Raw genomic sequence first — 263,949 nt, forward strand, 5'->3', positions numbered from 1 at the left:
CTTTGAGTAAAAAATATACTATAGATATACGTTTGCCCTTAAAAGCTAAATTAATTGTTAACAAATCAACAGAAGAAATATTTACTTAATCGAAATATTTTACGTCATAAAATTTCTGGTAACTGTTCGATTGGAAAATATATATTCGTAAAACAGTAGTGTTACGCTTTTGGATTAGATTTTATAGTAATGATCTTATAAGTTAAGTTGCTTATAACAAGGACGAAAATGGAGTAAAAAAATAAGTATAAATGGTGGTAGGTTAGTTCCGCAGATAATGACCCTAGGGCCATAAATGAGTAGGTTAGTTCCGCATTTGAATCTGGTGGACCCCTTAAGTAGGTAGGTTTGTTCCGCATTTATATTGACAAAGGTGGGTTACACTTCATTAGATAAACGTAATTAGCCTCACGAAAAGCCGACGTAGAATGAATATTAAACATATTGATGTTAAATATCCAAAGATTGGATACGCTTGTATCCGATAAGTAATTCGGAATATTAATGATACAAACTCTACAAATTTTAGGTTAGGGATGTAAGGAAATTCACCTGTTTCATAAATGTTAAAAACAAATTACCTTAGTAATAATACTGATTTGACTTTTTAGTAATAACGAGTTGTTGGCGCGGCCTACGTACGGGAATCGAGCAGTCCATTAAACTGTATATAGTGTATCTATTACTAATTCAGGCATAGTTTAAGCAGTTCAAAATTTATAGTAAAGAAAAAGCTTCCAAGATGAGTTAAAACATGTGATCATTGTTATTTCCCCAACCTTTCCTCAAAAAGTTGAATAGTAAAATAATTCTCATAAGTTTTTTTTTTTTTTTAGATTCGTGAGCTTCGATTCGTATACAGCAATGGTTAAAGAATGATCTTACTGATTTCCTATAATCAATGACAAAATCTCAGAGTAAATCTATAGAATATTTTTTATTCAACCAGCTGTTAGTTATAACTAATTATATTTCACTAAACAAACTAAATATTTTAAAGACTGCTCAAAAAAATAAATTAAAACATCTATTATTTTACTATGTATATTTAAATAAACTTTCATTCCCTTATCGATTACATAAACCTATCAATGGTTATATCATTACACATAGTATAAATAAGTCAATTCTACGTATGCCATTTCATTTTCATCCAAAGGATGAATTTGTGTCGAAAAACGCAGTGTTGTTATTATACTATACATTATACTATACATACATACTACATTATATTATACATAGCTAGAGTATAATGTTACTGCGAGAATCTTTCTAGTTTACCAGCATTTTTGTTTGAGTTATTAGCATTTTGTAACATATACGTAGCTGGTGTAGTGTGATTGTTAGTTTTAAGATTGCGGCTTCACAGGACAGGTTGCTGGCAATACACAGTTAAATGGTACTTTGGTACATACCGAGTTGATAATGATTTGAATGGCTGGGATCGGTGAACAAAATATCTGCATCAGCTTTGGTACAAAACTATAGAGACATCGCTACAACTGAAACATGCTACTTCAACTTTAACTCAATCAGAACTTGCTTATTTTTATGGATTATCAAAATAATCCATAAAAATAAGTTACAATAGCGGTATACCGAAGTTGACTGGCTTTTTTGTACGCTTCACTGCTCTTTAGAATTTCATGAGATCTATTGTTTAAGCCGTCAACTGCGGAACTAACCTACCGGATTATAACCCACCCTACGGGACCCGGATTAGTGTAGGTAGCAAATGCGGAACTAACGTACCCCCGTATAAATTTAGCCTCGACAATTTAATTGGCGGATGTATTAAAAAGTATTTGCTACTTAAAAATCTGTTTAGATGTATTATATGTTTTAAAATGTTGTATTAAATTTGATCTCAACAAAGCTAATATTATGAGACACCTGATGATATGTGGCTCGAGCTTTATGACTATAAAGACAGTATCTGCCCGTTTTTGCTTTTACTTCCTTATTGCTAATCCTTAACATTCTTGTTAGTTAATCATCCTAATAGTTATGGCATTTTAACGTAGCAAGCGTGTAAGAAGTTTAGTTTAGTAGCGAAAACTATTTATTTTCCCATAAAACCCCCATAAAATAATAAAATCTAATTTTAGGAAAAAAGCCGGGTTTGATTAAAATTAATGTGTAATGATCCTTATAATTCTAAACAAAATAATGCAACCCCTATTTCTGTAACAATTACGGTTCAAAAGTTATTGCAACTTTTGTGATTTTTCCCTATAAAATATCATTGTACACCCACCACTTACTATGATAAAGGTTGTTGACAAGCCTATGGGAGAAGGTGTGTGTCAGATTGCTGATACCGTTTACTTTTTCCTTTTTTCAACGCCAGTTGACTGTGTACAGAAGAATTTCACGAGATTTACAATTAAAGCTGATCAAACTATTTATATTTTCATGGTATATCCTGGGAATCTAACCCGTCCCTCCCGCACTGAAGTCCATGACGCTAAATGCACCTAGTAAGACACCCCAACTCATCAAATATTAATTTAGACGCACTCTTACTAAAATCGCTTAAATGTATCATATTTATTGCTGTTTGGAGGAATTGCTCAAGCATCACCGATTAAACGTTGTCGGTAGAAAGTCAGCTAACGGAATAAACTAATAGCGGTGATTGGCTTACAGACTTGCGGACACACGAGTCCAACTGGCTTCCTCCCACGACCACTAAGTGGTGCAGATTTAGGCAACATTGTATAAAGTGACAGCGTCATGACACGAATCATGTATAGAGCAAAGAACGGGGATTTTAAAATACCACAGCATTACGTTTACGTTAACTGGGCATAATAACATAAAACTAAAAAAATTGGTATTAGTTTAATTTTTTTCCAGTCAAAATCCCGTTGGATTTTTTCTAATTAAATTTACTTTTTATAAACTAAATATTCGTTACATGAAATTAGATTTTTGTGAAACCTACTCCTTGTAGATTAAAATGGTATTGTATATCGCATGGCAAATTCTAGCTTTGGATCAGGGCAGATTATAACGGATCCAAAATATAAACATAAAAAAATATATAAAAAGCAACGTTTCAGTTTTGGAGGTGGATTATTTTACTCTCGCATTTCAAAACCACTTAGCTTGGAAAATTACAAACCATAGATAATTGCATGAACTGTGTGAATTACAAGAGAATATTGTCCATAACTGTCAAATCTTTAGTTCAACATGTTAAAATCCACTCACTTCACTTAGATAAATAGTAGTTGCTTATAGACCAAACTAAAAATACAACAAAGAACGAAGAAGAGATATCTTACAAGTGGTACCCCTAATAATTTATTCTTTGTTGAATATTTTTGATCAGTGATAATAATATATTCGTGTTCTGGTGGGGTTGGCAGGTGTGGGTGTGGGGTTGACCGTATGTTGGATTTTGGAGCAGGTACTCGGACGTCCACCTCCACCAGCTCCTTCCCTCGGATACCTGCTCCAGTAGATTGACACGACCTTCCTCCCCCCCTACAACATCTGGGGGTGAAGGTGCTGCAGGGGGAGGAAAAACGGAGCAGAGATTAGAAATATGGAGCAACAAAAGATAGTGACATCATGTGAGATTATAAAAATCTCTTACGATAAAGCGTCAACTTCCTTTATCTAGACTAGACTTCCCACTGACAGTCGACCAACAGCTCATAGGAGAACACATTTATTTAAAGTTCGACATTTATATTGAAAAGTGTAAAAAAATGAAGGGTGTGACAATACAGGTTTAGTAAGTCCATTACGTCAACGAAGCAATTTGGATCATGAGCTTATGGTGTGCTTGAGACATCTCCTAATACCAGCTTTAACACTGGATGAATCACAAGAGAACATCTCTTAAACTACAGTATGTAGATGATTCGTCAGAACAACTTAAGAGGCATTAAGTATGAACAACTCGCGCGAACTCTTGTCTGCAGCTAGTATTAAATTTACTCCCTCGAACACTATAACACTATAACAATTTTAATATTTGTTGTTACCATTCCAATTTATTCATACTGGATTCAAGAACATGTGGATTAACGTCCGCACTAGTGAGTACTAAGACTATCCGCAGTACTATCCTGATAATTAGACCAATTCGTATATACCAAGGAAAAAATGTGGTTCGGATTCCACTATAAACTGTAGGTCCCTTAGTTGCCATTAGCTGTTTGGGCTATTAATTAACAGCTGTGCCTAAGGAATGTCGGCCTTAGTCACTAACAAGACTACAAGATCGCGCCACTCATCCTACACTCATCTCCATTCATACTTGGCTTAAAATACCTACATTGTATGGTCGTCATTTCATAAGAAAGTATAAAAGTATAAAAGCATGTTATTCTTTAATACTGTACCTTCTCATATTAAGGTCCCTTTTCTACATTTGCCCTCTAGGCACTCCATGATGTTTTTTTTTATTTATTCCCGCTCTTTGATTCTACTGTCATTATTTTTCATCGACTGAAAAAAGTCCCCTGTCAAAAATTTTCCCTGAAACTTATTCTTCAACCCACGCAGTAAGCCAAAGGGGAGCGATCATTTGTACGGTTTGATAACAGATTACAGAATAATAACTTTGTATACCTTCAAAATAATATAATAACCCCACCGCAGCAAACCTGCAGATTAAGCGAATTTCCATTTGCCTGATTGTATTTACACAAAAACGTCTCCTTAAATATATCAAATTTATTCCCTATTTAAATACAATTAGTTTAACGAGTACATGGGTTTGCTGAAACAGGAAGGGTAAAAGAATGTTTTTTGTTGTAAAATGTTAATACTGTAGTTTAATAAGAAATGAATGTATTTTCTAAATTTGATCAATATATGTTCATAAACAAGCAAACTACAACAGTTGAGAATAACATGGGAATTATAAATTTACAATATTTTTTGAATTTTCTCCGTAACAATTAGGCGCATAATAACGCTTCAATGTACTAAATTATTTGTTTTATAAGCTCTACAATATGGTTTGGAAAGAAATTGTGAAATTTTGTGTTTTTAGGGCTAAAAGTAGGAAACCCCTATTTTTACCCCATGAAACCCCCCATAAACCCCTGTTCCCATAGTCCGATCATGCTGGTTCGCGAACTCGCTCGAATAAATCTAGGTTTACACGTTTGTAACAAATTTAATCAAGATCGGATCATTTTTGCTCGAGTTATCGTGCTAACGGACATATGAATTTGAACGAATGGTGCTTTTGGCCTCTAGGGACCTTAAAACGAAAAAGTAAATCGATCCTGGGTCCAGGTCTTATAATGAGTACTACGGCAATAGCTTATTATATAAATGTTATTGGTTCTAAAATGGTGTATTTGCATTCCTTCGTAAGTAAATTTTTTTAGTGCAGTGAATATACAACGTAGAGTAATCATATTCGATCATACTTTTATAAAATCACCAGGGATTCAAGATGTTTTGGTATGTAGGCTGCTGGATATATATTCTTTTCATTATAAGTACTTTTTCCATAGAATTCTATATTTGTAGAATATTTAGATATCGCAATCGTCCGCGATTGTGCATATCTCAAATAACCTGATTCCGTATCCGAAATATTTCAAAACTGATGTGACCGATAAGTTTTATCTAAACCATAGAATGTTAAAATAAAATAGAGTAGAGTAGACTTTCTGTTAGATTTCTTTTGTTTTGTTTTTAATATTTTGCTATCAATGTTTATTTCTAGCTTTATTTTAATCCCTTGTGTGTAGTAATGTATAACGGCTTGGCGCGTGTCAGACAGCTAACATGGACGGAGACGATGACATACTTGGTATTGACAGCTACAGGAACAATGATTGTATGGAGTTTGATAATTATAGACAATTTTCGGATTTATTTACCTTAGAACCCTCTGAGGGGTTTTTAAAAGTTATTCATTTCAATATTCGCAGTTATAATAAAAATATAGATAATGTATTAATTCTTCTTGAAGACTTGAAAGTAAAATTTGACTTAATTGTACTTACTGAAGCGTGGTTGGAATGTGGAAACAATTTGACAGATTTGGAGGGATATGATTTGTACTCAACTGAAATACATTGGAACAGAAACGACGGTGTAATTGTGTATTGTAAAACTGAACTTGGAGTAACATCACAACAGATATCAATGGGTGAGGCGACGGGATTACAATTAGACTTTTACACTGATAACAGACACTTTAATGTAGTAGCCATATACCGTAGTCCATCTATGAACTATCATTCATTCGTAACTGATCTAAACAACTACTATAGCAATGTTAATAAAAACACTACTTACTTTTATGTTGGTGACATCAATATTGACATTTTACATAGTTGTCAAAATGTTTTTGAAAAAGACTATTACTTAAACATACTTTACAGTGTTGGCTTTACTGATTACATAAACAAACCGACAAGAGTAACTGAACGATCTGAGACCTGTATTGACCATTTATTTGTAAATCACTTTGATTATTCCGCAATAAGTTCATGCATACTTAAAACAGATGTTACTGACCACTATGCTATTGTTGCTAAACTTGAATACTGTTCTTCTAAAAATCTACACACAAAAACAGATGACAACGAAACAATCACTTACATAGACCAGAAATTGCTACAAGAGCTGATTGAGCGTCAGCCATGGGACCATGTTCTGGCTCTGCATGATGTTAATCTCTGCTGCGATGCATTTATTAGTACTTTTGACCATCTTAAATGCCAAGCGACGAAGTCTAAATATAAAACCAGTAGGCATAAGAAACTAAAGCCTTGGATCACAACCAATCTAATTCGTGGGATACGTGAACGTGATAAATTAAGTAAACGTGTAAAAACGCACCCTTTCGACGAAAACTTAAAAGTCAACTACCGTAATTATCGTAATTGGCTAAACCGAGAAATCAAGTCAGCAAAAATTTCCTATTACAAGCACAAAATTCTCGAATCAACTGGACGGCCAAAAGAATTTTGGAATATAGTAAATGAAATAAGTGGTATAAAGATAATTCGTGAAAAATTTCCATTAAGTCTTTTTTATGAGAAATCCGATAAGGACGGTATAAAAAAAGTAGCAAACTCGTTTAATAACTTTTTTACAAATGTAGGTAGGAATCTTGCTCAACGCATACCGCAACTGGCTGGACCTCCGCTGATTGACGATTCAGCGTTCAGAGTCAGAGAGTTCCGGCTAGAGCCGGTCACCGACAGCCAACTTGAGTGGTGCATTAGGGATTTGCGTGGTGGATCTGCTCCTGGTATAGATGGAATTTCGGCGATTTTATTACAAAATAATATTCCGGCACTGATACCTCCACTCAAACACCTAGTTAATCTAAGCATTCTCTCAGGACAATTTCCTGACCGTTTTAAGATAGCGAAAGTAGTTCCTTTGTATAAATCTGGCACAAAGCAAGAGTTAAACAATTATCGCCCAATATCCCTGTTGAATGTTATGTCTAAGATTTTAGAAAAATGTGTCAAAATACAATTGCACTGTTATTTGGAAGATAATAATTTGTTATCAGAATGCCAGTATGGTTTTAGGAAGAGTAAAAATACTAGTGATGCTCTCTTCGCTATGAATAAATATATTTCGGAGTGTATTAACGGAAATGAAAAAGCATTGACTGTGTTCATTGACCTTGCAAAGGCATTTGATTCCATTGATAGAAATATTCTTTTAAATAAAATGGAATGCATCGGAATTCGTGGTTTGGCCCTAAAATGGTTTAGTAGTTATTTGAATAAACGAAGCCAGTTAGTTTCTATTAACAACAATTTTAGCGATATACGTGAAATAGACTATGGAGTTGTCCAGGGCAGTACGCTGGGACCATCCCTTTTTTTAATTTACATAAATAATTTAGACAAACTTCCAATCACAGGAAAGCTCTTTTTATTTGCCGACGACACTGCAGTTATATTCAAAGGTAATACTTGGGACCAAACATTCAATGTAGCGCAAACAGATATGTTCCTTATTCAAAAATGGTTCTCCCAAAATGTATTATCAATGAATGTTTTAAAAACAAAATATATGCCAATTTTCCTCAGACAAAGTAGTAAGCCTCCCACCAACCTCAGACTAGTGATGCATGTTTGTGGAGATCCAGGTGTCTCTACCTGTGGTTGTTTACATTTGGAGAGAGTAGATCATTACAAGTACTTGGGAGTGATATTGGATAGTAGGTTAAGATGGGAACCCCATATTGAATATTTAAAGACAAAACTTAGGAAATTAATTTATGTTTTTAGAAACGTTCGCGAAATTCTTAACATCAATGAAATAAAAATGTTATACTATGCATTTGTCCAATCAGTACTTCAATATGGAATTATAGTATGGGGAGGAGCTAGTAGCAATATTTTAAAGCCTCTGTTTGTCATACAAAAACTAATTATTAAAATAGCTTTTCAATTCAACAGGCGTTTCCCTACAAATGTATTATTCAAAAACACTCAATTACTTTCGGTGCGTCAACTTTTTATCAAAACTTTACTTGTATATACCTACTCTAATCAAGATTTGATAGTGACGCCAATCACACATAACTATTCCACCAGAGGAGCTGTAAATGTAGGTATGCAGGTACCCCGAGTTTTCAAGTCTGCAAACCTTACTAATGCTTTTTATATTGCGAATTTTTTGTATAGGAATATACCATCAGAGATTAGAGATCTACAGGTATCTCTTCCAGTTTATAAACGTTCGGTAAGCAGTTGGCTGTCGGAGATTGGGCTCGATCAGTCTGAGACACTTATCGGTTCAGTATACAATACCTAACAATAATTATACACAAGTACAACAAACAATATTTAGCGTACATATATCAGTAACTGCAACTCCATTCACTCGACTACCTTTTATTTAGCATTAACTGTTCCTGTAGCTGTCTCATAGCTTAGTTGTAAATAGTATTTTGATTAATTTAGTTTTAATTTTTTAAGAATATTTCTAATTTGTAATAGAGCTCGTCCCGCACACAGGTCTTTTACGGCCTATGCGGGACTATTGTTCGTATTTTGTACATGTATATATTGTAAACATTTTTGGAAATAAAGCAGATTTTGATTTGATTTGATTTACTGTAATCGATATGAACGCCAGGGGAATACCACAAAGGCGGGGAACTGTTCATAGGAATGACAGTGCGCGTAGGAGAGCAAGAGTAGATAATGACGAACTTAATCAAGATATGTTACAACCCCTTTTTAGGAGACCCATGGTAGACGAGAGAAATGTAAAGATCCATGATGCAGGATTACTGGACCAAGAGTGCATTCAATGTAGTGCTCTTCATTTTAGAGAAGAACTAACGAATAATCATTTTATGACATGTTGCCATAACGGACTTATTAACCTTCCTCAGTCAAAAACTAATGTAGAACTTAAAAGTTTGTTTGAAGAGAGCCCACAACTGTATAAATTCATTCGACAATGCAACAGTGCGATGGCTTTTGCTTATTTTTCAGCCAGTAAGAAAGATATTCCAGGAAAAGGACCATACTGTTTCAAAATTCAAGGACAGATTTATCGTTCAATCTCAGATTTGCTGCCTCAACATGATGAAGACCCCGTGTATGGCCAATTGTACATTATTGACACATCAACAGCAACAGAAATTCGTCAAAGGCGTCGAGAAAATAGTGACTTAAAACCTGAAATATTGTCAAAACTAGCTGAAATTCTATTAGGAAATCCATTTGCACAAATTTACAAAAGAGCTTCGGAAGAAATGGTTGTAGGCCTACAAGGTGACAGTGAATTAGAACTTAGGTTTGTAGACAGGATAAATATGGATCGTCGTAGGTATAATAAGCCTACTGCAGATGAATTTGCTGGCGTCTTCAATTCATCTGAAGGCGAACCTCCAATGAATTTTTAAAATTCCAAACAGGGAAGCTTTTATTTATCCTCATTAACCACAAGACCAAAGCTACCTTAGTAAACCAGTATTTATTCACAAACAGTGATATGTTTGCTGCCTTTTCATGTTAAACCACTGGAGTGATTCAAATTATTTATTGAAAATGAGATCAACAAAAGCAAACAAAGAAGAACAACAAACTGGTTTTTACACTAAATATATGGTGTAGGGATGCCTATTCTGATAATGTTATTCTGAGTTTGTTTAAATACCGGTTTTGCAAAAAGTTGTTTTACATTTGAGCTTTTTAGGGACTTATGTCCCTACAAGCCACTAGTCAATGACATAGTTTTAGAATAAATAAACCTGCCACAGAGTTGTGAAAAACATTATATTTAATTTCTTTGGATCAGCTATCTGAAATAGATTGTAAAATAATCAATTTGCACTCTTGCTTGTTTACATTGACATTTCAACGCAAATGTAAACATTGTGAATTTTTTCATGCTATTTTTGTTTAATAGACCAATAATTAATATTTACTTTTGAAACCTCACATAAAAACTTAGGACATCCAAGAGGCGTAGCCCGAGAGGAACTCAGGGAAGTGAATATGCTTATGACGTTCCTAGATATGTGGCCCATCTTTGTGCTTAATTTTGGCTGTATCTGTTTAGTATTTTAAAAGTGACAGCCGCCCAGACAGACACCACCTCAATTGTATACATTATAACAGCACAATGAGAATGAACTTCTTCTTTATATATGTTGGTTCAAGATCAATATAAAAGTCGGATTATGAATATCACAATCTAAGCGCATTTAAAATGGCCCTGGACTGAACCTTACATTGTATTGAGTTTAAGCAGTCTTTTTTTATTTTTTTTACAGATTCAGTAAATTCTTATAACAAGTGACCTTTGAAATACAATTCAAATATCAACAGCTATTTCATTAAAAAGTAGTGTATCCAGATGGCCATAATGTAAACAAATCTGGAGAGGCAACTGGGGCAGAGCCCCGAGGGAATTCACCTTATTTCATTTCTCTTTTGATGGCTCATCTGTAGACCAAGACCACACAAGACCTTTCTTTAGACACCTTTAGACGTCTAACAAGTTTCTACGCCCAGCCGTTCTCTCAAATTAGTTGCCACAGGAAAAGACATGTAGCGTATTAAATATTTTATGAAATAGTATGTGTTCCTAGTGCGTAAAATGGCTCTTTTCTACTTGAGCCTAAGTTCCCGAGGTGCGCGGTCCAAAAGTGATCGAGAGTTGAAAAGACACCCGTGTGTGTGAAAACCTCATATTTCTACATTATTTAACAAACTAAATTATAAAAAATACTTACAATGTAAAGATAGCATCTCAAAACGACTTCCGCATTGTTTTTGTTATATATTTTGCTTCTGTACTTCTTATATTAATCCATATGTTAATTGTTTGCGTTGTTCATATAATAATATTTACTTTCCAATTATGAATAAACTAGCTGTACCCGCGGGCTTCGCCCCGTTTAACTTCATAAGTATTCGCATGGCTCATTCACGTCCTGGTTGAAGTTCGTTCGCTACGCTCACTCACCTTTAGATTGGAGCTCGTTCGCTGCGCTCACTTGCCTTCAGGTTAGCTCGTTCGCTACGCTAACTCGCCTCCAGGTTGAAGTTCGTTCGCTACGCTCACTCACCTTTTGGTTGGAAATTAGCTGTTGTCATAAATTAAAAAAAAAAAATAATAGTGCTGCACCCTGTTGGTAATCCTTGTAACTTTTATGCTATTGAACATCATAGAACAGAACCAACTTGTTTAATTGAAAAAGCTGTTAAGATTCATTAATCTAATATATAAAATTCTCGTGTCACAGTGTTTGTCTGCAAACTCCTCCGGAACGACTTCACCGATCGTTATGAAATTTGGTGTGTAAATTCTGTAGGTATGCGAATCGGACGTAAACTATTTCCCGTTTCGAAATTCTTAAAAGGGCTCCGCCCCAGTGGCTCTGGAGTTTTCCATGTTAACCTTATGAGAAATGGAATTAATGAATCTTAACAGCTGTTTCAATTAAACAAGTTGGTTCTGTTCTATGATGTTCAATAGCATTAAAGTTACAAGGATTACCAACAGGGTGCAGCACTATTATTTCTTTTACATTTATGACAACAGCTAATTTGCAACCAAAAGGTGAGTGAGCGTAGCGAACGAGCTCCAACCCAAAGGTGAGTGAGCGTAGCGAACGAACTTCAACCTGGAGGCGAGTTAGCGTAGCGAACGAGCTAACCTGAAGGCAAGTGAGCGCAGCGAACGAGCTCCAACCTAAAGGTGAGTGAGCGTAGCGAACGAGCTCCAACCCAAAGGTGAGTGAGCGTAGCGAACGAACTTCAACTAGGACGTGATTGAGCGATGCGAACGAGATCATCTTGAAAATTAAACGTAACGGTACTTTCTTTCCATCGGTCTGTCTTAGGGGAAACCTATAACTTAAGCGATACGAAGTTCGCCGGGTCAGCTAGTCTATATATATAATTCCGTAAGTCAAATTTTTGTAAAGAAATTGTGAGTGACTGGATGGCCGTAGAAGGATGGGAGGGGTCTTATTTTAAAGGTCTTGACGTGAATTTTGAGGGAAAACTATTCATTTTCTTATTTTTTTACCATAAATTCGCAACAGAATAAAACTTTTCCCATTAAAACAACATGGGGTTTAATTTTTTTTTTTTTTTTTTTTTCTTATTCTGAGCTCTTAAGGCTCAAGGCTTGGATAATTGCTCCACGCAGCCTGTTCGATGTCTAATGTTAACTATTACTCACTGAATCCTTCTGTGGTTGTCTTTGGGCATTTGACACTTTCTGTAACAAAGGTTAGGTTATGTTAGTTACACAGTTTACATTAATGTTGTTATTATTTTGATTGTTATGTTTCTTTTTTTGTTACGGAGCACACAATGGTTTTTTGAGGTTTGTTACGTTATTTTTTTTTTCATTGATGTGTAAAACAGATAGGAAATCTAGGGTTCCTGGGATTTGGGGAAGGGAAAGAAGGTATCTTCTTCGCCTGGGGCCCGTCAGGCTTGCCTAACCCAGAAATGGGGAGGGGGGCCACGGATGAAGAATCCCAAGAATGGACAACATAAATGTGACAATTATGTATAGTTGGTGTTTGGAAGGTTTCTTGTTTCTTTAAAGTCTCTTATTTATTTCTTTCAAATATGTGTTAATTTCCTTATAAATTTTGTCGTTTTTGGAGCTGAGTGCTGCTGCAAGGTTAGTCTTATACTCTTTGTAGATTTCTTTTAGGCAAGATTTCCTGAAGACTTCATAGCTTGGGCATTCCCAAAATAGATGCTGGAGAGTTTCTTCTTGGCCTAACGTGCATCGAAGGCAAAGTGGTGTAAAATACATGTTCTTAGAGTGTAAATGTTTGTTGAAGTTGGCATGACCTAGTCTGAGTTTGCAAATGTTGATTATTTCGTTTCGCTGTAATTTGGATTCATAGAACCATGGTCTTTTGGGAATTTCCTTTTGAATTATCTTGTGCCACTGGGCTTTGGCAGAGAAAAAAATTGTATTACTGTAAACTTCTCTATGTCTTTTCTTCCTGTACGATTTGAAGTCATTGAAAGGAACGTGTACATCCGTAACAGATTCCCCATCATTAGCTGCCTGTTTAGCCAATTGATCAGCCATCTCATTATTTTGAATGCCTATGTGACTAGGTACCCAGTGGAGTACATAGCGTTTTGGGCTTTGCTGGGCTTTGGAGATAATTTTGTAGATAATATCATCACTTGTTCTGGAGTGTTTATAGTTTTCAATTGCTGAAATAGCTGATTGAGAGTCAGAGAAAATAATTATATTTTGGTTTTGCAATGTCTCACTGAAGACAATGCTTTTATATATGGCATATAATTCAGCAGAATAATTTGACATGATGTTATTCAATTTGTACGTGTAGCTCGTCAGTAGTTGCGGGATGTAGAAGGCTGCGCCAACTGTGGATGCTGTTTTTTGATCCATCTGTAAATATCTGTAGAAATTTGCTATAGGTTGTGTTGGAAGTTATAAAATGTTGTTGTTTTAGGCTATAATTATTCTCCTCCTTTTTGTTTTTGTTTAATGTTGCATCATAGGTTGTTTTGCATAGAATCTTATCTTCTATCATAGAAATTGGTTTTATCATGTCATATTCGTTCATGATTCTAGGGATGTCATGAATATTAGGTGTTATGTTTGTTATTATTGCATTAGCCATACTAATGTACAAAGGCCAGTTCTTGTGAGCCCAATACTTATTGTTTATAGCCGTAGCATGCAGATAGAGTAGGTTGAAGTAGGCAGGATGGTCGCTATTTGTGAGAATTTTGTAGATAATCCTTTCAGTGATCATTATTCTTCTAGCAGTAAGTGGCAAATTGCTTGTTTCTGAGTGTAAGGCAATGATAGGCGTGGTTTTATGAGCACCTACTGATATTCGTAAAGCCTGATTTTGTATCATATCTAGTTTTTTCAGTGTACAATTGGCTGCATGTCCGAATATATAGCTTGCATATTCCAGTTTTGGTCTGACAAGGCTTTGGTAAATATCTAAGACAAAGCGTGGATGTGCACCTTTGTTCCCACATGATATTATTTTGAGTATGTTTAGGTCTTTCAAAGTTTGGTGATGGATGTTGTTGATGTGTTCTTTGAAAGTTAGTTTTCTATCTATTATGATGCCTAACAGTCTGATGTGATCTTGTACAGGTATATTTTCATTGCAGATTGATAGATTTACAGTATTGTTATTGTAATTTCTACTTCTTGTAAAACAAATTGCTTTGCTTTTGTTTGGATTGACCTCTAAATTCAGTCCTGAAAAATACTTTTCCAGTTGCTCAAGTGAATTCTGGATGTCAGAGTTAGTGGTGTTAAGATCCTTATTGGAACTGTATATCACTATGTCATCAGCATATTGTAATGACTTGACATTAGAAGGTAATTCATCATTAATGTCTGAAATGTATAGGGCAAATAGGATTGGGCTGATGACACTGCCTTGCGGTAATCCCCTGCACGTAGTTCTGGTGTGATCGGAGCTGCTTGAACCCATGTTTATCGGTCTGTCTATGAGCCAGTTGTGACAATGATTTATGAACCGTTTTGGGATGCCAAATATGTACATTTTTCTCAAAAGTACACCAACATTAACTCTGTCGTAGGCTTTGGTCAGGTCTAAAGATACTAGAAGCATATATTCTTTATATGTCATAGCTACATTGATTTCTGAGGAGAGATGAATTAGATAGTCTCCACATCCCCTCCTTTTTCTAAAACCATATTGGCTATCTGGAATCAGATTGTTGTTTTCAATGAACCATTCTAATCTGTTCTTTATCATGGTGTTCATAATTTTCATGAAGCATGAGATTAGAGAAATTGGTCTGTAAGATTCAGCTTTTGTTGCGTCATAGCCAGGTTTAGGAAATGCAGTTAGCTTGGTTTGTTTCCATTGGGGAGGGATTTGAATCTTGTTATTCCATATTTTGTTATAAATAATTAGCAATTTTTCCAGAGCTACCATAGGTAGATTTTTAATCATACTATAGGAGATATTGTCATTTCCGGGGCATGTGTCTTTGCTTTTGGAATATAATGCAACGTTCAACTCATTTATTGTAAAATTTTCCTCCAAGAAATGTTTGGATTGGTTGATTTCTTTGATCAATATGACAAGTTCAGGTTGGTTGGGGACATAATCAGGTACTAATTGTTTGATAACACTATCTTTCAGTTCAGGTTTATTGTGTAATGGGTTATTATCATGGTTCTGATTGGTTTTTAATCTGCGAACGACTTTCCAGGCGTATTGTGAGCATTTTTTTTCACCTATATTTTTGCATAATTTTTCCCATTCTTGTTTCTTTGCTATTCTAATAATCTCTCTAGCTTTGAATTGTGCTAGTTGATATCTATGGTAGTTGAGTGGTGTCATGTTTATTTTGAACAATTTTAGCGATAGCCTTCTTTCGGCTATTGCTCTGGAGCAGTTTTGATTCCACCATGACTTTGCCTGAAATTTGTGTGAGTTTCCAGGAAAGCTCTTATATCTCGGGATAGTATCTTCAGCTGCCTTATTTATAATTGTATACAAATTAGCTACGTTGTCGGTTAAGTCAATATTGTTTTGCTCTACTGCATGTACTTCATCTTTAATTATGTTATTATAGCCCTTCCAATCCGCTAGTTTGAAATTTCTCCTATTGTTAGTTGAGTTAAATTTGCTTCCTTTGCATGAATCATTGTCAATACTTTGTGTGTCAAAGCTTATAAAAATTGGAAAGTGATCACTGCCGATAGCATCATTGTGTACTTCCCAACTGTTAAGCAATATATATAGTTTTGGGGTGATGAAAGTTAAATCAATGGTTGAGGGTGCTCTGTATACTGAGGGTACAGTTGTGTGGTTTTCATCGTTAGCGATGATAAATTGTGAGTCAGCGTAAGCTTCAAAAATTGCTTTGCCCCTTGCATCAATATTGTTGCAATTCCAAAATGTGTGGTGAGCATTAAAATCTCCACACACAATTTTGTATGTATTATCATCTGTAAAAAGAGCTTCCTTCCAAAATCTTGTATTAATGTGATTATTTGGGCAGTAAAGGTTTATGATAGTGATTGGCACTTTATAATTCCTAATTTTTATTGCGCTCATTTGTATAGGTTCTTTTACCAGGTCGACTTGTATTTTTACCTGTTCAAAGAGTATTTCTTTGTGTACGATAAATGCAATACCTCCATACCCATCCTTTCTATCTTCGCGAATTATTGTGTAGTTACTATCTGTTATAATACTGTCTTTAGTTAACCAAGATTCTTGTATTACAGCTATGTGTATCTTATGAAGATAAAGTAACCTGTTAAATTCAGGCCACTTTGGAAGCAACGATCTGGCATTCCACTGTACAATATTTAGGCCTATTTTGCTTTGGCCAGTGTTTTTTACCATTGGATTTTTTCCAACGGTTTGGGTCGGCTTTTGCATTTTTGTTGTAGAGATCTTATATTCCACTGAATTATCTTAACGTGCATTTTGTAATTTCCTATTCTTGCTATTGTTTCCAATAGTAGTTTTTAATGTTGTTTGTCGTAAATTTTTAGAAGCCACTTGTTTGGATGTTGTAGGTTCTACTAGGCCTATATCTTTCTGAAACTGGTTCAATAAATCATCAAATTTATTTTTACTGATTGTGTTGTCTCCTTGAATCTTGTTTCTCATTTCTTTTATTTTCTCACTCAGAAGTTTTTTTAAGTTTACATTGCTGTCGCCAGAAAAGGAATGTTGCTGGGGGGTGTTTGAAACGGGGGGTGGGGGTGTCGGTGAGCTGTTTTGGGTTCTAGCCCTAGGCGCTTTATGGTAAGTGTGATCTTGCAGATTGCGAGGGGTTGGAGTTGATTTGGGCTTGGTATTGTAGGGAACTGGTAGGCTATTTGGGCTGATATCGTGTTCATATTCATCTTGTAGAGGAAGATATTTATTGTCTGTACTTGTTTCACTGTATTGGTATTGAGATGACGTTGGGCTCATGATTTGTTGACTGTGGAGTCCAGCCTTTTCAGCATATGTGGCTCTAGGCCTATCAGACAGGAGTGATTTGTTGCTGTTGTTCAGCTTCGATACATTTTGACTTGCAGTGTAGTAATCTTCCTTGTAGTCATTCATTCTTTCATTTATCTTTTTTTGTCTTATGTACTCTGGACAAGTTTTACTGTTGCTTGGGTGGGGTCCCTCGCAGTTGGCACATTTAATCGATGTAGTACAAGGTCCCTCGTGATACTCTTGACTACAGTCTCGGCAAGTTTTGGTTTTGTCGCATGGAGATTTGGCAACATGCCCATAGCGGAAACAGTTGTAACATTGCCTAATAGGCCTCATGTATTGTTTTACAGGCATTCTTACATAATTTAGATAAACGTACTCCGGGAGTTTGTCGGAATCAAAAGTTATCATCATGAAGTTAGTGTTGATTACTTCCCTGTTTATGTACCTGGTGATACGCTTGGCATGTACTATGAGAGATCTGTTCCAAACTGGAACTGAATTCGCTGTTTGCATCTAACAGTTAAGCTTATTACGGCAGACTTTAAAGTGTCTGGCTAGATGAAGTTACCAACGAAAGTGTCTGGCTTTTGAGAAAACGTCTTTTGATAGCTCCCCAAATAACATATATCAATCTCAGCTTTTATAAAATGACGAAAATTAATCTTCGTCATACCTAGTTTTTAAGGGTGTCTGGCAGAGGGTTTAAACCGCACAAAGTGTCTGGCAATGGGGGAAATGATTTCTAACATTCCTCTGAAGAAAATATGAAAGAACCAAGCTTTATACTATAACGATGGTTATTTGCAAATTTCTGACCTTTGTTACCTTTTTGTTACCAAAGTAACCAAAATCCAAATGTCATAGTTGCCTATCATTCTTAAGTGAACTGGGAGCATTAGCTGAGAAACTTTCAGCTTTTATAAAATGACGGAAGTCTGGCAGTCATGGGCTCTTGCTCTAACAAGACCAAAGCTACCTTAGTAAACCAGTATTTATTCACAAACAATGATATGTTTGCTGCCTTTTCATGTTAAACCACTGGAGTGATTCAAATTATTTATTGAAAATGACATCAACAAAAGCAAACAAAGAAGAACAACAAACTGGTTTTTACACAAAAGATGGTGTAGGGATGCCTATTCTGACACATAGATAATGTTATTCTGAGTTTGTTTAAATACCGGTATTGCAAAAAGCTGTTTTACATTTGAGCTTTTTAGGGACTTATGTCCCTACAAGCCACTAGTTCCTTTTAAATATGAAAAATCATAAGATTAACATGGGGAACTACAGAGCCACTGGAGCGGAGCCCGAAAGGGTTTTTGAGATAAGAATATGCTTTAATGTTAATCGGGAATGTGAGCTATGATCATGCCAAATTTCAGCCCAATCCGTCCAGTAGTTTATGCGTGATTGAGCAACACACACACAAACACACACACAAACATACACACAAACTCACAAACTTTCAGATTTATAATATTAGTAAGATAAGATATAGTTATTAGTCCAGACAAAGGAATGAGGTGTAGAGTGCGTGAACAGGTAACTAAGCGATTCCTTCAGAAACTTGGGCTTAGGGTGCTAACATAACAAAAGTCCTGACTCCTAGGTGGTGAAACAGGGGGAGGGGGAAAGGGGGGGGTAAAGGTACGCATTTTGGGTTTTTTTATTATCTCGAAAACTAACAATTTATTGTATACTATACTAAATTATAAAATGTAAGAAGATTAAAATTTTATACAAGAAAAGTATGTAATGTGTTTATTTTGGTTAAACAGATTACGAGTTATTACTTATTTAATTAATATCTTATTAAAATACTCCTTTGGTAAGAAATACGTGTAAATTAGTACAGTATGTGAAATGGGGTGAATCTGGAAATCTTTTGACACAATTTCCAGTAATTTGACAATTGTTCCAAAATTAAGGTAAGGGCGAGGTAACAAAAATTTCGTGTTTTGGTGTTTTTTATTAAGAATCATAAAAAAACCTCAAAACATCCCGTTTTCAAACGCTCACCCTCGCTTTAATTTTTGACAACATTTTATGATTAAAGTTTCAAATTGCTGTAGTAGTACATTATATACTTTTCTTGTAGAAAATTTAATCTTCTTCAATTTTATAATTTAGTATAGTATAAAAAAAGTTGATAGTTTTTGAGAAATAATCAAAAAGCCCAAAATGCGTACCTTGAGTACTTAGGTTAGTACTTTTTGACTTATTTATTATACTGATATACATAATCATTGGTCAAAGCTAGATAGAAACATATATCCTAAACATCCTTAGAAATCGTTACTCCGTGTTTACTTTTTTCATCAGTTTACCCGCAATCTATCCAATCCAATCAGTGAATCCAATCCATCCATTCCATCGCCATCCTTCACCTTCATCCTTCTGGCATGGGGTGGTGGGGATGTTAAAAAATTGCGAAATGCATGTTGTTATTTCTAGATTAGCTTATTATCGGTTTTTCGTTTAGTTTAAAGTTGTAGTTGTACCGGTTTAGCAAAATTTTAAAGGAAGCGTTCCTATGATTTACACCGATTGAACAACATTCAGGTAAGTTTTAATATTTATTACTTACAAATAGCCGTCTGATTAGTAGCCTCTGTAGGCTAACCGTACTAATTTGGGTAAACTTATTTATTCTGGTCTTGAGAATTCGCATGCTGTTTTTTTACATTTTTGATGGCACATAGAACCAGAAATTGAGATAATTATTAAATCACAACGCCTATAACAATGTTTTTTTTTATTTAGTTTTTGTTATACCTAGGTAGCCTAAATCTAACCTTAAAAAGCCCTACCTTCTCAACTTCATTTGCTCAAGCCTAGTTGCACAAACAGCTAAGTTTATTAAACCTAGCAAAAGCATGGGATCATTGCAGGAGTAGAAACAAATATTATCTGTTAATTTGACTAGCCTATTTCTTCAAAATTATTTAACTCAAAAACTTGGTTAGGGCCTACCGTTCCACAATAAAGTCATAACTTACTTAAATGGGTTCAAATTTAGGTTACACTTCCATATCTTTTGGCACGAACAACCGAATAAATATACCTATCGAGATGGTTAGGTAAGGTTAACCTAACCTATCTAACCAAACGATATATTGAATTAAATAATCAAATAATCAATATTAGGTACTCATTCGGTTGTCTGTGCCAACGGAAGTGTACCGGTACCCCAAATTTACACCTTTCTTGTAAGTTATAAGTCCTTTGTAACTAGCCTAAATGTGGCAGTTTAGCCACTTGAAAAATTGGCTGGTTATACCGGTCCCTACTTAAAAAGCCTATTTTTGGCTTAAGTTAAGTAACTCAAAAATGGGTCAGTCCATGTCAAATCAACACACCTATTTTACCTCACCATTTTAGATTTTGATGAAATTTGGTACAGAGGTTACCTTCATGAAGACTTAAAAAAATACAAAATTTCAACTCAATATCTCAAACGGTTTCCAAAATACGGCCATTTAAAGTTTTCAAAAAACTGTCAAGATCGCGCTGCGGTAAAACTTCTAAATAGTCATAACTTGTCTCCTGTTTAAGTTAGAAACATGGGAAAGGTGTCATTTTTTAGCTATTTTCATGCCCTTTCTAATGATATACAAAACATAATAAATTATGACAACAAAATTTTTTTTCAAATTCAAAAATAAATTTTTAAAATAAAATATTTTGAAAAACACATTTTTGATTATTTTCTAAAAAATATACAAAGTTTTTCATGTTATCAGTAATGTGTACACCAAGTTTGGTCATGGGATTGCAATGGGTTCATGGTTAAAATAATTCAAAACCAACGGTGGTTTGTCTAATTTTAAAACGTTTTTATTAGCTCGCTTTCTTGTCCGGTACAAATTTTGCAATCAATCTTAACCTAACTTCCTGATGAGCTAGTGACTTGAAACATAGGTCACAAATGGATGACAACGCAATATTATATTATTTAATTTTCATATTTTTCTTGGGCCAGGTCTAATGGGCTTGTTTTTACAGTATTAGCTCGCTTTCGTGTCCGGTACAAATTTTGCAATCAATTTTAAACTAACTTCCCGTTGAGCTAGAGACTTGAAACTTGAAACATAGCTCACAAATGGATGCCAATGCAATATTATATCATTTAATTTTCATATTTCTCTTGGGCTACCCCTATAGGCTTGTTTTCATTAGTTCGCTTTCTTGTCCGGTACAAATTTTGATATCAATTTCAAACTAACTTCCTAATGAGCTAGAGACTTAAAAATTGAAACATAGCTTAGAATGGAAATGCAATACTAGCCTATATCATTTGATTTTCATATTTCTCTTGGGCTAAGCCCCATGGGCTTCCAAATTTTACATGTTTACATTTTGAAAGAATTTAGCCAAAATATATCAATTGAAGTCAGCTGTAAAAACTTAAATTGGACAGTTCGAAGAGCAGATGTTAAGATGTACAGGTTCTGCTCCTGAGATATTCTAAAATATTTAAAACGAGCATTTCAAAGTAAAGATAAAACATCTGATTACGGATAGTAAGGTTTTGGTTATGTATTAACAGGCCATATAAAATAGATTTAACATATTTTACACAATAAACTATTTAAACTATTTAACATATTATCTAACTTGTACACATTTAACATATTATTTACTCTACGGAAACATTGTGGCACTATTTCAAATCATGACTAATACAGTATGTTGTGATTATTCAAACCTACAAAACAGAAGCCGGGTAACAGCTTTTTATATTTATTTGTAAACATTGTAGTTCAAAAAGTCTGACATTGGCCCACTTAAAACCCTCTCGGGCGGAGCCGTTTTGATAGATCTGCACCAAACTTCACACAAACCATCCTTGAATAATGCTTAATAATGCCTGAAATTTTCATTACAATCTGTCGAGCGGTTTCTGAGTGCATAAGGTACATACATACGTAGTTCTCCTCTTTTATAGATATAGATAGATTACATATAACATGCTTGTATATAGGTGACTACCAATCAAAATAGGCCTACTTAAAACTAGACAAACCACCGTTGGTTTTGAATTATTTTAACCATGAACCCATTGCAATCCTATAACCAAACTTGGTGTACACATTACTGATAACATGAACAACTTTATATATTTTTTAGAAAATAATCAAATATGCGTTTTTCAAAATATTTGATTTTAAAAATTTATTTTTGAATTTGAAAAAAATTTTGTTTTCATAACCTATTATGTGTTGTATATCATTAGAAAGGGCATAAAAAGAGCTAAAAAATGACACCTTTCCCATGTTTCTAACTTAAACAGGAGACAAGTTATGACTATTTAGAAGTTTTACCGCAGCACGATTTTGACCGTTTTTTGAAAACTTTAAATGGCCGTATTTTGGAAACTGTTTGAGATATTGATCTGAAATTTGGTATTTTTTTAAGTTTTCATAAAGGTAACCTATGTACCAAATTTCATCAAAATCTAAGATGGCAAGGTAAAAAATATGTTGAAAGTGTGTTGATTTGATATGGACTGACCCAAATATCACAACGTAAGTTGAACTTTTGCCTATTTTATGTATGCCTAAGAGGCCCATGCCAACACCCGTGTTACGTTGAAGTTATCAGGCTTACTTAAAATGTTAAGATTCATAACCATTGAAATTTTCAATTTGACCTGATGAGCACAATGAAGCTGCAGCTGTTCATTATGTTTGATATAGGCTGGGTTTTGTGACTGTTTGTTAGGTATGGTAAGTTAGTAAGTAAGGCCTGATTTCCTATTTATAACTGGGATTGTTTACTAAGCGGTGAATGCCAGAAGAGCGGGTTTAAGATAGGCTAACTTACGTTTTAGCCTATAATTCTTTTTTAAGTTAGCTAATTAGATAGCTAACTTATAGTTTTAAGTTAGTTAGATAAAAGATTGTATAATTTCATTAGCTAAGTTAACTTAACTTAGGCTACTTAGGTATCGATCATAGAGTTAGGCTAAATTGAACATTTTCACCTTTTTTATCTTGAGAGCTGAGGATCATTTCAGATTTGTGTTAGGCCTAGGCTACATCAATGTTAAATAAACTTATGATAGAAATTCAACTTAAGTTTAGTTATGTTAGAAACAGAAACACCCGTACCGGTAAACAAAAAGTCTGCAGAACTCAAAATTAAGAAAACATTTGGAACACCCAACTGTTTGACCATAACTCCAGTTTCGTTTCACACTATGTGGTTTTTGCCGTCTGGTAACCAGTAGCCTATTGTTTTATGGGTGTATGTTTCTTGTAACTTGCACGGTTTCTGACCGTATGGTGAGACAAATTTGTTTGCAATGTCACAATAAACATAAACAGTGTCTAAAACAATGTAACAGGTGATCTATTTGCACTAACTGGTCCGGGCTTTTGTTTGACAAAAACCGTGCAGTGTGAAAGCTTGTATTTTAACTACATAGCCTACATCACTCACAGCCACGGCGCATAACCATTGGCCGCTTAGTGGCAGTGGAAGCTCTTTTTGGTTAGGCTACATATGATTGTTTTTATCAATAATCTCACTGGCACTTAACTGTCATTTAAAATAAGTAGGTAGCTGATCTGCAAAAAAGTCGTCCTTAGGTAAACCATATAAACAGCATTGTCTATTTCTGTGACAAGAGGTTGTGCCTCACCCAGCCACTAGCTTACGCTGACTGAAATTAGTCAAGCAGCGGTCTTATAGAAGGAGGTGATGCTGCTAACATAGCTCAACAACATTTGAAAAGATCAAAGAATGTTCTTTATTAAAACGTTGGTGAAGTTACCTCCTATGTACTAATATATTTGTTGGATAGCAATATTTCTGTTGCTGACACTGCAGGCATATTTTTGTTGATAACTTTGATCATTCAACAAAATCCATATACCGTAAGTTAAGTGTTAAAATTCTAATATAACCAGAGGGCACACTCTAGTGTTAATTCATCTTTAAGGGCCCCTACTAAATGTAGGCTAACTTTTATGTCCTAGAACAAAATTGTTTGATACTGTAGTTTGCTCTCTAGATTTGGTAGAAGATTCTGGATATGTGGTCAGCTTAGTTAGCCTATTTTGAAGCTAAAATATGAAATGTTTACTGACCATTACACTCTTTCAGGTCTACAATGGATGAATCCTGTGACCGAATACTGAAAGTGAAAAAAACCTGCAATATATCCCCTGGTGTTGTAGATTTGTCAGTTGTAGAGGATGAAAACTACATCAAAGGTGGCATTCTCTCAAGTAAGTGTTATAACTACAGTAGGTACCGTATCTAAAATGCATTTAATTCACCCTTTCACGCATAGTAAATTTGTGAAGTATAACCCATTAAATCCATGCCACCTACAGTATTGCTTGTTTTAAGTCATTCTTAGTTAACTATAGCTTTTTACTTAGCGGTATCTAACTGAAGGCACAGTAAGAGGTGGTTAAGTGAAATCTTAGTAATGTATGGAAGTCTGATATGTTTATTTTTCTATAATTTTTTATTCTTTTCCAGATAACACGCAATGTTGGGTATCATGTGGATCACAGATCACAAACATAAACAGCAACGGATCCAAGAGAACTGGCTGGACCTTTGGCTGGGCTACTGGAGATAAAACTATCAGGGTTAGCTTAATAATATTCTGGTTTAAATTAATTTCCCTGTCAGTTTTAATTAAACTGCACACTTTGTCATCTTATTTTAAGCTGAATTGCAATAACAAGGAATAGAGAAATGTTTATTTTTTATGAATGGAGTTACTGTAGTTTACCTGATAAAATTAGTGAACTGAAACTTTTTTTGCGATTTCTTGTCCATCTCTGTTTAAGAGTCCCTATGACAAAATAGCAGTAGCCTATTATTTTTAAGTGTGACTTGTATAAGGAAAAGTCTAATAAGAAAATCTAGCTCTATAAAAATTTTAAAAAGAGTCTCTTTACATCATATCTGGTGGAGAAGAATTAAAAGAACCAGAATCCAAGGGAGGCGGTGGTCTGAGGAATGGTTCGTTATCTTGGTCCAATTTAAGTGAATGTTGATTTCACAAACATTCAAAATATTTCAGTCCTATGGTACGCAGAATGCAGTAGCAAAATAAAACAGGTACGAAGCAGTAAGGTAGCCAGAAGGAAACTGGAATTTAAATTTATTGTGTAGATATCATAGTTGTTACTTTTATGCTTTAAGTCTGAAAGTTACATAACTAATAATTTTAAAATATACAAGGCAAGGAGAGTTTAAAAGATGTTTCAATGTTTGAAAAGTGGTTTGCGTACATCATCATTTTATCTGTCCGCAGGTGGTCTGTGTGGAGGAGTTGATCGGAAGCTCGACATCTAGTCCTATCTTGGTGGTTGGTTGTGAAAGTGACAATGGTGGCTCCCTATGCTTTTACCACTCAGGTTCCTCACGAATCCTGAAAGTGATCAACTTTCATGATAAGGTTTGTACCAAATAGCTGGTTTTTGTCTGATAAAATTATAAGATCAAAATAGGCCTTATGTTTTTCTTCCATCAAAATAGGCCTAACTCTATTTAAAAATGCTATATATAAATATTTTAGTTTTGCTTAACAAATTCATATAAATGATTAAGAAGTAAGCATACTACAAAAACTACACACATTTAGGCTACTCCTGTTACAACACTAAGCTAGCACATTTTGTTATTTTTCAGATAACATCAGTAGCTGTGGTCAGCAAGTCCAATGAGTCGCAAGACAATTTGTCTGATCTCCTAGAACCATGGAACGGAGTCGTAGCTGTTGGAACAAATGTCGGGAAAGTCTACTTGGTCGACGTTTGGTGGAAAACGCTTGAAAGATGTATGTTGGTTTGTTTATTTTTACCATCAGTGTTCAATTTTTAACTATCATTTTCCATTAGTAGCTGAGTAATAATATATTTTGCCTGACACTGAAAAGGTGGTTTGAAGGAGCAAGCTGATCTAGTGGTAGAGCGACGTACTTCGGTTCCTGAGGTCCCTGGTTCAAATCCCACTAATCACCATATGGATTTTATCCGATTGATAATGGCCGTGTCGAAGCCTAGCCTGAAGTCGTCTGTAAATCAATCCTGGGGGGAAATGTGTGTAGGCCATAGTGTAAAAAACATAGGTGGCGTTGCAGTCTCAAATGATAATAATAATTTCACAATCCCCAATGATCATAAATGGTCCTTCGCCATCCGGATTTCTCCTCTGCATTGGATCACATCCTTCTTGACTTGGTCATACCATCTTAATTTAGGCCTACCCAACGGAAGTCCTCCTGTATGTAGCCTACGACCTCACAAACCTCCTTCAGGCTTGTGCCTTCCTGTCTCGGAAGTACATGACTTGACCAACTAATTCTTTTGGCTTCTTCTGTAAGCGCTATTATATCAGTCTCTTTGTACTCGTATTAGGGCAAGCAGCTCTATTTTCCTTATGCGCCACAAACCTTTTTCATAGACTGGGCCGAAATGTTAGTATCATATTTTTAAACACCATCGACCACCCTTCATTTCTTTAGAGAGGATCCATGTTTTACTTCCATACAATCATTACCACTAGCTAAAAATAATCATCTTCAAACTGTTGTGTACGAAGCTAGACTGTTAGCTAGAGCTGTCAGAGGGTTTTGGCCAGTACATTTTTGGCTTTATCTGTACAAGATTTTGCATTATGTATTTTAAAAATGTAATTTTGCAGGCATTGGTGACTTCAGGCACAAAGTCTACGATGAACAAAGGCCAAGTAAGCTTGTTGAAGTTACCATTACAGACTTGGAAAATGACTTTGACTGTAGAACAAGCAGCATTCGACATGGAAGCTCAACACTTGCTCTCTGGCTTAACGGTAAGTAGTTTTTGAAATGAAAATGTCAATGGAAAAAATATCAACTATATCTTAAAAGAGAAAACTGAATATCAATTATTGTGCTTCTTTAAATTGTAATTAAGGCTGGAAAAAAATATCGGTACCATCCTCTAATAAGGTAGCCTAATTGAAAATATACCAGAAAATATCTTATGAAAAACCTAACCAATATAAGTTAACAGTAGTCATGTTCATCTGGGGAGACTAAGAAGTATTCCTTGATTATAACTGCTGCTATTGTGTTGATATGTAGAAGTGACGTTTGAACGGAGCAGGATAAATGCTCACCCAGGTCTACACAACATCCTCGGCCGCATGCCTCTAGAGTTCCTCTCCGTGTCTGTACTCAAGTACTTCCCCCAGATCTCCACTCTGGCCGTCGGCTACAACACCAGCTGCTTCCAACTGTGGGAACTCTCTACCCTTACTCTGCTGTGAGTAGACAGAGTGTATTTTTGTTCATATTGTTATTGTAATAGGCCTACTTTTATCGACATTTGTGGTTTCTTGTTAGCTTCGCAAATTGTTTTGATATTTTACGCACTCTTAATACACTTAGTCGTTCAGAATTCCAACTTACTTGGCAGTCCTAAGCTGCAATGAATGAGTCATTGGCTGATACCTTGAATATTAGAATTTAGCTTTTTGTGACGGAAGTCTTGTGTCTTTCCAATTGTAGTGTCTGTAAAAACGTTACCGTGCTTGTGCTTTGTTTAGTTCTAGATTTTATTATTTTTTCAAGCCCTTATACTGTTTTCAATGATATGCTCAAAACTTTATTTCAGCACTTTTTTTTACCCTGTGACTGTTTTTAGCTATTTTATTTAATCAAACTTTTCTAGTCTTTTGCTTTTACACGTTTTATACATAGTAACGACACATCAAAGGTTGATGTGTCACATATCAAGTAAAGCCAGTAGGCTACACTACAAGAATGAACGGTACTGTTTAATTTTAACGAGAAGGATCTGGTCATGAACCAGGTATTGCTGCCTTGGTTTTAGGCCTACAAGTCTGTTGCGCACCTGACTTGCCACTGAGCACAGGTTATGTTCCACACCAGACCTAACCTAACCTAACCTAACCTAGCCAGTCTGATATAAGTGTGATGTTGCCAGATACACCTCTGCTCTGTTGGAAGCCATGCTACCAGTGTTCTCCTTCAGTCTGTTAGAGCCCTCGGATGATCCGAGGTACGTTTGTTATCTGTGGTCACTTCACCACTCGGTGGACGAAGACAACATTCCGTTTGGGGGCATGTACATCATCAGTTACCATGAGAAACACCTGAAACCACACAGCAGCCAGTACTTTTATGAAGTGAGTGGAGAGTTTTATCAGTATCAGTTTGCAGTAGATGTTTGTTTTTAGTAGTTTAAAAACAGTTAGTGAATGATGATAAGCCTTTTAGTGAAAAGTTTATTGGAATAGGCTTACCTCTTACTCAAAGTCACTCAAACTCTTTAGACATTTTCTCCATTTAGACAAAATTGTAAGATTTATATCCAACTGCTTGCCTAAGATAATTTAAAATACTAAATAATCTGGTCTTGGACACCACCAATTTGTTACCATTAGGGCCTACTAGATTATTATTTATGTTTCTTTTTCAGATGGAAAAAAACCTTCTTTACCAGAAAGTATCTTCTGAAAACTATTTTGTCATCTTGGTTTAATAATAATATCCTATTTTCTTTTTCTTTTACCACAGGGCTTTGCCTCCTGTTCAATACGCTATCAGCTTGACTTGGGCGCAGATATGACAGATGTTGATATTGCCAGTGGACGAATCATCTCTTGCCAGTCCATTCACAGATCGACGTCAAAGTCTTCATCTCTATGGACGAACGCTGAATCAGAAGGTAATAAAAAAGTCTGTAAGAGGTTTTGGCTAATTTGTCACTCACACGTTTAAACATTACAGAGTGTTCTTAGTAGTTCATGCAAATAGTCAACGTCTATAGAAGTATGCTAAACTTTTAACCTTAAATTGAGTGACAATGTACCTTATCAACCTTCAATTGAGCCACTCAATATATGCGACTGTATATCATATGAATAAAAATACTTTTTCATTTCATTTCACCTTTCTAGTAAAAAAAAAAATAACTTATACCTACTATTTTATTTGATTTTTGTCTCTTTCCATTACTGTAAGTCCCTAAAGTCAAATTTCCTAAGATAAACCTATCCAAACCCCCTATTCAAAAAATATCAGTAATCAACCATATGGCTTTTCATTAATTTTTTGTTGCTTACAGAATCTGGTGGAGAGGAGAGTACAGCAAGTCTGTTGTCAATCGCGTGGGAAGTGTGGTCGCCCAACCTACTCAGCGTTCACCGCAAGCTGACACTGTTTGATCTGAATCAGTGGTATCGTGAATACATGCCCACGTCGTCGGACATGGAATACACACAATTTATGGCCCACTTCTGTCTTCCTGATGGTCAGTTACTAGACGTCAAGGTCATCCCAAGCTCTGTCAAACAGTTCCAAGCACTACAGCCGCTCGATGAACATTTCTACCCTGTAGCCACCTCGTTTGGTGAGTATTCACAGTAAAAGTATGAACAAGCTGATACTTTTAAGTTTCAATGTTTACTATTGATCTGTCTGGTGTTATATGTTTTTTACCAAATGTTACAGCTGATGGTGTGTTTGGTAAATAATTGCATTATAATGGTGTATCAAATAAACATTTTTTTATTTAGTTGAAATTTCATATAAATCACTTACGTATTCAAGTAAGTTATTTACCATATTTTGGGTCCCTTGAGCTGGACTAATACTATTAATAGCTTCAAGTATTGGACAACCAAGTGTTCTTAACAAGAAAATTCACTTATTCAGGGCATCCAATGTATGAAAAATAACTTAATTTAGCTTGGTTTTTGTCTCATCTTCCCTATGATCAGCCGTGTTCAATAGAGTGACAGTGTTTGAAAGTTTGCATTGAAGCCAATCCCAAAGAGCTTCGCTTAGCTCCGCTCTATAAACCAGTTGTGTTTTCTAAAATATCCATCTAAGTATATTCTTTTTGAAAAATATTTGTGTTTGTTGCACATTTTTTGCTATTGAAACATTTATCTCGTAAACTCTGCTGTAGGGATGGACGAGATTGGATTTTTAGTTCGAGACGAGATTTTTTATTTTTCATAAAATTTCGAGACGAGATCGAGACGGGATTTCCCTTCTCATACACAACGGGAAATGCACGTTCAAAATTTTTACCTGATTTTGTAACATTGTTAGATGACTGTTTAAATACAAAAATAATGATAATAGGCAAGAATATTTACAATCTTTTATTAAAAAACATCAGCATAACCTTTTTTTATTAATCACGCCTAACTTATTAAAAATGCCTACGATTAGGAAACATAGTGATATCAGTTAGAATAGAGTTCAACTTATCCTAAAATAAAATAAATCATAAAATAAAAGCAATATTAATTTTTATAAAATAATTACTTGTTTTGACTTTTTATAGTAATAAAACATTCCTCACACTGCTTACACTTAACAAAACTTCTCAAATGTTATTAAAGTAATAGGCTATTATTAAAATAATTAAAGTAATATTTACATTTAAAGAATTAATTAAATAAGAACGCCTTCGCAAAGGAAACGCAACTACAACACGCTCCTGTATTGCGGGTATTGCATTGACTTTCTGCAGGCGTTTTTTTATTTTTTTTATTCTCGTCTCGATAAAAATCTCTGCCAAAAAGATATCTCGTCTCGCGTAAAGAGATTTAAAATTTCCCGAAATTTCGAGACGACCATCCCTGTTATCAAAATATTCTGACTTGTTGTTTTCCTCAGGTTCTATTGTAAATTGAAAGACTGCAGTATTCGTTGTTGTGTAGATTGCCTGGTGTTGCATCAGAGTCAGGTGATGGTATGTAGCCACGTTGGTGTACAGCAGCAGGCCTTGGAGTCACTGACCGCGGCCGGTCCTAGTGGTCTACTGCTGCCTGCCTGCCTTTACAAGCAGTGCACCCAAGCCGGCCTCAGACCTCTGCTGGTCGACATAGGCAGTCCTACCAAACTACAGAGTGTAAGTTGGACAAATGTATACCTACATTATGTTAAGTATTAATTACAGTTAATTTTTTTTATTTAGACTACTGAAATTTTTCAAAAAAGTTTTGAGTAGGCCTTTTAATTGAGTTTAATTTGTTAGTCAAGCAGATATTTATATTTGGAAAAAAACTTCAAACAGTTTAGGGTAATGCCTAGTTTTTTGGGTTACCATAAATTGGGTACGACTATTCTCAATGTTGATGTACTAATGATATTTCCAGTACATTACAGTTCGGCCATAGTTTCTGTGCGTGCGGCTAGAACTGGTCGGGCCTTGGTGATAACGTTGGCGGGGATACTTTTTGTGAAAAAATGTTTGTCTTGCTACTCAGGGTGACTCACTCACCCCTACCCCCAGGTCTGCCAATAACCGGCACCCGTATGTTTTAGCTTGGCTAGTATAAACCCGTCCAGGCACACAGAATCATTGGCCGGACTGCACTATTCTTTTTCAGAAGTCTTGTAATTCTTGGCATGTTTAGGTTTTTTTCTCGTAAATGCGGTTGCAGGCTATACTCAATGCTTGGTTGTTTGTGTTGCAGAGTGATCAGAGAGCGTACCTGTTGTGTGTGGCGTTGGAGCATGAGTTGACACAGTACTTGCGACAGTGCGTCGCACACTGGGCGGACGGCAGTCACGCAGTCGCAGGCTGTACATTGCCCAGTTTGCTAGGCTGGGCTTGGGATCGGGTGCAGCGATACAAGAAGTGGCTCGATAGGCTTTGTGAGTATGAAGCGCTGGCATTGATGCTTTTGATAAAATTTTGTATGTAAAAAGTTATAGAGACATCAATTGTTTTTTAGCGAACCTTAACCACTTCTTAGAAACAAAGGTAAACATTGTTTTCTTAGAGTTATGATCATATAATAACTAGGTCTACTAAACAAGAAAACTAAATTCTATGTATAAGCACTAAGCAGCATTATAAAAAATATTATTATATAAATTTAATAAATAATTCCAAGGCGTTAAAAAACACAAAGTTTAAAAATACATTCTACTGGTTACCTTTGACATATTTTGCAGGTGTACCCCTGTTCGACTACTCAGGCACTGCATTGGATACTAATGATTTAGGCATCTTCCATCACATGATCTGTCAGTTCCACAGACTTAGAGACCTGTTCGGCTTGGTCCTGGAGAAATACAGCAATTGTATCATCAAAGGTTAGTGTAACCAGGGGTGCCCTCAAGGGGGGGCCGTGACGCAGACTGCGTCATTGAAATTCTTGGGGGGGGGGGCTCAAAAAATTCAAATGGGGGGGGGCTAAAGTTAATTGCAACAGTGTTCAACGTGACAACAATCCAAAATACATTACGAAGTCGCCAGATAGAAAGTGGATTAATTAATGACAATAGTTATATTATTGTATTAAATTAGTTAAAATAGGATTTTAGGATCGTTTAGGATTCGTGTAGAAAGTTATTGTTTAAGATTAGCAAGACGTGATATCTAAGAGGGAGCGCACGGGATGGCTCAACTGCTGTGATAGATAAAAGATAACGCGTGGTACAGACACGTCCAGCTACACCGCGACTTAAGCAGAACGCTTTGTTGACATAAAGCTCGTTAAAATACAATCAAGTAGCAAGTAGCATAGGCTACAATACTTTACACTATTGTGTAGATACTCGATTACCTGAGTTAATAGGGAGAGGGAGGGGGGAATGAAAAATATGGTTAATCCAATATAGTATAAAAACAGATGACAAACTCATTAAAACGCTGTAAACAGCCATAACCGTCACGATTTACATTTTTATAAACGAAATTCAATATTGCACAATCATTATTATTGTAAATTTCAAATCATTTATCTTGGTTCAGTTGTACAAACGGCAACGTTTAAAATTGTAGCTAACTCAAACTCAACTAATCACTAGCCAAACATTGCATTGCTATAAATAACGTAAATATTAAAGGAACCTTTAGAAATTGTTATCAGGTACTGCTCATGATAGAAAGATAGACTACCGATAGGTGCTGTATCACAGCATAGGAATTGATAGGTAAGTAATAAAAAAGTGTAAAATTATATTTAGAGATAATTAAAACACTCTTAAAAAAGAATGTAGGTAACGAGAACAATCTTGTTATTCTATTTCTTTGTTCTTCTGTTCTTTAATAGGTTTCTCTTCAATTCATACAAGAATTCAACAAGTCGCCATATTTAGGCCCACTCATTGGCCAATCCACCAATCACAGCCTTACTAAAGTTACCATGGTTATCACTCAATCACAGTGTACTAAGCATTATATCGTCATCATTCCCCAGCTGTTGTATCTTAAATCTGTTGTAACATAGCGCACAGCAGACAGAAGTGTACGGAGCAGACGATTGTTGGCGCAAGCGTTGTTTCCATTTCATTTTCATCAAAGGAGCTGTGATGTTTCTAAAGGGAGGGAGAGGGGATCCGTTTTATCGAGAAAGACGCTGACAATTCGTTAAGCAGGTTACGAACGCTATATGGATATTCTGGCAATAAAATATTCCTAAAATTGAGGTGATTTATAAAACTCTAATTTTATTTATATAGAAAGATAAGTTTTCCAGTCCTGTACAACACTCTGATTCACGGTCTTTTCCCTGTAATCAAAATTCAAGTACAACTTGATACAACCAGAATCTCCGGTTCCCGACCTGGATGATGGCTAAATATTTAATTTAATTTACAGTTACATATTAGTACTCGTGATAAATCAAACCCGATGTGTAAGCCAAAGCCACACGGTTATTAATCTCACTTGGTTTTGGATTTGCTTACAAACGTGATCGGAAATGGTTAAGGCCTACACAGTATTCTTAAAGATCATTATTATGTAAACATATCAGTGACAGCTAGGAAAAGGAATCTTTATCAAAACAGCTGTTCATAATTTCATACATGACGTGTTCTCTTAACAGATTATTAGTATTTCATAAATTAATGACGTATGTAGTAAACATGGAGAAAATAAACTAGAAAAATCACACAAAATTGTGTTTTTGATCGTCCGTTATTTTATTTTCAAAATAGTGAGGCCATATTTTAATAACTATAAGGACTCTCGCCAATCCTGTGGATACAATTAAACCATTGGAATCATAATCGGTACTCTAGTTTTCTTTAGAGTAGGCCATGAGTAGGCTGCATAAAATGCCTTCTGGGCCGTGACAGACGGACATAAATTGAGATAAGACATGTTTCAACTTCTTCAATGTATAAAACATAAATAACCCAAAATATGTATAATTCTGAGCAATGTTCAGACAAAACTATAACTTTATTGATATAGATTAACTGGGTTTGAATTTTAAATATCTAAAAAAAATTATAAACTTCTTTTATAGTTTTACAAATAGTGCTGGGCGGGGGAATAATGTTTCTAATTTATTTATAATTTCATTTATGGGGGGGGGGCTGTTGCTCAATTGCGGGGGGGGGGTGCGTCATGAGTCTAGGGGGGGATGGGCACCCCTGGTGTAACAAATAGCAACCTAAAAGAAATAAAAATGTATTTGTTTGGATTAACCTGTCTCTTATAATACATACTGGGAAACCCTGGACACTTTGATTTTATTACTTGCTCAACTTCTATTGCTTTACGGTTTGAAAATTAATAGTCAGAGTGGACTTGGCGATTAGAGCACACATTTTTATTTTACAAGCATTGTAGGCTAGTATCTTATGTCGCACGATTCTGGTGAATCCATAGACACTTTGAGTAATCTAAGCTAAAACCAGTAGTCTTTTTTCATGATATCCCCCTTTTTTCACAGTATTGTTTTTTAATAAAAGGTTTTTATGGTTCCAGGAAACTTTGAGCAACAGTACACCGTCATCAACTTGGTTTCAGCTTTTTATGACTCGATTTTCTGGTGCATTCAGAATAAGGTGCTTCCTGAAGTCAATGCTAATGAATCCAGCATCAATGGCTGTATTCCTTACTTTACTGATAAAATCATCAACGCTACTATTACAAGGTGAGTCTCTGTCAACAAAAAAGAGCCATAAAAATTATTCTTAAGCTAAATTATGATCAATCAGCCAAAGAGGAACACTTTTTAAATCTTAAAATCCCCACAGTTTATGGACAATACATCTATGACTGAATACTAATTTATAAAAATGAGGCAGTAAGTTCTAAATCGTCCATTTGCCACAAGTATAATACAATAGACATAAAAATGAAATAATCCCAACTCATCATAGATTAAAATTTTACGGAAAAAACAACAATATTTGGGAAAGAAATTCTTTATGTATACCAAAAAGATAAATTCTGAAAATATATTGAAAAATGTGAAGACAAAGAATTCATAATAAACAGACCAATTTATTCTTTAGATGAGTTTTTCCATCTTTGTTCACAACAGAACAAAGTATGAGGAAAAATTGTGTTAAATAGTTAAGGGTTATTATACTGATGTATTTTTAATGCAATTGATTGACACTATATGTATCAATGTGCATGTAATACATAAAGAACTTTTGATTTGATTTGATTATGACTTTTATTTTAATTTTTAATTTTAGGGTTTATGTTAAACTCAGTAGTCCAAATCAGGAGAGAGAAGGAAAAAAGGAACTTGACAATATATTTATATGCCAGTTTAGAATTAGGCCTAGCCTACTTGTATAAAGAATGTATTGTATCTATTATATGACAAAATGTTTTATTTAAAGAGCTGCACTAAGTGTAATTCATAAGAAATCAATCTTTTGCAAATTGAAATTGTCTATTCATCTCAAGAGATGTTTATTGCATACAGATAGTGAGTGAGAGATTCACCTTTATTTAAAACCTGACCTCAAGTAGGGTCTAAACTAAAACACAAAGCACTGGGAATTTAGCACTCCATTGTCTGATTTTTTACAGGATTCAATTAACTTTGGTATTTCTTTAATCTTTGGGATAAAAATAAAACGATGGGGGAAGAAGATGATGGTTTCCCCGCGAATAATGTTAAATTTATATCAAAAATGTGTAGGAGGAAATAACCAGAGGGACCAATATTTTAGAATCACTCAAAATCCATAGTCACAAAGTTACAAGATTTGTTAATTTCCTTGACACCACCAGTGTTAAAGGTTTTTACGGTTCAAGAACCAAACTTCTCAATCGTAACCACTACATAGTTACTACACAATTTGTTCACATGTATTACTAGATAACATCATTACTTGATAGACATGTGTTTGCTGTACAGACGAGCTGAGCTCCATCAGCTGGCCAAGGGTTTGCAAGACCCGTCCCCGGCCGGACTGCTGCTGATTGACGCAGTGATCGCCCAGGAGGCGGGGGCTAAGGTGACTGATCAGTGGGAGAGGGAGGGGAGCTCCACCACTCTGGGCAAGTATCCGCCTGCCTCCGTACAGAGTCTGCTGCGCACGTACCTCATACGCAACGTGTCCTCCGATGTCAAACACTTCATCGTCACCTACTTCTTGCTGGACATCGCTCACGTTGTCTGCTCCCTAGGGTAGGTCTATGCGGTGGACCCCAACAAACAACATAACTTATCAATTCCACGTTCACCGTGCAGTAGATGTCTTATATTAGACATGTCACGAATGTTATCTCATGTTTGTTCCATGTAGGTTGCGTCAAATATCCTTGCAACTCTCGTGAACATGCTAAAGAACGTTTGATTTATTTCTGTACCTGCTTTTTGTTAAGACCAATAAGCACTTTGACTTTATAATAATAGATTTTGACTTTGATGTAATTTAAACAATAAAGGAGTGTTTAGAGGGTTCTGGTACTACGTGGTGAGTTAAGATTCGAGTAGAGTGATTCGTGTTCCAAATTCATTGTATACACAAGTAAACTGAAAAAGAGGACAATTAATTGAACTGTAGTGAAAACCATATTAGCGTAGCTGTTCCAATCCATTTTCAAATGTATGTGAACTGTTTTAAACACATTGATTTTCTTTAATGTGCTTCTTTACTATGGTTTTTAATTAATTTTGGTTGTTTAAACTTAATTCTAGTACTTTGTGACAGCTTTTGATGTGCAAAAATAATGTTGTGGTGTTTCTATTTATTGCTTTTAGATTGTTTTTAGGGTCTTACCTGAATCAAGGGAACAGTCCCACATTATAGATTAATATTTCAACTAACAACAATTGTAGGAAAATTATGTCTGTATGTTATAGGGCCAGTGAATCCATAAGACACAACTTGCTGAAGTTCCCAACTGACTTTGGGCTAACCGAGAGTCAAAGCAAGATAGTGGAAGCCTTCTGGTATCTTGACCATAAGCAATATAAGGTTAGACAAGTTTCACATTTGATCTCGATCAAAATTATACACAAATGTTTGATTTATTTGGTTAATTTTAGTCTAAGTGTTAAGGGACCTTTTAAGTTGGATGATATCCACAAAAAACTTCTAGACTGTTAAATTGTCAATTTATTTGATCAAAGCAAAGTAGAATAAAGGCGAGGAGATTAATTAATAATGAGATGATTGGCTTTGGATTTAATGAAAATAACTACAATAGAGTCACGATTTTAATTACTCCCAACAACATTACGATACTGATGTATTGTAAGTTTTTAACCAAGCTAAAAACCTTTTAGCGATCAGCTTGGAAGATATTCAAAAGTTAAAGAGTTTCTTTTTGCGCCCATTAAGAATTGATAAATGTTTTAATTTAGTTAAATATTGTAATTTGATTGCCATTATTATGTTACAGTCAGGTGTGGACCTGCTGCTAGACAGTTGTGTATACAAGGAAGATCTGCAGGTGTACCAACATCGCACAGTGTTGTGTCTGTTGGCAGCAGTGGGAGAATATAAACTGGCTCTACATTACTTCACCACACGCAGACGGACGCCTACTGAGCCCCAGGATATCAGGTGACAACACAGTTACTTTTCAAATACACAGTGACATAACAACTTAGGTTGTAAAGGATTGTAAAGCTCGCTTACAGCTTCAAAATTAGTACCTATTTTTTGTACAGATAATTATATCTCGTCTGATAGAATTTGGCCCTAATGGTGCATTTTTACCATTTGCTCCCAAACGAGCTGGTTCAGATTTGGTTCCCTAACCTAAACACAAATTACTTCATTCCCACTAGGAGCCAAATAAAGGTTCTTTTAGTATTTTACTCTTTCTTATTCTTGTTTATTACTTTGTGTCAAATGTTAAAACTGTAGTTGATCAGACTTAATTTATGTTTCCAGAATGGAAATGACACTTCTCTTGGTTAACGACCTTATTCATGAGGCGTTCCAATTCCAAAGGCATCACCAATCAATGTCGGCTGAGTTGCTGGACCAATTTTTCAAAGGTATGAATTTAAAATGCTTGATTCTGTTTTGTGGCAAATGTGTTGTTTGTATTTAATTTGTGTTTATTTAACCTCACATATATAACTAGTGAAATGTTTTATAAGTGTTTACAAGATACTTTACTAATGAAGAAATAACATACGCTTTTAAGAAAAAAGTGATCCAAATCTTCTATGGATAGGCCATGGAAGAAACACATCCCTCTTGCTCCAAAGTTCAAGACACTATACCGTTTGCTAGCAACATACCAACTTATTACAAGTTTCATCAAACTATGCAATTTTTAACTACACTGATAGTTAGCACATCTAGGGATAACAAAGTATGCTACTGTTTTTGAATTGGTACAGAATAAAAACAGGTAAACGGGTTGTACACACCTACATGACTGCAATATCAATGTAACTACGAATGATTCTTCAAAGTGGAATGATTTATAAATATTTTTGCCTCCTTCAAGGCTGCAACTTCTTAAAGTTTTATTTTTCAAGGTTTGCAGATACTTTTCTGATAGTTTCCATTACACATTACAGGCTGTGTGAAAATGAACAAGCTGAATGTTATATTCAAGTTGGCACTGACCCTTTCTGAAGAAGAGGCCTTCATGACCTTCTTGCAAAAAACATCCCATCCAAAGGCAGATGACTTGCGTGTGTTCTATTTGTTGTCGAGGTCAAGGTGAGTTATTTTATGGTTTTCATATGACTTTTTCTTATTATTTTCAAAAGTTTTTTTTATAACATAGATTTACAAGATAGCTATCCAAAATTGTTTTTACGGAACCTGCAGTCCAAACTATTTTACTATGGTTCAGTAACAATTAGTATTTACAGTTTTTCTTTCATTCCTAATTTAATACCTACCGGTAATACATAAAAAAAGACATACGGATATCTGTTAATCTAAAGGTAATACTATACAAACCAATTTTTAACTAAAACAACTGTCCCTATATATTTAAAATATGACCAAATGGCGATAGCATAAGTTGGTAAAAGACCTTTAAGAGTTCTTGGAGGCTAGGCGGCCATCTTGGATAATTTCTATCAGCTGCTGAAGAGTTAATTATCATCCAAAAATAGTTTTTCAATCACCAAAGGGATTATAATTAAATATCTTGTATACTATGAGATCAAAAATTGTCTTAGTTATTTTGAATTGATATCCAAAGGAGTTCATGGAAGCCAACGGCCATCTTCGATTTGACCGCCGTAAGAGTACCTAATGTTAATTTCATTATTTTTAAACAGCTGCTGAAGAGTTATTTACCATCTCAAAACATTTTTTTCAAATGCCAAAGTGGTTGTAAATTTAAAACCTGGTATACTGTAGGATAAAAAATTTGCTTTGTATTTTTTTATTGTTTTATGAGTTAAAACGTCTAGCCTCCAAGAACTCTTAACTGTATTGTAGCTAATTTTTATATATTTTTTATGTTAATTAATGACACTACTTAAATTTATTTTACTAATTAAAATTCAATTTGTTCACTCTGGTTATTTAGGTTATTTTTTTATTTCTAAACTAATTAAAGTTATTGCTCCCAATATTTCTATACTGATCAACATACTTTATAGAACTGTTGGAATTCGATCATTTTAGCAAATTTTGTTGTGTCGGACATTGAGTCTGAGGTTTACTAACATTGGTCGTTGTCAAAAGTTAATAGATGTATCAGGATCAAACCCATTTTTTTCCTGCACACCAATATTTATTTATACAGTAGACTCCCTCTTATCCGGATACTTTTGAACCGGACATCAGTTTAACCGGACCACACTCGGCGTAAATGTCATCTCTTTAACAGGACAATTTTTATATGCACATTGGTTTAACCGGACTTGATCGGCAGGAAGTGGGCGGTACTGAAACGACCGTTCTTGTGGGAAAGATTTGAGACAAGTGATCACGTGTATTTAAACACAATGCTCTCCTAAATTTAAGTAAAATATTTGTGTTGCATGCATTAAATGGTCCGTTTTAACGAGTTTTTGGGGACGTCCGTTTAACCGGAAAACTGTAATCCGGACTCCTCGGGACCGAGGCCAGGGGGAGAGAGAGAGGCAAGAGGGAGTCTACTGTAAATGAAAATATCTACTTGTAAAACTTTATCCGGCTCATGTTAGTTGTTTACTAAAATATTCCCATCCACGTTTGTCCAGGTATGTGGAAGCTATAGATGTGAATGAGAAGCTGCACAGTGCTCTCGGTGTACGGCGGGGCATGGGGCTATCTCCTGCTCCTGCTGCCCGCAAGACTTTTGGTACACGGGGCAACAGCGGGGGGCCTACAACCAAAACTGTGACCACTAGAGACATGATTATCAACTCCGTGACCAAGAGTCTTCCCTCCATCACACGTGACTTGGCTGACTACTGTCATAGAGAGAAGCACTGCTCATGGACACGCAGTAAGTTTCAATTTTAGAAGTGTGTAAAGCAGCAAAGATTTTTCAATTCGATACAACGATTTGATAAGAATGTTTTTTATTTGAATCAATGACGTTTGATTCAAAAAATTATTAAATATATTGGTTAAAAATATTTATTTTCTACCAAAATCAAGTGGTAGAAAGAAAAGCCTGTATAACTGGAAATTTCAGTTAAACTTAATTGCTTGCCTATTTCAAAATTTGTATGTGTAGCATCTTATTGTCAAGCATCACCTAGAGGGCCTTTATTATTATGTTATTGATTTTACAACTAACGATATGTTTTGGTGTGAACAAATAAAAACCTTCATAAAATTTTTACCTTCCTTTCAATTGTTTCACACCGTTAGAATAAACCTACCAACTATAAGATTAACTCTTTATTGACACAGTTCAGCTAAGTTCACTTGAAAAGTTTTGGACAAGCTGCAAGAGTTGTTTTTAAATTGTTTTATATAGGAAGTCATCTTGAGACTTTGGTGTGTTTAAAGGTGACAGGGTAGATTTACTTGTAGATTATGACCAATTTATGCTCACCGAGAAAGGAATAAGAGGAGCAGTTATTTCCCAAATAGTAACTCGTTTCAGCGAAGTAAAGAAAAACTGAAAAAGCAATCACGACCAAATTGTAAACCAACATCTCATGTAGGGTTCATGGAACTATCGTGAACATCTCTCTCAATTGCGGAGGCAACATTGTCACCATACTTGCAAGATCTTCCATGATCGCTGATATATGTCATCATCGTCGCACTCCATAACATAAATATAAAACATACAAAAACATAACGTAACTGAACATGGTTGTATTCATTCTTTTTTCCAATAAATCCTAAATTTCAGGACCTGTCCATTCGTGGTAATTTTAACTGCCTTCATTTAGTGCTTTTATGGTTATCTGATACAGAATATCCTATGTGTTTTGACCATGGTGTTTTCCTCCTCCCAACAGATAATAGAGGTTATATACAGTTTTAAATGCAATACTAGTTCTCTAAAATTGGGTATCAAATGTTTAATTGGTTTTTATGTTGCTATTTAACAACACCTTAAACTCACATCTTTAACTCCATCCAGTTACACTTGTAGTGAACAGTAGGTAATATTGTGATTTAAAATTCTCCTTTGTTCCAGTTAACAGACCCAAGCCACTGTCAATGGACGTCACTACAGAGCTGTCCAAAGATCGGCTGCCACAATACAAGACGTCAGAGTCGCAGCTGTTAAAAGCGGCTGTGCTCAAAACCAGGGAGATCTGGGCCCCTCTGCTCGCCACCCCTGCGGCACTCAAACGTAAACTACAGACTGTCATTGAAGAGACTCCTTTCCTCCGCAACCCCATCCACTCTAGGCTCAACTGTAGTGTTGTTAAGTAGGTTTCTGCCTTTGTCTATGTAATTAAATATTGTGAATCTACTGCTTTGGTTTCATTTAGCTTAGGGTTGGTCGTGGAAAATGTTTCAATTGTACATACGGAATTGTACGGTTTACTTAATAGATTGTTAAAATAATCTTTTTTAAATCTGAATTTCAAAGAGTTGTCTTGAATTTGTCTAAAGGTTTTTTTTATTATTATTATTATTATTATAACTCAATAACTTGCTGCATAAGGTCAGTAATAGGTGCTTGGCGATCTGAGATGTGGGGACAACACTTGTTGGTATGACTTGTATTTTAACATTAAATCACAATATAGATAATTACACCAACCAGTAGGCAAGGCTCAGGTAACAAGCAGTTGATATTTTTTTAATATTCATTTTTTACACTGTCCAAATTTTGAAAATCGTCGCTGAGTTTGATCAATTGTTCTCCAAGGATCGAAACTCTCAGTAACACTCTCAAGAAAGACCAGTGCTAAGGTATTTAAACCATTTGTTGTTTTTTAAAGGTACCCAAAGCATAACTAAGATGAATAAAGTTGGCTCTATATTCCATTCACTAAGATAACTTAAACTCAATTGAAATAAACTGGCTGACTGGCACCGTGATAAGGGTAGTTTACTTGAAGCGGTTAACCAAACTACTCATGTTGAGGCTTATGAGATTGACAAAACCAGAGTAATAATTAACTAAGTGTACAATGCAGTTGTCTGGTAGCAATATCTAATACTTTTCCAAAGTCAAAACTTCATCTGTTTATTGTAAATGTGTACTCTACTTGCAGTATCCAAAGTCAATGGTATATATGGTTAACAAATGGAATGACTATTTGGAGTATCTAAATTCAATGGTGCATTAGCCTAATTCCAGCGACCCTATTTGGTTAATCATTTTGCACTAAATTATGCTCAACAATATTAATATTGTTCTTATTCTTCTTCGCTTTTGTTCTGTATTTGTAATGTGCTAGATAAGATTCGATTTGTTAACTAACATATGTTAAGAATCTTTTGTTACCTTTTTATTATTATCTTGCAAATAATGCCATGGCGACAAAAAAACCCATAAGGCCCATGTTCAATTTCTAAAACACAAATTCACGTAAAGAAAATCCCTTTAGTCCAATTTGTACCATTTTAGATTCATACCTTCCCATAGTTGGTTACCATGAGAGGGCTAAATTTCATGCGGATCGCTTTAGCGAGTGTAGTATAAGAGCTTCGCTTACTCCGCTCAAAAAAAGTGGCGTCCCCATCTTAATGATTGATAATTTATAAAAAAAATTATAGTTTTGGTTACCTACCTGCAATAATGGTTTTAATTAAGTACGGTACAGTAATCCGATAAAGAAATTAATAAAAAACTATAATAGTTTACCAATTTTCTTTACTTAAAAATGTTATTAATTTGTGTCCTCTGTGGTATTTATTCAAATATTGTAGTCTACTCTTTTTTGTATGGTGTAAATAAATGTCTCCTTTTGTATAAAGTATGTGTCCCTGTTTTTTTTTTTTTTTTTTTTTTTTACTTGATGACTTTTTTTGAAATGACAGCTTTATTAATGTTCCTGTGCAAGATCTAAAGATGAGGACTTAACCTCGAAACGTGTCATCCATAAGGATCATACAGTATCACTCTGGCTGTACTCAGGTAATTTGATACCTTTTATAATAAGGAAGTTGCACTGTAATCAGAAAGTTGCCGATACGACCCTGAGATTCTCAGTAGTCATGGTTTGAAACTGACCCGGCTGTTCTTGATCATTAAGCTTTTGACATTTTGGTCCTGGGTAAAGAAGAAGACAATCTCAGTCTGTAACGAAGCTATCATCTCACCCAGTCAACTCTCATCCTTCACTCATCTTTCCCTTGAATTACCTACACATCCTAATTTGTCGGCGTCACACCAATTTAAACGATTTTAAAATTTTCAGCATTGAAGAAGTTCGCTCTGGAGTTAGAAGCAGAACTGACGATGAAGATTCTATTGTTCCTAAACGAGCTCGTCTAGAATTTTCACCATCAGGAAGAGAAATTACTCAAACTGAAACCAATTTGGACAAAACCTCAGACATGGATATCACTTGCCCTGTAAGCAGCGAAGTTTTGCATACTCCTTTGGTTGCTAGAATAGTGAAAAAAACACTCAAGGAAATCCACACTCCACAGTCAATACTAAAGGTGAGTTTTTAGGTCAGTGACCTTTTTTCTTTTCTCTATGAAAGCAATGTAAAAATCCATTCAGAATACAACCAACTTTTTATCACAATTTTGAAAGCATTCTAAATTGTCTAGACACCCATGTTCTCATCTCAGGAAACATAATTGAAATCGAAACCTATTTGAAATTCTATTAAATGGGGTTTAAGTTAATTATATTTTTAAGTCTATGCCATTTGGAGATCACATTATAAGGAAAAATTAACTCTTCCAGAGCCTTTTTTTTATTACATTTGAGTTTTTAACTTATAGTGTAAATATCACTCATTTAAAAGGTAACTTCTGTAGAAAACTACAATCGTAAGTTAACTTCTCATTTCAAGGCCAGAAAAAGTAGTCAAAACTTTCTATAAATAAATGTGAAATACCATGTTTTAATTACAGGGAAGATCAGGGCCTAACACACCACTGACGCCTGCAAAAGAAAGACTCGGTTCTCCAGCTGTAGGCCGGCAAATCAGGTTCAGCTTGCCTCCAGAAGATTCCCAATCAAGTATCCAAAGGTAAATCCATCAGCAATATCCTAATTTGTCATTTTCAGTTCATTCACACTGTTCCTCTAACTCATAATGTTTCTTGTCGTTCACTATTATTTCTTTGTACAGTGAGGAAGAAATGAACAGTGATGAAGGAGAATGTTTGAAAACAACTGTGTCACCTCGCAAGTCTATCCATGAAACATCAGATTTGCACAACAGATTGCCCACCCCTTCCAACCCCAGACTTTTACAGAAACTACTCTCGCATTCCAAGAGGTTTGTTCTGGTTAATCTATATGTCATTATCTAAATAAAACCCAACATATAGACGATAACAGTAGAACGCTAACTATTCGGACAAGTAGAGACAAAATCCAAACCGTATAATGGTAGAAGCTCCCACATTTTAAGTGTCAGCCAAGCTTTTCCCTTGACCTCTTTATCCAATTGTTTAATCATTATTTTGACATGATAGTAGGAAATTATGTCAGAGTCTAGTCATGTTATTATGTCTAGAGTCCAATTTATTTCTGTTTTGATTATGTGATAAGATTTTTTAATTACCTGTATGTTTTTGTAACCTTAACCATTTAATATAAAACGTTTTGGGTTTCAATGTTCTGGATTAGATTTTTTAAGTATTGGTTTTGTATTTCTAAACTTGCTTTGTATCCCAATAGTGATTTGTGTTAAAATAATTCAAGTTATGTACATCTGCGCCATTTTAATATTCAAATATGTATTCCTTTATTTTACAGAAGTTCTGTAACCCGCCTTCAGTTTGATGAACCAGAAGAAACTCACAACGAAGGACGACCTGAACTTAGTTCGACAGCAGTTGCTCTTTTAAAGAAAATATCATCTAGTTCACAGTCTACTGAAGAAGACTATTTCAGCTTTCAGAGTTCTTCTCCGGAAGTCCAAAGTAATAAGAGTGCCAATGAATCAAAGTTTAAAATAAACTATGGATTGGAGGGAAACATAGAAAGTCAAAATTATGAAAATGTTGAACAAGATCAAACGTACAGAGAAGATTATGATGAAGAAGAGCTTGATATTTATTTTGGGTCTGATGAGATCCAAAAAGAAGCTAATGCCGATTTGGAAACAACAATAACTGACTTTGAGGCTGAATCTGCTGAAAGAAAGTCATTAGGTCATCAAAATCAAGCGTCAGAGTCAATGCACTTAACTTTAGAATACAAAGGAGATATTAGTAGTTCTGTACAAATAGATAGTAAGCATCTGCGAGATACTAGTAGTTTTGTAAACATAGATAGTAAGCATCTGCGAGATACTAGTAGTTCTGTACACATAGATAGTGAACATCTGCCACCACCTACTCATGGTGATGTAACATTTGAACTGAAGGAACAGCATGACATTGAGGAGAACGAGATTGATGAGACTGAGATGATGAGATTTAGGAGACATGTTGAAGAACTGGTGTGTAGTGAGCAAGAAATTGGAACAGACCCTATAGAAGAAAAGACTGAGGAGAAACTTGTTCTAAACGATACAAAGCAATCTTTGAACGAAAGAGATTCTATTGTAATGGATTTGGGTAACAAACAAGTAGTTGAAGCAGAAGTACTGCCAGAGTCTGCCCAGTCATCAGACGCTCACATTATATCTGATGAGGTAGAAACAAATGCCGAAACAGAAATAATAGATGAACCAATTCCAACTCAATCATTACGTGGAAGAAGAGAGAGTGTTGAACAAGAAATTAACGTCAGTAGTGCTACATTAAATACAACAATGAATACCAAGTTAGTTGAACAAGATACCATTGAAGTAGTAAGTGAGAAGAAGATGGAAGACTTAACTTTACCAGTAGAGTCAGTTCACAAGGAACTGATACACAATGTTTCATTAAGTTCTCAACAGGACTTTGTGTTTACTCAAAAAGAGAAAGAAATTTGTGATTTAGGAAACACAGAAGACATAACTTCAAGATCAGTAAGAGGCACAACTCCTTTGCCACAAATTTTAGAAGAGCTGGTGAAAAAAGGAAGAATATCACTTAGTGTGCCTGAAAGCGAAAGTAGAGATGAATCAAATCTTACACCCGAACAACATTCATTGACAGAAGCTGTTACGAACACAATTTGTAATCCACTTGAGGAGCCTGTAATTGAGAAAGATCTAAGAAATGAGGGAATATTTGATGACAAGCCCCAAGAAGAAATTGAAGCTGATTGTAAGTCAAGCCAATCCGATGAAAATATAAATATTTCAGAACCTGAAAAAGAAATTGTTTCTAAAGAAGAAGAATCGTTTCTTAGTTTTCCCACCAAAGGCTCATTGAAGCAAATGTTTGTTTTTGGGAACGAGGCAAGTCTATCTACGTCAGCTGTAAATAGCAACCTTACATTTACAATCGGAACAAATGTATTTGGCAGTTCTACTTGGGAAGATCCGACATGTAAAACTGACTCATCAGATTCATCTACCAAGGATGAACCTGAAGCAAAAAATGAAGAGGAAATTCCTGTTGAGCCTCAAATTAGTTCAACATCCGATAATCAAAATAAATCAAGTAACGATCCTTGTCAATTTAACATCTTAGAAACACACTCTCTTACAACAGAAGTTTTTAATGATGAACCAAGCAGTGAAAAGCCTAGTGAGGATATTCAAAATGCTGATACTTCAGAAATTTCACAACGGCTGCCCCCTGATGTGGCTGACAATGATCAGATCTTAGATTTCTATATTGATACAAGCAGTACCAAAGCTGTACCAGCTGCTGAGTTGGAGGCAGACTCAGCAGCAGATTTCGAACTGAAAATGTCAGAGGGTGATGTATCAGTGATGGAAGTTTCAAGTTGTGAAAAGATTGACGAAGAAACACCAGAAGAAGCAGAGAAAGAGCCTGTCTTTGAAACATTAAAACCAGTTGAATACCAATTTGACGGGGAAGAATCTGTAGAGGAAGACAACTGTTATGATCAGTTCACTGAGAAAGAAGGTAAGATTTTTTTTTTATTAAATAAGTAATAGTATAAAAAAATATGTTTTAAGGATAAAGCATTTAGCTTGGATTAAAAAAAATATATAAGGATGGAGAGGACACAGCTAACTCACCTGATGAAAGGTTGCAGAGGAGTCAAATAACACATTAAATATATATACACACACACACAATACTTGATATTTCGCCTCTTTCAGAGTATTCTGTTCTGATCTATATTTTGTAAGTAAGGGAGTATATATTTTGATCAGCTGAATTCTTTTTTTGAAAGAAACAACTTTTTAAGTGTTTCACAATTTGGATTTAGAAAGGGCAAGTGTACATCAAACGCAATAGATAAATTGATTAATGAGGTACTAATGGTCTTTGAGAGGAAGTCACTTGCTCAGGCCACTTTCTGCGACCTGAGTAGGGCTTCGATTGTGTCGAACATGATGACCTAATAATGAAATTAAGTTTTTATGGTATCAACAGATCTCCACTTTCTTTTTTCAAATCATACTTAAACAATAGAATACAAAAAGTCAATATTGATGAAGAATGGTCCCAAGAATTAAAAATAAAATATGGCGTGCCTCAGGGATCTGTTCTAGGTCCTCTGTTATTTTTAATTTGTATTAACGACCTCCCAGAATGTATAAACCAGTAAAACTTATTTGTATGCAGATGATACAACCTTTTTAAATATTAATCCCGATCTTAAACAACTTCAAGAGTTAGCTCAAAACTCAATCAATGAAGCTTCTATTTGGTTTGAATCTAATGGCTTCCTCTTAAACAAAGATAAAACTCAAAAAATTGTTTTTAGCCTTAGACCCTGTGAATATGTTGGACGGTTATGTAGACAATGTTAAATTTCTTGGTGTTTATCTAGATAAGAAGCTTTCTTGGGTAGATCATATAGATTACATAATTTCTAAGCTTTCAAGGGTAATTTGTCTTATAACTAAACTAATACATTGTATAGATCAAAATTATATTAAAACAGCCTACTTTGCTTATTTCCAATCCATTTTCAGATACAATATTATCTTTTACGGAAATTGCAGTAGGATAGAGGAAATTTTAGTCTTACAAATGAAGTTAGTTAGAATCATATCTTGTGAACCCCTACAGGAACACTGCAAACCCCTGTTCATTCAGCTACAAATTCCAACAGTAATTAACATTTATATATTTGACTCTTTATCATATATTTTAAAAAATTCCGACCTTATCAAACAAAATTCTCATGTTCATAATACAAGAAATAAAAACGTTGCTACCATAGATTTTTTTAGACTGTCTAAAACTCTTAAAAGTCATATTGTAATCTCACTAAAAATATACAACAAACTAATACATTTAATAACAAAATATCCTAAACAAACTTTTAAATCTAAATCCTACAAATGGCTTTTGAACAACCCTTTTCATTCTCTAAAAGATTTTTTTGAAATGCCTTTTATTAATTTTTAAGTAGAGCTAGCAAATTTACCAAATTACTGTTGGATTTAGTTGGTTATGGGGTTCAATAACTTCCATTATTCCAAACGCCTTGCACTTTTCTTTACAATAAGATTATTTGGTTGTAATATTAAAGTATGTATTGTAACATGTCTCCTTGTGTGTAGTATTCTTGTAAATATTGTATATTGTATTAATTAACTGACTATGCTAGTTTTAGCAGTTTTAGGACATTGTCAATAATTTGTATAAATTCACAAGACAATAAACACATACACATTTCATTCATTTCATTTCAATGGTATGAATAAAATTTTAAAATCCAAAATACCCTATTTGATTTAGCTAATGTATCCAATGTCACCCTTTCGCGTATTTGTTTTTAAAACTGTTTGAATGAATCCACAATCAATCCAATCTATGAAATTTAGTTTTAAAATTGGTATATTTAGGCCTACTACTTATTTCGTTGGTACATCCCCCGGTTATTTTAAGAACTATTGTTTAGAGAATAATTATTCATTGAACTTTGATCAAACTCAAATTAAAAAAAGTTGTTGATGTGCTCTTGGATGTTTTTGTATAAATTATTAATGTTTTTTAAAGTTAGCATTAAAATTCAGTATTTTACCAAAACTTCTGTTAAAAGTGCTGCTTTGGTGTGGAATTGCCTGTTAGTGCTTTTGCTTTTTTACATTATTCTACTTAGATAAGATATAAAGTGTTAATTATCCTATTTAACCTTGTTTTAGATGTGGATGAAGATATTTATGGAGATCTTGAAGAGGTAGGTGATGATGGAGCAGGGACTACAGCATGCCAGACCGTACACCAAGAGGTAGACCACAAGGAGGAAAAAGAAGTCATCTTCCTTGGATCTAGTTCAGATGAAGAAGAACCAATGAAAAAATTCACCAAATCATCCACACCATATAGATGTCAACCTACTCCGAAGGTTATTAATTTTACATTTAAAACATTTATTTTAAATTAGCTAATAGTCCACCTATGCAAATTTCTTGAATGGGATTGAATAACAATTTTGCATTATCCTTGTGTGACGGACCTCACAATAATAAAAATGTCAATACAGAATTTCTGTAAAATTCACAAAGTAATATATGATTTATATGAATCAATAAAAACAAAACAGTTAAATTTAATACACACAGAATTTAAGAGAAAGATGAATTAATATGACCAATTAATTTCTGTTAGTAAGATTACTTTTCCCTTTTCAGACTGTGAAGCAGCATTCAAAACTCTACAATGAAACACTTGACTATGAGGTTGAGGAGGAGGTAGAAGAAGAGGAGGAGGAGGATGATGTAGATGAAGAATATGAAGAGGATTACAGTGACCAGGAGCAACCAAATGAATCTTATTCCAGTGAATCCTCCATTGACGATCATAATGAAGAATCAGAAAATGAAATGGACTCTAAAATTGAAAAGAAAAATCTATATTTTTCAAGCGAAAGTGAGTCAGATACAAGTCATAACAGAAGATCGTGGAAGCAACAAAGAAATCAGTACGGTAGTAATGAAAGTTTGAGAAAAGAAAATATCACAACAGATGAAGACACAGTAGAGTCACCTCCGTTTGAAATAATAGGCCAAGATAGTCAAGAATGTCACACAGAAAATTTAAAATCTGTCTGTGAAGAAAATAAGGAAGAGTCTTTGAAAATTGAAGCTACTGTTGAAACCCCTACTTTACTTGAAGAACATTCAACAGAAGCAGCTGAGGTCATTGAAAATAACAAACTAGAACCTACTTTGGATTCAATACACTCTATAACGTCTAAAGAAAGTGATTCTCATGAAGGTGAAACCCCTGAGGTTGAAATGGATATCGATATCATTAAATTGGCTCAAGAAAATCGTCAAAAACGTTTGGAAACAGGCAGTATTCCTGATCTTAGAAACAGAAGAAGTAGAAGGTACAGCTCCCTAACAAATCTCAAAGAAAGTAAACGGTTGAAACTCAGAAGGAAATCTTGTTCTCAACACGATTTAGAATCTCTTATTATCCAGGAGACTAAATCTACATCTTGGTTATCACCTGAAAAAGAAGTTTCTACTGCCAATGTTAGTCAAATTTCACCAACAAACACTGCTACAACCACCAATGAACTTCAAGATGATAGCGTTGTTAAGACCATGCTTCCTCCATTGACAACACAACCGAACATTATGTCTGAAATTGAATCCTGTGAAACAAACAGCGTAACTAGTTCTTTGTTACCTGAGCGTGGAAGTATAGTTTCAAACCAAACATTTGGCCATGAATTTCCAAAGCTTCCAGAAAATTTCAAGAGAAAAAGCAAACCTTTAGTCAGCAGATTAAGTTCCTTGCATGACATATCTGAAGAGAACTCTGAGATTTCTGAGAGTGTTATGTGCCCTCCACAGGATCAGGATCAGTCTACCAGAAGATCCTTAAGAAGATCAGTGTCATCAGACCAGCTGACCGCTCCCACACAAACGGATGTTTCTCAAATCAGAAGATCAAATTCAGTTTGCATGTGGTATGAATATGCCAAAGCTCATCAATCAGAAATAACTTCAGATGATAAAATAACTGGTGATGGAAGTTCATTAGAAGATCCAGGTAACAAATCAGTATGGCCAGTGGGAAATCAAAAGAAGAAATATGCAACAAGAAAATCAAAAAAGAAGGAATCAACTCATACCAGCCTTGATTTGCTGACGGAAATTGATGATGAGGAAAAAGAAACAGTTGAAGGGACCAAAGAGAGTACTGTACAACTAGAAGAAAATAAAGAAGCTCTGTCTGGCAGTGTTACTTCCGAAGGAAATGTTTGCAGTGTTGAACCTAATATTGGTGCCAATGAGATTGCAGATGATTCTGTTCAATGTTCTGACAATAGTCGTTGGCTAAGGGCCCAGTCTGAGCCTTCATCATTAGTTCGACCTTCAACAGGAAGGCGCTCCAGAAGAAGTTCTTCGTCTATGAAAATAAATGAATATCATAAAAAAGTACTGCCTAGAAGTTCTTTAAAAGGAAAGTCCTTTGGGCCTCAAGAGTTTGAAATTATAGATTCAGATGTGGAATCGCCCAGAATTACATCAACTTTCCAGGGAAAAAGTCCTGTTCAAGAAAGTATCTCAAACACAAAAGATCAAAGTAGTACATTAGAAAGTAACTTTGAGAATGTTCAAGTTGAAGTTTCAAAAGAAACTATTGAACCTTTAGTTACTATTGAACCTAATATGACTCTGACACCAGAACATAACGAACGATTGAAGAGAGGTCATTCAGAACCACCTGCGAGTGCAATAAATCCGCCTAAAACTAGATCAAGAGCTCGAAGAAGTTCTTTTTCATACAAAATTGAAAAAGTTCATAGAATGATTCTTCCTAGACATTCTAGAAATTCAAGGTCGAGTTTATTCCAACCCATGGAAATAGTGCAATCTGATGAAGAGAACTCTTTTCAAAAAACTCCAGTTCGCAATAAACAAGAATTTGAATCTGAGCATGAAGTTGATCACAAAATTAATGAAACCCCTGTAACATCCAAGAAACAAAAAACACTACCCAAAAATGTTAGTGAAAGTAACAAAATAGATCCAGAAAAACCCCAAGATTATCCTCAACCACCAAAAAAGAGAGGGAGGTCCAAGAACAAACCTACTGAGGTAGAAGTATCAGAATTGGGAGAAAAAGTAATTAATGACAACCAGACAACAGAAAACTTACCAGCCCAAAAGGTCTCAGATTTCCCCAAATCACAGGCCAAAAAACAAAATCTGAAGAGCAAGACAAAAGTTGGTAATGACACAGAAACTACTAGTGCTGTCGAACATAGAAATGAAACATCTAGTGAAAATTCTAATGTTGGTGTAACTAAAACAAGTATACCTAAAAAAAGGAAAAATGCTGGTGCTAACAAAGATCCTATTGACGATGTCACAAAAAGTCCTGCAGAACACAAAACTGACAAAACGGAAAAAGTTAAGTCGAAGAAGAAAAAAATTAGTGATGAACAGGAAACCCCCAAAAAGACAACAAAAAGTAAAATCAAAGAAATTGTGACACCTTCCAAAGAACAGTCTGACAGTGAAAATGCAGAATCTTCACTGACTGAGAGTCAAGCAGATGAAATGAAGGTAAGCAAACCTAATAAAATACATAAAGTAGTAGACCTGTCCATCTTGGATAGCCCTGCGAGGAGAACTCGACGCAGCATGTCTCGAATGTCTGAAACCGAGATCACTCCAACCAAAGACAAGCTGCCAAAAAGAACAAGACGTAGCAGCATCAAGTCTGATGTAGTCTTATCAACGCCAAACAAGTACGCTGCATCAGAAATGAGCGATGCAAGCACTGAACTCAATCTACAACTCAACACGCCCAGTAAACCCACGCCTAGTCGGAGGTCAAGCAGACGGGCAGAGTCTGAGATGAGTGACGCGAGCACCGAGCTCAATGTTCAGATCAGTACACCGATTAGAAGGTCAATCAGACGACCATCCATCTCGGCTTCAACTAGCACAGTAAGTTTCAATCATTTTACAAATATTTAGACCCAAACATTGTCTTAGATTTTGTCTTAGATTTTTGTACAATTAGATTGTTTTCAGACTACTAAATGAAGATTTTTCAAGTAAAAGCAGGCTCACCTTTGAACTGCTTTCAATGCATAAATAGACTCATTACTAACTGAGATATATCAAGTTAACACTACAAGACTTGTAATGTCAATGACTTTGGGTACTAAAGTCAGCGAGCACAGAATAAAAATAGAGGGGCCATGCGTATTTAAATAACATTATAGGCAGTGACGCCAAGTTCCCCCGCTCCGGATTCGGTCAACTCGCCGTGACCGAGTAAAACAGCGTCAAAAACCCTTTTTATGATACTCGATGATTAGACGCACTTACAGTAGTCCTAAAATTACCAAACTTGGAACAGGGAAAATTTATTAGTACTGTTCAATGATAGTAAGCTTTAAAATATTATATATAACCTATTTTGTTTTTATTAATTGATAAAACTGAAAGAAATTATTAATTCTTTTGTGAAAACATGAAATTATTAGTAATCGAGGAAGTTTTTTATTTTTTGGTCAGGAAAGTTTCGTCTGCGGCAAAGTTTGAGAGCATTAGTTGAACCTTAACATATATTTTTCTGAGAATTCTGTGATGGCTGGTAAAGGAAATAAATTAGGTTGAAGAGGCAGTAAAATCCGTCCTACGGCCCGCGGCGACGCGACTCGGGCACTGCACGCTGTCACTGCGACCGTGTCTCGTCACTCACTGCTGCCCTAAGAATCGAGTAATGAAACACTTATCTAATTAACCTACATAAATATTTTTGTACTTACTGGCACTTTTTCTCTTCAGGTAATGATTGTAGATGATTTATTGTGTGGAGAAATAAACAGGCTTTAGTTCTAAGCTTGTATTTCACAAGTAAATATAGTTCAATATTATAAGTTCATATATTGAGTGTCGGTGGTTTTACAATTCTACCCTTATTGGCCTAGAAATGTCACAACTTTGGTTAGGTGGTGCCTGACTCGGGAGGAATGAACTTTATCATTGAATATTTTACTGTAATGATGAAGTCTAATGTTCACATACTTCCTGCAAATTGATTTCAGCAGTAAGATCAGATGGTTTTGTTCAAATTCTTGATCGTTGTAATGATCTGATATGAATATGGGTAGGCCGATGCAACAGCTTAAAACCTTTGAAATGATTACTTCAGTGATATTTACCATTTTCAACTGATTAAACACTACAGCTCTGCTGAATGCAATGTCAACAACCGACTAAATGTTGTCTAGCGGAGCCTCGTGACAGCGCTCAAGACGCTCGGTACTAGGGTGACTCATCGCTCCCCCCACTCCGGATTCGGTCAAACCCGCGGAAAATTTGGCTTCACCGCCGCGCACGGATGTCCTCTCTATTTTTATTCTGTGCTCGCTGACTAAAGTAGACGTCCAATCTATATGGACTGTGTGTAGTCTGTTAAATCCTAAAAATATAATTAAATACATTGAAAATATTAATTCCACTTTTTCAAAAATGGCAGATTACTATAAAACATCTTATGGAACACCCTAAGTATATTTCTTGATCTTTTCAGAATGTGATGCAATTTTATGACTTATCTATCCTATTTACTCTTAGCATTTCTTTTCCAAACTAACTTGTTTAGGAGCTTCTGGATGCACAATGTACACTGTAAGCCGCTTTTTCCCAAGGTATAATATGCTGTACTCCTTAACGAGTAGCTTTAGAAAACAAATCTGAAGAATAAAAATGTTTTAAAATTGTATTTTGTATTTACATTCTAAAACAATCGTAAAATAATAGGTGTTCCATTCAACATTTTAAAGTTAGCTGCCATTTGTGAAAATGGCGGACATAAAAAGTCTACTTCATAATGTTTAATGTCATAAGGAAATAGTTGAAGTAATGTTTTCTCTAAATTTAATAGTTTCGGAAATACCAATGGGGGCACAGTTAAGTTGTTCACCCTGTTAGGGATAAACTAGTAAACTGTCGTCATTAGTCGCCTGCTTCAGAATACTGACATTTAGAGAAAACGTTGAATTGGGAAGGGAACCATTCATATAGTCTAATCGGTGCCAAAAATATACTGGTTAAAACTGTTGAATGATTACTATGGTTAACAAATTCTATTGGTGACATAAATTTTTCTGTTTTTAGCCGGAACTCATTCCAGAAGAGCTTTTAATGCAACGAAGACTGACCAGGCATCAACATGCCCAACTGCAGAAAAGTTTTGAACTATCTTTTGCGGAATCCCCGTAAGTTATCCCAATGTATAATAAAATTTTATGCTTGAATAAAATTGTATTGATTTACTTACTTAACAAAAATATAATTTTACGATAATGAATTTGGAAAAACAAGAGAATGATTTGTGTTGTTATGTATGCCACAACTCAAACCCAAGAAGGCGTTTGGCTTCAGCAACCGGTTTCTGGCATCCTTCTTGCTATGGTCACAGGATTTCGCAACTTGGTTGCCTGGACTTAATTCACTTGCGCTTAATTAATTTAGTATCTCACTTGTGAACACTGTCACATTTCAAGCTTCAGAAGCACTAGTCCCATTGGCATTGGCTGACAGTGATGGCTAAATTGTATGACGAGTGTAGCTCAACATGCTCAGGTTTGATTCCCGTTCAAGCAATCCATATTAAGTTTACTTTTTCTTAGCCAATGAAGGGTCTACTTTAAATTAACAGTGGTTGTCAAGGTTTTGAGTGGAAGTCGGCGGCATTAGTGAGCTTGATAGGGTTTGCACACAATAACTGTTTTACTTCATTTTACATTGCTGCAGTATCTATATAACTGAAAAACCAAAAATTACTGTAAAGAAATCATTAAAATCTTCACATCCAATGGTCAATGTAGTGTTTGCCTCCTTCTGTTTACTAGGACCAATCAAAACTTAGACTTTTGCTTTTGATTCTTAAAAAAATACCCTAGACTTGATAAAAGACTCCTTATTTTCTAGTGGTGCAAATTTTTCAAATTTCTAGGTTCTTAACTGATCCAAAAATATAACACAGTATTTTGTTTTCAAATACTAGGCCTATTAGTTTGTTTCTGATTTAAAAAAATTCAGGTTGTAGATATGTCACATACTAAAAGTCACGGTCTGCTAGTGATATGTACATACACACTCGCTACCTGCTATTCAGTAAAATACTTAATACTCAGCCACAGACTAGTATTACACTCGCAGCTGACATGGTTAGGTTTGAGAGGACTCTAGTAAGCAGAATAAAATTATCATCTAAGGCAATAGGTTTTGCTATAGTGAAAGTGGAACCAATCGCCTCAGAACCAAGTTTAATAGATCTGGCTGAAAAAACTATATAGGATTTTAAATATATAAAAACATGTTTTTTCTTGCTATCCCTCCATTGTCACCTTCCTTTCCATACTTTTATGATTGAGTATCAATTTTGATGTAGCCTTCATAACTTTTACCATCTCTCTAATGTGCTTTCATACTTTTAGTTTTCAAGTTTTAACCTTTCATAATTTTTTCCAGTAAACTGTCCAGGCTCGAAGAAGTTCCTGAAGAGAGTGTTGAAGATGGTGATGTGAAACTTACGCCAATCCGATCTTCAAAACGAACCAAAGCCTCCACCTCTAAAGGTTCTAAGATCAAATCTTCTAAAAAGTAACCATTACCATTAAGTAGGATTTAGCTATTCCATGAAAAATATGTGCATAAGTTCCCTAGAAACATCTCATGACTTAAATTATTATTGTTGGACTGTAATAACTAAGCAGGATAATGTATTTTAAAAAATGTAAGAAAGTGTATATTTTCATTAAGTTATGTAATCATTTTAGTGAATAAACTTTGTTCTTAAAAATTTAAATGTTGAATTATTTTCCTACTTGTATCATAAGTGTATTGCATTTCGCATAACATGTCATTTTTATTTCATCACGCCACAAAATAATAAAATAAATTGCAAAAGTTATGCTTAGCCTTATGTAAAAAATATTGGAACTATCATGAAATTGTTTTTCTTTCATTATAAAACATTTTACATTTAATTTAATTTTTCTAACAAATGTTTCTTAAAGAATATTGAAAGTGAAGTGTATTTTTGAGGTCACAACCTTTGTCATTGCAAAAAGATGTATATATTTTAAAACTTTGGGTTAACAAACATACACAGATCAGTCCAGTTTTCAGTTTATATTTTATTTTATCGATTCACAAAATGCTCAATTCAATTTTATAATCACAATAATAAATTATTGCTTACTTGGAAAGACGTTAAACTCATTTTGAAGGCTGTTCCTTAGCAAGCTTAATAGGCAATCGGAATCTTTAATAATTCTCGAACCTGAAGATGAGACAAGCCAACTTGGAAGGGTGAAACAGGGCAATAAATTTACTAATAATGATATTAATAATAATAATAATACCTTATTATTTACTCTTACTACTAATTAGCCACACCTTGCTGAATACACCACATACAAGTGGTGATTTATTACAACAATTGCATTAACTCGTTTTTGAGGAAAACTAATTAATCTGTATGTTCTAAGTAATCATAAAACTATTGTTGCTTTGTTCATCCCTTCCTGTCAGGTAGCTAAAGGTTCTTTTGTTGAGCAGAGGCAGAAATATTGACAATGCTATATTCACTTACTTCAGTAACAAATGGATACATCATAAAAGTAGCTTGAAAAGTAGTAAATGTAATTTTTTATGTAGGAAAACGTTAATATTTTGTAAGCATATAAATATTATTTGAATAATCATAAAACTGTTCTATAATTACCCGTGGCTTCTGGGTTAACTAATATTTTTAAGTTTTATGCCTAAGATTAAAACAGATGTCAAAACAAGACAACTTTTCTTAATTTTCTCTTAAAATTCAGTAAAATTGACTTCAAAAGGTCCCGCACATAATAATTACATTTGAGGGGTGAAATAGCATAGCTCATACAGTTTGGTCAAATGTTCTCAGTCAAGATAGTTATTGTAAACCTCAGGATAAGGTTTAGTAACTGGAAATACATAAGTAATGAATAAATCAAAATGTTTCTAGAGAAAGATTAATGTTACAATTAATCTACATTTGATGTCACATAATTTCCGAATTTCAATTCAAAGTTCTTTCAAAACACTGTGGTCATGTGTTGAGTCATCTTTTTGTTTGATAAGGACATCTGTATTTTTCAAGTAACATCAGAATGATCTTTTTTACATCTTGTAAAACTTGACGTGTAATGTGATTACAAACTTCTAATTTTATTTATTTGTGTTTTAAATGCTTGAAAGAACATGTCTCTAAAACATCTGTATAAATATGATAACTTATTATCATAAGAAACCTCCTTTATTTAGTATCCTTGTTATTAATTACTTAAGTTTTAATGTTTTTAAGCTCATTTTATCGACTTTACTATTCAATACTCAACACAATTTCAAAACCTTTCTTTTGGAATAGGTTTACTGTTTTATATTTTAACTGCTTTCAAAGATAATTAATTCCAAGTTTACTCCTTTTTTAAATCCTTAAATCTATCTAAAATATAAAACAAAATATATGTACAATGGCAGGAATCGCAAAAGCCTACATGATTATAATAATTGCTAAAAAATGTTCAAATGTCAGTTTGCTTTTTTTGGTGCCTTTCTTCTTTTGAAGGCTGTCGCCTGTTTGAGGAGTTCAGCATTTTCATCTTCAACTAGAGAGGGAACTTCAAGCAGTCTTCTAGGCAATAATAACAAGCCTATAAGTGTAAGACCTGAAAATATAAAATCAAATCAGCAACTAGAGTAAATTGTTTCCATCATCCTACTAATATTATAAATGAGAAAGTTTGGATGTATGGATGTATGTTTGTGACAAGTGAACGCGAAAAATACTGGTCGGATTGGGCTGAAATTTGGCATGATGATAGCTCACATTCCCGATTAGCATATAGGCATATTCTTATTTCAAAAATCCTTTCAGGCTCCGCCCCAGTGGCCCTGGAGTTTCCCATGTTAACCTTATGAGAAATGGAATTATTGAATCTTAACAGCTGTTTCAATTAAACAAGTTGGTTCTGTTCTATGATGTTCAATAGCATTAAAGTTACAAGGATTACCAACAGGGTGCAGCACTATTATTTCTTTTACATTTATGACAAAAGCTAATTTGCAACCAAAAGGTGAGTGAGCGTAGCGAACGAACTTCAACCTGGAGGCAAGTGAGCGCAGCGAACGAGCTCCAACCTAAAGGTGAGTGAGCGTAGTGAACGAGCTCCAACCTAAAGGTGAGTGAGCGTAGCGAACAAACTTCAACCAGGACGTGATTGAGCCATGCGAACGAGATAATCTTGAAAATTAAGAAGTTAAACGGGGCAAAGCCCGCGGGTTACAGCTAGTATTTAATTAATATGTGGTTTGTGGTGATGTACAATGATTTATGAAATAATATAATTAACATTATAGAGGATTCATTGCATGGACAAAAAGTACAACAGAGTACTGTTGTAACTTACTACCTTACAAACCTTACACTACAGTAGTGCATTCTGTGGCTCACCGTAACAGTGTCTAAAATTCTACCTGACTTTTTCTTGCTGACATAGTTGATGGGTCATAACGGTTTAAGCTTATTGTTGTTCTTAAATTTGACTACTTTAAAATGGGGATGGAAAATCTAGTGGTTGTACAATAGTTAAAAAATCATTTTTTCAACTCAGCTCTTTTATGGAAACAGATCTGTAGGCTTATACAAATTGCTATATTGGATAATTTGCATAAATCTCATGAAGAATCTCATTATAATTGTCTTTGATGTTCTCCGCACAAGCTGCTAATGAGAGATTAAATTTTGTGGAAAGGCGAATGTCCGTTGACCTTCCAGTTATATTTACGTGTCTCACAACTCTCTTTATTCATAAACGTTGATTCCTTGCCAACCCCAGAGTACAGTCATTGTATGAATGGAACTCGCTCATCTCTGGTCCAGTTAAACACATTGATATTCTGAGATGGTCACACAGCCTGTTGAAATGTGGGATTAAATGAAATGACCATACGAGATATTGAAGGTAATTATTAATAAGTAGGCTTAAGCTTCGTCGGGAATAATTAGTTGTGAAAATAAACATTGTATTTATCAGAGAAAAGTCCCTGCTAAATACAAAATTGGACACAAATATATTTTTAACAAAAGTATGTGTTTTTAAATTTGTTTTGCCAAAAAAATAACATTTCTCATATTGTTAGAAGGTAGAACATGTTTTGTCGTATTAATTTTAGCTTCAGGTACCACTAATTTTTAGATTGAGAGTTTGAGGCATTGTCTGTCAAAGTCAGTTCTACAGCAGTAATTATCCAAAAATCATTGAAATATTTAAAGCAGTTTTATCCCAAAACTATATTTGAATAAAAGTTAAACAAATTTAAACTTCTTGATTTGTATGATAAACAAACAGCTACCTATCAGTAATTGAATAATGGATTGTTTTCTTATATTTGAAGATGATTTCATTGTATCCAAACATCTTGATAATTAAATACTGTATTAATTTCAAAACAGTAAACTCATGCAAATTCAAGTAACTTTGCGTAGACCTTATTACCTGAGTCTAGAATTGAATTGTATTATTACTTGTCTTTAACAAGTTTGATCGAGTTTAGTATAATTTAATATAAAATAAGTTTAAACTTCTGGTGAGGATATATTTAACCTATATCCAGCTCATCAACATCAAGATGTATTCATGCTGCTGAATATTGCATCATTCTGAAGTCAGGTATTGCCTCGGAGTCTTTATTACCTCAGATAACCACAAGTGTTGTGGTATGTCCTGCAGTGACATAAATGTTTATAGCATGACATAGAGGAGCGATAACAAAATTTGTCGCCATTGGATTATTGGTCCGCTGCTGATACCATATAATGGTATATCCAAATGCTATAAAGATAAAATTCTATCCTGTGGTTTTTGCCTAAATGGGACTTTGAATAGGAGAGGAGTGAGATAAAAATACAGATGGTGGCACTTGAACTTTTATTGAAATTCAGATTTGATTCTGGTTCTACTGTTTAAATATTTCAGGTGACTATTGTATTCTTAGTTTGGTAGTCTACATTTTAACGAATTTCCATATGAATAAGCTATTACCATAGGTCTCATGGTAAGACCTGGACCCGGGACCAATTTACTTTTTCGTTTTGAGGTCGCCAGAGGCCCAAATCAACATCATTCCATCCAGATTCATTTTTGTATTGTTTAATTAAATTGATTTTGTAATAATATATAAATACCCCCGCCGCAGCAAACCTGCAGACTAAGCGAATTTCCATTTGCCAGATTGGATTTACACTAAAATGTCTACTTAAGAATATAACATATATTTCCTATTTAAATAAAATTAGTTTAACAAGTACTTAGGTTTGCTGCATCAGGGAGGGTAAAACAGTTTTAGCGAATTTCCCATATAGGGAATAAGCTATTTTTTTATGTTAATAGTTAGTAAGAAATAAAATCATTTTCCAAATTTGACCAAAATATGTTCATAAACAAGCAAACTACAACAGTTTACTTGTTCTCCATAAGAATAACATGGGAATTAATATACTAAATTATTTGTTTTTTTAAGCTCTTCAAAATGGTTTGAAAAGAAATTGCTAAATTTTATGTTTTTTGGGTCAAAATGGGAATGAATTTGAACGGATGGTGGTTTTGGTCTCTAGGGACCTCAAAACCAAAAAAAAATATTTTTTATTGAGAGGTTGGTGAAATGATTAACTTGTCATACTACCACTAGACAGAAGCTAAATCCAGACTATTTAAATCTAATAAAATTATTTTGTAGCAATCAGATTAACTCACCATTTAATGCACATGGAAATATTATATAAAAGTTTAAAGTTGCAGACTGATAGTATAAAGCTTCCATTGTGTACATTGTTATGGTCAGAAGCAGTGAGCAAACTCCCATGCTGATGATGCTGAAACATAACAAATTGTTATTTCAATGGAATGCCTAAATGGATGGATTTCAGAATTTTCCAACTATGATATTTTAAGTTTGTTTACATTTACGTTGAGCATGTTACAAAATTCATTTAATTTTTTTCATGGATTAAAGTATCATTTTAGTAAGGGCTGATTGAACCTTGGTACAAGAAGTTAATGTTGGTAATTGAAGAGGAGAGGGAATAAATTATTTCTCAAGTCCAAGCTAACCACGGGCCTGATATTAATATAATATAATTAATAAGAACAGTTATTACAAAATGTGGCAAAGAGAGAAATACAAACTTCTATCAGTACTATATTGAAATTCAAACACATTATGGTCAACCACCAATTAATTGTAATAGCATTTTGAGAAAAACATTTTCTTAAATAGAACTTCTACAATGCTAACAGGTTTTGGCAGGAATTTTGACAAAATTGACAGTTTCTCGTAGTCTAATTGAAAAGACTCTTAATCTTAAAGCTACAACACATTGATCTAAGTAAGGATTGAAATATTTTCTTGTAGTCCCTATAACATGTTTTTAATATAGAGTTTAATGTCAACTTACGGTCTGTAATGAATGAAAACTGTGCAGTGGATGAGTGCTATTGCTTTCAATATAGAGTACATTCCAAGAACTCTAGGCAGAGTGGGGTCACCTGAAAAAAGAATGATTCTTATAAAAAACACTGAGTAGTTTTAAAGGGTTAGCGGAATTTTATCCCCCTGGAATTTTACCCCCTGGGCGAAACTTACGTCACAAACCAGGGGTTAAAATTCCGGCCTCAAACTTGAGCTGCACAACATCAGTTCAATAGATTAAAGGTGGAATTAAACGTATAATTAATCAGAACACATCAAATTATAACAACTTAAGAACAGGAAATTTTACCTGTTCAGACTTTTACCCCCTTCATGAGATCAGCTGAAAATTACGGATTTTTACCCCCGGAATTGTGCCCCCTGGTCAGATATGAGTGAAAATTTAAAAACGTACGTTTTCATGTCCCTGGCCTTTTACTTCGTAGATACTGGATTTGTAGTTTATTATTATGTGTTTTAATATTTTTTGGGACGGGGGCAACATGTTACACACATTTATTTGGTTTTAAATAGGTTCTAGGTATTTTTTTCGTATTTTTTAAGTCTCGAAATTCACGACCATGACGTGTCCCTAGGGTACATTTTCCAACTTTCACGCTGTTTTTAGACTAATTATTCATGCCAAAATATATAAAGCCATATTTTTATGTCATCAATGGTTATTAAACTTACAAAAAAGGAGCATATTATAATTTTATTGTCATTGCAAACTGACTACCATGACAAAATAAGTCTGTCCCTCGATTTGGCGTCACGACCATTTGGGAAAAAAATTCAACTTTGGAGCACGACAGTGGCAAGCCTGGCGTCAATGGAGTCAGTTGGTTTTAGAGACTAGTTCGGGGTGTACGTCAGGATTGTAGTGCCGGTCGTTTCGAGTTGAAAGGAGGAATTACAAGATTAATAAAGGAAAGATTGTGTTTTTTGTAATTTTGGTGTGTCCATGACCGTACGTAGTCATTCGATGAAGTAGACATGGTGTTAATTTTTGTTTATAAGATATTTCAATTGCTAGATTAACCTAGAAGTCCACTTTGTATCCTCGAACATGAGGTGCATGGCTACCGCCAGAACAGAGCCAAATAACACGTAATATCACGACCAAAGTTTCACGACCATCGTGGGTTTTTTCACGACCAATCCAGCCTTATGGATTATAATGTGTTTGGTCGTGACAATAACTTTAATATAATTGTAAATTGAACAGTTTAGTTCAATTGAAACACATATTTTTATTATAACTAACAAGATAGTTGAAGGATTGTTTAGAAAGATTTAGATTATTCCAGACAATTCACGACCGTACCGCTTGTCCCTGACCATCACGTTTATGATTTCTATCATAAAAATTAAAAAAATTAAAATATCGTCATATTTTAATGTTTTTGTACACAAAAGAAGCACACCTCTATACAAACATAACGATTTTTCGGGTCTCAGGTAAGTTTTTTCGGAGTTATACAAACTTGAAAAGATTTTATTGGCTTTTTTTCAATTTTTTGAGCTTTATTATTTTTTTCTAGAAAGACCAAATATACCAAAAGCTCAGTGACCTTTTTATTGTACAATGGTCATAAAAGTAAATTAGTTTATAGCAAAACATAGCTATAAAAATAATATTAACTATTTTTAATATTCATTTAAACGTCCGTTATGGTCGTGACAGGATTTTGTGTTCTTCCACTAAAGATGCTCTTTTAAAAAGAAACTATCAAAGATATTGCGTTACCATGGACATTTTATGAAACTTCAAATGTTAATGAAATAAAAAAAATAATAAAAGTTTTGAAAAAAGGGGAAAAAAATTTGCAAAGTGCTTTTCCTGAAAACGTACGTTTTTAAATTTTCACTCATATAGAAATTAGTGAGAATGATAAATTTATTGAGTGAAATTTAGAAAATAGTGAGAATGATACATATTAACGAAAACAGTTGGCCCCAAACCCAAATCCCGAATATCAAAATTAATTAAAGATAGGCTACTTAATAATTAAATGTTTGCTGTAAAATTAAAACTGAAAGAATAAAATTAATCGTTCTCAATCATTTCTATATCTGACCAGGGGTTAAAATTTCGGGGGGTAAAAATCCGGGCCGTACATCAACAGTTGCCTAAACGCGGGAGGGACAGTTATATGGACAGAGGGTAAAATTCCATTTTTATTGCTAATCTAATTTACGCTCTGTCTATTTTCATTAGACTTTCAAATCCGCGGGGGTAAAATTCCGCCCGCGAACAAACTTAGAGCGCTAAGGTTACTTACTACGTCATAGTGATGACAGCTTTGTCCAGGGGGTAAAATTCCGGTGACCCGTTTTAAACCCAAGAAACACTATATAATTGTCAATTGTCTATGATTAAAAACATTCCTTTCATTAAAGGTCGTTCCTTTAAAATCAGATAGCCTATTTTTGAATTATGTAACAATTAATTAGGATTTACCACTCTGAAAAAACCTATCTTGTTAACAATTTTAAAGAAGTACTCGTAATATAAAGGGCAACAAAAAAGAGAAGAACAAAACCATCCAAAATATCTAATGGGAAAAGGGTGAAACAGATTGGTCGGATATAAAATGGCCTAATTAAACTGTTCAACATTGATTAAATAAATGCACAGACTGAAACCACTGTGTATTTTTATCACTGTCTGGCCCAACCATTTAATCTAGAAGTCATTTTCATAAAAAACTTCAATTTTCAACAATCAAAACTGTACAACCAAAGTAAATACTGTATTAACGTTAAATTGAAGACATAACCTAAAATGTCTATTTTAATTAAGATAATAGTCCTTGTAGTGCAGCGAAAAGATTGGTCGGATATAAAATGGCCTAATTAAACTGTTGATTAAATAATTGCACAGACTGAAACCACTGTGTATTTTTATCACTGTCTGGCCCAACCATTTAATCTAGAAGTCATTTTCATAAAAAACTTAAATTTTCAACAATCAAAACTGTACAACCAAAGTAAATACTGTATTAACGTTAAATTGAAGACATAACCTAAAATGTCTATTTTAATTAAGATAATAGTCCTTGTAGTGCAGCGAAAAGTACTGTATCGTCCAAAACACGAGTGAAAGTAGTCATTATATAACCTCGACCATGTAAAGTGCTCGATAAATCTCACATTTGAAACATAATGGTCTCGAATATGTAATGACTCCATGGTGGAAGGAAAATAGATAGGTGTGCTATTCCCGTCATATGCTGACGTCACTCAGATTGCAAAATGATTGCAAACACCATTTTACCATTTAGAAAAATTATAAAAACAATAACAATAAAATCAAAACAAATATATACTACTTATATGGCAATACAATCAGCTGACTTTTTGTTTGTATCAGCTGATTGTATTGGCATATATAAGTATACAGTATATTTGTTTTTATTTGATTGTTATTGTTTTTATAATTTTTCTAAATGGTAAAATGGTGTTTGCAATCTGAGTGACGTCAGCATAAGGAATAGCACACCGATGTATTTTCCTTCCACCATGGTACTGTATTAATAATGTAACTCAAAGATCATAAATATTGAAAATGTCAAAATTGACAGATCTCGATTTTTTATTTTACAAATGATCAGCGGTCAGACTGGTGACTAAATGTGAAGCAAAGCCACAAGATTATGAGATGGTGAATTTAAACTGATGTTCCGGCGATTTCTTTGGCACCATCAATAATCCAACCAGTGTGAGTAGAGTTTCAACTGCAAATCTCATCTGCTGAGAATCAAGAGCCTGAGCACATTTGGCGGGTTGCCACAGGTATCAACAGTTTTGCTGTACATTTGGCTTGCTCCAGTTACTGGTATGTCTCAAGTTTTCGGTACAATTTTAAGTTTGACAGTATTTTTTTAATGAGAAAGGTTATATAGGCCTAATTAACCATTTACCATTTTATTAATTTTTAGTTAAAAAATAATACAAATTAGAATTGAAAAACTAGCTTGGAGTAGATATTTTATAAGACCCACGGGCCTGAATGTGATGACAGTTTTGTGGGTTGGGGTGTCAAGTCAAATTTTAAATTGCCTTTATAACTCAATGCAATAATGCAATTACCATACATCAAAAAACTTTTTAATAACTAGTTCATAGTACATATTACCAAGAGAAGATCTGAATGGTATCGATCGGGGTTTGTGGCTCACACACACTGACAATAGGAAACTGCAGGTGTTTGTTCCATACTTCATATAAATCACTTCACATATTTTGAAAGTAAACTCATTTTACAAAACCCATAACCCACATAATGTACTAAACGAGGTTTCAACAAATATAACTCTCAAATGTTTCATTTTACCTTGTTTCCTCCGTTAGCTTTGGTAATTTGGCAAATATACGCAATATCACAAGATAAACGAGCCTCTCAGTGTTTCGTCTGCGGATTAACCTTTGTGTAATGATAATTAATTAGGCAGGAAGCAGTGGGGACAGAAATAAGCGGAGGTAAGCGGAGCATAATCCGAGAATTATTGTCTTCCCTGGACTGTCGCCAGATGGACCGCTCGAGCCAAACTCCGCTCAGCTGTTTTTCCTCCACCTTACTGACGTTTCCGGTTTGCTGTAGCTGCCGTTTTGATGTTTCATCCAGCTTCTAGTGTTTTATCCGGTTGATTATGCATAAAGTAAACTTTTCAAAGTGACAAAATGTGACTTCACCAACTTGCATTTAAAGAATGAGAACTATTTAACTACTGTCTGGGGGAGAAATACTCGAGTTGGAACATAAATATCTCTGAGATGAATGATTCGGTTTTGTTGAAACAAAAGTTAAATACCTATTTCGCTAAACTACTATGATAAGGCCTGTTTTTGTTGCATGTTTATCACCTGCGAAAATCCTTCATTACACTGTTTACTACGGAAAATAATTTTGACTATGCAAAAGTAATGTTTACTATCTTTTTTTTTTTGTATTTTGCTGACGTAAACAAAGATTTGTTATTGTTTTGTCAACTGTTTCAATTTTCAACAACCAAAACTAGACAACCAAAGTAAATATTAACTTTAAATTGATGACATAACCAGATGGCATAACCAGAAATATCCAATGGCTATTTTAATTAAGAAAATAATATTATTCTTTGTAGTGTAGCAAAAAAGTAACGTTGAAAACACAAAAGAAAGTGGTCTATACATTCTCGACCATTTAAAGTGCTCGATAAATCTCGCACGTCAAAAATGGTCTCAAATATGTAATTACTCATTTTATACTCTTGTTATGAAATATTCTAGTACAGCGGGTTATTGGTGTTTTAACTGTGCGAGTTCAGGGAGTGATACAACATCATAGGCCCTACTACACAGAAAAATTAGTACATTTTAAACTCATAACACAATTTATTTAGGACATAACATAAATTTTAATATTTTTATATTTCAGAAATTAAAATTGGCCGTTGCAATTAGCTGTTTATTTCATCATCTGACTAAGTGCATGGTAAAAGTACTTCACGTTACTTTTCCGTGTGTAGGCATGGCAAAAGGCAACTTTCCAGCCTCATTACAGAAATCAGGTTATTTTTAAACCGATGATTTTTTTGTTCCGTTGAAATAGGTTCTAGGTAATTTTGTGGTATTTTAAAGTCCCAAAATTCACGACCATCACGTGTCCCTAGGGTTCATTTTTCAACTTTCACATTATTGTTAGACTAATTCGTGCCAAAATATATAAAGCCATATTTATGTCATCAATAGTTATTAAGCTTCCAAAAAGGAGCATATTTTGTTTTGGAGTAAAAAAGGAAGTAAGATTAATAATTAAGACAAGGTTGTGCTTTTTTGTAATATTGGTGTGTCCACGACTGTACGTAGTCATTTGATGAAGCAGACAGGGTGTTAAATTTTGTTGATATAATATTTTAATTGCTACGTAAACCTAAAAAACTTTGCCTCCTCAATTAAATGAGGCGTAGGGCTGCCAGGCATTTGTAACACCTTAAGGTAACACTTATAAACATTACATTTTAAAAATAAATTAGATATATAGATTATGGTTTATCAAGTCTTGTGGAATATTACAAGAATAAGAGTAGGGGAAACCTAAATAAACAATGTATAGTAATTCTCGTTAATCGCTAATTCCAGACCGTAACACTTCCCTGACCATAACGTTCATCAGTTTGATCATCATATTGCAATGTTTTGTACACACAAGAAGGACGCTTCTATAAAAACATAAAGTTGTTTCATATTTTTCTAACATTTAGTTCGGAGTTATAAAGCTTAAAAAATATTTTTATTTTTAAGATTTTTTTAGAAAGACCAAATTTACCAAAGGCTTCAGGAGCTGTTATTTCAAAATGGCCCTAAAACTAAATGTATTTACAGCAAAAAATATTTATAAAATAATATCAACAATTTTTTATATTTATTCTTATACGTTTTGAAAAAAGGAAAACGTAAGTTCTTAAATTTTCACTGAGATATGTTCTATTCAAGCGTATATTGGTTACTATAAAGATTATTGTAGTGCATACAATTAACTGTAATGCTAATTTAACTGAATACAGCCGTCCAAATTTTGCACGGCATTGGAGTGCATAAAAATGTTTAAATCTGTCCTTAAAATAAGAGTGAAACATTGAGTTGCAGCCAGTGAAATGTCACCAACACCGAATACTCATCAACACTTGTTCTATTTCCCCCATATCGACTAATATTCATTGTAATCTTTGCTCCGGTTTACAATATTGATGTTTTGCTGTAGTTTTGTAATTTGCTATTATACTTTGGATGGATTGTTTTAAACAAAAACACATGTTACACTTCTTTTGTTTACTTTTTCCTTGTTACTGTGTACTTTATTTTGTCCAACCCACCAGGCAACCCAAGGCCGATTAGCGAAATACGTATTCCCCTAAGGTAGTGCATGTCACCAAACACGTTTTAGGGCTATTCCCTGTCTCTAAAATTTAGTCAAAATCCTTCCACTGGATTTTGGTATATATATATATTGTTGCGGGCTTAACAGGTTCTTTACAATAAAAACTTGGCGATTTTATAATAGCTATTTTATTTACACTAATATTCTGTATTTACAATAATTACAATTACCTAACACCTAACTAACCCTATCTAACCTAGCTAAAGCCTATTCTAATTTACAAAGATTCTACTTACAGCTAACCTTTACAGGATTTATCACCACTTCTGTTACAACACTGTCACTACACTGTCACTAGTGTCACTACACTGTATCTACACTGTTACTGCCACTAGCACTAGCACTGGTCACTAACACCGACGGGCGCTTGCCGTGACGATTCTCGGAAGGCTCAACTCAACTCAACTGCCGTGTGCCGGAAGACGGTCCCTTATATAAGTTTTCCGTGGAACATTCTGGAGACCCCTGGTAGCCTAGACAAAGGTGTTTACGCCGTAGAAGTGTAGAAGGTTCTAGGGCCCCTATTGAGGTAGTACGTTGACATGGGTCTATTGTCTATCAGTGGTGCGCTAGGAGAAACCCGTGTAAACAAACAACCCTTTTGAGACGGCGCCTGGCTATTGTTGCGCGGGGCTCCTGACTTGTAACACTACCCCCTCCTTAAGACTGTTCTGCCCCAGAACAGATTTCTCTCGAAGCTTGAGATCTTCTGGACCAATGTCCCCGGTCCCCCACGGGTTGAAAACGCAGACCACAATGTCGATGCCAGTGTCTTCGAAAAGTTCCTGCACCATATTTCTTACAGTCTTCCATTCCAGTCCGTCGAGCCTTTCCACTTCCCAGCCTTGGAATAGCAAGCTTTTTGATTCCAATCCGAAGAAGTTTGTCTCGCAGGTCTTGCAGGCTTTTCTTCAACGATTCATAGGAGGGCTTCTGGCTTGACGCTTCCTTCGTAACGAGGTAGAACAAATACTGTCCATTACGCTTCAGGTAAAGGGTGGTGCCAATGGCGGGTCTCTGACGCTCAAGAGCTTCAGTCCCTCCAAACTTATTCCTGAAGACTGTGGCTATTCCTCGCGACGCTCTCAGGTCTTCTGCTACGCAGTGGGCCAAGGCATAATCCACTGGCAAGGTGAAGAGGTCCTTATATAACAGTTTCAATTCCACCTTTCCACGTTTCTCGGGCACGAAGTCTCTTGGTTCGGTTGAGATGTTGCGAACTTGTTGTTCATCTTGTTGGCCGTGATCTCCTTTGTAGGGTGCAAGCCTGTTGAAATGGACTATTTTGGGTTTGCCATTTGGTAGCTTCTTAATCCGTTAGATGACATCATTTAGACGGGAAATAACTTCATAGGGTCCTTCCCATGAGTTCTGGAGTTTAGGTGAATATCCACGACGCCTTCGGGGATTATGTAGCCACACGAGGTCTCCAGGTGTGAACCCTCCTTTCTCGGCCTTGACGTCGTACCTCTCCTTCATCCTGTCACTTGCTCCAGATATGTTGCGACGAACTTTCTCATGTATCTCGTCCATCCTCTTCCGTAGATTGGATACGTAGTCCTCGCCAACCACACACTCATCTGGCTTCAATCCATACTGCAGGTCGCATGGAAGACGGAGCTCTCGGCCGAAAACTACGTTGGCTGGAGTCTGGCCGGTGGTTTCGTTGACAGAACTCCTATACGCAAGTAGAAACAGGTGCAGGTATTGGTCCCAGTCCCGCTGATGTTCGGAGACAACTTTTGACAGATATCTTCCCATCGTCCTGTTCATGCGTTCTACCATGCCATCTGACTGTGGGTGCAGAGGTGTTGTTCGAGTCTTCCGGATACCAAGAACTTCACACATTCTGGAAAATACTGCTGACTCAAAATTTCTTCCTTGGTCAGAATGAAGTTCGAGCGGGACTCCAAATCTGCTCACTAATTCCTTGATTAATATATCTGCAACTGTTACTGCTTCCTGGTTAGGCAATGCATAGGCCTCTACCCATTTGCTGAAGTAATCCATTGCAACCAAAATAAATCTATTTCCAGCATCGGACATGGGGAACGGTCCTGCTACGTCAATGGCAATGCGCTCAAACGGGGCACCTACGTTGTATTTCCTCATTGGTGCTTTTCGTTTGTTGACAGGGCCATTTGATGCTGCGCAGGTCACACATCTTCTGCACCAGTCTATGACGTCATCTTTCTGATTTGCCCAGTAGAAGCGCTCCCTTACTTTCACCAGTGTACGATGTACCCCTAGATGGCCTCCAGAAATTCCATCGTGCACTTCCCTTAGCACTTCAGGAACCCTCTTCCTTGGAATTATTAGTTGGAGTTTTCGGTGCCCCCCTTCCTCCGATTCGACGACTCGCTTCAAAACTCCTTCTTCCATTAAAATCGAGTTCCACTGCGCCCAGTAGGTCTTGACGTTCTTAGACAATGGAGCAACATCCTGCCACGATGGTCTTCCTTTATTGTCGATCTTCCACTGCAAAACGTGTCTTAGGTCAGGGTCTTCCTTTTGGTCCTCTGACAACTTCTTCTTGTCCCATTCGTCGTCTACGGCGGTCACACGATGAACCGATGCATTCTTGTTTTCCTTGCGTATGCAGTGCACGCAGTTGTCCCCGCACGGTCTTCTAGATAGTGCATCTGCATTCCTGTGGCTCGGTCCCGCACGATGGATTGATTCGAAGTCATATTCCTGTAACCTTTCTAACCATCTTGCAACCTGTCCTTCAGGAGACTTGAATCTTAACAACCATATCAGTGCGGCATGGTCCGTTCTCAAGAGAAACCTTCTTCCATACAAATACTTGTGAAAGTGTTCTATGGACTTCACCACTGCCAGAAGCTCCCTCCTAGTGACACAGTAATTCCGCTCAGGTGCTGACAGTACCTTACTGAAGTATCCGATCACATGTTCTTCTCCATCCTTAAGTTGAGAAAGGACTCCTCCAATGGCGGTATTGCTGGCATCCGTGTCTAGTACGAATTTTCCGTCTGGTCGTGGATAGCTCAATATGGGTGCGCTGCATAATTTGGCCTTCAGCTCTTCAAAAGATTTCTCGCAGTCGTTGTCCCAAACAAAGGTTCTCTTGTCTTCGGTCAATTTAGTTAGTGGTTTGGCAATATTAGCAAATCCTTTTACAAATCTTCTGTAGTAAGCGCACAGCCCAAGGAAGCTCCTAACTTGGTGTTTATCCTGAGGTGTTGGCCAATCAGTGATAGCTCTGATCTTCTCCGGGTCCACAGATACTCCTTTGTCTGATACAACATGGCCGAGGTAATTAACCTGTTTTCGGAACAAGTTGCACTTCTTGGGGTTCAACTTGAGATTAGCCATCCGCAGTCGCATGAAGACATTCTCCAGGTTTTTTAGGTGGTCTTCGAAGGATTTGCCTAGGACGATAATGTCATCCAAGTATACCAGGCATGTTTCCCATGACAATCCCCTGAGGACGTTCTCCATAAGCCTTTCAAAAGTAGCAGGGGCATTGCAAAGTCCAAAAGGTAGCACAGTGAATTGCCAAAGTCCTGTCCCAATAGAGAACGCTGTCTTCTCCTTGTCCTCAGGAGCGAGCCCGACCTGCCAGTAGCCACTTCTGAGGTCTAAGGTTGAGAATATATGACAACCTCCCAGAGTGTCGAGTGTGTCATCAATTCTGGGTAGAGGGTAGCTGTCTTTCTTGGTGACATTGTTGAGAAGGCGGTAGTCTACGCAAAATCTTGTTGAGCCGTCTTTCTTTTTCACTAGTACCACAGGTGACACCCAAGGGCTGCTAGAAGGCTCGATGACACCATCCGCTTCCATCTCCTTTATGATTCTCTCGGCTTCGTCACGTTTTGCCAGTGGGAGTCGTCTAGGGGCCTGACGTATGGGTTTTGCATCTCCGGTGTCTATCTTGTGTTGTACTATATTCGTCCTTCCTCTAGGGCCACTTCCGTACTCAAAGACATCTTGCCATCTAGTAATAAAGTCCTTTATTTTTGCACTTTGTTGATGCGTCAGCTCCTGACAGGTGCTCTCCACGAAATCTTCTAGCTCCTTCGGTAATCAGTTTGGAGATGGCGGGCATGATTTTAGTTGACGTACCACCGAATTAACAGCCACGCACGTTCCGATCGTTACTCCTCTTTTTATCGTAACAGGAAAACCATTCAAGTTCATCAGTTGTACCGGATTTTCATGTCCTAAGTTAAATAAGGATCTGGCGACAAAGACACCACGTCCAAGCTGGGATTCACCGTCACTTGCTGGCTCCAGCAGAACACTTTGCCCACTAGTCCAATCTCCTTCGACCGTGGCTTGAACGATGACCTGGCTGCGCGCAGGTAGCGTTGTGTCTTCCAGTAGAAGTACGCGTGCAGAGATATCTTTTCCACGCCGAAGTATGACATCTTCGTCTCCGAGAGTCACTAGTCCTCTTGACATGTCCAACTTCAGTCCGTACTTCACCATTATATCGGTTCCCAAAATCACGTCCTCGTCTATGTCGGCAACAAGTGCGCAGTGTTGAAACACGCAGCCGCCGATGTGGAAGGTAGCAACCGTCTGCCCATAGACCTGAGCCAGCTGACCTGTAGCTGTACGTAGAGACCATGATGTTGGTGAAATATCTTCCGTCGACACAGTGTTTGGATTCAGGATGGTCATAGTCGCCCCGGTGTCCAGAAGACAGCTTTGGAGACGCCCGTTCACCTTTCCGTCGACGTAGAAACTGCTCGACTGACTTCCCAGTGAAGCAACTTTACCACTTTTCCTCGGGGCTTTCCAATCGCGGGCTGACGGTTGCCCCTTTCCATCAACCCTCCTTAGTTTTCCTGCTTCGGTTCTGATGTGGTCGAAGGACATTTACTCCGGGGATGTCCCATCTGTCCGCAGCTCCAACAGCGTATCTGCCGGCGACGAGTTTTTAGTGCCTCCAGCACTCTCTTTACTAGCTCCTCGATGTCCAGTGGAGTTGTAGGTTCTGCGTCTGCCACACGGACTCGAGCCTGGCCCCTCACCGACTGTCGCACAGCCTCGAACTCCAGTGCCTGTGTCAGTGCGTCACTCAGGGTCTTTGGTCTGGCGAGCTTCACTGCCTGTTGAGTCTCAGGTTCACGTAGACCGTCTAGGAATTTATCCACCGCCAAACTCTCGTAGACATCATCCGTGACCGATGGATATGCGTTTAGCGTTTCTCACCAGGCGAGCGATGTCGGCTTCAAACTCCTGGAGTGACTCACTGGACTTCTGGATCCGGTTCCGCAGCTGTGATCGGTAGAGCTGGTCCATGTGTCGATGCCAGTAGATATAATATACGGGTTTAAAGTCACTTGGGGCACGTTTTCCCATAAGAAATAACATGGGATCATTTTTTGGCCACTAAAACCAAAAATCCTGATCTTTTGCCTAAATATCCCTATAAAATTGTCACACCTTATTTCTTACTTATTCCCCATAAATATATTCGATATTAAGCTAAAAAAGCTATTTCTTATATTTATTGACCCTTACAAGTGTAAATGTAGAGTAGTGGCGAACTAGCAATATGACATCACTTTAGGCACGTTTTCCCCATAAGAATAACATGGTGAGCTTTTTTTGACCACTTTTTTTAAAATCCAGCTCTCGGCCTATACAAGCCTATATAAATGTTCAATACCATTGTATAACTTCATTACTATTTCAAATCCACATGCATTCACATGTATATTCTCAAAATCATCAACTTGACAGTGCGAGGTTTGTACGTTGACACGCGAACTCGGGCGTGCTCCCGGCTCATGGCGCGCTCCCTTGGACATCCTTAGTGGAAATCCATGAATTCTGGCTACTTGGGAATCCAAGCCATTTGACATATAATAAATCACCTTTTCTCCTAATAACCTTTTCTATCAAATACATGTCTTTATATTTGGTCTTTAACAATTCCTCTGTATAGAAGCCTCCCCTGATTATATTACCATTTTCATCTTTCAAGATATAAGTCACAGGCTTTGTATTCTTTACTTCTGCTATTGTAAATAGCTCCCCTGTCCAATTCGGGGTATATCCTTTACTAAAAACATGTTTATACTTAGAAATTCTCACACTATCACCTACCTTATATCTTGGCTTTTTAACTTGCACTACTTTAGAAGTCAACCTCTCATGCACATACTTACTGTTCTTAATATTCACTTGGTTAGGCTTCATTCCTATAGATCTATGCACCTTATTATTATATTTTCGAATTAACTTTGGAAGTAAATCCAACCATTTATAACTCCCCTGAGCACTAAATTCCCTATATAACCAATTCTTTAAAGTTCTCTGAAACCTCTCCACAATTGCAGCCTTAGTTGTAGAAAATGTGTGATAGTGATTAATATTTAATTGTTTCATTAGTTTGCTAAAATATTGATTAAAAAATTCTTTTCCATTGTCAGATTGAATGTTTTTAACCCCCTTTGGTAGAATGGTTTTAATGGCTTCTGTAACCACCAGCCCTGTCTTATTCTTTAGTGGAGCAGCATAAGCTTTTTTAGAAAATGTATCTATTAAAGTTAAAATATATTTATTGCCAGAATTCTCTCTAGCATAGTTTTGCATATCAATTAAATCTATTTGTACAGTTTCGTTTATACCTAATACTTTAAAAGACCTTCTAATGAAATTCTTTCTTGCAGGCTTATGAAGTTCGTATGCAATTTCATTCATTTTTTATAACATCACTCTTTCCTTGTACTGTAAATATATTACCATTAGCCCCAATCAATAGATTATCTTCCATTCTTTTAAATACATAGTTTTCTGGTATATATGGTCTATTATCTATATACTTAAATCCACTCAAAGATGTAGGGTCGGCAACTAATAAATCAGGATTGTATTCCATCAAATTAAATTTTCTTCCTCCATATACAAATTTTGATCCATCATAATACATAGCTTGTGACATTAAACAAATATCATCTAAATATTCCCCCATTGGCAGATTTCTTATATATTGTTTTTTGGCATCCCAACATTTTTCTTTTTTATCAAAAGTTATAGTCTGTTCTTTTGTAACACAGTCAGTGTCATCAATGGCAGGTTTAACACATACTAACCTTTTATTATTAAAATCCCAATAGCCTGCTTCCATTTTTGGAACTTGTGAAACATTCACAGCATCCTTACTATCTGTACCTTCTATCAAATTGCTAAGTTTCTGTTTCTTAGCATTCCAAACACCATTCTCTGATTCTAAAAATTCATAATTATTATCGTCTTGTACAAATTTACCATCTTCTTTTCGTATTAAAGTCTGTTGTAAAGTGGGCACATCATTTAAACTTTCACCCTTTTCCACATTAGTAATTTTCCGTTTCTTAGCATTCCAAACACCATTTTCTGATTCTAAAAATTCAAAATTATTATTGTCTTGTACAAATTTGCCATCTTTACGTATTAAAGTCTGTTGTAAAGTGGGCACATCATCTAAACTTTCACCCTTTTCCACATTAGTAATTTTCTGTTTTTTAGCATTCCAATTTTTATTCTTAGATTCTAAAAACTCATATTTAGTTTTACCTTGTAAAAAGACATCACCTTTTCTAGTTAATGTCTGACCCAAAGTTGATACATCATCTACAAACTCCCCATCTTTAACATTACCAATTTTACGGTTTAAACAATTCCAACTATCGTCTTGTAAATTTAAAGTAGGTTCATTACTAGCCCTGGGTTCTGCAGGCTTATTATATGGATTATATAAACGATAAAATTTATCTATAAACATATTTTTATTTAATAAATAATTCCACTTTCTCTCAATTCCTCAATAATGGAATCTATTTCATTATCCACTCCTGAGTTACCAGCTTGGCGACTTAGCCAAAGAAGTCTTAACCTATCTACAAGCTCATTAGGATCATCCCAATAAATATAGTCTATTTTATTACCAGTCACTTGTCTCAAACCTTCACCAACAGATTTAAAAAGAGGTTTAATTATATTAAGATATTTAGTATGTCTATTACTTGAAATTGGTGCACCATCTTTATAACTCTTTAAATGTCCATTTGTAGCTTCCAAAATCTCTTTATAATTTTGCAAATCAGCCTGAGTATAATCCTCAGGTTCTTTTAAAGTTAACAACTGCCACAAACCTTTTGTCCCCTTGTAGGTTTTATTTGCAACTGTAACATCATCATTGGCAATATCAACTTCCTTATTTCCAATAAAAAATTTATTTGCTTCTCGTCTAATACCATATGTAGTGTCTGTCATACTACTTTTACTGAGGTAATTTCCTAAATAGTCTGATGCTAAAAGACCAAAATCTAATTTCTGTGGAGTGGATTGCTGTAATGGTTGTAATGGTTGTAATCTTGGTATCATTGATATTCTAGATGGAGTCATTGGGAGTATCTCCATTTGAGGCCTCTCTGTTTTGCCAATAGCTGTGATTTTTTTTAATTCTTGTAATGGCTCTATTAAAGGTTGGAATGTTTGGAACCTCTCTTCAGCCTCTAGAAACTTGCCACGTTTTAAAGCTCTATATTTCTCTCGTATTTGATTTGCAGAGTCAACCAATTCTTGTTGAATGTTTTTCATCTTTTATTTACATTTTATTTATCTCATTTGACAAAGGATTGTACTCAAACACTTTATCATGTATTATCAAACAATATGCAGATGTATTTGCTGGCACATTGTCTGCAGTTTCAATCTCTAATTTAATATCAACAATTCCTTCCTTCACTGTTTCATTCTGTCTAGAACAGTCTATTATAATTAGTGGATATTTCTTCATAAACTCAGCCCTACTAATCATAGGATCTGGGATAGTATTATAGTAAGTCTCTCTAAACCTCATAAACATCTCATAAGCTTTAGAGACATCTCCATTTTCAAAGTCAAGATTTAAATCACTATAAGGATAATATTCAGAGTTTAGAAACACTTTGAGATTTTTTAATTTACAGTGATCAAATTCATCAGTTCTTTTTCGTGCACTATTATCCCTAGCTGTTTGGAAACCAAATATAATATACCTAGGCTTCTCCAAACTTGAAGATGTCTTTACTGGCCATGTATGTCTTGTAGTATTGGGATATGAAGGAAGTTCATGCAGCTCTAAACTTCTAAATGCAATTTGCAAATTTTTATTTTGCAATAACATCTTTTGTAATTGTAACTTCTCTCCATCTGATGGTATCACGTGTGGCATTACCCATTGAATTGAGTTAAGTGTAATTTTGGGAATCGTATCAGCAGTGCCACTGGCTGGAGCACTAGTGGTTGTTAATATACAATTCAAATCATTTTTGGATCTTTTCAACACCAATTCTTGTTTGACATTTACTAATACCTTATTAAAATCCTCGAATACACCCATTAACATCTCTAATGGCAAACAAGTACTAAACTTGCCACCTTTATGGAACTCTTTTAAATTCGTGTCAGAATCAAATGCTACATTTGACAATTTAGTTGTTTTATTGTAAGAGCTCAATATTTTCATAAGACTAGAAATTCCTGGGTTTCTTACAATGTCTATTTCTTTACCTGCAACTTCGTATCTAATTTCATCAAATAAGAACGCAAATGCATTATTTATAAAATGACCTTTATCATGATTCTCAATTTCTCCCTTAATATACAGATAACTTCTACATGGGAGAGTTAGCAAATCTTGATTATTAATACATATTCGAATTTCATCAGAATTATTTATTGCTAAAGTATTGTGGGGAACATAAGAGTGATTTGTAATTTTAACCACACTATCGTCGAATTGGGATTTCCCTGTAACGTCTAGAAAATCTTCCATTTTTATTAATAGAAAATTTTAACTTTAGTCCTATTGATTTTAGGAACCTAGCATTTTGTACACTTATAGATAAATTCTTATAAATTCTCATATCTTTTTTATATGACAAGTAATTGTAGTTTCTTCTCCGTTAAAGTCAATTGCCTTGTCGTGTTGATCGGCAAATGTAATACTGACAACATCTAAACTTCTCTTATTTACAGGAAAATATATAATATTTCTTGGAACTTCGATAATTTTGTAGCCAGGAGGAGCTTCTGGATAAAAGCTATGTATGGTGTGTGATTTGTTTCCGTTTAAATAGGACCCGTTTGCAATATTACATTTTACTCTAATCACATTTACATTATTAATGTTTATTTTATTTGTAGATTCAAACTGAACACCAGGAGTAGAAACACCTTTAAATCCCAATAAAACAGACCCTAAACATGGTTTTGTAAAATCAAACACGTGGTTAGAAAGTAATGTTGCTTTCATAGTTTTATTATTAGCTGTAAGGAAAAAGTCTGGGATTTGCTTTTGAATTTCCTTTGTAAGCTCAACCACCTCATATGTTCCTTCAGAAATTTCTATTGTAACTGGAGCTTTGTGATCATAATAGAAAACATCATCACCTTCTCTAATGGTTAATTTGTTGCCCTTAAGTTGATTTAATTTTGGAATAAGTCCTTTAAATAAAAGTTTGACTTTAGTATTAATTAATGCATCTCCATTTTTATGTATTATAACTTTAAGTTTACCATCTAATAACTGGTTTAAATCATCAACTAAGATCTCTCCCTTTGGTAATGTTTTTTTCTCTACTTTGTAATATGTTAAAGTATTTAGAGGTTTTTTCACATTAAATATAGAATTATAACTTTGAAAATCTACTAATCCAATTACATAATCATCATTTAATTCTATGGGAGGAAAGAACACTGACTTTAGCTCTGGCTCTGTACCCGAAAATGTTATAGTAAATGAATCCATTTTTATAAACAAAAATTTTTTATGAATGATAAACATAAAATTCCACAAATAGAACTATTTAAATCTTGTATTTGATCGGTTGTATAGTAGATTTTATATCCCTCAAAATATTTAATTACTTCTTTTGGAGGTTGGATTCCAAATGGGTCAAAATAAATTACAATATCTTTATTTTTACGATATGCTGTCCAATGTGTGCCAGATGAACTGTCTAAATTAACTATTCCGCACTCTTTTACTCTTGGTTTTAGATTTTTTAGCTCGTTTTTTAGGTACACCCCCATGAAGTGAGGCACGTCTTTTGCGGCCTCTAACAGCTGGTAGTTGTCCATCTTTTTTATTAAATTTTAATCCCATTCCCATTTTTGCTTTTGCCTTCATCAAATTTGTTACGGCATAAGCAGCAGCTTTTTCAGCGAGATTTGCATCATTGGCCGTAACTCTAGTCCAAGCTAAGTCTGCTAATCTCATGTCTGCTTTGTTCTGAGAAGCGGTATCGGGATTATTCATGTAGAATATGTCATGCTCTTTACAATAAGAGTCTAGTTTATTTTTTGGAGGTACATTTTTAGCTAGATTCTCACGTATATTCGTTCCAGGTCCACAGTACCGATATGATGGTATGTGAAGTGGGAATGGAAGGTTATTTATAAGAGTATTCAATAACCCTCGACCCCTGTATGGCTTTAGGAATAAACCTTTGCCCTTTTTACATGTTTTCTTATTGACATTTTTTACCATTTTTATTATATAAAAAATGTCTTTTATTCAACAAAAACACAAATTTAAAATAGTACATACTAAGGAAAATATACCAAAGAAGTTGGGTCTATTTCCTACCAATATTCGATGTGTTATTTGTGGTCCAAGTGGAAGTGGGAAGACGGTTGTAATTTATAACTTAATTGTAAGAAAGGAAGGATTAAAATTTACAAACTTATATTTAATATCTAAATCTTTAGAACAAGAAAAATATAAAAAAATAATTGACATATTTAGTTTGTGTGATGAAGTGAAATTACACACGTTTACTGACTGTGAAATCACACCAAATGATGTAAAATCACAGTCAGTTGTTGTATTTGATGACATAAATAGTCCAAATATTACACAATTTTTCTCAATGGGTCGACATAAAAATATTAACTGTTTTTACTTGTGTCAATCTTACAGCAAAGTACACAAACATTTACGTGATAATGTAAATTTCCTAATATTATTCAAACAAGATGATTTAAATTTAAAACATGTATATCACAATCATGTTGGTAATGACTTTTCATTTGACCAATTTAAAAATCTCTGTCATCAATGTTGGGATAAAACTAAATATGGCTTTTTCGTAATAGACAAAGAAAGGTCAAAGAATAATGGTAAATATAGATTTATGTTTGACCAATTCTATCAAGAGGATGGTAAGGGTAAATAAATAAAAGACTGGAGTTTTTTAACATTTGCATTTATTTTGCAGCATTGAATATATCTACACATACAATTCATGTTTGATCAATTTTATAATGACCAAGCGCAAGAGTATTAATGCCATCTTCAAGAATAAACCTCTTGTCATCGTCAAAGGATAGTACTTTCTTGTTCATGGTCAAGGTTTGAAGATGATGATTTGTAGATTTAATTCTTGTCACATTCTCATAGTAATCTTGCCCAGTTGCAAGACAGTTCAAATAATGTTGATGTCTAAGGAGATGTTTAACTGTAGCACCATCAGCTCCTTTAGCTTTCTTCACCTCTAAAGCTTGCTTGTCTTCTTCATATAACCATTTTAGAGGAATATAAGAATATAACTTTGGTCTTAAACCACAATATTCATACATAATATGACCATCTAATTCGTCTTTAAACTTGCCAGTGACTTTTTTATTTTTATCAGAGTATAAGAAATGGTCTTTACTATATCCAGAGGTATCAAAAAAGTGCAAGTCACATTCTATTTCCTTGTAAAAGTCCTGAGTAACTATAGAATACATTAAAGAATCTGTATCTGTCATAAGAAATCTTTTGTTCTTAAATTTTGACATATAATTATAGTGGAAATCATACATTATTACTTTACTTATATCCAAAATTGTCATTCCTAAATATATAGGTTTATTAAACTTTACAACTAATTTATTTAAATGTATAGCATGTAAATTGTTATCGAACTTTTTGCTACAGTCAAACCTTGGATTAGTGACATATTTTGTTAATAGTGACTCATCCTTGAGATAAATGTCACGAAACTTTCGTTGATTCATAATTGTTCGACCAAAGAGACTATTATTTAACAATTTGTAAAAGTCTTTTTCGAAATCATTTTTAGCCCATTTTCGTTTTTCAATATTAAAATTAATATAGGGCGCAAGCCATTTAGACTGTCTAAATTTTAAAATTCTGTGGTATTTTGTAACAATCAAACCCAATTCCTCATATTTTTGTAATGCTTTGTAATGTAAAATATATTTAGTTTTGTCATTTAAATTAGGTATTAATTTGCCATTCATTTTCTCTGGTGCTAATGGATAGTCATTATGTAAATCATGTAAGCTTTTATCATATTTTAAATCAACTTCTAAAATGTATCCAAACTCATCATTTTGATTATATTTGTAGTCTATCTCATTTGTCCAACGAAATCCATCCACGGGCAGTGGCTCACACATTGCTGTAGAGTATAGCGAGTTACAGTCTAAATATATTAAATACACACTCTCTTGATTGGGGTCATAGTGTTCACCCATATATCTATTATTGGCTTTAGCATAACGTGTGGAAATCATACTGACTCCTCCTCTAATCGCACTTTCTATGAACAAATGCATGTCAATATCTTGAAATAGTTGTAATTTTATACCAGTCATTCTAAGACAGGCCTCCCATGTTAATCCAGGAAGTGAATACATATGTACGGGGTCCAGTTTGTAATCCTTTAAACACAGGTCTCTAAATGTCTCAAACACATCAGCCAGTAGCAATACATCTGTTTTAAGATATAAATCATGATATTCTTGTAAATTATTTATATTAAAATGGGTCCAGACATTTTTAGCATGTTCGTATTCGTTGGAAGAGATATGTTCTTTAGTTAAAGTACTGTAAAATTTTTCAATTGGAGGTAGAGACTCTGCGAACTTATCTGGTCCCGTCATATATTCATATGGAAATACGCCTTTACGTTGTAGTAGTGGATTGTCTATGAATCTAAATGTATTTAAATTGGAAGCTAATTTGTATAATGGAAGGGACAGAAAGTTATAGGAATCTAAAAATATCAAATCATCAACAGAGAATGATATATATTTTTCCATATCTTTAGCTATACAATTTAATTTATGTTTATTAAACTTTCCCAAGTGTTGCATTATTAAATGTCCATCGTAATTTTTCAAGTTATGGAAGAATATTGGGATTTTCTTTGTTACTTTATAGTTTAAATTACAATCATTGTGGGCAGCTCCACGGTATTGCCCAGAGGAATGGCAATGATCTCTCACCCTATCAAAATATAGGAGCTTTTCACAAATGTGACAGTGTGTTGAGTTTTGGAAAGATACCTCTTGCTCAGGAGTCATTACTAGGGGAATGTATATTGCCATTTGATTTTTAATATAATCATAAGTCTCAAATAGCCTTTCGAAAAACACATCCATAACATTTATACCACTGTACAACTCTTCAGAAATAATTTTTGAATCTTTTACTACGACAAATGCAAAACCCGATGGAATATGTATATTGGAGTTTATAAAGCATTCAAAATCAGCATAAATTACATATGGAGCTTTAATTTGATATTTATAATTTTTAAATTGTAATATATCTTGTTTAGACATTTCCACTCTTTGCGCATCAAAATTCTTACAATATGTTATATGACGTTCTAATTTATCATTGGTGTAAAAATGTTGCAAACACAGCTTGCAAAAATGCTTCTTATTGTTATCTTTTGTACAATGGAACATTAACTTATCAAAATCACGAATTAAACAATAATGTGATTTACGACCTTCTTGTAATAATAATAAATCTACATGGGTATTACTATTCAGTTTGGTTGTTCTTAATGGATATACACATTTCTGGTCTTCAACTCCAAATACATTAACACTTATATTATTTTGTGTTTCAAATTTATCAATATCAGATATTTTTACGGGATATTTTATATTTGTCATATTTAACTGACTTTCATAGGGTACATAATTAGAGACTCTATTAGCATTTTCATTGATACAATTCCTTGGATATAAAGCTGCTAATATCGACCAAAGGAAACATTTATTGTCAAAATTTCTTATATTTAGAACTGCATGTTTTGATTGAATACTCTCTGGTGTGGGGATATATGACTTTGGAGTTAGGGGTTTATACTTGTAAACATGCAGCTGCCAATACTTAGTATGGTCATATATCCAACCACTGCCTTGGGCTTGATATTTGTGAATGGATGCATCAATCTTTAAAAGTGAATTTTTAATTTGAGGCTTTAAATCTCTTTTCTCAATAATTAAGGTAGTAAGACTTCTAAAATCCGCTATACATTCTTTTTCATTAACTAATTTTCCATTTTTATCCATTGAATATTTTATAAATTTAATTCTCCTAACTAAAGTCCATTTTATTGGCAGAGGACAAGACTTGAGAGCATTTTCAAGTTCAGCTCTAATTGATTCACCAACAAATTTTATCATTGTGTATGGACAATTGTTGCAAGAATTGATATGTCTTCTAAAATGGCCAACAACATTTTTCTTACAAAAATTACAAGTCTTGTGACTTTGTAATATATGTGATTTTAAAGCCACATTATTATCACAGATTAAATCACAAACCTTGCACAGTTTCACATTCATTTGATGAATTACCTTGTAGTGGCGAATCAGGTTACTTTTGGTGGAGAGCGACACGGAGCAGTGTTGACATGACGGCTTCATGTTTAGGAATGAGGACTTGGGCTGATGTCACCTCTATTTATAGATTTTCCGAAAATTTCAAAAATTTTAACCAGAAATTGTGAAATTTTCAAAAATTTTTAACCAGGAATTGTGAAATTTTCAAATTTTTTAACTAAAAATTAAGAAGTTTTTACATAAATTTCAAAATTTTTAATTAGAAATTACTTCAACGGGAGGTCACCCACTCAAGACTTAATCAGTATTTGCCACTAGAGACGAGAAGACTGACCATGAGTCAGGAGCAAGAAGCCTGACCATAGGTCAGGAGCGCGCCATGAGCCGGGAGCACGCATGAGTTCGCGTACAAACCTCGCACTGTCAAGTTGATGATTTTGAGAATATACATGTGAATGGATATGGATTTGAAATAGTAATAGTGTTGTACAATGGTATTGAACATTTATATAGGCTTGTATAGGCCGAGAGCTGGATTTTTAAAAAAGTGGTCAAAAAAAGCTCACCATGTTATTCTTATGGGGAAAACGTGCCTAAAGTGATGTCATATTGCTAGTTCGCCACTACTCTACATTTACACTTGTAAGGGTCAATAAATATAAGAAATAGCTTTTTTAGCTTAATATCGAATATATTTATGGGGAATAAGTAAGAAATAAGGTGTGACAATTTTATAGGGATATTTAGGCAAAAGATCAGGATTTTTGGTTTTAGTGGCCAAAAAATGATCCCATGTTATTTCTTATGGGAAAACGTGCCCCAAGTGACTTTAAACCCGTATATTATATCTACTGATGCCCAAAGCGCATTTCCAATCTCCTCACTAGTTCTAGGAAATTCTTCCGCTCCGCCATTGGCATAGCATGCAGAACAGCTAATGCATCGCCCCGTAGTGCAAGGCACAGTGCTGAAGCCTTTGTCTCCTCGGTCCACCCATGGACCATAGCCGCTGTCTCGAAGAGAAGCATGTAGTCCTCCCAGGGAGTTTTGCCATCGAAGTGAGGAACGATGTTCTGAGGGGCAACGACAGCAATGGTGGGCGCTGGCTTGGAGATCGTATCTAGGGCGTTATCCTGCTGAAGTTCGCCAGTGCTAGCCGATGACGCAGGTGTGAAGCTCCCCGACGCAGCCATTTCATGCCTAAGCTTAACTAACTTATCTTCTAGATTTTTTTCTATACAATTAAATTTCTCATCCATTTCATTCATCCTACTTTCTAAATCATCAACTTTACTAGAATACTCATTTAACTTGTTCAGCATTTTTGATTCTACATTCGACATTTTTGACTCAATGCTAGCTTCTAAGTTTTTGTTATTTTCTGACATTTTTGACTCTAATGCTTTACTGTTTTCTAATATTTTTGACTCAATATTTGCTTCTAGGTTTGACATTTTTGAATCTAATGCTTTGCTATTTTCTGACATTGACTCTAATGTTTTGCTATTTTCTGACATTTTTGACTCTAACGCTTTGCTGTTTTCTAACAATTTTGACTCAATATTTGCTTCTAAGTTTTTAAGCATTTTATTAAAATCAGATGTTTCAAATAAAATGTTATCTAGGTCTTCACCTGCATCAATTAAAGCTTGTTTAAGGCGTGCCTGAAGGGCTGATTTAGTTCCACTAGTATCTAGATCTCGTTCTTCTAATTCTCTCCTAAGATCAACTACTTTTAACTCATCAAGTTTCACACCTTTGAAAGCCATTTTTATGCCAAACAATTAAACTAATTTTACAATAAATTATTTATATTTTTGACAACGCAATTTTAACAAAAGCAATTAATTAACTATTACTTTTTAAACAAATTTGTGATACAAATTACTAATGTTTAATACAACTAAAATGTAACTCAATACTTTACAATTAAAATCGCCAAAATAATGCCGCTTTCTGACACCAATTGTTGCGGGCTTAACAGGTTCTTTACAATAAAAACTTGGCGATTTTATAATAGCTATTTTATTTACACTAATATTCTGTATTTACAATAATTACAATTACCTAACACCTAACTAACCCTATCTAACCTAGCTAAAGCCTATTCTAATTTACAAAGATTCTACTTACAGCTAACCTTTACAGGATTTATCACCACTTCTGTTACAACACTGTCACTACACTGTCACTAGTGTCACTACACTGTATCTACACTGTTACTGCCACTAGCACTAGCACTGGTCACTAACACCGACGGGCGCTTGCCGTGACGATTCTCGGAAGGCTCAACTCAACTCAACTGCCGTGTGCCGGAAGACGGTCCCTTATATAAGTTTTCCGTGGAACATTCTGGAGACCCCTGGTAGCCTAGACAAAGGTGTTTACGCCGTAGAAGTGTAGAAGGTTCTAGGGCCCCTATTGAGGTAGTACGTTGACATGGGTCTATTGTCTATCAGTGGTGCGCTAGGAGAAACCCGTGTAAACAAACAACCCTTTTGAGACGGCGCCTGGCTATTGTTGCGCGGGGCTCCTGACTTGTAACAATATATATTACAGACAGACGACAGATGACAGACAGACAAACAGACATAGCTCGTATCACAGAAAACATACTACTATTACCTGTATGGTTATAGTAGTATGTTTATGGTTATATTGGTATATATAGTGTATGTATGTTTTTTCCTTCCATCATGGTGTATGTATACACTATAAATAGTATATATAGTGTATGGTTATATTGGTTATAGTATTATATGTTTTCTGTGCTTGTATTGACATATTATAGTATGCCTATAGGATTTGTATATCCATTTTGTAATCATTGGTTTAAAGTAAGCGACTCAATCGTACAAAGCAATTTTGGGATAGTAGTAAACATCATTACATTCTTCGCATTCCTGACTGTAAATTAGGAATTAAGTTGTGTTCTGCACGAGTGTCGAGTACAAATACAAAATTGAAGGAAAAAGCACATTGCAGAGTAGAGATGAAAGGTATTGGACTAATAAATTTATTTACACTATATTTAGTACAAAGTATGAAATTGTAAAGGGGTTGTAATATCCAGCGAGGTAATATCATAGTAGCGCATTGTGAGCTCAATGTCAATGGATGGGGTATGGGGTGTGGGGTGTTGTTTGGGCGCACGCATAAACAAACATCTCTCTAGGGCTTCTGCAGTGGCATACACACAAACAACCTTCAATAGCCACAAAAATCATCTAATATCCGGCTTAAAACCAACAGTAAAGTACAGACTAACAACAACCTTTGTAAACGTGATCAATCGTGTATAACCGTTATTAGTGCTAATGACAAAATATTTTATGAACTACCTAAACATTTATATATTCAATCTCTTTGACTTAATATTACTTACTCTGTTCAATCAACTGGTCCGACTTGGTCTCAGCGTACTCGCCCAAGAAGCACCGCTTTTCGATGAACGAACGAAAGGCAACTCCTAGGTCCATGAAAGCGACGAACGCGATCCAGCCCCGGAAAGCGTACATCAACTTCTGGTCTATGCTCATCGTCATCTGGCCGCGAGTACCATTCTGTTTCCAGGGGTAAAAAGTCGGTACTCGGTACCGGTACCGCTCGCCGGTAGTTAGGTTAGTGCGGTCGGTACTCGGTGGCTACACCGGGGACACTATTTGTGGCACCGAACTAAACGACAGCGACATCTACCGCGATCGATCGAAACTGCTAAATTAGCGCTTGCGCGGTTCGGTGCCTCGGGCGGGGATCAATGGGATATTTTATTGCTTGTGGGATAATCTCTACAGTTTTTTAAGTAGATTTTTAGTGTTTAAAATATTGTGACAACTTTACACTGATTGTACTTTATTTATTGTGATAATCTTCTACCAGGAACTTGATGCAGGAAATAGTAGGATGTTTGTTTAGAATATTGGGGGTGTTAAGAGGGATTTCACCGGCAAAAGGAGGGAAATATTTTGCGACGAGGCGGGATTGGCAGACCGAGCTCCTGACAGAATTGTCCGGCTTTTTGTGATGTTTGAGATACTCTCTGATCAGAGATAAGACGTCTCTTTGCTGGCAGCTCTTTAAAAGATAAACAATCAGTTTTACCGGCAATGTTTAGAATATTCCCTTGTCAAACAAAATAATCACGCTTTGGACTTCAAACCACCCTGAGCGTTTATTTGTATACCGTCAAAATTAATTGTATCTTAATGAATTATTCATTGGTTATTGTATATGTCCGTTTTTAAAATACAGTAGTTATTTTGATTTATATAGAAACTTTCCAAATGTTAAATGATAGCCTTTACATTTTTGCTAAATAATTTTGTATTTTGGTTTCATGTGGCCTATTATAGTTTTTTTTTAAATTTGATATACTGCAGGTAAATTTAGATAGGAATATTATTCTTGCAATATTTTACAAGAACCATATTATTCAATGAAACCAGGTGCCAGTACTCACAATAGGCTCTTTGATTCAAAAGCTTGAAATCTAAAGATTTAAAGAAAGTAATCTTCTAAAGGTTTATTTTATTTCAAATTTACGTTGATTTTTTTTCACGTTGGTGATTGTTTTTTTTTTTTTTTTTTTTTTTTTTTTTTAGATCTGACAAGTACATAGCATTATTGATAGTGAATTTGAACTTTTGAGTATAACATTTTCAACCAGATGCTCTTTCACTGGGAGTAAAAAAAAGAACACTGAATTCGCATAGTTTAAATCCTATCTAACTGATAGGAAAAAAATTGTGGGAATCAATACCGTAGTGAAACCTCAAAGTTTAAGTACCTCTCAGTGAGGCTCTCACCCATTAACGGTGCAATATGGAGTTCCTGGGGGATTAGTTTTAAACCTATTTCTGTTACCTGAGGGGTCTACTGTACAAGGAGTCACTTGGGGCATAGGCACTGATGAGTGTTAAGAGACAAAACTCACGATCCAATTTATAGCCAATTGTTCAGAAGGAGAGGATAAGAAAATAACAAAAAAACAAGGTGTGATAAATATGTATTTTAATTGAGGATAAAAACTTCTCATATTTGAGCAGTTCTTCTCAAGGATTCGCCAGTGAGACGATAAAGATTCCACTGTTCGGCATCTGTTAAGTTGGCGGCCCCAAAAGCCTCGTAGAACTTACGAGCAGGGTTCCATGCCAAAACAGAAAACTCAAGATAGGCACAGTTCTCTTGTACAGCCTTCTGTAACAGTTACAAGCGAACAAATGAACAGACTAACAGACTACATGAATTTGTAAAATTAACTAGAGTAATGTTACTTATAACTTATAATTGTTCTATCTGCTTGGTCAGGGCATCTATTATATTATTAAAGTGATACAATCAAATTTTATGTAAACAGTTAAGGCCATTTACCAAATAACAATATAGGCATATGGCACATCAAAGAGTGTGTAGATTCGCCGAAAAGTATTGATATGGACGAATTTCTTAAGGGCTCTGCCCCACAGGCTGATTTCTAAAGGGCTACTCCTGGCATGTTTCCAAAGTTTAAATGATTTAATTGAATTTAATTAATGAAACAGCTGGTCAGTACAATGAACTGGTGTTTGTTTATTTACTCGAAAAAAGATGTTTGTGACGCTTAATGTAGATCGACGAGGGTTATGTTTGGGTTTAAAGTGAAGTTGTATACGTTTTGTAAAGTATTGCTCAAAGTTTCATTTTGTAATTTATATAGTAAGCTAAAAGAGGCTTGACTAAAATTGAAGAATTATTGTCAAACATGTCATTCATGAAGCATCAATATGAATCAATTGATGCTATTGCTACATTAAGGTATGTTGTCATATTTTATTGGATCTAACATCAAAAGTAGGGGTTTGAAAGTGAGTAGGTTTACACTTTTAAATCAGTTTATATTTTGAAACTAAATCATTGAGTTGCTGTATTATAAAATACACATCAGCACCTTTTTAATAGCTCTCTAGGTAAAATTTTCTTCCCGTTGCAAAGCACGGGTTTAGCAGCTTGTATATTGTGAATTTGAGAAAGAGGTTTTGGACACAGAAAGATTTAGTGATTTTGGACCATTACAGTAGGTACGAAATACTGTAATAGTGACTTTTGTCCCAACCTCTACTAAACACCTCCCACCACAGCATGTACTACGCTGAGTAAGCTCCTTTTGGACATGCAAAAGTAGTAATTCTTCGCGTCATGCACGGGGTTTTTTATTCAACTTGTCTCATAAATCCGCACTAGTTGCACACTCCTACAATTTTCAAAATGTTAAAAATTATGTGAAATAATAATCTGCAATAAATAATTGAAATTCCCTACCTTGGCAACAGTTTTGAAGAGTTGAGAACCGATATGCTGATTTCTGTATTTTTCATCCACATAAAGATCTTCTAGGTACATTTTCCTACCATTCCAGGTAGAGTAGGTATAATAATACAAGGCATAGCCGACTAGTTTGCTCTCTGTAATATAATAAAATGTTTATGTTATAAACAATCTTGTATAGAAAATGTATGAAAATGTTGCAGATGAGCTAATGCACGGTATACTCAATATTTATTTATTTCCACGGCAAGCAGCCAATTTGCAAACAGACAATTTGTGGGAAGAGAAGAACTCGAAACATGTCTTTTAAAATGTTTAGTTTCAACACTCAAGATGGTGCATAGCATACGCTTGATAACAAAGCTCTTAATATACACTTTTTTGCAGGTACTATAATAATAAATACATCAATTATAATTGAGATTCTCAGTGAAAGGCATAAGCGAATTTCTTTTGTGACGAACTAAAATAAAAATAATATTTGTGGTCTGATTTTGGAAAAATTTTTTATGATAAGTACAAAAAACACGTTTTTGAAACACGTTAGGCTACAAAGTTTGTTACCAGAAATAGCCTACCTTCTTCTTCAGAATGGTGTTCAGCAACATAGCAGAAAAAAATGGGTGGGTTGGTTTCAAAGCCATCTTTTTCCAGAGCTGAAAACATCATTTTTGAAATGAAACTGTTTTTAATACAAACTAACAATATGTTTTCATAAAATGTTAAAATGTTGAAATAAGTAATGCTCTCGTACAATATTGGGCTATAATGATAGATTTATAAGATTTTGTAAATGAGTAATTTATTAATTTTTCTCAACGGTTACACAATTTTACTTTGAAATATATGGCATTTGTAAATAGGTACTATAGTGCACCTGTTGCTTAAAAGAGTAAACTCAAAGATAATGTAATCAATCACTCCACACCAGGTATCGAAACTGAAAACGAACTCTCTTGTGTCCATCATGTGTTAGTGTTTACTATGAACAGCTGTAATTAATATTATTCGTCTGTTTAAGTAAACAAAATCTCTTCTTCATAAGAAATACAGTGGGATTTTGATGGTCTGTGGGGCAAAGCCCGAGGAGTCTGTGAAAGGAGTCTGTGATTAAAGGAATCTGTAAAAGGGGGTGTCTACACAAAAAATACTTAATTTTGACACATCGTTTGTAAAAATCCGTCCATTATTAACGGAGGAGTAGTGTTTCGTAGAAATCGCCTTCACGTATTATATTAAGGATAACATAGCTAACTAATCACTTACTTTCATATCCAATCTTCGGTCCATTTGGCATTTCTTCAAAATCTGCCAGTTCCTAAAAACAGATTTAATTTTAAATATCAATCCAACTAAAGTTTTCGATTAGATTAAGCTTATTTGAAATCTGAAAAGGAAACAATGGTTGTGTTAAGATGTTACATTTGGATTTGGACTGGGGAAGACTCTTCTATGTAAGTAAAAGTAAAAACCCAAAGGAAAAACAGGTTGAACAAACAAGGACAAATTTTAAACAAAAGACTTGCAACATGTGTTTATACCAAGCCATCTACAGTATAGGCTACTAGAAAATTACAAAATACAGTACAAATGAAAAAAAACGTTCAGTTGTAACTATTGGGCAAAGGCTACACCAGCAGATTTCTCGACATTGGGAAAAATAGTACCAATTAAAGATGATGATTATTTTACTCGGCTCTCTTCCAATAAAACACATCCCCCGCCCCAATTACTTAATTAGCCAATTTTAGTTGAACAAAATTATACTATTTTTACCTAAGTTATCCTGCTACCAGACACACAAACATAAATTAAAATGTAAAAGGAGAGTATTATTTTATCTCTGGGGGCGTGAAACGAAAAAGTAAATCTGTCCTGGGTAGGTTTTAGCATGAGACTTATGATATCAGTTTATCCCCTAATCCTATGGGAAATTCGCTTAACGTGATCGATATAAAATAAAATTAGAAAATCATCCAAATTTCACGGCTTGAACAACCTTGATACAAGCAAATCCCTTAAGTAGAATCAAGTATAATATACTTATATTATATTATAGACGTAATTTTACCTAATTTTATGGGAAACATTACTATTTTTATTAGGTAAAAAAATTTACATTGTTAGACATTTTTGTGCACAAATAAAGTAAATTTTACTAATAAAAGAATCCATCCCTACAACCTTACAAATCGGTTTAAGTTCAAAGTAATAGCTCTAAACTTTTTTTTTAAATCTTACATTAATTATGTTTTAAGTTTACCTGTATTAATCTCCTGATTTCTTTGCAATCAGATTTTATTCCTTCCCTTATAACAACATTATTCTGTGGCATCATGGTCCTAAAATAAAATAAAAAACACTAAACAAAATTAAATTATTTCTCTATGAGTAGTAAAAATACTTCTACGGAATTTTCTAAAACTAAAGCACCAATAATGAACTAACTTAAACCTTAGCTAATTGATACTTCATCTAGTATACCCAAATGCTACGTAGGGAAATAGCTTACACCGTATGCGAGTGCAGTCACTGCAGTCGCCATTTGGCGTTGATCATTGCCATGGCGCGGGAATTACCTTTGCCCATAGAATGGTAGCAATACATTCAATGGTGTAGCTCTGAAGCGGTGCCTGGCGAACGAAACCACATTCATCCGGTTTTTCCTAGGCGCGGAGAGGAGTAGGGGTGGAGAGCGGAGTGAGGAACGCGGAGAGTGGACTCCACTTGTCTCAGGTTATTGAATGTTACTGTTTTCTTAAAAGCGGAGCGGAACACCATGTTAATCTCTTTTCCGCTCTCCGCGTTCCTCTCTCCGCGTTCCTCTCTCCGCTCTCCGCTCTCCGCTCTCCGCTCTCCGCTTTCGCTCCTAGGATAACCCAGCTTTAGGACGTGATTGTAGTATCCGCTCCTCGCTCCGAATATGATATTTAAATTAGAAACCAATTATATAGTTTCTTCTATATTCCCACTTGTTACGATTAAGTTAACATTGTACGTTAATAGTTGTTAGGTTTTAAAATGTTACACTTTATTTTAAAATAATATAAATATCTTCAATTAAACTATATTTATAAGTTTATGCATCACTAATAATACATAAAAAAAATTAAATAGCTGTTTTGAATGTGAAAACATTGAAAACAAAGAAAATCACCTTTTCTTAATGTTCTTATAAATAACTCAAAATAACGCTAAAGTTTTCAAAAAATAAAAAGCTAAAACGTGCTGTATGTTTTATATTAATGGTTTTTTGAGTTATTTTGTTATTGAGTTACTCAATAATAAAATAACTAAAAAAATAAACGCAAAATATTGTTGAATACAACACGTTTTAGATTTTCCTTTTCTGAAAACTTTGGCGTCATTTTGAGTTATTTATAAGAAAATAAAGAAAATGTGATTTTTATAATTATGTTTTACATATGTTCAATTGAATTCATATTTTTCAGTTACATTATTCACAAAAACCTGGCAATCAAAGATTTTTCCTGATTGCCAACAATTTAATTTGCAAAAAAAAAACTATATAAATATTTACTTTTAGAAAAAGCTTTGTAGGTAGAACCAAAAAATTACAATCAGTCAGTTAATCAATTTCTACACTTATTGATTCTAGAGTAGTATGCAGTTTCTGCCTCTAACAACCAATGTTCAGACACACAATTATAATGAAAAAACGTTCCATCCCCCAAAAGCAATGGTATCAAACCCTAGGGAAAAATAAATCCCTGTCACAGGGTAGATTTTGAAATAGAGGGTAACTAAATCCTATTTGTTCATACAAAAATGTGCGGTATGAAATAAATACACAGTTTGAAACACTGTTTACCTTTCTTCATTGACTGGACTTTATCTAACAAACATTGTGACCAAGGATCAGTTAGTTATTTAGTTCCCCGATGGCAGTTTTTTTATTTATTTTTTATTATTTTACATAGGCTACCAACGGATATCTCCAATATTAACCTACAGACTATACAGTGTGTAAATTAAGTATTGAAACAAATCTGTATTTTTAAAACCGAAATAGACAGAAATATTCAGTTTGTGGCAATAATTGTTAGCAAAGGTTCCGCAATCTTATACATCTAAAATATTTTTTAACCCCCTAACAGGGGAGGGGGTGACTTATTTTTTGTCAACCCACCCCCTACCCTGTTGAAGGGGTTGAAAAAATATTAATGATGTAAAAAATTGTGGAACCTATGTTAACAATCAATTCCACAAACAGAATATTTCTATCTATTTCGGTTTTAAAAATACAGATTTCTTTACATTAATTGTGCTTTTTCACATATAGTAAATCAAATTTTGGAATGCCTATCATTTTGGCTAGGGGTGAGATATCCACCTCGGAATTGCTTCATTGTGTTTCTTTTGACAAATCCTTCAAAATGAGAGGTCACTCAATAGGGGTTGTGAAAAAATAATTCACCCCCTACCCACTACCCTGTTAGGGGGGTTAAAAATATTTTTGTTGTAAAAAATTTCGGAGCCTTTGTTGACAATTATTGCTACAAACAAAATATTTCTATCTATTTCGGTTTTAAAAATAAAGATTTGTTTCAATACTTAATTTACACACTGTATACATATTATTAATATCCAAAATAACATCAAATTCAAATATATTCGTTACACAATAAATTAAGTCTTAATGAAAACAAGATATCAAATATTACTTGATATTATAACAAAAACATTTTTGAAAATTATAACAAAAACCCCAACAATAAAAATAAAATTCTGGGTCCAGTCCAGTCCAGACCTACCTCACTCGAAAGTAAAGTTGAACAAGCCAACTTCAAATTTGAAGGGAATCACTGACTGCAACCACTACTCAGCTTTCCAGACAATTTCGTTTGCGATTCACTTAATAGATTAATTAAGCTTAAGGCAAAACTGGCGTTTGAATATCAGGATGGATTTCTATATATTTTAGATTGATACATAAGTCTACCGGTCTTATCCATTGATTCATACCTGTGTAAGGTCATCCAGCATCAGTTGGTGTTGGTGTTGGTCTCAGTACTCAGTTCAGTGATGAGTTTAATCAGTCAATGTCACTATCATCAATTCACGTGCCCTGCCATGCCATTGGGCAGTGATAAGTAAGTGTCGCATGTCAGCCAACCCAGCCAGCAGTCCCAGTCACTAGACCACTACCACATAACATATGTTAAAGTTATGTATACATTTGCAAAAACACAGACAGATATTTTACCACAGGCATATTGGACCCCACGCATAACATACAGGAGGATGACCCATGAACATCGATAGCATCCTCTATGCCCACGCCTATCTATGCGATGGGGGTTTTTTGTCTTGTCCTAAAGGTACAATTTCTTTTAGGGTATACGTAGGTGAGTGAAAATTTAAAAACGTAGGTTTTCAGGAAAAGCACTTTGCAAATATTTTTCCCCTTTTTTCAAAACTTTTATTATTTTTTTTATTTCATTAACATTTGAAGTTTCATAAAATGTCCATGGTAACGCAATATCTTTGGTAGTTTTCTTTTTTAAGAGCATCTTTAGTAGAAAAACACAAAATCCTGTCACGACCATAACGGACGTTTAAATGAATATTAAAAATAGTAAATATTATTTTTATAACCATGTTCTGCTATAAACTAATTTACTTTTATGACCATTATACAATAAAAAGGTCCCTGAGCTTTTGGTATATTTGGTCTTTCTAGAAAAAAACAAAAAAAAACTCAAAAAATAGAAAAAAGCCAATAAAATCTTTTTAAGTTTGTATAACTCCGAAAAAACTTACCTGAGACCCGAAAACCCGTTATGTTTGTATAGAGGTGTGCTTCTTTTGTGTATAAAACATTGAAATATGACGATATTTTAATTTTTGAAATTTGTATGATAGAAATCATAAACATGATGGTCAGGGACAAGCGGTACGGTCGTGAATTGTCTGGAATATTCTAAATCTTTCTAAACAATCCTTCAATTATACTGTTAGTTATAATAAAACTATGTGTTTCAATTGAACTAAACTGTTCAATTTACAATTATATTAAAGTTATTGTAACGACCAAACACACTATAATCCATAAGGCTGGATTGGTCGTGAAAAAAACCGCGATGGTCGTGAAACTTTGGTCGTGAAATTACGTGTTATTTGGCTCTGTTCTGGCGGTAGCCCTGCACCTCATGTACGAGGATACAAAGTGTTTTTTTTTTTTTTCTTAAAAAAAAGAGGTTGGCGGCCTCTTTTAACCTTGCATTTGCCCGTCCACATAGACTAAGCGCCCGTGCGTGGATCGTTTACAGCAAAGCAAGGAGTGAGCCGGTACAGTACAAAGGTGAACTGTACTGATAAAATGTTATCGGCAGTGACCAGGATCCGAACCCACGACATCGCTGCCGTGGGCCCGAAGTCCGCGACGCTACCGACTGAGCCACCGACTCACTAGTGGACTTCTAGGTTAATCTAGCAATTGAAATATCTTATAAACAAAAATTAACACCATGTCTACTTCATCGAATGACTACGTACGGTCATGGACACACCAAAATTACAAAAAACACAATCTTTCCTTTATTAATCTTGTAATTCCTCCTTTCAACTCAAAACGACCGGCACTACAATCCTGACGTACACCCCGAACTAGTTTCTAAAACCAACTGACTCCATCGACGCCAGGCTTGCCACTGTCGTGCTCCAAAGTTGAAAATTTTTCCCAAATGGTCGTGACGCCAAATCGAGGGACAGACTTATTTTGTCATGGTAGTCAGTCTGCAATGACAATAAAATTATAATATGCTCCTTTTTTGTAAGTTTAATAACCATTGATGACATAAAAATATGGCTTTATATATTTCGGCATGAATAATTAGTCTAAAAACAGTGTGAAAGTTGGAAAATGTACCATAGGGACACGGCATGGTCGTGAATTTCGAGACTTTAAAAAAACGAAAAAAATACCTAGAACCTATTTAAAACCAAATAAATGTGTGTAACGTGTTGCCCCCGTCCCAAAAAATATTAAAACACATAATAATAAACTACAAATCCAGTATCTACGAAGTAAAAGGCCAGGGACATGAAAACGTACGTTTTTAAATTTTCACTCAGGTATTAAATTATATCCTGTACATTTAACGTTTTCTTAAAACAGTTGTATGCTTGTTAATCTAAGGCTTCTGTCAGATTTGAGTCCAGAGGGTGTTTGATCATAGAATCCTCCAACACAGGAGGCTATATGATGGTTTAACAGTGTTGCACATTATATTTTTCTTACAGTTACCATAAAACAAATAAATTGGCAAAGAAACGTAACATGTATTTTTACACAGAAGTGATCTTTTACTATGACATTAATTTGAAGTGACAAATACAACAGTACAACAGCTGACCAGCTGATTTACAGCCAGTGCTGCCAACGTATTTCGCGCGCATACGACCTTGTCTGCATGTTACGCGCTCACTATTTTGTCCCTTCACGTTGCAAATCTGGAGTGAGACAAAGTAATTAGAATGAGACAATGTTAACGACAATGTTAACATTGTCTCAATGATGAGTGAATTGGCCACTTTGCTTCTCAAATCAGTGAGAGAACATGTACATTGTAAGGTGACTGTAGGAAAAAGTAATTTCCAATACTCCTGTATGATATTCAATTAAATCTTTTAAATAACATTAGGTTTAACGAGTACCTAGGTTTGCTGCTACAAGGAAACTGAAACTGATAAAGTGTGTTTTAGTAAAATATTAATAGCTTAGTATAAAATAAAATAAATTGCCAAGTTTGATCAAAATATATCCAAACAAGCGAACTACATTAATTTTCAATATTCTCCATAAAAATAACATGAGAATTTTAAATTTACAATTTTTTGAATCTTCTCCGTTACCAATAACCGCACAAAAACACTTTGATATACTATATTATTTTGTTTTTTGAAGCTCTTTAAAAAGGTCTAAAGATAAATTGGGAAAATTTGTGTTTTGAGGGTCAAAAATGGGAAAGCCCAATTTTTACCCCATTTAAATAAACCCCCCGTAAAACCCCGTTCCCATATGGTCCGATCATGCTAGTTAAGTTCACTCATTAAGTTTATCCCGCCAAAAATAGGAAGAGACAGGCCTCTCGCGCACAACGAACATCATATGCGCGACAGGCATGTCTATTTTTTATATGTGTTAAATGTGTTTTATCATGATTCGTGTGTGTGTAAAGTTTGACGACGCCAATTCTGGTGGATATACATACAGGGTGGCTGAAAAGTAACTTGCACCCCCCCCCCTTAACTTGTCAACCGTTTGAGATATTTAAAATCGGTTTGCGGCAACCTTCTTAGATATAAGGGGCTACAATATTTATGGTCAATTTTGAAAATTTTGCCCTTAGGGGTAGCGGGGGTAGGGGGTAGCTCAAAATTTTCAAATTACAACTATAGTCGAGTTTGGTATCATTTTACAGGTTTTGACGAAAGATAAACATTGACATAAAGAAAACCAAAATCGGCGCACTAATAACAAAATGGCGCCCTAAAATCCAAATAACCTTGAGGGTCGTAAAAAAATTATCTTGCACCCTCTTTAACTTTTTAACTATTTGAGATATTTGAAATTAGTTTGCGGCAACTTGTTTGGATACAAATAGCTACAATAATTATGGTCAGTTTTGAAAATTTTGCTCTTAGGGGTAGCGGGGTAGGGGGTAGCTCAAAACCTTCAAATAGCAAGTATAGTCGAGTTTGGTATCATTTTGTATCATCTTGACGAAACATAACATTTAACATAAAGTAAAGAAAATAGAAATCGGACCATTAATAACAAAATGGCAGTTCAAAATTACTTTAAATAACCATTCCCTCAATCATTTTTAGTTGCCATTTTGTTTTTAATGGTCCGATTTCTATTTTCTTTATGCTATTTGTTATGTTTCATCAAGACCTGTAAAATTATACCAAACTCGACTATACTTGCTATATTTGAACATTTTGAACTACCCCCTACCCCCGATACCCCTAAGGGCAAAATTTTCAAAACTGAGCATAATTATTGTAGCCCTTTATTTCCAAACAAGATGCCGCAAACCGATATCAAATATCTCAAATGGTTAAAATGCTAAAGAGGGTGCAAGTTATGTCTTTTGCCACCCTCATAGTTATTTGGATTTGAAACGTTTTAGGGTGCCATTTTGTTATTAGTGAGCCGATTTTGGTTTTCTTTATGTTAATGTTTATGTTTCGTCAAGATCTGTAAAATGATACCAAACTTGACTATACTTGTCATTTGAAAATTTTGAGCCTCCCCCTGCCCCCACTACTCCTAAAGGCAAAATTTTCAAAATTGACCATAATTATTGCAGCCCCTCATATCTAAGAAGGTTGCCGCAAAACCGATTTAAAATATCTCAAATTGTTGAAAAGCTAGGGGGGCGCAAGTTACTTTTCAGTCACCCTGTATATCTGTGTATGACAATTTGATGCCTAAATGGTTGTATTATACGAAACCTTCAGAGCTGTGACGAGGTAATTGTATTATTATATTATAGTCATAAATTTAACTCAGGGGCTAAATCATGTCTATTGATAATTTTTTAAATAAGTGGGATAGTAATATTAAAGTCAGTACAAGAGCACTGAAACTACGTTACGAACATGAAACACACGTAACAACTGAATATTGGCTAAAAATTCACAAGAATGACAAGTACAAATTAGTTGCACCATTTTGAGTTATCGACCTATTTTCGTTCATTTGAATGACGCTCACTTTAATGTAGAATTTTTAATTGAACCCGGGACCCCAGGAACCGGAGTCCCGCGCTCTAACCTAACCACAACGTAGACCAGCTCGCTCCCCCTAACCATTGGCATCACCGCAACTTGACATCATATGGCAAACAAAATTTGCCAAACGAAAACAGTTTGTATCAAACAAAAAATGTTTGTAAATAATTCTTATATGGGATCATTAATTAATTTGTTTGTTGGCTTTAGTTTGTTATTTCACTGATCTTCAATGAATACAAAATGCATCCACAATGTATCATAGTTTTAATCGTAGTAAAGTATTGAATTCAGTATTGAGATTCAATCTTCTTGAACGCCTTTGGATTTTAGGTCCATCTGTTCAATTCGAAAATGGCGTTTTCTGCAAAACAAAATCCAAAGAGCTCCAAAATTTTATCCTCCCTTGAACAACGTCAAGCGTGGCTAATCCAAGTAGAAAGAGGTGAGTAATATTTTCTTTGTTTTCCTTTATTTACTCTGTCAAAAACTGTTGAAATCTGAGAGAAACTGTTTCGAGCAATTAACTACCATCAATAAATAACTTAAACTAGTTGAAATTTGTATCCTTATTTAGTCTCAAGGGCGTAAAAAATCATGCCGACTAAACGATTGCAGCCTAGCCTAGGTCTAATCAACACATTAGCTTGATTCGGAAACCGTACCTAATTAGCTTGTCCAACTTCTAATTTATGGATATTTATTACATTTTGGATTTTACTGCCATTTAGTACATTTTTAGAGCAGGGTCAATTAGGTTCTAGAGCACATTTCCCATGAGATGTAAGTTAAGTCACACCTGTTCATTGTAGGGGCCTACTGTATGTAGCTAATGTAAATGGGCTATACATACTACAGTAAGTTACAATGAAGGCTAAGTCTCAGGCTGAATCATTTTGTCGGTTACTTCAATACCTATTTGTTTTTACAAGCTGGAAGTAATACTTACGGCTGTATAAATACAGCGGGAAAATAATTTCATATAGGCCTACCATACCTACAGGACTATAATATCGGCTAGGCCGAACACCATTATTTATTACCATATTGTACTAGGCCTAGGCTAAGTTTGAGTTAGCAGCCTGCGTCACTTTGTGACTCCGAAATCCTTAATATAAGTTATAAGTACCTTAGGCTAGTTGATAAGGGCGAAAACGATCATTTCTCATCATATCCCTATTATTTGCTTTGCATGCCCTATTATTTTCATTGTAGCCTATGTGCTATCTCTTTGAGGCATCTTAGTAGCCTAAAATTTACAAATGCTAAGTTTAATGAAACATAGGCCTAGGCCTATAACTTATGAAAACAAAGAATCTCTTTTTTACGTTTTAAACAAATACTAACTTAAAGTGTGTTACTTAAATTCCTTAACCCTCCGAGTGTTAAAAGCGTCACGTAATCCACGCACAACACACCCGCCGTGGTGTTATGCATCGCTTTTGCGACACACAAGCATCGTTTACGGCAAAGGCTCTGGGACCGACTGAATCAGATTGAACTGGATCGAGATTGGTATCGTTGTTTTCAGCAGATTCTAAGCTTTCTCCTGATGTCTGTTTCTAGATGCTTTTCATTTTAGTTCCGAAATTATTGTAGCAGACAGATGACGTGTGTATTTGTAAACAACTTGGTTAACCTCGTACCGATGACTGATGTGTTTTATTAACTTACGTTTATCATTGTTTTAGTGTTTAAAATAAAATGTTGTGATATAGGCCTACGTGGTGCGTTATAAGAAGATTTAACTTAAGTGATTTTGAAGGGCTGGTTGATGATCCTGAAGAAGTTGGTAGATTCCTAGCTATGGTTAGGCTATGCATTCTTAGCTAACGCTAAATGTACCAAATCCTGTTTTTCACCCATAGCTTATTTATTTGCAAACCTACTTCCTTAATAGGCTATTATTATATTTTTGGAATCCTTATACAATTTAGAACAAAGTGGCTATTTTAAGAAATTTTTAGACCTATAAACTATAAACATTTATCGAGCTCAAACATAAATTTTTTAAATTTATTTTAGCCTATAATTTTTGAGAAATGTTAACCCCACAAAAATTGTAGAATTTTTTGTTTTTAACGTTTTATAGCCTATTACATTGAAGCCCATAATTTTCCAAACAAAATGATATTTAAAACAGTAACTTATACTTTAGAGTGTTTTTAAGTTTCTAAGATACATTTTAATAAGAGCCCTGGGATTGCGCAATAAATGGGCGGACATTAATACCATACCTATGGACACTTGGAGGGTTAAGTTAATACATCAATACAACATACAGTAACTTATGAAAACACTAAATCCCATCCATAACACAAAATCCAACGTACGTTAAACTTAATTTTCTTCTTTAAATTTTATACAAATAGCATTGCCTTACTGGCTGCACTTAACTTTAGGTCCTACACTCAATCGAATTAATATGCCGATCGATATATCGATTAATCGATTGTTTCATTCGATATATCGTTTGGTTAGTAAGGTAAGGTTACAACTTCTAGGCTATTAACAATAACTTATTTTACTTGAATTCACTGAAACATCACCAACTACAGATAACCCCATTTTTGTATGGATGTAAACAAATTTGTATAACTCCATCTGTTTTGATGTAATATATAATATTAAACAGGTTTTTTTTATTTCACGCACTTGATGGATTTTCATGATTTTTCTGTTGAAAGAAAGAAAATTTTGAGAACTAGGGAATGTCGAAGCCATAATTTTAGTTTAGGGTCCCAGTTTTTTAGAAATTAAGTTTCAAATTTTAAAAAGTCTAGCAGCCGACGCTAACATTCTACTCTAGCTTTTGGTATAAAGGTCGATTCACACACATCAGTTACGGCACGTCGCAGTCCAGTCACTTCAGGCACGTCACAGTAAACAAAAATATTCTTTGATGGATTTTCTATTGCGCTATCTACACTCATCCGTTGCAGTCCCATCAGTCACTCTGCTGGCATCCGTCAGTCAATTTCAGATTTCTTTCCAACGATACTTTTTGATTGTTCGGACGCCTGACGGAACTGTTTGAGGTTAGAAAATAGTGTTATTGTTATTTAAATGGTTGCTTTTGTATTTTGAGTATTGTTTGTAACAATCAACAAGATGGACAATGATAATTTAATAGAATATAGGCTAGGTTTAAAATTTAAATTTTTTGACTAAATTACTGTAAATATTAGAGACGGAAGACTGACTGAAACCAACTGACGGACAATTGACTGAGAAATTGCGGATGCAACTGTGACTGGACTGTAACTGGACTGTAACGGAACTGTGACTGGACTGATGTGTGTGAATCGACCTTAATACCATTTGCTCAACGTAACAGCTGTAAACATTCAGTGTTTTCAACACAAATTCAGCATTTGGATGAAAATAAAATGACATATGTAGGGTTGACTTATTTATACTATTTGCGATGCTACAATCACGTTCAATTATTCGGTAAGAGGATGAGAGATAATTTAAATATACATAGGTAGTAAAATACTAGATGTTCTAATAATTTTTTTTGAACAGTCTTTAAAATCTTTAGTTTGTTTTAGTGGAATATAATTTGTTATAACTAACAGCTCCGGTTGAATGTAAAAATATTCTATAGAGCTATGAGGTTAGTTTATTTACTCTGTGATTTTGTCATTGATTGTAGGAATTAAGTAAGATTCTATAACCATTGCTGTAGGCTATACGAATTGAAGCTCACGAATCTTCAAAACAAAGCTTATGAAAATTATTTTACTACTCGACTTTTTTAGGGAAGGTTCCAGGGGAAGTAACAACGATCACAAGTTTTAATTCATCTTAGGCGCTTTTTCTGTACAATAAATTTTGAACTGCTAAAACTAAGTTTGAATTAGGAATATACATATTGATATAACTATATACAGTTTTAATGGACTGCTCGATTCCCGTACGTAGGACGGGCCAACAGCTCGTCAAATATAAAATTGAAACAGTTTCAGATGATTGACATCAGAATTCAGCACATAAGTTACTTGTTATGTTTAAATTTCTATATTATTTTAAATACAATACAATTTTAAATTTTTATATATTATCTAGCACTTCAAGGGGGTGTTTTCAAGCAGCTGCCCAATCTAAAAATGAAATTAAATTTCAATAAATCAAAATTGCTTATTATCATAGTAATGTAATCTTATCTCGTTAGTATTAAATCAACAACAAAATATCATGTGTCAGAATGGGTTACAGTTAAATGAGAGAGCAAATGACTTTGTTATGGAATTACTTGTCAGAAACGGTATCAGTTAATATTTGTTGAACGACTGAGTACAAACTCAGTAGTCTGTTGTTTTTACATAAACTCGTGGGTTATTTTTAAGTTACCACTAGTGAACTGTGTTTATTGTAAAATGTAATAATTGAGAGAAGATTGCATTAGTTTTTGGTACAGTTACTTAAATAAAATTAAGCTCCTATGCTTGTTTAACCTTTTGTGTAAGGTTCATGGTTAGCCTTCAGCAAAAATGAACAAATTTAACTACTGGAACCTGAGACGTATAAGGCCCAACAAGTAAGACATAAAAAAATACCTGTTGAAAATAATAGGTTTATAATTTATATTTTTACAAAGTTATATATTATTAGGCTATACTCTGTGGCTCTGGCTTCAAAATAATTCTTAAACAGATCCTCTATCTAGATTATAGGCTACCTCTTCTTTCTTTATCGTGTGAGGTGTGACTAACCAATAAAAAAAATCATTTTAAAAAGTAAGGGAATGTTTTCAACCCTATCTCTCTTCCTCTGATGTCTCTAATGTCAACTTCTAATTTACCAACAATGTCATCCTGTCAACCCTGTTTGAAAGCAAACAAACGGAAACTAGTTGTATTACAGCCCATGCCCAACAACTTGCTTACAGTAGGCCCTACCGTCAAGCGGGGTGACGATGGTCAAATTTGAAAATTTGTTATTATATTGATTTTCTCGGAAACGAATAAAGCTATTATGAAATAAAAAATACCCGCATATTCTCTACTATTTTGTGATCATTTTGACAAATTTAAAACAATATATGAAGATGTAGTCCCTGGCATCTAATTTTTTGTGTGACTAAGCCTGATATGTATTAAAGAGGTTCTGAGAGTTTCAGTTGTATATCTTATTGTATATTTTTTTAAGAATTTTTTTGTAAACATTACCAAAATCTTGACTGCAATGGGGTGACTATGGTCAAAGCTAAAAACAATTTTTTTCAAGATTTGAAGCAATTGAAAATTATTATTATTTGATTTTTAATGGTTACATATATAAGTATGAAATTAAATACAAACTATAGAATTATTATTGAAAATTAGAGAAGAATAAATCAAAAGGGAATTTCAAACTAAAACGTGTAGGCTAACCATTACGAGTACGGCCCAGCGCACACGGTGTGACTGTTTAACAACTTTCGTTGCAAACCAGTGCAACTGTTTTGAGACCTCGGCAATGTATTACAGTGGGGAGGCGCACACAACGCAACTGGTTGTACATGCGATTTCAAAAAAAGTTTGAAACCAGTCACATACAACCGTGGGCCCGACGTTGCAGAGTTCAGTTGCACGAAACCACGGGGTGTTTTTGTGGTGTTTGGTGGTATTTTGGTGGAATTTTGACGGCCGTATAGTGTTTTTAGTATTTATAATTTCCTATCCGAATAGCTCTAGCTGCTACAAACAGCCTAGTAGTAACATTCTTGCTCAAATAAGGGTGAACTCAATGCTCTCTCAGTACCCTTCGCTGTATTCGGTATTGATAATAGCTAATAACGTCTTCTTCGTCTGAGTCCGACGTAGTAAACGCACTTAAGGCCTTAAAACAACGTAACTGCACTAAATTTGCACTCCACTGATTGCACAATAGACGCAACTGTAGTTGTAAAACAGTCACACCGTGTGCGGACAGAAGTTTTGTTTCAGTTGCAAACTGGTTCCAAACGCAACTGGTTTGCAACAGTTGTTGTAAAACAGTCACACCGTGTGCGCTGGGCCTATGTTGTCAAGTACCTTAGGAAAAGTGGGTTACATTTTGCATGGCCAGAGAAAGAAGATACAGTATTTCGTTAGAAGGAAGAAATTACATCATTGCTATTCTCCCTGAACCAGTCCCAGCTAGGAGGGGGGGGGAAGTGATTTTCAAAATCAAATTTGATACCTTCAATGTACAATAAGAACCTACTATGGTGCGGTACGGTAATAAACATTGTTGCGGTACCGTACCGTACAGACAACCTAAGACTGAGTGCAAATTCAGAATTTAATTTTTTAAATCTATAAAAGTGATCAGTTTTTAAAGTGTGTAGGACTTATATATTATGATTTCTATTATTTTAGTTCTAAAATCCTGATTTTTTAACACACGGGTCAATCCATCTGAAGTGATCCAATAAAAAAATACTTGGTTGCTCGACCATTTTGTATTTTCATAATTTTTGTATATGTTATTACCCTTATAATTATGACTTCAAAACAGTTTTTAAAATATTTTTATCTAGTTCCGTTTAGAAGTTGCGGCCATTTTTGTCAGGCCGCGCACGGCGTTTTTGGGCTTTGCAGGCATCAGCGATAAATTAAATATCTTTTTACAGAGTAGAGCTAGAACAATGAGACTTGTACCATTATTTTCAGTGAAGTCCCCTCTATATATAAGGTCCTTTAAACATTTTCTCTAAAACAATCACTAATGCCTTAAAATATTCATCTTATTTTGAAAATACTTTTCAACAAAGTGCTCTTTTTAAAGCCTAATTTTACAAAGAAGGAATAAAGTACCATAGCTAATGATTTTTATCCTGTAAGATATGGTAAAATACTTGCATATGTCAGAATATTAAGTCTGAATTCAGTCTCCTTAACTTTTTATAAGCTACTAAAAATTTAAATTTTCCAATTTTTCAAAAGTTTGACGTGGAATATTTCTGGTGGGGCAAACTGTAAAAATCCAATTTTTACATATGTGATGTGCCTATATAGTAGGAACATACAGCAAAAATTTCAATGTTGGTATTTGATCCTAAGCCGAGATATACAATTTTGAATTTAAAGGAAATTTCAACTTTTGCGCCAGCTTAATCACCAGATTTAAGTGGTATAGAAAATCTATACACAATATAGTAACAATGCAATAGTAAACTTGTTACATAATTAAAAGCTAGAATATGTACAGAAAAAATTATTAAGAACCAAAGTGGTTATAAATGGAATTAAAATATAAAAACAAAAGCGTTCGGTTCTATCTTAAAGATTTACAGTCAACGGTTCTATGTAACTTAAATGGACGGTATTTTGCGTTTAAGAAGACTCATCCAGAGTGTCAGTGTTATACTTATATTACATTATTAAAACTTTTGGCAGATCAAAATGTTGTGAGCTGCTGCCTAAGTGGTGCATTTTGGCTGGACCCTCAGGTACACATTCTGTGTGTATGTGTGTACCACCAATATGTAAAATAAATTATGATGGTGCCAAACTTAATGTTAACTACAAACAGTAACTGGAGTTAATAGCATTTGACACTTCTGGGTAGGTGTGGCTGTATGGTGGAAACAGTGTCCAGGAACAGGAACTCTACTTGAAATGTTGGTGGATTCTTAGAAGGATCAACCAGATAGTATTGAGTTTAACCAGTGAGTTACAACAGACCGAGGAGAAATGATCACAGTAATAAAAAGCCCATAACCATACAGTCAGTCATACTAATTAGTGTCACATACTATTAACTCCAGTCTCCAGTTACTCTTTGTAGTGGCACCATCAATCATAAAATTTACATATTGGTGGTGTAATATATTGGAATCAGCTGATAATTTGGTTTTATGTTTATTATGAAAATGTAAACAAATAATGTTATATTTTGTTCTATGATTAAATGAGTTTAAGTTAGTTCTTGATTTTATTTCACTGGCGACGATGAGTAAAAAACGAACCCAAAGATGTGAAGATATTGGTTGGAACAATAAAGAAGAGGTGCGAAAGAGAATGGAAAAGTTTTCAATAGAACCCTATGATGAAAAATTGAACTGGGAGGATTATGAAGCTCACTTCCAATTGATGTGCAAGGTAAAGGGATTGGGTGATGACAGTGATGAAACTGAGGAGGCCAGAAGGGATCTTCTTCTAGCATATGTTGGACCTGTACCCCTCAAAAAGGTATCTAATTTCGTTTTACCTAGGCAAATTTATGACATACCAATGACTGAACTGCTTGATACATTTCGGTGTGTTTATAAACCTAGTAAAACAATCTTTGCAGCGAGACTAGACTTTGAAAAATGTGTGAGAGGAAATGATGAGAGTTTTTCAAATTTCGTCTTACGTTTAAAAGAGTTAGCCTCCTACTGTAAATACGACAGGTATTTTGAGGAAAGAGTAAGGGATAGATTTGCTGGTGGCGTTAACTTTCCACAGTTTGAAGTTGAAATCAGGCAAAGGTGGCCAGAAGGCATAAATAAAGATGGTTCACGTTTAACTTTAAATGAGTTGGTAGATTTAGCTGAAGCGATGGATAGAGCTAAGCGGGAAATGAATATTTTAGATGAAGCTATGCCTGTAATTAACAAGGTACATAGCTATGATAAGAAAAATAGATATTCGGCAAAAGAAACCTACAGCCATTCTACAGAAGATTGTAATCAGTGTGGACTAGTACACAGTGGAGAATTTTGTCCAGCTCAAAAGTCTAAGTGTTTTTCATGTGGAAGGCAAGGTCATTTCTCACGACAATGTGGAACCAAAAAGACAAAACAATGTCACTTCTGTGGGAAAATGGGTCATTTTCCGCGACATTGTCGTTCAAAAAAGGCCTATTTGAACTAAATCAACGACACAGACATAAAATCTGAGGAAGAAGAGGTACAGTTAGGAATTTCTGAACTTAAACCTAATAGGAAGATCCCAAGAGCACAAATTAATGTTACCCTAAATGAAGTACCAACAACCATGGAGTTTGATTCAGGAGCTAGAGCATCGATGATTGATGCACCCCTGTGGAAACAAATAGGATCACCAAATTTGAGGGCATGTAAAACAAAATTTGTCGCTTATGGACACAATACCCTGGATGTTTTAGGAGAGTGTGAAGTTAATGTTAAAGTTGATGGACAGATTAGGAAACTTAAGGCTGCTGTGGTAAATGGAAACGAATCTCCTTTGTTTGGATTACCATGGATGCTTGCCTTCAACATGAAATTACCACCTAGTGTTACGATTCGTAAGTTGGATAACACCAATAAAGATGAAAATGCTTCTACAGTAACCGAAGAGGAAATTAACCAAGTTATTTCTGAGTTTAGTGATGTATTTAAGAAAGAATTGGGAACCATTAAAGGATATCAGGCGAAGATACATGTTAAGAGTGACTCAGAGCCTAGGTGTTTTCCTGCTCGCAGAGTGCCTTTTCCACTAAGAAGTAGAGTTGAGCAAGAACTAAACAGACTGGTAAGTGACGGTGTTATAGAAAAGGTAGACCCTTCCAAAACTCCTATCGAATGGGCAACACCAACAGTAAATGTTGAGAAGGAAAATGGCACAATTAGAATATGTGGAGATTTTCGGGTAACCTTAAACCCAAACATTGTTACCCATACAACACTTTTGCCAACTTTTGAGGAACTGACGAATAAAGTATCTCGAGGGAAGCAATATTCAGTTGTTGACTTGAGAGATGCATATCTCCAAATGGAAGTATCAGAGGAAGACAGAAAATATCTGGTAATATCCACGCACGTTGGATACTATAGATACAAGAGACTACCATTTGGTATAACCTCCAGCCCAGGTATCTTTCAGGAATACATGGAGAAGCTCCTTGAAGGCATACCACAAGTGGGGGTACTTCTAGATGATGTAATCATTACGGGCCGAAACAAAGAAGAACACCTCATGAACTTAAAGGAAGTATTAAAACGAATGAGTAACGCAGGGCTAAAAGCGAAGAAAGAAAAATGTAGATTCATGCAGAATTCAGTCACCTATCTTGGACACATTATCGATGAACAGGGTATCCATCCAACAAAAGAGAAGATCGAAGCAATACAAAAGGCACCTAAACCTACAAATGTCAAACAGCTTAGGTCTTTTTTAGGATCCATAAACTATTATGAAAGGTTTATCCCTAGGTTGCATGCGCTGTGCTCAAGGTTACATCGACTTACTAGCAACAGATCAAAATGGATCTGGACAGAGAAAGAAGATGAAGTATTTACAAAGGTCAAAATGATTCTTTCGGAAGAAGACACAGTTGTTCCATATGATGAATCTAAACCTCTAGTGTTGGTGTGTGATGCGTCCGAAGACGGTCTTGGGAGTGTCTTAATGCACAAGTGTGAAGATGGTCTGGAAAAACCAATCGCGTATGCTAGCAGAACTCTTTCAGATGCTGAGAAAAGATACTCGAATATTGATCGAGAAGCACTTGCAATTTTATTTGCTGTAAGAAAGTTTCACCAATATGTATATGGACGAAGCTTCACACTTGTCACCGATCATAAACCCCTTCAAAGAATATTTGGAGAAAACCGGAATCTTCCAAAGGTAATGAACAATAGGTTAGTGAGATGGGCCCTAGAACTGAATCAGTACAATTTTCAAATCAAGTACAGGAAAGGAGATGAAAACGTTTGTGCTGATGCACTATCCCGTCTTCCCATGAGAATCAGAGAAGAATCTACCGATGTAAGAGACATAAAGTTTTTAAACATGGATAAAGTTGAGACATTGGTGTCCTATAAGGAACTCAAACATAACAGCAGTTTGGACAAGGAGATAAAATTAGTACAAAGTTATGTGCTAAATTCATGGCCAGAGAAGGTACCAGATAACATTAAAACATTTAAACAAAGGAAAGAAGAATTATCAGTTGAAGATGGTGTTTTGATGTGGTTTGGTAGAGTTGTTGTGCCAACAAATATGAGAAAAAAAATCTTGAGAATTTTGCACTGTGGCCATCCTGGAATTTCAGCTATGAGATCAATTACCAGATACTATGTATGGTGGCCTAACATTGACAAAGACGTTGAAATGCATGTTAAGACTTGTGAAGCATGTCAAGAAAACAGAGGAAACATTGAAGAAGTCCCGGTCTATCCATGGAACATTCCTGAAAAAGTGTGGGAAAGAGTTCATTTGGATTTAGCTGGACCAGTTGATGGAGTAATGTGGTTAGTAGGGATTGACGCGCTATCTAAGTGGGCAGAAGTTGAATGTTTAAGAACAACGACTTCAACTGCCATAATTCAAAGATTAAGATCGTGGATGAGCAGGTATGGGATACCATCACAAGTAGTAACTGACAACGGGCCACAGTTTGTCTCTACTGAAATGGAAGCATTTTTCAAGAGACATTCAATTCGACATATAAGAACTACTCCTTATCATCCTAGAAGTAATGGCTTAGTCGAACGTCTAATAGGGACTTTGAAAAGGCGTTACAGAACAACAAAACAAGAAATTAATGATTCTTCATTGGCATTGCAAAATGTGTTGTTCAGTTACAGAAATGCCCCACAAAAAACAACAGGACGAGCCCCTGCAGAGTTGTTTCTAGGTCGAAGAATGCCAACTATGTTGGACAACATGAAACCAAACCTTAGACAACAATTAGATCTGAAAATTTGGAAGGAACAACAAAACCCAACTCAAAAGAAAACCTTAAGAGCATTCAGTGAAGGGGAAGAAGTATGGATGAAAAAAGAGAATAACCCTGGTTGGATAGCAGGAACAATAGTCAAACGCAATGGCTTATACTCTTATGAAGTCATGTGTGGTGGAGTGATAAAAAGAAAACATTCGGATCAACTGCGAAGAAGAGAAGGTGCGGTAGACGATGAGGAGGGAAAAGTGTAATATATTGGAATCAGCTGATAATTTGGTTTTATGTTTATTATGAAAATGTAAACAAATAATGTTATATTTTGTTCTATGATTAAATGAGTTTAAGTTAGTTCTTGATTTTATTTCAGGTGGTACACAAGCACATGCACAGAATGTGTACCTGAGGGTCTAGCCAAAATGCACCACTTCCGCAGCTTACAAAATTTTGATCTGCCAAAGTTTTAATAATGTAATATAAGTATAACACTGACACTCTGGATGAGTCTTCTTAAACGCAAAATACCGTCCATTTAAGTTACATAGAACCGTTGACTGTAAATCTTTAAGATAGAACCGAACGCTTTTGTTTTTATATTTTAATTCCATTTATAACCACTTTGGTTCTTAATATTTTTTTCTGTACATATTCTAGCTTTTAATTATGTAACAAGTTTACTATTGCATTGTTACTATATTGTGTATAGATTTTCTATACCACTTAAATCTGGTGATTAAGCTGGCGCAAAAGTTGAAATTTCCTTTAAATTCAAAATTGTATATCTCGGCTTAGGATCAAATACCAACATTGAAATTTTTGCTGTATGTTCCTACTATATAGGCACATCACATATGTAAAAATTGGATTTTTACAGTTTGCCCCACCAGAAATATTCCACGTCAAACTTTTGAAAAATTGGAAAATTTAAATTTTTAGTAGCTTATAAAAAGTTAAGGAGACTGAATTCAGACTTAATATTCTGACATATGCAAGTATTTTACCATATCTTACAGGATAAAAATCATTAGCTATGGTACTTTATTCCTTCTTTGTAAAATTAGGCTTTAAAAAGAGCACTTTGTTGAAAAGTATTTTCAAAATAAGATGAATATTTTAAGGCATTAGTGATTGTTTTAGAGAAAATGTTTAAAGGACCTTATATATAGAGGGGACTTCACTGAAAATAATGGTACAAGTCTTATTGTTCTAGCTCTACTCTGTAAAAAGATATTTAATTTATCGCTGATGCCTGCAAAGCCCGAAAACGCCGTGCGCGGCCTGACAAAAATGGCCGCAACTTCTAAACGGAACTAGATAAAAATATTTTAAAAACTGTTTTGAAGTCATAATTATAAGGGTAATAACATATAAAAAAATTATGAAAATACAAAATGGTCAAGCAACCTTCATTGGATCACTTCAGATGGATTGACCCACACTCGATGTTGTGCGGACTTTCAAAGCCCACTAGAGCAAGAACTAAAAACACTAGCCAAGAAAAAAATTATTTCAGCCATTTTATAGAACTTTGTGATATTTTTTCATAATAAAATGTGTACATTTATCTATTAAAGTGGTTAGTTTAAAGTGTGTAGGTCTTAGAATTTTGTTAAACAGACTCAAAGTTGTGCGGTTTTTCATCAGAGAAATATTCACGACAATTTTCCAAAGGTTATAACTTTTTATCCAAAACTTATAACTTAATGATATATTTTCCTAATTATGTTTATCTTTAAAACTGCCAATTTTCAAGTTTGTAGTACTTATTATTATTTTATGATTATTTTTTTTAAGTGCCCATTTTATCTAAATCTCATTTTTTTTTTGTACTTAGGAGTAACATTTTTGAAAAAAAAAAATTATACCAAATTGTAGCCAAAAGTCTTCTTTTTCTGACCATTGTAGCCCCATATCAGTGGAGAGAGTGTATGCAGTAGTAATATGTGTTACCAGAGTCACCCCACTCGGGGGGTGACAATGGTTAGCCAAAAATTCTTTTTTTCTCCAATCTCCTTTCAGATTAATTTTTTTTCTAAAACTTCCAATAAGCAACAAGATTGGGGGTATACATATATACCATAAACATAGAATTATGTTGAGAATTAACAAAGTTACAAATGAAAATGCACGTTTTTTGACCATAGTCACCCCGTGTGACGGTAGTACTTTTAAGGAACTGTAGAATAAAACTAAACCTGGATAGGAATCTAACAGTTGATTCATTTTAGAACTCCATAACTTAATTGTTTTGGATTTTGGTACTCACCTAAGTGTTCGGTATAACTTAAAAACTACATCCCCACTATGCCAGAGGCTGTTTGGTAGAGTCAACCTGCTTGGCCGCACCATTTCCTTTGAACTGGACCAACGTGTCGGATTGAAATCGGCATGCGACATTGCCGATTGGCTTGATGCGGCACAAGCCAGCTGTGTCCACAGTTGCCAATAATATAATAAACTTTAAAATAAAATTTTTTTGGGGTTTGGTTTTTATCTGTTCTGCCATTTGTCATAGTGGGTCAATGTAGACCTACAGCTGATTTGTGCGTTTATGAGTTGCTATAGTCATGAATATAAGAAGATAACGTTGTTATCTTATAAAAGCTCTAGGAATGACCAAGGATTGTTGTTTACAGAAAGATGAGCAGTTCTGAGGAGGTGTCGTGGATTTCTTGGTTCTGCGGCCTTCGAGGAAATGAATTTTTTTGCGAGGTAAGGACATTTGTTTGGATTTAGGGTTTAGTTAAAAAATCAAGAAGGAATACCACATAACTTAGGCCTAAGATTCCAATTGTTGCAGACATTTCCTTTACAAAAGAGTAAACAAATTCAGAACATTTTTTATATCTGGATACAACAAAATTAGTGCAGATTATCCAGAAACAGATAGTAAAATGTATAAATCACATGCTCATAACTTCACAGTTAGAACCACACATATTGAACGTTTAGATAGTAGGCCTATAGGCTATAGCGTAAATCTTTAAAAAACAAATAGAAAAAAAAAATTAATTTTGTAGATATGAAACGGAACGTGACATCATAATATATCTAAGGAAAAGCCTTAATCTATGATGAAAGAAAAAGAAAACTGTTAACTTGTACAGGCTCTATGTTAATTTGGTTTTATTTTTTCGTAGGTCGATGAGGATTACATACAGGACAAGTTTAACCTGACAGGCTTAAATGAGCAAGTACCACATTATAGACAAGCTTTGGATATGATTCTGGATTTAGAGCCAGGTAAGTGTTAATATATTGTTGTTTTTCTGTTAGTTTTAAAGTCACTTGTTCTTTTCCCCTTGCAATATGTGGATCGTCAATCAATATGATCTTTCAATTGAAAGCCACTTTGGGGCCATATTTTTTACTAGAACTAGTAAATAAGGGTGACATAGTCTTAATGGTTTGATATTTTATTGCAGAAAATGTTGAATAGTACCAATTGTTTTATTTTAAAAAAGTTTAAAAAAATAAGCATAGGCCTACTTATTGTTTATTGACATTTTAATGGGCCTTATTGGTTCAAATTTAAATACACAATTTATTACAAAAAATTGATCAGAATCAATATTTTTGATTGAATTTACTAGATTTTCATTTTTTAAATATAATTTTAACCTTTGCACACCACATAAACTTGACCAAAGGCCCAAATAACATCTCATAGGCCTATATTTATTTTTTTAAATTTTAGCCTAAAATTTGTTTTTAATTGCTTGACTTGATCAAATGCCAAAAAAGTAAAGAATGCTAAACTGCATGCACAGAAACACCAAACAATAGCTGGGCTCGCAAAGATACTGCTGATATTGAGCGTGAACGCAGTGACACAGTACAAAAACAACAGACAGTACCGGTATATGAAAAGGGATTTCGTGAGTATAATCTCTAATGGCATTAACAGGGTGTGTAGTGCAAGAGTATATTTGCATACGGCATGTAAAGGGTTCCTTGCATTCATATATAAAGTTTCATTTACTTTATATCCATTTAATCACTCATAATATTAATTTAGTTGGTCGAATCAATTTAAATATACCCTTTAAACCCCCTGTAGGTTTGGAAATGATTTGACAGTGCATATTTTAATTTTTTGCCTACAGGTCTCAAACAAATTTGGTACTTATAAAATTAATTTCCAGTGGACTCGCACACATAAATGATAGTTAAATAGACAATATTCATCATGTGTTACATACAGAAAGCAGCAGCCAAGATAACATTTGAATCTCAATCTAAAGCCCAGTAGGCCTATACTTGGCCTGTGATGAAACACTTTAGACCTCTGGTTCAGACCTAACAATCACAGGTTGATACTCTCTCAAAAACCTTACTCAAACCGTTTTATGCCACCCTCTACTACTTATACATTTTAATATCTGAAAACCTAGATTTAAAGTCATGGCATCCCTTCTTTTTGCAGATGATGAACTCGAAGACAACCCTAACCAGTCGGATCTAATTGAACAAGCAGCTGAGATGCTGTATGGTCTGATTCATGCCCGATACATCCTAACAAATCGAGGGATCGCCCAAATGATAGAAAAGTACCAAGCCGGTGATTTTGGACATTGCCCCAGAGTTTATTGCGAGGCAGAAAACATGCTTCCTATTGGTGAGTTTGGGGCCTAGTTTGATAGAGTGCTGTAGTCTTTTATCCGTTAGTTCAGTAGATAATACCTTCCACTTACATTGGAAGTATAATAAGCGAGAGTTAATTTACTGAGTTTATTCGTAAACAAATTAGGATGACAATTTTAGTCCATCATTTAACGCAATTAGGCCTACATTAAAATATCTTTTCACACAGTTACCGGACAAAGTGGGCTTACTTGCACTGATTATAATAGCCTACAGAAAGCTGCATTTACTTACTTTTGCCGCACAATTTTACTTTGTCGCAGGGGTTTTTTTTGCACACCAGTAGGCCTATTCCAACCAAACAACACAAAACAAGTGTGCTTTTATTATGTATGTAATCCATGTACGCTTGGAAATAGGTTGGCAACACTATATAAAGATATTACGGACTATGATCAGCTGGTGCACCGTTTCCCATTTCGTTTAATGTTTTGATTTAACCTAACCTAAAAATGATGTTTTCAGTGTTTGAAAGACTATTTATTTATATGATTTATAGCAACTGTAGGAAAAATAACTATTGGATGCCAATAGAAACCTGAGTATGCATTTTCTTCTAACCCTAAAAAAACTCATTTAAGGAAAGGGTATTCATTTCACACCAAATATGTTGATGTAATTTCAATTCAAAGGAATTAGGATCTTAATCGTTAAAATCTTAGGTTCTTATAATATTAAATATTAAATCCTAAGTTGTTCCTTACTGGGTAGGCCTACTGGCATTAACTTTTGACAATCAATTTTCAATGCCAACGTTCAGGAACAACAGTATCAAGAATTGACTTGTCCCTAGCTCCTAGCTTTGAGGTGTGGTACTACACATTGCTTTGTTTGGCAGGTTTGTCAGACGTCCCTGGCGAGGCTATGGTCAAGTCGTACTGTCCCAAGTGCATGGACGTGTACACACCCAAGTCCTCGCGCCACCACCACTCAGACGGAGCGTACTTCGGGACAGGCTTCCCTCACATGTTGTTCATGGTCCATCCAGAGTACAGACCCAAGCGTCCCGCCAACCAGTTTGTCCCAAGGTATGGGTTTAAGTTGGTTTTGTACTCCCTTGCTATTAAACACTTCCCTAGATACAATAATTATGCAGTAAGGAATGTGTTTACATGCACAGCTAGCAAGCACTCATCTGGTTCATTGGTTTGCTTAACTACATAGCAGTGAGGTACCCTACAGCCACATCTAACTTGTTTATTTTCTCCTTTTATGATGCCATTAGAACTAATTATTGTCCCTTATAAGTGTTAAGCTAATCTAGGTAGGTCAATTACAATGATGTAGCAAACTTTTGAATGAATGAAGAATACATTGACATTGTGACTAAGTTAAATGCATCTACATTCATTCTAACTCGATTTCGTCTGCAACCCAACAAAATTTGATTGGGCATAGCTTATGGACATGATTCATGCAAAGATTTCACTAATTTATTTGTGGTTATTTTTCAGACTATATGGTTTCAAGATTCATCCTCTCGCATACCAAATCCAACAACAGGCTGCAGCCAACTTCAAAGTCCCACTGCGTGCTATGAACTACGGAAACAATGCCAAACGTTGACCTTAACTTTAGCTTTGTAATGGGAATGGAACATAGAAACAGTAGTTGCTGTGTTTTTTACTGTTGATAACACCCTAGACTAATCGTCATACTAGGGAATACAAGCTGTGTGTCCCATTGGGAACCACCCATATTGTATAATGTGTTTATGTTAAATAAACAGAAACAATGGATCATTGAATCTGAAACTTTCCATTGTAAAATATCTTTTTGTTATAGGCCTACTGTACAAAGTACCTGTGCTACTCGAACTATGTTTATTTAAGTTAAGTAAAATATAATTTCCAAATTTAGTTTTATACGTTTTTTTTGTAAGTTTATCAATTACTGTTTTTGACATCAAATAAAATTATTGATCATATTTGCATAATATTCTTTTTCCTTTACATGTATTTATCTTTGAACAGTACAAAACAGTTCATTCCTTATCCATCTAGGCTATATAGAATCAAATGACTGTCTGTCCTTTATGTTTGTTGCTTCAGTACAAACTGTCCAATTGGCGTGAAACTTAGCACTGGTCAGTGGTCATGCATAGGTGAAGTGAATACAATGCAGTACTTCTGCACTGAAAGTCTGGGTGCAATGTTGAGAGAAGATTTTCCCTGCTTCTTCATGCTTATGACATTGCGACGAATAAACTTGAAACTGAAGACAGCTGTTTTTGAGTAACTTCATTGACTTATGGATGCTGAAGTAGGCATCCCGTCTATATGGTCAGCTGTCTACAAATTTTTATCAAGAAAGAACATAGTTCTGTGGGTCAATCACACATTGGAGGTGTCTAAAATTGTATACCGTACCGCCTTTATACCGCTGAAGTTCCCTGATAAGTCGTCCTATCAGTTTTACCTAGCTAAGCAGTCCGCATATTCTACAGAAATTAGTAATTTAAATCAGTGCAACATGTCAGTGGCTCATTTTGATTTTAAAACTGACAAAAAATTAAACATGAGAATGGTATGTCTAGTTGTTCAGTAGTCAAAGCTAATAATATCTATCATCCTACTGATTCATTAGTCTATTATCAGATTTATTTACTACCTTATTTTCAGTTTCGACACAGTTGATGGGCAATAAACGGTTGCTAAAGCTCACAAAAAGTCTTTCTATCAGTTTGACTTGTTCAAAAAGTTTGTGTATTCAACAAAAATTGGCAATTTACATCGGTACGATCTGCCGATGGCTCACATCAACTGCATTTTGATTAAAAAGCTGGCGACAACTTTTAACAGGTAGAAATGTTTAAACTAAACCATTTACAGGAATAGTAACCATAGTAATAGAATACTTCCCAAATCCTTATCTTTAGGTTTTATTTTCCAAATTCTAGTAAACATGAACACCACACAATGTAATTTGTCTTTGGGCGGATGTTGCAGTATGTGTCACAGCTGTGAACAACAACAACAACGATGCAGATCCTGCAACATCCCTTTAACAACAAACACCCCAAACAACATCTGTCCACAAGCACCATGTTGCCAAGACCTATTGCAACATTCACTGATGCATATTTTGCAGAACTTTAGACTCCTGCCCTGTGCTTGTGTTTGCCAACACCGTAAGAATGAAACAAACGATGTACAGAAACCAAATAAAAGGTCATGTAAAGATAAATGTAACCAAACATGTTTGCAGTACGATGAAGACATTCCCGAAAGAGACAACTCGTCAAAGCGAACACAAAAAGAGAAAAAGTGTAAAAAGACAAGACAAAGAGAAGCTAATAAATTCAGCTTTGATGAAAGACAACGTAATAAAAGTGAGGAGGATTCAGATTCTGATGAGAGGACATTTGGATTTTATGGTGGTGAAGGTGACAAGAAAAAGAGTCCAAGTTTCCAAAATGCTGAAGACATTAGCAACTATGCAAGGAAGGTGAATCGCCACCCTTTGGCATATTTTGTACCATTCTAAGCCCTATATTTATCATGTTCTTATTTATTACATGTCTTAACTTGAATTGTATGAGATTTCATGTAGTTCCTTTTTACAGACATATTTTAGAAACCCTTGCCGACAGACCGCCACCGCCCACCACTGCTCGAGCGAACACCATTAGCGCAACGATACGTTGAACAGCCGTAGGTCTTGGTGGTGTAGTGGATAGCGCACTGGGCTGGTAATTCAGAGGTAGCCGGTTCGAATCCTACCGGAGGCATTAACTTTTGACTTTATTTTTTTCATTATCAGCAAGTTTGGTTAGGTTATGATTAATTAAAAAACTATCTAATTGATTTTGAGACTTATAATTTTATTTTATGAACAGAACTATTTGTGTTAATAGTAAACATTAATTCGATATTTTCATTATCAGCAAGTTTGTGTGTTAATAGTAAACATTAATTCGATATTTTCATTATCAGCAAGTTTGGTTAGGTTATGACATTTAAATTTAACCTACAAACGATACGTTTTGACAGCGACAGAGATAGAGATAACAATTTCCCAACAACAGTTCGGCTATGCACGGTATGATCATAGATCTCTATTTAGAGATCGATGGGTAGATGGGTTCTGCAGTGCGCGGTGGTGGTTTGTCGGTAAGGTCTCGTACTTATTTTTCAATCTAAAAATGGATGTTCGCAATAAAATAATTGCCATGGAGAAAAATACTCAAGCCTAATCTATTTAAAAAAATGTTTATACATGCAAAACTAGAGCAATAGCACTAAACATTTTAAAGCAATAATAAAGCCATTCATTCAAAAAGGTAAGTTAAAACAAGAAAATATTCAAAGTTCAAAAATGTTTATTTTATTAATATAACATAACATAACAAACATAAAGCTAAAAGTGATAACTTTGGCACTAAACTAAACAACTGTTAAACAAATAAAAATAACTAGATGCCTTGAACAAAGGCTTTTCTTAAGACTAAATAGGGTTTTAACAAGTTAACGTATAAGTAGGTACCCTGAACACGATTTGGGATAAAATGCTAGGTTTAAGATATGGAAAATAAAATACAACCACTCTTCAGGACGGAATGTTCTAGCTTTAAGTCTTAAAAACCTCTCTTGTAGGATAAAGTTTACGACCAATCATAGCAAAGTGTATACGGTTTAAAGGTACACAAAAAATATATATTCATATATTCCTGTTTCATTAACAGTAACTTTGAGCTTTTAAAAGATACATTACTGTTCTTTCTATTTCCAAAAACATTTTTGAATAAAACAACCAAAAAATAAAACTGTCTTGCACTGTAAAACACGGCTTTACTAAATCCAAGCACATTCTTCATCTTGTGATCCAAACGACCAATTTTAAAACTTAAACAAGCCTTTGATTGAAAGTTAAATATTTCAAGCAACAATTATTGTATACAGTATAAAATGTCTAGCTGCTACCACTAACACAGTGTTCAATACATTAAAGACATCCTTCAATTGGGCAGTCCAACCCCATGCCATCAAGCAAGAAATTAGCAATATGACTAATGGTTTATGGATTAAACTAGTGCTCCTTAAACTTCGACAGTTGTTCGACCATCTCTCAACTTCTGAAAGTAGCTGAATTTCGTCACTTGCATAAACCTGCAACAAAAGATATGTGAGCACATTGTAAAAAAAGAAAGATTTTAGGATGGGTTTAATTATTTGAAGACAGCCATCAAAATAGATTTTTTGGGAAGCAAAATTACTCATTATTGTGTCAGTAAAAGGAAAGTCTAACGAAATTGTATTTTTTTAGTGGATGTAGGGATATTAACAGATTCATAACACTTTTAATTCACAGTAAATTCCTTTACACAATCCCAAAAATAAAAAATAGAATATTAACATCTCAAAGATAATGATTCAAAAAGTACCCTTAAAGCCCCGCTCAAATACCTCAATTCAAATAATGGAATAGGGTGTTTCTGTTGATCTTTTAACAGCACTCTTAAAATAATAAGCATGCTTGAACCCCAAACATGAATTAGGCCTACCTCAAAACACTCCACCATGAAAACAATCACAACCACCCAGGCAAAAATCAATTGAAACAAACAAAACAAAACATGTCAATTCCAAAGACTTTTGAGGTAGGTATATAAGACAAAAGTACTATTTAGACAACAATCAAATCATTCCCCCCCGCAAAAAAATCCTCATGTTGAAAATTCTACAAAAACAACCATGGAAGCCTGAAGTTAATATCTGTAAAATTGGTACACATTAGTTATAAGCAGACACACCTATTCATGCTTTTCTAAAAGTGTTCATTTTAACTACTTAACTAAAATCAATTAATCAAATATAAAAAAATAAGAGGAAATAGCAAAACAACCAACAAATCTTACAAAACTCAGGGCAAACAAAAAACATCTGATAACCAAAATGAACAAACAAAACGGTCAGACGCAAACCCACACAAATGCAATATAGCAATCTTTTACCGTTCAAATTTTAATCTGTCTTGTTTTGGTCCTTGACAGTTACCCTACTGTCTCTTATTTTCTGCAGATATTGGCCAGACATGACCTGAGATAATCTGTAAGAACAAAGTGAAAGCAAAACACCACATAAATATTTATATTTTATAATGTGGGGAAAATCCAACCCCCTATCTCATAAAATGTTGCATATGAACTTGTATCTTCGAAAGTGATACTTCCTTTGGGTCGGTCCCTCAATTTGAAATAAAAATGAACGATGTCATATCGTAAATATCGTATCAATATTGCAGTGTTCAGTGAAACTGAAAACCTTTATGTTAATTTGTTTCTAAAGGTCAATAATTTTAGTTCTCCATTCAGAGAAACAAAGCCTCACTTTCAAAGAGGAATAGAACAGTCTGCAAAGCCTCAAATTGTGAAAAGTGTACTCTAAGGAATAAGAGACGTATTCATTCACAACACTATTGATTTGATGTTTGGCCCCGACAAGGTTTCTTCAGAATGGAAAATAAACATTCTACATTCTTGTAAAGTGAAGTTTTTGTGTACTGTTCTGTCAACTACCTGAAAATAATTTCTTGGGTATGTTAGCATCTGTTCCTTCTTTCTTGGCAAGCCACGATATATTTCCTACAAAACCGATTGTGTAAAGTATGTAATCTCTAGTCTAATTAGGCACTTAATTTTTTTTTGACACATGTTGTCAATCTGAAAATATATCCAATACAATTGATCACACTATGATATGAAGCCATTAATCCATAATCTGTTGATAATAAACTCACTTTTTAGCCAGATAAGGGTAGTAGCGCAGGACATAGCACAGAGGCACCACAGGAAACAAGCCCATCCAAGCCTCGTCCAGACGGTTGGCTATGGCGATCGCACACAGCTTGGCGCAGCGTTGCGTCGTCATTCGCTTATCTGTCGGCTCCTGCTGCTGGTTAAACTTCTGCAACATCCAAGAACCATCTCACAATTGCATCTGTCCTTCAACAAATGTCTGCAAGGGTTTAACTACGGTATATTCAGTTCCACGTTCATTTTGCAGTACACAAACACATTTCTTATGGGAGATTTTGGGGCTGATGAACATTCTTACTGGAAACATGTTGTTTAATGCTAAGTGTTAAATGTCCTTGCGACACTCCTACAGGCACTATCTGTAACATTATGTTTTAATAGGTTGGTATTTTGAATTAATTATTTTGATTTTGGCTTTGGTATGGTCAAAATTAGTTAAGTAGTAAAAAAAACTTTTGTAAAGCAGTAAAAGTTAGGGTATGTGTTTGCGGGTACCGGTAATGATGTTTTTAGGACTAGTGTTGCTGAGACTGTCATTTGAAATACATGGCTTGTGAACTCTCTGTACTGCATGATGAATGTATTCAGTGTAATATGTTAGTGAGCGAATGATTATACTTGTGGGTACTATCTAAACAACTAGGGAATAACTTCCCAGCATATGTAGCATATTTAATAAAGATGTCAAATAATATGACAACATTAATAAAGATGTGATTTGATAAAACTGTGAAACTTCCTACAATCTAGTATCCTTAATCTAGACTCCAGACTTCTGTTTACATTGATGAGTTTGTACCTGTCCTGGCATGTCTGTGAAGCTCTCGCTAAGCACGTTGCTGAAGACAGGTCCCGGACACAACAACGTAATCGCCAGTTGTCCCTCAGGTCCTCGTTGCCCCATCCTCTCTAGGCGAAGTGACTCAAAGTAACCCTAACAACACAAAAACCACCGTGGATCATCAGTTAAAAGATAGAAAAGAAATACAACTGCAGAGGAATTAAAGCAAAATCAATACTTGGATGAAAAATACTTCATTGAAACCACCTTTTTTTGTTTTTATTGCATGTTAAGACATAGTCATCCTTTCCCTCATTGCTGTACAGGATGATTCTCTTACAAAAATAGTTCAAAGAGCGGCTAAACATAATGGTTGCACATAATGTGGATGGAATTTTACCTAAAAACTAAATATTACAGACCCACAAAAATTTTTTATCACTGCTTTCAAAATAACCTAGTATCAAATGTGGTCAAAACAAGCAAAATTGTGTTAAATAACAAAAATCTATTAAATAAAACCAATGTGATGTAAACTAAATTACAGAGAACAAATAATTCTGTAGAAAAAAGACAGAACCATCACAAATTGATACACAAAATAAAAAAAATTATTTAAGAACCACACATTATGCGTGCAAAGTTAGTAAATATAGTTCCATGCTAAACACTAATGGAATACAGCAAATATTCCATTCATACTAAAAAAAACTTGTTGAAATATTTTGTAGCTTGCTAATTATAATCATGGGTGAAGCACGGAATGTGTTAGTGTTGGGAAATTGAACACAGTATATCCTCTTGTTTTTTCACCCCAGAAAATAATTTTCACTGTAACCTACCCAGTGCACTCTATAACTTACCATGATGGCGTGCTTGGTGCCTGTGTAAGAGCCGGAGTAGGGGGCCCCCACTACCCCCGCCAGACTAGACATGACCACCAAGTGGCCCCCGCCCTTCTCATTGAAGTAGCGCACAGCCAGCCGAGACAGTGAGATCACACTGAACACGTTGAGCTCAAAGATGTCTCTGTCTACTGAGATGGCTATGTTCTCCCAGACTGCTCTCTGGGATCTGCCGGCATTGTTGACTAGAACGTCCAACTGCCAAACAGGGAAAAATTACATTGATATACCAGCTTAGATGATTTAACAGCCTTTTACAAATGACTGCAATACAATACAATACTAATACTAATTATGTGCTTCTAGTTTCCTTTTATACTAGTTTTAGGTTTCTTTCAGGATTTTTTTTTGTTTTGAGTACAGTACAATTTTTTGTGTTGTTTTGCTTTTAAAAATTTCCAGCTTTGGCTGGTTTTGTGAGCTAATCTGGTCCTGTTTTAGGCAAGGTTCAAGGATAAGACACATTTAGCTGACTAGCTGTGACTAGAATTTGCCACAGCCCAGCGACATACCAGTTCACATAAGCGACAAGTCCACCGACTAGATTGCAGACGTGACGTAAACAAATGACCATCAATAAAGGCGAGCTGCAGCGAAACGACCAACTGCATGTGTGAGTTTGTGACAAGAAGCTCGATTGCCGCAGCAGTACGCTTGTGATACTGGCTCCATTTGATCCTGTGGTCCGCTAAGACCTTAGGTATTTTTCACCTTGAAACTGAATCAGCTTCCAGATAATGAATAGTTGTGAAAACATTGTTTTGTACTAATAATAATGGAATATGTCATCAATAATCTTTCAAATAAAAACTCACCATCATCAAAAATGAACTTCAAACAAAAAACACACTACCTGACCAAAATGGGCGATAACTTGTTGAAAATACTGTTCGTGTTTGTGAACTTCCAGCATATCCATGGGAAGGATGAGTACATCCGTGGCTGCCAATCCTGCAGCTGAAAGACCAATATGTATCGTTTCATTGTAAAAAATATCATAAACTTTATCAAACGGACATAAAATAACTTGTTTGTTATACAAAATTGTAAAACGGTGTAATTACCTACACAGCCTATCGATATAAAATTCAAAAATGTACTACCCCACATGAATCAAAGCTATATGGCAGAATATTCTTAATTTTTAATCATTAACTTGAAACCATACTCGTTTAAGTAGCCTATTGCACAAAGTAAAGATTCATAGTATTTAATCAATTCAAATTTAAAACTTCACCAATATTTTTAAATTTGTATTTTCATCAATATTGATAGTATGTTGTTCTACGGTATCATTGTTTGCTATAAATTACGGTTTGTTAGTTACAGTAACTCTCAATAATGAGACACTTATGTTTAGGAAGGAGTTAAACTACAAAAAACAAATAAAAGTGCTCGATTTAAACTTAAAGCTAAGAAGAAAAGTCAACTTTTGAAATCATGTACTTCTCAACTATTGGGCATGGAAATGAATAAGTTTACATCCAACAAAAACATTGATAGTTGATTTTTTTTTGGCTTATCAACTTTTGTGAGAAGATGTATCCCCTAACCCTGAATCTTATAACCTGAATTTAACCTGAATTTAATTATAAGCTATAATATTGTAGATTTGATTATGTCTATTTGTATCGTTACATTAATTTAAATTTAAAAAAAAAACGGGTACTTGTAAGTTCAAATCACAATCAATAAAATACTCTTCAGATATTACAGTTGACTCATTTGACTTAGCACAGCATAATAAGATGGATTAATGAAATATATAATTAAATTTATAAGTTCAACAAAGCCAATATATAATTATTTTATTTTATTTACTAGCGCTTTCAGAAACTATGTTTCCATTTTCAGGCACTAGTACACTGGTACAAAAAGTAAATATTTACTTAATAATAAATTAATTTTAAACAAAGTTAAAACAGATGTTGTTAAGGACATTAGAAAAAAAAAATTAATAATCTTTCGAATTTTGTATATATTACAGTGTTGTTCTTGATGTAATTATTTTCAGTAATTCCGAGTTTTTAATTGGGCCGTCTTCATTGTTTAACAAATAATTTTGATCTGTTTTTTCTATAAAATAAGATTCCCACGCATTAAGATGTTGAGGTTTTATAATTTGTTTTAAGAGTTTAAGGTTTCCCAAATTGAAAATATGTCCCGTATTAATACTGTGGCTAGCAAGGGCTGACTTTTCAGGTCTTTTGTATTTTGCATGAGCTTGGTGTTCTTTGAATCTTGTTTGGATTTTTCTTTTTGTTTGGCCGATATATTTCATGCTACAATCATTACAATTAATTTCATAAAATAAATAATATAATAAAATAAAATAAATTCATTTTTTTTTTATGGTATAAAATTACTATTCCAAAAACATAAACACAATAGGATAGACAAATATTCAGTCAGAAAGGAAATTAGTTTTAAGGAATGAAGAATGCTTTAAAGGCGAGTTCTAATTGGATTGACCTAGAACTCGTTCATTGGCATTATCAGGTGCTTTTGTGTTCAAATTGTGCAACAACTACTTAGATTTCCTTGAGCAGTTTGTTAAACTATTTATGATCTAAGCTTCTAGAATATTTTGAGATTATTTATTTTAAAATGAGTGTTAACTTAATAGAACTGACATTTAAAATAGTTAACACTTCTTGCAAATTTAGGAAAACTTACGCATACGAACATGAGTTGGCAAAGAAGCGAAAGTACAAACAAAATCATGAGTTGAGTCATAATTAGACATTTGTCTTTAACTCATTGTTATTTTATTTTTGATAACTTTTCTACAACTATTTAAACAACGCTTAACTTATATATCTACCAATATACATTGCTCAAAGAGATAAGATTGTATTTAATTTTTTATATAGTTTGTAAACTTAGTAAATTGTATCGGCTTAAAATTTTGCAGTTGAAGATAACAGTATGCAGTTTTACAATATATTCAAATTTAATAAACACAAGCTTAAACTATTTGTATAGATAAAAGACAGAGAAAATTTTAAGTTTTTTTGTTAATTTCTCTCTATTTTTAAAAGTAGGCTATTATCATAATGTAATTTTTAAATAGCAACTTTTGAGATTTAAAAGGCAGATAAGTCTGAAAATGTGAAAAACTTGAAAAGTTGCAATCCCCAACCCCACACTCATGCCAAAATAAGTACTAGTGATTTTTATCTAACAATTTCATCATGTTTGAAAAAAAATATTGTTGTTGGGATTTTAAAGATATTTGAAAATATAGTAAATGTGCTTATTATTATTTCCAACTATAAGTTACAAAAATAGACAATTTCAAAACTATAAAGATTTAGCTACAAAAGTCATTAACTTGTCTGCAATAGGTAATTAGTAATTATAGTTTGATTAAAACAATTTTTTTTTTGCATTTTGATAGACATGTATATCTAGAGAAGTTAATATAAATGTTTACCATCCTCATTTCTGTACAGTATTTATTCATTAATTTTCCATGAAGTAAAGGATTCTTTAAAAATTTGGTTGCAATCAAAATAATTTTGGTTTCATTTTGGTGATGTTATGCTGGGTCATGACTTTCGAGGCATCATTCAATGTGCTTTACAATATTACAACATGACATCAAACAAGACATGTCATCATGGTGTCATCCCAGCAAAATCTATTACTTCATTTTTTGGACAACATGAGTTAATACTGAAGCATCTAGCATATAATTTAATAATATTTATTTGTCAAACATTTCTTAGTTAAGAGTTAGTTGCATATTGCCCGCTTCAGCCAAATTTGTCCACAAATCACATCACAATATCCTACAAAAACTTAATTTATCTGTACAACGTCAAGGATCAAATAAATGACTTAACATTTAAACATTTTACTTGCATTACAAGCAAATCATAGGCTATTAACAAATTAATGATCTTTTACTTTAAGGTTAGGCTAATTATTATTTACCGTACTCAATAATAAAAGGTTTTGCTTAAAATTATGCTAAATTAAATCAAGTGTTTACCGTATCATTCTTATTTTGATGAGTCAAAACTTTAACTTGTGTTATATTTTTTAAGACACCTTTAAGGGTTTGCATAAAAAAATTATAATGTAATATAATCACCTTTTACAGATAAAGGTATGGTAATAGATATTAAAACATTAACTTCCCTTGACGTTTGAAACTTAAAATTTAAATTGCCATATTACTGTAATGTGGTAAAGTATACCAATTAATACTCAGAGTTTATTTACACTTCTCAACATAGATGCTAGTCGCTGTAATTTTAAGCAAAGTTGGTAAATGTACCTAATATTGCTAAATGCAGAATTAAAAGTACAAGAACAAGTTAAGTTATTTACTGGGTGAAACATACAACAACAAAACCTAGCATACTTTATGCTAGTCTATTGAATGTTGTGTAGAAATCAGGCAGAATGCAATATGCATGAGAGTTTCAGACGATTCCTATTCTTTTCACATGTTACAAAACTCATTGTAAGTGTGACAAGCTAGAAGGTAACTTACCAATACATTTTTGTTTGATTTTGCTCAGGTTCCCAGCATTCCTAGCGGATAGTACCAGTTTGGCCCCATTGGCAGCGAGGGCTTCAGCTAAACTGGCACCGATGCCACTTGATGCTCCTGTTATCCAGACTACTTTACCTCTCAACACACCTACGATTAAATGTGTTCATTAGTGACATTAAAAATAAAAATTTTAATAAATGAATCAAATAATCTTACACATCCAGTTTAAGGAAATAATAGAAGACTAAAATGTATTTTGTGAGGGGGAATTTACCGTTAATGCCCAAAAGTTGATTTATCAAATAGGCCTACACAATGTACCGGTACCTAATCAATTCCTTTTGGATACTGAAGTAGATAGACATTGTAATCTATCTCTTAGGGCGATAAAATGGATTTACAAAGCACGAGTTAGAGTAATTCATCTTTTAAACTACAAGCCTTGGATAGGTGACCAAAATTATGTGTGCAGTTCATGTACAGTAATTTAAGAACAAATGAGGATGTAGGCCTACATTCCATTGCATTTGTAGGTGCCCAATCCTTGCAGGTGTAATAAAACGTTTTATTCATAAAAAGAACTTAGCCTACTAGGGAAGATTTACTCTCATATTTAAATTTAAACGGTAGGGACTGGCGAAGTATAGGATTTTATTGAATTAATACGTGGGAATATGGATATGACCTTGGGTCAGAACTTAATCTTGCATCAAAATAAATTACTCCCTACCTAACGGATTGCAAGAAATAGGGTAGAAATTAAAACATTTTATAATCTTCTATATATAAAATCCAATGTATGTTTGTATGTTTGATTGTTTGTTTGTCCTTTATGGACTCTGAAACCACTCGACAGATTGTAATGAAACTTTGAGGCATTATTCAAGGATGGTTTTTGTGAAGTTTGGTGCAGATATCGTCAAAAGGGCTCCGCACCAGTGGCTCTGGAGTTTCCCACGTTAACCTTATGAGTACTCATAATTTAAATGGAATTAAAGAATCTTAACAGCTGGTTCAACTAAACAATTTGATTCTGTGATGTTCAATAGCATTAAAAAGTTATAGGTTTACCAACAGGGTGTAGCACTATTATTTTTTTTAAATTTATGACATTAGCTAATTTGCAACCAAAAGGTGAGTGAGCGTAGCGAATGAACTTCAACCAGGACGTGATTGAGCCATGCGAACGAGCTCATCTTAAAAATGAACGAGCATTTGACATAAAACCACATTAGGACAGGATGACGTCTGTAAGGGCCAGCTAGTATCATAATAAACATGAACTCTGCCAGCCCAGCGGACAGTCCTTTGGGCTGATATAGTAAAGTTGAACAAAACAAAATAATATGAAGGTATTAAAAACACACTAAGTCTGTTTCAAGGGTGTATGTAGATAATTTAGGCCTATTTGTATATTGAAGTGTTATTTATGGAAAAAACCTTATTCTTTTGGAATGCATTGTTTTATCTTAATAAAGCATTGGTTTCATTTCATTGTCATCTAGGCCTATATGGACCGGTTGTAGCCAATTGTTATGGAAATACGTAGAACAAGTTAGGCTCGTTAAATGAGCTACCGTACTTGCAGAGGGCTCTGCTGTAAAAATTCTTTTTTGGTCCTTTTTTTGTTCGGCTACTATGTACGGTATTATAAAAGATGCTACAGCCTATTTAACATAAGTTGACAATTCAATTTTCTTTCAATTTACGTCAGCATACTTTGTTGGTGGCTCAACTATACAACTCTTTTTAGTAAAACTAGCTAAGTTAAGTATGCAGGCGAACCTCAGAGTTAAAGCTTTAACATTGACTGAGGCGACTGCTTAGTCAAATTAATGGAGCAGCCCTCACCATGTTACTAAGCATTTAACATAAATGACTAAGTAAAATAAAATTGAACATGTAGTGCCTAATGTGCTGCAATGCGAGACAAAAGAAAAACTACTATTTTACTAAACTAGAGGGTGACTGCCGGGAACCGGACGTTTTTTAAATGAATAGTACAACCTTATTTTTTATAGTAAAATTATTTAATTGTTGAATATATATTGGTGAAAACATACCATTTCAAAAAACATATGTTTTATGGAACCTTTTATCCTAGTTTGGGTTTATTTCTTAAAGATGATATCATGCATGTGATGGCCGTTAACCTGGATACAGGTTTCCAACCTCTGGGGAAAATCATTACGCACTCTCATCAACACGTCTTGTCCAATAAAATTCACCTCTTCGGTGATTGCATCTTTTAGCTGCAATAATGTTCGTGGTTTATGAACATAGACACGAGCTTTCAAAAACCCCCATAAGAAATAGTCACAGGGCGACATATCTGGTGACCTCGGCGGCCACGGCACGTCACCAAAACGTGAAATCAATTTGCCAGGGAACATCTTCTTCACAACTCGCATTGATGCAGCTGCAGTATGCGCTGTGGCCCCATCTTGTTGGAAGTAAACATTTTTCACGTTTATTCCTCGCCTCCGAAATTGTGGCTTGAGATATGTTTCCAACATGTGAACATAGCGTGCAGGATTCACTGTCACTGTGACTCCATTTTCCTCAAAAAAATACGGACCAATTATCCCAAAGTGGCCTACAGCACACCAAACCGTTACTTTTGGAGAGTGGAGTGGTTTTTCATGAAAGTTAAATGGATTTTCAGGAGCCCAACATCGTAAGTTTTGTTTGTTCACTGAACCGTTTAAGTGGAAGTGAGCTTCGTCGCTCATTAACATCATTACATCAGGATTATCAGTAAACAATACCTGCATACGTACTGCAAAATCTTCTCTTTATCCATATTCTTTCAGTTGCTGTTTGTACCACCTGTATTTTGTAGGGATGAAATTTCAAATCTGATTTTAAAATTATTCTGACAGAATCGCGCCTCATGTGTAGCTCTTGTGCGTGTCTTCGTGCAGAGCGACCCGGGCTCCTCATCAAAGCAGTTCTCACTGTGGCGATGTAGTCTGGTGTTCTCACTGTTCTTGCTGGACCGGCTGGCTTTTTCTTTGATACTGTTCCTGTTGTTCTGAACTTGTGCACCCATCTTAGCAATGTATTCCGGCTTGGAACCGTGTCATTTCACACAATATTAAAGTGGCCTCGGAAGATACGCTGTGTTTTGATAACGGATTCGCCATTTTTAACAAATGTGTCATATGCAAAAACACGATGCTGAACTGACAGCTGATCCATCGTGACTAAAATGGTAAAGCTCACTCAAAACAATGACATAACCTCAATCTCCCTAGCACGTGTAGCAACAATGTAACAGCTGTTGCAAATTCGTCCGGTTCCCGGCAGTCACCCGTTACTAGCCAGCAGGCAAAAAATTGTGCAAGAATGCAGGGAAGGCTCCAGGAATAATTTTTGGGTAGGCCTGACAAGGATTGAGAAGGAGTTTGATCTAGTAATGGGTCACAAAAATGGGGGAAACATTTTAAAATGTATATGCAAAATGGCGAGTCAAATGCTTTTTGAGGATTTCTATTCTCTATTCACAAGGTAATCAAGTAAATTATGTAAATAAATATAGACATCATATCAGTAGTTATTAGTTACAGATTGGGGCCTAGAGGTGCCCCTGCAAGAATGACATTCCAATTCCCACTAATAACCAATTTCTCCAGCAACAGGACTAATCCAATTTGTCACTTGTCCAGAAGGAACTGTGGACTTGAATAGTTATCCGGTCTAGTTTGCTCAAAATCCGGGAAGTGACTTATAAAATTACTCGCAGTCAACTTATTTTTCTATAGCTAAGTTAGCTTTTTAAGTGACAGCTTTTATGAGAATATGGCGACTACACTGCTCAAGTTTACAAGCTAGGCTATGGGTAAATACCCCCGCCGCAGCAAACCTGCCGTCCAAGCGAATTTCCATTTGGCTGAATTGATTTTCAATTGATCTATTTAAATATCATTAGATTTAATGAGTACCTAGGTTTGCTAATGTACAAGGAAACTAATAAAGTGTGTGTTTTAAGTAAAATAATTATTGCTTGGTATAAAATTAATATATTTAGCAAGTTTGATCAAAAGATATCCATAAACAAGCAAACTACAACATTTTACAATATTCTCCATAAGAATAACATGGGAATTTTAAATTTACAAATTATTTAGTTTTCTCCGTAACCAATAACCGTACAAAAACACTTTGATATACTGAATTGTTTGTTCACATGCCTAAATAAGAACTGATTATTTGGTTTCAAAAGGAATTGATTTCATTCCGCATTAAGTCGAGTATAAATAGCTGTTTGCTCTCCTGATCACTTACCTGATCAATTACCATCAGTGCACCGCTCAATGAACCTTAGATTCGTAATTTCAACCTTTATTTTACGGCTACATACTTAGGAATCTCTCCAACAAAAACTGATTGCATTTTTGGAGTCAGCGTGAAAAAAACTAACGTAGACATCTAAAAACTACACAATAGGCCTATCGTGTTGTAGACATATTAAATAGGTAATTGCCTTAATTTTAATCCATAGGCTACATAAGAGATTAGGCCTATACATGTATTAGGTCCAATCTCTCTCGGGAACTAAAAACTGGCGCTATGGACCACTCCGCCCGTGCTGGATGTTGCACCTAGGAAAACGCTTATAAAGTGTGACGTTTAAAACACCACAATCAAATTCGGCAGCTAGGAAATAGGGCCTGTTAAGCCTAGTAGTTTTAAATTGGATATTAGGCTATTTGAAATATGATGGAATCGGATAGGCTATCAAATTGCTGTCTTTCTTTTGTATTTATCGTAAGTTACCCTAGACTTATGGAACCAAGTAGGCCTATAATAGCCTAAGGTAACACTTAAGTACTTACCTATTTTCTGCCCGAACGTTTCAGCAAAAGCCAGCCCAAAATCACAGTCAGCAAAAGATAGGACGAGTAAATAGATGAAGAGATATAAAATGACAAATAGACCAATCAAAGTAAAGACATCCATAATGCTAAGATTCGGAAAAAGTTCTAAAGAAATATGTAAAATGACCTAAAGCGAGAAACTATTAATTTTAATTAAATTCATAGAAGTATAGAAAATGTGATAACACCCATGGAGAGAAATTTTTAAAACTGCACTCTTTTATCCAAGTCAATATGAACCAACAACAATGTCGGTCAGATGTTTTAATTATAAAACAAGGGTTTAAAGTTACATCAGGGTCAGACAGAGACTAGAGACTGAAGACACTTTATCAGTTAGTTAGTCGAAAAATTAAAGAAATGAAAAACGCAAGCGTGTACAAGACACAAGAACAAAATAACCAATGTGTGAATTTGAACCAAACACAAACGATAACACTTCAATTGAAAGTTTCGAAAGTTGACACGACCTTGAACTGTTGATAGTAACAGGTCAGCTGTTCACAGGCAGACAACAGGTGGTTTTGGTTTTGGGTTTTTGGTAAATTGTGGTCAGGCTCATTTAGTGATCTTTGAACTCATATGTATGAAATATATATATAAATATATATATATATTTTTATATATAAATATACATATATATATTTATATATATATATATATATATGTATATATATCTCGCCTAGCTATAATAGTTATTTGTTATGTTTTGTGTATAGTTCATGTTCAGTCAAGTAGCTTTGTTTTTTGTATTAATTTTATATGTCTGTTTTTAACAGTCCATCTGTAATTCCCATCACATTACCATATGTCAATTTTCATTGTTTCATTCATTCGTCTCGAATCACCGCTCATAACATCACGCACTCATTTTTCTAGTAATAAATTATCCTCTTTATACCAAAACCCTCGACTTTTTCCTCTCTAATATAAATAATCCGCACAGTTCAAATAAATAGTTTAGGTCTTTTATTTTAGTTCATATATTCATATTCTATAGGGCGTTTTTATTATTACTAGTGGTCGTCCTGTGGTCGAAACTCGACCAAAAATAATTAATGTACAGACTACTATATTTTCTCCCCACACTGTAAATAAAACATGTGATTGGGATTTCCTCCAATTGTTTTGATTTTCTGTTTACATTTTGTTGTTATTTCGTCACCATCATGGCAACCCAGTTGGTCCATGTTAATTTTTTGAAGTTTTCAAATTCGTTTTTTGTGCTTATTTTTTAGCCTATTTTAATTTATAAAGGGATTCTGCACATCTACAGGCAAATATCTTTCTAACAGTATGCGTAGATTTTCCCTGCGATGCACACGAGCTGAGAAAAAAGGTTTTAAAGAAACATGCTTGCCTATTAATATATAGACTAGAGGTCGTCCAGTGGTCGAAACTCGACCATAAAAAATATGACAGTTGGATTTTTTAGCTAGAAGCGGTTGAGGTATATGGTGTAATATCTTTGCATTGCAGATGAACCTTTTTGGCTGTAGGCTGTAGTGAGTGCGATCCATCGATGTATACAACCTAACATCGATGGTGTTAGGTTATATCTTTGTTATATACATCGAAGGTGTGATCATTTGTTCAATGTTCAAATGTCAATTTTGTATGTCAAATCAATAAAAACAAACTGGCATGTCGTCAATCAGGGTCAATGTTGTATTACTTATGAAAGAAATTTTATTTAAGATCAAATGAATTAATTTAGTATGTGTCATTGTCTGATTTATTAGAAAACATTCAGTATTTAGGCTACTATGCATTTTATAAACCAAACTTGAATCTTGCTTCCTTGGCCTATCGTACAACGTTTTCCGAATCGTAAATCATCATTATGTCCCAACAGTTTATTATGTGTATCCCAGTCAAAGCAACTACATTATTCTATTAATATAATGATCAACATTAATTTTGCAAGAAGATTCAATATTTTAATATCTGCTCATGTAAATTAATTATTTTCAAAGCAACCATAACTTAAATTGGAGGACATTTAAATAACAATTTGTTCATTAGTTGATTTGGAATTAGGAATCATGTCTCTATTTCACAGTAAATATTCTCTAATGATTAGCTAATGACAAAGAGATTCATCAAATTCCAAGAATATATTATGCCAGTTAGTTTGTTTTGAATTAACCTGTCATTAAAAAGGTTCATCTTCAAAGATATTCCACCACAGCTTAACCACAAAAAATCCAATTGCACTGTACAGACTTCTCTATTTTTCACCCCACACTGTAAATAAAACATGTGATTGGAATTTGTTTTGATTTTCTGTTTATATTTTGTTGTTATTTCGTCACCAGCATAGCAACCCATAAAGCCCATGTTAATTTTTTGTTAATTTCAAATTCATTTTTTGTGCTTATCTTTGAGCCTATTTTAATTTATAAAGGGATTCTGCACACCTACAGGAAAATAGCTTTCTAACAGTATGCGTAGATTTTCCCTACGATGTACACGAGCTGAGAAAAAGGTTTTAAAGAAACATGCTTGCCTATTAATATATAGATAGATTACCATTTGAGATGGCGACCACCGACCACGACCACCTTTAACTCCAGGCCGCGGCTTTCGAAGTGGCAACATCCCAACATCGCAAGTAGGGTTGTTAACAGCTGGTTTGTTTGGAGGCGGCTAAAGGTATGTGTGTATTTTTTTAAGAATACGAAAACTTGGTTACTGTGGTATGAAAATATTGACTCCACTAAGTACAAAAATAGATTTTCGATTTAAATGATATTTTGGTTTTCAATTCTATACGTTTTATTTTCAATCTTTTAATACATTTATGTTCATAAGAATAGTACGCGAATTAATGAGCTGGTGTCACCTGTCTGCCATGATATCTTATGGTACCCATAATATATCATAGCATACAGGTGACACCACGTTGGGTGACACCAGAGCTCATTAATTAGCATGGGAAGTCTGGCGCTAGACAACACTACTTGCAACGTTGCCAATTCTACCAGGCCACGGCCTGGTGTTAAAGGTGGCCGGGTGCGGACGCCACCTATGCTACGTACGTACAGTACGTATTTTAACCCATTGAATGGGAGTCTGAAGTCTATGATGTCTTCGCCTTGAGAGTAGCTTTGTTACTGACTAAGACCAGCTGCTTCTAGTCAATACCATTTATTGAAACCCAGGACCCAAGTAGCAAAAATCGTTGGCCCAACGTTTCTGTCGATCGTTGGCCAACGGTATGTTTAGGCACTCAGTCTTACGGTTGGCCAACCAACCAATTTTTGCGGAAGGGCCAACCATTCCATTTGGCCTAAAAATAAAAAACACAAAATAATAAAGATTTAAGCCCGGAAAGCTAAGGATATATGAAATTGGGATTGTTGATGAATAATAGGCCTACAAGAAAAACATGAAATCTCGACTCAGTGACTCAGTATACGACTTCTGCCTAAACCTTAGTTTTAAAATAGTCCGAAAAAGGCAAATAAAATTTCTACTTAAAATTAACAAAATATATCATTATGCAATCAGAGAGGAGACAAATAAAAGAGTTTTAGTTTTTTAGTTTTAATGCCAGAGCCATCTTGATCGTTTTGTTTTTCTTTTGACGATTGTCATGAACTTTGTACATTACAAGTTAGTTTTAACGACAATAAATGCGATGTGGAACGCGAATAGGGACCTCTTGTCGGGAATTTTCGATTTTGAGTTATATACATATTAGAATTCTTTATTAAATTCCAAATAACTTGGTGCAAGTCCCATGCATCTACGATTTTTGTTGTTAAAGTTATATAAGACTTTGAAATTTTGTTATAGAAAAGGATCACTTTGAGAAAAGCCATTTTGAAAATTTCAAATAGGGCCTACACATAAAAACAGATTTTTTTCGTATTTAAGAAACGATATGAGTTTTGTTATCAAAAGAAAGCTTATAATGTCCTCTTTGGAGGCAAAACCAATGTTTGTGTTAACTCCCGGTAGTTTTCATTTAAATAATTGTTTTATTGAAGCATTGAAGCATGTTGTAAAAATCGCATTTCAGAAAAGGGACCTCTTGTCGGCCCTATATTATTTCTCCAGACCGCACAATTTGTGAGATATTTCGTTCTCCGTAAACTGAACTTGGTTGTAGTTCTCTAAATTTCCTCCAGAATGCGGGACAATTCATTTTTTTGGACTAAAGTCTGTTTATAAAGTGAATATTAGAAATGGGGCCTCTTGTCGTTAAGGTGAAATAACATTGAGCGACAAGGTACCTTTTCTCAGACCGTGCAGAGGCTAACAAAATGATTTATTTCGACCTTTTACGTCTTCAATTCGATATTTTAACCTATACTGTCCTGTTCTATGATAAATGAGGAATAACAATCGATAAAAACCCGAATTTAGATATTTTCGACCTTAATTACTTAGGCATATTGGCTGTACTGAAAATTTTGCATCGCCGACTAGAGGTCCCTTTTCGCTTTCCACATCAGAAATAGGTAATTAATTATTTCATTTTATGTTATGCTGTGTGCTATTATGCTATGTGGGGAGTTCATGCAAAAAATAAAAATCTTTAATTATTAGCCAAAAATATTGAAACCATTTTGGGATAATACCTGTAACAACTATAGAAACAAAAATTTTGGGTTGTAATTTTTTCACCCCCTGTACGTTTGGAAAAAGGTGGGGTTGATTTTCACTTTTTACTTGGTTTTATTAGATCATGTAAGGATTAAAAACCTTAAGTTTAAAGGGTAATTAATACCTTTTTATTTCTAAGTGTTTCTTAAAGTACTGTATGCTCTCTTATGATCTGTAGGATGGATTTGTTTGAATGCAACAATATTACTGGTCCTATAAAATTTTTTATTGTAAATAGGTTTTTTTTGTAAAAAATTTACAAAAAATAATAAAATATATTCTATTAAGTTTTTGGATCATAGAATTGAACAAGATGAACAAAATTAACAAAAAATCGTCTCTCTCCTCTTCTAGAAGCTGATCCACATAGAGCTAGATGTAAATACTGTATATAGCGTAAAAAGTATAACTTTCGGGAATCCACAGAATCAGCTGCTGTGATCTTTGTTTGGAAGCAGCTGTGCTCCCCCCTCTTTCAAAATAAATAAACAGCCAATATAAGATTACCAATGTACGATTAAATATAGTTTGTCTGCCCTACAGCATTATATCAACAGCACTAGTGAGAACGACTATCCCGCAGTTGTGTACTATCCTGATAATTAGACCAATTCGTTAATACCAAGGCAAAAATGTGGTTCAGACTCCACCCACTATAAGGTCCCTTGCCATTAGCTGTATGGGCTATTAATTAACAGCTGTCTAAGTAATATGTCGTACTTAGTCAATAACAAGACTATACAAGATCACACACCACTCATCCTACACTCATCTCCATTCATACTTGGCTTAAAATACCTACTTTAGTACTTTTATGGTCGCCATTTCAAATGAAAAGTATTAAACTATTTTTGTGAACACTTAAATTAAAACATAAATTATTATATTAATGTATAATTAATTATGTGAAACTCTGAAACATCGCCCTGAAAAATATCAGCTTTTCGATAAACCCTCTCCTAAGTGCACAATCCTCAATTAAAGGGCTGAAACCATATCCTATTCTCTAATACAACACAAGGGAGTATATTTTATCCATGGCTGTACTTAAAAACATTTAAAACAACTAAACAAAAAAGTAAATCGGTCCCACCCGGTTCTAGGTCTTACCATGAGACCTACAAGGTAATAGCTTATCCATCCCTGTATGGGTTGTTCCCAAAAAACCTATTAGGCCTACATAATAATATGCTAATGACACTATGAATAGATTGGGTAGTTTAAACAGGTAATAAATTTTTTCATTTTATTTATTTCAATATTCATTTACATCTTTAACATTCTTAATACAAACTAATGAAAATCTCTTAAAACCTACAATCATGATACAGATTAAAATACATGATACTGTATCTTTTGAGAGTGTATTTTTCAGTCAGTGTGTCCCACAAAACAAAACACAATCTCCGTTCAATCAATCATTCTTAGGGTTGGTTGTCTTGAAGGAGTGGAAATGGTTCAGGAAAAGTGGGTAGGGTATGGAAATAATCCCAGGTATTTAGATGATTCAGTTGTTAAAATATTTTGGGTTTTCTCAGTTACTCGGCTCAGTTACTCAGCCCTCTTATTCCTATTTGTATGATTGACTTCTCTCTCTACAAACAAATTAGTGAGAATATCTTGTAAATGTACAATTTTCTATAAGAGAATCAATGATTTATGACAATAATAAAATATTATATCAATTTGGTTAAAAGGAGAGTACTATAAATTACAATAACAAATAAATACTACAGCATGTTAAATATACAGTTTCTGGAATGTAAGAAAAAGAAGGATAACATGTCTTAAGACAAATTGAAGATATTAATTATTGATAGTTTGGAGCTTAAATTCTGCTCATTCCCTGATGACCCATATTGTGAATTCTGTTTTAATGGAAGATGAGGTTATACATTAATATCATGGCCCATATTTGTTTGGACATATCCCTGCATCGTGATGGAAAATAAAAAGTTTAGACTTATTCCACCACCAGGACCAGCTGATTAATAATGCACATGTGTTAATGTCGTACAGCAGCTGTTTATGTGTCGTAAACAGCAAATAAAAAGATCATAAAAAGTACAGTAGTTCTCACTGTTTTGAAGTTTTTAGCCTTAAATATAGTGACTTACAAAAGGTAGCCAATAACTTCAATATTTTCATTAAGCTGTTTACGTTTTCGAGCTTTCCTTATCACATAACTCAACAAAATTATCATAAACATGGTTTTTAAGTTTTAAAATCATATCAACAATTAATTTATCGAACTTTTATCCCCAAACTCTGACATGCTGATCCCAGGAACAAGTTGTGACGGCCATTCCGTTGGCCGACACGGACAGCGAAGTAATTCTGTTCTCATGACCGGCTAGGCAACCTAAAACAATATATTATTTTAATTGATGAAGATAAACTTGTATTATCTCAACACAACTTTATTTGCATTTTCACATTTGAGGAAGACAATTTCCAATATTTCAATCAGGGGAGCCTTTTTATCATCATTAACCATAAGACCAAAGCTACCTTAGTAAACCAATATTTATTCACAAACATGATGCTGCCTTTAGCAGAGTTACACTGGAGTCATTCAAATTATTTATTGAAAATAACACCAACATAATCAAACAAATACAAACAACAAACAGTTTTTTTACGCAAAAGATATGTTGTACTGGGATATCTATCCTGACACATCGATAATTTGATTCTGGGTGAGAATAGTGTTATGCATCTTTAATGCTTAGACGACCAACAACCTATGCCCACTCTTAACTTTTCCAACTTTCCAATAAAAGTATCTTATTCCTCTTTGAAATATTACTTGTAAACTATTGGGAAAAAATAATACTACTGTACACTTGACAACACAAATTTTCATCTACATGCCAGACACTGAGAAAAGTTATAGAATTAAGATTAAAGTGATCAAAAATAGTCCACTCGTAAAATTGTCTGACAGACAGATTTAGAGATTTTTACTACTCTAATACACCACATATTTAAAGGAGAAGACAAGTGAATTATGATGAGTGATCTTGAATGAATGAGATGACAGCTTTGTCCCTGACTAAGATTGCACGTGCAGCTGCAATACAATGACATCAATGGATTCTCATTTCACTTTAACTAGGATGCTTCATTTAAATACTATTTTATGCTAATTTTGATTTGATCGCTACCCACCGTTGTGTTGGTTTTTCATGGAGTCCCAGATGTGTACTGAATGGTCATCGCTGCCGCACAATATGAAACGACCGCTAGACGACAGACCACAACAGGTGAAGCCTGAAGTCTTGTTAGGAGGTTCGTACAACGCTATTTGCTGGTCAGAGCGGATGTCATACATTCGAGCTGTCTTGTCCTCTGAGCCTGTTGCGAAGGCAAATCCATTCGGGTGATACTGCGGACAGAAACAGACAATGTTTGACTTATTTTTCAGTAAACTATAGCAGTTTAAATGTTCTCTAATGAAAAGTAAAGCATGATTGTTGACTTAAACTTATGTGATTCTTCTTAGGGAAGGAATTAATATTCCAAGTACAATTTGAAGAACTTGATTTTATAACAATTGAGATGCCAGTACAATTGATTTTTATAATAATTTTTACCAGGAGCTATCCTTCATTTCTCCCTGTTCATCCACACCCACTGATCAATTAAGTCATAGCTCAACATGAGGCCGTAAAATAATACAACGTTCGTTGGCTCATATTGATGACCCTAATTGTAATTTTCATTCATAAAGAGTTTAACAGTGAATTTTACCTAAAAAATATGACAACTACTTCACGGTGGCAAAAAGTTTGGATGTAAACGTTCCACTCAACACGTGTCATCACAATATTTTATTGATTTAACTACAGTAAAGTGTATATCTATTGCATATTATTCTGCATTACACTTTTATAGACACTTCCTATGTACATGAATGAACAAAGTCTACTCACACAGACAGAGTTTACGTCGGCCTGATGTCCGAAGAAGACTTGCTTGCAGGTGTTGTCTCGTAAGTCCCACAGTTTGCAAGTCTTGTCTACGGATCCAGTGACGTAAGTGTTCTTGTCTGGAGATAGACTCATAGAGACAACATCTCCTGCGTGTGCCTTATCAAACTCAACTGTCTTCACTCCCTTCTCCAGGTCCCAGATGCAACTGTAATATTGAGTTTAAACAAATGAGTAGCCTATAAAAATTATTAATCTGTTACTTTGAACAAACTATAAGGTTTCTAGCTATACCTGGGTGATCAGTATACATCAAACCTATATTACGCCTGCAGCAGCAATCCTGTTGACTAAGTGAATTTCCATTTAATTTTTAATTGCAATTTAATAGATTTGAAATAAATATTTCCTTCCTTATAAACAATCAAATTTATTTTTTATTTAAATAACCTGTGGGGGTGCGTGCGTTTGAAGGGACTTGACCTGGTCTCCATCGGCACTCCCGTTTTGCTACCACTGTAGGTTTTTAACAAGTACTTGGGTCTGGGCTACAAGGAATGATTGAACTAAGCGTTTTTGTTGTGGTAAAACCTTAGTAGTATGGTATAAAATTGATAAATTTGCCAAATTTAATCAAAAATACATCCATAAACAAGGAAACTGCAACAATTTACTTTTTCTACACAAAAACATGGGATGTTTAAATGTAGGTACAGTTTTTTGGAATTTTCTTTAACATAATAATTACAAATTTAATTGTAGGCAAATTTTTAATATTGTACAGCATCAATTTAACAAAGTTATTTGTTTCATATGCTCTACAAGATGGCTGTAATGAAAATTCGGCATTTCCAAAATAGGGCCTTTTATCATTGACTATAGTCAATGCTTTTATATTTTAACCTTTAACAACATAAACCGATATAGATACCAGCATACGGAGCTTTACTCAAAAAGTTTCAAGACAGTTATGGGTCACTTAAGAAATGTAACTGTTACATTTTCATATCACCAGATCCTGTGATGATTGTTCTGTCATCAATGAAGCGACAAGAAGAAAGGAAGCCCTCATATCCGAGCAGTTCTCGCACAAGTTTGGGAGCCCCGGTTGAATCCCTGTTGTTGACATCGTAAACTGTGCACATGTTGTCCATACCTCCACAAGCTGTAAACAACAATGAATAATTGAATTATTGTTTTGTTGACACACAATGTAATCCTTAATTAAGTCTTCGGGCTTTGCCCCACAGGCCATCAAAATCCCAATGTATTTCTTATGCAGAAAAGATTTTGTTTACTTAAACAGACGAAACATTTGTATTAATTACAGCTGTTCATATTAAACACATGATACACACAAGAATGTTCGTTTTCAGTTTCGATAGAAGGAGTGGAGTGAGTGTTCGTTTTCAGAGTGAGTTCATTTACTTCGTTTCCAGCTTCGATAATTGGAGTTGAGTGATTGATTACATTATCTTTGAGTTGACTCTTTTAAGTCAACAAAAATTGTGACTGTTATTCGTTAAAAAAAGAAACGCCTTTAATATTTTGCAATATTGCTCGAATTCGAGCAACAGGTGCACTAGTATCAAATAATACTTGATATTAAATAAAGCACTTTTCTTATCACCAGTCAATAATGACCTTAACAAAAATACATTATATGCTTTATTTGCTTCTTAAGAATGCAAGTGCACTGACAAACAATATGTACAATCTTGCTCCACGACATAGACACTCCCATTCCCAGGTTGAAGTTAAAGTCAGTGGCGGTTCCAAGGGGGGGGGGGGGTATAGGGACTAATGCCCCCCCCCCCCCGCGTTGGACCCTGGAAATATAAATTTAACATAATAAACGTATTTGGACACAGTTAGTTTTAGACAAAAAATAGATTTGAAGTCACCAAAAAGGCTAAAAAAATTGGCAACTTTTCTACACCCCCGGACTTTTCTTTTTTAGGACCCCCGGACCCACTCCTAGTGTGTCTCATCCCTTTTGTCCCCCCCTTGATAAGGTCTTAGAACCGCCACTCAGGGTTAAAGTTGAATCCAGTTTCAGAATAACTTTATCAATCAAGCCAGCCACCAAGGTGTGAAGATGTAAAATACCATTCTCTTCCTTTAACAGCTTCTACCACCCAAATTTAAAAGAGAACTAAAAGTGTATTTTATAAATCATATTTAACTGTGTCATAGTATGAAAAACTGAAAGAGAAAACATAACTCAAATAATAGCATATAGTTTTTTAGAGGATTTGGTAGGTATGCAATTTGTTATAACACTAACCAACAAAGTTTCCGCTCTCTGCAAACGCAACACTCATCACCCAGGAAGATCGCAGAGGGATTACTTGGACTTTGTTGCCGGTCCAGGTATCCCAAATGATCAGCTTGCCATCCAGGGATCCTGTCACTGCATGCCTGGAATATCAGCTCACATAAATGCTTTTGTCTAGAATTTGTGTTTATGGTTTTAAGCGAATCAATAGTGCAATTGCGATTTTCATTACAACCATAACCATACATTAATTACTAAGTTCACTTGTCAACACATTTGACACAAAATTACTCAAAAAGTAAATTGCTTTCTATCATTACTAGAGGTTTATCCAACTTGTAAGATACCTGCTATCTCCACTGTAGTGTACTGAGTTGACTTTGTTGATGTGTCCCTTCAACATCTTCTTGGTGGTGAGTCGCACCTTGGGCGGGTCAGCCATATCCCCACAGATGTCTTCAAGCTTCTTGTCCGCCACTTTAGCTTGTTCTTCCTGCCAACGAACAGAGTTTTTTAGTTCAACTTTCTCAGTTCTAGCTGGGCTTCAGAGACAATAAGAAACTCTCTTGTCCCTTGCTCCTCTTCCCCGTAGTCTTGAATACCAGTGAATCCTGAAATTTGCTTGTGTGTGTGTTTGTGTGGACATGAAAGATTTCAGTTGAAATTTAGAAAGAGTATAAATGTATAAATAGTTTGAAACTAAAATTATGATTTAACTGCGGGTCTACTGTCGGAACTATAATGTATTTTATTTATTTTGTAGATTTCAACTGAACTTGGGGCTTACTAGAACAAATACAATTTATGAAATTCTACTGTGTATTGGTCTAAGAAGTATATAAGTGTGTAAAACAGTGAAGTATTCGAGTGGGTGTTCATATCTAAACATTTATTACAAAGACACATTAACAATTAGATCTATTTTAACTTAGAGACATTCATAAAAAAATTAATATGTTTGTGGACATATGTAGACAAGTACGGCCTACTATTGGGTATAACATTATGTATTCATATATTAGGAAAATGTGCTAACAAAATATTTTTTATTCACTGTAGTTGATCAATATAAGTTGCAAGGTACCTATATGTTTACATCATTATCTGAAAATTGCACCATTCTTAAGATCTAAATATATAAAAGGCAAAGCCCTCACTGACTCACTCACTCATCACTTATTCTCCCACTTCCCATTTACCTAGGAGGCTGAAATTCGGTACACCGATTCTTTGGGCATTAAATAGGAAAACTAAGTAGTTTTTATTCTGATCGGGCTTTCGGGCTCCGCCCCAGTGGCTCTGGAGTTTTCTATGTTAACCTTATGATTTTTCATATTTAAAAGGAATTAATGAATCTTAACAGCTGTTTCAATTAAACAAGTTGGTTCTGTTCTATGATGTTCAATATCATTAAAGTTACAAGGATTACCAACAGGGTGCAGCACTATTATTTTTTTAAATTTATGACAACAGCTAATTTGCAACCAAAAGGTGAGTGAGCATAGCGAACGAACTTCAACCAGGACGTGATTGAGCCATGGGAATACTTATGAAGCTAAACGGGGCAAAGCCCACGGGTACAGCTAGTATATTTATACACTGTATTGTGTTTATAAGTTTAAGAGGAAATTTAATAGCTAGAACAGTGGCTGCCATCAGTAATGAAGCCAAGATAGTAGTTGTATAGGGCTTCCCTCCCTCCCCACCCTGCCAACACTTAGCATGGCTGTTTTGTGTTCTACCTCTCTATAGTCTGAGGTTCTACATTTGACTATACAGTACATGCACTTATGTAAATAATAAATGCCGTTCTCGTGTTAAAATTATTATTGCTAGAGTTTTAATAAGATTCCACTCACAGAATGCGCTGATGTTTTTATCTTAAACGTCAAATTAATAATTATGACTAACTAATAAAAGTCAATTTATTGTAAGCCATGTCATATCATTTCATTTTTTCAAACCATTGTATACTTTTTGTATGTATTGTTATAGTATAAAATAAACATTATCACTGTTAAACGGTTTGCTCTTTAGTACATGGATGGGGTGCATTCCTGAAGCTTTGTATTATTAATGAATATTATTATTATTAAATTTGGTTTTAAATTTATTTATATACAAAAATTATAATTGAAATAAATTGGTTTAAATAAATTTGATTTATTTTTGAATTCTTACTTCAATTTAAGATGTATTTCACCAGTTATAATTATTTAATCCTATATATTTTAGTCTAAGAACCTTCAGTGAAATAACTGGCTTTCATTTAAGCTATATATTAATTATTCAAATCGGACGAGTTTCAAGCAAGCGCAAAGTGAACTACCAACATAAAAATACTTTTATAAGGTTTTTCTATGATGAAAAATCAATAACTCCAGTATTGTTTGTGTTTTGTTTTAGACTAAAAATAATCAGTAAATCACAGGCTTTAATTTGAGCTATTGGTCATTTTAATCAGTTAAGTTCAAGTAATCGTATTATAATTATTCAATCAAAAATCATAAATTTGATTATTTCTCAGATATGATATTTATTTTTACCCTGTGGAGGTACATAAGTCCTCATCTAGTGTATATTAAAATACAAGCGGCTGTATATAATTTAGATTAATTTAAAATAACTCCACTTATGTTGGAAACCGGAAACTGACTAAACCCAGCTAAAATCCTAAAACTTATCACGTTTGTTTTTTATCAAAGGTATTTTTTCTACACGTGTTTTAGTGAGTTAAACAGTTTACTATCTAATAAGATAGTCACATCTTGATGAATTCTATTGTATACAATACGTTTAATGTCTTGTTCTGTACAAGTTCTATTGTATTATTTACTTACTTTCATTTTTTTGATCAAATCATCCAATTCCTTTTTCAGCTGTGTGGTTTCCGGATCGTCTTTCGGCATTTTTGTTATTCTAAATCTGAAAAAGTCAAATGAGTTTTAAAGTTATATAAATAGAATAACTCTAAAGAAATTAATTACCAGAATTAAAGCCTATATAAGTATATTATTTTTATAAAAAAATTATATCCCAACAAAAGTAATTCTCTCCTTGTATTTAAAAAAATAACAAAGAGAGCAATCAGCCTATTAGGAAGAATGGGGGGCTTTGGTCCTAGAGATTCTGGGTTCAAATATTGCATATCACCAATATGGATCTATGTGGAAATACTGCAACAATAAATCTAGCCTGAAGTATATGTAAGAACTTCTAATAGACCATAACTAGCAAAACAAAAGAAAATAACCTGTGTAATCACTCATGCTTTACTGAGATACTTAATTAGCTTCTGAATTGTATAGAAGATTCTATTGTAATGAATCAACTGGTTAGTCTTATTGATTTTAGTTGGTTTTTCATTCTTATAAAATATATTATTTTTTACATAAAAAAATTACAATTTTGATTTGGATGACGAAATAGTTTTAAACCATAATTCTAAAACTTGATCAGAACTAGATGTATCTATTTTTTATTGTTTTAAATTTAAAAAATCACTTGTATAAGCGGAATGCATCATACTGTATTTGACAAATATTTAATTCACATGCTTGGAGATTTTTGCTCAAAACAAATTTTACAAGCAAAGAAGTGGCCAATGGTTATAAATTAAAAATATTACAGATGATAAAGAAAGAGAATGAAGAAAGAAGGAGAAAACCTTTCACACACTTAGCCTCTTAAAAATAATGATATTTTTTTCCAAAAAAGAATCCCCACTCTTTGAAACACTCCTATATTTCTCTACTACTATAGATTGCACAATTCCGAACGAAAATACACTTTCAAATTAATATTTTTGGATTTACTGTTTTATACTTTCTAGAGACCTCTCTTTTGTTCTGGCACACACTGAGGCAGGAAGTTTTCCTTTTTTTATCAAGAACAAAGGTAAAAGTCAATTTTATAAGTATTTAAATTATGACACTCCTCTTATGTAGATGTTTTATGATGTAAAAACACTTTTTTACAGTTTACCTAATTTTTTAAAGTTTAAGAAATCCAACTCAGTCACTTATTTTTACTGAGGATATTATTTTTTTTGTTATTAGGCCTATGTACCTATCTAAGTTATAATAAAAATATAATAATTCTATTTTTTCAGTTTGTAAGTTAAGATAAATTAACCAATTTTTAAACAGAAAAAATAAATATCAAAATTTCAAAATAAGATAGTAACTAAAAACATCAATAAATAAACATACCTGGGCTAGATGTGTAAGAAGAACTGTATGCCACAAGGGCTGGTAGCGTGCTTGTACTAATCAGCTTACACGGGGGCTTATTTGATTAACTTTATACTTTAACTGGCTTACACTCTGCCATGCCAGACCCTTCCACAAGCTAACAGGTCTTCCTGTATAGTAGTTGCATCAACACACTATTGTAGTGCACTCATCCAAGCAAGAATTAATGTATAAATATTTTTCTTGAGACAAAAAACCTATGCCTTTTAAATTTCTCAATGTAAGTAACAAAATTGGAAATAATGTATGATGAAATCTGACACGATTCTAAAATTTATCAGAGTGAACAAAAAAATTCTAATAGAAAAAAGATGTTGGGAGTTGTATGTATATAAGGGTAACTAAATGTGAGTGTAACAGACTACAAGCTATCAAGCTAATTTCAGTCCCTTCATACATCGTTGTTTCGTTAAACGAGTATGTTTTATCTATGGTAAAACTAAACCCCTAACTGAAAAAGTAAAATAAATTATGAATTGCCAACTAACTGGCCAATTTATTAAGATGGGGACGCTATTGCATCTGCATGGACCTATTTGCTCCCAAATACCAAATGTGAGTAAAGGGCATGTAAAGGGTAGGTGAACAATGAAAGAGATGCCTTGTGTGTAGCTTTGTTGTTTCTGACTAAGAACAGATGTTTATTTAGCCATGATAATTTATTAAAACTCAATGAACAGTCGTGACTCATCATCAACCGGTTATGCACCTCGTGTTAAGCGACTATGGTACTTGGCCAAGTTTTTGGACAGATGTCGTTTTTGTATGTGTTTTGTCTTTCCTGTCTCAGAAGAGATATTTGTAAATGCTGACGACCTCATTCATGGACGAGAAAACTGTTTTTAACTAGAATATGTGCTCTTAGCATCACTAAACAGATGTATAGTTATTTATAACACTACAATATAAGGATCAAATTACAACAATTAAACTAAACCTTTTAATCTCCTGCAATATCTTGATCCAGAGGTGAATCATGAAAATGCTTTCAATTTTCCTAGCCCAGCAACCAAGCTTTCGTGTTCTTAAAAAAATACACAAATTAATTACCATTATAGCTGCATCCAAACAAAATCAGCTGTTACAACCCTACTTGCGATGTTGCCACTTCGAAGGCCGTGGCCTGGAGTCAAAAAGGTGGCTGTGCCTCAGGTGTCTCCCCCCAATTTTTTTCTCTGGATCTACCCTTGCCAATCTCTACGAATCTCTTTTGTGGAACTTTAAACACATCTAAATAATAATAAAGTTAAAGACCAAATCCACTATAGGCCTACTACATAGAGGAAAAAGTAAAAATAATTAAGGCGCATATTTCTATGCCGGACAATGGTCAACAAAAAGATTTTTCTTGTGATGGGGAAGGAATCATAATTTGACTATGGATGCTGCTGGTAAACAACTTATCATAATATTATTGAACAATAATTGCATGTATCCTGTTCATTACGTTTCAATGCTACAAGGCTGAGGCTGATATGCACCTGATGTCGACTAATTTGTATATATTCTTATTCTTGATGGATACATTTTGAATTGTATATTTTATAATCGGTATAGTTATAATATCAAAGGCTAGCAGTACAGTAGTAAGTATAAACTAAATAGTGAAATGGAAGCTAAAACAAAAACATAGAAATCTTAGAAACCACAATGTTAAAAGTTTGAGTTTCAATGTGTTATTATTGTGCATTTTCACAATAATCAATCCAACATCATCTTGAGTGAAGGTCAAAAAGTTCTTCAATATTCTACTATCCTTACTCTATGGTTGGCCGGGACACATGTTTAATTTCACTCACGTGTGGATGTTTGAAGTGTTAAGTTAACCTCAAAAACTTAACCTATTGGGCTTCAATCAATCCCTATTTGTTGTGTTTTGTTTGATTAACTTATATTATTATTAAATTGAAGAACTTACCTTTAGTTGGTTATGTTTGGATTTTGTTAAACAACACTGTGGTAAATTTAACGTCAAATAAATGATTATGGAAAGCCCTGTTGTAAATAAAAATTTGAAACGTAAACGTTTATCATCATCATTCCCAGAATCTATTAAATCACAAAATTTGCCCGATTTTATCCAGGGAACATCACTTTTCATACAGAAAATAGGACAGAAAAATGACCAAGAGGTAGGTTCAGTCATAGAATAAGTTATACTATTAAAATTAGAATATGAATAGGACCTAGGCCTAGGATAAATGAAGACTAAAAGCTTTGATATCGGACATAAGTCAATCATTTTAGGATCTATATTGATTTTAAAACTACTGTATTGAAATTCTGGCAAAAATTTGATATCGGAATACATTGTCGATTACTACAGTCAATAACTTGCAGCTAGTTCTGTTCCCACAGCCCTAACATTATTTTAGAGTAACTTAACTTAACTATTTACTTATTTAGTAGGCCCATCTTAAAATAGCATTAAGTAATACGTGATGTGTTTCTTATGGTTCTCAAAACCTTCAAAGGTCCTAAACAGGTGCGAGTCCACAGTTTAACTTAAACAACGTTTTACATCTTGTGGGGCCTAGACCTTCTCATCTTACTTACTTAAAAGTTACTTAAGTGTTACTTAGCCTACTTACAACTTACTTCTGAAGTCTTCTCCACAATCGGGTGATTTGGGAATCGTCATGATTCATTAGTTTGGGGAACGGTTCTCGAAGTGAGCCCTGTTATCTAAGGCGTTGAAAAGTGTGTTCCTCGATATACACTGCTGTAGTGTAGTAGGGCCTATTGATTAAGTATTGTTTAAGCTTGTGTATAAATGCGTTGTGGTTTTCAGTGAATTTTATAGGATCAGGTAGTAAATTGTAGAAATCTGAGCCGGTGTATAGCCTAGTGGAGTGTTGCTGAATGTTGTGAGTCTGTGTTTATTTATTTATTTATTCATACCAACGGTCAAACCAATACATAAATATGACAAAGCATTGTGACTTAATTTAAAAATAGACATTTTTGAAACAAATTAAGCCAACTTGAAGTAATCAATAAATAGATTAACAATAGACAACAAAAAGATTAAGATATAACAAGATGAAGGACATAAAAAGATATGAAAAGGATTTAAGACATAACAAGATATAAAATGTAACAAGATATAGATATAACGATGTGACAAGCAACAACAGTATAAATAGGAGATGAATATACAAAATATAATAAATAACAATATAAATAGATATGTGGAAGATGTGTTGTGGAAGATTGATGTTTGCCCTATTTCGTGTGTTATCTAGATGTGTTTACCGTAGCCTACTTATCTTTTTTGAGACTGGGCGAGGCGTTTTTGGCCAGGATTATGGTTTCCAGTATATGAAGTGAAATAACGGTAAGGATTTTATTTTGGACAAAGAAGTGCTTGCAGTGTTCCTGATAGTTCAGCTGCAGTATTGTTCTGATGACAGGTTTCCTTTTAAAGGATGAGGACTTTGTCGATCTTCTTGCTAATAGGTGCTGATTCCCACGCTGCTATTCCATATCTCAGGTGATAGGCCACCCATGCTGTTTCTTCATTTGTAATATTTCTGATTCGTCTAATTAGGCCTAAGTTACAATTTGCGTAGCCGACAGTTTTTTACAGATATAATCAATGTGGCTAGGCTACTCCAGTTTAAGTTTTTAATCTATGAGTACACTGAGGAATTTGGTTGAGTCCGAGTTTGATATGGTCGAGTTATGAATGTGTTATAACTATATATTTATAGTTATCCATAATTATAAATGTGTTATGCAGTAAAACAGCTCTTCAAGCTACAAAAATAATGTTAATATTTTCATTTCACCTAATAAAATATAACCCTTTTTGATTAATTAATAGTGCAGAATCAAAAGTATTCATGTGATTAAATGTCCAAATCTTTTCTCCATAAGGATTTTAACATGGGAACATTAAAAGCCACTGAGACAGAGCCCTGATAGAGTTTCTTGAAAACGGTTCTTATTGCACACCTAGAGGTTAATTGGGAACCTCAATGCCAATTCCTGAGTTATTAGGCTTGTAGTTTTTAAGATACAGTGATCAGTGAGTCATTGAGTGGTTTGACTTTTATAAGTCTATAGGCTACTTAATTCAATAAGTTCACCTGGTACATTCCTGTCAGCACTATGCTGAGCGGCTAACAGCTGAGTATCAAGCTTAGCGCAGCGCTGTCGCAGCCTGGCGTGTACTCTCGACTCTGCGAACTACGTCCAGTAGGGACACACTCACTACTTGGGGACACAGAATACGCACAACACAGGATCTTTATCTCTGTTTATATTACTTCTCTGTAGCCTAAATGTGTATTACTGTATAGTTTGTCATAAAATCAAATCCAATTACATCTCGCCAGGATCAATTAGTATGGAAAATTTATTAAAATTTATCTTACTTATTCATTTAGGCGGCTAGAACCAGTGGAGATTTTAGATTTAACTCTTTTACCACTCCTGCCCAATTCTAAGTTAAGTAGCCTAACTTATTGATGGCATTCAACACTGGCTTTTTAAGGCCTATTAACGATTTTAAATTACTATCTTAAATTACCGTAGGTACCTTTAAATAAACCTAAGGTGTGTTAATTAAAACTTAAGTATAAAATCTCAGTTTTATAATAAGGTTTGCTGCGTAGTTATGGAAAGCTATTAAATTTGAGGCTGTGTCAAAGTCGATTCAAGCCACCAGATTTCTTTCCTTAGGCCTAACTGTCCATAAACATTTTCACCCCCATCAAAAAGACTGGGCCTAACAATTTTTACTTAACTTACTCTATGTTTAATCTATAAGCTATAATTGACATGGTACTTGCCATTGACTTAACTTGTATATCAAACGTAGGATATGCTTCTCCTACTGTAATCTTTCCATATAGATTCATGTACCGGTAATGTCATAGAGAGTAGGCCTACTCTAGTATACAAACTCTAAGGATGGATATATGTTTTGAATTTTTTAGGGAGTACTCACTCCTCCGAGAGCTATTAAGATGCTGGTTCGAGGGCTTGGCTCAAGCAACACTCAAGTACAGAAGAACTACTTTGCAGCCCTTGTAGCACTTCTGAAGTCACACAGCTCCTCACCGGAGTTCACTGTAGAATCTGTCCTGGATGCAATCACATCCGAACTTCATGCTACAGGGCACATAAAGAAAGGGGTAATTTCTCTACTTAAGTAACTGTTAAGTTATGAAAACCACTAGGCTCCATCCTGTGTCTTTACGTCAGCATCATTTAACACAACTGACATACAGACTCGGAATCGTGGATTTTTCTGGTTGCATCAATTGTTAGTGACATATCAGTATACACCACAAGGTTGGAAAGTAGGCGTGTTTAAATGGTACAAGCATGATAGATCCCATGCAAGACTTGACTAGCTATTTTGTGCCTGATCATGGTGTCTACTCTCCGGGAAATTCGGGAAAACCGGGAAACCTCCGGGAATTTTATCTTACCTTGAAATGTCCTGGAAAACTCCAGGAATCCACCCAAACCTCCGGGAATCCGTAGCCCAGTCATCGGAATCGTCGCCTAACCGAAACACTACCGCTTTTGTTGCCACGATCGCGGGAAACGATTATCGGTGTTGCCGAAACCGCAAGATATGCTCACGGGTATTGCCGCGATCGCGAGTGACGATTATCGGTGTCGCTGAAACCACGAGATATGCCTACGGGTGTTGCCGCGATCGCGGGAAACGATTATCGGTGTTGCCGAAACCGCAAGATATGCTCACGGGTATTGCCGCGATCGCGAGAGACGATTATCGGTGTCGCCGAAACCACGTGAGATGCCTACGGGCGTTTCCGCGATCGCGGGAAACGATTATCGGTGTTGCTAAAACCGCAAGATATGCTCACGAGTATTGCCACGATTGCGAGAGACGATTATCGGTGTCGACGAAACCACGTGAGATGCCTACGGGTGTTGCCGCGATCGCGGGAAACGATTATCGGTGTTGCCGAAACCGCAAGATATGCTCACGCGGGTATTGCCGCGATCGCGAGAGACGATTATCGGTGTCAACGAAACCACGTGAGATGCCTACGGGTGTTGCCGCGATCGCGGGAAACGATTATCGGTGTTGCCGAAACCGCAAGATATGCTCACGCGGGTATTGCCGCGATCGCGAGAGACGATTATCGGTGTTGCCGAAACCGCAAGATATGCTCACGCGGGTATTGCCGCGATCGCGAGAGACGATTATCGGTGTCGCCGAAACCACGTGAGATGCCTACGGGCGTTGCCGTGATCGCGGGAGACGATTATCGGTGTCGCCAAAACCGCAAGATATGCTCACGGATATTGCCGCGATCGCGAGAGACGATTATCGGTGTCGCCGAAACCACGTAAGATGCCTACGGGTGTTGCCGCGATCGCGGGAAACGATTATCGGTGTTGCTAAAACCGCAAGATATGCTCACGGGTATTGCCGCGATCGCGGGAGACGATTATCGGTATTGCCGAAACCGCAAGATATGCTCACAAGTATTGCCGCGATCGCGAGAGACGATTATCGGTGTCGCCGAAACCACGTGAGATGCCTACGGGCGTTGCCGTGATCGCGGGAGACGATTATCGGTGTCGCCAAAACCGCAAGATATGCTCACGGATATTGCCGCGATCGCGAGAGACGATTATCGGTGTCGCCGAAACCACGTAAGATGCCTACGGGTGTTGCCGCGATCGCGGGAAACGATTATCGGTGTTGCTAAAACCGCAAGATATGCTCACGGGTATTGCCGCGATCGCGGGAGACGATTATCGGTATTGCCGAAACCGCAAGATATGCTCACAAGTATTGCCGCGATCGCGAGAGATGATTATCGGTGTCGCCGAAAGTGCGAGATATGCCTACGGGAGTTGCCGTGATCGCGGGAGACGATTATCGGTGTCGCCAAAACCGCAAGATATGCTCACGGATATTGCCGCGATCGCGAGAGACGATTATCGGTGTCGCCGAAACCACGTAAGATGCCTACGGGTGTTGCCGCGATCGCGGGAAACGATTATCGGTGTTGCTAAAACCGCAAGATATGCTCACGGGTATTGCCGCGATCGCGGGAGACGATTATCGGTATTGCCGAAACCGCAAGATATGCTCACAAGTATTGCCGCGATCGCGAGAGATGATTATCGGTGTCGCCGAAAGTGCGAGATATGCCTACGGGAGTTGCCGCGATCGCGGGAAACGATTATCGGTGTTGCTAAAACCACAAGATATGCTCACCACGGGTATTGCCGCGGTCGCGAGAGACGATTATCGGTGTCGCCGAAACCACGAGATATGCCCACGGGTGTTGCCGCGATCACGGGAGACGATTATCGGTGTCGCCGAACCCGCGAGATTTCCTCACGGCTATTGCCGCGATCGCGGTAGACGATTATCGGTGTTGCCGAAACCGCAAGATATGCCTACGGGTATTGCCGCAATCGCGAGAGACGGTTATCGGTGTCGCCCAAACCGCAAAATATGCATAAGGGTGTTGCCGTGATCGTTGACGGTGTGACGTTTTGTCGCTGGTGTTGAAGATACTGCAAGATATGCTCACTGATATTCCCACAATCGCGGGAGATGATAACTGGTGTCGCCTTACCTACCAGTTATATTGTTTTATTATGTTGTATAAAATATTATTCTTTGGAAATGTTTTGTTTCAAATAATAATAATCATTATTATTAATAATAATAATAGCCTAATAATAATCATTTTCATTTATTAGCGGGTTGCGATTAGTTAAACGGGTTCCGATAGTAGCTCCTTAAAATTCAGGAATTTGTCTTGAATTCTCCTGGAAAACTCCTTGAATTTTTCAAACCAGGTTTAGTAGACACCATGCTGATGTCTTATGTCTTTACCGAACTCCTTCTGTAAATAACATTTTTCTACTCTAGGCCTACAAAGGGTACAACAATTAGCTGCTTAACTTACTGTGTAGTGTGGTGAAAATGTAGAGTAAATTTAAAATCTAAGTTGTAGTCATTTTTTGTGAAGTATAAAAAGTAAGAAATGCATTTATTCATCAAATATGATATTTAAACACCTTTTTTGGCACACTTCTTGCAGATAGATAAATGCAGATTTGGTTGGTTGTGTTTACTATTGATGTAATTTGGTATTTTTTCGTAGACTACAATAGACTAAAACCCATTGACATTTCTTGCCTTGTTAAATACCACAGCTATAGAGATTAGATATATGAATTAATTGTAATTGTGACTTGTTTCTTTACTTTTAAAGGAGGAACGAGAAATATTGTTGGGTAGAGTTTTATCATTTGGTGTTCTGGTACGCTCACAAATCATTCATCAAGCTTCTAAAGATGATCAAGCGACATTATTGAAACAATTCTTTCAAGATATGAAGGAGAAATCGTACTTGCCTCTACTTGGGGATCCATTCCTCATTGATTATCTAAAACAGGTATGTGTATTTTTAAGTTAGTAGTGATTAGTTAAAACTATGCTATTAAATAACAAATTTCTTATCTGGGATAATTTTAGGACCTTAATTTCACATGGTGTCTACTCTAAGGGAAAACCGGGAAACCTTTGGGAATTTATCATGAGACTATTCTTCAAAATATAGAAATTAGGAACGTTAATGATTCTCTGTGTTGGCAAAGGTGGTTTTTTGTACAAGGGTGGTCTAAAAGGTGAGTTAGTACATACCGTTCAACAGGGATTGTGTATTTTGTAAGTTCGAAAGACAATAAGCTGTATCTGAATAAAAGTCCTAAAAACTACTTTTATAACTTGCCATCTCCCAACTTGCTGCTTTACAGGATTATCTATGTGTGGGTATATAACAAAATGCTCATCCAAAATTTTATTTGGCCAAGAAATTTCTAAAAAGGTAAACAGAAGTTGGAAGCATAGCTACTTGCTTGGTCAAGTAAAATCACCAGGGCCCTGTTTCATAAAACTACTAGTCTAGTATTTACTAGTCCATGGACTAGTAATACTAGTGTATTTTACAAGTCTACGTTTCAAAAACTTACTAGTGTAAAATACTAGTTACTAGTGTAGGGACTAGTATTACTAGTGGTTTTTACTAGTGTAGACAGCAATGTGTTTCATAAAGTTTTACTCTTGTAAATTACACTAGTAAATACTTGCTATTTTCTACCAACCTCTCTTCACCCGTATCATTTGAAGTAGACTAGTATTTTTGGAAAGAGAGCTATTTCATTACTCACATCATTAAAAAAAATGAATTATTAAGTTCTTTTTGCAAGTGCGAATTGGCTCACGAATAGATCTGTGAGTGCTAAAATGACAATTATTAGATATAAATTACAATCAATAAATGTGGCGTGGTACAAAATGAGTGAAATTCAATTTTATAATGTATGTACAATCGCCCTATTAGAATAATTATGATTAAGTTATCAATTTCTGTGATTTTTTTGTCTAATTTTACTTGAGTTAAATTTCATGGTTATATCAACTATTTAGCTATCACAGAGAAAAAATTTTTAAGCTTTGATAGGAACCAAATTAAAACCGCATATCGTTTTGAATACAAAGATGTACAAAAATGTATTAATCAGATTATTTTACACCCAATTAAGGCTCTCGGTTTTATTTAAAGACATTTTAATAGGAAATAATAGTAAGGCAATTTTAAAAAGGAGTTGCATTGTATTTTTTGAGGTGCTTATTATTTGCTTCCGTAAATAGCTAAAACCCTGTGATATACTAACAATTTTGTAGACCTATATTTGATTTTTGGGCGTTGAACTTAACTGCTTATCATAAAAACATTACTTTCATTGGTCATTTTGGTATTCTGAATTTGTTATTCAAAGTAATAAAAAAATAGATGTTGATTAGAGCTGTTATTTTAATGTAAAAACATGTAAAAGTTTAATTAATGCAATAAAAAGTAGAGTGGCGCAGATTTGGACCAGGGACCGACCACATGACAAGCGAGAACTCTGCCTCTGAGCTAAGCCCTGCCGTAGCGCCTATGCCATGTTTTACTTTACTTGAAAACCTACTTCTCTATTGCTTGTAACGGCGTTGCAATTATTTGTTACATCAATAAACGTTTAGGCTTATTATTCATGGTTTGTAGACTCAAAATTAGAATATCACCAAATGGTTTTCAACCCAAATATTCTTATGCATTCGAATATTTGAAAACATAGGTTAGGGTACTTGAAAACGTTCCAAACAAAATGTCCTTAGACGATTTAATTACATTCAAAATTTGAGCCTTATTTTCTTTAATCATAGCAAGCTAAATTTTATATGTCAGAATAAAACAAAAACCATACAAATTGTGTGAATGCGGCAGCAACAGATCAACTTGTTTACCCAACTCTGTTGAGCGCCGCAACTAGGCCTACAACCGGCTACTACAATCACCGTGTTGATTGCAGCGACGCGACGCCGCGCCGCGCCGTCGGCGGGCTCATTGATGAACATAAATAATAGCGTTTTGATAAATAATATGTGATTGTTTTACTTATGTGTCTATATAGTTATTAATTTAAAGAAAACACTGCGTTTCTACAACTATTTACTTTTTGTATCAAATGAAAACAAAATTAAATCCCTTTATGAATGGTTTGAAAACCCGTGATTGAGGTTAGAAATTTGTTTTGAGAATTTACCTTGTAAAGTTGGTCACGTGACTAGTAGTTTTGGTCACGTGACTAGTAAAATACACTAGTATTTACTAGCGGTATAAAAACGTTTATGAAACACAAATTAGTAGGACAGGTAAATACGGGACTAGTAATTACTAGACTAGTATTTTTATGAAACAGGGCCCTGTTCAATCTTATTTTCTCCTTGTGTTACAAACTTAATCCAAAGGGTTGAATAAAAACAATATGTAAGGGTAACGTTTTTGCTGATTTACTCAGAACAATTGATTTTTTATTCTAGGTGGATCAAAAACTCTTTGTATCGACAGTTTGGCCGTTGCTGTCCCTAGAAGTGCGACCTGGGCCGGACCAGCCTCTATTGCTGTATCACTGTTTGCTTGTTTGTGAGGAGCGTTTTCCGTCCGTAGTCAACACAAAGTACCTCAACAAAACTCTGAACTCAGCCACTGTTCTCAGTCAAAAAACAGTTCATGGCTTATTGGAAGGGTTGAAGGTATGATCAATCAAATTATTTTTTCAAACTATTAATCAAACTATTATTCTCTTGAAAATATGTAAATTAATACATAAATCTTGTAATGCTATTAAACAGTTTGTGCTTATCCTTCTGGACTCATCTCATTTTGCATTTGAATTATTTATAGGACTAGTACCTTAGCAAAGTTTACTATGTCAAATATGGGCCCATCCTAAGCATTTGTTTGGTCCTAGCTCCTCCTAGATTTATGACGTTGTTTGTAAAAAAATTGATTAAAATCCCAACTTAACAATTGAAATAACTGAAAGAAGTTATTACCATAACTTAGGCTATAGGCCCAATCTTTTCCAAAACCAAATTGTTCAAGGTTTTTTTTCAAACTAACCTTGATTTATAAACAAGATGCCTATCGAATAAAATAAATTCTTCTTCTTTTTTCTAGAGCGAGTTCTGGCTGAAAAATTTAGACCACCCTGCATATCTGGACATTTTCAAGTATATTGTATCTTCTGGAGATATTTTGACCAGTTTTTGGGAAGAAATTGAGAAAGAACTCCTTGTAGAAACCGCATCAGGCTACAACAAGCCAATTGCAGCAATCAAGATTTTTAGTACATTGGTCGCTCAATTGCAAGATGCTTCTCAGGTAGGTCCAACTTGTTTTTTATTTTTATTTTGTATTTTTCTTCATCAATCGTAAGTTTTAACGTAAATTGTAAGAATCGTCCTACCTTAATCTTGGAATGATGACCTTTTGAGTGTCATAAATTGATAGCCTAATGATAATAGTAATCTGGTTGCTCTTAATTTGAACCAAGATTTGTTTCAAACTAAATTTATATATATATAAAAAAAAAAAACAATCCAGAGCAAGTGGCAATATTGTGAACACCAATGTCTCCTACAATTACAACAAAATATTCTTGGTCTGGCATCTTTGCAGACGTTTTCTGCTATACATACCGGTACAAAAAATATTTCTGACTGAAACTTATACCTCAGGCCAACTGTTGGCCCATCCTGGCCCAAATATCAGCAACTTGCAGTATCCTAGACTATTAAGTACTAATGCTACCACTCCGTGCACTTTGAATCATTCTGTCATAAAATAATTAGAAAACACCTCTGTACATACAAGGATATTAGTAAGAAAATCGAAACCAACTAGGCCTAAATTTATTGTTTGATTAACTGATGGTATGTTTCCCAAATACATTTCAATATCATTTCCTCATCCACCATTATTTTAAACAAAAATTTTTATAGGTTCTTCCCTTGTTGACACCCAAACTTCTGGGTTGGTTCATGAAAAAGTTCCGATCTACAGGATTGCGGTTGAAACACCTTCACAAGGTCATCAAAGATGCACTAAACAATCTCATGACCCTCTGCAGCAAGAGCAAGTCCTCCAAGACGTCGTACGCTGTTCTGAAGAAGGTCATATTCAACCCCGGAAGCCTTCTGTTTGACCAACTGTCAGGTTTGTCAATGCTATCTCATCATTCAAACATAATTTTTCTTCTATATCAGCGTAGCCACAGACCGGGTAAGTAGGGAATTATGCATGAACTATGTTGCGGGAATTATGTTGCGGGAATTATGTTGTAATGTGAAAAAAAGGAACCTTTCCGCGCGGAAATTTTAATATTTCTTGGGCTGCGGTCACAATTTTTAATGGTCACAGCAAAATGGGAAACATTGTGTCAACATTAAAATCATGATGTCTTCCTTCCATTCTTTAGTATCAGTTATTTACTTAAAAATGTAATGCTTACTTAAGCAAAAAAAAACATTGATTTTGGCAATTCTTTCAAATTTGAACTTGGTTAGAGAGTCTGCTGATCTTGTTCATTAAAAAGGATCCTCGGAGCATTACCATTTTATTATTCTACCATGGTCTACACTTTTTTGGGATGAGTTTATAAGATTGATGAGTAACAACAAAAGTAATAGGCCTATTGTGTAATATTGTAGTAAAATACAGAATGCAAAATAATGATAAATGAAAATAAATGGTATCAACAATAAAATATTTTATTTATAAATTTTAACTATTTTCTTCATCAATACATCACCTGGACAAAGTTTACAATTTAGAAAAATATAAAGTTGATGTCCTTGACTCCAGCTACACTAACTCCGCAATGCTTGAGTTGAAAACAGCAATTCTTGCTGTATAAAAATGTTTGTTTGGATTTATTTAATTATCTATAGTTATTGTTAATTTAACAGGTACAAAGGTTGTTGCACAGCTGGTTGGCCAGCTGAAGGAGAAACAAATACAGAAGTTGGTTGAGGTTTTGAGGGACGTGATCACAGGCTCGAGGATGGCTGTGGAGTATAAAGGGAAGGACGAGACTACAAGAGCATGGACCAACAAGGAAAAGCTGTATACTGTCCATCTTCTCTGTAGGTGAGTAATGCAGTGGTGTGAAAACTGAAAATAGGTTTTTGTTTCAAACAAGCAAAGTGTATAGGCTAAAAAATATTTTAACGTCGGAAGTAGGTAATTTATATCAGCTGATTTAAAAAAAACAAATTCTTTATTAGGCCTATTCTAAACTTTGGTACATTAGACGCTTTCTAAGCTAGCATGTTTGGAACTGTCTGATTACCAAAAATGCCGAACTAGTGATCGCTGTCTGAAATAATGCAATTGTAAGGATAGAAAAAAATCTAGAAAATAAGTATTAGGCTATTTTTTTTTTAGTATGACCAACCTCTTTAAATTGCCTGTGAACTTTTATTCATTGTAGAAGACAACCCTCAGACTAATGTCAGATTATTGAATGTAGGATTAGAGGGGTGTTTATTCCTAATTACTCCTATTATAACTGTTCAAAACTTTTGTAAGTCTCAGCATCTTGTAAAATAGCATCACTTATTGTGTTGAGAGCAGGTATTGAACATTTAAATAATCTCTTTTATTATTCTATTTCACTAACACGTTCGCTGCTTCGGACGATCCGGAATGTCAGCCGGGCCATGGCGCCGGGAGCTAGGAACGTTCCGGAACGTTACCGTTCATCGTTGCTTAACGTTTCCATGGATCAGATAGCTCGTCACGAGCGTCCTATATTTCTTTGCAGCTCGTGGGGACGTACTTTTCTGACGATAAAAAATATATTTTCCCAAAATCACCTCCAAGGGTCGTTTAGAACAGGGCTTTGTTCCACCTCTTTCCTGCTAGATAGCGACACTACTTTACCTACTGCAACCTGGGTAGTACTGCACTGCTATCTATCAGAATCACTTAGTACTATGTCCAAAGCCAGTATTATTGCAGAAAATTGCCATCCAGTATAACTACTGTTGTTTTTACTGTAATTTAGTGTATCGGCGGCAATGTTACGCAGTGGCGAGCGTTAGTTCAGCTCCTGGCTCCGTCCCGGCATCTAGCGGTCACCAGCGAACCAAAATTATCAGGTTAAATTTTTTCTAGCCACCAAAAATGTCATTGTATTTTTTCTGACTTGTACCTTATACAATCAAATTTCAGACAACTCAGTAGGCTACATAGCATTTGTATTATAACTTTGCTGATAATTTTTGTTTGATCTTTAGACTTATTTACAACCCATCAATGCAGAATAATCTTGCTTGGAGACTGGAACAGCTGACATTCTTGTTTGACATGGGTTTCTTCCCAACATTCAATATTGGTGTGGAATTAGCTGGTGAGTTTACCCTGTGAATATGTAAAATAATAGTTATCCATATTTTACTGGCAAAGGTAGGCTAAACAAACAGGATATTTAAAGGTTGATTTTATGTGTTATTGAATCAGGTTTCGGTTCTCACTGTATTTATTTTGTGTGTTTTCTATGTCAGTTTTTACGTTGAAACGGTCCAAACCCTGGTCTTACTACTATTTCCCTAACACCATCTTTTTGGATTAGATAGCATCATTAATTTATAGCCCAATGATATAATGGCATCTGAGTCTAGAGACGATATTGCTTCGAATGGAACCAGCGACCTTCAGATTTTAAGGCAAGAACTATAACCAGTCAAATGCCTAGATTTCAAATCTTTTTTCTTAGAATTACAAATTTTTGTCTGATTTAGTACATTTGTTGATTAATTATACTTATGAATACACGTACACAATATACACTTTGGTTATTTAAGTCACCAGTGATATATGTGTTGTACAGAAAAAAAAGATTAATTTGAACTATTTAATTCTGTGTGTTTCTTTGCACTACCTTCAAATTTTTTTGCACAACTTTTTATTAAACCATACCTTAATTTTTACATTATACCTTTAAAATAAAACGTAATATATTTGGCAATCTATTTTGCCATTGCTAGACTGACTGAGGAGATATTATTTGCATTCTTGTACAACCATACTAAATTTGAAATTATTTTTCAGGCTCCATAAGAGAAAGCTTCTTCAACAGCTTCAACCAGAAATGTTCAAACATTGACGACTTCCAACAGATTTTATCTGGAGTTGTAGAACACATCAACAAACGTCTCAGCAAAGGAGATCAGCTTAGGATAAAAGTCCCGGCTGAGGTATTGTTGGTTCTGATTTGATTTGCTGTAAAATACCTCTGCAGCTTTTGGCAAATTATAATATAGGCTAACAACATTACACACATATATATTTTTCCTACAGTCACCCGACAAAGTTTGCTTCCTTGTACTGTTTATAGTACAGAAAGCTGCTAATTGCTGCATATTTATACTTTGCCGTACGGTTTATACTTTGTCGTACGGTTTATACTTTGCCGAACATCAGGATTCCAACGAAACAACACAAAAAAGCGTGGTTCTATTATGCACGTAATCCGTGCACGCTTGGAAATAGGTTGGCAACACTTAAAGATAATAATACTATGAGCAGCTGATTGACTATTATAACTACGATTTAACTTGTCATTTCGTGTTTATAGTTTCGGTATTTCTGAACTTTCTGGACTTTTCTTTTAAACGTTTTTAAAACATTCCTACGATCTTAATAAACAAGAAAATACCTTTGAAGCATTTTTTTTGGCGAGGAAACCATTTCAAATTACAAAAACATACGGAACTATATTCTCAAAACGCGGAGCACATTTCTTGCCGAGGAAAAATAGCGGAGTGATACGGACCGCGGGTACTACTTTCTCTAGGGCACCATTTGTGTTGCCAGCTGAACCTCTAGTCACCACTAGTTACACAAATAACTATTTCCTACAGTCACCCGAGAAAGTTGGCTTCCCTGTACTGTTTATAGTACAGAAAGCTGCTAATTGCTGCATATTTATACTTTGCCGTACGGTTTATACTTTGCCGTATGGTTTATACTTTGCCGCACATCAGGATTCCAACCAAACAACACAAAACAGCGTGGTTTTATTATGCACGTAATCCGTGTACGCTTGGAAATAGGTTGGCAACACTTAAAGATAATAATACTAACATCAGCTGACTGACTAACCTTTCATTTCGCGTTTATAGTTGTTGTCCTATTTTCGTTCAACGCTTGGTTAGTCTTAGAACATAACCTATTTCATCCTATTTAAAAATATAATTAAGTGAAAAGCGGTATTAACATGAACGAACAAAGTGAAAGTGATACGGAATATATTTTTGGCACACCGGAAGAAATAGCAGAAACTGCTAAGAACGTAAGTTTGAATTTGTTACCTGACAAATCAAAAAAAAGGTACGAAAAAGCCTATGACCAGTTTTCATCATGGTGCGCCGGTAAGAAAGTACCGGTAACAAAAGTATCAGAAAATGTATTATTGGCATATTTTGCAGAACAATCAAAAGTGATTAAGTCTTCAACTATTTGGAGCATTTATTCTATGCTCAAGAAAACAATCCAAGTTAAACATGATGTAAACATAAGCAACTACAAAAAACTTATAGCCTTTTTGAAAAAACTGTCTGTAGGCTATGAGCCTAAAAAGTCAATGACGTTGTCAAAAGATGAGGTTGAAACCTTTATTAAAACTGCTCCTGATGAAACTTGCTTATTGAAGAAGGTAGTTTTAATACTAGGAATAGCTGGAGCATGTCGGCGAGACGAGCTCGTTAAAATGTCGGTAGATGACATAGATGATAAAGGTTCAATTTTAATAGTTAAAATACCAGACTCAAAAACCAACAGAAGCCGCGTCTTCACTGTAACGGACGACGATACGGACTGACACTGGACACTGTTTTAGACGCACTTCAGCAACATTGTTAGTTGAAGCAGGAGGAAACATGACACAGTTAAAGCGTCACGGAGGCTGGAAAAGCTCAACAGTAGCCGAAGGCTACATCGACGATTCTATTAGCGGAAAGATTGCAACTGGACAACTGATTTTAGGAAAGAAACAGTCACCAGAAAATGCACCTGTACTAGGCCTACAACAGACTAATCAACTCGAAGAACATTCCGAAGTGTCCTCTGCATCGGGATTAGTTTTGTCGGGCAAATTTGAAAACTGTACATTCAACATTAACATCACAAACAATAAATAAATTGAGTTCACATTTTCATTAGGGCCTAACTTATGTTTGTTAAATTCCAAGTTCTGATTTTTATTTGTCAACATACTAAGAATTTCATTCCAGTTTTCATTAGTTATTGTTAATTTGCTTGTTGTTGGTTTGAAAAGTGTTAAAACTGTTTAATAAAAATTACCTGTTTACTTAGGCCTACTTGTTTATTCTGTTTATAAGTTAAGTTTAGGCCTACTGATTATTGCCGTTTTGGCTTCTGATTTGGCTATAATGAAGGTTTACTAATCAAAATAAAATAAGGTAGTTCTGTTCATAAAATAAAACTATAAATGCCTCAAATTCAATTTTATATTTTTTATTATAAATTAAACTAGCCTAACTTATAATAGCCTAACTTATAATAGCCTAACCAAACTTGCTGACAATGTAAAAATCGAATGAAGGTTTAATTAATCGAAAAAATAGTTAACTTATGTTTATAAAATAAAACTATAAATGGCTCTAAATCATTTTTATAATGTTTTAATTATAACATCAAACTGTCATAACTTAGCCAAACTTGCTGATAACAAAAAATCTTAGACAAAAAGAAAGTGCAACTGAGAGGATTCGAACCCGGTCCTACAGATTGCCAGCTCAACACGCTAACCAGTAGACCACCGAATCACTTGGTCTCTTACTGAATCGTTGCGGTAATGATCTTCCCTCAAGGCCAAGCCAATCAAAATACTGCATTCGTCCTATACGCCAGGAACTCCAATTGAAATAAAAATTATGCTTCCCATCCCGCATATACGACGTGTACTCAACACTTAATGATACTACGACTACAATCAGCTGGTGCAGTTTTTACTAATCCGTTCAACGCTTGGGTTTAACCTAACCTAAAAACGTGTTGAATATTGTTTGAAAGGCTAATTATTTAAGTTATAGGTATGCTTTATAGTGACTGTAGGAAAAAATATAATGTGTAACACGAGTGAAAAAGGCCTTTGCTGCACTCGAGATCATTCCATCGCGAGATCATTTCATTCATTTCATTTCGAGATCATTTCATTGTAAACATTGCTCTCGTGTGCAGCAAAGTGCCACTTTCACCACTAGTTACACAAATAACTATTCATTACAAATGATTTGATGGAATAATTCCCACAATTCTTTAATAAAAAAAAAAAAATCATTATTTCAAGTTGATGCCCTTAACGTTCTTCCATTTATTTAATAATACTAATTGATAGAAACTACATCTGTGCTGTCTCATAATGTTCTTTATTTAATTAAAAGAGCCGTTAATAGTAAGAAAGTATAAAATTGCAGTTTTGAAGGTTCAAGACAGTTGAGGAATTTCAAAGTGTGTGAATAAAAAGATTTAATTTTAAATTTGGTCATAAAAAATAACAAATATTTAAACTTTATATGTACCGGTACTAAATATTACATTACATTTTAAAATGACTAACTAGTACAGTAACTATAATAAGTAAGACTGCTGAGGAAAATTAAAAATAAAACACAATATTAACCTGGAGGAATTAGTGTAAATCCCAAAATTTGTGATTTTTGATTAACAAAACTTAAGCAAGATTGAGACTGATAAGTACAGTTTTCCTTGATTGAAAACATTTGTTTCAGGTTTTACCAGCATGGAACAAAATGTACTCAGTCGCCAAACAACTTGAAAGCAAAAAACACAAGAAAGATAAGTTGTGGCTACCAAAGGTGTTTCAAACTATGTTCTTCCACATCGGGCTTCATCTGTTTAAAGAGGCTTCATTTGCTAAGGACGTTCTTGAGGTAAATACATTGTTGTTGCCAGAGAGTTTAGCGGTGGGGCACACGGAAGATTTCTCAGGTGCCGTTTGACGTCACTAACTGCTGCGTCTGAAGAAACAGACAATTTTATAATTTTTCTATTATTAAATTAAACTGTCATAACCTAACCAAACTAACCAAACGTGCTGATAATGAAAAAATCGAATGAAGTTTTACTAATCTAAAAAATAGTTTTGTTCATAAAATAAAATTATAAATGCCTAAAATCCAATTTTATAATTTTTTAATTATAAAATTAAACTGTCATAACCTAACCAAACCAACCAAACTTGCTGATATGAAAAAAATTGTTGACAAAAAGTTAGTGCTACCAGCGGGATTCGAACCCGGTACATTCGGATTATCAGCCCGTCACGCTATCCACTACACCACCGAGGCCGATGGCTCAAAACCGTATCATTGCGGTAATGGTGTTCCCTCAAAGTGACGTCAGCAGTTAGTGACGTCAAACGGCACCTGAGAAATCTTCCGTTTGCCGTTTTGGAGAGATTAGATGTTGAACACCTGTGCTGTAGACCTGTGTTAAGCCTGGACTGATTAAAACCAATAATTGATAAAACTTGATGTCATCATAAGAATAAAATCTTTGCCAACTTTACTAACTTGTTCCTGTGAAATATATTGCAATATAATTACTAAGAGTGTCGGTGAGACTGATTGTACAATGTTTTGACTTAGGATTTTATATTGATTATACATTTTTGAACTAATTTCTTGTAAAACATTTGGTTGCCCAATTTTCTAGTTGTTACATGTACTGGTGAATTTTTGTTTTACATTCTTAGTTGATGATGCCATTCTGTAAGTGAGGTATTTACTGCATAATATGAAATTTACAGTGAAAGCTTTCTTATTGGTGGCCCTTATGTCCTTATTGGTGGTAATTCAATTTTTTCTCTTGTAAATTTATATTTTAAGTTTTACCATGGATAAAATATACACCCTTAGTAGATTTCTCATCCTTATCGATCAGCTGAAGACAATTTTGTTGTTAGGTCTGTCCGGTGTACTGTAGAGGTTGTGTTTTGTTTACAATTTGTTTCTTGTTATTTCAGTACCGTAATTTAAAACCTCGTTTAACCAAATAAAACAATCTAATCATAAATAATAACTTGTCCCCTAGTTAAATAGCCAAACAGTAAAGCACAAATCATTAAATTAACCCTAAAATAAAAGAAACAAAATTTTGTCGAGAGATCAGTGTCACCGGACGTGAACTAGACACGATAAACAAGCTTCCAAATGTACAATAGGATGAGAAGTCTACTTCTGGTTAGTCTATGGTTTTACTATTGACTATTGGATAATGGATACCCTACTGAAGTAGATATCCCCATCCTATATAGATCAGCTGTTGCCATTTTTTTAATAAAAATGAACCTAGTTGAGAGATCTAGTTATAGAATGTGTTAGTGTTTGAAATTCTAGTGTCTACCTTATTTTGTTTTGCTTACATAGTTTATGGGTCATAAGTGTTGCTATAGCTCACATAAGTCGTTCTAATCTATCAGTTTGATTGGTTAAAACTTTGTGTAATCAACAAAAAACAGTTATTTACATGAGCACAATTATTGGTGGCTCACATAAACTACAACGGTTTTGATTAAAAAACTGGTGAAATGTGCACTGCATATCAATTAGCTTTTTTCACAATACCTTGTCATTTACCTAGGGTTCAAGTTACAAGAATATTTAAGAAAATATAGCTTACTCTGAGAATAAATTACAACAGCAATCATAAGTCTCATTGAATATTAAACAACGGCTAAATTAAATATTCAAAGATAAATTGATGGCTGTAACTGATACTTATGATGGATGATGTTGCAGGAGTTGCACAGTGTGTATGCCCGTGTGGACAAGACATCCCAGACTGAAGAAGAACCTCACTGGACAGAGGTGGTGATGGAGATGTTTCTGTCGCTTTTGTCTCGTAACAGCCATCGACATTTGCTGTCCTGTATCTTCTCCACATTCTGTCACATCATGACTCCGCAGAACATCCATCAGATACTGCAGGTGACACTTCACATAGTTTACAGGATTGTCTGCAAAGTTATCTGTAATATTTCAAGATAAGGCCTATCTGCTGCCATTATAGTTGTAAAGTTGTCTGGGTCTTATTATGGCATGCAATTACTCTTTTGTACTTTTTAGCCATTGGTAAACTTTAAAGCTCACTCTACATTTTACAGTTTCCAAATATGGACAGCCACTTGTCACATTTTCGTTTGACTCTCAGCTGTACAATCATTGACATAATTAACAAGTGCATCTATGCTTTCATCTGGAATATTGCGTTACAAAACTTACTTTATGTTTTCCAATTTACCTCTCAAGTATTGTTTTCTGGTATCGATAAAAGTAATGTTTTTGTATAGACAGGATAGTATTACCGCTAGTAAACAAGTTTGTCTAACCTTTTATTTATTTATCTGATAAAAAATTAGGGCATTTGCCAGGAATTATTAAGGAAATTTGAAATTTACAGGAAAGCAGGCTTACCTTTAAATAAGTCCATAGAGACACATAAAACATCACAAAAGTGGACTTTGATTTATTTACATTTCCAACTATTTTCATGATAATGATCTTCTGGCCTGGTATGGTCGTACGCAATGGTTATGAATGGTTCCTTTGCAATATTGTCATTCATACTGTGCTACTTAATTTATAGCTGCGTTCACACAAAGCCAGTCATCAGGCAGTTTACCTGCCTCAGTTAAATCAAAATACAAAAGGCAAGTAACCTGACTACCTACTGGCCTCGTTTTAACGCAGCTTAAAGAGAGCACTAATCTATGATAGTTATAAAACTTACCAAAGTCAACTTCGGCCCAATTCAGAGGTTGTTCTGGAAATTCTATGTGTTTAAACATTTAACTAATACATTATCTATTGCAGGTTCTGGACCCGGCCAACAACACCAACCCACTGTTGGACCAGCTCGATTCAGATTCAGAAAGTAGTGGGGAGGAAGAAGAAAGTGGGGAAGAAGAAGTGGATGATAAGGAGGAGGAGGAGAGCTCTGATGATGGGATGACTGATGGTGATGATGATATGGAGGAAGACATGGAGGAAAAAGTTAACGACAAACTGAGAAGGGCTGTGATAGAGGCTTTGGGTGACACTGGGGCAATGACTGATACGGTGGGTATTTTGCTACTATTTTTGTGAATAACTATTAACCCTTCGAGTGTTAAGCGTCGCAAAAGCGAAGCACAACACACCCGCTGTGGTGTTATGCGTCGCTTTTGTGACTCACAACCATCGTTTACGGCAAAGGCTCTAGAACTGAATGAATCAGATTGAACTGGATCGAGATTGGTATCGTTGTTTTTGGCAGATTCTAAGCTTTACCCTGATGTCTGTTTCTAGACGCTTTTTATTTTAGTTCCGATTATATTGTAGCAGACAGATGAAGTGCGTATTTGTAAACAACTTGGTTAACCTCACATCGATGACTGATGTGTTTGATTAGGTTTATCATTTTTTTAGTGTTAAAAATAAAAAGTAGTGATATACGTGGTGCATTATAAGAAGATTAAAGTAATTTTGAAGGGCTGGTTGATGATCCTGAAGAAGTAGGTAGTGATATTGATGTAAATTATCCGCCAGATTCGTAACTATAGTTAGGCTATGCATTCTTAGCTATCGCTAAATGTACGAAATCTGTTTTTCACCCATAACTTATTTATTTGCAAATTTACTTCCTTATATTATTATATTTTGGAATCCTCGTAAAATTTAGAACAAAGTGGCTAGTTTAAAATACTTGTAAAACTATAAATTATAAAAATTTATTGAGCGCAATAAATGGGCCAACATTAAAACCAATACAATGGACACTTGGAGGGTTAATGGTCTAGTGTGACCCTCAGAACAAATTATCATATTTTCATGTTGATATTTTTATCCGTTGTGTCATGTCTATTTTTCACTTAAAGCATCCCTTATACATTTTCAGGAGTCTGTGGACTTGGACAACATGGACGAAAATGAAGCCAAGAGAGTTGATAGAGCTCTAAGCGCAGCTTTTCAAGCGTTCAAGCCATCTAAGAAGAAGAAAGAGTCCTCACATATTAAGGCTTTGGCCCACTTCAGATCAAGGTAATACTGTGAACAGTGTGAACTCAATGAAAAAGGTACCACAATAATTATACTATTATGTATCAATACTGTTACCATAGGCCTATAGTTAAGGGTCCACAAAGTTATCATGTTCATGTTAGGCTATTATCCTTTTACAATTCTGTGATGTTTGGTTTCAGAGTGTTAGACTTGATAGAGATTTGGATGTTGAGGGTAGAGAAGCCTCCCCTGGACCTGACAGTGGATGTGTTACTGAGGCTGATGTCACTGTTGGAACACTCACTGGTGGACAAACATCAGTCTCAGCTGGAGACTAGAGTCAGGTTGGTACAGCTAGACCTTATTAACAGTTTTACCACTTGTAGCCCATGGGTTGATGGTGATAAACTCCACCATCAACCTATGGTTCATATTTAACCAGATGAGGTCCTGCTTATAGGGTGTTTGAGTAACCTTTAAGCTAGTATTCCCATGTCTAGGATTCTGGAAGATTAACATAAGTGTTTGCAGATTATGATGGCTACAGTGCTGAAAGGTGTTCTGAGTTCTTCTCAGCTGAATTCTTAGGAATGTCCAAATTGCTTCACCGTCTTGTAATGTGCTTAAGAGTCCTTGGAGCCTAGATGTTCTAACTCGTTAAGCAATTAAAAAACTACAAAGAAAATTTCTAATCTCACAGTATACTAGATATTTAAATTACAATCACACTGGTGTTTGAAAAAAATATTTTGAGATGGTAAATAACTCTTCAGTGGCTGTTTGAAATTAACAAAATTAACATTGCTCTTAGGGCAGGCGAATCCAAGATGGACGCTAACGCTAGCTTCCATGGACTCCCTTGTAGAACAATTCAAAACTACAAAGAACTCTAATCTCACAGTATACTAGATATTTAAATTATGATCACTTTGGTATTTAAAAAACAGACAGTAAATAACCCTTCAGCGGCTGTTTGAAATCATCGAAGATGGCCGCTAGCTTCTAAGGACTCTTAAGGACTGCAGCTTTAAGCTGCGTTTGCACGAGACCAGTAGAGCAGGCAGGTTACTTGCCTCTAATGTATTTCAAGTTACCTGAGGCAAGGAACCAACTGGCTTCGTGTAAAAGCAGCTTAAAGAAAATAAAAGGTCACAACGATCCAACCTGTCAATGATTTGCTAGCCAACTTCACGATTTTGCTGCATAGTAGAGTTTACTGTGTAGAAAAATCTTAGTGACTTGCATTTTATGAAATAGGTTTGAACAGGTTTAAATCCAAAAAAATTCTTACTGAACTAGAGTAAATTCGCCCTGTTATTCATTTTTTGGTTCTAGAATCTAGATAGCTTTACTGTCTGATTAAAGAAGTTAAATCGATTCTCTAATATTTTTTTGCAGGTCTGTAATAAAGAAGTTTACAGGATCCATGTCAAAAAAATCCTTCGACATTGAGGATTGCAAATCCCTTCATTTGGGAAACATTCTGAAGAGTCTTCTGGACAAGGGAGAACGAAGTAAGTTAACATTAACAAATCTACTGCAGTTGTAGTAGGGTGATGTGCACCAGTGAATATACCTTTAAACTTTAACTGCCTTCTAGAAAATAGGCTTTTAAGTTTAAGCTACAGTGTAGAGAATACTTTGTAATAATGGTGTACACCTTAATGGTTCATATTCTGTTGTACATCCTAATGATAGAAGTTAATGTATTAAGTTCAAACAAAGTGTAAAAAATACAATTTTATCGCACATAAAACATTGCACCAGTGAATTAATTAATTTTTGTATTTAACAGTGGCAACAATATTAATTTTTTCCATTAACAGAGAGCTTTTGTTACAGCGACAACAGTGTACATGAGTGTTCACCAGGAGTTGATTGACATCACTATGTTCATAGTGAAAGTGTCACAACAGTTGCCCAGTGAAGATGATACCAACACTGAGGGTGAGGAGAACCCCTCGGTGTATACTGTACTGAAGGATGCAATGAACAGCTACTTCACACAAAGGTGAGACTAACTTGCAGTCAGTAACTTACTTACTTACTGGTCATTTGTACCCCAAGTGTTACTTGGCCTCGCCAACACACTGCCTCTACGTCGTTCTGTCTCTTGCGGTATCTTCATTGACTTCCATCCTGGCCATTACTTCATCAGTCCATCGTTTCTTCGGTCACCCTTGTGGTCATCTCCCCAGTGGATCACTTTTCCATATTTTATGTAATGTGCTAGTTTCCTCTCTTCTAATGATGTGGCCCGTCCAGTGAAGCCTTCTGCTTTTAGCCTCTGCGATTATATCAGGTCTCTTACTTACTGATTATGCTAAGTCAGTAACTTAGCTTACAAAATATTTTTCCATCCTCCACAGCAAGGTTATGGAATTCAATGTGTTTAAAACAGTTGTACAGTGCTACAAAATTGTGTCACTGTGTAATTTCATTGTTGACCTTATCAATTATTTTAATCCAGAAGAAAAACTGTTCATACATTTAGCTTAATTTTAATATTTGTAAACAGTATCAATGAAACTTAGACAAACCATTTCCAATGAGATCTTAAAACAAGTATTTTCTTAACTTTTGCTATGAAAAACCCGTAATTCTGGGAGAACTGCATTAATTTTCAGACTATGTTTTATGGATTAAAATAATGTGCCTCATAGATTTACCGTGCTCATGGATCGACTAGGTATATTTTGGTTGGAAAATGCATAAATGTAGTAATTTTTGTTCCTCCTCTATTTGTTATTTTACAAATTTTAAAGCTACACAATAAGGATCTATTTGTAAACTAGTGCTTCTCTTTTAGCATTTTTACCAATAATAAAATGTAGTGCAGTAAAATTTACCCTCAATTAAAAAAGAAATATTGAGTCAACATCAATACTGTAATAATCATTCACAAACAACTAAACACACATTACTACAGTGATTTAGATTTTACTAGATATTTCTAAAAGCCGTTCCATTCTCAACGGGGAGACTGTTTGTTTTGTTAATGCAGTTTTATCTAAAGTTGTCTCACAAAAATGCTTGTTTCAGGGACAATCTGATTCCAATGAAACTGTTCGCTGGGCTGTTTTCTCTTAACATACCTTTCCTCAGCCACTTGACATCAAAACTCCCAGCGTACGCCTTCGACTCCAATGTTCCCCCCTACAGACAATCAAAGGCGGTAGAGTACCTAATTTTGTTCTGGAAAAATAATCGCATTGTCAATGAACCAAGTGAGGAGCTTTTGGAAAGGCTGAAGAAGACGTCAAGAAAACTATACAAGGCTTCAGTCAAGGTTTGTGTGGATTTTTTATTGCTTCAGTTTCAATACTTGAGTTTATAAATGAAGTGAGATTAGCTTTTGATGTGTACAGGTGTGTAGGTTATATCCCTACTCGTTTCTTATCACACAAAAACAGGATAAAAACTATTCACAATGTTCAGTCAAGTTGTCTGTATTTTTGTATAATTTTAAATGTATTTATTCCTAACAGTCTATCTGTGATTCTCATCACATGACCGTATGCAAATTTCCATTGTTTTTTTCATCGCGAATCACCTCTCATACAAACATAAACGTAATTTTTCTCTTGTAAATTAAACCTCTTTTGTACCAAAACCCTCGATTTTTCCTCTTATATTATAATTACACCACACACATAACAAAAACAAGATTGTAGGTATGCTTTTCTTCAAAAGGTTTTAAAAAATAGTGTTTTATTTGGATTTATTAAGGACACCACACTCATGAACTATTTTTGAGGTTTTTGTTTGTGTTATTTTCACGAAGCAAATCTTAAATAAATTTGTCGATACTGTATCAGTTTTACTACTTTAGTTCTATTTAATTATTTCCAGAAACTTAATAAATGAACCGATCATTTAAATTATATCTAGAACTAGCTGTAACCCGCGGGCTTTGCCCCGTTTAACTTCTTAATTTTCAAGATGATCTCGTTCGCATGGCTCAATCACATCCTGACATCCTAGTTGAAGTTTGTTTGCTACGCTCACTCACTTTTAAGTTAGAGCTCGTTCGCTGCGCTCACTTGCCTTCAGGTTAGCTCGTTTGCTACGCTAACTCGCCTCCAGGTTGAAGTTTGTTCGCTACGCTCACTCACCTTTTGGTTGCAAATTAATTAGCTGTTGTCATAAATGTAAAAGAAATAATAGTGCTGCACCCTGTTGGTAATCCTTGTAACTTTAATGCTATTGAACATCATAGAACAGAACCAACTTGTTTAATTGAAACAGCTGTTAAGATTCATTAATTCCATTTAAATATGAGTACTCATAAGGTTAACATGGGAAACTCCAGAGCCACTGGGGCGGAGCCCAGAGGTCGGAGGGTAAAATCCTTTCTTTGTGAGCGTCTACTACCCAAAAGGAAGATGCCTGCCAAGTTTCAGGTTCCTAGGTCTTATGGTTTCTGAGATTTTGTGATGAGTGATTCAGTGGTATTTGAGCTTTATATAGATAGATAGTTGTAACTCTAATTCAAATCCAAGTTTTTGTAGAGAGAGAAGAGTTTTAATAAATATCTAATAAAATAACACATTGAAACTTTAAGAGAAGGAGGATTTTATGTTACTCTAACGTTTTAACATTTTACTATATAAAATCTACTAATTATAAATCAGCCCCATAGAGTTGATTAGTAAATAAAATTAATGCATCACACTTGTAAAAATATTGTCTGAAATGGTAACCAAATATGCCAATAATATTCAATTATTCAAAATTGTTTCTATAATAGAAGAGTTGAAAGGATTTCTCAATTTATAAATGCATAATTTTGCTTTAGATGATTGAAGAACCTAAAGGCAGAGTTCAGGACAAGTTTTTGAACGAATTGAAGACAGCATTTAAGATCATTCAAAAGAAAAATTGGTTAAGTGACATAGATCTGGAGCAGCATATGGAAAACCTCAAGGAATTTCATCAAGTCATCATAAAAACGTGAGTATGCTTCTTGTTTTCTGTCATTGTTTGTATAATACATATTAAATCATATCCCTATTAGTATTTGTATAAGTCCTTTTCTAATGCAACAGTTGAAAAAGAACAGCTTTAGGTAAAAACTACAAATCATTGAAGTTTGATAAAGCTAACTTTTATCAACAATATGGTTACGTCTCTACCCTTGGTACACATTAGAAGGTTATTTTACTGAACCTTAATTTACTGTTTGTGTAGCCTAAGCGTTACCATTTATAAAATTCTCTTTGATTAAATGGAACAACAGAAGGTTGTTATGAGGTTGTAAAATAAAATGGAGACGTCTTTGAAATACCTTTATCACTAATACCGAAACCCTACCCAGGCTGACGCTAACCGAAGCCCCCAGTCTGTGAGACCCCGCTTTGAAATACACTAACACTGGGCTTCTGAGAGAGGCATGTTGAACAGACAACCTGTCAAGGTCACGGCACCTACCCAAAATGAACAAAAAATATATCAACAGGTAAACTAGGAAAATGTGGGAAGGTATTGGGGGAATGGAACCTCCCAAGTGGGTCCCAAGTAAACAGTTTTGCCAACATGTGTTTTTGAAAATTCCCGTGGGCCTGTCAGACCAGGGTTTCGGTATAAGTGTTAATACAGGTCGCATCATAATTTGACTATAAGGTTACAATTAATATATTCTGGTTTTGTTTCACAGAAGGAAAATAAACAGCCAAAAAACTGTACCTGCTGATGAACCAATGGAGGTTGAAAGTGATAAGAAAAATACGGAGGATGAATCTGAAGCAGAATCAGAAGATGAAAGTGATGATGACGAAGATGAATCTGACGGTGAAAATGATGAACCTGGAAATAGTAAAGAATCTGCTGATGGCAAAGAGGTGAGCCAAGTAGCTAAGAAAAAGATAAATTCAGGTAAAGAAGATGCTAAGGAAGACAGTGAAAATGCATCTGAAGAAGAAAGCGAAGATGGAACAGAGGAAAGTGAAGAAAGTGAACATGAAGATGGGACTGAAGAAGAGAGTGATGATGAGTCAGCAGAGGACGAAGAAGAAGAAGAGGAAGATAGTGAAGAAACCCTAAGTGAACCAGAAGAGCCGCCAACTAAAAAAGCTAAGAAAAAAGCCGACAAGAAGAAAAGTAGAGAAAAACTAAGACGCATTCAGCTCTTGAAGAACAACTCAAAAAAGCTACGAATGGAATCAATGTCTGAAGGATTAAATGAAAATGTATTTAGCCAATATAGACTTCTTCTTACTAAGAAAACTGCTTCACCTGAAAGATAAAGTAGCAGCAAAAATATATAGTTTGTATAACTAATATTTTGAAAACTTGATGATTCACATTTCGGAAGTTTTCTAATTGGTTAGTTTACTTACCATTGTTTAACGTCTTTGTTGTTTTTGAACTTTGAAAAACAGGTAAAATGTCGTAATGAGATTAGTAGCGCTGTATATACTTTTTTTTATTTATGGAAAATTGGAAAGTAAACTTAATTTTGTCGTAGGCTATAACGGTTTCTGTTTTCTGTGGTGTATTTTAACATGTTTGTTTAGCATATTATATTGTACTATCATAGCAATAAAAATAAGAACAGTGAAGAATGTAAATAAGATCAAGACTTGTATATATATAAGTAAGTTTACTCATGCAGATACTTATTTAACATTTTATGTTTTTATTAACTTCTTTATTAGCATCGTAATTGTTATTAAGTTACCAGAAAGTACAAAAGATATGGCAAATAACACTTGTAATAATATATGTACACTTGCTGAAGTGAATTTGGTTAACAGTATAAGTGTAAATATATTATTACAAGTGTTATTTGACGTATATTTTTGTACTTTCAGGAATTTTTATTAAATAACATAAGCATTACAAAATATGAACTTGAATGGATTCTAGAACATTTCTGTGAGCAATGAAAACCCCAAATAACTTTATTGTCATTTTAAATTACGTTGCCCTTATTTTTTATTTTTAGTACCACAAGCCATGTCCCCTATGGATCTGAAATTAAATTCAAAGTCTACTGATTTTTTCCATGTTGGTAAAGGTAGCATTTTGTCATAGCTGGTTTTGCCATGAATATGAATGCACTATGTTGAGTTTCAGTGCATTAAAAATATTTGATTTGAATTTGATTTAGAATATTGTTGTCTGTTGTATACACTGTTAAAAATCATATTAAGAGTATGGTTGACATTTTATTGTTTTTTTTTCAAGTAGTTTATTGGTAAGAGATTACATTTTAAATTAATAGACACATTTTATTCATATCCTGCCTTAGAACCAGAGTTATTAATTTATCGTTAGCTTAGAACTATAATTATGGAGATTTTTTTACTGTTGTATTTATTTTACATTGTCATTTGAATGTAAAATTGTTTGTAAATAAACTTATTTTAATAACTTATTTGGTATTTTACTCTAAATCGTTTAGTACTGGTAACATAAGAGTGGTAAAAGTGGACCAACTCAACACTGAAGTTTGCAAATATCACTTATTAAAAAATATTATATGATTGTCTTGCTTAGTTTAAGAATTAACTCCTCCGGTACAATCAACTAAAGACAGTGTTCACAAAATTTAGACGGTTGGAGGGGAAGTTCCCCACCACTTTTTTGCTTAATGTATGCTGCAACTGATCAATTGTTTGGTAAAACACAACCGTTGATCTATTGTTTTAAAGAAAGGATCAAGTGGAGGGGATAGATTTCTTCCCCTCGCCTAAAACCGCCTAAATTTTGTAAACGGAGCATAGTCAAGAATGTTGGACTTTGAAAAATTTTTTAAATTTCTAAAGTAATATTTCAGGGATAAGAAACATATTTTGAAGTCAGTTTTCTGATAAAAAACTTTTGGTGCTTATTACTATTGTGTTCTTAGTCTAAAATTGCTGTGAAATAAAAATCATTCATTGAACTAAACTATTTTAATACTAAATATTATTTACACTGTACATTAATGAGAATTATCTGTTTTCTATACAATGACACATCTTTTTACATATAAGGAGTAAATTATTTTCAATTATACTTCTTGAAAGGGTAATTAAATGTCAACTTATGAAGTGACATATTATAAGCAAAATGTTCCTAAATATTTAGTAGCACTGTACTTCTAAAAGGCAAGGTCTCATTAAAATTGTAGTACTGTAGTACTCCCTCTTATTCGGACTCCTCGGGGCTGAGGCTAGTCCGGATAACGGGTTTTCTGGTTAAACCGTCATTCCCAAAGACTCGTTAAAACGGACTGTTTGAATGTATACTGTATACAGTATTTGATTTAAATATAGGAGAGCATTGTATTTAGACACGTGATCACTGGTCTCAAATCTTTTCCACGAGAACAGTCATTTCAGGACTGCCCACTTCCTGCCAAACTAGTCCGGTTAAACTGATGTCCGGTTAAAAGGTGTCCGGATAAGAGAGAGTCTACTGTAGTGTAATATACCTACACATTGTTTACATTTAGATTTTTCTTGAAGTAAAATATAGGAACAACAAAGAACATGATGGCATTGAATTGAACCCCTCAAAGATCAATGACGAAAGTTTCATACCTCACTGTCAAATAAAAACAGATTATTCACAAAGTTATTGTTTCTTACTTATAGCTAGTATTTGGTCAGTTCGGAGGAAAGAGTGTCTGGAAAGGTACAAGATCAGCCATCGAAGTGAGAGTCTGCCGAAAGACTTCTCCCAAAGCCTCACTTAGTGCTGGGCTCAAATCTTTCATAATCTCTTGCCAGTTGTCATTGAGAAAAATGTTCATGTTGTCACCTAAAACATCAATGTTTCATTTTTTATGTATAATTTATTTCCTAGCTTGTAAATGTTTTCTAAATAATAGAATATAACTTGGGCTACCTACTGAAATCCTTAGAACATGATTGACTTTTGATCAAACTATGGCAATCCTATAATTATTTTGTAAACCTTAAGATTTCATTTTAGATTCTACATTCTTTACTTTCAGTTCATAAAAAACTTAAATTGATAAATTAATCCACTATATTTCTCTCAGAACAAAAAAAAACCTTAGACTTGGTAGACACAAATAAAAACATAAAGGTGTGGACACACCATTTCTTCACAAACATGTAGCTGCTCCTCAAAAGTACCTGTGTTTAGAAATAATGTTGAGGTAAATAATATTTTTTTATCCGAACAAACTAAATTTGATCAAAAAAAGTATTGTAGTTTCACGTTCTACCACTTCCAACAACCATTGATTCCAATAACAAGGAACATTTTATTTTTGCTCTGTAAAAATAAATAATAATTTTTATACGTTTGGATGTGATTTTCTCATTTTTATGTGTATTTGTATACTGTCTTCTGTAGATGATTTCCTTCTGTTTTCTGAATAACAATCAATAAAATTTATTTACTGTGAAAAAACCCTGCAAAAATAAAATAAGTGTCACTTACCTAGCAGTCTGTCTCCGTTAAACAAGTTGGTCAGAGAGATGTAGAGTCTGTCCAAAGTGAAAGGAAGAGAATGAGAAGTGATCCTTACGTAGTCTAGACCGTTGGCTTTCCTGTCCAACACCCAGTCATACTTGTACGAGAATCTCACCCCAACTGTAAAACCGCACCCTTTATTACACAAGTACAGCGGACATAATATCGACCATTACAATTAACAACACTTTAATTTAAAATGTAATGTGTGCTATGTCTCAAAAACGTCTGAAAACTTTTTCTGACATGTGCTGCAACATGGAAGTCATGCTGAAAACTATTATGGTTGGCCTTGAGTTTACCAGTGAGGTAGGCCTAAGCCATTGCCAGGGATGTATTTCTCTAATGATGGACTCACGAGTTTCCAAGGACCTCACTTTGGGCCACAAAGGAGTTATTTTTCTCTTGATAAATTAATTTGTATTAGTATTTATTAGATTTATAATTGATTAACCCTGAGCAGATTATTGCTCAGGGGATTTGATTTTTGAACCGATTTTTAATTCTTGGGATCGCTAAGAGTGAAAATGAAGAATTTGCCGTGATTGTGGGAGATGATAATGAAGTCTCTGTGACTGTAAATTATCTTCACTATTTTGTCATGAACGTACCTCAACAATCACAATCTCTGTGACCATGTAAAAATAGATGTAGATGTCGTAAGATATTTTTGCGACCGCAAAAGAGGAAGATTATGTCCCTGCAAACACCGAAAATGTTTTATCATGTTTTTCTCATACATTCTTTAACTATGGCCCTGGTCAGAAGGCAGCCACTATAGAAAGATAAAAGGTTTTGAATTCAATTTTAATAAGGTTTGGTTTCAACTGATGAACAGTTAACCTAAAGGCAAAGCTTGGTAGGAGATTTCCACTTAAAATAAACAGTCAGCTCAGATGAACAGGTGGACTTTAACACGGGTGCCACAGTAACCTTTGTTCCATAGACACTAATTATATTACAAAAATGCATTAGTTGAAAAAAGAAACAAATTGTCATTGCAGCTTAGAATTTCTTTAACAAAAATTAGTTTCAGTCCGAAATAATATTAAAATTGAAGAAAAGTTCTGACATACTGGCGGTAATGTTGGCGTCTCCGTCGCCGAGGATGGGAAGCAGCAGCACTCGACCTGTTACGTTGTATTTGCCTCTTATAAACAGTTTTTCGAGGTAGAAATCCCATTCACAGTGACTATTGTTGAGATCCAGCCTGCAAAACAGAGACTGAGACATTTCAACTGCTTAACTTACTTAATAAAAAATTACATTGCCATATTCAGTTCACATAATTTAGATGAGTTTAGGATCCCTTCCAACTGATCCTATCTTTAAAAAGATGGTTGGTTTACTACAATGTCTATATCAGCTGCAAAATATATATTAAACAAAAAAAGTAGTGAGGGAACATCCCCTCAAACCACCTACTTTTGTGACTGGACTATACTTATGGGTTACATCTTATAAATTGGATTCGAAAGTGAGCTCATCTAAAATTTAAAAATAATTGGAGGGAAAAATTATGATATTTGTTGTAAAACTAATAAATAAAGTACATGTATAATATGGTGCTTTATCCCAATCCAATGTTAATTTGACTGGATTTGATGTAATTTGATGACGTTTAATTTGAAGTTGATTTCACCTAAATTATTGTAGGAGTTAGCTCTAAAAGAAGATAACCTGTGTTTGAAATCAATTTTTTTTTATTTATATAGAATACAGCTGATTGCAGTAAAAAGATTAGAGTGAAAATAGTATATTTCGTTACTAATCCGGAAAAGCGCTCTTTGCCAGTGCAAGATCGTCTCGCACAGAATTTAGATCAAGTACTGGCAAAGAGCTCTTCAGACGAGTATTGAACGGTAAACAGCAGTTTTTAGTACTCTAAATTGTCCGAAAAATCATCGCTTTCTGGTAATTTCATATAACTACAAACCAAGAAACAAACTTTATTCTAGAATCAAGGTTTATTTTATTTAAACAATCATCTTTTGTATTCATCCTCGTATCTGTTACGAGATACTTGAGGTAGCAATTCATTTGAAACTTAACTACCTAACAAGTTTTGGGATAAATTTCCATTTCAGCTAGGTATTATTTTAGAAATCACAAAAACACTAGAAATCACAAAATTGCAATTTCATAATATGCTTCACACGAGTAACACCAATGAGAGAGAGGTCAACTGTGGCCGATGATTTGACAACAATAAAGTCAGCTGTTGCGTCGCGTTTGTATAACCATAGATAAAAGGAGTATGTATAACTGCTAAACTGATCGGAAAAGAACTGTCGGTGAAAATAGGCTTTCACCATAAGACTGACCATAAGACTGTAGCTAATTTTATTTTATGGAAAAGAAGTGATCGGAAAAGACAACAAGGGAACATATCATGTAATTTTTTAATGAAAACAGCAAGTTTCCAGCCGCATTTTAGTATTGAAATATATTAAATTAATATTAAATTATATTAAATTTATTGAAATATATTTTATATGTTCCCGCGTAGTATGACAAAAAAAATTTTGATGTTCATTCTCATTTTATTGAATAACTACAGTATTGATAATTTTTTTTTAGTGTTAACTATCATTTATATATGTAGAGTATATGTAAAGCTTTAAATAGGATGACAAACATACTTCAAACTGCCGATTGCAGGAGCATAATAATTATTAATAATAATTATTGTAGGCGTTTAATATTAGCTCTAGATTGGTCTTCATCAATGATTCATATGTTGATTATATCAAATCACTTCAGTTATGTGCTCAAATTACACTGTTCAAGATGGTGCAATGAGCTATGCTTTACTGTATGACTAATTCATTGATCACTTAAATTTTTCCAGAGGTTATCAGATAATTTGAGTACAAATTGATAAATTATTAGATTTTTAAACTAAGCATATCGCTAGACTAAACCAACTTATAGTATAACTGACAAGAACAACATTGTATGGAAAAATTTATTACTGGACTGTATTTGGTTTACTTTTTCCGAGGAGAAATTTATTGTTTCTACCTGAGAGAATTTCCGAAGGAAGTGCACTAAAAATCCTTGATCTTTTTTTTTTATTTGACTATTATAGACTATTCGATGAAGATTGGAATGATTAAAAATATTGATTATACCGCTTAGCTATGTATATTTATTTATGTATATGTATATATACATAGATATGTGTACATAGATATGTGTATAGCTAATCAAACATTATTTTTATTGTAATTGATAAAAAATTCTATTTCTGTATCGATTTTAAATTAATGTTGGCTAATATAAACATATTTATAGTTGTACAATTTTATGAACAAAATATTATCCCTTGAAAGGTAAACAAAAGTATTGATTCAATGTTATATTTTTGTAATCTTGTTCTCAAGATTCTCAAGATCATGATGATGATCACAGTTATAGACCTTGAAAGTTATTGCAGCATTGCATCAAATTAATCTTCATCAAGTTAAATACCCAAGATGACCTTGAGAGGGTCGAGGGACAATTAAAAATACACTAGTGTAGCTAAATACGCCTTCATGTAGAAGTCAGCATGTGATAATAGTACATTTCATAACAAGAGTAGTAAGTGAGTAATTACATATTTGAGACTATATATGTTTGAAGTGCTTAAATGGTCCAGAATATGTATAGATCAACTTTCAATGGAGTTTTGAACGTTACTTTTCACTACACTACACAGACTAATTATTTTCATGATTAAAACAGACATTGGGTATTTATTTTTTACAGTTAGGGACATTATAAAACTCATAGCATTTATTAGGTTATGTCTTCAATTTAAAGTTAATATTTACATTGATTGTGCAGATTTGGCTGTTGAAAATTGAAACAGTTGACAAAACAATAACACATGTTTGTTTGTTTACTTCAGCCAAATTAAAAAAATATAGTAAACATTACTTTTGCATAGTAAACATTCTTTTTCCATAGTAAACAATGCAGTGATGAATTTTTGAAGGTGATAAACATGTAACGAAAACAGGTCATATTTAGTTGTGTAGCCTAAAATGTATTTGATAGCTTTTTGAAGCTGTAAAGAATATTTAACAAACTCTGAAATGAAATTCATCGAAAAAATTGTTTGGTTGAGCTTACAAGGAATATAGACTTCTGTATACTTTCAAAAATTACCAACAATCAATGTGATCTTATTTTTTAATGAAATAATTTTTCAAAACATGAAATTTATAAATATTGATATTCTAAAACATTCACAATACTAAATTGCTATCACACGGGAAAGAAATGCCAAATATTCAAACGTAGTAATACAAAATATTTACAAAAATTAAAAATACATACCAAAACAAATATAGAAGAAATTCCTAAAGCTAAAGCGGGTAATGTACTACATAACAGTCGATGCTTCAAGACCTGTTAAATTCGTGAGTTTAAGGTAAAGAGATTAGGTCATGGGCAAGGCAGGCAAGTTGAAAAACTGGTAACGGCCTTCAAATGCAGGTGGCATCTGGATTGACAGTTTTTATGAATTCTAAATTTAAATTTCAATATTGTTCTGTTAGTTCTGCATCTCTATAGATGTAGTTAACTTTGTGTGCATACATAAACATTCTACAAAACTATGAACCCAATTTAGGGTTGTTTTTATTTTGTACAAATGTTCAGTAACATTGTAGAGATAAATGTTGAGGTAATTTTTTTGAAGTTTGAAATTCTTTACCTTATTAGAGTGGAAATGAGTTGTTTGACTCACTGACAGTGCATTTAATAAGTATACCATTTAAATTTTGATTTTACCTGCTCTAAGCAGCATTTAAAATATTATAATACTAAAACGTGCAACATATATCATAATTCTGTGTACATTTTATGTTACAGATATTTTAGTAGGTGCAGGCCCCTAAATTATAGTATTATTTGTAATTTTCTGCAAAAGAAACCAATTATCTTACTACTATGAAGGTAAAGCAAATAAGCACGAAATATTGACAACCTAGTTTCACACACCCCAAAAACACAACATTTTTTTTTATCTAAATCCAATTTTATGAATTGATTTATATTTGATTTATATTAGATCATCGTAATGGTGCCTTAACCTCATACCCCATAATAATTCCCATAACTTAAAAACACCAACAAAATATACATCAATACAGAACTATGATTTAAAAAAAAAGTACTCATAAATAATGAAAATCAGTTTATTTTCAAAGACCCAATGGATTGCTCAATTTAATGATTACTGGCTTAATGAACCTGCTTCAAAACTTTAAAAATTCAAAACTTGTAAAATAATTTTCTAGCTACGATAAAATAAACTATATGTAAATATGTATTTACCTTGCAGCGGTAAAGTTTATGTTCTGTAGTCCATACATAGAACAGTTCCTACACTCTAGGGATAGACCAACTTGCCGAGTGCCTTGCTGGACTTTCAGCGATTCTATGACTAGAGGGTCCAGCCTTGGGATCCGATACTTGGGGTCTCCTATGAAAAAAAAAATAATAAGAAATACAAAAATAACCTAATACAATTGCAGAATTAAATTTAAGCTGTGTTTGTACATAAAAACATTGATTGACCTTTCTTTAGACTTAAAATCTACAAGGACATTGACTTGTGTAAGTAGACATCTTGTCAAATTAAAATCTGAAACTTGTTTGGATGTGTTGGATGTATTGACATTTCTCTCTTAGTGTTCGTTTTACTCCTCAATTACAATACTAGAGAATAAGCAAATGTTACACATATCTCGTAATATGAAGTTAAATTAATTTTGAATTTTCTTTAGTAACAAAAGACAAATTACAGTAGATCCTTGATAACAAGACTCTCATGGGGATTATAAATAAGACTTGTTATCAAGATTGTCTTGTTATTATTTATAAAATGTCAAGTGATTAATTTTGGTCTTAAAATAGCCAACACCTAAGTTAACCAACATTTGTTTGTAAATATTGTTGGAAAGAGTCATGAGTTTCCGGAAAATTGTAACTTATTACATTTAAAAAATTAAAGGTTCCGGTTGTAGTTTCGGAGCGAGCCCAAGTTCTTGCAATGACTAATACTTCAAAGGAATGAAGGTGAGAAGATTTTCATACTGCTGATAGCCTTTTTCAAATTTAGCGTGAAAAATACTGGGCATTTTCTGTTGTTTGGGCCATTTAGGGGAACCAAAAAAATTGTTACAAACTCTTCTTTCTCATCATTTCGATAACTAAGATATTATTACCTATTTTAATAGAAGTTAAATAGATGAAGAAAAGATAGACCGTAAAATAATATTTTTGGGATGGATTTAAATTGACCAAAAAATACTCTCAGAGTATAGTGATAAAGCTCCCCGAGCGAAGCTCGGTCCCCAGGTAGGCTACTTTATCTAAAACAATATATATTTAGATTGGATAAAATTAATTGTATGGCTTAATGCCGAGCAGACCCTGTTAAGGTGGGCATCGGCGATGCATTAAAAAACTACGGATTACAAACAAATTATATCCAGATCTAGTAAGGTTTTATACATGAGAGCAGTATGTTTTTGCCTTGTGATTACGAATCCAATTAACTTTTAATTAATGATTAATTAATAATAATTTTATGAAATTAATCGTTCATAACAAAATTTAAAGTTACAAATTATTACCTACTAACACAAAATTGATTAAGACTTAATTGATTAAGTGGCATGAAACAATTGACATATTTATTGTGTAAAATATACCACGAGTAGCATTTTTCATGGAATTTAAATTGCTGTAACAGGAAAACTGTGTTTTGAAATTAGCTCATATTTTCCTCCTAAGTCTTGATCCTAATGAATTTCATACACAAACTAAAGAGAAATAGAGCAACAAATAAACGGATTCAGATTTTTTAAAGATTTTAAGACATGACAAGAAGAAGAAGACCATTCAGTGGAAAGATAACCATTCTACAAGTTACCAAATAACCATTATTCCTGTTTTGTGCACGTTTAATCAAAGCGGATGTAAGATGGTCACCAAAAGGTTAAAACAAAGAATACCCTTGCTGCTCGAGCCTTGAGATCGTCCAGAGCACGCAATGCATTAATTAATTACTGAGGAAACGCAAATTAGCGGTGTAACGTTCTAAAAATATCAAGGGAATAAAACTGCTGTTCTCAATGCGTTTAAATACGATTTCAGTAAAGAATCAAGATATAAAATAATACGACAAAAATACCAAAATCTCTATATCATTTGATAGTTCCTTTATCCTATACACTCATACAAGTTGTTTATAAATCTTTACAAATTTGTGGTTGGGTCTTACTGGGTTAAAAGAATGACTCATCGTTTTAAAACTATGATGGTTTACTAAGGAATAAATGTTATAGGCATTGTCTTTATAAACGTTTGAATTCACAAATACAGGGTGCGGCAAAAGTCAGAATACCGAAAAAGCAGTTAAACTGTAGCTAGCATTAAACATAACTATAAAAGTATAATTTTAATGTACCTGTTAGAGAAGCTGCTCAAAGTGACCACCATCATTGTCTATACACTTGTAGCACCTTTTCAACACTGACTTACACATTTTTTTGCATAGTTGTGGTGTGAATAAAACATCAAAATGTTTTGTTATCAATTCTTTTAAATGTTCTAAACTTTGAGGTTTCTCCGAAAACACGTGTTCTTTTAACAAACCCCACATACTGAAATCGCACGGAGTTAGGTCTGGGGACCTAGCAGGCCACTCAATAGTTCCTCTACGTCCTATCCATTCATCGAAGTTATCATTTAAAAATGCTCGAACATTTAGGTGGAGGTGCTCCGTCTTGCTGCCAAATAATCGAACGACGACGCAACTGTTCAAAAGTGGGACTGTTTTCCAACTCTAAGAACACATCTAACATCCGTATTATCACGATCGAATTTCCACCAATTTTTCTAAAGAAAAACTCGTTGCTCTAAAGTTAGTTTACGATTCATGATTAAAAACACCAATAATAGAAGTTAATAATACAAGCACTACACTCACCAACTTAACTTCACTGTCACTAGTGGCATACTAACAAAACAAACATTCATTGATAAAGAATAAACAAAGACAAAATCAACCACGACTAGACGTCAGATTAGATAAGGAATAACACTGAGATAATAATAGCGCGAGAGATAAACAATGACGCTCACCGGCCTGCAGCGGTATACTGACTTTTGCCGCACCCGGTATTCAGTATTTTTAAGATTAAAGAATAACACAAGACCTAACATGAGTAAATATAGATTTAGTTTTTAAAGAACTAGTTATTCAACATCTCTATTTTAGGTGTAAAACAAAAGTGTAAAAATAACGCAATGATTCTAAAAAATACTTTGTTTAAATCTCTAACGTATATCGGTTAACCTAGTTTTACTGAGAAATGGGTTGTTTTCTGATGCACAGCAAAAATTGTTCAAAGGCAACTCCCAGCAACTATGACACGTACGATAATATTTAGTCTTGAATCAACAAGCTCATTGAACATCTATTGACTGCAAATCATACTAGTGGTGCGTTACAGATCATTCCTCAAATCTTACAGCCATTTTGCATGCAGAAAAAATCTATTTGTTAATTTTCTCCAATGAAAATGCTCATAAAAGGTTAAAAATAGGCATATTTCTTTACTTAAAACGTGTGTTAAATATTCTTCCTTTTTAAATGACCTATTTATTTCTGACTGTATTAAAATTACTCTCTTGTTATGCATTTTCATACACATGTTCTCGCTTAAAAAAATTATAACATGTGCTTGGTTATTTTGTTAATGTCGTTTTTATGTTTGCTGTCAAACACCTTGTGTTCTCAAATTTATCTAAATGAATTTTAACAGTTTACTCAAAGTATTTTATCTCAGACAAAATTGTTGACTACACCTCAAGAATTTTAATCAAGAAAATTAACAGAACACATCAAAGGTGTACAAGTGTACATGCTAATTCGTAGCATGGCAATCACAGGTCTACAATCATTATCTACAAATCTACAACAAGACTTACCATTGGTAATCTGTCTCACAGCTGGAGCGCCTTTTCTAACCACACACTCGTTGATGTTGGGGTCGTTGTATTTGCACCCTTGTCCGATATATGAAGCTGAAAAAATAAATTTGTTTGTATATTAAAAATTGTTTACACAAATCAAGAGATATGAAAATATATTAAACATTAATCGCAGCATTAACATAAGTTCGCCTCCTATCTAAAAACAAGCCTGAAAATTGCACTTCACAAAGTTAGCATTGGCCTGAATAGTTAAAATTATTTTGTATTTTTTGTAATTTTTTGTATGAAAAATATTAACAAAGTTTGAAAACCCTACTGTAAACATTTTTTTATTAGTTTGTATTGTTTTTAATATTCCATGCATTCATCGTTCATAAGCTGATGATCAAATAAAAAAAATATATATGCAATTGAATGCAAGTGACATTTTTCAACCAAAAAAATCTGAATTAATATATCGTAATTCATAATATATACAACAGCTAAATGTCGTATTTTTATTGCTAATATACTAATGCAAATTCAGTATTTTAGGACTTAAATTTTAACGTAAAAAAACTATTAAATGTATGTGGTGGATACAGTGAGTAAAACGTCCAAAATAAATCGTAAATCGATTAATGGAGGAAGATGTTAAATCATAACAATTGTGCATGAATTAATCCCAACTATTTGTATTTTGCTAAGCTCTGTACTAATCTTGAATAATTTCCATGCCAATATTCACTAGTCCTTGACGATATCGTCGATAAATGTCGGAGACCCAAACGAGTGGTTGTACTGAAGTCGTGCGGGCACAGCATCAAAGTATTTTGTGGTTTATACAAAGCAATTAGGCCGGCATATTACCATTTTAGGACAATTAAGTTACAATTCTGTCAAGAATGTTGACTAGAGCTGGTCTTGCAACACCTGTCTCTGACCCTGACCTAGCAGAGACTGATCTAGAAACTTGTCCAAGAGATACTCATCACGGTCTAGACCGGGAGCTATTGACCATTTACATATTTACTACCCTGGAAGAGTTAATTGAATGTTAAACACGACTGGATAATTAGTTTGTTTGGAAATAAAACCTGAAATTTCCTTTTTTGTTTCAAATTAACTCGTAACGTTGTAGTTTGTTTATAGAGATGTTATATGCAACTTCGTCCATGATTCCATTATTAGCTTTCTGATATTTTACTGATTTACTTTTTCCCGTTCCACCTTCTCATTGAAGTCAAAGTCAAAGTCAGTAGGATTTAGCCCGGAATTGTTTTACACATTACTTCAGGCTGGGCTTAGACCGTTGTGGCATTATCACTTATGTAAAAATGAATTGGTGATTGGCAGGATTTGAACCCACGACCTCGAGGACCAAAATACCGCACTCTATCACTAAACCAGCCCCCCACCCGGATACTGGTTCTTCTTTACTTGAGCCTTAATGATTGTACTTCTGATAATTCATAATTATGTAAAACATTTGATACTATATATAAAACATCAAAACTGTGAGTTTGACCTTAGTGCCAAAAAGGCATTTGCTGTTAACACATTACAAATACTAGAAAAGGTAATGGGTTTTTAATATTACTTACAGTATCAGTATCCCTAATTTTTAACCCTACTCCATTGTAATAAATTAAATTCGTGCAACGCCAGTAGGCTTACACCAAGGCTAGAATTTTAGGAAGCATCGTAAATGTTGAATCGATTATATGATAATATGTAAATAGCTAATATTAGATGGCTGATTATTATTCTTAATTGTTCTGGCATATCATCAATATGAAATTGTTTACTTACTATCTGTATAAACAGTATTCTTAATTGATACTTTATTCTTTTTGAAAATATACTTCAGATATAAAATGAGCGTTGACAAACTTTAAAAAATGTTATCTTTTATAAAATTGCTTTTATCATTCCATAATTTAATCACATATACGCGATAACACTTGAACAAAAAAATTTGATTCCCTTGGAAGATATTACTTTAATAGTTAATAATTAAAATAAAAACTTAATATATCCTAATCATATTAATTGTATCAATACAGCTACTAGACGATTTGTTTGCTTCAAAAGTCTCTATAACTAATTTCTGAAGTGTTGAAAATATACTATACCTAAGCACTTTAGTGATTTGATGCTACTAAGAAATTAGTATTGTTTCCTAAATTGTATCCACTATTCCATAATCAACTCATGCAAAACACAACAAATGTATATTCACCTGGAAGACATTGGGGGAAAAATAATTTTTGCTGACAAATTTGCAGCTACTTACGTAAAGGCAGGTTCGGTATCTTTTTCTCCTTCTTGGCGGCCTGTGATAAAGCAACGACAGAGATGATAAGCACCACAACACCGCGGGATACCATGGTGACGACAGTGTAGTCTTGAGGCGCGCGCGATACTTAACGTTATAAAGCTTAGCGTCCTCAGCACGACCTTCGGAACAGCTGATTGTAAACAGAGCCGGGCGGTCCGTTAAACCTAACCTATATAACTGATATCTGGACTGATCAGCTTCACAATAATGCTACTGGCATTAGGGTGTATTTTGAGGTGTAAATACAAATATGACTTGTTTCGTCTAGTTTTCACTTTGTGTAGCTTAAGTTTTGTTTAGTAGTACCAATTGGGATTGGGACGCCATCAAGGTGTGTATTTTAATCCGAATAGGAGTAAAGGATGAGTGTAGAATGGAGTGATATGCGTTTAGTTTTGTTACTTATTAAGATAAGCTGTTACAGTTCCATTAGCCAGGCACATTTAAAGTCCAATGATAAAAAACAACTGTGTCCAGTTTCGAACCATAAAAAGCTACTAGCTTTTCTCAGGATTGAGCTAGCGCCCTTTTGATTACCAGGAGAACACTGTAACCATTCAGCTAACAAGCTATTGTTTGGCTTATACATTCCTTGCTATCTGCAATCGCTGCCGTTTTTAAATTTGTTCCACTAAGTTCAGCTGAGTTATTTTTTTTTCTTAGTTGTCGCAACTACGAATCCTAGGCACAATGGACTCACCACAAAAATATTTATCAGTAGAGTTTATTCATTCTTGAATCCCTTGCTTTGCTTGATACCATATACACACAGATCGAGCCCAAGGGGCAAACTCAAGGTTGAAATAGACCACCAAAATCATTTTACAAAACAATAAATGCATAAAGAAAATATAACGAATAATGGTAACTACCATGATGATGTATATTTTTGATAAAATTTTAATATTTTTTACAATATGAAGTTGGCAGAGATAGATTAAAGAATCACTAACAGACCACACAATCAACGTGGGTCAAGACTCGTTGAAATATTTGAAACTAATTGAAATTCACGTACTGAACATCTTCGGCTGGGTTAAAAACGCAGGTGTGTAACTCGAGCACCGAATCAGGCGAATAATTAGTGATAAATATGAACTACAGGTTAGGCAACTGTAGCGCCGAAAACGGGGCTTCCGGTCACGGACCTTCCCAACCAAGGACGTCCTCTTCCTCTCCTGCCACTGAAATGTTGGAATATGCTGCAGTCCTGTGATTTAAGGTCCTGGGATCCTGCAGAATTGAAATAAAAAAGTTCGAAGAATGCTGCTGTCCTGAGGAAATTAAGTCCAGAATTATTTTGGTGAATTATTATATGGGGTGAAATTAACTGTGTCTGGAGAACACTTGGCCGAGAGGAACTGCAGTTCAGAGGACGTGTTTGATGAAGGTTTTAACTTCGAATGTTTATAAAAAAGATCTTGTGACTTTTTAGTCCGAGGTACTGTGGTTCTGTGGTCTAAAGTTCCGGGGTAGTGACTCATTGGTATGAAGGCAAAACGTTAAGTTTTTCATTGTCAAAGGACCATAGTTTGGAGCTGTTGTTAAGAGGTCCTATTTTTAGCACGTTTTATGGGAAGTATAAAGGTCCTGCAGTTCGAAAGTCCTGAGATCTAGAGAAATTTAAATACGGTGAGCAAAAGCCTTTGGACTGCAAACATACATAGTACCAGTACTATGGTGCTAAGGTGGTTTTGTGGTCCAAAATATTCTGAACTGCAGGCAAGGGCCAAGGTAATTTAATCATACAGTAGTCAAGTTCTTTTATGTCCTAAGGCCTAGGGGGTTTTGGCATCCTGATAGTCTGGTTTCCTTGTGCTTTGGAGTTTTGTAGTCAAAGTATCTGGATGCCCTTTCGTCTAAAGGTATTGTGGTTTGTTGAAACTTTAGTTCTTCCTGAGCTCCCAGAGGTTGTGTCCTGATTGCGAACAGTCCAGATTGCGAACAAGGGTAAAATCGTCCAGACTGCGAACACCTCAAAAATGCTGTGGACTACCTGAACATGAGTCGTCCAGACTGCGAACAAATATTTTGGAATCTGTTAAGATGGTTTAGTCGCTGTTGTTGAACGTGATTTTTAATTGCTTGTTTTTGATGTTTTTAGGTAATGATTGAGCTGGAATTGTGATTGAATGATTGATGTTGTAATGTGTAATGCATATACATGTTATTTCGGATGTAAGATGTATGTAAGTATTGTAATTGTTTTAGTTGCTATTTAAATTGCTCGTTGACGATGTTTTTTTTAGGTAATGATTGAGTTTGGAATGTGATATTGGCAAATGCATGTTTATTCGGATAATTATGTTAAACTATAGTCAGTATCTCTTATATTAATACGTCAGGGCTGTTCTTTGTGAACAAAACTCCTCCGTTATTTCTGGACCGATTTTAACGTTTGAGGTATCAAATAATTCATCTCAATTTGTAGTTTTGCATAAAGGTTTTAGAATTTAAAAACTCTTACCCTTAAGGGCACGAGACGCTCTCAAGGGTCGCATTTTTCCCATAAGAATTACATTGAAAACAAATTTAAAAACAAAAACAACTGTATATAAAAAGAAACTCACCAGCTTTTTGGGAGTAAATATTGATGTTTGTAATATTTAAGAGGTTATAGACAAATCTAAACTCAATCAGTTTTGTTGGAAGAACAGACAATTTCTTGAGTTTAAAGGACAAATATTGAAAACAGGTGGAGGAGACAAATCTTATAGGAAATCTTATACGTATGAGAAGAGTAGAGGAGAGGCCTAGTCTCAAAGTAAGGAATCCAGGTACACAATCACTTGGGGAGATGAATCATTTTTGCCAGTTATGCTAAGCAACTTAAAAACATGAAGAATATACAACACATGTTGTCACAGTGGTAAAGTAAACCTACCTAAAGTCCGATCAAATAAATACATGCAAGAAATGTTTACTGGTAAAAAGCTTTAAGTCGGAAAAGATTTATAGAAAACACTAAAAAATAAGGCCGGGTCCAAAAAATGCTAAAATAAACGAAGCGTTTATTATTACAAAGCGCTGTTAAATAGCGTGAGTATTTCAATTAGTTACAATCATAAGCATTTAGTTGGGTCTTTTAAACTCATCGAAAATTATGGCTGTTATTACTGTAGTTTTAAAATAACTTCTGTATAATACCGGTACTTGACAGTTGCTTGATTTCGAGCATCAGGTACCGTAGTTCATATGAAATTGTTGTTTTATTTCTTTTACTCTGAGATTGTTTAGTTATTGTAGTTGCTTGTTCAAGTCAAACACATTATAATTAATTTTAAATAAACAGCCACGTTAAATACCTATTATCAGAACAAATTTGTAAGTCTGGAAGAATCTGTCTGTTAATATACAAGTGGCTTTACCTAAAATTATACTACGTCTCATAAAGACATGTGTCTTCAAAAACATTCATCCTCTCCATTATGTATATTACCAGTCGTTGTGATTTAGGCTAAATCATTCTGTTAAGGGTTTCTATGAAAGGGTTGAAACCCCCGACCACTCAAAATGTGTTCACAATCAGGAATCCTCCCCACCCCACGGACGACCCCCTCCACCTCGTAGAACCAAACATGTTCGCAGTCTGGACTGTTCGCAATCAGGACTGTCCGCAATCAGGAGGTTAGGCTTCCAGATAGGTTCTTTACTGAAGAACCTAATCTAGTCTGGGATTTATTGAGGTAAATTGATAAGTTAGCCAATGGAAGAGGTCTCTGGCTCTTGGTATCCATGTCCTGTGACTTAAGAATGGTCGCAGCCTTTGCGCAGAAATTATTCACATATTTTTTACTCTGTGAGATCCAAACTCCTGTGATCCAAACCAGATGGTCTCAATTTTCTGTGATCTTGAGATGTTATGGTATGGCAGTCCTTGGTTTAGGGTTTAGAGGTCTGGATGGTTTGGTGGTGTACAATCAGAAGGTCGCAAGATCAATCCTGAGAAAAGTCAGAAGCTTTTATATGGTTTATAACTGGGCCCAGCTCTGTCTTTGATCAATAGATAATTCTGACCAGTGAACCGGGTGATCTTTGTTATAACAAAGCTATGTAATTTCATTCATTCCTCTGTTATAGTTCAACACTGATTCATCACTCATATTTGCCTGAAAACACACACCGTGGTGCTGGTGTATTGACGTCGAAGAAATCATATAAGATCCTCGAGATATTCTGTAGTCTCAAGGATAGTTTGAAGATTGACTGGACCACTGGGCCAAATTACTGTTAAACTAAAAGAATCAATTTAATTTAGTTTTATTCACAACTCTTGTTCTTAGCCAAGAGGAATGTTAATGTTGGATTACCATGAAACTATTTTTTAATAAATCATATTTAGTTACAAAATGTTATGTAGTGCTAATGAACAGATTATACAGGTAGGTTGTATGGGAAAGTTACTATAACACCTACCAATACTTATTAATTTATTACTTAAATAAAGTAATTATGATCGAAATGGTACGTTTTAAATCAATTTATCTCTCATGTTTTTCAGGTAGAATTGCCATACATCATATACACGCGTTTTTATATTACAAAATCTAATGGGTCTTAGGTTTTAGAGTAGAGTAAAAATAACATTCGTACAGACAGCTGAAGAGGACATGGTCCTAGAACAGCCTCAGTCCAGTGGAGTTTTGGCTCCCTGGATTGAAACACCACGAAAATAACTAAATCTGGGCCAAGTTTAAATTGTATATTGTATAGATTTGTTGGTCTGGACGCAAGGAACAAATCCACCATAGTGAGGGGACCAGGGAGTTTTGGGACACCCTGAAAAATGTATTATTTTACATAGGGGAGATTTGCTCACAGTATTAAGTTTGAATAGCCACGGAGAAGTCTATGTAAAGCAGAGCTAAATTGTTTTGCTGCCTTCACAAGATGAACGCCAACAGTGAAACACAACAACGCTGAACATTGCTTGGTTGTTTAACCAGGTGGATTATATGACTACTGTACTGAAGAAGTTTTGATGGTAGAACGCCCTATCGTGTCATGACCGGTATACTGATGTAAAATCCATGCTTCTTTCCTATTAGTTAATTTTACATTAAGTTACTCTTGGTAATAATATCTTAGGGCAAGACAACATTTATAAATTCTTAGGCCTATATTTGTGCTTAATATCGAACATAACAAATTATTAAATAAATTAGTATGAAAAAATAGTAGAAAAGTAGTTTAAGTCAACTAGCATAGTTCAGTCCTATTAAAGAAATATAAAACCACAGCCACAGAAAACCTACAGACTAAGCGAATTCCCATTTGCCTGATTTGATTTTCAGATAAATCTATTTAAATAATTTTAGGATTAAAGAGTACCTAGGTTTGCTGCTACGGGGAGTGTGATGAAGTGTGTTTTTGTCCAATATTTATAGCTTAGTTTAAAATAAATAAATTTGCTAAGTTTGATAAAATTATATCCATGGACAAGCAAACTAATTCAGTTTACTTATTCTCCTTAGAACAACTTGGACATTTTAAATAAAAAAATTATTTAATTTTGTCTGTGGCCAATAACTGTGCAAAAACACTTCAATATACTAAATTATTTGTTTTTTAAGCTCAACAAAATGCAATTAATTGCGAAATCTAATGTGTTTTGGGTAAAAACTGGAAACTCCCCATGTTGACCCCATAAACCCCCGTTCCCATAGTCCGATCATGCTGGTTCGCAAACTCGTTCTAATAAAAGTAGGATATATATAAATTGAATGGATGGTGTTTCTAGCCTCTTGGGACATCAAAATGAAAAAGTAAATTGGTCCTGAGTCCAGGTCTTACCATGAGACCTACGGTAAAAGCTTATTCCCTACATGGGAAATTCACTAATAAGGGTGTTCATGTAAAGCTCAACACCACCAATAGTTTTGTATCATATTAGTGTAACAGTTAGGTTTGTAAAAGATCAAAGAAAATATTACCTCTTCAAACAAAACATTAGGAAAATTATTATAAGCACAATCATTACTCAATAATGAATCTGTACATTTTTTTTCGAATTTCCCTTAAAACTGTATGGTGCGATTATGTATTTTGAATATAGTATTTAAAATCAAAATTTGAATTGAATAATATTTCATTTGATTAAAAATTACCTATCAACAACAATGTGTTAATTATACACATTTTCCTCATTCAAAACATTGTATACACCTCCAGGGCTTATGTTTGATATCCGATAATTTATAATAATAACGAATCCACTATGTTTATCTGTTTTACCAATTAGCCAACTTTTAAATTATTACTTTTTGTGTTGGACATGAATGTGCTTTAATTTACCTGTTTGTTTACCTTAAAATATCATCAGTTACGAATCAAACAACTGCTACATTCACATTTTGTTTTTAAAATATGACTCGATACTTTTAATCAACGAATCAGTTGTAATTAGTTCATTAGTTACAACAATAATAATAATTTATTTCAATGAATGTTACTGAGAAGTCAAACAACAGATTTTAAATTAATATTTAGTTCATTTATATAAAAATTTATACAAAACCGTTTTTGTAAAACTGTAAATTTGCTGTAAAAATAAACTAGTATAATAGTTGCTGGTTTTATGCCAATTAAGTTAAATAATGGACAAATATACTGTTTGTGTCATTGGCCTATAATTTAACGATACTTTCAATCAGCAATCTTTTGTTAAACAAAATAGTGTTTGAACCTGTCTTTTTTAAATTATACATGATAATGGCGTGAAAACACAAAATAAGAAAAACGGTATCAGCAATCAGATACATACATTCTCCCGTTTACTGATCAAAATAAGATAAACGGTATCAGCAATCTGACACATACATTCTCCCGTTTACTGATCAAAACCCCTCAAATGGGCAATCAGACACATACATTCTCCAGTTTACTGATCAAAACCCCTCAAATGGGCAGTCAGACACATACATTCTCCCGTTTACTGATCAAAACCCCTCAAATGGGCAATCAGACACATACATTCTCCCGTTTACTGATCAAAACTCCTCAAATGGGCAATCGTTGGAAATAACTATATTTTTGGGGTAAAATCACAAAAATTTGCATAACTTTTGAGCCAAAATTTTTACAGAATTGAGGTTTGTAACGTTTTGTTTAACTAATAATGACTAAATTTTAATTAAGATCTTTAGAGCCGTTTTTGTAAAAATATGATTTTTCCATTTTTATCAACAACAAAAATCTCTATAAAAAATATAAAAATTAACAACTTTCTGTAAATTGGTTTGTAACGTTTATTTTTAATACTATATTTATGGGCACATTTTATAGTTTGTAGTTTCTTTAAAATGTCTTTACACAAAGTCAGTTCATCAATGAAATTCTCTCGCCACCAAGTCCATGCTACAAGTACACTACATTTCTCTAGAAGTCTAAATCAGTAACAAATTGACTAATTTAACATTTCTGAAGTATAAAAGTCACTTAAAAAATGCCAAACTCTCCAGCCATAACTAATAACATAACTGTGAGATTTTTTTACAGAAATGAGTTAAATGTTTCTGAGGGTAAGTTTAATTTGCTCATTGTGATTTTAATTTACTTTCTCAATATATATTTTGGCTTGTTTTTAATTCTTCGAGATTGTTATAAAAAAAATACTTTTAACTTTTATATGTGTTGCTCAATTAGTAGTTTGGACTCCTGTATGAGAGGGAAAATGATTTTAACTTTGGCATTTCCAGAAAACATTGAGGGCTTAGAACAGATTTCCTGCAAAAATTTGAGTATTCCCTCACAAAAAACCAATGGTGTAAACAAACCAGCTGTAGTGAATTTTTTCAAGTAGTAAATCCAATTAACCTCTCACAGACTGTGCTAACTTTTTAATTTGTTTTCTCCTATAATTTTTGAAACTATGACTTGACGTGACTTTAAAAAGTTATGGTTTACAATAGTTGTACTTCAGTGTAGATAGGGTAAAAAGTTGGCATATTCAACATAAATTGGTAATTTACATCATTTGTTGGTAGCTCAATAATTATGTTCATTTTCTTTATATCACAGCATTAACATGGGATAGAAATGTCTAGTTATGATTGTATAGTCACTAAACGTTTTGTTTGGCTTACTGAGTCGATAAAAAATAAGTTTGAATATGTTGTCACTGCCCACCACATCATTGCAACAAGAATACACCCATCATACCACCCTACCAACACCCCAGTACCCCACACAGAGTATATGAGGAAAACCCCACAATGCACATCCCTGAGTGTACTCCATGGCTGCCACCGCTCTCTACGTATTCCCCACCATCATCGTGGCTGCTCTTCTTTCAACATGTCCAACATCAGCTGGTATGAAACTGCTAATTTATTTTCGCTTGCAATATTTAACTCATACCGGTATTTCACTATTTTAGTTGACATTACAAATGGAGTGACATGAGTTGACATGGAGAACTTGTTGTTCTGCAAAGTGAATAAAACGCAGAGAAGATATGTTGTTTATTCACCGCCTTGTCCATGGCAAACTGCTGTTTGATTAAGTGTTTGTTCTTGATGTAAATTAATTTTATCAATGTCCATGCCACAAGGAAAAATATATCTGTTTTTTTTTTCTATTGGGACCAACGATGTAAAGAACTACCAAAATAAGTTGTTTATATCGTTGGTTGGTACATAAGGTTCCTTCCAAACTCCATGGTTCTTGTGTCACATAATTATCTACACAACATTTGTCTGCAACATCTATTTTTTTTTTATATACAATACTGAACTAATAAATAAATAATTGGATCAGAATTCAAAGGTTTTAAAAATATCCAACGTTATATGAAAAACGTACTGTCACTTCTGTTGATGCAATTTAAAATGTGTTCCATGGTAGAATCTAAAGGTTAACTAGAGGAAAATTAAACAAACTAAAACAAAAACAAATCTAACAGCTAGTGTATGTACAGTCATACTTCAGTATCATTAACGTACTCTAAAAGTAGTGTTTGCTCAAACCAGAGGGTTTATTTAATCGAAACCACCAATAAGCTAAAGGCTTTTGTGACAAATTTTAATGAAATTTGTTTAGAAAGAATCATGAAAAATTCGATTATTTATATGTAATGAGATGATTTATTTCTTGGTAGGCTGCTAAACTAAATCTTTCTTTAAGTAAAAGTAAAACTTCAGCATGAACATACTCTGTAAAATACTCTCGTATAGCTGAAACAGATAAGTCCGATTGAAGCGTTTATTGTTTACTATCAGGATTTACAGTTATCCAATAGTCAATGCTATAATACTAATTCAACTGAATACATCTGTCCATATTATGTAAACCATAAAAAGTGCATACAAATAGCAAAATCTACTTTTCACCAAAGAGTAAAACATTGATTACAAACGTCACATCTATAATTTATAACAATATACGATGTTTAGTTATTGTATTACTTAAAATCAATGCTAAAATTATCTTTGGATAAACATTGTTTTGACAGTTAGAAAATTTAAAACAGCTGATTGAAAATGTTTGTTTATTCTAATTTACTTCAAATAAATATATTATTTTAAAATATTTATTTCACTGCTAAATTAAAGTTTGCCAACAATAAATTGCCTTAGTACTTAAGAGATTAAGTTTTGGTGGGAGACAGCTAAGTGAAATAATCAGTATTTGATCAGAACTATTTCCCCCCATATCAAGTAATATTCAGTGTCTTTGCTCAATAGTTACAACTACTGACGTTTTTCTCTTTGTACTGTAGTTTGTAATTTGCTAGTATACTGTGGATAGCTTGTTATGAATAGATGTTACAAGCCTTTGTTTACCTTTTTTCCTTGTTATTTTGTTCAACCAAAATAGTTACTTAGAAACTCATAAGGCCAACGTTAAATTTTTATATGAGTTATATAGTGAAATACGAATTTTCCTGAGGTAGTGGCTGTCACCAATGACGTTTTTAGGGCTTTAAGTCGGTAATTCTAAAATTTAGTCAAAATCCTTCCGCTGGATTTTGAGATATATTTTACAGACAGACAGACAAACAGACAAACAGACATTGCTCGTATTAGGATACTTAATACTTATCATACTAATATTATAAATGTGAAAGTTTGTGCGTTCGTTTGTTTGTTTGAAGTTCAATCACGCATTAACTACTGGTCGGGTTGGGTTGAAATTTGGTATGATGATAGCTCGTATTTTTAAAATGTGAGTAAACTTAAACCCTTTTCTTCCCTTTAGTATGAGGGTTCACATCCCAAAGTCCTGAAAAGTTTTTTATGGAAACCCTGTATATAGATGAATTTGAAAATCAGATAATTGGTTAGAGATTGATAGAGTGGTATTTCAATTTTGGACGAATCATGACTTCTGTTTGACAACAAAGTTGATGATTTGCCATTGTGTTCGATGTTGAAGGATGATTATGTAAAAGATTATTATTTATGTTTTTTTAATATTTTCCCAAATGTTTTTTATTCCGATTTATCCTACACAAATGAGGAAACATATTTTTTTGGGTATTTCAAGTGTATATAGAAGTAAATGTATAACTTGTTTCTCTTTTACAGATATGGATGAAGGACCTCGTATCATCAGCTCTGGAACAAGTATAGAAGTGTATGAAGGAGGCTTTGTGACCTTACCCTGCGAGATTGAAGGCGACCCCAGTACGTTATACATTCTGTTTAGTATACAACTCTCAGGTGTCATAAAGTAAATGAAAATATGTAGAGATATCTTACGCCAAACTTATAAAACCGAATTGAAATTTTCCAATAAACTGCCAAAAGATGTAAGACAACAGAGACACGTAGATTTAAGTCGTAAAAGATTATTTGGTGCTAAATAATTTACAGTGTGGGTGAGCTATTTTTTGTAAAAAAATATGGATTCACTGTATTGGTTGTTACCGTTTATTAAATAACTAAATAAATTGATCATACGAATACTATGGGTACGCGTGCCTGTAAAAATGCTTTTTATGTACAGGTATTGGTTTATAAATTGTTAATTTTGATTTACTCATTTATATTGAAGGTTATTTTTAAAGGAGAGCTATTTGGCTGTTTAGACAGTTTTTTTTTATTTTTTTATATTTTTTATTAGGAATTGATTTTAGTTAGCTTACCTGAAATAATTAGTGTCAGGGGCTAACAGATGTCTCAGACTAGATTCAAAATATTATGTCATATTATGGAATTTCTTCAGTAAATAAGTTGGACCCAAAGTGCTTTGAAATATCAGCGTGTTATATTTTTCTATGTTTTGTTAATACGTATCTATTAGCTCCCGGGCTCTATTTTTTTTTTCAGAATTCATATGTTAAAGGATTTATAGAAATTTATAATTATTTATAGATGTGTTTCTTATCGTGACATGCGCAAATAAATATTTAAACATTGTTCATTGGTGATAATTATATCAAATCAATTGAGCCGACAGTTGAATTAAAATATTTTTATACAAGTTTGTCAATCGTGGCAAAGCAGTAGAATCATTGACTATACAGGGTGTTTAAAAAAGGTGGGGATATAATTTATGTAGTGATTCCTTGGGTCAAAATAAAGAGACAATCAAGGATAACATTTTTTCCAAAGTCGCTTCCTTAACCAGATATCCGCCATTTTTTATTTTTTCCTTTTTTTGTCACACTTCTGTCCACTTTCGGCAATTTTTTCAAAAATATTTTTATAGCATCAGGAAAAAGAAATGTTAAAGAATTTAAGAAAGAATCATGATGTAAAAATGTATGTTAGATATGCAGATGACATTCTTGTTATCTTCAGACAAGCAAGATAGCACGAAACGATGATGCAGACACTTAACAGCCACCATCCGAACCTCGCCTTTACGAACGAGTTTGAAGGAAACGAAAAGATCAACTTCCTGGATCTCACACTAGAGAGAAAAGACAGCAAGATTGAGTTTGACATCTACAGGAAACCTACGCAAACGGACACTACAATCAACAGAAAGTCTATCCATCCGACAATCTACAAGACCGCAGCCTTTAGATCCATACTGTACCGAGCGTATAAGATCCCACTTAGCCAAACCAATAGGAAGAAGAACTGGACATCATTAAGAAGATCGCTCATGTTAATGGATTTTGAACCAAGACAATAGAGAACATTGCAAAACAATAGAAAGACAATAGAAAGACGAGGAGAAAAATCAATAGACAGAATACACTACACAGCAGAACAACATTAGAAGAGATAAAAGAGGAAAACACCAGATATGTCACATTTAGCTACACGGGGACAACACAAAGAACTGCTAACAGATTCAAGAAGTACTGAGTTTCAATAGCCTACAGGACTCAGAACACCATGAGTAAAATACTGCATCCAAAAATAGAAGATTGTAACAAATTCGAAGCTTCGGGCATCTATAAAATCAATTGTAACGATTGTTATAGCTTCTACATTGGACAGACTGTGAACTTCGTTAACCACTTAAAAAAACACATATCTGCGTAGAGGAACAACAAACCGGAAAGATCAAATGTCGCACAACACCTGTTACAAAATGGCCACTCAATAGGAAAAATGGAGGATAATCTATGTATTTTGAAGAGTTGTAAGAAAGGATATGTAATGAATGCTTGGGAAGAATTGTATATTTATAAGGAAAAATGTAAAAATAGAAATAAGTTGATTAATGAACAAGTACATTTCGATTCCAGTCGTACTTATAAAAATGTATTGGCCGGTGCTTCCGGTAGCCAATAGGGTATAAGTAGGGACGCCATTCAAGATTCTTGCCATTCGCCTATTGGGTCTGTATTTTAAAATGGCAGCCATTTCAGTTCTTTAAACTTAAATTACTCAAAAACGGCTAATCGTATAAAAAATGTCTTGAGCACTTTTATTTAGCATTTTTTATTCCCTATCAAACGATACCAAGTTCAAAAAGATCAAATTAGAAATAGCTTAAATATTACGATTTTTAGTTGTAAAATTGGGTAGAATATGGCAGAAGCCAATCAGGTTTGCCCAATTTTATAACTAAAAATCATAATATTTAAGTTATTTCTCATTCGATCTTTTTGCACTTGGTATCGTTTGATAGGGAAGTAAAAATTCTAAATACAAGTTTTCTTGTCTTAAGTTCATAAAATCAGCCGTTTTTGAGTAATTTAAATTTAAGAAATTCAAATGGTCCCAATTTAGAAATTTTAATTTGAATCAAGATGAAATTTTTTCCTATTATGGGTCTATTGTACCTTAACATACAAACCAAGTTTCATGAAGATCGCTTGAAACAATACAAAGATAAAAATGTATATGTAAAACATACAAAATGGTAGATATCTGGTTAAGGAAGCGGTTAAAAAAATGTTTTTCTTGATTTTCTCTTTATTTTGACCCAAGAAATCACTACGTAAATTATGTCCCGACTTATTTTGAACACCCTGCATATATTACCAATATCTAGCGTTGGGCAAAAGTATGGAACCCCCCTATTAACCTCGGGTTGTATCAGGATAACCAAACCATAGCAAGTTCTTGTACCGTAACAAGAAACTAAAAACACATTTTTGGTCGGTATTAAAATTTTTCCCGTAACCCCAAAATGGAGGTATTTTGGGGGCAGCTCAAAATTTTAAAATATAAAGCTCCATCAAGTAACACCTCATTTTGAAGGCCATCAGTTAAAAAGAATATCTGCAGACACCAGAGTTATCCCTCTCGACCCAGTACAAAATTGCGGCAGTTAGTTTTAAAGGCATAACATTTAACATTTTTGAGCTCCCCAACATGCTTCATTTTGGGTTCCCAGGGGAAATTGTGATATAAACTAAAAACATACCTCTACTTTTCACCGATATTCTTTTAAACTAATGGCCTTTAAAATTAGGTGTCCCTTGATGGGGCTTTATGCATTTAAAATTTGTAAGTTGCACCCAAAATAACCCATTTTGGGTTTTCGTACGAAATTGGGATGCCAACGAAAAGAATTATTGTAGACTGATTACAAGTCTGTAAAACTTGGGAGTGCTCGCGTGCGTGTTTGCTAACGATACAAATGGACAACGCTACAAGACAAATTAAAATCAGTGAACAGTAGACATTGTATGGTCCAGCTGAAACTGGATTTGAAGGTGCGATATGAAACTATACAAGGTACATACATTTACATACATACATACATACATTTACATTTACATTTCAAAATAACTAACTGTTTTCACTTAAAAAAATTTACATTTACATTACATTTGTATTTCAAAATAACTAACTGTTTTCACTTAAAACTGAAGTCATGTGCCTTTGTTGACAGGAGGTTTCGCACGTAAGTGGATCAAGGATCGTATGACATTGTTCTATAGAAATTTAAGCAATGTAGACGATACAAGGTTTGAACTGAAAAACGGAAATTTGGAGATCGAAAATGTTCAAGAAAGTGACAGTGGATATTACAAGTGCGCATTAGGCTCGGGTTTGGAAGAAGGGATAACACACAGCCTAAAAGTCACCAAGTTTTGTGATCCCTCAAGTGAGTATAGAGCTGGTGAACTTATTTATAACTCTATATAATTTAGGTTATAAAATCAACAACTTTCAATCACAAATATTGGCGTGAAAAATTTTGACCAATGAAATTCGCTCCTTTTGTGGCCTACTTACTGCTGTGAGTATGAATAAAACGTGAATACACAGCTTGGTCCTTGTGTGGCTATGGTTTTAAAATATAATCATAAACTAGCCTGATTAATCCACTGACAAGGTAACTGTGTGGTTATTGGTGTTTGCATTACAATTTACAATCAACATGTTGCCGAATCGATTTCGAGAATAGTCTATATAGATTCTCTAAAAAAATAGCTTTTTGATGGTGAACTGGACTAAGCTTATTTTGATCACTGGGCAATAAATGACACTGGCTATAGAACAGCTCATATTGTCAGCAAAGACACACAGATCACCTCACTCCATTCTACACTCGCCCTTCTTTCATATTAAACTTAAAATACACACCTAGGAGTGTGTAATGTTTTAAAGCTACAAGCTACCAATAAAAGATCATGAGAAAAGTATTTACAGTTCGATTTTTTTATTAGAAGCGCTAAGGTATTGTGAACTACCTTTGACAATGAACTTCTTTGTCTGTTGTGTGATAATGTAATCAAACTAGGTAGTCAAACTAGGTAGTCAAAATCTTAGGTTAAATCAAAACAAACAGTTTGTTTTGTATAACAGAGAACGAAACCATTGAAGTTAATCAATGTAAGAACTTAAAAAACTAATTTTAAATCATCAATAATGTCACAAGTAATACTTATTCTGACGTAGAGATCGCATTACGCTTTTGATATAATAATAGAGGAAAAATAATAAATAATAATGAAAAAATTAGTCCGGAGATGAAGCTTTGATTTTAACTTCGTTTTACCAATATAAATCAAGATCCGATGAGTCTCTTATTAATTATTGAATTGTAATGTTAATGTTGCTTCTAGACAGTAACACACGTCTAGATTCAATTTTTAAACTGAATATAAACGCAAGGTGACTAGCCTATATAAAATAGAGTAGGTGGTATATGCAGCTTCGCTACTGCCTAAAATCACTACAACTGTTCTTTGAACAGATTATTTTATATAAAACCACACCTATCAAAAAACATAGTGTTTTTTGCCAGTCTTGGGTGGGCTCGGGATTGAATTAAAAACATTGCCTGTGCAGTAGAATGGAAATGGTTTATTTTCCATCAATAAATCTTAAATCAAAATTATTTTTGTTTAGGTAGCTGTGGTGAAGCCGGAAACGCTTGCTGTGGAGGTAAGGAATATTATCCTGTAAGCTACTAAATTTTGTGCTTTTTGTGTTCTAAAGATAAAAATGAAATATGATAAAAATATGCAACACATAAATCAACAAATAATTCTTGAGGCATTATTTGAGCGGAATGAGAAAAACTCTCATACTAATCTCCTGCTTTTGTTTTACAAATACTCCTCCTGAACGGCTGAGGGGATCCGCACGAAATTCAGCACAGCCATTGTAACCAACTATGGGAAGATATAAATCTGAAATGGTACTAATTGGGTGAAAGGGCTTTTCTCTACGTGAATAAACATCTTTAGAAAATTAACATTGACCTCATGGGTTTATTGGTTACCATGACATTATTTGTAAGACAACAATAAAAAGTTAAACAAAAGAGTCGTACATATGTTTTTTTATAACGAATCATCTAGCCTAAACTATAGAACATTAAAAAGACAGAACAAAAGAAAAAATAGTATTGAGCATAATTTACTTCAAAGGGTCACCGGAATTAGGCCAATGCAGCATTCACTTTAGATAAAAAAATTACATTTCTGTTACCTAAATATACCATTGACTTTGGATACAGCAAATAGACATTCCATCGACGTGACCCAGATCAAGGCCCCACTAGAAAAACGTAAACCAGTTTTTCTAGTGGGGTCTTGCCCACCAAATAACCATTCAATTTATGTTAACTAAATATACCATTGAGTTTGGATACTGCAAGAAGATTTTTAATTTATGCGAACCAGATGTTCCATTGACTTAATATACTGCGAGTAGAGATCTCATTTACGAGAAACAGGCATACCATTGACTTTGGAAAAGTATTGGATTAATATGCTAGCTCAGCTCAATATGGCAAGCAGACAACTGCATTGTACACCTAGTTACATTATTTATGGTATAATACTTCTTATGTATCTGTATTAGTGTGAAACTTTCCAGGACATAGTAAGAGAGTCAAGCATGCTGGGAGGGGCCACAACCAGAGCAAAGCTGTTTCCGTCCTGCCGTTGCGTGTATGGATGTATCCAGTAGCTATGGTGTAAAAGGTGTTCTAAAGGAAGTCTTCCCCACACTTGTACTGGTGGTATGAGAATGGTTGGAGATGTATGCTTTAAATCACGCATTAAAAGTGATTAAACATGGGAATTCCAAATTTGTGTTATACCCTACTTGAGATATACACTACCAACAGTAGTTTAATCAATCTTAATAGACACTAAAATATGAAATACACTGTACATCTTGTATATTCCTATATTCATACTGTATTCTTGTATATTCGTCTTTGGGCGAAGGCCATAGCAGCCTAACTTCACATCTTATGAAAAAGCTGGAGTATTTTAAACGTTTACATTTGTTGTTGTTTTTTTAATTATAGCCGATGTAAGTATGTGAATGGACCGGTGAACTGATTGCGTATTTTAATAGGGCGCGTTTCCAAGATAAAACCTATAACTTATAACTTACCCTTTTATTTTTATAGATTATGTTTGTTTAAGCCAATTATTCGGTGAAAAAAACTATGAATTTACAATAAATTAAATTGTTGCTTTTAGATGTGCACTGTGAAGAATGATTAGCCTACCTCAATCAGGCTACAGTTATACAAAAGTGGCAATCGGGTCCTTGACAATTAATTTATGGTCCTGATTACAGAAACAGCTGATGTTACTTAAATGCTTAAACAGCTGATCTTACATAAATAATCACACTCTTATATTTGCTCATTTAGCGTTCTTATTCAGCTTAAAATACAATGTGAATGAACCTGAAATAATTCTAACAAAATTGGGTAACAATGTGACCTAAAACAGTATACGTGCATTTAAGAACTTACATTATACCATAGTAAATTTTCTACCTGTCAAATTCTTACCTATCTTATCTTATTTACTGCACTGAACACAGCAATGTGCTGATTGATTCTGAGGATGTCGGACTGTCTCCAATGACGTCTACCATGTGGTTTTTCCATCAACAATGCATTCCCATCATCATAGATTACCAGCTGTCCAAGTAAGAACAGCTGATACCGGTGATATATTTTCTGCTATAGAAGTCGTGTTTATGAATTAACAAGTGTGTTTATGTGGTTATGTAATATATTCCGGTAATGTAGGTATTTATCTTTGACTATTGATAGAGATATAAATACCATTGCAGGTTAGGGTTTCGAATTTCAAAATAGAAATGAACGTATAGTTGAGTTGATTTGAGTCATCGACAAAGTGTGATGATGTTAATTACTACTTATTTTTGCCTAATACTAATTGAGGCAGACCCCTCACAAACGATGTATAGTGGCCAAACCAATCTAGGTAGATCGTTTGTAGCACCTTAACCCCCATATTTTTACCCCGTAGAACTCGAACAAATTATTTTTGAATCCCCTCAACGCACCAAAAGGACAGTTTTTTGGGGGGCAGGGGTAGTTTTTAGAAATTTCCTAATGCAAAGGTAGGTTAAGTGATACCTCGTGTTAAAAGTATTTGTTCACTGAACGTTTTTATGAAACTAATTTGAATTATCTCGATGTTTGTACAGGGTGTTTAAAAAAAGTCTGAAATTCATGGTCTTACAGTTAGTTTTACTGCAGTCACCCACTTTAATGTAAGGGAACAAATTTTTTTTTATCCCAGATCAATAAAAATACGCCCTTACCAAAAATACACTCCAATGTATCACTACGTGCAAGTCTACTAATTAAAACAAACACAGGTCATTTTGGGAATTAAGGGAATAAACTCAAATAGCAACATAAGTTGTGTAGTACATCATTAAAATGATATAAAAAAAACAAACATTTTCTACGCTTAAAGCTTGATTCTATGCCCAACGGTTTTGAAACTGTAGCCTAAAAATGAGTTTAAAAAAATCTTTCTTGGGTTATTTTATGTTGGCAGCCATTTTTACCTTGCATTGCCCACCCACATGGGCCTTGATAAATTATTGTAAACTATCGCCTCTGACAGGTACCATCCACTACTTTACTGTAGTATAAAAAACTATGAAGAAAGTATAATTTAACTATATATCGCACTCTTTGTTAGTTGTTTATCTAACTATAGGTTATATTTGAAAAAAATCATTGGACACAGCCAGTTCATGTGGATCTAAAATCAGTGATATAACTTATTTCTTCAAACTCGAATATAAGTAGTTACTGTTTGTGAATTGTATAAGACCCGACAGCAAAATTATTCACATAAGTACTCACAAAGTAACATGGAGCCAAGGCTGAAAAAGTCTTTGAGGTGGGAGCGCGATTAGATTCTAAAGCACAAATGACTGATGAAAAACCAAATGTTTAAGAATGATCATGGCAAAATTATGTCTACACAATTTACGGTAGTCAAACTTATCAAATTGTAAATTAATTTGAAACCGAAATCCCGAATTAGGGGAAATGACAAATAAAGTGAAATGCAAATATTGAAAACCCACAATGGAAATTCTGGGAGCTCGTTTGAACTGCCACCGGTTTTCACAAAGCCTAGAATGATTGTATAGGTAGAAATGATTACCACAAATTGATACCCGGCTCTCAAGGCTGAAGATAAGCAATAGGAAATAAACAAGTGGTGGAGGTAATCAGTTATCTCTTGCGTTAATCAAAGTCAGGAAAGTCTGTCTTTGAAGAAACCAAATCTCAGATTAACCGCAGGACTAGTGCTTTTACTTACCACTGCATGGCATTCAAATACGGTAATAATAAGACTATTGATTTTATTGGATGAACTTTATTAATAATTACTTTCCACAATAACATTTGATGTTAAAATAACACTATTGTCATGCAGATACTTTCAGGATACAAACAATGAGTTAGTAGCACTACGTTACGGTAATAGAACAAGAAGTATTAAAATTATAAGGCTCAGTATGGAAACTTGAAAAATAAAGGATGAGGTAAAGTAAATTGTCTGTGAATAATACGTATAAGCAGACTTTATTAGGTATTTAAACAGCTGTTCTACAAAATATTCTGTTTACATTTCACATAATGCTTAACCAATATACAAGTTAGCTTACCTTTACTACACCCTCTTGTAGCCTGTTATACTGTTGTTCCTGTCACGTTATTCACTTGATGCTTATTCAGCAAAGTCACTCACGATATGACCTTGCACTGAATTTGGGTATAACCTGAAAAGGGTAATTTGGTCATTACAAAATCATTAATAATGATCTATATATGACAATTGTATTTGGATAACTATTAAAAATGTTGCATTTTGACATTTACTTCCTTTTTTGATAAATTTATGGTAAAATTTAATATAATCAAACCCGCATTTACTTTATTAAAACCTTTAATAATTTTTACCTACGACCGTTTTTTAAACTAGCCTTTTCGATTCGGTTCTTAGAATGTAAATATTTACAGTATTGTTTGCTTACTTTACAGTATTGTTGTTACTTTATAGTAAATCTTTTGACCAATTAGTTTAAAGAATTGTGAGAAAACAAGTAAAATTGTAATACTGCGAACGTCAACGTATCAACTATTAAGACCAATTAAATTGTTAAACGATGAGTCGTTGGGACAATAAGTCGTTGAATCACAAACAGTGGCAATGAGAAGTTATAAACGAAAACATAACCTCTCTTAAATAGTGATTGTTAGCAATTGAAAAAAAAAAAAAAAAAAAAAAAAAAAACAGTCGTAGTAGTGTACGCAACTCGCGTAATAATTAGCCTTTATGACACTCGTAGAAGTTTTAAAGGAACTCGCCAAGGCTCGTACTTTAAATTTTCTACTCTTATCATAAAGACTATCCTTATGCTATCGTTGCATAAACTACTATAACATGATTTAACTGGAAAAAATAGATTTTGCTTGCCTATGTTAATTAGTTTAAGTGAAACGATCAAGAATAATAGAACAGAAACATAAATAAAAAATTTACTACCTTTGCAGATTCTTCGAGAATGACACCAAGTAAATGTGCAAAAGTAGAAAAGCCTAGTCACCAGCTGATCTTGATATAATGCTGACTCACGATGAGACGGCGGTCATCACAATCACGTACTGAAGACAGGTTATAATCCTGTAAATTTACGATTACGACGTGATTATCTTGAATAAAAACCTACATGACTTCAAACAGATGACGAGGTATTTAAAACTCTAGGTTACAGTTGTATCTAGTTTTGCCCTTTTTACTTTCTCCCCCTATACCATAGTATATGGAGAAAGTATTGTTTTCGTCAAAGTTTTCGAGTTTGAGTTTTGAGTGGATATATTCGTTTTGGGTCCCCCTGGACCCAAAAAAGTGTGTTTTGAAGTGATGTCTGTGTGTGTGTGTGTGTGTGTGTGTGTGTGTGTGTGTGTGTGTGTGTGTGTGTGTGTGTGTGTGTGTGTGTGTGTGTGTGTGTGTCTGTGTGTCTGTGTGTCTGGATGTGTACAGAGCTAGAGACTACACCTGTGGTCCGATTTCGATGAAATTTGGTATGTAGGTTCTAATCTATGGTATCTCCAGGCGTTTTTTTCATTTTTTTGAAATTTTGATTTTTAATGGGGATTTTCCCATAAAAACCCATAAAAAGACGGAAAAATCGGATTTTCTCAAAAATGGCCCGAACGATTTTGATAAAAATTTAGTATGTTGTAGCCCTTTAAATTCTGAATAAAATGGTACAAATCCCATATCTGTAAAAATTACGGTTCAAAAGTTATGGTCAAATATGTTATTTTCCCTTAAAACCCCCATAAAATAACGAAAAATAGGATTTTAGAAAAAAATACGGTTTTGATTTAACATAGTATGTTAAAGTCCTTACAATTTTGATAGTTTTTTTTAATTTTTTAGAAATTTTTATTTTTAATAGGGATTTTCCCATAAAACCCCATAAAAAAACGGAAAAATTGGATTTTCCCAAAAATGGCCCGAACGATTTTGATAAAAATTTAGTATGTCATAGTCCTTTATATTCTGAACAAAATGGTACGAATCTTATTTCTGTAAAAATTACGTTTTAAAAGTTATTGTAAATTATGTCATTTTCCCATAAAACCCCCATTAAATAACAGAAAAATCGGATTTTCCCAAAAATGGCCCGAACAATTTTGATCAAAATTTAGCATGTTATATTCCTTTAAATCATGAACAAAATTGTACAAATCCCATTTCTGTAAAAATTACGGTTCAAAAGTTATTGTAAATTATGTCATTTTTTCATAAAACCCCCATTAAATAACAGAAAAATCTGATTTTCCCAAAAAAATGCCCGAACGATTTTGATAAAAATTTAACATGTTATATTCCTTTAAGTTCTGAACAAAATTGTACAAATCCCATTTCCGTATATTTACTCTCACCGCTTACACATGATAAAGGTTGTTGACAAACTTATGGGAGAAAGTATGTGTTAGAATGCTGATACCGTTTGAAAAATATTTCTTTGGGATCAAGCACCAAAATATTGTTTGGGCTTCGTTTTCAACCCAAGTCTCGATCGTTGGTGATATAGTACAAGGAAAGGTCAGTTATGGACGAGAAGGTTTACATTATTATACAGGCGGATGTCTATAAAGGGGGGTGTATATGTAGATGTAACTCTATCATATCATTAACATTAAAAGAAGATAGAGCCAATTTATTTAGTCAAAATTTAAAATTCAAAATTGTGCGGTTTTGTAGTTTGAGTAGTTAAGATAAAAAACACGCAAATTCCAACAACGATAACAGATTTATGACTTTAAAATTCTTGTAGCTATTAATAATTTGAGGTCATATTGATTGTTAGGTTCGCACATGGACTGTTAGTGATGTGTACGATTTCTGAAATCAAGTCCAAATTCGTGGTATATTTAAACTAAAAAAAGACGAGTTTACATTTCTAGACTTAACTGTGATTTTCTTCACTTAGTGTATTTTATTTTAAATTACGATGACATAAATTGTGAAAAGTTGCAATACCTGATACTGACTTGTGATTCTTCTACTACGAGAATACACTTGTATATGCCTAATGTAATTGTATTTCAACTGTGTTAATCTAAGGGACAATGAAACATATTCTGATATTATAGTTTTGTCATTGGTCTTTCAGCCATTGACCCTGATACCTAACCATATAACATAAAGTTTCAAAAGTCGTGCATATTGGAAATAAACTATGTCATTATAAACTATTGATATTGAATATAAATCATCAAACTTTCTGAAATATACTAAGTTTAATCTGGGCCCTGTTCTAATAATTTCCTAATGTGATAACCAAAATCGCATAGCAATATTTTTATAGTTCAGTTTCTACTATCATATAAATATAATTCCAAGACAGAATCGAGTAGATATTTTTTTAATTCGAATTGCTAAAATTGTGCTGAATTAGCAATAAAAATATAAAACAAACGATACGTGCGCATGGAATCTTGAGACGATGGCAATAAGCAATTGTGGCGCTCGCCGCTCGCCAGCAATAATGGTGATTACTGCAGTGACGTCTTCATATAATAACACACCTGTAGTCGTCAGATTCGTTACATCATTATATTAATTCTATCATCATTTGACAGTGATATAACAGCCGTAGTACAATTCTCTTCAAACCACATAGGTCGTTACGTTTGCAAAATATTTATTATTGTGGGCCTACAATTTTAATGTAAATATTAATTTTAATGTACTCAAATTACACTTATTTTACTTTTTGATATTCCCCTATTTTAATAACATTAAACATGCATATATTCATTTAAAAAGGCAAGTATAATCATGAAGATTGTACAAGTATATCAGGGTTGGGAGGAAATTTTACACCAGGAGCTATAGTGCGTTCAAACAGCCGTGGAACCTGAGGGATTAGGAGGCCCCAAGGGTTTCCATGGGGTCTCCTAATCCCTCAGGTGCCACGGGTGTTTGAACGGAGTATAAACAGTTTTATATGTAGCTCTGAAGACAAGAACACTGAAAAAAGCTTACCCATTAAGAAGATCCACCGCAGATTTCCAAGTGAAAGAGAAACATGTACAGTGGGTTTGTCGTGTTTTAGTCCATGTTCAAACGCAATAAATATTAGGGGAGGAGGTAAAGATCTGGTTTGGCTACAATCCATACCAAGGAGGATGTAGTGATGTTTATAGAATTACATCAAACACACTTGAACGTTGTATGTGAGGTTATGATACGTTGGGGTCGTTAACTAGTAAAGGTGTAGACCTCTTGGGATGTTTATAATATGACAACATGGTGTTTACAGGAATGGTTTTGAACTGTGGTACTGGGACATAGTGGTGGTTTGGGAGGGGATGGGGTGTGTGAAGATGGTGTCACAGACTGAAGAGAGAAAACTATAGGTTTACTCTATAGCCTTTGATGGTGTTCTGTCATGGTTTTGAACTGTCAAGATGGCGACGTACCATTTTGGTGATCTCAAATTTAAAGTGGTCTTTACTGTGGTATTTTTGAAATTGTTCATAGAGGTGACCTGATAATATTATATTTGTCATAATGGTCTTCTGTGCCGGAATGGTGAAAGGTCCGTCATAGAGGTGATATTTAATTTTCTTTATCATGATTTGTCAGAGTGATGACGCAAGCACGGTGTTCCTAATTAATGATTTGATGATAATAAAACACTTGTGGTGCATCTTGATCTGACTTTATCACAAGCCTTTGTCAACAAGGCGTTCTGAAAAACCCATGTTACGAAATAATTAAGACTATCAAAAAGACTTTCTTACGAAACACAGAATTTAGGATACAAACTAGTTTCCAGAACAATCAATTATACTTGCGAAGCTTCAAAAGCGTATGTAAACTAAGTAAATAGAACTAATCTGTTAAAGCTAATTCATAATTAAATGAGGATTAGTTAACGTGGTAAAACACACACAATTTCGCCCATTAATAACAAGATTTCAAATCTTAATCTAGAATAATTGTATTTTATTACAGTATTTATAACAATATGTCCTATAGTACAATATTTAAATTTATCCAAAAATCTTTAGTTTGTATTATTTTTGTTTATCAACAAAATTAAAAATGATGCAATATAATAATTGATGGGCTTGTTTACCTGTAAGGAGAAGAACTAGTGAAGATAAATACTTAATCAAAGCATCTTAGTTCTCATTATGTTTTAGGTCAAAATATTGATCAATAAACATCATTAACAGTTGGAAATTATTAATAATGAATCTGACTTAACAGAATAAAATATATCCAAGTGATATCTAATTAGGTTTACTCAATTGTAAGTCTTATAAATTCCCCTCTATTATAAATTAAATCAAGCTATTGAGATACTATTTGTTACATAATAATAAAGTTTCCCAATCATTCTTATTAGTACTTAGTAGTACTTAGTGGTAATTATGAGTAATTACTGTTAGAGTATTTACAAGAAACATTTTGTACTATATCTCCTGTTTATAGTACAATGTTTTGAAAGTCATCTGTAGGACCTGAGCAACAATTCAAAACGCCACACACGTCGCATCAGTTAATGATTCCAAGACGGAATGAATCTGCAATTCTCTTATTAATATCCAAGAATACACAATTCGGATTTGTGAAGGTCTTCTTAGAACCCATTTTTTTAATAAAGCATGAACCTGAGATCAATAATTAAATTACTTATCTGTCAAAAAAGCTGACAATTAATTTCGTATTGAGAATTTGAGGATGTTTAAAAGTTTTCTTTAACAATAAATTTAGGAATAACTGAAAAAATGTTTAAGTCATTTTTAAGATTTGCTAGTTAATCTAAGTAGGGATTAAAAATAGTTCTTTTGTTTATGTTTTTAAAGTATTTTTTTGTAAGAGATTTTGTTAACATGACAAAACCTTATAACGAAACTACGTAACTTCCACTCATATGCGATAAGCTAACCAGATTATGCCAAACCATGAACTTGATCTTTAAATGAATTCCAACAAAACCTTATCTTTTCGAAGTATTTTGAACAAGAGGTTTTTACACCTGGAGATAAATTGGAAGTTTCTGTAAAGCTACAAACATAAACGAAACCATCTTCCACTTTGCATTTAGAGTAGCATGTGTTTACACACCAATGCTCTTACTAGTTTAAATACAGCTTACCTGCAATCCCTGCAAAATAAGAGTTACAATTTCTGCAAAAACACAAACTTATCTAAACGATCCTTAATTTTTTTATAAGAGTATTTTTAACGCCAATCAAACCTTCAACTTTTCTTCCTGGATAGGCTTCCGCGTCACTTACTGCACATTCGTGGTCTACAGGCGAAGTCACTTGACTTGTCAACTATGAGGAAATCAAGGCGTCCTGAAGATGGTACGCTTCACTGAGGCCGAAACGTCGATGGATGAAAGTGTTTTGCTGTGTATGGTTCAGTCGTCTCCCAATTACCACGAATCAACCATTTAACTAGTTCAACTATAGGGTTACTTTTACTCTTGCAAAATGACAGATAAAATTTCTGACAAAACATAAAGAAACAAAAATGTTCACTTACGAGGTGTTTCGAATAAGCCAAACCACCAACTAATCTTTAAATGAAACAAGTTTTAAGCGCACCCATTCTCCCTAAAGGACAAGGGTTGAAGTTTCTTCCAAACCATAGATCTTAAAGGGTTAACAAAACCATCTGCCCTTTTCCAAGTATATTGTATAAGATATACCTTTTAACACTAGTTAACCCTATAACGGTAACATACTTATCACTCATGTCCAAACCATAAACCTAAACAAAACCATCTCTATGTTGTCAAAGGACAACAGTTTAACCAATGCATTCTTGCTACTCCTACAACATGACTTACGACTTAGGGTTAAAATTTCTACAAATTCATTTCCAAAATCATCTTCCACTTTCGAAATATTTTGAATGAGAGGGTTCTAAACGCCAACCATGATCATATAACTAGTTTAACTTCAGCCCTAGGAGAAAAGAGCTAACTTTCTGCCAAACCAAACATCAGAACTATCTTCCACTCTTGAGGTATTTAGAATAAGATGATCTTTATCAACCCCATAGCTAGTTTATCTACGAGTACATCGTACCTATCACCCTTACGAGGGAAGAGTGTAGTGTGCAAACCATAAACATATTTTGGAATTTTTTTAAACAATACGATTTTTAACAACATAATCTTACACCTATCTAAACATACCTTCCATCTCTTCGAAATAATGGGTTTTGCCAAACCATTACCTTAAACAAAACTACCCTCGCCCCTATATGGCTAGGGCTGCACATACTGCTCTAGGAGCCGGCCGGTAGATAGCACTATCGCAAGGTCATGGTCGCTATATAAGCAGGCGGTGTTGTCAGCGTCCCAGTCGCCCAGTGGACCCCGGTTGCCAAGGTCTGTCAAGGTCACAGCATGAGGACCTCCTTCGCCTTCGTCGTGCTTGTAGCCGCCTTCGCCCCCTTGGACGCTGGAAAACTACGTGAGTATTTTAAAATAAAAAAATATGGGTGCTTTCAGAAATAGGGCTTAAAAAGTGTAAACAATATTTAAAATTCGATAGTTTGGATAAATTTGTAGGTTATTATTTTATCACATTTATCATAGGGTGTTGTATAAAAAAGTAAAATCCTCTACTTTTGTGCCAGAAAGGAAGTCTATGAATAAAGTGCATTTATTTAGGATCATTTTCATTATGCACACAGAAAAATTGCAAAGAACAGTTTTCTTGGATGGAAAATATCTTACCATATTTTATATCTGTATATTTTAACATGTTGAGCTATTTAAAAGAATAAAGCATATTTTTTAAGGGTACAGTATGACTCAATTAATTCATTATTTTGCATTTTAGCCTCCAGAACATTTACATACTTATAAGCAGGTGTAACCTGAACCTGAGTACCTATTTATGCAATCTGAAATGTTTTTTTTTACTTAAAAACTGTTTGTAGTAAAATGATAGATAAAACATACTCCGTTAGGTAAAATATACTGAACAAGTTTTGTAAAAAAGAATGTAGTAAAGCCTTTTAATAATATTTTTATGCAACTAGTGTTTCTTGTCATAAGATTGATCAAATATACTTCAGTCTCTAAAAAATAAAACACTTAAAAATTTACACTTAACAATCCATATTAAAGAACGATTTTAAACCAGCCCAACTAAATATTCTACTTTACTTCTTTGCATATCGATTAATTCATTTATTCAACAGGTGATCTAAATGGAAAACCATTTATTTAAATTTACTGAGTATAAATTAATCCATAATTTAGATTATTTTTATTGCACAATTTTCTCATAGGTCTTATTGGATATTGAGTCGCTTTTATTATTTTTTCTGTATTTCTGTTCAAGACAAAAATAGTATTTCAATGAAGTCTTATAATGAGACAAATACTTATTGGTAAATACAATTTCAATTGATCATTAATTTTAGATTAGTTTGAGAGTTAACTATCCGTAAATACCAAGTATAAACTAAGCCACGATGTTTGCATGAACTTAAATACACATTGATCTACTTATAATGTGGTGACGATTTCAAAATTTCAAAATAACAAATTCACTACTATGTCCAACATTTAAATCAGTTATAGTTTCAGTAAAAATTAGTATATGAGGTAAGCATTTGTTTTAATGATTTGTGAAGTGATAAAAATATTGTTTATTAGTGGTGTAAAAAAATTAAACTAATCAATTTTTACTAAGAAAACAAATTTATAGCCTTTTTAAACTAATCAACCATCGATTTGTTAGCACATTCGATAAGCAGTAGCTTTAATTCATATCATTCATCTCATCTAATTTACCATGAAACAAAATGCTGTAAGGTTTTTATAATAATTTACGAGAGCTCACCCCGTGGTCAAAAACTCGACCAAAAGTATGTACTGTATTGTGCAAACATCTCTATTGTCACCCCTTGCTGTAAATAAAACATGTGGTTGGAATTTCTTCAATTTGTTTTGATTTTATGTTTATATTTTTTTGTTATTTCGTCACCAACATGGCAACCCATATGGCCCAAGTTAATTTTTTTAAATTTCAAATTCATTATTTGTGCATATTGTTCAGCCTATTTTAATTTATAAAGGGATTCTGCACATCTACAGTAAACTATCTTTAATTTGGCACCAACCACGTGTAATTCGGTCTAGTAATATGGTCAGGCTAGCTGTCATAAGAATTTCAAAAGTTTTTTAGTATATAAGATAGACGAAATCACAAAAATATATGGAATCACGAATATAAATAAATTTTATCCATCCAGTTTTGTCAAAGTAAATTATTTAAGTCTTTTAACTTTCAAAAACAGTTTTTGCATTTCAGGTAACAATATGACCTATTGTTTACTGGTAAATCCTCTGAAAAAGACATTTGGTTTTGTCAGTTATCTATTTTAAACACGCAGCCTAGTCAACCTCTTTGTTTTAGTACAAATCTTAACATTCGCATGCGCTTTGCGAGTAAAACAACAATAACAATGACAGATAGGTTTATGGTTATAGTCGACTGTAAATCACCTTTAAATTTACAATTTAATTTTATTTTTATTTTCTGCTGACAGCTCTTTTTAAATCACTTTCCCTGATATGATATTTTAAAATGACTGTTGAGTACAAATATTGACATAAACATCGGAATAACAATGGCCACCATAACTCACTTTTAGTTCAAGAACGCTTAATAGAATAAGTGGTGATATCGTTTACTGCTACAATGGTCAATTTTCACTCTTATCTTACCATATAATATTACAATGTTCATATCCCATGAACGTAATAGTAGTTTACGCAACGATTGCGTTAAGTGAGTCTTTACGACACGAGTAGAAAATTTAAGGCACGAGCCTTGGCGAGTGCCTTAAAAACTTCTACGAGTGTCGTAAAGACTATTAACGCGAGTTGCGTACACTACTTTGCCTACGACCATTTTTTAATTACTATCAATCTGGATTTAATTACTAACAATCACTACTGATAACTTTTTAGAGAGGTTATGTTTTCGTGTATTGTCATTGCCACTGAAAGTGATGCAACGACTTGTTGTATAATCAGCTGATTTCCTGTAATTACGTGTTTGTTAAACTTCGTTAAATATTACCATTGACTATGAATCCTTAAGGATTCATAGTCAATGATATTACATTGCTAGCAGCATTCTTACCATAAATAATATTGCATCAGGAACAATTCGGCAAATATTTCATTTATTTTTGGACTTCCACCAACTTAATTAAGAATACGCGAGTATCAACATGAACAAGTCGGATCAACAATTAAATTGGTCAACTGATCAGCTGATCAGCTGATTAGTTGACGTTCGAAGCATTACAATTTTAATTCTTTTCTCTCAATACTTGAACCTCATTGGTCCGTTACCTGTGTGGATATGAGAAAACTATGCGGATATGAAATGAAACTATGCGGATATGAAAGTAAACAGCTGTAAAGTGAAACTTTTCAATTCTAAGAACTGGACTGAAATGGCTACTTTAAAAAACGGTCGAAGGTAAAGGGTGTTTTCTTTACAATAACTTATAATTTTATATTTAGTATGATCACGGATATACAATTTTCCCATAAATCATTTTTAATGTTATTAGCACGATTATAAAGTTGCTGATAAAAAATAGTATTTTACAAAAGCACAACTTTTGGGTTTCCTTTTTGAATGAAGTAAATTTTTATTCGTCAAACATCATAGCTTATTAAACATTTTCTGGCTTTAGATATAAACGTTTGAAGATAAGTAATGTGGTTAAGTTTATTCTGATATCCCATTCTCTACTTCAGCTAGATCACATTGTGTTAGTTGCCCAGATAGAACGGTCATAGCAAACAAGTCATTGTTTACTGAAAGACCGCCTCAAACGATGTTTTGGTCTTTTTATTTTGAGTTGGATAATTACTCTTTTACGATCCTCAACTTTCCACAATTTGTAAGATATAAACTGTCCAAGATTTTCTAAGGATAACATTTACTGTATCTATATACTTGATTGAATTGACCTTGGTTGATAGTATTTCCATTTCTTATAATAGGCTTTTCAATAGGCTCTTCCAATAGGCATATTGAAATATCAGAATGTTTACAAGTCGTTTGTTTACATTTCCAAGAATTTAGCTTTGGTTGGACTGTAAGAAAGTCCTTCGCTTAGGGGTTTTGATTAAACAATTATGTTTTCGTTTGTTCGAAAAAACTAATTTGACATAAGTTTGATGCAATAGCGTTTTTTTATAATTCAAGAAATTGTTGATACTTGTTATTTACTTGCGCCCTTCTTGAATCACAAGTATTAGGTTTGGGCAAAACATTACGTATCTTAGTTTAAAATCTCTATGAAATATTTTACTATTGGGATACCTTATGTTTTACTGAACTTTGGAGAATTTATCTTTCATTACTGTAAGATTTATGATAGAAACCTCATCCAACGAAGACCTATAAAAGGCCTATCCTAACGAAATAAGCTAGTACTGTTTACATTAACACTAGTTGTTATTCAAACGATAACCGTTGCAACGGCTTAGTCACTGTTACATACGAGGAACTGTTTTCCATTCAGTCATCGCTCCTCGCCGTGTCACGGTCAAGGTTGCGACGTACGTTTACCGGCATGACAATGACGTCACCCTTCGCCAGAAGGTGACACCTCGATCAAGTCTGTGAGATACATACTAACTACTGCAGAATACTGGTTGTAGGCTATCTCAGGAAATTTGTGTATACTTAGATTTAATAGTGAAATATTTTCTGGTTCAAATGAAAAAATAATAGAACCAGAGGAAATTCTGAAAGTTTTAACTTTAAGTACAAACAAGAAGAGTTAGGTAAAAAATAATGTTTTATCAAAATCCTAATACAAAAGTCAACGTAAATAAAACATAAGTTTTATTTTGACAAGTTAATTCAACAAATGAGCATTTGGCCGATCTACATTATGTAGCAAACTTCTTTAAAATGTTTTGCTCTGTTCATTGGGGTTTTAGCAAACTATACCTTGCTGTAGAAACGGCTAATTTAATTCAGTAACAAAGTTACACAATGAATCTCATACCATTCACACAAATCCTCCTTAAATTAAACTTAAACTCATCAACGTTATTATATTGTCTTAACAAAAAGATAAGTTTGAAAAATACTCTTTAATTTCTTCGTCATAAGGGGGGATTTTAGAGAGCTCAACTGCTAGTAAAATGGAACACTAGTGATTTTTATTGTGCAACTGCAGTAGTAACTAAGTCACAATACCATCTTATGAACTCCCTCTTTCGGCGACTTCAGGCCGGACCGACGACCCTGGGTACTCAGAGGGAAGAGGAAGTCATCCAGGATAACTCCCTGGCCCTCACAGCCGATTAATATTCTGTACACCCTACCAAACTTCCGCGTTCACCCTAATAATCTACGTGCACTAGGAAGCCGCGAAGTATTTGATTGTTGGTTGATAAAATCAGGGTAATACCTTACCAGATTGGGATATTCATTGTGATTCTGTCATGGGATGGTTTAGTAGTTCGGATGGAACTAGTGATTTGGAACAAGTTATAGATAAGTGTTATCAACTTGTTAGTGTTTTATATTAACATGTTGCATTTGGACAGTTTTTGTAACAAAAATAGAAATAGAGAAACCATATTTTACCACGAACAAAATATGAACTCCTGTAAATTTTAGATAAACGATGTGAGATATGGTTTGTCTGTTCACTTCAAGGGGTAATCTATTTCCTTATCCAACCTAGAAACTCAGTAATTAGTTAATAACTGCTAATTCATATGGAGCTAGGATTTTTTATAATTCTTGCTGATTGTGTATATTTTGTTATTTCTAAAAGGTTTATGTTATTTTATAAACGAAGGGATGAAAATATAGCAGTATTTTTGGTTATTTTTCCATATAAAGCGACTGTTTTAGCGTATCACTTCAAAACTACACACTCCAAAAAACACTTCAAACAATTCCAATTTTTACTGTTTATTGTTTTTATTTTTGTTTGATTCTTTTGAGTTATCGTATGAGTTTTTTAGTGTTTTGTTTTGTTTTGTCGCAACCAAATTTAATTTGTTATTCTAGATATACGATACTAGTTACTCATCTACCCATTCTCGATTTTGTATTGGCTTAAGCCGTTAGAACGTATAACTAAAATAAAATATCCGTAGTAACAAACTAAAATCCGGAGCTACAAAATATACAAAAACTAGTCAGTTTGTAACCATACTACTTCAATATGTATTCTTAAATCTTTACGAACGTGATAAAAAATGATGGATTTAAACTTCAGTATCGACAAGTCGATTGTTTGTCGCAAAACTTGAGTCGATTTAAAAGAATTTCGCCTGCTCCACCCAACAAATTAAAACTAGTTCCCTACCTTTCAGTTTCGTAAACCATATAAAAATATTTAAAAAGTAAGTCATTTAGATTCTTTACAATACTAGTTATTATTTCAATATTTTAAATTTACTTACTATTTTATAGTACGCCAGTATTATTCCATAGGTTTGTTATGTTGCTGTTGATAAAGTGATAAACAAAATGCATAACAAATAAGTCTAGATGCCAAACCGGTTTCTGTATTATTCCTATTCCGCACGTCATTCGGTATTGCTACAAGTGTTTGTGTGCGATTGAGGTAGAAACATCCACAATCCACAGTTTGTTGCTCTTTTGGCGGCAAAGCCATAAATATCAGCTGGTCAAGGTCATCATATCAAGGAAGTGTGGTGGTGTGGGTTTTTCACATGAAAGTTATGTTATGAATATGAATAACCATCCCGTCATAATGAAGCAATCAAAACATGCACTGCGGGTCTTGTGTTTTTCCTACGTAGGGCAAAAAAATCAGCTGGAATCGAGGACATCAGTTGTAAATCTTTCTGTTTGCTCGTCCGCCAATTTTACGGAAGAATAATTTATAAACAAAAAACTTTTTTAAAACAAAACATTTTTAAATGCACTAATAAGTAGAAAATAATTTATAAATTTGTGAAGAGTATAAATACTTGTAAGATGTAAAATGAAAAACGCGGGGTGCATGCAATAGATAATTTACAATTTTACCTTCACCTATTGAACTAATGTATTATTATCAATTGCATGCAATCCACGTTTTTAGTTTTAAATCTTACAAGTATTTATACTCTCCACATATTTATAAATTATTTTCTACTTTTTAGTGCATTTAAAAACGTTTTGTTTTAAAAAAAGTTTTTTATTTATAAATTATTTTCTACTTTTTAGTTTTTAATGTGTGTGGATGTTAAATCTATTTCATGCATCTATATCAGATTAAGACAGAGGCATGTGGGAAATCTAAGGTTTATTTGAGTTTCTTTTCATATAATTATGTATTAGATTGAATGTATGTATGGCCTACCTACTAACTATAAATATATTAATGTATTTAATTTATTGTTTACTTTATAGAATACTAAATAAAAAACAAATGACATTATTAACAAACACCTTTATATCTGCAATCAGATTATTTATCTTTATTTTGTTGTATAAAGAATCTCTTGGGAGCAGAACCTGTACCTCTTAACCTCTGCTTTTTGAACTGTCAAATTTAAGTATTTACAGCTGGCATTAATTAATTGATGTATTTACATTCTTTCAAAATGTAAACATGGAAAATTTGGAAGTTAGTGGGGCGTAGCCCAAGGGAAATATGAAAATTAAATGCTATAATATTGCATTGTCATCCACTTGTGAGCTATGTTTCAAATTTCAAGTCTCTAGCTCATGGGGAACTTCGTTTAAAATTGATATAAAAATTTGTAGGAAAGTGAGCTAATAAAAACAAGCCCATGGGGCGTAGCCCAAGAGAAATATAAAAATTTAATGATATAATATTGCATTGTCTTCCATTTGTGAGCTATGGTTCAGAGTTTCAAGTCTCTAGCTCTTCGGGAAGTATCACAATTTTCAAGAAAGCGAGTTAATAAAAACAAGCCCGTGGGACGTAGCCCAAGGGAAATATGAAAATTAAATGATATAATATTGTATTGTCTTCCATTTGTGAGCTATGTTTCAAGTTTCAAGTCTCTAGCTCATCGGGAAGTTAGTATAAAATTGATTGCAAAATTTGTACCGGACAAGAAAGCGAGCTAATAAAAACGTTTTAAAATAGTCCCGGTTGATAAAAATTATTATTGAATCACATGTTTTATTATTACTCCCCTATACATACTTGGTAGATTGAGAAAGTATTGGTTTTGTACAGAGTACACATGTGGTCCGATTTTGATGAAAATTGGTAAGTTAACACAAACTTCAGGGTATGTATCCATGAGTGTTAATGTTTTTGAAATGTTTATTTTTATCGGTAACTGTTCCACAAAAGCCCATCAAATAATGGAAAATCCAATTTTCACCTAAACTGCGTTAACGATTTTCTCAAAATTTACTATTCTATGATGTTTTAAACTCTAAACAAAATGGCACAACCCCCAATGCAGAAGAAACAACGGTTCAAAAATTATTGCAATTGCTGTGAATTTACCCATCAAATATCACAGCTACTCCCACCGCTCGAAAGGGTTGTTGTTGACAAGCTAATGGGAGAAAAATGTGTCAGTTTGTTGATACCGTTTATTTGTGTATGTTTGTCCTGTTATTGTATCTTTCACTACAATAACATCGAAATCCACCCCATTTTGAATTCCGCTCTGTTATTGTGTTGGCAGAGAAATAACTATCGCCTTTAAATAGCGGAAATAACAGTTTGTACACAATAAAATGAGACGGAATTAATTTTGGGAACTGTTTTATCAAAGTTAACAATTTACGAAACTATCGTTTTGTGATTTAGTTAGCAAAAAATATGACGAAAGAAATTGTTCATCACATGAAATAGAAGTGCATTTTTAGACATCACTCATTTCCCAGCATCGGCCTGCGGTAGTTAAACTTGAGTTCTTGTCGAAAAAGTCACTTTAGGACTTATGATGAAGTGTACTATTTATTATATGCTAGTTATGCTTTTAGCCTATATGAAATTTATTATTATTTAATATGCTATTTATGGCCTATTCAAGACCAGGAATAAAATACTGCTCTTCTTTTTCAGCCTCTTACATCAAAGCCTGTAGGAAGGATGATCCCAAACTCAACGAATGTGCGGTCAAAAATGGACAAGCTGCTATTCCATCGTTGATTCAAGGTGAGAAATTCAGTAAATGTGACTTGAGTACAACTATTTCGTTAGGATCAGTATATACTCGGTACTCAGTATATACTATATATATATCAGTATATGTTCGAGGATATATTAGCCTAAGTTCTTATTATAATTTAGGAAATATAGATCTGTTAAGGGTTTTCTTACCTCACTACTTTCACAAATAATAGCAAGAAAAATATGTTATAAAAATAAAAAAATATGTAAAAAATATTTAAAAATATGTAAACATATATTTTTTTACTAACTGGTTTCTTCCAGTTTACTTCCTAATTTAAAAATAAAGAAAACTTCCATTTAAAAAATGAATGTTTTAAGGGTTATAAAAAATAGTTAATACGATAAACCATTTTGTCGAAATGACATTTGATCGCCAGGCGGTTAAATGTCATATCGACCAATTGTTTTATGCAACATGCGTCCAGGTGCGCTCAAATGTTGTGTATGGTGTAATTGCAACTCTTTAATGCAATATGTTACTCTGCCTCGAATAATTATTCAATGCGCCGGCATTTCAAGTATGTATTTTGTTGGGCAGGCGACAAAAGTCTCGGCATACCCAAGCTCGACCCCCTAGAGATAGAGAAGGTCGTGGTGGGAGACGCCAACAAGAAGGGAGGCGGAGGACTGGGAATCACATTTACCTGTTACAAGTGTAAAATATCCGGCCTGAAGGACCTTCAGTTGAAGGACGCAAAGTGAGTAACTAGATCTATAACACAACATTTTAGCCTAGCCTATCAAAACAAACTTACCTAGTCAGCTTAACATATCCCTTTGTAATATACTTGTGCATGATAGCTTGTTCCTCAAGAACGCAATAACGACTACTATAAGGATATTTCCTCTTTAAGTCCTATTTTTATTTTGTTATTATTATTTATCAATTGAGATGGGGACCCCACCTAGACACAAACATAGGTGGGGGAGCGAGCTGATCTAGTGTTTAGAGCGTGGTACTGCGGTGGCTGAGGTCTCGGGTTCAAATCCCACCAAATCACCAATGGACTTTATCTAAGTGATAATGCCGCAACCGCTAGATCTAGCCTGAAGTAATGTGAAAAGAAATCTCAGGCTCGTGCCTAGGAAAAAAATCATTATCAATTGAGATGGGGACCCCACCTAGACATGTTGACTAGGGGCGTTTTTTAACCCAGATATGAGTGTAGAATAGAGTTAGATGCCTTGTGTAGCTTTGGTACTGACGAATACCAGCTGTTTCATTAGCCAGGACCATTATTCCAATGATCGGACAGCTGGGCCAACTTAACAACCCTTATCCTGACTTAGCAGAGTTTAATCCTTAAATTGAAATGTCTAAGATATCCCACCTAGAATGAACGATTTAAAACAATGTTCTGTAAAGAATAACAAAAAAAGTTCTAGAAATTAAATAAAGTTTTAATGTATAGCAATTTGTATCTATTGTTTAGCTTTCCGAATTTTTCAAACGTTCAACCATACAAAGTATCTACTTTAAAACCCAGCTTATTGTTATTCTGTAATGTTGTAGTGTTATTTGATTGGTATTTTAATGGATGGGTAGGAATCTAGACACACTCACAAATATATAAAATCTTCCATCTACTCGATCAGAATGAGTATTAGCCAACCGTAATTGACAAATTACCACAAATTACAAACAACAAACACTTAATGTCAGTATAATGTTCGTAGCAATCACATCAACACTGCTATTGTTAGAGTAGAAACTATTTCTCACGTCTGAATATTGTGATATTTTAATTAGTTTATGGTGAAATAATCTTGGACGTGGCTCCCTAGAAATAAACGCTTCCATTGTGTTGTTCTGACCATTGTGAAATATAGACGATTTGTTTTAAATGATTTAAAATAATTTTAAAATTAATATTGGTATGGGAATTTGCTAAAATAAAAACCAATAGAGTAATTGTTAGCCTTTCCTATGTATTGATAATTTAATGTCGAAATTTATGTTTTAACTCATTTGGTTAATCATAACGTCTTTAAGGTTAAAAAAGGTAAAAATTCGTGGTCATATTTTCAATAAAATGGCTTCAACAGTATTGTAAAATCTCTTACGCAGAACACGAAACCAATTTATGGTGGCTTGAACAGGTTAATTTAACGTAATTGTAATTGCAATTATGATTGTTACAATTATTTTGTTAGTCTAAACATTGTGTAAAAGTTATCATTTCACAACATAATGTGGTTAGAATAAAATTTATTCAATTAAATCAATGACGTTTTCGTGCGTTGTACAGTAACACTCAATAATATATTCGTTTAAATATTATTCTTATATCAAACATGCATTACATTAATACCTTTTCACGTAGATATATGCCATAAAGTAAATACAAACCTAATCAGAAAATCACTTCGCAAAAAGTTGCAAGAGGTGTAATACCAGAACAAATAGTATAATTTGTATGAAATAAATTTCAAAATAATTTTAACAGGTCCACTACCACTACCAACAGCTCTACACCTCTACTGACACCCGGCAGTGAATGTGTTAAATTACAAAGATTTATTGATATTTTCAGAATCGATTTGAAGAAGAAGACGTTCGAATTCACAGGCAAGGTCCCGAAGGTTGGAGTTAAGGGAAGGTACACGACGGAAGGTAGAGTTCTCATTCTTCCCATCAAGGGGAACGGCACCGCAGACCTCACTTTGGGTAGGTACCTAAATGTATTAGTATAAACCAGACTACCTGTTATGGTTAGATTTGTAAGTTGGAAACTAACCTTATCTCTTTGATACTAGGTGACTCGGTCTCAAACTTTTGTGAGTCAATGGTTAAAGTCGGTAGGACTGCGGATTCGCCTCCCGGCATCGTCATTAAAAATGTATCAATGCTGTACATTCTTGTACGTACCGGTTTAACTCTTGATTGATAGTTCTATACTCAAGTCCATGTAATTGAAAGCAAGATTTAAACAAATCATGAACCTCTAAATAAATTACTTTTTCGCTACACTACTGTATAATGACCTGTTTTCTTTAAATGCTTATCACCTGCAAAAACTCATCATTACATTGTTATTATTGTTTACAAGAATGGACTACTATCTATTTTTGTATTTTGCCGACGTAAACAAACAAAGATTTTTTATTGTTTGGCCAACTGTTTCAATTTACCACCAAAACTGTACAACCAATGTAAATATCAACTTCTAGAAGGCATAATCTAGACAATGCTAAAAGTTGTTTAATGTTCCTAACTGTAATAAAAAAAAATTCTCAAATTCTGTTTTAATTAAGAAGATAATTATATAGTCTTTGTAGTGTAGCGAAAAGTAACGTTCAAAACGCGTGAAAGTGTCAGTACATTCAAAGTGTCATACATATTCTTGACCATAAAAGTGCTCAATAAATCTCGAACTTCAAATATATGGTCTTAAATATGTAATGACTTTCTACTCTTGTTATGCAATATACTATGACGTTACCATATGATAGTCTCTAGGTTTTAAATGTAAGGCACTCCTAAAATCGGGGTATGTTTTATTTCACTACATACTATGATGATTTTGTTACTTGACGTAGGTTGGGTTAGGTTAGGTTAGGTAAGGTTAGGTAAGGTAAGGTAAGGTTAGGTTAGGTTAGGTAAGGTTAGGTAAGTTAGGTTGGGTTAGGTTAGGTTGATGAAAGGTGAACAATATTATTTACACTTATTTACAATGTTTACATTATTTTACACTACCGGACGTTTCTTCCCCCATGCTACAATGTGGCAACCTCAGTGGCGAGGTAGGTCTCAGCCTTTACACTGAGAATGCCCGTTGTAAAATACGCGAAACTTCTGGTCAAAGACAATAGAGTAACCGATAGGTTAATAGGCACTACTGTCTTTGGTTTGGTATTGTAAATAATGTACAATTTGATTAGGTTCTTACCGGTTGACCTTGAGTCATAGAGAGTAGAGCCTCTTTAACCTATGCTTGAATGTAGTGATGATGCCACTGACCGTTAAAGTGTACGAAGATTTAACATTGATTAGTTAAATTGAACCCTCGACAGATTGTTCTGCTGCAAAATGTTGTTTTCTTCCATACAACATTTTGTTATCACATTAAACAAAAAAGGAATTAAAATGATCATTTGCTTTATAAACCTTTACGCCATCAAAAACTACCATAGTAGGTTAACTAAACTATAGTGTCTTTGAGTAGATGTCCCATCCGTATGGACCTGCTATCGCCAATTTATTTATATAAAAAAAAATAAAATCGTTCTTTGAGCCAGTCAAAAACTGTGCTAGTGTCTCAATTTAAAAGTTTTATTTTCTACCTTATTTTGTTGTTACTGAAATAGTAAAAAGGGGCATACAAATAATAAGTTGTTCTGAGAGTTTGTTGTTCTTAAACTATTCGACAGAAATCAGTAATTTATATCAGCGTAATCTGTCGGTTGCCCACTTCAACTAGATCCATTCTGAAAAAAAAATCTGGCAACTTTAACGTGGGGAGTTAATGTTTAGTTCTATCAATAATCAAATTTAGTGTAAAGCTGGCTACAGCTGGCCTACGAAATGATCAATATATTCTAATATATTCTTCAGTACCCAAAGTTAATGGTTCTATGTTATGATCATTTTTGAGAACAGGACGAATATGTTAGTCAAAATACTTACTTACCTAGTTTACTTGATTAGTTACTTGATACTTGAAGATTTCCTATTGGAAGTGTCACTGCGCTGGTTGTAAAAAATAGTGACAATTTTCATTCATCCTTGAAGTACTCTGCCAATGAGTACTATGGCCTCTAAAAATCTTGAGCTTTTATATGTCTTCAATATTTTTTGATTTAGTTTGGGATCTTGTTGTAAATCTTGAAGATGGATGGAGCACATTAAAAACTTAGGACCATTTGCTACTAATGTGGAATTTACTTAAGTTAGGATGATATTTTTACATTGCCTTGTACTGTAATAATATTGTAATTTAATTTATTTTATCTACAGGTGACCTGAATCTGAAATACAGGTTGCTGTACGACCTGGTGAAAGGCAAAGATGGCAAGGACCACGTCAAATTTAAGTCTCCCAAACTGGACTTTAAAGTGGATCAGTTCAAAATCAAGCTGACCAACCTCTTCAATGGTGACAAGAATTTAGGTGAGTTTTATTTTGTTGGAACCTAAATCTTTCGAATTTACTCTATGTTTTTTCTCTGTTTTGTTTACATTAGAAGTTGAACACTTTTGACTAGATAATCTTATCTTAGTAGTTGTAGGCTAACTTTAAGGTCACTATTTCCAAGAGTATTTGTAATTTAATAATGTTTCCTAATCTAACCGTACATTGGTTGTTTACATTTTAAAATGTCTGTGTCATAAAAATATATATTTGCTTAAAGTAAAAATTAGTTATTTCTGCATTCTGGCAAAATGAATTAAAAAATTTACAATACTATTCAATCGAGGAAACAGAAAAAAAACATAAATATGAAATTAACAATAATAAATTAAATTTACCTCATACATAACATCTATGTTTGGTAGTTTTTTATAAGGTAACACCATTGAGCTAACGATTAAATATTTGGATATCAATACTAAAATTTTATAACCTCGAAATATTGTTATTTAACTTTGTTGATTGTAGTCCTTTTAAGGTACGCAATTTGAGAAATTACATTAAACAGTAAAAGATCCTGTGTCAAGGAATTTCTCCTAATCTCGACTGAGAATAAATAATTAAAATGCTACTTTTGCGTATCTCTATAAAAATCGTATCAAAAAATCCCTGTTACGCTCATTTTTGGCAGCTAAGACTCATATTTATTAATTTTTGATGGAATTAAAATCATCTATTCATTTATTTATTTATTCAAGATTGTAATATTCAGGAGTGACATAACAATATTTAACACCCAAAGTGTATATTTTGGGTTTAAATCAGAATATGGTGCACAAAATATAGGGTGTCCCGTAAGTAAACAGCCAAACTCCGGGAAATAGTTCTATGGGTCAAAATAAAGAGAAAATCAAGAATGAAATTTTTTCAAAATCGCTTCGTTAACCAGACATCCACCATTTTGTATTTTTTACATAAACCTTTTTATTTTGGAATTTTTCAACCGATCTTTATAAACCTTGGTATGTAGGTTAAGGTAAAAAAGACCAATGTTATTAAAACATCATCTTGATTTAACTTAAAATTTAAAAATGGTGGTCATTTTTAACTTAAATTGACTCAAAAACGGGTAGTAAAAAAAATGTCAAGAACACTTTTATTTAGCATTTTAAATTCCCTATCAAACGATACCAAGTTTAAAAAGATCGAACAAGAATCCTCTGAAATATTACGAATTTTAGTTGTGAAATGGGGCAAACCTGACTAGCTTCTGCCCTATTCTAACCCATTTTACAACTAAAAATCGTAATATTTCAGGCATTTATTAATCGATCTTTTTAAACATGGTATCATTTGATAGGGAATTAAAAATGCTGAATAAAAGAGTACATGAAATTTTTTCATAAAATTAACTGTTTTTCAGTAATTTAAGTTTAAAAAATTAAAATGGCCGCCATTTTTTAATTTTAAGATGAATCAATATGAATTTTTGTTCTAACATTTTTGTATTTTACCTTAACCTATATACCAAGTTTTATAAAGATCGGCTGAAAAATTCCAAAATAAAAATGTGTATGTAAAAAAATACAAAATGGCGGATATCTGGTTAACGACGCAGTTTTGGAAAAAAATATATTCCTTATTTTCTCTTTATTTTGACCCATAGAATCATTTCTTGTGTTTTGTCAGTTCTACGGGACACTCTGTATGCATTTAGATGTAATAATTGCAAACTACCCAGTATCTAGGAAGACTTCGTTACACACGTGTACCAAATGACCTCATTTTTGCCTGTATACACTTCAGGTTCCGATTTATAAGTCATAAAAGCATCACTATTTTTAGCTCGGATTGTAAAAAGTAGAGATTACTTGTATACACGTGCTGTTACATATTGTTTCGTTGTTGCATCTGATATTAATGTTCTTAATTTTATTTCCAGGAGAACAAATGAACGCGTTTTTGAACGAGAACTGGAGAGAAGTTTTGAAGGAGTTCGGCCCAGCTGTTATTGAAGCCATCAACCAAATAATCGTGCTTATCACCAACAGCATAGCCGAGAAAGTTCCCTACGACGACATTTTCCTTAAATAACATCCTTGTGATATTCCCTGTCAATAGCTGTGATTCCGTATCTCTTACAAGTTCTCTGGGCGCTCTTTGAAGTTCTTTAACTCTTGAATTGGGATTAAAAGATTAAAAGAGGACTGAGGCAAAGTTTGATGTATCGCTGACAAAGTGATAACAGAATTTGGATCAGTTTTTAATTTATTAATTTATATTGTTAGAATAATTCAAACTGATTGTTTTGTTAGCTTGTTGTTATTGTCTACAGTTTGAGTTTATTTGATTGTTTGGATTTCAATGCCCTATTTAAATACAAATGTAAAATTTAATTATTTTAATAGCTATGTTTAGCGTTGAAGTTTAAATTTGGTTAATTTTGGCATTGTTTTAGGTTCAAATATGCAAATCCGGCTAGCATTTATGTTTAAATTCTTCATCAGAAAAATGTGGATATTTCTAAGACACGAATTACTAATTAAAAGTCTTTAATTTATTTCCTTGTTCTCTTGTAGATCCAATGTACATTATTCTTGTAGATATTTAGAGATTTATGTCCGTTTTGTATTGTTACTTTGTTAGTAGTCTATTCTTGTCTAATAAATTATTTTAAGCCTTTTTTTGAAAACTGTATTTTCTTCCTAAATAAATTAGGTTAAGATGAAGTACTTTAATCATATCCCACTTCTATCAGAGTCTCTTAGACAATTTTTTCACAGCCTTTTCCCATTAATTTTTAGGTCCTAGATAATTTTTATAAGAAAAAACGGTACTTACGTATTAAACGGAGGCCACATTTTGTCAGCGCGCTGCGGCGGTTATGTTAGGTTGGGTTATCATAATAGAAAGTATAACTCGTCTGGTATCGATTCATAACGAAGCGAGGAAAGTCCTACACACATAATATTTACGATAACCCAACCTAACATAACCGCCGCAGCGCGCTGACAAAATGTGGCCTCCGTTTAATACGTAAGTACCGAAAAAACCAATATCTGTTAAAGATAGCCTATTAAACTTTAAGTGAGAAAAGATAAACATCTAACTCACTTTGTTTACACAAAATTTAAACAAACAGTAAAACTGAAACCGCAAAATATTACAATTTCTTTCCAAACCATTTTGTAGAGCTAAAAAAAAATAATTTTGTATTTTGGAGCAAAGTTTTACACCTAATGGTTACGGAGATAATTCATAAAATTAAAATTTACAATTCCCATTTTATTCTTTAAAACACTGTTGTAGTTTGCTTGTTCATAGATATATTTTAATCAAATTTATTTATTTCATAACAAGCTATCAATATTTCAATAAAAGAACACTCTTCAATACCTTGGCTGGTACAAAAAAAACACTCTCCATATTACAACAATGATAGTATTGCAACGCCGCGCCAGCCCCACCTAGCTCACTGATTGAGTATGCATACTGAATTACATCGTCTAAATCGTGCAGAACTTTCATTAAAGTAAGTACTATTATACATCATTTTAAAGATAATGAAAGCAGCTACAACTTTTGTTGCAAACATATTTTCATAAAACGTCAGCGAAAAAAGTTAAGGTGACAAAAATAAATTATATGTTCAAAAATATATAAATCTTTACATTTTTATTCAAATAACTAACAAAAGGTAATAGTTACGATGAAAGTTAACTGAACAGGATTGTAGGAAATTTTATGACAAAGACAATACAACTAATTGCAATTCAATATGGCGTTTAACAATCGAGAAAAACGTGATTTACGAAACCCTTACACTTTATATGTTTAGGGGCGCACAAGGGGGGATACAAGAGGGGTGGGGGCGGGGAATTTTGGCTGAACACTTGTCTAAATGGTAATAGTCGATGGGCAAAAAATCAGCCTTTCACTAATTACTTCCGACACAATCCCTTTATTGACTGGGCTAGTAGCGAAATGCATAGGTTGACAACAAACATCGTACCCAAAGAACACAAGCAACAACAAAAACATAGGTAAATCCAACATATTTACATGTTACATATTAACACCAAGATTAAGGTGATGTTATGGTAATTTGTTATTTTTGCTTTCTCCTCCTATACATAGTACAGTATATAGAGAAAGTTTTCTTCTAAATCTTCAAATTTGAGCCTTGGGTGGGAATATATGTTTTGCCCACCTCCTAACCCAGTAAAGTGTTTTTTTAAACTATTCTATGTTGGCCGAAGCCCAGAAGGAAAATTAATTTTTTGTTGCCAATCGTCCCTCTGTTAAATTATAAACTTTAAATGCTCAATCGTAAAATTGTTTTACGTATGACATTTGAAACAGGTATGTTACAGAGAAGCGCTGTATTACCATTAACCATTGATTATAGTATATTATTGGATACTATTGTATCAGTAGTCAAAGTTTTAATTCTCGTAATATTTTACCTCAAAGTAGTTTTTAAAGAAAGATTTTGCGGCAGCTAAATATATTAATAAAGTTTTAAAAACCGAACACGTTTCTTAAACAATATTTTCCAGCTGAAAATGGAATTTAATTTCACAATTGTACGGTAAACTTTAAAGGCGTGTGAACTAGAGCCATACAATATTTCTTAATAAAAAATAATAAAAAAACTCTGTATTTAAATTTTAGTTGCAATACATTATGAAATGAAATGAAATGAAAACGTTTATTTATCCCAAGAATTATAAACTAAAACAGAGAGTAGCTATACAACTTAACAGTACAATATTTCTAAAATAAAATAAAATTTGCCTTACTTATGGTTATTTGGAGTATATTTATAAATCATGTTTACAAATTTATCTTTTGATAAAGGGATAATGTAAACAATAAATATTTTCGAAGTAGCGTATGTCGCATTATAATAGAATAATGCCTTAAATATATCAGACGCAGTATCTCGACAGACTGGTCAGTTGTTGGTCACTTACAAAGAGCGGGCTCTTGCAAAATACCTCTACATGTATCAACAGTTACAGTAACATCTTTGGTTGACTAAATACTACCTGTCAACGAAAATGAAGAAAACTTCATTACACAGTAATTAATAATGTGTGTTTAATATAACTTAAATTAAGTATTTTAAAGTCTTTCACGTTGTTTAGCATCATTAAAACAATAATAAGACTATTGCGCAGTTTTTTATTGAATTGATAGGCTTATTTGAATTTTTAGGAATTTTATTTTACACTGTTCTTAGCAATCAAATTTTAGAGTGTAAAAAATTCTATAAATTTTAAAAGATTGCCAAAACAGAATTTTGGTATAACTATACATACCTTTTCTATGTATTTTTACGAGTATTCAAGAGGCTATGACTTTGTACTGCTATTTTCGTCATTACAGTAAGTACCCATCACTGAATTTGATTATTTTTCATTACTTGTAGAAAACTTGGAAGTAGTTGCGCATTATTTTGATTTGTACCAATATACCAGTCAATAGTTGCATTATACTCGTGATATATCAAAGTTTTAGACTATTGCATAGTTTATTTCAATGGATGTAGATAATTTCATGAGTAATTTGAAGTAGATTGTTTATTCAAGGATATACAAATTTCAATTCAATTAGTTTGTACACATTTCTTTTCTCAGTAATTGCCAGGACAATTTACTTTTTCATTTAGGCGCACACAGAAGCCAAACAACCATCCATTTGAGTTTTATGTATGTGTGTGTCAGTGAACACGATGATTAATTAATTTGGTTGAATCCTGCATGAAGTTGGATATACTTAGAAGTGCTCGCGGATCATCAAGACAGTTTTGCCGTGGCGAGGCTATATTAATTGTATGTAGTATCATTTGGATTTTTCTAAATATCCATTTAAATCCATTAAATGGTGGGATAAATATCCATTTTACTTTCACCGGTGTGAATGCGTATTTAAGAGTATAGTATAGGATTGTAGATTGATGCTTCACTTAATTCAACTCAACCGTGTTTAACATTTCCAGAACCCTCAATAAGTTGATCATCCTTGACTGTGTCAAGGAACTATTCGCATATTCGACACTGCCAAGACCAGTGCAATTGAAAGTCTTTCGTGTGATATCTTCTTGGAAAACCAATCCATTCTAGGAACATACCTTCAGTGACAGAACACATTGGATAATTAAAAACTGTTAAAGAATCGATCTTAAATGCGTGAAGCGACACCATTGCTATTATCATAATTAAGGCAGTGACGGACACCTGACTATGGATGCAAGACGACTCTAGAATGGAAGGGAGACCTTTGTAGCTTTGCTACTGACTAAGATCAGCTGTTTCATTAGCCAGGGACATTTATTAAAAAAACCCAATGGACTTAAACTTGATATCTAATACTCCTGATGGTTTTCCGGGTCCATCCATTTTGATCCATTCTGAGCTCTCATCTGAGTATTAAGAGGATACATGACATCTTGTTGAGTAATGCAGCGATAGCATTATCAGCTTAATTGATTGTTCAAGGCTCATTTTGTCACGAAATGCCTTGACAGTTCTACAAACTCAGGTTCGATTTCATCCTGCAAAAACCCGTCTTCAAGGGCTCATAACCAGACGTCAATCTCGCCAAAGCCAGACTGTATTGTAAGCATATTGCATTACTTTTGCCCCAGATACTTTGTATGTGAAACCTCGATAAGAAGACCCTCGATAACAAGTCACCCTTGATAACAAGTGTCATTTTAAAATCCCCTTGAATTTATTTTACCTCAAATCACATGTTATTGCAAACCTCAATAAGGAGTCAACCTTGATAACAAGTCTCATTTAATAATCCCCTTGAGAGTCTTGTTATCAAGGTTCTACTAATATGAATGAAGTGCAGACCCCCTAATTTTATGATTATTTTGTTGATGATGCATTGTATCCACAATTTTAGTTTCTATTGGAAATTACACTCCAAATACGGTAGATTTACGTATTTGAATCTTTAGAAAACCATAAAGTGAAGATTTAATGCAGCAAATGTGGAAGCGAACCAAAGTTAATTTAGACAATGATTGGGTGACTTGGATGAACGGACAAAAGGGAATGAGGATTGAAACTGTCGAGAATTATTTTTCTAGCATTGATACAGATTTGTACTAAATCCTATGTTTATGTAATTTCCTCGGCATACCTTAACTGTTTCCCCGAATACATTTCAATATCTCAAAGTCAATGCGTTTTAAGAATGTGGAACATGTGTAAAATACTTTGCACTTATTTCAATTCAATGCTAAAAAAATTATAACTTTTTACGTGTATTTTGGGTTTGTTAAGTAAAGTGTCTGGTTTTGAAACAAACATCTAAAAAGTTACCGTAAAGTTAACAGCTCTTTGGTAATCTATTAAATGAAAGTTCCCACCCAAGAACAAAATCTATTTGGGTGTTGGGGTTGTTAAACTACCATGCTGTTCTTAGATGAATGGTCTAAAATCCATAAATCAGCTGATTTCCCACACTTCTTTTATTATAATGGCTCCCACACAACTCTGATACTATGTGTTTCTGGATATAATTCCACAACGACATCGGAATCTGTCTTACAGGGAGAGTCCGAAAAGTATAAATTGGACTCCAATTATTTTATACTCATTTAACAAAATCAAGCGAATCTTACTATTTAACTGTGTATAGAAAATGCATGTTGCCCTAAAATCCTTTTGCAATAATTTGACCTATACATTGGGCGAATAAACTGTTGTGATCCTCCAAATAAACAACGAACTAATGGTGGTAACGGACAGTCCTGGAAAACGCACATTCTTCGAAGTGTATATTTCGAATTTCACTGTATAAAACAACGACATGAGTTTAACGGGACAGTACAAGAAATATGCAATGTCCCCGAATCCTTTTGTAAACTTTTGACCAAGAAATCGAAAATTAAAATAACCAAACTTAAAGTGTAAAACAATATATCTTTAATGAACACGGTTTACAAATTATTTTACAAAATGTTTACCAAAACATAGAATAAGCGATAAATAAACCTATTTATCAGTATAACGACATGATCGTGTAGGAGCAGTCCCAGGAAATTCACTTCGTCCTCAAATACCTATTTTCTCTTTAGACCTAATGTATCGAACCTGACAAATGTTGCAGTGTGAATCAACAACACAACATTGATACATTTAGTGTCAGGAAATGCTCGTTTTCCTGGAATCATTTTATAACCTTTTGACCTAAATGATATGACTCCTGCTGTTCTTTTTTTAGCACTCACATAAACTTCAATGTTTTCCTTTTGACGACGTATAGTGAACACACTCACCTATTTCAAGGTGTCAACTTAATCTTGCCAACAGTCTACATTTCACCTTAACATCGAATGAGCCAAAACTAACCCATATCAACTTATCTTATCTCAAGGAAAATTCTAAAAACACATTATCTTCGAATCTCAATATCGACATCTAACGAATCTGACGTATTTCACAGTGTAAAACAACAACATAATGACATTCGCAGCTTTTTCGCCCAACCCGCGCCTCGCTAAGCAAGGACAGACTAGGGTATATAGCAGGGAAGCAGGATAGGTCCCTTGCTGTTTGTCGCTCGCCTTGCCTCTGCAGGATGAGGGCCCTGGTTGTCGCCGTACTCGTCGCAGTTGTCGCGCCTGCGCTTCCTGCCCCTGCCAAACTCCGTAAGTACTTTAAAAATATTGTAAGAGTTCTATTAAAAATGTATGCAAATGAAATAAATAGTTTGAAAATATCGTGATTATTGTGACCAATGTGGTGTTGGTTTAGTGTCCCGGACTTCTGCGAAAAGGAATGAGTTAGAGCTTCGACATATACAAAAACAATTTGGGGGATTTTAAAATTTTGTATAGACGTTAACAAAAAAGTTAATGATTCACAACATCACTTAGCTTTTGTTATGTGTTCGATTAATACTTTTGATATGTGTTAATCAGCGATAGTTTTAACTCCACAAAATTCATCTTTATACTTAATACATGAATGGTTTTCTCTCATTGAACCGTTAACCATTTCAACATAACAACAACATTTTACAATCGGGGTGTCACTTCACAGCTTAAGACCATTTTACAGCTGATATAGTGCATCGGCGAATGCCAAATAGATTAATTTCCCATAACCTCTGATTCTTGAGTGATTGGCATTTAATAAATGGATATTCACCGAAAGTTATAAACACTCGGGTGGTATAATTTATTTAGTCTTATTCAGTGAAAAGATAAAGATTTTTGAATATCTGGTGTATTCTTAGTTTTATAGTGCCACTGGATAAAACGAGTACGTGCTGTAGACCTAAATTATATTTTCGATATCATATCCTAGTTTAAACCAATTTTCAAATGTGAAACCATTGTAAAAACAATATTAAATAAACTCAAGACTAACTGTATCGATCTTCAGATTTTTCGTATGGTCACTTCATCTTAATGTTTTAACATTTCAGGTCACTGTTCTTTTAAGCACAGACATACCTATAAGGATTTATATGTTTTGCCCTAAATAATTTAATCGATTATATTGATATTGATCATACAATATTGATTATTTATTGATATTGGTTATTTATTATATTGGTTATATTGATATTGACCTTTAATCTTCTACGGGCAAGTAGTCGTCCATAGTTATAAATGTTTTTACTTGAACTGTTCTATCTGACATTCGTAACGATCTGATATAAAGTTTTAAATATCGAAATACAAGCCTAAATACTGTGGTTTAATTTTAATAAAGCGATTTGAAGTTTACTTATTGATAAATCTATTTGCGGCTGGTTTATCACGAGCTTAACCACACATAATGTACTGAAAGGGAATATATTTATTGTGTAAACAAACTTGTTTTCAGTATAATAAAGTGTAAATTTTTAACTCACTAAAGAGAAGTAAAATTACTTCTCTGACCAGTAGATAGGTTGCAATCCCCATGTTTTTCAACCAAAGAGCAAGAAACACATAATGTCTTGCAGAATATTAATGAGTTGAGATGTATTTTCAAAAAACACACTGACGTTCTAGTTTTGCTCCAATTAAATAACTAAGTAAACTTTTGAGATTTGTTAGACCACTGGTTATTCAATCGTTATGGTACTGATTTTTGAAACATTAACATCCAATCTTATCATTGCCCATTGAAATGGAAATGAAACAGGGCAGATTTTAACCCAAATATGAGTGAAGAGTGAATGTATACTGTGTTATGGGATTCCTTTTGTAGCTTTGTTACTGATAAACACCAAACTTGATCTTTTAAAAGTTACTGAGCCAGATAATTTATAAGTCAAATGATCAAGGGAAGCTGGATCGAGTTATGAACCATCAAACATGACTGACTTCAATCAATAATGACTTCATCAGTAGACCTATTAAACTGTCTCTACTTACAAACCTTAAGTGCGTGCTGAATCACTGCTCCTTTCCCGTCCATTCATGTTTGCAAGGCCTATAATCAGAAATGTGCTAATGTTCTTTTGCGCACTTGAACCTTTGTGACGGCCAAGGTTTGGCCAGGAGGTGAATCACCGATCAATCGCTTACATTTACATTGATTGATTCCTCTTGGAATGACATCAATGATATTGATGAACACTACAATTAGTTGAGGTAGTACCATAGCAGATTTCAACATATAGCTTGAGTTTTGAACAGTATGCTACTGTGTTATGGTTAAAAATGAAAATGAAAATGAAAAATTCTTTATTTTACCAGGCAAAGTTACCACATGGCCCTCTCTTACACTTAACCTGACAAACGTAAATATAAAGAAATAAAAATACGATGAGATTTCTTAATCAGATATAAATCTACATATTTAACAAATGAAGAACAGATGAAACAAAAATGCAATTTTACAAAATAATAATAATAATTATGGTTATGAAATGGGTAAATTAATTTACAGTGATAGTTACTAACATTTTATTAATTCACGTTTGGGTTGGAATAAATTCAGTTGCGTATCCAATGAAATCGGTGAAACTAATTGAAAGCTCCACTTATATCCAAGCCTTACGTTCTTATTTTTAATAGTTAACTGCAAATTATAAATCTCTCACATTTAAGAGTTCTTCGAATTTAACTTCATTAAACCTAGGCTGTGAGATATAGTGGTTATATAGTTCCCTAATATTCCAAAAGTAACTGGTTCAATTCAGTACCGTGGTCGAAAAAATTGAGCACTCCTCGAAGGTCAGAAAATTAATACAAAAAATAATACTGATCCTACACAGCTGGTTGAATAATCAATCTGTTCTCACAATGTTTGTATAAAGCACTAAGAAGGTATACGGAAGAGAACATGACCAACAGGTACTAATGAAAAAGTTTGTAACTGTGCCAAAACCTCCTCAAGGACTTAAGACAGAAGCACAGTTTTAAGCTTGTTGTCCAAACTTTATCGTACGAGTGCCAAAATTTCGAGAGTAGTTTAAATAAATCTCTTCACACGCCTTAACTGTTAGTTTATTAACAGGGTGGCGTCATCCTGTAATCCAGCTACTAGGAGATTGCGAATTGTGGATATTTATAGGCATGCACTGTAGATGCGATACTCCCTGGTGTGGATTAAAGTCCACACGAGTGAGTACTACTACTATCCACAGTTCTATCCTGAAAATTCTTTTTTTTTCACACATTCACATTTCACATTTTTCCACTGTTGGCCTGACTTGAAGTAATGTGACAAACAATTCCAGGTCTGTGTCCAACAGAGTAGAGGGGGTTTTTTAGTGAGTAGTCTGATAATTTTCAGGAATCTCACACTACAGGCTGGCTACCTGTGTAAAAGCATTTTCCCTCCTCTCCCTAAAAAAAAAAATCCTGAAAATTAGACCAATTCTTATATACCTAGGCAAAAATGTGGTTCGGATTCTACTATAAACTGCAGGTCCCTTTAATTGCCATTAGCTGTATGGGCTATTAAATAACAGCTGTGTTTAAGGAATAAGTCGCTAACAAGACAACAAGATCACGCCACTCATCCTACACTCATCTCCACTCATACTTGGCTTAAAACGCGTACTTTGTATGGTTACCATTTCATTTAAAAAGTATTTAAAACGTAAAAGTCCATCAAAATTGGCGAGTTTGACGGATGTATCGTCTGCCAGTAATGAAGGTCGAGTTCCAAGGTTCGTGTAAACGTGAGTGGCATGCTAATGCACTAGTGTAATCAAGGTTATATACCTCACTGATACCGTATACCTGTATTGCCCTACCTGCTTCCGGGTATAGTGACACTTGCCCTGGGAAGCTGTTGTATATTTAGCTACTGTAAATAAAAAATAAAATAAATAAATCAGACTATAACATACTAGTTTTTTATCAAAATCGTTTGAGCAGTTTTCTTTTAAACCCGATATTTTTAGGATTTATGGAAAAACTCATCACTTAAAATTTAATTTTCTAAAGAGATGCCATGATTAGTACTCACATACCAAATAAATGTCAACAAACAAATATGGTTTCTAGCTTTGTATATCCACATAAATATACAGCACATTCTTACGAAAAACCACTTTTTTAACAAGGAGGACCCAAAAACGGACATTTTTACCCAATAGTAACACAAACATTTTTGATGAAACCCATTAAAGGGGGAGAGAGTGAAAACTACTAGCTTTACGATCTAAAGTATTTCGATTTAGTAATTTTAAGGAGATAAAAAGTTATGATGGAATTGGCTTACATTAGTTTTAGGTGGATCTGAACAATTTAAAACATCGTTATAAACAACGAAAATACTGATCAAACAGGTTTTCAGGTAAATAAAAATAGCTAAATGAAATACTGTAAAGAATACTTGAAACTCACCAAAGAACATTTTTCATTATGTTCAGCCGCTTCAGTAGTCTTACAAGTCTTTCACAATATTCAGTTATAGAACTAAAAATAAACTATTATGCAAACGGAAGCAAATAAACACTTTACATGGTCATAAACCCTTTACATGGTCGATTAGTGAATAAACGTGACAGTCTCAGTAAGGTGGAAGTTGACAACTGGTTCCCGTTGAAATAAGAACCAGTTTCAAGGATGTCTTGGTTCTGCGTCAGCTTTATACAATATTGTAGTCTGACGTTGGTTCTGACGTCACGAGATTGAGCTTATCAATAACATCGGAACAGGAAAACAGACGGAGTTCAAGATTGGCAAGGAAATGAGAATTCACATTTCTGAGAAATGCAACATTTCAATTTTAAGGCTTAGGCCAACTGCTTTCAATATAGTCATTTTGGGAACGAGAAAATGTCGGAACTACTGTATTAGGAACTTCAGTGTCCAATGTGTCTAATGACAGGATTGGGATAGTTATCGTATTTTTATGTTAAACATATAAAACTTTGCTAGAAGCTGTAATGTGATTAAGACACAATCTTGTTTGAATCGTTTTAAAGTAGATTTTGGAAACTCAATGTGATTGTTAATTACGAGTCCAAGATTAAAACATTTTAAACAGGGTGTGTTGATATAGCCTAGTGTTTAGTATCTTGGAGTTCAGTATGAAAGGGGTGGGTTCCATCCCAGATTTACAAAAGATTGAGTGGTTTTTGCGTTTTAGCGAATTTCTCTATTTTTCCTTCGTCTTGTTCGATGTTGTTTGTTGTATGTGTGTTACACATGTTCACAATGATGTACACATTAATTATAATCTTCATGTCTTTTGACAGCCATTTCAGTATAACAAGAAATGAAATGTGACATAATGGAATTTGTAGGGAAAACAATTACTGTAGTACCTATAGTATCATATACTAAACAACAAAAGTTCTTAGGGAGTAACACATACTCTAAATAACCCATACTCTAAGGGAGTATGTGTTATTTATGATAGTATCCTGAAAAATCAAAACACGCCATTAGCTTATAATTTTACAAATACGTAAAACAATTCATACGCAATTAGACTAACTTTTTAGTTCCTACTATCTTATGGAGGTAAAGTTAATTCGTAATAAAAACAAAAATATTAAAAATTCTCGCTTTGTTTCAGCACATTATATGAAGCCATGCCGAAAAAATGACCCAAAGCTGAACGAGTGTGCGCTCAAGCATGGCAAGGAGGCGCTTCCATTTATTATACAAGGTAAGTAACATTTTGCCCTTGAACAAAGAAATAACGCTTAAAGAATCTTTCTGACAAATGAAGCCAATGAAGAAGAATTTATTTCTAGGAAGACCGAACATTACGTTTGAGTACTCTTACTTACAATGAGTACTCTGATTGCCAGTGATCAGTGACGCTAGTTTGGCTTTTCCTGTATATATTCTCACTGGAACTACTTTAGTTGTCACATAAAGATCAGTTTATCTTGATATTTCCTTGTCAAAGGCTTAGAACGTAGTGCCCGTCTGGGCTTGAAGCGCAAACGAGATCAACTTTCTACCTGACAGAGGATTAGAGCGCAAACGAGGTCCGCCCGGCAGTTATAGTTTGAAAATGCATACATACTTACTATAAATATAGTATACTAATATAATACTATAATATAATAATATACTATAAATATATATAGTTAAACGTTTTTTCAGCCAATCCCTAGAATCTCATATAGTTTCTGAAGAGGTTATTAAATCTGGTAAAGTACAGTTAGTTACCAAAATAAAGTAGGTTTCGTAGTAAAAGTGGAACATAAAATGACCATGAAAAAAGAGCAAATACATTGCCTAAAAGCCAAGGGGTTTCAAAAAATAGATAGGAAAAGAAGAATCTAGGTTTTAACATATCAAGGAGAGCGAAAAGAAATAAATACACGTTAAAAGATTTTTTCTAGTTTAGTGTTATGTATGCCCTCATAACAGGCTGGTCTAGTGGTAGAGTGCGGGGCTTCAGTTTTCAAGGCCCCGGGCTCAAATCCCTCCAATAGACAATAGAGTTTATCTATGTGATTGTATCGTGGCGTAGCTCTCTAGGCTTAGCCTTAAGTGATGTGTAAAACGGTTCCGGGCTAAAGTCTAGCGTCCTAGGATGTAAAGGTGTCACAAACAATTCTCATAACTAAATCACATTATTCTCTAAGCTAACCTCTCAAAGAGTCTGTTAAGTTATGAAGGCTATGAACTGTATCGATAAATGTGCATCAAACAATGTAAATGTTGTACTCATACTAATAATCAGCTGTTCTCTCAGGCGACCCAAAGTACGGCATCCCCAAGCTCGACCCCCTGGTCATAGACAGGATCGTGGTGGGGGACAGCAAGAGGCAAGGCAGCGGAGGTCTGGGGTTGGTCTTCACATGTGAGAAGTGCAAGTTCCACGGCCTTAAGGGTGTGCAGGCGAAGGCCGTCAGGTGAGATGCCCTAGGATACTACGCTAGAACAAACGATGATATTGTAGAAGAGTATGAGACAAAGTAGAATAGGTTTGGTAGGAATACCTAATTTGTGATTAAGTACAAAACTTAAAAATGTTAAGTATTTAAGAAGTGATCTTCGGCCATTTTGGAGATCATTCCATCGTTGGGTGTGTAGGGGAATGGAATACGTGCCAAAAAGATTCTAAAATGTGATTAAGAGTTACCTGCTTTGAATTTTTACGAGTTTTTATCATCAGATTTCACTCCTTGATAAAGTGTCAGGTTTACAATGTTAAGTATTGTTATTTATGTTTATTCACCACTTAATTACTACTATTTTATTAACTACTTAACCCAAATCTCAGGCAGCCATAAGCCCATATTTTAATAACACCAAAGCATGGGTTCATCAGGTAACGAGATCTGTATCCGTGTGTAATTTCCTACAATACAATTTCCTAAAATCAACACAACAAAAGATAGACTTCATAGGTTTAAGCGTACAATTTGCAGAGTTTTAAAAATGTGTCATAACCTTTTACTGCCTACTTAGAATATATTACAAACATGTAATGGTTAAAAGTAATCTTTAAGTATTTATAGTGTAAAATGTCTTTAACTTTTCTTAAGGAATTTTTTTATACAAAAATCTAAACACCCATTTAAAATTACTGTTTTGTGCGTTGGGCACCGTAGCTTCATCAACATTTATCTACAGTCCGTTAACTTTTTTTGGATTACCTGCCTGTTTCTTTTTTGCTACACGTTTATATATAGGTACAGATAATATTTTTGTAGTTTTGATTTAATTTTGTGTCTTTCATTTTTGGTTTGGTATTAATCGCCCTCAAAACCAGTTTACAACCGAAAAACGCTTGCAAATGAAGATCGTCTACTAATTTAAACTAAAATCACAAAAACCCTGAGAACCCCACCTTGATACCTAATGTGTAAGGTACACGTGATTAAATTTATTTAAAAAGAAGAGGTTACAAGGCCAACTTGAGATAATCCGCAATGTTTCCCCTTGTGTGAGGCAGGTAGGCTGCTAACACCGAGCAAGGGCGTGTACAACAAGTGTTTTAGCTTCAGCATATATCAATAGAAAGGCTATCTTGTTCGTAAACAACCTATTGTTGTTACGCAACCACGATCGAGTTATCACTGGTACAATCAAAGGGAAGTCTCATGTTATTACGTCTGTGCGCGCTGTTTACAATGATAAATTTATGAGTTCGTGTTTTATTAGTATTTTTTTTTATTTCCTAAAACTTTGTTGGTGTTAGGTATAAACTGGAACTGATATAGCCGAACTTGGAACGTAAGCAATGAAAGCAAAAGTAAATAAGATTGTGATTTGATCAACCGGTTACTAGATAGCCTATACATTGTTGCAGCTCTACCGTATTTATATTACAAACACATAATACACTCATTTTGTAACACAATCTGATTATTTTTCGATCCATGTCCAACAAGTACTTTAATGTACGTTTTTTAAACAACGATTGTTTCAGTAGTAAAATGCAAAAGCCTAATTTATAATCGTAATGCAATATTACAATAGAATGTCTATGTTTTGGGGTAAATAATTTATTCAAAACTTTTCCTCTAAAAACTACAACAAAGTAAAATAAACTATGATACAGTTCATGATATAGTTGACGTGATGAGTGGTGGACATTTTTCTACAAGCGTTTCCAAAAAGAAGACATGAACTATAAAAAAGTCCCCTAAGTTTTTTTTTCTTACGTTATTGGACGACAAGGGTATAACGTAGAATAAGACATCAATCCATTCTTATAATTAAAACGAGCAAATAGTTTTTGGTTTGATTTCAAGTGGGGTCGATTATGGTGGCCAAAATGTAGTTTTGTTTTCCACCATTGAAAGAATTTCTATAACAAAAAGTCGACGTTGGAAAGAATCAAAATCCGATTTGTTCCATTCCATAAAGACGATGTAAAAATTATCTACAAAATGTTGGTGTTCATGATGAAATAGATAAGATACACTAGACACCTGGAGAATCGATTATTATATTTATCTTAAAATGTGGATTTTGTCTCAGGGTTGACTTGAAGAAGCAGCACATAGAGTTGGAAGGCTCAGTACCCAAGCTGGACATCAAGGGCAAGTACACGGCTAAGGGTAGAGTGCTAGTCTTGCCCATCGAGGGTGCTGGTGACGCTGACCTCACGTTGCGTGAGTATTTAAAATATAATATTGACTTGTAGAACATATTAATGGAAACATGTTAATTGATTCAAGCACCAGTCAGTAGCCTAAATATATTTCCTTTATTAGCTGACGTTACTTTGAAATGAAAATACATGGCTAAATTGTGATTTGATTTTGATATCGAAAATGTTAAACAAATACCATGCAAATGTGGTGCGTTGTGCTTTGTTAAGCCAATTTGGGATTTTAGCTTGTGAGTGGTAGTGATAAAACCCCGGAGGGACATTTTGTGATTTTATTTATTTTCCCATTGGCAATTTTTTTTAACATAGTTTTTTAATAGCCAATGCAGGATTTTAGATCCACAATATTATGTTATTCACTATATTTTAAATTGTTTAGTTACTTCTGAGAGGACTTTTCTCTTTTACCACTTACAAATCATTTCCTATTCACAGTTCGTTTTAAGACCTAACACGCTGAAATTAAAACTCCCTCACTTATATGATCTGACTTATTTTCTTTACAACCCACTACACAAGTATTCAATTGCCCCCTCTTATGGATTATTTCCTACCCTACAGGCAACCTCAGCATAGTATACAGGACTGACTACGATCTCAAGAAGGGTAAAGATGGCAAGGACCACGCCAGAGTCAAGAACCCCAAAATTGACTTCAAAGCGGGCGGCTTTCACATCAAGCTGACCAACCTGTTTAAGGGAGACGAAAATCTAGGTACGTACTATGGTTTATTTTGTGCCTTACAATAGATTGCTCCCCTCAGTGCAAATATAATTATTTATATAATTACGTAACAAAAAATAAATTAAACTCACAAAGCGTGAACGGTAAAAAAATTAGATTTTAGGAAAACTATCCGAACCGTAAACTTCTAATATATACTGTTTGATTGGATAGCCACACATTAAAATGGTCATTAAAAAGTCACGTTATATATTCATTCAAATACTGTTTCAAAAATATGACAATGGACTCCAATACTTTAAGTTTAGTATACTAAACACTTTGGTATTTAAAACAGTGTTTTAAACTTTGTGCTTGGAAAAAAACATTTCATTCAATAGCGTGACATAACACCACAATACCAGGATCATCAGTATTTTAATTTTGTTTAACAGTTAAGATTGTTTTGTACAAAATAAAAAACTTAATCCGTTGAGGATTTTTTAATTATGTATTGCAATTTAGTGGTTCTATTTTATACTTCAAGGTCTTAACTATAATTTAGTTATGGTTAAAAATTCACTCTATGTAATTGATTTTTTAAACAGTATGCAACTACTGTTCGAATTTTAAATTTAAATAATAAATGTTGTGTAGGATGTAATCTGGAGTCTCTTATTTATATAATTTATGATCTTCAACTGAAGACAGTCACAGAATAATAATTTGCCAGGTTCAGTGCATTTTTTAGACTATATCCTCAATGTGGGAGTGCACCTAAATGCCAAATGGTCATTCACCAATACAAATGGCCAGGGCACTTAATATTTCTAAATGTATAGCTTGAGAGTGATAAAAATTTGTTTCAAACACGAACATACTCCAAAATTCTTTTGTGTCCATCTACAACCTATACAGTAGGCCTACCCACTTTATGATAAGATCCATAACCTCCTATGAAATTTGAACGTTGTCATGGTGACTCTTGGCTGTTACAGGTAACAACATGAACAACTTCCTCAACGAGAATTGGCGGGAAGTAATGGCAGAGTTTGGACCAGCTGTTGTGGAAGCAGTGTCCAGGATAGTGACGTTGGTGGTCAACAACATCGCCGAGAAAGTCGCCTATGACGACATACTCATCAAGTAGACCAAAAGACCGCACAATATGTCATTGAATACTTGCCATACGTAGACATCTGGGATGAAAATGAAGAGTTGTACAATAAAAAATAGTAGCAACTTCATTCAGTCTCGCTCTCTGAGACAAATTTCTTCTGTAAATAAACTTAGTGTTGGTGCAAATGTGAAGGACATGTGGTTTAAAAACAGCTAATTCGTCTTAGAATTTTCACGAATTATTTTAAAGGTTACAAAAACTGTTTTGATTATTTGATCGTATACATCATAACAAAATGCAATGTGAATAAAATTAACAATTATTTCTAAACTGTAATTTTATAACAAGATAGATGTATAATGCATTTCAAAATTCTGTTTCAAAATGTTCATAAATTTTACAAAATTTGAAATGTGTATAGAAATTTTCAAATTTTTAAGAAATTTTGGTTCTAATCATATAACGATTTCGGTGATACCACAGATCCCATAGATTACCATAGATACCTTAAGACGTGGAAAATAGTTTTAAGCTATAACATAAGTCATATTTTTAGATTTTAATTTGTTATTGTTACGTAATAAATTATTGTCATTCGTACAGTTACGATTTTATTGTGGTTTTCCCTTTCCTAGAGACATAACATTGAATTGACTGTCAATTTGTTATGCACTTCAAAATATGACCTGTAATGTTAGCAGTTTTTAACTCTTTGAAAGTGTAAAAATGATTCTAAAGGAGGCTTTTTAGGTGTCTCAAAGATATTTATTGTCTTGTTTGAATATCACCTATTTACTCGTCAGCCTAGGTTAATGTAGAAATTAGTGATATGTTATCGTGTAATGTTTTTTTTAATACTATGCACCATAAAGAACCCAATCCAGAAACAAGTTAAGGGCAAGTCCAAATAGGCTTCATGTTGTAAATGTGAAAAAGGTTTTAATTTTAAGAGGAATTTCATTCAAAGTTGTCTAATAAAGACGTTTATCGACTGCCTAAAACATTGAAAACCAAAACAAACTACAACAAACAAACCAAAACTAGCCTACAACAAACAATCAAAAAGACAAATCAATAAGCAATCATTAATTAATTGCCTCTCTATCAGAATCTTCCGAGAGAGAATATTTAAGCAACGGAGCATTCAAGAATGAAATCCATCAGTAGTTCGTTAATATAATGTCTCAATGATCTTCATTATCTTTTTTGAAAACGTACTACTAAGTTAAAACACTCTTATTTTGAAAATATTGTTTAAAACTTCTCAAAGCGTTGATAATTTAAGCCTTGCACATTTCTTTAACTGATTGTAAGTTTGGTTAAGGTAACAATACTTGTTAAACAGTGATGCTTGCTTTAAAGCCTTTCTAGTTAATGTAAAGTCACGTTATATACCTACTTTTGTGACGTCATACTAACTAGAAATACACATAGAAAATTTGACACATGGATATGGGGTTTTTGTACCTGTATGTTATTAAATTGTTGCCTCCAAATTTTAATTTGCTTTTTCAAAAGAGTTTTTTAATTTCATTTAAATAAAATTATACTGACTGCTTTTACTCAAATACAGATTTAATCTTATTAACAGTGCAATGAAATCGTATGTCACCATCATATTGAACAGTGTTTTACGAGATTTGTTTGTTGAAGACTGTTTAATTTTATTCATTTATCTATAACTAGTAAAGTAATGTTTCTATACAAAAAATCTCTGTTTTACAAAAAAATAGTATATTTTTGTTTCGGGGTTGACATCTCAACTGTCAAAACCAAGTGAGAAACGAAACATGTCATGTTATCACGTAAAAAGACGTGATATCACTGAATTCAAAGTGAGAAAGCTTTTAAGATTGAGCGTCGTTGTCTCTATTGCTTGTTGGTAAGTCCCTTCTTTTGTTTTAAATGAACCTGTCTTCAAGGAAAACCCAAAAGATCGCAATCGATTTACATAACAAGTCCCGTTTGTTGTTTTTTGTCAGACTAGCTGCATCTTCTTTCCTCAATATTTCGTTCTCCGTGTGGGAGTTCAAGACAGGGTGTGGTGACTGTTTTTGTGACTCCAGTTCCAATAATCCCAAGTGTAAAAACAACAACTCCATATTTAATTCAAAATGTAGTTTTTGACCTTCGTTGTCTCCTTTCTAATCTAGTCACATAAATAAATTAAGCGTAAATTAAAGCGATACTAAGTTACCCACCTATGTTATTTGAAATTAGGTGTCCATGTGATAGTGGGTAAACTTTTGGACATTTTATTAGAGAATTAACAGAAAGAATGGTCTTCCATCTTTATAAATAAATTAAATCGTAGGGTGTGTAAAAGCCATTGTAATATATAAATTACTGAATTACAGCTACACAGTTATATTATTGATCCCAACCAAGACATAAACAACTGTAGATGAAGTGTTTCTTTACTCTATGTTTAATTAACAATTTGGTAATAATTTTAAATGTATCCTTAGAATACCAATATTGATAGCCAAGTTTAAGAGTCAGAAAACATACTTTTGTATGATAATGACGTTAGAAAAGTACATAAAATGTTTAAAATAAATGTCTGCTTTTAAGATCAAAATCATCATTGACTAATTGGACAAAATTAGCTATAACACAAATATTAATGCCAGTACATCATTAATGTATGAAGTATTTTATGTGGTGTAGTAACATCATACTTACAACATTATTTAGTGCAACCATAATATGAAGCCCTTATTGTTCTAGTATATTTTTTTCTGGGTTATTAAGCAATAAGTTTATTCATAGATGCCTACGGAATCATTTTAGTCTACAGACCGACTAGATGTGTAGTAAATGTGAAGTGATAGAATTTTTTAAAGTAAAAATAAATAAGTATATATTATTTTGAAATTTTACAAAAAATATAAGAATACATTAAGTATCAGTTTATACAGGGTGATTGGTACTCAGTGTGACAATTGTTTTTGGTGTAAGTACAAAGTAAACGTAGTGTGATGATGCATATAAAAGGTTCCAAGTCTAAAAATTAGCTTCCCATAGAATTATTTTATGTTTAAAAAAAAACTATGTTTTTAAACTTAATACAGCAATTCTCAATTACCTGTATATGGATTTGAGTAGATAATGCCATTTTCGTGTTCTAAATTAAATTTTATATAAGAATAATAGAAAATGACGGGAGATCAGTTGTAAAAATTCCATTGTAAATAGATTCAAAGATAAAAATTAAGATGTTTGATCAAAATTAAAAAAAAACATTGGCCTTTGCATTTTTCCACACCCTGTATACAAGAAAGTGTCCGAATATGGTAAAAACTGCGCCATTTTATAAGCTTTCCAACCATATGCTACATCATTGAGCTTTATGTCTGCTTATGTACGCTTTAGTGGTTTGAAGACTACAAAACATGGTGTCTTTAACATTTAAAACATAAAAAGTCGGCATGTATAAGCACAAGTTGTTTTTTTTTCAGCTTGAACAGTAAAAACAGTAAAAAAGTTCCCTGTTTTCTGGCATTCAAACCCCTTAAACATACAAAAGAATATCTAAACCTCAATAGTGTAGCATATGGTTGGAAAGCTTATAAAATGGAGCAGTTTATAACATATTCGGACACTTTGTTGTATACAGGGTGTGAAAAATGCAATAGACCAATGTTTTTTTTTTAATTTTTATCAAACATCTTAACTTCTATCTTTGAATCTATTTACAATGGAGTTTTTACAAATGATTCTCTGTAATTTTCTATTATTCTTATTCAAATTTAATGTAGAACACGAAAATGGCATTATCTACCCAAATCCATATACAGGTAATCGAGAAATTGCTGTATTAAGTTTAAGAACATATTTATTTTTTAAAAACATAAAATAATTTTTTTGTGAAGCTAATTTTTAGACTTGGAACCTATTATATGCATCATCACACTTCATTTACTTTGTACTTACACCAAAAAATCTTTGTCACACTGAGTACCAATGACCCTGTATAATTATGGCACTCAAGTTTCGAAATTAGTCTTACGTCCCGAAAGTAGTCACCTGAAGGTGGGCAGTGAAAGGATTACTGACAAAGTTACAAAGTGTGACCTTTCTAATTAAAACTTTAGTAAAGACCAGGTTTAATATTTAATCGTTATTATCCTCTCGACTCTTGCTAAGACGAGCCAAACCTTTCTCCAGATTTTCTATATTGATTCATACAATCGGGATTGAAATATAAAAATGATTTCATAATGTGTAACTATTTTCTCATATTGTATACATACATTTTCTAAATACGAAATTTTAAACAAAAGTTAAAACCCTCTTGGAAGGACCTCTCGAGGACCTCTCTCGAAAAATTAAATTAAAAGCACTGTGATTTTTTTAATGCCTCCCCGCACAAACTTGTGCACAGAACTACAATAACTTGTGAAATATATACATTAATTATATTTTATAAGAAATATGTTATAGTTGATTTGTATATTGGAGTGATGTAAAATGAAGTTTTTAAACATTGTTATCATGTTGCTTATATTCAAAAACAATACCACAAATAAGTGTACAAAATAATGTCTTACTAATTATATAATATAATTATCTACATGGATCACAATATGTCCACAGTAGTATGAGAATGATCTCAGCGCCTGCTTATTTAGTGCAGCAATATCAACGCAGCTACAATGATGGTATTGCATGTACAGTGTAGAAGGCGAAAGATATTGATAGGAAGTTCATTAAAATATGATTTCAGTATGTCCCCAATATTGCTAAGTAAATGTTTGAATCTAGCGTTATTTATAGTTAAATCTGTGCTTCCAAAATAAATAGCTTAGAACCTTTGTGATACCCTTGATCAAGAAAATATAAAATTGTACTAAATGAAATAAATAAAAATATAAATAATGTATTCTATCTATTTATAGTGAGACGTTTTGAATCCTCCATATTTTACACAATTAAATATACAAAATATTCATATTTCACCTACATATAATTGCAACAGCTGTATATCTTATCTTACTACTAATATTATAAATGTGAAAATTTGTGTGAAAGTTTGTGTGTTTGTTTTCTTATTTTGTTTGTTTGTCAATGACGCATTAACTACTGGTCAGATTGGGCTGAAAATTGGTATGGTGATAGCTCACATTCCCGATTACCATATAGACATATTCTTATCTCAAAAATTCTTTCAGGATCCACCCCATTGGCTCTGGAGTTTCCCATGTTAACCTTAAGAGTATTCATATTTAGAGGAATTAAAGAATTTCGTCAGCTGTTTCAACTGTACAAGTTGGTTCTATGCTATTAAATAGCATTAAAAAGTTATAGGGACTACCAAAAGGGCGCAGCACTATTATTTTTTTACAATTACTGTATGACAACAGCTAATTCAAACCAAGCAGCAACAAAAAGCTGTAATACACAATGGGAACTGAAAAAATAGTATTGTTTACTGTTATGCTTATGTTTTTGCTTACTGTATGTTTTTGTTTTATAAATAATTTGTGATATTGTGTGAATATTTGGTAATTTACTTTTTCTATTGTTTAGGTGCAGTGGTAGAACATTATAGCTATGGTAGATGTGTTAGTTATATTAGTTATTAGCATACCGTAAATTAAAATAACAAAATTTTCTCAAACCGTGTCCTTTCCTATTGCAAACACAAAGCACGAGTATGACTGCAATAAGGATTTTATACTGCTTATACGCCAATCCCGTACGAAGGACGGGTACTCTGGTAGTATATCATAAAGCAAAGAAGGTGTTTAAGGTATCTGTTTATTCTGTTTAACACAAAAATACTGAACCAATGGGACTGATATTTTACCCAATGTCATGAAACCAGCAAACACTAGGCGTACCTATTTATAACATTTCTTACACTAAAGCTACCCCCAGTGGACATGCATAACTTGGTGGGTTTAAAATAATTATTGGTTTGTATCCATGACATTAATGCAAATATTACGACTATTTACATTTTAAATTGATAATTATATTAAATTTTCTTTGTTTTTGTTTAGAAATTAATTCGATTATTTTTCTTTGCCATTAAATTTAACTCCATTAAAATTAACTGTCATATCAATGTTTTAAGAAACAAAAAAACCGTCATGTCTTAGATAAATGCTCTAAAGGCCTGGTTCCACAGGATGCGGAATCTCCGCCGTGCGGTGCGATTTTTTCCGCTGCGGAATTAAAACGACACTGGTTTAATGGAGTTCCCATGTGTGCGGTTCCACTGACTTGCGATTCCGCATCCCGAAATTTCCGTTCCGCATGGCGGAGAAATCATACTGGTCTGAGAGCAGTAGCAGTGCGGATTCCGCCAGCGGAGAAGAGCCATCAAATATTGTGACCGTCAGTTTCATTATGTCTTGTGCTGTAAAAAGAGTTATGGATGAACGTTTTTCTTCGACCAAAGAGGAAGAACTTGTCGAGTTGGTGTCTCAACATGATGTGGAAATCGCAAGTCAGTGGATTTCTGAGAAATTAGCGAAGACGTATGCACACAATCACACCAGAATACATTCAATGATAAAAGTAATGTTTTTTTTAGGTCACGTTTACCTATACACAACATTTGAGCCAATTATAAAGTAATACCTATAATCGAAACACCGACTTTCAACAAACTAACTGCTTAAATAAATCATTATAATACATTTAACATAAACTGTCGAAAATGGTAGACCTGACGAACAAGTATCCTGAGACGTTTGGGTATCAAGTGTTGAACGGGATCTGATCGTGATTGGAACCCCTTAAGTTTCGTTAAATAAATAGCAAAAATATTAAGTATTGGTACATACCCTAGTGTAACCGCTAGTTTCATCTCGGCATTCAATGGTTGTTTGTCTCGATTAGTAGCGTTGGTGGGTAAGTCATCTTTGATGAGATCAACCAAAAAGAAAAATTGGTCTTTTGACACACGGAAGTACTTAGTTTCGTTGTAAACTAAATGATTACGAACCAGAATGTTATACGCCCCTTAACTGTCCCGATTCTTAAATATGTCACTTCGGTCACTGCGACTTGACACTAACAAAGATAAAAGATCGACAACATCATCATCAATGTCATCATATAGCATCAAAGCCAAAAGGGCTTTCCTCTTTCTATTCATACTCGTCGCTAGTTTGGACAGAACTGAATCTCCGCAACGTTATTTTCGCAGTCTGTAGAACCACCCCTCTGATTTTCCGCTGCGTAATTTTCCGCTGCGAAAAATTACGCACCGCATGGCGGAGATTCCGCATCCTGTGGAACCATAGCTTAAGACGGATATTTAACTGTATAACATCTCTAGGGGTTGTCAGGTAAATAGTGAATTAGAAAAGCCCTTTTAATAACAACCGTATAATTTCCCCCAATCAAGTACCTCCATAGCAAACCTGTAGATAAAGTATTTATTTTAGTGGCTTCTAGAGTTTATAGCTCAAACAGTTTCATTTATTAAAAATCCAAGAAGGCAATTGGAAATTTGCTTAGTCCGCAGGTTTGCTGCGGCGGGGGTATTAACGTGTTAAATCAGACTAAAAAATATGAATAATTATTTATCATGATACATTTTATACTCTGAGCCTTTTTTGTACGGTTGCTAATATATTACCAATTACTCTTTGCAAACGATTTTGTACCATATAATTAATGCTGTTTATTTATTCTACGGTTGTACTTAACTTTAGTTTCCAGTGAGATCCTTTTCGAGAATATATTTATTGTATACGGGTATATCCTCATCAAACTTGCTAAAAGTCTTAGGATTAGGGTTGTGTTTAAATAGTTGTAAACAATATTAAATATGGTATTTTGGGCAAAAATCTAACAGTAGCCTACATACTAATAAAGTCATTGTGAATTTTACACTGGTCTTGGATATATGTCTAAATTAGTACATACAGTATGAGTTTGAAGGGATAGTGTTTTTGACTTCTGGGAACATTAAGATAAAAAGGAAATTGGTACCAGGTCTAGGTTCACGATAACTACGGTAATAACTTCCCTATATGGTATGTTAAATATATTTCAAAATAAAAACTTCACTTATATTTTTGTAATTTTTATTGTTTTAGCGATGCCCTGGCATCATCAGACACACCAAAAAACTGATGTTTCTGTTTACAATAATAA

General features: G+C 34.1%; 12 protein-coding genes across 15 annotated transcripts; 7 read left to right on the forward strand and 5 right to left on the reverse strand.

Moving 5' to 3' along the window:
• Positions 1-19,852: 19,852 nt before the first annotated feature.
• Positions 19,853-57,879, forward strand: LOC128991543 (uncharacterized). Of its 2 annotated transcripts, XM_054414524.1 has the most exons (29): positions 19,853-19,996; positions 24,545-24,669; positions 24,929-25,041; positions 25,716-25,859; positions 26,093-26,240; positions 27,107-27,253; positions 27,528-27,708; positions 28,393-28,594; positions 28,986-29,136; positions 29,536-29,820; positions 31,145-31,335; positions 31,904-32,084; positions 32,388-32,528; positions 35,158-35,326; positions 36,554-36,826; positions 37,505-37,619; positions 38,047-38,210; positions 38,544-38,650; positions 39,185-39,329; positions 40,814-41,061; positions 42,217-42,454; positions 44,399-44,645; positions 45,069-45,187; positions 45,290-45,439; positions 45,922-48,137; positions 50,339-50,541; positions 50,828-54,109; positions 56,294-56,394; positions 57,653-57,879. In XM_054414524.1, exons 2-29 carry the CDS (start codon positions 24,552-24,554, stop codon positions 57,786-57,788), a joined length of 9,915 nt encoding a protein of 3,304 aa, XP_054270499.1. In that variant the 5' UTR covers positions 19,853-19,996; positions 24,545-24,551; the 3' UTR covers positions 57,789-57,879. The 2 variants fall into 2 exon arrangements, with proteins under 2 accessions (XP_054270499.1, XP_054270500.1); XM_054414525.1 differs by lacking the exons at positions 19,853-19,996; positions 24,545-24,669; positions 24,929-25,041; ... (4 more) ...; positions 28,393-28,594; positions 28,986-29,136 and having other exon boundaries at positions 29,742-29,820; positions 31,101-31,335.
• Positions 57,880-58,306: 427 nt separating this feature from the next.
• Positions 58,307-89,901, reverse strand: LOC128993489 (uncharacterized). Its single transcript, XM_054417430.1, has 4 exons — positions 89,596-89,901; positions 63,672-63,762; positions 62,971-63,089; positions 58,307-59,883 (listed from the first exon to the last, which is right to left on the reverse strand). Exons 1-4 carry the CDS (start codon positions 89,753-89,755, stop codon positions 59,747-59,749), a joined length of 507 nt encoding a protein of 168 aa, XP_054273405.1. The 5' UTR covers positions 89,756-89,901; the 3' UTR covers positions 58,307-59,746.
• Positions 89,902-91,180: 1,279 nt separating this feature from the next.
• On the reverse strand, positions 91,181-97,583 carry LOC128993506 (thialysine N-epsilon-acetyltransferase-like). 2 transcript variants are annotated; one of them, XM_054417461.1, is made up of 6 exons: positions 97,500-97,583; positions 94,777-94,855; positions 93,780-93,831; positions 93,092-93,169; positions 92,508-92,650; positions 91,182-91,406 (listed from the first exon to the last, which is right to left on the reverse strand). In XM_054417461.1, exons 1-6 carry the CDS (start codon positions 97,511-97,513, stop codon positions 91,242-91,244), a joined length of 531 nt encoding a protein of 176 aa, XP_054273436.1. In that variant the 5' UTR covers positions 97,514-97,583; the 3' UTR covers positions 91,182-91,241. The 2 variants fall into 2 exon arrangements, with proteins under 2 accessions (XP_054273437.1, XP_054273436.1); XM_054417462.1 differs by lacking the exon at positions 94,777-94,855 and having other exon boundaries at positions 91,181-91,406; positions 97,500-97,568.
• A 5,086-nt stretch (positions 97,584-102,669) lies between these two features.
• Positions 102,670-120,450, forward strand: LOC128993330 (casein kinase II subunit beta). Its single transcript, XM_054417160.1, has 6 exons — positions 102,670-102,723; positions 116,516-116,591; positions 117,020-117,122; positions 118,306-118,497; positions 119,362-119,551; positions 119,978-120,450. The coding sequence occupies exons 2-6, from the start codon at positions 116,520-116,522 to the stop codon at positions 120,087-120,089; spliced, it is 669 nt and encodes a 222-aa protein (XP_054273135.1). The 5' UTR covers positions 102,670-102,723; positions 116,516-116,519; the 3' UTR covers positions 120,090-120,450.
• Positions 111,230-114,133, forward strand: LOC128993049 (uncharacterized protein K02A2.6-like). The gene has a single exon (XM_054416803.1). It carries the CDS (start codon positions 111,230-111,232, stop codon positions 114,131-114,133), a length of 2,904 nt encoding a protein of 967 aa, XP_054272778.1.
• Positions 120,451-122,826: 2,376 nt separating the features above from the next.
• Positions 122,827-136,804, reverse strand: LOC128992150 (dehydrogenase/reductase SDR family member 7-like). 2 transcript variants are annotated; one of them, XM_054415589.1, is made up of 8 exons: positions 136,312-136,804; positions 131,471-131,620; positions 127,820-127,923; positions 126,925-127,164; positions 126,080-126,214; positions 125,262-125,428; positions 124,477-124,571; positions 122,827-123,631 (listed from the first exon to the last, which is right to left on the reverse strand). In XM_054415589.1, the coding sequence occupies exons 1-7, from the start codon at positions 136,433-136,435 to the stop codon at positions 124,487-124,489; spliced, it is 1,005 nt and encodes a 334-aa protein (XP_054271564.1). In that variant the 5' UTR covers positions 136,436-136,804; the 3' UTR covers positions 122,827-123,631; positions 124,477-124,486. The 2 variants fall into 2 exon arrangements, with proteins under 2 accessions (XP_054271564.1, XP_054271565.1); XM_054415590.1 differs by lacking the exon at positions 124,477-124,571.
• A 5,432-nt stretch (positions 136,805-142,236) lies between these two features.
• On the reverse strand, positions 142,237-151,431 carry LOC128992126 (guanine nucleotide-binding protein subunit beta-2-like). Its single transcript, XM_054415554.1, has 8 exons — positions 151,389-151,431; positions 150,018-150,102; positions 147,525-147,670; positions 147,187-147,320; positions 145,899-146,064; positions 144,903-145,107; positions 144,139-144,355; positions 142,237-143,329 (listed from the first exon to the last, which is right to left on the reverse strand). Exons 2-8 carry the CDS (start codon positions 150,084-150,086, stop codon positions 143,223-143,225), a joined length of 1,044 nt encoding a protein of 347 aa, XP_054271529.1. The 5' UTR covers positions 150,087-150,102; positions 151,389-151,431; the 3' UTR covers positions 142,237-143,222.
• A 1,862-nt stretch (positions 151,432-153,293) lies between these two features.
• Positions 153,294-182,401, forward strand: LOC128992508 (myb-binding protein 1A-like). Its single transcript, XM_054416113.1, has 19 exons — positions 153,294-153,562; positions 156,374-156,571; positions 159,659-159,841; positions 162,316-162,528; positions 162,956-163,159; positions 163,780-163,993; positions 164,746-164,926; positions 166,078-166,190; positions 166,892-167,037; positions 170,596-170,757; positions 172,627-172,815; positions 173,701-173,946; positions 174,764-174,906; positions 175,068-175,211; positions 176,266-176,381; positions 176,710-176,878; positions 177,910-178,156; positions 179,666-179,820; positions 180,524-182,401. Exons 1-19 carry the CDS (start codon positions 153,410-153,412, stop codon positions 181,110-181,112), a joined length of 3,765 nt encoding a protein of 1,254 aa, XP_054272088.1. The 5' UTR covers positions 153,294-153,409; the 3' UTR covers positions 181,113-182,401.
• Positions 182,402-182,806: 405 nt separating this feature from the next.
• On the reverse strand, positions 182,807-195,669 carry LOC128992620 (protein takeout-like). Its single transcript, XM_054416285.1, has 6 exons — positions 195,575-195,669; positions 193,294-193,389; positions 189,628-189,775; positions 185,376-185,509; positions 184,267-184,419; positions 182,807-183,615 (listed from the first exon to the last, which is right to left on the reverse strand). Exons 1-6 carry the CDS (start codon positions 195,666-195,668, stop codon positions 183,461-183,463), a joined length of 780 nt encoding a protein of 259 aa, XP_054272260.1. The 5' UTR covers position 195,669; the 3' UTR covers positions 182,807-183,460.
• Positions 195,670-203,855: 8,186 nt separating this feature from the next.
• Positions 203,856-212,464, forward strand: LOC128991467 (peroxidasin homolog). Its single transcript, XM_054414369.1, has 5 exons — positions 203,856-203,931; positions 206,146-206,244; positions 209,864-210,079; positions 211,330-211,365; positions 212,305-212,464. Exons 1-5 carry the CDS (start codon positions 203,856-203,858, stop codon positions 212,406-212,408), a joined length of 531 nt encoding a protein of 176 aa, XP_054270344.1. The 3' UTR covers positions 212,409-212,464.
• Positions 212,465-222,644: 10,180 nt separating this feature from the next.
• On the forward strand, positions 222,645-239,223 carry LOC128991959 (protein takeout-like). The gene is made up of 6 exons (XM_054415271.1): positions 222,645-222,754; positions 231,360-231,452; positions 232,009-232,168; positions 234,005-234,138; positions 236,428-236,580; positions 238,484-239,223. Exons 1-6 carry the CDS (start codon positions 222,688-222,690, stop codon positions 238,633-238,635), a joined length of 759 nt encoding a protein of 252 aa, XP_054271246.1. The 5' UTR covers positions 222,645-222,687; the 3' UTR covers positions 238,636-239,223.
• A 5,895-nt stretch (positions 239,224-245,118) lies between these two features.
• Positions 245,119-256,431, forward strand: LOC128991958 (protein takeout-like). Its single transcript, XM_054415270.1, has 6 exons — positions 245,119-245,212; positions 250,542-250,634; positions 251,679-251,838; positions 253,916-254,049; positions 254,610-254,762; positions 255,710-256,431. Exons 1-6 carry the CDS (start codon positions 245,143-245,145, stop codon positions 255,859-255,861), a joined length of 762 nt encoding a protein of 253 aa, XP_054271245.1. The 5' UTR covers positions 245,119-245,142; the 3' UTR covers positions 255,862-256,431.
• Positions 256,432-263,949: the final 7,518 nt, after the last annotated feature.

Source organism: Macrosteles quadrilineatus, unplaced genomic scaffold, assembly GCF_028750875.1.
Source record: "Macrosteles quadrilineatus isolate MER2022 unplaced genomic scaffold, UCM_ALF_1.0 Scaffold_4__1_contigs__length_99947679, whole genome shotgun sequence".
NCBI classification, from domain to species: Eukaryota; Metazoa; Arthropoda; class Insecta; order Hemiptera; family Cicadellidae; genus Macrosteles; species Macrosteles quadrilineatus.

What these genes read in the sequence shown, in the direction of transcription:
- LOC128991959 (XM_054415271.1), top strand. Translation starts at nt 222,688, where the DNA reads ATGAGGACCTCCTTCGCCTTCGTCGTGCTTGTAGCCGCCTTCGCCCCC. An exon ending in CTTGGACGCTGGAAAACTAC is followed by an intron (nt 222,755 to 231,359) that starts GTGAGTATTTTA and finishes CTTCTTTTTCAG; the next exon opens with CCTCTTACATCAAAGCCTGT. An exon ending in TATTCCATCGTTGATTCAAG is followed by an intron (nt 231,453 to 232,008) that starts GTGAGAAATTCA and finishes TTTGTTGGGCAG; the next exon opens with GCGACAAAAGTCTCGGCATA.
- LOC128992126 (XM_054415554.1), bottom strand. Translation starts at nt 150,086, where the DNA reads ATGCCGAAAGACGATCCGGAAACCACACAGCTGAAAAAGGAATTGGAT. An exon ending in CCGACGTAAACTCTGTCTGT is followed by an intron (nt 144,356 to 144,902) that starts GTGAGTAGACTT and finishes TTCTGTCCGCAG; the next exon opens with TATCACCCGAATGGATTTGC. An exon ending in CATGAAAAACCAACACAACG is followed by an intron (nt 143,330 to 144,138) that starts GTGGGTAGCGAT and finishes ATATTGTTTTAG; the next exon opens with GTTGCCTAGCCGGTCATGAG.
- LOC128991958 (XM_054415270.1), top strand. Translation starts at nt 245,143, where the DNA reads ATGAGGGCCCTGGTTGTCGCCGTACTCGTCGCAGTTGTCGCGCCTGCG. An exon ending in TGACGCTGACCTCACGTTGC is followed by an intron (nt 254,050 to 254,609) that starts GTGAGTATTTAA and finishes CCTACCCTACAG; the next exon opens with GCAACCTCAGCATAGTATAC. An exon ending in TAAGGGAGACGAAAATCTAG is followed by an intron (nt 254,763 to 255,709) that starts GTACGTACTATG and finishes TGGCTGTTACAG; the next exon opens with GTAACAACATGAACAACTTC.
- LOC128993330 (XM_054417160.1), top strand. Translation starts at nt 116,520, where the DNA reads ATGAGCAGTTCTGAGGAGGTGTCGTGGATTTCTTGGTTCTGCGGCCTT. An exon ending in GATTCTGGATTTAGAGCCAG is followed by an intron (nt 117,123 to 118,305) that starts GTAAGTGTTAAT and finishes TTCTTTTTGCAG; the next exon opens with ATGATGAACTCGAAGACAAC. An exon ending in AGAAAACATGCTTCCTATTG is followed by an intron (nt 118,498 to 119,361) that starts GTGAGTTTGGGG and finishes TTTGTTTGGCAG; the next exon opens with GTTTGTCAGACGTCCCTGGC.
- LOC128991467 (XM_054414369.1), top strand. Translation starts at nt 203,856, where the DNA reads ATGGCTGCCACCGCTCTCTACGTATTCCCCACCATCATCGTGGCTGCT. An exon ending in CGAGATTGAAGGCGACCCCA is followed by an intron (nt 206,245 to 209,863) that starts GTACGTTATACA and finishes CTTTGTTGACAG; the next exon opens with GAGGTTTCGCACGTAAGTGG. An exon ending in CAAGTTTTGTGATCCCTCAA is followed by an intron (nt 210,080 to 211,329) that starts GTGAGTATAGAG and finishes ATTTTTGTTTAG; the next exon opens with GTAGCTGTGGTGAAGCCGGA.
- LOC128993489 (XM_054417430.1), bottom strand. Translation starts at nt 89,755, where the DNA reads ATGACGATGAGCATAGACCAGAAGTTGATGTACGCTTTCCGGGGCTGG. An exon ending in GTTTTCATTCATTACAGACC is followed by an intron (nt 63,090 to 63,671) that starts GTAAGTTGACAT and finishes GTTATGTTTCAG; the next exon opens with CATCATCAGCATGGGAGTTT. An exon ending in ATTTCCATGTGCATTAAATG is followed by an intron (nt 59,884 to 62,970) that starts GTGAGTTAATCT and finishes TTATATTTTCAG; the next exon opens with GTCTTACACTTATAGGCTTG.
- LOC128992620 (XM_054416285.1), bottom strand. Translation starts at nt 195,668, where the DNA reads ATGGTATCCCGCGGTGTTGTGGTGCTTATCATCTCTGTCGTTGCTTTA. An exon ending in GATACCGAACCTGCCTTTAC is followed by an intron (nt 193,390 to 195,574) that starts GTAAGTAGCTGC and finishes TTATTTTTTCAG; the next exon opens with CTTCATATATCGGACAAGGG. An exon ending in TGTGAGACAGATTACCAATG is followed by an intron (nt 189,776 to 193,293) that starts GTAAGTCTTGTT and finishes TTTTTTTCATAG; the next exon opens with GAGACCCCAAGTATCGGATC.
- LOC128991543 (XM_054414524.1), top strand. Translation starts at nt 24,552, where the DNA reads ATGGATGAATCCTGTGACCGAATACTGAAAGTGAAAAAAACCTGCAAT. An exon ending in GAAGTGGCTCGATAGGCTTT is followed by an intron (nt 32,085 to 32,387) that starts GTGAGTATGAAG and finishes CATATTTTGCAG; the next exon opens with GTGTACCCCTGTTCGACTAC. An exon ending in CTCCACAGTCAATACTAAAG is followed by an intron (nt 44,646 to 45,068) that starts GTGAGTTTTTAG and finishes TTTTAATTACAG; the next exon opens with GGAAGATCAGGGCCTAACAC.
- LOC128993506 (XM_054417461.1), bottom strand. An exon ending in AAATCAGGAGATTAATACAG is followed by an intron (nt 93,832 to 94,776) that starts GTAAACTTAAAA and finishes ATCTGTTTTTAG; the next exon opens with GAACTGGCAGATTTTGAAGA. An exon ending in ACCGAAGATTGGATATGAAA is followed by an intron (nt 93,170 to 93,779) that starts GTAAGTGATTAG and finishes TGATGTTTTCAG; the next exon opens with CTCTGGAAAAAGATGGCTTT.
- LOC128992150 (XM_054415589.1), bottom strand. Translation starts at nt 136,435, where the DNA reads ATGGATGTCTTTACTTTGATTGGTCTATTTGTCATTTTATATCTCTTC. An exon ending in TTATCGCCCATTTTGGTCAG is followed by an intron (nt 127,165 to 127,819) that starts GTAGTGTGTTTT and finishes CCTGTTTGGCAG; the next exon opens with TTGGACGTTCTAGTCAACAA. An exon ending in TACCCTTATCTGGCTAAAAA is followed by an intron (nt 124,572 to 125,261) that starts GTGAGTTTATTA and finishes TTGTTCTTACAG; the next exon opens with ATTATCTCAGGTCATGTCTG.
- LOC128992508 (XM_054416113.1), top strand. Translation starts at nt 153,410, where the DNA reads ATGATTATGGAAAGCCCTGTTGTAAATAAAAATTTGAAACGTAAACGT. An exon ending in GCTTATTGGAAGGGTTGAAG is followed by an intron (nt 162,529 to 162,955) that starts GTATGATCAATC and finishes TCTTTTTTCTAG; the next exon opens with AGCGAGTTCTGGCTGAAAAA. An exon ending in TCTGTTTGACCAACTGTCAG is followed by an intron (nt 163,994 to 164,745) that starts GTTTGTCAATGC and finishes TTAATTTAACAG; the next exon opens with GTACAAAGGTTGTTGCACAG.
- LOC128993049 (XM_054416803.1), top strand. Translation starts at nt 111,230, where the DNA reads ATGGAGTTTGATTCAGGAGCTAGAGCATCGATGATTGATGCACCCCTG.